Here is a 274,256-nt window from a genome sequence, read left to right on the forward strand (position 1 = left end):
GTGAACTGGTTCTGATGGAGGAGCTCTGAGGAACAGAGACACCAATTCTGATTATTGAGATTCTGATTATTAACCAATTCTGATTATTACCAGTTCATTCCCTTCTTTATCAGCACCCAGCACCAGGTGACTCACAGGGGACAAGGCTGCTGCCTTCCTGTGGCCCTTACAAGTCTCATGGCACTCTACATGACCTCACTGTTAATATCTTACTCAATTTAAAAGTCAAACATTTGCTTTTAACTGAGCAAAATCAACCTTGGAGAACTGTTTGTTTTTTCCATCTCACACACCAAAATGTATTTAAATCAATCGATTTCAGTGGACTTAAGTTTCCTTCTATCTTGGTGTTAAAAGTGTGGCACTTGGTCTCTCACTTCAGGTAATTAACCTGCTTGGTATTATTTCTGTGATTAGTTAAATCATTTGAATTTTAATAATAAGAAGTGTTCCCCTGGTTGATTAGTTTGCTTTCAAAGTGACCAGTAAAACAGTTTATAGAAACAGAAGGTTTGGCATTGGTGGCACAAGAAAGAAAATAAAACTGGAGTTTATGGCCATCTCAGAAGGACAGTGAATGTGAATGTACCTTTTTGGAAGATATATTAAAGTTATAAATGTATTCATAACCAAACAGCACAAAAGTGTGTCATCTCCTGTCAAAAAGACTGGAGTCTGTCCTTAAGCAGCCAATTTACATGTGGTCACATCAGGATGATTTGCTTTTAAAAAAAACAGACCGTAACTAAAACCCAACCAAATGCAAGAACAGCAATAACATTAATCTGGAAAAACATTTGAGTTCTATACTACTAGGTATAGAGTACCATAAAGAGAGGAAAAAAACCAAACATGCAAGAAGGGCAATGTTAAATGCCATAAAAACAATAATAAATAGAGCACCAACATCCTCTCTGACTCCAAAATGTAGCTGTAAACAGCTTCTGCAGAGGAACACCACCAGGAATATGTATTTTTGAATCAAAGGATGTTTTTGTATTCTGTGTGGAGCTGACTTGCAAGTCATCCGTTTTGAGGAGAATTAGAGGAGAATCAGTGAGGGAACTAAGTGATGGTACTACATTTCACTGTCCTTGGGGCTCCTGTTTTCAAATTGTAAAAAGAGCCATAAACACAATGCCTGAAAAATATGTATTCTATAATGAGATGGCACAGGTTTTATTACTTTATGGACAAAATTATTTTGTTATTAAGTTGCAAAAAACCCTACAAAACATGCCAGAATGGTAAGGGAAGCTTTAGAGGAAACTTTAAAGAAAATAAAGCCTGGAGGTGAATGAAACCGAGGTAAACTCCAAAATGGAAGAGCAAAAGCCAAACCAGATCACTCTGGCACTGGCTCCCTTTGACAACTATCAAGCCAGATGAAATGCAGTAGACATGGACTTCATTAAGATACTCAATGTAGTGCAGAGTGTGGGCTGAGAACAATTACAAAGGCAGCTAAAGAAAAGTCATTAGCAATAATTTCTGTTCCTCAGCAGGACCAGACTGGCTGCATATGTTTAAGGGAATGACAGACCAGTGCAGAAATTTTTAGATGAGGTCCACAAGCTGTCACTGTGTGACTGGGAAGAGAAAATGGCCAGTGCTGGGTGTTCCCACGTGAGATGGAACAAGTTCAAGCTCAAGTGGTCTCATGTTGGGCAGCTTTAGACTGCCTGGTACCAGGGCAAGAAGCCCAAAGAGTAAAGCCTGTGCTCAAGGAGTTGTGGTGTATATTAGACTGAAGGAATCAAATGTCTTAAAAGAATTCACAGTAACTAATTCCTGTATTTGGTCTGGCTGAGATGGAATTAATTTTTCCCATAACAGCCCTCCTAGAGCTGTGCTTTGCAATGGTAGCTGGGTGTTGATAACACATCAGTGTTTTGGCTACTGCTGAGTGATGCTCACACATCAGCATCTCTCCAGCATTCCCCCCTTCACAAGTAGGCTGTGGGAGGGAACATAACCAGGACAGCTGACCCAAACTGATCAAAGACTCTACTCAGGTAAAGCAAAGAGAAAGGAGGAAGGGGGGCATTTATTATTTATGCCATTTGTCTTCCAGAGCAACCACTAAATGTGCTGAAGCCCTGCATCCCAGGAAGTGGTCAAACACAGTTTGCTGAGGGAAAGTAGACAATTACATCTTTTTGGTTTTTCCTTTGCTTGTGTGCACATGATTCTTGTTTTTGCTTCAGAAAACTGCCTTTACTTTGACCCATGAGGGGTTTTATCATCTTATTTTCTCTGTCCTCATTCTGCTGAGGAGGGGAGCAATAGAGTAGCTCAGGCAGCAACTGGCTCCAGTCAAGGTCAGCCCGCCACACATCCTTCAAACCGAAATAATGTTCAGGATAAAAATAAAGGTTAAAATTCTATAACACAAAATTCCAAAACCCCAGCTGGAGTCTCATCAGGCCACAATAGATCACATGTGGCATCTGGCTGTGAATATATGCATGAAATGCCAAGCAGCTGAATTGTGCATGTGAAGTGTGAATGGCAGAAAGAGTCAGCGGAATTTCAGTGTGTGAGATACCAGCCCTGCAGTGAGGTGTGAGAAAGGAGCTGACTCTCACCACGTATGTGAAACTTGGCAGGTCCAGGAATATCTTAGGTGAGATGTTTCCATGTGAAAATCGAAGACTAATTGCCTGGTAGAAGGTAACAGGGAACTTGACATGGACCACAGTGTACAATTCTCTCTGCCCATATTCAGGAAACATGAGCAAAAATCAGACCAGGTGCAGGGCTGGCAGGTGAGAATGATCAGCAGTTTGAGAATCTGCCTTGAGAGAAGAGCAAAAAAATTCTTGATTTTCTGCTGAACAAAACAAAGCTGGAGACTGGGTGTAATTATGTCTATAAATAAACATACAGGGAAGGGAAAGGAAGAAGTATTTAAATTAAATGGCAACATCAGCATAGAACATATGGATATAAATCAGCCAGAAGGCTGGAAATTAGCAGAGGTTTCTAACTAGAACAGCTCTGGAACTTATTCAGTAGGAACAGCGAGGTGCTGTGATTTCACTGATTGCAGAAGCCAGAGAACTAGGCTCAAACATCAGGATCTCCCTTCCTGTCTTCCATATTTATTACCTCCACTGTTTCTTGCTATACTCAGCTGAAGCATACAGAGTGTTAAATTTTCTCTACCTCTCTTTCATAGAAGAATCACTGCAAATGGGAAAATTGAAGTAAAGCAATTGTCTCCTCCTTTTGCCATCATGAATCCCTACAAGGAGCTGGAGTCTGGATTATGACCTATACACGCACATTCATAAACACATCCATGTATGTCTATAGGAACGGGTAGAAATTTACATGGACATATACAAGGCAAAAATATGCATGTTTTAAGTGGACTGTACACGCTGGATATTTTTATTTCTCAGGAGTTCATTAGAGTATTCCAATAGTTTCTTTTCATCCTTCTGCCAGAGTAATAGGTTGTGGAGCTACCCTTCTGCATTTTTTACCACTGCACAAACTATGTGCTTGTGTAATCTCATAAATATCACAGCATCTCATCTGAGTCAGAGTGTAAGAGAGGGAGCGTGTCACTGGAAAATGCTGAATTTCTGTCCCTTGCTCTCTTGGTAGGGATCACACGCACGCAATTGCCAGGAGGAGCATGGAAGCAGCAGCTGGTGCAGTTCCCCCTGCACTGAAGCTGCAGCCTGGTGTGTTCTGCTGTTTTGTCTCCATGCATGTGTGCTGGTACATACATGTATTTATACACCTCACACCAACACCGGTGTATGTACCTCAGTCTAGTCTGTTAACCTTACACATTTCAACTCACTCTTATAAAGGACACTGTGCCAACATGCCTGGAGCTACAGTGCACGTGCTGCAGAAAAAGCCAAACCTAGCCTGTGATCGTGTATGGGGAAGGGATTATAGGTGACAGGCATGGTCTGTTCGCCTGTCACAACAGAGAACTGGGTGCTTAAATCTGTCCTTGTGACACAGCTCCACATGCCTTCCTTGTTTATCTGTCTCAAACGGAGGGCCCTGTGGGGTTTTTTTTGGGTCAGTGTGTGAGCGCATGTGTGGGTGTGCATGTGTGCCTCGCCAAAATAGTCTCGAGTGTCTCAGGCCATGGAACAGACTATGTATGTGCCTGACAACAGGGTAAGTGCCAGTGCAGTAACAACAGTCACATGTATTTTAGGCTAACGTGTGTGTCAGTCAAACTCAGAGTGCGCCTGCCTGCGTTTCTCAGGCCAGCGGGTGGATGTTTGTGTCTCATGATCCCTGTGCGCTGGAGCAGCGTGTGCGCCTGTCCCTTTCCTTCCGATTGTCACGTACCACAGGGTACCCTGAGAGTACCTGTGCGCATGCCAGGATTCTCTGAGGGTGCAATTACCCACATGTCTGACAGCAACAGCCCCAAATGCCTCAGGGCAGCATCCGTCTTGCAGTGACAGCAGCCTGTGCTCCTCGGGGCAGTGCCTGCCTGTCTGCCTGTCTGTCTGTCTGTCTGTCTGTGTCACAGGGTCATGCACCTCAGGACTGTGTGTGTGTGTGTGTCACAAGGACAACAGCTCCTGTGCCCAAGGCCCCGACACCTCAGTAACAGTGTCAGTGCTTGTGAGTGTCACAGTCTGTGACAGTCATGCACCTCAGGATGACACGTGTCCGTACATCCGCGTGACACAGCCCCACAGGCCTCAGGCTGCTGTGACAGCCACATGCCTTGAACCCACCCATGTGCTGTGACTCTGCCATGCAGCCCCGTCAGTGACACACAGATCCCTGCATGAGAGAGCCTCACAGACTGATGTCTGTCCATCTGTCTGTCCCTACCACAGGCTCATCTCAGACCCATGTGTCTCCCTGAGGGTGATAAGGGCCTGCCTGCATCCCTCTGAGGCGCCCATTGCACGCGTGCCCTGGGGCCGTGTATTCCTCACAGTTCCACCGCCTCCGTCAGTTGTGCCTGTGTGCAAGGGGACCGTGAATGCGAGGGGACCGTGCTTGTGTGGGGTGCTCCGTGAGCACATGTAAGGGGACTGTGTCTGTGAGTACAGCGTGTGGTGTGTGTGTGAGGGGACTGTGAGTGTGAGAGGTGCTGTGAGAGCGTGTGTGTGTCTGTGTGTGTGTCTGTGTGTCGGTGTGTCTGGACCGTGCGTGCGAGCGCGGCCGGGCACGCGGCCGAGGCCGAGCCCGAGGGGCAGCGGCCCCGCACGTCAGCGCGGCGCGGGGCGGGCGGCGTTGGCGGCGCCCTTAAATGCGGGCGGCGGCGGCGCGGCGCGGGCAGCGCGCAGGGCTCGGCGGCGGCGGGGAGCGAGGCAGCGTGAGGCGGCGGCTGCTGCGGCCACAGCCACCCTCCCAGCCAGCATGTCGGGCACCCGGGCGTCCAACGACCGCAGCGGCCACCCCGCCGCCGGCGGGCTGAAGCGGGCGCGCAGCGAGCCGGGCGGTAACAAAGTGACGGTGGTGCTGGGGGCGCAGTGGGGGGACGAAGGCAAGGGCAAGGTGGTCGACCTGCTGGCCACCGAGTCGGATATTGTGTGCCGGTGCCAGGTGGGTGCCGAGCCGGCTCCTTCAGCCGCTCCCTCGGCGCTTCCCCACCCTGCGTTTCCTGCGGCTCCCGCTTTCCCCCGCTTCCTCTCGGCCCGTGCGGGTCCCCTCTGTCCCCGCTGCTCCGCCTTTCCTCCCTCCAGCGCTCTTTCCTTCAGCTGCCGCTCCTTGCTCCTGCCGCTTCTCTCCCTCCCCGCTCCCTCTCCCCGGTCCCCGTCGCTCTCCCACAGCCAGCGGCGGGACGCGAACGTGCCCGGGCGGGAGCCGTGTGCCGCACACACCCCCCGGGCCTCCAAATGCCACTGGGAAAGAAACAAGCCCTGAGCTATAAATATAAATAGCTGACCCCTCACGATAAGCGACACTGAATGCCGAGGTGCCGGCGGGCGGGGGCCCGGGGAGGAGCCGCTCCGGGCCTGGGCTGTCCGGGCAGCCGAGCCCCGCGGGCCGGGGTGCGGTCAGGGCCTGCGGGGATGTTCCCCTGCCTGTGCGGGGCTGGCTCCGGGCTGCTGCTGCTCCGGGGAAAAGAGCCATGAGCCGGCCTGAAGGCCAGCCGTGATTAACCTCAGGAGTCTGCCAAAGTTTTACTGCAGGGCATGTTTTGGATGGCCGGGCTGTGTTGCCTGCAAAGCGCCTGGGAGTTTATTCTAAAAAATAAAGTTGAGCATCAGTAAAATAGGGGGGAAAAAACCATTCATGTAAAAATAAGGATTTAGAGTTGCATGAAAACAGGAAACATCTTGCATGACTTTGTTTATAGTTATTTTTGAGTTGAATAGGTTGTAAGGATTCCCAAAACAATGTGTGTGCATAATATAAACGAATTAGACATGTGGGTGATTCCAAATAGAATTATAGAATGAATTGGAAGGACCTTAAAGATCATCCAGTTTCAATCCCCCTACCATGGGCTGGGACATCCTCCACTAGACCAGGTTGTTTCAAAGCCCTATCCAACCTGGCCTTGAACACCTCCAGGGATGGGGCATCAGTAAAGGTAATAATTCTAAAGAACTGTTTTCAAACATTAATTATGAGCATATTAGACCAATACAGCTAATATTCTGTCTCTTGTCCCTTTAAACTATGTGAGCACATTAAAAAGTAGTCAGTTTAGTCCAGCTCAGCTGGTATGTGCCATGAAATTTATTCTGCTTTAAAATGCGTGATAGCTACTAAAAAGCTACAGACATCCTTGAATCCAAGGTAATAATTCCAAGGACGTTTTTCTAATTAAGTATATTATGTAAATAAATGTTATCATGCAGGTTAAATATTTAGAGGGTGGAGGAAGTATTTTCATTTGGGACATTACACTCCCAAGATCTTGAATCACCTTGGGGAGAAGTTTCCCTGCAAAAGGTAGCTAATGAATATGCATTACCAGGACCATACCTTTTTTTTTCATGTTTATTTCCCCCTTGCCTCCCCCAGTAATATGTTACTAGGAATTTAAACTCAGGTCTAGGGATTACTTTGGTGAGAAAAAAAAATAAAAGTTTTAGCTGAGGAGGAGCATTTCTTAAATGCTCAAGCAGTGAGTTCTCATGGGGTTACTGTTACTATTGCAAGGACTCATGCTGGTTCTTTTTCAGGCTCAATTTTGTAGGGTGCCCTGAAGCTGCTTTCAGGACAGATGTGCTGCCCGTCCAGCAGCTACTTTGGCGGCGTGGCCCCCAGGTGCAGCCTCAGGATGCCCTGTGAAGGATGCAGGAGTGTGTCTGAGCGTGCCACAAGGGTCAGTGTGTGATGGCTGAGATGGTTTCATGTGCTGCTGGGCACCTTGGGTTGTCTTCCTGCAGCCTGAGGGGAGCAGCATGGATGGAAGGCAGGTGGAGCTGGAAAATCACTGGGCTCTTTTCAAAAGTGTCTTCCCCAATACAGTGTGTGTGAGACTACAATGGCATTCCTGATACACTGGTTAGAAGGAGATGTCTTCAGGATTAGGGCCAACTATAAAGCATTTGAAAAAGAAAATATGAGTCATGATTTATTTTTGAGTGGCAAATATTATGTAACTTTAAAGAGGGCTGTGTTTTTTTAATACTTCAATGGCTGTTTTGTGCATTTGGTAATTTTAATTGTGCCATTTTAATCATTTAATATTTCCTATTTTCAAACCCAATCATGCAAGTAGATAATGGTGAATGATTTTTGCCTCTGTTAAGGTTTAGTAAAGATATGCACATATTTAAGGATGTGAGCAGTACTGATGAGTTCTCTCAGTGTGATAATGGCAGGTCATTAACTTACAGATGTAATCAGTTTGAGGAGCACTTCATTAATGCTGTGTAGTGCCATGAAGAAACTCAGTGTTTGGACCAGAACCTTGTTGCTTCACATTAGTTCTGGAAAGGAAGAAAAACTTTCTTAGAACTTGTGTATTAGAAGTAATTTCTTAAACAAGAAATACTGAATGACTTAATAGAGATTTTAGAGAAAATGTCAGAAGAATTTGCACCAGACTCTTTTGTTAGAATATGGTGATTGACAACATTATTTATTATCTGATATCTTGTCCACTCCATTTTCTGAGACATTAATGGAAAGGATGTTGAACAGCCTGTTTTAGTCTTCAGTGAAATGGAAGTAGAGAAAACTTGAAAATTAATATCTGAAAAACAGATTTTCAGATCTTCTGAAATCATGTCCCAGCTAGAGTAATTCTTCATCCCAATAGGATACTCTTCAAGCTAACTTTTAAAAAGGTGAGGCTGCCCTCCTCTCTGTGTAGGGATTTAAATTCAGGACCAGATTTGAGTTTGAAAGGGGTTTTAGAAAACAGTAACTCCCTAATGTTTCCAGGAAAGTAAATAACTTTCATTAAATGTTTCTCAAGTATTTTAGTGTGCTGGGTGCATAAAAATAATCTGTGACATCTGCAGAGGTTGCTGCAGAGGAAATGAAATTCTGTTTTCTAGGATCCTAAAATAAAAGGCAAGCAGGTGAATAGCAATACAAGTCCATCACAGGCACAAGGGAAGCTTTAAAGTATATTAAAAGAAAATTCTGCATTAAAACCCCAGCCTCTGTAATTTTCCTGAGCATTCAGAATTTCACATGAATTGATGACTTAATTTGTTGACCAGGGCTTAGATTATACAGTCTGAGTTCAAAATAATGAGTTCACCATTCAGTGAAAGTGAAATATGTGACATAATTTAAATATGAAATATTAGTTTGCTAGAAGTAATGGATTTCATTTCACCTTTATACATGTAGCATTCTTTGTGAAGGAGGTTGTTTCAGAAAGGGTAAAAGATCTCTGAATGCTCTTATGGATGATGCTGTACAAAAGTTTTCACAGGCTGCTTTCATTACAATACAGATACACAGGTGCACAAAGCCATATAAAGAGGCAGAAAAGGTATTTCTAAACTAACTAATAACAGCAGGCTGTTAAGGAACTGAGTAGATTTAATGGAGAACATCAAGAACATTTTTCCTGTAAACTGCTCTTTCAGCAAGCAAAGACTTTCAGAAGAAAAGAATAAGAGGCCAATATTTCTTTCTTGTGGTGGCCTCCTGGGGCATGGAGCTGTCACATAATGCCATGCAATACTTTTAATCCCTGATATATTTTTAGGAAAGAGTAAAAACAAAGATTTCAGTGGTAAATATTTTGTTTTTATGTTTCTTTAAAAAAGATTGTTTGCGTATTTGTTTAAAGCTTGTTAAAGACTGAGAGAATATTCTGTCATAAAGATGGGAGTTCACTTTTTATGTAGGCTCTTAGCATATTGTCAGAGTATCAGATGAAGTAATTTGGGTACATCTAACATAGGAAGAGAGCTTTGGTGTTGATCAAAACCTGATTTCAGATTGTGGCTTTATCTGTGGTAGCTCTCATTCCAGATGTTCCTTTCTCACATCACCTCATTGCTTGTTTTGTGTCTGCCTTCAAAGCAGAGCTGGTGGCTGGTGTTAGCTACCAGGGTTTTAATTAGCTGATCTCTCAGATCAGTTTTGGAGTATGATCAAAGAGTCACCTGTCACAAGTGCCAGGGGCCAAGGTGGTGCTTCCAGAGGGCCTGCTTGGACTAGAGCTGTTCCTAAAAAGTCACACATCATAAGTTCTCAGTTAACTGAGGCCAGCTGCTTGTCATGCAGTTCTAGCTGTTTCCTTAAGGTGAGACTACGGAAGGTACGCTGTTATAATAACTTTTCACTAAAAATGCCCCATAAACCTGATAAATTCAAAGGAAAATAAAGATTTCCCAAAAGCCTAAGATGAAAGACAGGAATGCTATTGCTCCTAAGTGTGTAGAGGCCCTTTGATAATCACCTCTACCTGTCACAGGTCACATCATGGTTACTGAATAGATGTGTAAACCAGCTGCCACACCAGTGCATGCCTTTCTTCCCTTCACACCAGCACCAGTGGCAGTGATTCAGCAGCAGCAACTAGGCCAAGGCATTTTTAAGAAATTTTTCAAGCTGTCATTCGGTGCTGCTGTTCCAGTCTGCCCGTGACAATGCTGGATGTGTCAGTCCTGTGACAATTCTGCCTTCTGGAAATCTGGAAACAATCTGCCTGATGTTATCTGCATTCACTTAAGAAGTGACTTGTAAGGAGCAACACAAATAGCACAAATAAGATTGCATTAAGGGCTGTTATTAGATTTCTTAAGCTTCTCATATTAAAGTTTCCATTTTGCACAAAATATGCAATCGCTTTTTAAAATATTTCTTCTATCAAGTCTATGATTTCAGGTTAAGAATTGCTTTATTTTCAAAGATCATCTAATCTTTTGAGACATAGGGACAAAATTTCCAGTTGATGTTAATAGTGAAGAACAGCTGAGCTTGAAAAGAGTGCCAGAAAAAATGACTGTTAAGGTCTTTTGTGGTTGAGTAGTTCAGAGTTCCTTGGACTGAGGTTTAACCAGGTCATAAACCAAGGGTGTGGAGTGGCTTATTTTCTCTATGTAGTGCATGTAAACAAATAAGTTTGAGAAGGTTTTACCAGTAAGAAAATCCTGGCAATGTGTTGGGTTTGAGGAAGCATTGCAACATTAAGGAACAATTTAAGCAAGAGTGAAGGGATGTGCCCAATGCTTCTATACAATTAACTGTTGTATATTATTGTAGGTTTCCCTATTTCCTTGTGTTAGTGTTTTAATGAATACATGTAAATTTCATCTGTTTCAGTAACAGTGCTTTGAGGAATGCAAAGGAAAATACTGTGGGCAAGCAATTGAACAATAAAAGCCGAGCGTGGCAGAAATGGCAGCCCAGTAGTTTCTCTGGGTGCTGTAGGTGCGAGATGGGGAGGTTTCCTTTGTTCCCCTGTTGCTGCTGACAGGGCAGGGGAAGCAGCCACACGTTGTTGTGACTTGTCCCTATTGATCATGGACTAGTGGAACTGTTTGCAGCAGGGATTAAATTAGGGCAGTTTTATGTGATGATTATGTGGAGTTACAGGAGCTTGTTTGCTGCTGTTTTTCTCTGTGTGTGTGTGTCATGTGTTGTTCTCCTTTCAATGAGATTTAACTGTGATGTTTAGTGTAATTTTTGCCTACAGGATAAAGTAGCATGGAAAGGTTTTAATCTCCTAATGATTTAGTGCTTGATGATCTTCAGTGAAGAGATTGATGACCTTGAAGTCATGAGCGTATAGTGACTGCAGGACTGTTGTTTCTGATTTCTCAAATGTTTGGGAAGGTTGATAATCCCACTTGCATGTACACTCATACAGGTTTCTAAGTCATTTTTTGCAAGATTCCCTGCAACAACACAAGCAGGTTTTATTTCACTGTTCAACACAGGAGAGGATTTAAATGAGTTGTTTCTTTAGCTACAATGAAGTAGTCCACCCTTCCAAACTTGAAAAGTTTTGTAGCAATCTGTCGCTTTTGAGGTACTTTATCCAATTTTATTTTTCATTATGCTTATACATACTTACATGCCACACTATATCATTTTAAGCTTTAGAACAACATGGTGACACTGCTATTTTAAACTAGCCTTTCCTTTGGGCATCAGCAAGATCATCTCAGGACCACCAGGATTATAAATACTGTATGAGAAGGTCAGGTTTAAAGTTTCCAAATCTCCATAAGAAAGCAAGCTTAATTTTCAATCCCCTTTATAAAGCCTGATGAATTTATTATCCTCTACAAGCATCAAAAGAAAGCAGCTGAAAATTAAACTGAAATTACATCTGTTGTATTTCATTCCTGTTCTTAACTTGTTTACAGATATAAGAAAAGTTATGTTCATATCCTTGGATCATATTACCTCCCACAGGGACGTGACTATGCTTCTTCAGCAGAGAGAATTAAAGACGAGCAGACTTATCTAGGTTTTTTCATGTTTGGTTTTCTTTATTTTAGTATTGTGCTAGCATTAGAATATTTTTTCCACTGTAGCATTTTCTAACAATACACCTTGAATTTATATTCTTTGAATCTGTTGCTGGAATAAATATGTATTTTGTTATAGTGGTCTCTTGTGGTATGTTTTGATGTGATTTGACAAAACAATTAATTCAGATTTAGAGAAAATAACCAGTGTGTGTGTGTCTGGTCTGCCTACACTGTTGTTTGTTTGAAACCTGAGTTGAATTAGACTTGGCTTTTCCAGTTGCATTTTTCAGATGCTTAGGAAGACCAAGGTATCTGTATAAGTTAGACTCATTTTTTGTGGTAAAGAAATAATACTACATTATTGGTACAGTATGTGATATAAGCTTCAGGGTTTTTATTTGTGCCACAAATAATTTCATGTTCCTTTAAAGCATCAAAAATCTTGCTCAGTTCTTCTCAAGAAAGTTTGTGTTTATAATCATACTAATGATCTCATAAGGTTTTAGAAGGTCTCCTCCCATGGGAATTGGGGAGTTTTTGAAAAGAATGCTATTTTAGTTGTGACAGTGGGATTCTATGAATTTGGCTCCTTCTTTGAGACAGCAAAGGGGCACACTTGAACAGGGCAGGAGTCAGAGCAGTTCTGGGCAGAGTTGTTTGTACTTGAAGTCATTACTGCAACATAGCCTTGGGAAAGAAGAGCCAAACAAACTAGATTTGGCTGAGGGTGGTTAGGGTCTGGAGATAAACTCAGACCAGTTGTTTGTCACCGCCACAGATTTAAAAATCAGCGCTGCCTCAGTTCTTGTGGTCTTAAGGATACTTCTGAATATTCCCAACCCACCTTTCCTGAATGGGTTGAGTTAAAAAATAAAAAACAAAGTTATGGTTCACCTCTTGAAATCTGAGTAGGATGTTACTGGAAAAAAAAAAAAAAAAAAGGCAAAAAAACCTTCCAGTTTTTACAGTCTAGTAATGGAAGCTAACAAGCACCTCTGGCAACAACTTTCCAGCTGGAATGTGTAGCACTTGCAGTCATTGTCAGAAGTGTTTGCACACAGGTGATTCGGTGACATCCTGTTGAAGGGTCTACATGTACAAAGCAGTTAATGTATTGCACTTGTCTGACTGGATGATTTTAATACCAGTGATGCTCAAACCTCATTTGCAATGGTGTAAATAACAAGAAATCCCATGAAAGTCAATGCATCTATATTATTATAAAGTTCATGTCAGAGCCAGTCCTGCTGGTAGCAGTTATTAGCTACATTTATTCAAATTAGTTCCAGGCAGTTGCTGATGTAAGTTAGAAATAGCCATTGTTAATTAAATTGTAAAGAGAATAAACAGTTTATGTAAGAATATTCCTTCTTGTTTATTCACATTAAAAATGCTATAACAAACTGAACAAAATTAGTCAATTCTGGTAACAAAACAGAAGTATTTTGTAGCCTGCTTGATAGTATGATGAGAGAGGTATCTGGCCTGCAGCTACAGTTGAATTTCAGAAAATGTTTTGCTCCATTGATGGTTGGAATTTGTATTACTGTGGCAGTTATCATGAAGAGAGAGATAAAGGAGTCACAGCATTTGTTTTCAGATGAAGGCTTCCCAAACTGCTGGTTTGTGGCTGGTATTTCAATTCATAGATTATAAATTCATATAATAATGCCAGAGGGGATCATCTTGTAATCTTGTCCCCGTACCAAGGACGCAGTATTCTAGTGGCAGTGCCACGACTGCCAAAAGGAGAGGTAATACAATCTTCCTACTCCTACTTGATATTCCCATTTATACACGCGAGGTTTGCCTCAGGCACGTCAGCCAGTACTGCAACTGTGTTCAGATAGCCCCATGTGCTTCCTAGCACAGATATCTCCTTGAACCACGTATTCCTTTCTAATTTGTGTATTCAAAACCTAGTTGTGACATTTCATGCATTCACTGCATGTAGCAGTGGCTAAGGAGCTCTGTGTGCTGCTGGTGTGTCACACCACGGTGGTGTTGGCTGCAGATCTTCAGTAACCAGTTTGTTATTTCCCCATTGTTAACTGGAAGAGGGTGAGACTTCATCACTGTGGGAGCCATCAAAAATAAACCTGTTTCTTGTTCACACTCTAGTTATAGCTTGAAGCAATCATCTGGTTTTAAGGTTTTTATGTGATCTGATGATTTTTCATATGAATCCACTTAATGAAATTGCGTTCAGACATTGTGAGGAGCACTGAGCAAATGAGGGATGTGCCAACCAGGAGAGCATCTGGTAACATTCCTCCACACTACCTGCCTGGCAAGAGCAGGCAGAAGCACCTGTAGCTTACATCAGGACACATTTCCTTCCTGTTCAAACATGTATCATTAGGCTAACTGGGAGAATTGAGTTCCTGCTGCAGGTACTGAACAGCCTCACTGCTGCTCTCAAGAGAAATTCTCTGTCTTGGGATGTTTTGGCTGCAGAAAGTAAAGAGATTTTAAAAATAAATACAGGCCAAAGCAGCAGCCTTTAAGCAGTTTGGGAGGTGGGTTTGTTTCCTCATGGCTTTTTAAGTTCTACTATAAAGACAATGACTGTCCTCTGGCAACCTGTTCATAATAATTATCAGTTCCCTGGTGCTGTTTATGCCAGCTACAATTGTTACCACTGGTAAAATATAGCTTCTCAGTTTAGTGTATTGATACAGTTCTGGTGTTCAAGCACTCTGGAACTGTAATCAATGTACATCAGTGCATCAATCCAATACCACAAGTAGATGAGTACACAGAAGCTTGGAAATTGATTTTTTGTTTTTTAAACAAAGTGCTGTACTGAAAAAAGACTGTACAATGTTGCATGGGGTAGTTTAGTTCCTCTAGCTCCTTCTAGTACTGGGACAATATGTAATTTTACACTTGGATTATAAAAATTCAGAAAATATAGATCAAAATCTTACAGAAAAGAATCAGTTTTTATCTGAGTACAATGTAATAGTTTTTAAATTATTTAAATAAACCCCAGACCCCACTGCACCTGTGGAAGGGACACACCCTGGAGCAGAGGAAGTGTGTGAGTGTATATGGATGCCACTGGAACAGCTGCTGTCTTGGTGCCTTCCTGGGAACAGCATTTCCTACAGCAGAGTGGTTTAATGGGGATGCCCAGACCACACAGCAACTTATTTCTAGCCATACCATAATTTCACAATACAGATCATGCCAAAATGGCACTGATGAATAATCCATCAGAAGTTGTTTCCGTAACATTCCCTTGGTTGGAGACATTTTTTAAGAACTGCAGAAAATACCATCTCTAGAGAGACCTAGGAAGCTGCAAATGGCTGAAGAGAAATAAATTTCAGGTGGGCTCAGTGCTGCATGGCAGAGTCTGGCTATTAAATGGAAGTTTATGATGTCCTTGTGTTTGGAACAAGGGCCAAGCAGAGGCTCTAAAATTTTTTTGGTCCAAGGGGAAGGAAGTGTCCTGAGGGTCCAGAGAACACTCACTTGGTGTGTTAGTGTTCACAGCACTTTAATGAAATACCATTTGGGGAAAGAGGGGAGCTCACACAGTTGCAGTGTACCAGGCAGTCCTCTGCACCTTCAAATGTGTAGTCTTCAAATAAACCCCATATAAGATTTTTAGGTTCACTTATATTTTGTTAGGAAAAGAACTGGCTCATACAAGCCATGTATTGACTCTCAGAACTGGAGTAAAATTAGAAAAGGAGTGGATGTCTTTAATATCTCACCTGCTAGGCTGCCAGTATGCTGTTAGAATATCTATGTGACTGAACATGAGAAATTACTGAGATGACCAGATAATAAACAAAATATCTCATCAGATATTATCAGTGTAATGTTTTGCCAGTGTGGTCATGTCTCTTTGGTAATTCAATGCTCTGCTATCACTCCAATTATATTTATAAAAGCATAATTAGTTGAGCTGTAGAAATATACCTGGAAAACACTTGTTTAGCAAACACAGACCAACAGGAGAGGTGCAAAATGCAATTCCAGAGATGTCAATACTAGTTTTTAATTGGAGAAATTCTGTGTTAGGTGGTCTGTCACTGTATTTTTGATGCTTGTTATCTATCCAGAGGGACTGAAACTGTATCAGGGATTTTGGCTGTTAGAGGATGTACAATATCTGATGGTGTTTCTGTTCTTCAGCATTTTTTTTATGTATGCCAACTTTCACAAGCTGCTTGATTAGCATCCCTTTTTTAAGCATTTGCTAAAGAAAGAGCGTTTGTCTGGATGTCAGTTGTTCAGGAAATTTTCCAAAAGCAAAAACTGTCTTTCATAAGCATTCTCATACTAATATATCCCACCTTCTGAAATTTTAGGATACAAGAAAATACCTTTGACTATAATTTAGGAATGCTGTCATCTCAGATTGTGAGTCCTCAAGCCTGCCTTCATTTGTTCATGTTGATTATGAAAAGCAGAGTGTAACTATAACATTGTGATAACAAATACTTTTGAAGCAGCCTGGTTCCCCATTTTCTGAGGAAAAGAGGAAATTGTTACTTGTAGTAGAGGTTAAATTGGTGTTAAATGATGGAGTTAATTCTTTTAAAGTTTCCATCTTGCCGTTGTCTATAGGTGAGCAGAAAAGGAAAGCTGGGAGTCCCAGAAGTTGCTAGCTTTTTTTTCAGCCTGATAATAAAATAAACTGGTGTTTCAACCAACCATCAATGCAATCCACCAGAGTCAGACCTCTTAAATATCATGTAAAGTACTCTCCTGCCTGATTAATTAACCTTCTAGATAATTGAGTGCTTTTAATTAGATTCAGATTCCTGCAACTGGTTTATTATATCTGGGAGGCAAGAAAAATAGCCAGGATTCTCTGGACAAGTTATAACTCTGCATTAGCAAGACATTTCAGAATCCTTCCCATCCCAAGGATGAGCTCTCCATCAGTTTTTAAGTCAAATGAAATGTGTGTGTACTATTTTTTCTGTTCTAACTCCCCAGCTCTCCCTTAGCAGGTAATCTGTTTAAAAGTAATTGTTGAACTCAAATGTTCTGGAGCATAAAAATTCTTTTTATCATGTTTGCAGACATATTTCCTAAGGTTCTCCATCACACTGATTAAAAAACTTTCTCTTTTTGTATATTTTCTTAATGTTGTGTTTCAGCATTTATCCACATTTTGAAAAGATTTTCACTTGCCATTTTCCTGTGTGTTACATACAAAAAGGCAAATGAGTAAATGAAGAATGAATTAAAACTCAGAATTAAAGTGTATTCTAGTATTCATTTTCATAAATGACTGTTCTTTCTCAGCGTTTTCATGTAACTCCACTCATTCAGCCAACACTCTTTATTGTCTGCAAATTACCAGTGGCAGTCTCAGTTCCCCTTCCAGTAGTTGCCCTCTTCCTAGACAGATTAAATCATCCAGTTCTCATATCAAACTCACAAAGATTTGTAATCATTTGGGAAAACTGAAGGCCTGTAGCACCACAGCACATGAGTAGTCAGGTTTCAACCTTATCAGCAGGAGACAAACTTACATTAAGGCACAGCAGGAAAATACACTAAGCCTGCTGAGAAATCTGGACCTTTAACTCTTAATATTTCAGGTCAAATCAACTCATTACCTTGATTTGCTCACTTCTTTCTAAGTTTCTGTGTTGCCACATCATTCTCTTTTTTAAAATAGTTTGTGGAAAAGCAGTTTAGTAAGGAAAATACTAGCTCCTATTCTTGGTTCTGGTATGTTGTCATGTAAGTCATGAATTGTAGCAGACTCCATAAAGTGGTGGTGGTGGTAACTGGGAAGATCATCTCTTGACCATTTTTGGGGTGGTCCTGTGTGGGGCTAGGAGTTGGACTCCTGTGGGTCCCTTCAGACTCAGGACATTCTGTGGCTGACAAGGTCATTCAGTGTGCACATGGTTCCGGCCTGACAGAGAGCCTCTGTCTTGAACACCAGGAGAAGCAGTAGCTGTTCGTGGTTGGGCAGGTGGGAGAGCTTCCATTCAAAGGACAATACTGGGCTCAAACTCAAGGAAATGTCCATGCACAGAAGATGCCTAAAAAGATGGGTTTCTGTAGGCATGTCAGGGACAGGACTCCAAGGGCGGTCTCCAGTTTCTTCTCCCAGAAAGCTTCAGTTCTTGCCTAGCTTATGCCACCACTCCTGTATTAACTCTGCTCTGCACCAACCCTGCCTTGATTTCATGGTATCCTTCTGCTTCCCAATTCTGCACTCCTGCTGAACTCCTTTAATTCCCTCACTGTCCTGTTTGAGCCCTTTTTACAATGCTAAAGCATGTTAAGAAACTGTAAGGTGGAGGAAGGAGTGACCAAAGAAATGTATAAATAAAAGAAAGATACTCTTGCCAAATCATCTGCTTAGAGGTTACACCATTATTCTTCACGTTTCTGTCTCTTGCAGGGTGGGAATAATGCAGGCCATACTGTCGTTGTTGATGGGAAAGAATATGATTTTCACCTATTTCCTAGTGGCATCATTAATCCAAAGGCAATTTCTTTTATTGGTAAGACATTTTGGAAATTACTATAAAATGACATTGTGTAGTGGATAGCTAGAACTGTACTTTGCAGTAACAAGGAAAGAAAAACATAACTCTCAGTCAGATTTGCTTTAGCTTCAGCTGTTTGACTTTTATTTCACTGCTGCTTTAACAGGAAGAGTTACTCTACTTTCAGTGTCAGTTTAATTTCCACTGTTAGAAAACTGAAAGCAAGAACATCTTATCATGTTCCTTCTTATACTTTATGGTAAAATTTGGACCCCACCATCTATTTGCACTCTCTTTTCATACTTTCAGAAATAGATGTGCTATTCTTTGAGCACACAAATGACAGGACTTAGCTAAATAAATAATAAAAATTGTCTCTCACAGCTTTTTACTGACTTCCAGAAATAGGCCCCAAAATGCAAGGATCTACTTAGGAGGTCATTATCCAGTCCCCTTTTTGTTCACATCACCAGCTGTTTAGGGTGATGCTGTATTGTGCTATAAAGATACTTGGTGCAGATGGCATCATAAAAAGATTTGCAGCATTCACTGGACATTAAACTCATATTTAAATGGTAGGCAAATTTAAGCCTCTTGTCCAAAGTTTTGATTATTTCTGAGAGAAATCATGTACAGACTGTTCAAGAAATGAGTGTAAGTTCTAGTGAGTCATAGAGTTTCAGTTTTGTTCCATATAATAATTTCCAAATGGATAACTAGAATCTATTAAACATTTTTTCTCTCAGCTAAATATGGTGTGTTGTCTTGCTTTCCTATTTACTCCCTCATCAATTAGTAACGACTATAACTTGAGTTATGCTAAATTTAGGCTGAGACAGGCTCTTGCATATATTTCTGACATTCCCAAGAAGGAGGCAGCAGCTGTTTCCAGCCCACTGCATCACTAATCCTCCATGTCTCACCAGCACTGCTCTTTATTGCTCGTGGGTTCTATTTTGTAGCTCAGAAGCAGGGGGAAAGCATTAATAATGTATCACAGCACTAGTTTGAGCTGAGTTTAAGACAAAGACCTGAATATTGAAGAAGATTTAAATATTTTCACACAGGCCTGTCAGTGTGGTAAGGCCAGGGAGTTCTTTGAGCTTTTCCCTGTGAACAATTGAGGCTGGAGTCGCAGGGTGAAGTCCACCCTGAACAAAGACAAGAATCTGCTTAGCTCAGCTGGCTGTGCAGCAGTCTGGTGTTCATGCCTGGAACAAACCAGCTCTGCTTTCCCTGAGCTTAGCAGCCCAGCAGCTGCCTACCCCAAATCAGGATTTATCCAAAAAGTCCTCAAGATCACTTTGTGTGAACTCTAGTTTTACTTCTTAAATAAAATTTTAGACAGCAAGTAGAGGCCTTACATACTAAAATGCCTTACAGGCCTTACATTCTAAAAATAAGTGGTTTATTCCTTGCTTTAAAATAAATCATTTATGTTCCCAAAGGTAATGGAGTGGTTATACATTTACCAGGCCTGTTTGAAGAAGCTGAAAAGAATGAAAAGAAAGGTTTGTATCAAGTAATTTTTAACCTACCTTTATACTGGCAGCCTCATTGAGTGTTTTTGTAAGCTCTTTTCTGACCATAAGTATTCAGTGCACTAATAACATTTTAAATGAGAAAACAGTATTTAAAATGTTGAAATGTGTGGCAGTCTTTAGATGTATTTTCAAAAGCAGTCTTTTCATGGGTTTCTTGGAGTTCTGTGGCATTTGATGTCACATTGGAAAGAAAATCAATGCTGAAGTGTGTGCTAAGCTTCCCTTGACCTCAAATAGGAATGATTTAACCCAAAATTTCAGTGCCCAAATATAAACTCAGTTGGTTCTGATTTGAGCAAGGTTTTAGACCCTATGAACTTCCAAAATCCTGTACTTCTTAGATTGTTTTATGTTTCTATATAGAAATTCTCTATTTTCTGAGGCACAAATAGATTTTAAGTAATGTGTTGTGTAGCAAATTAAACAAGAATATTTATTTAAAGAATTTTGTGTAAGCCACAGCATTCTGGCATTTAAGAAGTATCTTTGTCCATACCAAAATGAGAAAGCTGATAAGTCAAAAATGAGAAAAGTTCCTCAACAGAAACATTGCTGCTATTTGATATTGTCTTGTGGTTTATCCGTTTTGTCTACAGTTATCTTAACAAGAAGCCATATAAACTAGCAAAAAGACAGAAAAAGTAAAAATCAATGTCAAAGCTCAACCAATCAGCACAGCTGAAACCCTACCTTTCTTCATCTTTTGGCAGGTTTGAAAGACTGGGAGAAAAGACTGATTATATCAGATAGAGCACACATAGGTAAGTGAAGAGTGAAGGGGAAAAAGCCCTCACAAATGATTGCTTAGCTCATGAGGTTAAATTAAATTATTATTCCACAGAGCAGCTGTGTATTTGATCTAACACAGCTTCTTATTATGTTGTGTAATCTGAAGCATGATAATGGAGTCTGTGTCCACTGAAGAGTGATGTTTTACATGTTTTCACAATGTTTAAGGAATTCTCCCTCTGTTTTCACTTGAGAAGGCCTGTGCAGTGTCAATGACAGCAGAGGCACTTTGTCTTGAAATTATGGATGTCTGTGATTTCAAGAATATTTTTCTCCTTTTTGTCTCACTATATTCATTTGATTTTCCACTGCAGTGTTTGACTTTCACCAGGCAGTAGATGGGCTCCAGGAAGTGCAACGTCAAGCACAAGAAGGCAAAAAGTAAATATTTCCAACACCCTCATTTCATTAATAGTTACACAAATTTGGAAAATCGGTGTAATTTTGGAAAACAGAAATGCTGTTTGTCTCTGAAGAGCCTTGTTGATGTTAATAATTCTTTGCTTCTGTTCTGTCCTTACTTATGTTAGTGAACAAACTGTCAGCCAGACTCAAGGCCTCATGCTTTACTGAATATCATAAATATTAGCAATACTTATGCAAAGCCTGAAAGCTGTTAATATATTTATTATTATAAAACTTAAATATCTTTTTATGTCTCAGACATCCTGCCCATTATATGATTTCGCTTTGACAAAATTACTTGGCATAAAGTGTATTTTTGCATGTATTTATACATTTTGAGGGAGGTGTTTCTTTTTACTTAGTATTGGCACAACAAAAAAGGGGATTGGACCAACATATTCTTCCAAAGCTGCACGAACAGGCCTTCGGATTTGTGACCTCCTCTCTGACTTTGATGAATTTTCTTCAAGGTACAACTATTTTCATTTGTAAATATTGTGTTAAAGAGTGATACATTTTGCCTGACAGATTTGCTTTTAAGGAGATGTTTTTAAATATGTGTCTGAATTATGTATATAAATTGTCTAGAAGGAGAAGAAAACTGGAAAGAATGTGTGTGTGTATTTCCTGTACTTCACAGAGTTTCTCATAATTTAAACTAGAATTTTGAAAATTGGGAAATGCACTGGTTGAGGTGTCAGAGTTCTGAGTATTTTCTCCCTATAGCTTTCATTATATACTGTGCATAATAAAAACTGAGTTCTTGCCAAAGGTTCTGTGATTCTGTGACTGTGTTCCTCATAGATACAATTTCAATATTTTACAGATTTAAAAACCTGGCACAACAGTACAAGTCAATGTTTCCCTCATTGGAAATTGATACAGAAGGACAATTGAAAAAGCTAAAGGTAAGGATTTATCACTTGAAATATTTATTTTAATTTTAAAAGATAAAAATGAAGTGTACCAGACATACCACTTATTGAGCTAATTTATATGAAAAATACATATGTTCATTATTATGAAAGCTTTAATAAACAGTAGCTATGCTTTTTAGTAGAATGTTCTCTCTTACTGTAGGCATTAATGTAAGCTCTGTGGAGGATTTAACTCTCCTCTAATATTTTACTTTTTGGATGTTGTTTAAAATTACTGTTGTATCAAAGAAGAGAAGAGAATGCAGGGTGATGATTTCAATTAGTGTCCAGTGTGTCAGTGGGACTTCCTTGCTTACTGAAGAATTGTTTTTGAAAGCATGTTTCAAGATCCTGGTATTACAAGAAAATTGTCTTTTTGCAAATAAATCTAGAAGACCCGCAGGTAAAACAGCTTTCATGGATATGTAAGAAAAGAGGATATTAAAAATATCTCTTACCTTTCCCATGTTTTTTCTTATAAGTTTTTGGAGCTGACACCCTGAGGATATTTTTTAATATTCAAAAGGGCTGATATGTTTGTCTTTTGGTGCTTGGACTAGTTCTAAATCCCATTCTCAGTGGCTAGACTATAACACACTATCTAAAGACTATAGCAACAAAATTCAGTAGGCACACCACATCTCTGTGAACAGCAATGACACAGAAATTAAGGCATTCTAATGCCATAATAAGTCAAGTTTTCTTATATGAGTGGTTCAATAGATTGAAAGGAGTATAAACTAATGGTTGTATTTTTCAGGAAAACACAGTTATTGAGGCTGGAAGCTTAGACTTATCTGTATGTTTTGTCTTTCAAAAGTGAACACAGTGTTCCCTGCTTGCAGCTGTTGTCTGGGGAAGCTGACATTTGTACTCTATTTGCAGGTATATGCTGAAAAAATAAGACCCATGGTTCGAGATGGTGTGTATTTTATGTATGAAGCTCTTCATGGCTCCCCAAAGAAGATCCTTGTTGAAGGAGCCAATGCAGCACTACTTGATATTGACTTTGGTAAGTTATACTGTGAACTCAGCTTAACTCCTAAGACATCAGTTTTGTTTTGATTTGTATTTATATTGACTTTGCAAACAGCAGGAAAATAGAGAAAATAGTCTTTCCTTAATAGGAACAGATCTCCCAGAAGTAAAAGTCATTAAAACAGAGATTGTATCATTAGCAGGATTAGTGTTTAGTGCTCAAATATTGATTTTTACTGAAGTTTATTCCAGTGCAGCTGAAATTTCACTGCAGATATTCTTGTCTTGATTGCTTTTAAATGTGTGTGCACGTTGCCAAACAATCCAGGTACTCATTGCAGTGCAGTTTAGGTAATTCCTCTGCCATGGGAGGAGGATTAAACTGGTGCAGCAACTTCTGAATCTTGCCACTACAGTTGGTCTCTGCTCTGTTTTCTTAACAATAGTCTAATTAAATCAATGAAGAAAAAATTAAGGACTCAAGAGATTCTCCAGTCCAGAGTCACTGTGTAGAGATCATAAGTAACTCTTAAGACTTAGACAATTTGTGGGAAATACTCAGAGCCACTTGTGCAGAGCATTGGGAATGCCAGTCTGTGACCTTTACACCAGGCTCTCCATGAACGTAATGGAAATAATTTCTGTGATACACAGAACATTAAAAAAAAAACTTTACACAGCAGAAGCATCATATAATAGATCCCGTGCCTAATGGAGGTAATATTGAGATGCTCTTGAATTTCTCCCTTGTGTGCAATCCTCGGTGAAAGATGTAAAGGATGAATGACACATAATAAAAAGAATTTGCCTCCCTCTTTGGCTGCAGTTCCAGTTTAGCTTTAAAGCCAAACATAGAAGCGAAAACCTTCTTTGAACGGATAAAAACCAGTCTTTGTTTGTTACCCATTGCTGACAGAGGGCTGTGCTGCTGTGTTTTCCTGGCAGGCACGTATCCCTTTGTGACCTCCTCGAACTGCACCGTGGGCGGCGTGTGCACCGGGCTGGGCGTTCCTCCGCAGCACGTGGGCGATGTGTACGGCGTGGTGAAGGCGTACACCACCCGCGTGGGCATCGGCGCCTTCCCCACCGAGCAGATCAATGTAGGTTTTTTTTGTAGGCTACAAAATGGGCTCTGCACAGCTGGCAACAAGTAACTGTGCAATGGGGTAAAGGTTTCTGTGGTTGAGATGACCTCTGAGTTATTTGAAAGTCTTTTTTTTCCCAGCCCAGCAACCAAAGAAGAAGTCAAGATTCATCGGTTCTGCTTTTCAGGGTTGTTTATTTTTTCTTATCTATGTGACTTGCCCTTGGGGTGGTGTTAACTTTTTATACTACAAACTACGTATACTTCATTTACAATAATTTTCCAATACCTATCACCTATGTTATACACTCTGTCTCTACTCAAAATCAATCAAAAAGTGTCACCATCCCAGCAGAAGATGGAGGACAAGAAGAAAGAGAAGAAGGACGGGACATGCCCAGATTCCTCCATCTTGCTTCTTGAACCCCCATTCTAAAATCCCAAAATTCTACTTTTTCACCCTGTGACAAATTAACTATCATTCTACTCAAACTCTTGTGGCTTGTAACTCTTCACACAAAGTTGGTAATTTTTTCCATTGACTAAAATCAAAGGTACAGCTGTTTTTGACTCCATGCCAAGGTCTCTGAGCCCTTTGCCAGGGTCTCAAATCACCCAGGGCAGCCAGAGGAATGTCCTGGGTCCTGACACAATGGGGTAAGGGTTTTCCACTGATAAATAAGCAGGGTGATAATAATGCTGAGCAAGCACACCCATGAAGAGAAGAGAATTACATTATGGTGTTTGTCATGAGAAACATGAGTGTGATGATATTACATTGCAGTGACCACAATTCTGCTGTAATGATCAGTGTGAAAACAGATGTCATCATCTTATGTAACATCATTAGGTGTATTTCAGTGGAGAGAGTTTGTTGTGGACTGGAACTGTCAGTGCATCCCAGAAGAGCTTAAATTACAACAACTTCTGTGCTTAACAGCCTGTGTTCTGTGTGATTTATAGAATAAATGTGGTGTGTGTGTCAGCCAGCCATGCACAAACAGGGCGATAAAAAGAAGGGGGGAGATTTTGGTTATTTTAAACTGTCTGGTTTATTTGCATTATCAAGAAACTAGAAAGTTCAGGATATTGATTGTGAGCTATGCAAGCAGCAATCTCTAGGGCAGTCTTCTGAATCTAATTTAAGGATTTAGTCACTGAAAACCTTTCTTTAATGGCTCAGATGAGTTGATGGTATCCTTTGGGTTTATGAATCATGAACATAAAGTTTCTTCCTTCTTTATTTTTTCCATAGTATAGCCACTGACAGTCTGAATGGAACAACTGGCAGTCTCACACTGTGGTAGAAGAAAGGAGGTGTTTTGACCTAGACCTTGTACAAGCATTGGTCTTGTCCCAAGCATTTACCAAGTCTTGACCCCAAAAAGATGTCAAAAAACCAGATGAAGAAATTAAATGCAAACGAAATTTTATAAAGGACTGAATTGTTAAGAAAATCTTCCTATTGGATGAAGAAGGGAGAAAAGTCTCTCCTTGGAACACGAAAGTTATATTAAATATGTGAATTGAAATGCTAGCAATACAAAAATCCTGTGCATGAGGGGATTGTTAAATGCCTTAGTCCTCTCCTAGTAATCTTTTTCCTAGAAAAAAGCTTTCAAATTGGAAAAATTGTATTTTTCTTGCTCTTTGTCTGTATTTGTTTGTATTTGTTTTCCAGCCAGGTTTTCAGTGAAACACCATCAGCATTCTCTCTGTCTTATTTTAGGAAATTGGAGATCTCTTACAGTCCCGTGGCCATGAGTGGGGGGTAACTACGGGCAGAAAGAGGCGCTGTGGCTGGTTAGATCTGGTCATTTTGAAATATGCTCATATGATCAACGGATTCACTGCGTAAGCATCACAGATTTTGCGCTACATTTGGAAGGGATAATTTTGTGCTTCGCAGAATAAATATGTAGGTAACAATAATATAAGTCCAGTAAAGTGTCACGTTTTAAGCAATACAATGATGCACAGTGGGCAACTGAGAATTGTCTTAATGCTAATAAGAATCTAATTTCTTTGACTTTTTTTTTTCAAATTAAGTGATTTTGCAACATGATAGCTGTGATTTTTGGTACATGTTTTCATTTTGCTTTCATCAGATGGCCAGTGTAGATTGGATCAATATATTGGTTTTCTAACAGTTTACTCCAGTGTTTTTGATCCACTGCTTTCATACTGACTTGTGCCGTGGTCTAAAACCTGTTGGGTTTGAGTTTGGCTGACTCTTATGGATCCTACTTGTAGGACCAATTCTGCAACATTTGGAGCCACTGCCTTGATAAGTGAAATTAATGGAGTGATACAAGGGTACAGCAACTGCCACAGCTTTCATTCCAGATTCATTTATTTACAAAGGTGTAGTGAAATACTGTGTTATAAATTCTGCTTTTAATGGGCCAAGTTTTATTTTCTTTGAGACCATGTGCTTCTTTGGTTGATGCATTCAGACAAACTATAAATATATGCAAATGCATGACCCTGGGCATTTTAATATATTATAGACTGAAACATAATTTAATATCATTTATGCTACTAATGTAACAAAGGAACAATGGTCTTGTTCATTAATTTATCAAAAGGGGTTTTTAGCTTTGGTGGTTTTTTTAGTTGGATTTATATTTTGCTTTAACTTATGCAGCTCTAGTTTATGTGGAAAATTTTAAGAAGGCATTACGTTTCCTTCCATTTCTGCTCTGTGTAATTACTGCACTCCTATCAACAAAACTAAGTCTTCTCTGATAACTGTGATAGCTAAAAAACATGGGGAGATTAAAAAAAGTTGAAGAACTGGCTCTATGGTGCTTCTTTCTCAAAAAGTCTCTTAATCTTTTCATTCATCATGTACTTATTGAGCACATATAGCCTGGACTATATGCACGTACCTGTCTAAATCCTTAGCTGCTCAGATTCATGCCAGGCAACATCTAGAATATTGTTTTGGAGAATTTGACTAGTTTTAAAATGCAGTTTTATTCAATTCACTGAATAATACAGTGGAATAATGCCTCTTCTCGAGGTTCCATTTTTGTCTCCTGATGTGTTCATTCACAAAATTAATAAGGTTCATTAAACTGACAGCACAGCCCAGTCACTGAAAGGCGGGATGGGATCCTTCCTAATGAGCTGCACATGTGGTTTTAGTAACCAGACTATGCTTGTTCTGTTATAAAAGTGTACTCAGTCACTCAATCTGTCAGACAGTTGTTGTGAATGAGTAGGAATAACAGAAATAGTCCCTGTCAGTGATGTTATGTGTCAAACCCATCTAAACCAGGCCCAGCAGGTGCCCCTTTCCACAGTCAGGGTGTGTTTCCATGCACTGAGCTGAACCTGTGTGAGCAGCCAAGCATTTGGAAATGTCTTGTGGTATCTCAGGCGAGTGTTCATCCCAGAGGTGTGAATCCAGTTAACAACAGTTTAATACATTTGTGTCTTTCTTCTGGCTGGGTTGCTTGAGCTGGATTTTTGAAAGGGGAAAAAAAAGAAGGAAAGTATTAAAAAGGGGATTCATCATGTGTGTAACTAACTGATGTTTTTTGTGCAGTTTGGCATTGACAAAACTGGATATTCTTGATGTCCTTGATGAAATTAAAATTGGTGTTGCCTACAAATTGGGTGGAAAAAGAATTCCATATTTTCCAGGTAAGTTGTTAAACCTCTATGTTCCTTTTTTTCTTTCCTGCCTGTTAAGCCAATTTTGCTTTTTAAAATCAGATTTGATTTCTTTTTCACAAGACAATCTATGGCAATTTATGGAAATGCAGTATCTGTGTAAAGATTGCTGTACCATTACATTGGAATTTTCCATTTACTTTGCATCTGTGTACAATGTACAAGAACTTCAGAACAAATAAAATCTTTTGTTGGGGAGAGGCCCTAATGTGTTGTCCCATTAGATTTTTTATTGGCAAAATCAGGAGGCTGAAAGTCAGCAAGACTCGAGTCAGTGACTGTGCATCACTGGCAATAGCATTTAATGAAGCAAAATTGAAATAAAAGCTGTACAAAAATGAGATGGAAACCAGCAGAATAAATCTGCTTCTAGATAGCTTTATTAAGCTTTATTAACAGCAACAACACTGTGATTAATAAAAATATATATTGCCCTCTCAATAATGATTCACTTTTTAGATGTAATGATATATAATGTTTTTACATTAATGATGTTTTCAAGATATACATAACAGTCTCTGCCAAGAAAAGGGGTTTGTTCTGCTGAGCTATAGGGGATTCCAGAGCCACAGGGTGGATTGGCAGCAGCCAGCTTTCCCACCACTCTTGGTGGTTCCTGGCTGTGGACATAATGAGAATTCCAGTGGGGAAAAGCTTGTAGACATCAGAGTTTTTCAGAAGACTGATTTAACCTTGTTGTGTAAAGATGGAACTTTCTGACACAGTAATGCCTTGTCTACTCTTTTATTCTATGCAAATCTGAAACAAAAAGTGGAAGTACTGTAAACCTCAAAAACTCTTATTTCCTCAAAAATAAAACTGTAATGTTGTTGTTGACTCCATGTTGACAGCAGAGAGTACATTCTACAGTTTTTGGAAGAGGAAACTGCATGCCTGGATCCTCTTGAATCAGATTTATCAGAATTTAACCTCAATTAAGAATAAAGGAGTGAATGATTGAATAAACCTGTAAAAATACTATTTCCTCATCTCTCAGATTTTTGCTGTCAAAGGAATTTATTGTTCAAGAGCCATAGGTCTGTTCTCTTCAGGCAGAGCAGCTAAAATCAAATGTGACAAAAGTTGTCCTTCCACAGCTAACCAGGAGATACTACAGAAGGTAGAAGTAGAGTATGAAACAATGCCTGGGTGGAAAGCTGACACAACTGGAGCACGAAAATGGGAGGACCTCCCACCCAAGGCCCAGAATTACATCCGCTGTGTGGAAAACCATGTTGGTGTGCCAGGTATGTTCCTTTGTAGGTGTCCATATGAGGATGCCACAGCAGACAGACACAGCTCTGTGAAAGTGCTCAATTGGTAGTTGGATTCACTTTATTTGGGCAGGAGGGAATGAAAGTACCAGTGGTTGGGCTGATGGGGGTGACAGCTTGCCAAGAAGCAGCAAAGGGGGATGTTCAGCAGGCAGGTCTGCAGTGCTGCAGAGAGCTCCAAGCTGCTGCTGGCAAGGATTTAACCAGAGGAAGGATAAACATGTGTTGTTCTTGGCAAATGGCCACCTTCTGTCAGTGAAAACTTGGGGGTCTGTGCACTGTGCTTCAGTGTGTAGTGAGGCTGATGTCCTCATCTCCCCCTTTCTCTCTGCATCCTGCACTGCATCCCTGTTTGAACTTAGATGTCTTTGTTTTGGTTTGTTTTTTTCCATTCTTGCTCATACAAGGAATTGTGTTGCATAACAGGTACAAGATTGCTTAGCCCAGTTCTTCCACTCTGGAAAAATGAGAATCTTAACATCAATCTGCAAAGGTCAAGCCACCCAGTTTTCTTCAAACCTAACTGCTAGAGCTCTCGATGTGCCAAGAGCTAGGTGTGGCATGAATGGTGGCATTTGCAAGAGAATTTCCACAGTAACAAACTTAGTCAGCTGGCATGTGTGCTTTTGTTTTCCATAAAGCACCTCAAAGGTCACATCAGTGGAGTACAGGCTGGTTACAGCCATGGCAATTCTTGTATCAGTCATGGGTCAGAAAACATCTGATAGCAGAGACTGAAACTCAGAGAATGGCCTGTGTGTGGTCAAAGACACACAAGGGATGTGTAAATACAGCTCCCCTTACCTTTACTCCTCTGGTTTGCTGTGCAAAGTCAAGATGCCTTGCTAGGTTTGATGGCTAAAGGAGACCTACCCACAGTCAATTCCATAGCATGGGCAATAAAACTGCAGTGGAACTGCTACAGTGTGGAATTTGGGGTGGCTGCTCACACTGGGTAATGTTTATAGTTAGAGCCTTACATTTAAAAATATTACAGTATGTAGGCATCACTATCTCCTGTTCCACATCATGCAGACTTCAGAGTCTGACATAACTCTGGCTTCCTCTCTGCAGGGATGTAGCTGAACATCCTGTCACTCAAAACAATTGCACTTAAACCTGCAACAAACATTCCTGACCTTCTATTAGGCCTTTCATCTGCAATGCTTTGTGTTTATGGTATTATTACTTCATGCTTTCAAGCTTCAGTATACTCCACTTTTAGTCCAGTAGTGCAGCTGGAGTAGAGGGATTTTTGACAATGAAACTTCCTCCCTAAAATTGGTCAGTCTGTAGTGAAACATGATGAAAGGTGAAAATTATTCCAGCTCATTGATTACAGTGTTTACTCTCAGTAATTGTTCTAACAGATGTGTTTTCCTCCCTAGTTAAATGGGTTGGAGTTGGGAAATCAAGAGAGTCGATGATCCAGCTGTTTTAAACAAATGAAGAACTTCAGTGATGAGAAGCACAACTTGGCGTTCATCAGTTCCTTACTGCTTCTTCCTCTTGAAATGGAAATGCTATTTAAAACAAACAAATTCTTCTAGGAATTAAATAGAAAAAAAAAAAACATATATTCTGTATTGTAACATTTTATTTAAGTTCTCAGTAAATTCAGTGTAAAATCTCCTTGGTGTCCATCATCAAAAAAGTACTCCTAACAAAATATGGAAATAATTTTTTTCAATTGATCCATGTTACTATTTGAAAGTACTTTACACCTATATAGTATTTCTCCTTGCTGAAACCAGTGTCAAGCCTCATGAGGTAATTATTGGGTAACTTTAGAATTGTGAAGCTTGGATTTTTTCTTCATATGTTAAAATATCTGTGTATCTGGGTTGGCAGTACTACAATAGATACCGTGCACTGAAATTGGTTGAATTATAAATATTTTCAGTTTATAAAACACAGCAAAGTCAGGTGAGTATTTTTGACTGCACAAAGCAAGGCAAACACAATTATGTGTAATTTTTATATAATGTTTTTTGATAGCCTACTAAAATGAATGGAGAGCAGCTAAAATGTAAAATGTATTTATCACAAAGCCTATTCAAGTAACTGAGATAACATCTGTAAAGGGGCCAAACTGGGGAAATCTGACCTGTTTAATAATTCTTTGACCTATTCTGAGTACTAACAGGCTGGAGACTGTCAGGTGTGTGGCCTCCCTTTTATGCAGTAGGAAAAGGAATGAGTGAAGGTGGAAGGAGAGTCCTCAGGGTACAAAACACATGAAAAGAATGGAGCTGAAACAGCACACTGCATTTTCTCCACAAACCTGGGACATTTCTTCCTGCTAGTGCTGTGATTGAAGTTTCCCAAGTTCTCCTGTGGTACTCTGTTGAGGAACTTGGGACTTGTGGCTCTGTAAGGCTTCCACAGCTCAGAGGTTTCCAAGAATAAATCAATGCATGACTCAATGATGACTGCTGCAGTATTTACACCCCTCACACATTTTGACCTTCCTCAGCAAAATGTAATGCCTATTTATAGAAGGGGATGACACGTGGCAGCCAGGGTTGGGACATGTAGAAGCTGTGGAGAGGTCCCAGAACTTTCAAGAATGTAGTTGGACTTCTTTGTGGATCTTCTAATTTGTAATGGTTATGCATCAAGAGCTCTCAAAAAAGGCCTACCTCTTGTAGAGGAACAAGATCATTCTAGAGACAGAGTTACTCCCTAACTGCAAAATTCTCCAAGTAGATGTTCCTTTTTAATATATGTCTCAGAGAGCTAAAACAATATTTTTGTATCATTCCCATGGGGTGTAGAAATGGCATCACATCCTCAGTGGTGCCATTATGCAGTGTGTAAAAACAGCCCTTTTCTGACATGGTAACTCCAAGGGTACAAAACAATGACACTTGGCATTAAAAATGGGAAAAAAAGGAAAACCTGTCAGGAAAATGTCCCATACTCATCCCCTTTGTCTCATCTCACTCAGTATCAATTAGCAAATAATGTTCAAAGCCATTTCTGTCAAAAAACACTTTTAAAAGTACCAGTGCAAAGGACTAAATGCAACTGTTTCTGGATGTTTTGCTGCTTGTAATGCAGATTTCTTACACTATCCAGTTCTGGTGCAGTCTCTCCATGCCCCAGTTCATTATAGAGTCTGGCTTAATGCACAAGCAAATACCTTTTGTCTCTTAAAAAACCCAACAAAAAAGATCCCAAAGCTGTGAATCTTACTTCTGTTTTAACTCCTTTGTCCATCTTTGACAAATTGTTTAATCTCACTGCTGCTGGTTTTGCAATCTGTAAAATTGCAGTCAGTAATACATCCTCACCTCTTCAATACTGCCTTTTGAAGTTCCCTGGGTCAAGCCCTGCAGTCCTTGATCTGAACTGAGGAGGAAGCTCTCCCCATCATAGTTATAGCTGATGAAAGACCAGTAAGATTTCTGACCTTATTTAATGTTTGCCAAGCACTTCTGAAAGGTACTTGCTAAGTGCTAATTATCACAAGCACTGTGAAGTGGGCCTCATTCATATGAGGTACTTGAAGCATAAAGATGCTTGGAGATACAGTAATTAAGTTTTGTTTTCACACGGCTTGACCCTGTGACATTTGCCTTCTGAATGATCTAGAGCTGTTCCTTTTCTTGGCCCCATCTTCCTCATGCATTTGTGCTGGGAGGTGGCCACTATATTTAAACTTTGGTTGATTTATAGGCAAAGTCCACAGTGACTAACGAGCCACTTGGTGTGCTGAATAACTGGATTAAATTATCAACTCCAAACTGAGTATTTGGCATATTGGAGACAATAGCTTTTATAGCATAATTTTCACAGGATTGCTTTCCATCTAATCTTTTTATTTTCCATTTTTCCATTAAGTATCCATTAAATCCACATGGCTTGTCCTTGCTTTCAAGGATTCATCAAAAAACCCAGTGATGTTGCCAGTGAGCATGATGTAACAGGCAATTATCCCATGACTTACTCTGTTACCATAAAAATAATATCATACATTTCATTTCATAGCATGGCTATTTTAAATAAAAGTTCTACTCCTATTAAATTTTACATGTGCTGTCATTGAGTTAAATGTGAATAAGTTCAGGCTTTTATGAAAAAGCTCTTTAATCTACTGAGAGACACAGTGCTTAATAGGAACATTTTAACATAAATTTCCTTTAATTTTGGCTGTTTTCCATGTATGTTATTTTGTATTGTTTGGAATTTCGTTTAATAACAATCACTGTGATTAATTTAACTACTTCTTTCTCCCCAGCCAAATTCAATAATAATGGCTAAAACTGGCTGATGCATCATCCTGTTTGATATCTGGATGGAAGAATAAGGGAAAATATTTACTGAAAATCCATAATTTGTGGTAAAGATTACAGTTTTTTAAAATAGCAGTTACAGATTCACTCCTGCATAGTAATGTTTTTGAGATATTTTCTGACACTTACAATATGGCCTTCCTAGTGAGATTTACATTTCCTAACACATTCAGGATAGGATTTTGAAGCTTTTGTATTTGGCTATATATGGTCTTACAGTTCTGGCATAATGCACTTTATAACAGGAAAGAAAATGAAGCATTTCCATAGTAATGTGCAATCTATACTTACAACTTATGCAGATTTTTTCAAATGATTTTTGATCCACACCTGTTTATTTTGTCCTTGAAGATGTATTAAAACGGATTTGAAGTAACAGTTCTTGGTCTCTATTCCTCTTATTCTTTAACAAAATAAACTTCATACAAAACCTGGTTTAATATTTCATGAATTTTAGAAAATAAGTAACAGCATTAGTGAATGAAGGTATGTTTTCTCTCAGTCTATAGATTTTCAGTACTTGGCCTTTTTTCACAAATTCCAAACTTTGTCTCCCTTTCCCATTCACAGACTGAGCAGAGATCTACCTTTACCACTGGGGTTTGTGGTTAGTCATCTTTAGTTAGCTCACCTGAGTCACCAATGGTTTCATAAGGAAAAATACATTTTCTAAGTGATGCAGAAACTCTTGCAATAAAAGTTGGTTCAGAACAACTGATGGGAACTCCATGAAGCTCTTTATCAGCAACACTGAGAGAAAGCAAAAGTCAATACTGGCTCAGATAAAAATTACCACCTCTAAAACTGACTGTGCTTCAGGCATGTGTGTTAGGGCTTCCAGAAGCCTCCATAGAAACCACTCCTTTTCTCTTCTGTTTTAGAAGGAGTCAGAAACAGCAGGTAAGTGTCCTTTCCAGTAAATGACAGCAGGTCAATGCCTCACACAGCACTCAGGGCAATGCCTGATACCTGTGAGAGACTTGATCTGCTAATTAATTAGTATTTCTTCATTTCCTTTGCATCAGTTATATACATATATGCACACACATATGTATAATTTCACATAGAATGGTCTTTGGTAGCTGAAGCATCTTAGGCAGTGTCATCTAAATTCATGTCAATCTGGCAATGCCAAAGTCAAAATACCAAACAACCTCCAAAAAACCACACACCCAAAAAAAAAATTAAAAAAACCTCAAGCTGGAGAGCTGTGTCTGATGTTTGGGATGGAGGAAAAAAATACATTCCTGCCCCTAAGCTCTGACAGTAATACTTTACATCGGGTCAAGCTCTAGCCCTCTAATTATTCCCTGTGGAAGTGGCCTTGCCTCCTGTACAGTAACATGTCCTGTGCACCAGAGAGCTGGTTTAAAGTGTCAGATGTTGGCAAAATGATGAGCTCACATTACCCTTTTAACTGGGCATCAGGCAGGAAATGAAACCCAGCTGCGGCCATCTCATTTCTACAAGTGCCTGTTTGTGGCAGTCCATCAGGGCTGCAGCCTGGTGGTTTGTCGGTCACTAATGAGTGTGTCGGTGCTTGCTTTGTCTCTTTATCAGATCCAGATTGCCAGTGACAAAGGGGATGCCTGAAGCATGGAGCTTGCTCAGCTGACACGGTGCTACATGGATCCATGGCATGGGGAAAGTGGGATTGTACAGGCTGCTTCAGGGAGGTAGGGAACTGGATCCTTTTGTTCTCAAAGCACTGGTCCAACACAAATGAGCTTTGATAATGAGCATGTTTTACAGAATGATTGCAAGATTTTGCCATTTAATCTCTTATGTACATACAGGAAATTAGTTGTTCTAAGATAATATATCTGTAGATTTCTGGAGCAGACACTGTTCATTAAATATTTGCCCATCAGCTCTGTGAGATGGTAAGAAAAACAAAACAGGAGAGAAGCACATACACTTTATATTTTCCATTAATGTAAAAAATTTTGTCCAACAGCTGCATTTTTCAGTAGATGAAAGCAGTACAAATTTGAACACTGTCTAAATAAATGTGTTTGGCAAGAAAATGTCTTTGTCAGGAGAAAAACCCCAAACACTTATGTATTTTAATATTTCCACAGTCTCAGGATAATGCACCTTTCCTGTGACAGGCACTGCCTTTCAGGAGCTGAGTGTAGATACCAGAGTTTACATTGCAGGGCTGTAAATAGAGTCCCAGACAGCAGTGTTGGGTTTCAGGTGATACCTTTACAGTGCCTGAGGAGTGGCAGAGCCCTTCAGACAGTTTAGGTGGCTGCTGAAATCCTTAAAATACCCTGGGCTGAGTCGCTGGAGACAAGTTTTCTTAAGGGCTGCAGAATATACAAAAGACTGTCTTAAGGACAGTCAGCTATACATGCCCTTCCAGCAGAGGTGGCAGTGTACATTTTTTGCTACAGAAGACAAAACTTTTCCTGCTAACTTGGCCTAATTCTTGAAATATGAGGAAATGGTGTTTGCTACTGAGGTTTGTCAGCCTGGCCTCCTGGCCTGTAAATGGAAAAGTTCCCAAGCAAATGGTGCTGGAGTCAGCTTTTGGTGAGTCTGACAAAATGACGAGTGTGGAAATACAGTGTATTACCAGTCATGATCATAAAGAGGTTTTTCATGGTGTTCTTTGTTTCTGAAGAGGAAACTCACTGTGTCAAACCTATGGTAATTAAAGTTGTGTTTTCATTGAGATTATTAAAATAGTGCAGCCCTCCACCATGAATGGAAACTTGCCCTTTGAGCTCTGAATTCCAGAATGGCTGAAAAATTGATAAGCTTGGGGGCTGGACCATGGAAAGCTCCTGGAGCTCAGGAAGAGGCCCAAGGTTCCTCACGTCTCAGTACAGGCTGGGAAGCACCTGCTTAAGGAGCAGCTCTGCCAAGGGCAACCTGAGGTTTAAATGAGATGTCAGGATGAGCATGAGCCAGCAGTGCATTTGCATCTTGAATAAAGCAGATGGTCTGGTGGGCTATACTGGCCAGGAGTAGGCCAGGAGAGGCAGGGAAGGTGTTTCCCATTACTCATGTTGATGAGTAGTACCACAGATTCCTGCTACATGTCCACTGTACTGCATGCCTTGTAATGGCATGTTTTGCATCCTAAACAAATGGGTGAAGAAGAAAGGGAGAATTGCCAAGACAATTTGATATTCTAGTTTCAAGACTCTGTCTTGCTATAGATGACTTGTTTTGCTCCCAGTGCACAGTCACATGTATGTCAGTACCACAGGCACAGATCTGCTGCTCAGTTACCACTCCATAGCACTGAAAACAGTTCAGATTTTGTACTCCAATTTTCTGCTGCTTCATTTCTAGCAGCCATTGAGGCTATGCCCTTGTGGTGACCTTGGCAATGACTCTTATCTGTCTTTCATGCTTTCATTGGAAGCTGGGCTCTTTCAGAATTCAGGAATGCAGTTTGTAGCTGTACCAACAGGGCCTCAGTCATGTCTGTCTGAGATAAAATATAGCTTGAAGACATTTACTGAGTAAGTTCACAAAAGGCTTGCCTTGTCATTCTGAAACAGCATTAAGTTTCTATCTATAGCTTCCAAAGGAGATTATTGGAAAAGGGGACTAAGACATCAAACCCATTCCCTGAGTTTTTGGTCCACTGATTTTTAGTACTGTATGTTCTGCAGAAAAAATAATGTGCCTCCAGTGACTCTGTGATCAGTGATCTCTACTTGTGTATATTGGGTACTGGAATAGGCAACAGCTCCAATAAGCAACATCTCTCTTCTTTGCCAGAATAACTGAAGATGGAATAAAGTGGCAGGAAGCTTATGTGCTGGGTGCTGGACCTGGCCTGAAAAACAATCCATTCCTGGGTGGGGGCTGTGAATTGTGAAGAGCTAGGAGGAATGTCAGGCTACTCTTCTTCATTATTCCATCAGTTATTCAATGCCAGTAGCACAGTTTGATATTTGAACCAGTTACACTGGTGATGCATTTGTACATTTAAGTAACCCTTCCTATGGCTTAGGTAGCAATAATGGATCAGTATAAGAAACAGAGGCAATACTGAACACCTTCACCGACAATCTGGGGATCTTCTAAATCTTGCAGATAGGAAAGAAAAAAAGAAGGATAGGATTGTGTTGCAATATCTTCTCTGATATCCTCATGCAGAAAAAATCAAAAAACATTAATGTAAATACATGATAAGAAGCTACTGAGCATAAATACACAGAATAACTTATAATAGATTCTAATATACATGGAAAAGAAGTCAAGTGAAAAAAAAATAAGTTAGCTAGTTAAGGCATTACAAATAGGATAAGGCATTTTGCCTATTAGACATTGATTTTCCCCACACTATGTAATTAAAATACTAAAGCTGGTACTGATAAAAGTCTGAGCCCTGTGCAAAATGCACTGATGATTTCCATGCAGAGGAAACATGCCAGCAGCACAAAAAGTCTCGTTCTATTAATTGGCACCCTGGATGGTAGGCCTAGGATTGAGCATTACTTTTATAGCTTATACCACACCACTCATGCAAACTGCTCAGCAGAGAGCACACAGAATGAGTGCCTTCAAGACTTCCCTGCATAAATGGACTTCATCTGCAAAGGCTGTGCTCAGGAAATTTCCACATTAGTGTTGTGATGGTCCCTGTAGCTGTGGCATGTTATCCTGGCAACGTTCAGGGAATTGCCTTGACTCTGTGCAGCTTCTGTTCTGTGCACAGAGATCTTCTCTGTGCAGGGCTGACAACACAGCCACACACATTTAAAATAAACACACTTTGTGGGCTGCTGCTGGGCATGGTTTGTTAGACATGGTGAGTGCAGGGCTGGGTTCTTGGCCAGCCTGCACTGACACTGCCCCTTTGAGCTGAGCAGATGCACCCTGAGTTATTCCAGCTGAACGGCTGCTCTGGGGAATGGAGAGAGGAGAGCAAACCAGGAACAACATAAAGCTGTCTCAAACAAGGGTTCACTTCCACAACAAAATAATAACAGCAGGACTGGATGCAGCTGCAATGTGGAGGGAGGAAGGTTTTGCCCATCCCTTCCCAAGCCATGTGTGGGAGAGGATATTTGTACTGTGCAGGGATAGTGAAAGGACAGAGGTACCTCTCAGAGCCTCTCCCACGTAAATCCACACTCAATAATGGACAGCACTACTTGGACAAAGATTTAAAGAATTCCTAGGACAATCACCTGGCATTAAATCAAAAACATTGTTGCCTGCAGAGAAAGAAAACAGAACCCTTGGCACTATGTTAGGTCAGTGATAGCAGTTCTCACTGTCAGAGTTCATATTCTGTTTTTCATGACAGATTAAAATAACCTGGAAAGAAGCAAACTGAAAGAAAACAGTGCAACAGAAATGAAAGCACGTTATGGGAGGAACAACAACAACCACAACACGAAAAAAACTGGGAAAAGCAGCCCTTTTGTAAACCCCTGTCAGCAGAACAATAACATCTTTGTAACAGCAAAAATAATTTATAGTTTTGAGGGTGCCCTCTAGTGAGTGGGACCCTTGGGTGCTCTGATCTGCTGAGCAGGAACGAAACACGCTCTGAAACTCAACCATGCTGTGCTAATTTAAGAGCAAGCACTGGCTGGGGTGACAAGATGGCAGAGCCTTCCCTAAACAGCAGCATTTCTCAAGAGCCAGCCCTTAATCTGCATATCACTGGCTTGTCAAATATGTTTTGGATGCATGAACCTCATCAAGAGCTCGTCAAGATGAGGGCATGAACTCTGTGCTAGCAAGTCCTCATGAAACAACATGCTCTTGTGAACAGATAATGTCTGAACCAGGTGTAGCCCTCTGATCCCAGCTGTAAACATGTCTGTTAAGGCTGATGTGCTAGGAAAAGGACACAGAAGAAAGGAAACAGCCCCTAGACCTTCCAGTAAAAGCAGTTTTATGCAAGGAGGATTCTTTTATCTTCAGATCCATACAGCAGAGCAGAGAAAGGACAGTGCAGTGACACTGAGCACATGGGGTGTGGTGCTTTGCCCTAGGCCACCAGGGGATGTGTGCCCACCCTGATAGCCCACCCCACATAACACAGACTGCGTGCTGCCACATGGCCAACTATATCAGCTACTACAATATAATTCCCACTTGAAAGAATTTCCAGATTATTTCTTAACCATTTTAGCATGAAAACATTAAAGAAGAACCAGTGAGTTGGCCAAAAAAGACTCATTTGATACCAATTCAACTCCCTAAGGATAGTCCCTATTTAAAGGAGGAGGCAGAGTGCCACCTGTATGTGATGTGCTTTGATATCTTTCTAAATAGCCTAGTAATGAAGGAATATAAAAAATTGGAAAATTTTACTACAAGCACATTGAGAAGAGGGCTTTGGTATAAGTAAAACTGAAGGAATAGGTAAAGTATTTTAAGGCCTGGATCACTATTTATCTACTTCTAAATCACCAGTGGATCTTCCTCAAGGCCCACTGCTCTGGAACTAATAAAACACTCAGCACCATTCTGCTGGGTAACAATTCAGAAGACAGGCAGGTGAAGCAATTCCCTCCCTGCAGCGTGCTCAGGCCTGCTGGCACAGAGCAGACAGAATCATTTTGCCCTCATAGCCTGAAAAGAGGAGAGAGCTGGTCAGTAGCAGATGTTGGTGAAGGTGAGTCTCACAAAGCAATTAAGAAATGTCACCACCCAAGGCTGACTCAGAGCTGCAACCGAAGATTCCTGCAATGGGGTAGTGGTGGCAATGTGTCAAATGTAATCAGCCCTCAGCAAAAGCTGGACTTGATAATCTTTGTGATTCCCTTCCAACTCAGAATATCCTGTGATTCTGCAAAAGTGCCCTTAAATTTACTCTTCAATGACAGCACCAGCAGCACTGCTGCACCATGAGCTGCTCCGTTTCAAATCTACTTCATATTTGAGATCAGTGTTTCAGAGCACTCCTTCCCCTCAAGTGGAACAGTGCTTTTAGTTCTTTCTTTGTATTTCATCCAGTTCTCAGACAGCTGAGTTTCATTCCTTGTTTATCCCATGCCATGTGAGTGAAACATGTGTGTTCCATTGTCCTCTATCCTGGCAGGGCTCTTTCACACTGCGATTACATTCTGATTAACCAATATTCCTCAGAGAACTTTAGGGACATCAGAGTGAATATTTACAAAATAGTTTCTTTAGCCAGAAAGAAAAGGCCATGAGTTTTCAGTGCGCAGTTGGAAAAGTCTGCTGAACATCCTTAAGCATGCATTTGCAGGTATGTGCAGAAAAAGCCAAAGTATAAATCCTTGCAGATAAAGAAAGAGCGGCAGGAGTAAGATTTCAGAGCTCAGAAGGGATTTTTGGGAATTGCTATGAATTACAACCATGGCTTTGGCTCCACAGACCAGAAGTCTGGGCTCATCAGCTCTACAGAAAATAATTTAAAAATCATATTAATCTGTATGAAACCAGAGTGCTTGTACCTGCAAACTATCAGCAGTTCAGCAACTCGCTCTCATCATTTTGGTGTTTGGACAATGCTCTCAGGCACTGGTGTGATTTTTAAGGCTGTCCTGGACAGGGCCAGGATGCAGAGCTTGATGATCCCTGTGTGTCCCTTCCAACTCAGGATAGCCTGTGATCCTCCAGCCATAGTCAGGTACTGCGCTCACTGGTCTTGGGGTTTCAGCAATTTTGGAAGAACTCAAGCAATGAAACCAGACAAGAGTTAGTCCATTAGGTACTGTGGCCCATTTTCAGTACACTAATCTATGTCATTCTAAATCTTGTGCCAGTATTGAAAATGTACATTGAAGTTTCTATGAGTTTCTGAATGAAAGCCTTTTTTAAAAATACTCATTCTGTCACTGCTATTTGAAGAGGTTGTTATTATTTGGTTTTTGGTGTTTGGAGTTTTTGTTTGTTTCTTTGGTTTTTTTCAGGAAAAAACACAAGTCATAACTTGGTTTTGACCAGAACAAAACAAAGAAACCAGGAACAAGTCCTTAGCAGACTGTAAGTTCATTCATGGAAAAATCGCTCCTATACTTGGTTGTGATTCTGTCCACAGTACATACAGGGGAAGTTTTGAATTCAGAGACCTCTGGAAGAAAGGAAAGTGTCTGGAAGAAATAAAACTGTCTTGACAGATCACCTTCAAGCGACACAAACACAGCACCTAAACTCCATCAGTTTTAAACTTGTTTGCCCTGAGGAAAACAATGTATTTTCAAAATATACATAGTACCCAGACTGGCTGCCACTTGAAACAGCATCTGATACTTTTAACCCATGTAACCACACCTGGGGTGCTATAGAGCCCACCTGTAAATAGCAAATTAATTGCAGTAATTCCCTTTCACAGCAGAAGGTCTTGGGGAACTCCAGATTTATCTGAAACTGGGTGTCAGTGCCCAAAAACTCATTGTGCCCATAAGTGGTGAACCCACTCCTGATGTTGGCTGGTGCCAAGGAGCCCAGCAGAGCCCCTTGGCCAGACAGGGATTCTCCCCCCTCCTTGGTGGTCTTTCAAAAAGGAAATTCTCAAGCTTGTGCACATTTTTGTTGGTTCCACAGCATTCAGACAGCCCAGGCCTGGGCAGGGGTTTTAGGCTGCACAAAGAACTCTGTGAGCCCAGTGTGGTGTGGGGGCCTGCTAAGAAAGGAAAAGAGGGTTCATGAGTTGGATGCAGGACTGGAAAGGATATGAAGTAGGTTTACAGATAAAATTGGGAAGAGCTGTTGATTCCCTGGAAGGCGGAGGTCTTGCAGACAGATCTCAACAAATTAGAGGGCTGGGCAATCACCAACTGTATGAAGTTTGAAACTGAAAAGTGCTGATTTCTGCACCTGGAACAGGGCAGCTCTGAATGTAGAGACAGACTGGGGAGCTAAGAAAGGGACCTGGGGGTCCTGCTTGATGGGAATTTGGGTGTGAGTCAGCCGTGAATGGCAGCCAGGAGGGACAATCCTGTCCTGGGGCATCAGAAGCAGCATCGCCAGTAAGGGAGGGGATTGTCCTGCTCTGCTCTGGGGCTGCCCTCACCTCGAGTGCTGGGGGCAGTTTTGGGTGCCACAAAATAAAGAAGGATTAAAGCTATAAGAGCACTTCCAAAGGTGGGCCACGAGGAAGGTGAAGGGTCTGGTGGGGAAGCTGTATGAGGAGTAGCTGAGGGCACTTGGTCTGTTCAACCTGGAGGAGACTGAGGGGAAACCTCCCTGCAATTACAACTTCCTCATGAGGGGCAGAGGAGGGGCAGACATTGATCTCTTCTCTCTGGCCACCAGCGACAGGACGTGAGAGAATGGGCCAAGCTGTGTCAGGGGAGGTTTAGGAAAAGGTTCTCCACCCAGAGGGTGGTCGGGCACTAGAACAGGCTCCGCAGGGCAGCGGTCACAGCCCCACGGCTGACAGAGTTCCAGCAGTGTTTGGACAATGCTCTCAGGCACATGGTGCGCGTCCTGGGGTGTGCTGTGCAGGGACAAGAGTTGGACTCAGTTCTCGTGGTTCCTTCCCAACCCAGCATATCCATGATTCTGAGTTTATTGACAAACGCGAGTCCCAAAATCGGTTTCGCTTTGACCCGCCGGCTCCGCGCCGCCGCTCCGGGCGCACGGAGGTGACGCCTGAGGGGCGGTGGCAGCGGGCGGGGCGGCGGGGCCGGGCCGGCGCCTCTGCCAACCCCGCCGGGCGCTCGGGACGCAGCGGGAAGGGAAATTTTGCGCTGCGGACGAAACTTTCGCTTTCCTGCAGAAAGAAGGGAGCGGCCGCGGTTCCCGAGTGCCCCGGCCGGGATGTGAGGGAGGCGGTGGCGCGGCCGTGACGCGGCGCGGGGCGGGGCGGGCGCGGGTCGGTCCGGCCATGCCGAAGCGCTCCTGCCCCTTCGGGGACGCGGCCCCGCTGCAGCTGAAGACCCGCGTGGGGCTGCGGGAGCTGAGCCGCGGCGTGCGGGGCGAGGAGTACCGGCGGGAGGTGTTCGGTGAGCGGGGCGCGGACGGGGGAGCGCCGGGCCGGCCGCCCCGCCGGGGGGATGTGCCGGCCCGCCGCGGCCCGCGGGCATGAGGAGCCCGCCCCTGACTCTGCTCTCCTCTCGGCCGGCAGAGAGGACCCGGCGGCTGCTCTTCAGGGGTGCCCAGGCGTACATGGAGGGCGCGGCGGCCGCGGCCCGTGCGGCGGAGCCGGGGCCGGCCGGGGAGGCGCCGGGCGAGGGGTCCCGCTGGAGCGGGCAGCTCCTCATCGGCCACGACGGGAAACTGCGGCGGCGGCCCGCGGACAGGGGTGAGTGCCCGGGCCGTGTCACGGAACCGCGCGATGCCCTCAGCTGGAAGGGACACAGCGAGGTGCAGCTCCTGTCCCGCCCAGGACATCCCCGACGTTCCCGCTGTGAGGCTGAGAGCGTTGTCGGAATGATTCTTAAACTGTGGCGGGGTTGCGGCCCTGGCCACTTCCCTGAGGAGCCTGTTGTAGTGCCAGACCACCCTCTGGGTGAAGAACATTTTCCTAATATCCAACCTAAACCTCCCCTGGCGCAACTTGAGACCATTCCCTTTATTTCTTCCCTGGTCACTACAGAGACCGGTGCTGTTCCTTGGCTTCCCCTCCCAAGGAGGTCTGTACTATGATGAATAGTTTTGTGCAGTGTAGTTCTTCTTTACTGACTTTCCTTAAAGGAAGTCTATTCGGATTTCGGAATTGCTGTGCGTATATTCTGTTTTATCATCCCTTAGTCTTGCTACTGAGCAAAGAACCAAGGAAGTTCCAAGCAGCGCTCCCTGTCCCTTGGCATTACCCAAGTGCTGCCACCTGTAGCTGTGCACGGCGCCGCGCTCTGCAGCCCCGAAGACTTCCAGCTGCTTTCTCTGCCTTGCTGTAAAGCTCATCCATTCTTTACCTTCTTTACCGTGTCTTTGCCGAGCAGTTCCGCCGCTGGGAGCGTCCAGAGCCTGCTCGTCGTGTGTGAGAGCGGCCGATGTGAAGGAGGCGTGTGCGCAGTGTGACCGGCTCGTCTGCCAGAGCTGCAGCAGGCTCTGCAGCTGCTGTAACACGGTCACCTGCTCCTTGTGCTCCACTGCTGAGTAAGTGCCTCTCGAGTTTGGAGGCTTATTTTAATTACCTGGTAGTCGGTATTAATATCAGATATTACCTGATAATTTTAATTTGCCTGATAGTCGGGTGCAGCAGATATCTAGCTCATACACAAAAAGGAGTTAAAGTCTTCCCATGCTTTAGCAGCAGTAAAACTGTCTGAAACGTGCAAACCAAGATGCATGTGTGAAGCACTCTAATCAACCATAGGACAAGTCTAGTTCAGCTTCTTGCTTAAATGCTTTAGGAGGCAAAAATTTCTCTTGCTTTCCCACCAGCAGTATAGCATGCTGGCCAGTGCTGAATGCATGCACTTCCAAGGAATAATCTTTTTTCCCTCATTGTTAACAATCCTGTGGTATAAAGAAATACTGAGTGTGCTGTGTGGGAGTCCCGTGGTTGCAGTTGATAATGGAATAGTGTGCCATTGTTATTTTCCAGAAACAGTAGGCACTCTGACTTTTGTTTCTTCTGTTTTTTTTTGTTTTTTTCCCTAGTTATGGTGATGTGGGAGAGCAAGTTCTCTGCAGTGGTTGTTCAGTATTTCAAGTCTGAAACTTGATGAAATAACCCTTGTGGCTAAAACATCCATGAATTTCATGAAGTCTTCTCCTTGCAGCTGATCAAATACTCCTTTTAGCATGTGAATTAGTTATGGAATTTCTATGTTTTATATCTTTATATTGTACTTTTAAATATTGTAGCTAAATAAACATTTATATTTTAAAGCTTTTCAGATTATTTTGAGTCGGCTTTCTCCTTTTCCCTAGTTGTGCTATGACTGTCTGGAAGGGACCACTCTGTGCTCTTACCTGGTGTTCCTGATGTGATACAGGATTCAGAATATTCTCCTCGCTTGTTGGTCATGTTAGGACACACTTTTGTGGGATCAGAATAGAAATCAGTTTCTCCTTCTGTACTTCCAGGTGAGTGTGAATCCATTCTGGACACACAACATTTCCTTTGTGAGCTTACTAGGAAAATCAGCCAGGCCTGAAGGTTTTTCCAAATAAGAGAATTTGCTGATTCTGGTTAATTTTTTTTTAAGCTATCATGAACATCTTGTGTTTACTGACAGCTTGAATGGTTTTAATCTTTCTGTGGTAACTTTGATAGAAGGAACAGTAACACACCAGACTTGGAGCAGGAAAGTTTTTCTCATTAGTAAATGAGAATTTTCCAGTACCTTCCAGCAACTTATCTGTATGAGTTTATCACCTACACTGTAAACTTCATATTGTTCTGAATACACACTCAGAAATAGCTCATGAAGTGGGCTGAAAAATGGTCAGCACTCAAGGGTACCTCTCCATAAACCAGCTCATTCCTCATTTTCTTTTCAAATCACTGCAGAGGCTTGGTATTGTTTGTGCTGTAAGAGTGAAGTAAAGTACTACTGGACAGCCCCTCAAAGTAGTTTTCTTTAACTGATTTTGCTCTGTTTTATAAAAAAAGCCACTTTTCATCTGGCAAATCAACATGCCTTAGAGAAAACTAAAGTGCTCTTTACCTCAGGAAAATGCTGATTTGAGTGGCTGATTTCAGACTGTAGGATAAAAGGAGTAGTTTTGACACACACAAGAAAAGAAATCCTTGTGGCACAGCTAATGGTCCGTTTCTGAAATTCTTTGCCCTGAACTCCTGAAGCAAAGCCTGCCACTCATGCTTCCCAGTCTTCTCAGCTGTAATTAGTATGTTTTGGGTGTAGTAACCTGCTTTTACCTGTTTCCCTCCACTTTAGCCATTTCTGTTTGAAGAGATAGAAAGGCCATTGCAGTGCAGTTTTAGAGCCTGACTTCTCCCTCGTGGGGACACCTTTATTTGACATTCTGTTGGAGGCACTCTGGGTGTTTGCCTGTCAGAATCCTGCAGCTCCCCAAAGAGAATGGTAAATGTTTTAGCAAAGGGTGGGGGTGGCTGTTGCAGGAGAGCAGCTCTTCATAGCTGCAGTGTCATGGCTTTGGGTGTATCAGCCACAGTGAGGTGCAGGATGACATCCTCTCTGGCCTGTGTAGCACTTTGTGTAACTGTGCAGGCACACTTTGAAAGCATTTGTGCACTCCAGGGTTTCCTGAGGGGTGTCACTTCACTCCCAACCATCTGTGCCAGCTTAGACTGACCATCTGTGCCAGCCTGGACATGCTGATGGATCTGGTTGGTTTTCTTGTTCTGCATGTTTTGAAGCCAGTTAAAATGGGAGACTTTACTGGTTCTTACTCCAGTCTTTGTTTTGAGCAACTCTGAAATGTGTCTTATCTTCATTCCCATAACAAACAAACAAAAAAGTCTCAGGTGACTTGGTAGTGGAAGAATTAGCTGGGATGTGCAGGAATTCCATAGCATTATCTGTCTTTTCAAAGCTCTAATAGATGAAGTCAGGGTGGTGGCAGATCTCTGGTGCAGTTCCCAGCTGGTGTCACAGGGCAGATAAAAGTGTTGCTCCTGTGACAATCATTTTAAGCCACAAAATGTTGGCTTAAAATCCATCAGTTTTATGGATGGGAAGAACCTGTGGTTTACTGCATTTAGATGTTACTTTTAGGAAAGAGTTTAAAAACTTGGCTGTGTTTTATTTGAAGCTTTAGGCAATGAACTAAAGCATTTTTCAGTAAAGTATATTTTTCTAAACGGAACCTTTAAGTGTGTGTCTGCTTTTTCTTAGTCTCTCCTGAGGGTGAGAGACTGAAAATAATGTTTTGCTTCTAGGCTCTGGGAGAGATGAGATGTGTTGTTTACAAGTGATTTGTGTTTCAAACTAGTGATAGAAATGGTTTTTTGGCTCATTTAGTCACTGCTGTATTTCATAGAAAGCTGTCCTCTGTAAACAATGACATAAATTTCATGGCTTAATGTTGTTATTTGTTATCCTCTAGCTGCTTGAAAGATGGCTGTGCATTAGGATGGATACCCAGTGCAGGGTGAGGAGCTGGGAGAAGAAAAGCAGGAGGGCTGGGAGGGGAAGGGCAGGAGGAGCACAGAGCAGCATGGCCAACTCTTGCAGAGGGGAGGTCCTTCTTACATGTGAGAAATGGGGTTTAGTGGTTGCCACATCTGCTTCTCTGGCTTCAGAAGATGACAAAACTGCCTGTGTTTACCAAAAGACTCAAATATTATTCAGGAAAGTTCTTTTTCTAGTCCTGCAGTTCTCAGATAAACAATGGGAGGTAAGACTGGAGACTGTTTGTAAATCTTTATAATGCCTACAGAAAAAGACCCCAACCTGTGTGAAGGGAAGAATCTTTGGGTGAGAAGTACAAAGATTTTTCTCTTTGCCTAATTAGCTCCTCCTCACAAGGACTTGTCTGTTGCCACTGATCATTGAGCTGTTACAATACAACACATAGGGTACCCCTAGGACTGTAAATGAGAGCCAGAGAAATTGTCTGGTTTATTAGCTGAGCAGGAAATTGGGTTCAATCCTGTGCTTTTTTGTTGTAATTGTATGTTCTTCCCCTCCCACTCAGTGCAAAGTGTCAAAAATCAAAGTTTGCCTGCTGTTCCAAGGGAAGGAGATCCCCTGAGGAGCCAGCATATTGATGGGTAAAAATATCCTGCAGTAATGATTTTACAGATGGATGAGAAACTTCTGAGGCCTGTGTGTCATTACTGGTGACATGTGTCTCAAAGAGCAGACCTTTATGTCCAAAAGGAAGTCAGTTGATCTGATCAGGATAAAACAATTTCTCTTAAGACTACTAACTGAGTCAGTTCTAGAAATGTGTGGTTTCGTAGACATCAGATATTTAAGGACAGTCTGAGGTGGTTAATGACTGCAGTAATCTCCAGTATCTCCAGACTGTATTAGAACAAACCCACAACATTGTAAAAAAGCTCACTGAGAAGAACAAATACACTTGAGCTGTCTCTTCAATAGCATTTGTCCTGTACACAAAGGAATTCTCAGTATTTTGCAGTTCAGTCCAGAAATCTGCTTTCCTCCAAGAGAAAGGTGAGCCATCCTACAGTGATCCAGACAACATGAAAATTAAAAATAAATAAATGTTAGCTCTCCATTCTGTGATTGATGTGTCTTTTGTTTAATACAGCAGCACCTCAGCTTCTTCCCCTTCTTTTTGTTTTAGTGTCCTACACATTTGGGCTCTGACTTGTACTCAGTTCATAGGCTTTTTTTGGTATTCCTTTCTGAACAGGTGATAACTAAATGAAGCTGTGTTTTATCTCAGGGCAGGGCATAACCCAAATAATGAAGGTGAGAGTGAGAGACAATGTCCTTTTTTCCTTACAAGTATGGGCAAGGCATTTATGCTTTGTTCTGTGCTGGGTTTGCTGCCATCAGAAGTGGCAGCAATGTGCAAAGGGCTTAAATCTGAATCTTACTTTGAAGAGGTGCGGCCAAGAAGTAGAAATGAAAACAGTTTTCTTTGTCCCCAGGTTTGCTGGGCCTCTTTTCTTTTGTAAACTGTCAACTGGCCTCTGGCTGGGTTGGTGAGACAGCAGCAAATGCCAGCACCATGCAAGGAATAAATACTTCTGTCTCACTATGCTCCCTACCAGTCATTGTGTGATGGCTTTGGGTTTTGACAGGATCCAACTGGATTAAAAAATTGAATCCCAGCAAAACTTAGCTGTCATTAAGCTCCCACTTGTGGAATATGTGTACAAACTTGCATCTCCTGCTGCTCTGTAGCTTTTGCTTAGGTGTGATACTGTTTCATCATGGCAAATTCTGCAACTACAAGCTCTTTGTGCTGCCTTTACCTCCCAGCTGGATTCCAGGAGCCCTGACTGCCTGGACACCAAGCCCTCTGTGCTGACAGAGTGTGGCAGAGCCCCTCCTGTTCTGTGTCTGTCCAGCTCCATCCTCTGTTCTTTGCAGTGCTTTACCATGGATTGTCAGGCTAAGCTTAGATCCAGACCGCTGCAGGAGCATGTGGGGCTGTCCAGGGAGGGAGAGGAAAACCTCAACCCACCCAAGAGCAGCACTCAGGACAAAACTGCTGCAGCAGCCCAGCCTGGCAGCACAACCTGGGCTGTGGCAGCTTGGACAAGGAGAGGGATGTGAGGGCTCTTCCCAGAGAGCATCCTGCCCCCAGCAGGCTTCTGAGTGAGGACAGGTAAGGCTGAGGAAGATCACCTGTACCTGCTTTCCTCCACTCTCTTTAGAGCTTTTCACTACTGGGAAGGGAAGGTAGCAAAGCTTTGAACACTGTTTTTAGTAAGGTGAATTGGTTAACCTACTAAAAGCGGCCAAGAAGCTCAGGAAATGTAAATGATTCTTTAAGAAATAAGTAGGAGCTGTTTAATTTAAAGGCAAATACTTGTGGATAGAAAATTGGAATAAAATTCTTCCAAATTACTTTTTATTTTACTTTCTTAAAATTGGAATAGGGTGAAAGTGATCACGCAATGTTGTATATTTTAATGGCTAATACACATGCACACACATATATAACTTTTTTGTATAGATATTTTATATTGATAGATATTAAAATACCATAGCTTTTACAGCTGATTGCATTTTGAACTGCTACAATTGTAGCAGTTAATATTTGCTGGTGGTGTGTATTCTGGGCTTTTGTTATTTTGTTTTCTTCCTCTGGGAAAAAACTCAGCTGGAATCAAATTATTATGTGTTACACTTTTATTAAAAGTTTTTACTCTCATGGCTGTGATTTGCATTAAAACCCTGTGATAGATATTAAGTTACTTATCTCTTGCAGAGCTTATTTTTGCTTGAACATTTTGTGGTTATAGGATTTACTTTAAATGTTAGGATTTATTTAATTGTATTTTCTTACATTGTTTTGCTCAAGTGTCATAGTTTAAATCATGATCCCCTTCTCATTTATTCTGTAAGATTCAGATGTTTTTCTGTTTCTTCTTTGCCTGACAAAGACCCAGCTGAAGGTTTTGAGGGCAGGTAACCTGCACCAGTGCTGTCCTGATCTGTTCTGTACGAATTCTCTCAGACTTGCACTGAATTCCACCAGCTGCCAGCGGCTCCTTGTGCAGAAGTGCTCTTTAATCTGATTAGAGGTTTAAGATAAAACAATCCCTCCTCCAAGCTTCGCAGCAGAAGTTTTATCCTCAAGCCACGGGGTGGCAGCACGACGTTGGGTTTATGCCTTTTGTTACCCAAATTCTTGGGTTTCTTCTCAAGTCCTCACTGCTCTATTGATACTGTAGTAATTGGACTGCTAGTTTGGAGAGGAAGTGTGTTTTAAAATATTCCCCTCATTAATCTGTAGGTCAAATGTTCACACAATAGATTTTTTTTTTAATCCCAGATATTTTGTACCATTCATAAAATTTGACCTGAAATTCAGACCAGACCATTTTGCTGCCTGCAAAGACGAGAGCAAAATGTAAATCAGATGCAAAAGCAGAAATTGATCCCATTTTTTCTTTGAATTCCAATGTATCAGTATGACAAATAAGGGTGATTATATGCCAACATGTAAGTTATGTCACACTTTTCTTTAAAAAAAAACGCCCAACAACAACAAAAAAACCACCCCACCAAAAAAAAAAAAAAAAAAAAAAAAAACAAACTAAATTACACATTACACACTTATTTGCATTTAATCAATATCCTACTCAAGTTGCTTCTCACAAAGATGTGAAAGAGTACAGTGATGTCCATGCCAAGGGTAGGACTGTGAATCTGGAGCAGGAAATGTACAGTGGGGTGCTGACTGGCACTGGCACCTCAGGGATGGTCCTGGTGGTGGAAAAAAGGTGAGAGTTGTGCCAGTCTTTGAGGAGAACATTTTGGGGAAGATGGGCTGGTCAGTGTGACCTCAGCCCTCAGGAATGTTATGGTGTGAATCCTCACAAAAGCTGTGTCCAGCTCCACATCCCGGCACAGGAAGGGTGGGAACATAATTGGGAACAGTCACACAGATTTATCGTGGACCTATTGCATGTGGCCACTGGTGTTTCTGGTGAGATGAGGTGAGCAGCATTGGATGAGAGGAGAGAAATGGAGGTGTCCTTGCCAGGGGAAAGGCAAACCTTGTTGGGCTGCAGGAGCAGGGACAGCACAGACCCCACTGTGCCAGAGATCCAGAGCTGCTGCTGCTGCACACAGGCTTTGGTGGCCCTGCAGACCCTGCAGTGCAGAGAAACCACAGAGGGGAATAAGAAGCCTGGTGACTTCCAGGGCACACGTGGGGCACATCTGTGCTCTTCAGAGTCTGCCAAAGCATGAGGATTTCATGAGTTTCTGAAGACTTCAAGGCTCTGTGTTGAGGTGTGGACACACTTAGGAGTTTATAGTGCCATTGAAACTCTTCAGCACTCTGAGATCTTCTGCTCTCCTGAGCATTGATTGCTGCTGCCAGAAATGAGGAACTGGTAAAAGGCAATGAGTATGTCCACTCCTACATCCTGTTTACTCTGCTAGAACTACTGATATGATCAAACTTACTCATATCCTTAGGTGTTTTGGTGGGATGCGCTGTAGAGTGCAGCACGTTGCTGAATATTGATTTCTGAACCTAAAGAAATGATTCAATTTTCAACCAAGTAGTTTACATACAGAATTTAATGCACTTTTATGTATTTCATCCCAGTGAGTTTCATTGCATTCATTGGAGCTTGGTTCTCCCACGCTTTCTTGCACTGAGTAATACCTCCCCAAATGAGTAATCTGATTGTTCTCATTTTGCTTTCCATGATAGCAAGATTATTTACTGCCCCAAAATAGATTTTGAAGTATTTTTAAATGCAGTAAAAATGAAACCTGGGATCAGTTGGGATAACCAGTATAAGGAGTTAAAAGTACAGTAAAATGTAAGGTTGAAAATATGTAGTCAATGTGCATATTTTCATGGTCTCCTCCCAAAAATGTTAAGAAAGCCAGTTTGAATATTTCCTTTGTAAATTGTTTTCTCTTCTCTTGAATGGTTTCACTCCAGGTTGTTCTGGAAGTCCTCACTTCTCTAAAAATGAGAGAACTTGGTTTCAGTTGGGTGTAGTCGCCTGTACTGCTGCTTACAGAGCTGGTTTGAAGAATTTGTGTTCTGAGATGTGTCACAGGAATGCAGGGTCTTTCTTGCTCAGCCAGGACAGGGAGTAAAGAAATATTATAGAAAACTGCTTTATTCCTGTGACTTTGGATCAGCACTGCTGAACACAAACTTCTATAAGTCCTGAAAATACCTCTTGTTCCTCACCTAGCTGATACTGGAGTGTGCTGTCTTGGTGACACCAAAAACTAGAAGTTATTGAACATGGAGTTGGAGGGACTTCCTTTCTTCCCTGGTACAAGACTTGACTTCACTCTGTTTATACTGTGCACTATTGTGTTAGAGATCATTGCTAGATCAGTTTTTCTTACATCTTGCACTGGCTTTGTCCCTTCTGTGCTGTTGCTGCTGATAAGGACACAGTGAGAGCCTGTGCACTTCTGTTCCCCTTAGCACTAACAAGTTCCCATTTGTGAACTGCAGTGCTGTCCTTGTTCTGCTGGACAAATCATCAGTGCTCGTGATGCTGTCCCTTCATTGCTGCTGCTGCTGCTGCTGTGATCTACTGTAGAACAACACAACCTGAGGTTCTTTCCTCTTTCCCTTAGTGCCAGACATTGTGGCAAGTGCAGCTACATGAGCAGAAATCGTGGCTCTGAGCTGTCCCTGAAATGGCTGGGATATTAATTCCATACATGGCTGCTCTGCCCAAGTTAAATGAAAACTTCCACCAAAACAAGTGCTGCCAGAAATGAGAGCACCCTTTAAAGTTTAGTAGCATACATCACTTGGACATGGAAACTAGTTCCAACCTTAACACTTGTTCTCTGTGTTTTCTCAAGAATTTCAGTTCTTGTGAGGCCTTTAACTTAGAATATTTTCTTAGTTTGCTTCACTCCTGCTACCATCTGTTGTTCAGTAACAGCTCGGAGCCAAGGCGGCTGATGGAGATCTGAGTTCTCCTAGATCAGCACTTGGCACCACAAGCTTTTTCACAACCCAACAAGCAGTTCCAACAGCTGCATGCATGAATCACTTAAGTTATAGTACCCTGCAGTACCCTGTAAGAATGGGTTTTGACAATCTGGTCAGATGCCACACAAGCAAAAGTGTGATGAACTGAGCTCCTTGGAAGGTGTAAAATAAATTTAAGACGATTATTTAGATACATATTTTAATGCAATGTGCTCCACAGTTTCATAACTGTTCAGAAAGTTCTGGGATTACCTAGATTGCATGTAAGAGTTTATAATTACTGAAAAAATTCAGTGGGTTGGGGTGTGTGTGTGTTTATTTGTTGTGGCAAACTATTCTGACACATTCCCTGTGGCATTTCATATTACTGAGAGACAGTTTGCCCCAGCAGTAGAACAGCTCTTCACGTGTTTTCGAGTCAGTCTATATTTAAACCTCTCTAGCAGTATTTTATTTCAGTTGTTTTACTCTGGTTTGCCTAGCTGTGGATGCATTCTTGATTACAATCTGTGTTTATTGAAAATTCGCTCTCACAAAACCATAGAATCATTTAGGTTGTAAAAAACATCAAATCCATCCAATTCACCCAGCACTGCCGAGCCCAGCACTAAACCCTGTCCCCAAGTGCCACATCCACAGAGCTTTTAAACACCCCCAGGCTGATGGGTGACTCCACCACTCCCTGGGCAGTCTGTCCCGGTGTTCACATCCTGCTGCTCCACAAACTCTGCAGAACCTCCTTCCATTCAGAGGCTGGCACTGCAGGGCACCCCTGGAATCCTTGCAGGAGGATTGTGTGGGTTCCAGGCTGGTTTCATAGCAGGCAGCACCAACACCAAGGGACCAGTGTCAGTGAGCCTGGTGTCACTGGGCAAACTGGGCTGCACAGCTGAGGATCTGCCCCGTGTGTAATTCGTGTTCTGTTCCAGTGCTGTCATTATTTGTTTAATGATAACCATGGCTTTGGCTGAGTGTTTCACACGAGACCATTTACAAAGGATTTATGGAGTCCATATGTTTGGATTTCACTTAGCTGCCCAAATAAGGGGGGAGGGAGCAGGATGGAGGTTGATTTTATTTTGAACCTGCATCTGCAGACTAGCTGGAGCCAAGCAGGGTAACTATAGGATGGGACAATATCATCCAGGAATAGGGTGTTAAAACTTCTTGGGCAACTTCCACAGAGCTGCCTGGCAGGAATTCCCTCTCAGTTCCTCTTAGAAGATGAGATCAGTGGGTACCCAGGGGATAATGTGGGCTGGCTGCCAGAGAGGGGAAGCTTTCCCTGGTTCTGCAGTAGGATGGGAAAAGACAGCATTAAGTCTCGAGTTCCAAGAGATTTATCAATATTGTTGAGTTGGACTGCAAGCCTTTCACACCTAGAAAAGTGGGTAAATTGGTCTCAGGATATACAGGCTGCAGACTGAAGCTGTGAACTTGAGGATGCTGAAGTAGCTTGGGTTTAGTTTCCCACATTTTAATGAGTTCTTAAGTGTTTGTAAGAGTTTTAAAGAGAAGATGTAAATATTTTCCATCAGCAATTTTCAGTTAGTGTCTTATCAGGTACTTAACTCTACATTTTTAGAGAACTCTAGATAGGTTAAACTTGATAGTTCATACCACAAAGCAAAGCAAAGTGAGATAAAGGGCAGACAAATTTTCTGTTTTGTTTTCCCCAGGTTTTTTATATTTATCAGGTTCACACAAATTTAGGTATGTCCAGTAACAGAAATGGATGCCAGACAGTAAGGGGTAGGTAACCAAATTCCTTTCTAACTCTACTAAAGCAGAAACAGTGTGTGACACAAGGCACTGGGCACTTATCTCCTCCTCTTATCTGCAGCAGAATTGATATTAAAAATACCAATAGGAATAGGAAATCACTTTAAAACTCAATGGGAGACTTGCTCTTTTCTTTGTTTAGGCCAGTATTTTATGCCAAAATACACCAGTCAAGATGAACCTTGAGGACCTGCTCTGTACAGACAGTGTAAGTGTTCCTATGGATTGGGGTCAGAGGAGGTCTCCACAGTGATCCAAGGAACATCCAGCATGAGGAAAATAATTATTTAAAGAGATATTCTGTCAGTTGATAACACACCCTTCTAGAAGGCAGAAGATGAGAGACAGGGTAAGGCACAAAAAAAGAATGAAAGCAAGGGAGAAGAGGACGAAGGAATCCATTGTTCCTTGTCTGCTGGGCATAGATAGGAGAATGATGTCATAAGGCAAAAGGCAAATAAAGAGAACTGGAATTCTGAAAAAGAAAAACCCTGAAAAACAGGGAAAAGGAACTCAGTAGTGCAGGCTGGTGTCTACAGGTACCACCCAGCAATCTGCGTCCAACCTCTGTGCAGCAGGGAACCGAAAGCCCACCTCCATGTGCCAGCTTTTCCTGCTCCCAGGAGAGGAGCTCTGCTCAGCAGAAGACAGATGGCATTGCCATTGCCTGTGCTCCTGTGGGGGCTTTTCCAGATGGGGAGTTGGAAGCTTCTTTGTGCTGCTCCAGCCTTCCTGTGCAGCAGCCTCGGGTGCTTGGGGCTCCACCAGCCTGCGTGCCTGGATCCAGTGCTGCTCAGAGAAACTGCAGCTGAACCCGCTGGGAAAATACATGGATTTATATCCAGGGTTTTCTCCCTGTCTGAGGTGTCCTTGTTGACTTCTCCTTTCTTGTGAGGTGAGATTATAGAGAGATTGCTAATAAAGGCCAGGTTACTGTCAGTGATCTGAAAAGAAAGCTGACACAACTGTTCTGCAGAGGGGAACCCCAGACAGCTCCGTGCCACTCACACACTGACCTCCAGCCAAACTCGGTGCTTTCCTGCACTGCTGGGATGCCTCTCCCACCTCAAGCAAGGCACAGCTGTGAGAGGTTTCTCAAAGTTACCTGAAAAATCACTGGGCAGTGCAGGAAGCATCGCCCTCATTGCAACTCCCTTTGCCACTTACGGGAATTTTAAAAAATATCATTTTAAATACCAAGCAGCCACCTTTGATCCCCACTTCCTTCACATTGAGCAAGTCACCACAGAAAGTAAAACTTTGGAGAGGTAACCTGATTCTAAGTTTTACAATCAGGTAAAGGGAGATACTAAGTTTAATCCCTTATCTTAGTTACACATTAAATTTATGACCTCACCTGCGTAAATAAGTACATTTTGTTCCGCTTTCTTCCACTTTCTTTCCTCTGCAACTTTCCAATCTGCAGCTGCTCCAAGAGACTTTGTTCTCTCTGCTTTTTACTCAGTTTCATTCTACACTCATTACTGAATGGGCACCAGGTATTCCTGTCTACCTGTTTAGTTTCATTTCTCCCAATCTTATCAGAATAAGGAACAATCACAACAGCCAAAGATATCATATGGAAAATTTACCATGTGCTGCAACCATCCTAACAATATCACTCCATTTTTGTTCTGGAAGTTCATTGAAGGGCTAATGTTCTGATCTTTCTGCACATCTATAAAGCCTTTAAAAGTCACTGGAGCGATTTATCAAGTATGTGAGAAAAGTTCATTAGCTATTTAGGAAAAAAAAAAATCACTCAAATGCCGTATGAACTCCAGTCCTGTGTGTGGGAGATGGTGCTGGAATTGTTCTCTGCAGTCAGATCTGTGTCCCAATAAATTAAAATAAAAAGAGTAAGGAGCCTCTAAAGTGCAGTAAGTCCTAATGCAGAGTAGGGGCACAGAATCCCAGAATAAACCAAGCTGGAAGGGACCCACAAGGACCATCGAGTCCAGCATGTTTAAGAATGGATTTCATGTTCATTTTAATCCAATTTCTATGAACTCTCTGGCACTCTGCTGAAGATCACAATCACTATTTTTTGTTCTGATATTGATTTTTTTTCAGTACTACACAACTTCCTGGGTAACAGCATCAGTACTGTAAGGACACAGCAGCACAAAGGAATAGATACAGGGAGTTTACCAATAACTAAAGATCACAGTGTTTGGGAAGAGTTTGTGTGTCCTCTGTGAAGACTTTTGACTCCAGCATAAAAATAATTATATCTTCTGCAGGATGAATGTAATAATTTGTAGAGAAGTTGAAAGACCTTCATAATCCAGAAAATAAAGCAAATGCTGCGTTGCCATTTATCTTCGGGAAACAAATTCAAAGCCCCAGTGAAATGCAGCATTACAAGCAGTTACAGTAACCTGACTAAACACATTAACAAAGTGTGGAAAACAGGGTAACATTTAACACAAAGCCCGTCTTTGGGAGGAGGCAAAAAAACCCAGTTACAGGCAAAAAAAACCCCATGTGAAGCAGCACTTCAGCAAACGGGAAACAGAACTGAGCTATGTGCAGGCTGAAAAACCACAGAGGGAAGTGGAGTTTTCACACATGAATACCTTGATTTGGTCCTTAGGAACCCACCACGCTCACAAAACCAGGGTGGCGACCATCAGTTACAGAAAATTTAAAAAGTGTCAAGCAGGAACTACTGTAACAAATTGCATTTGTTGAAAATGATTTTGGGCAGAGAGCAAGACGCCACCAGCTGATTAGAATGCAGCATATGCTGCAGCAGGGAGCGGGCACACGGCTGCACTCTCAGCTGCAGGGGGACAATAACCCTGCTCACTACAGGCACTGTGTGTTCCTTGCCTGCTACTTCTCGTGGCAATTAACCTCCCTGTTATTACAAAAATTGAGCTCAAAGTGGAAAACAAACACTCATTTGCGACGCTGAAGAAACAGGATCCTTTACATTCGCCTGTTTCTTCAATTTTGTTTTTACCTCTGAAGCTCTTCTAAAAAAAGTGAAATAAACTGGACCTGCTAAATCATCATTTCCCAAACTTCTCAGGCACATCTGTACAACTTGCATGGGCACTTTCTGTGTGTGGGCTCCCCCTCTGCACCTCTCTCTCCTTGGAGTTTGCACACCCACTGTGGGCTGTGACCTCTGATCTGAGACCACCATCCTACCGCCAGCTACTGGAGATAAAAATCTGTTCTGGCATGTGCTCTCTAAGAAGCAAAGGGTATTTTCTCTGACAAAGATTGAGAAGGCCCCACAAACATTCAGGGGTATGAAAACAGTGCTGGTGTACTGAGCACTTCAACACATGGGCACAATCCAAAGCAGCAGACAAAAATTTCCCACTAGTTAAAACAAAGACCGTCCAATTCAAACAATCCAGGCAAGGTTTTGCCCCCAGACCTCCAAAACTATAATAATTTGTTTCTCAGGTGGAAAGCTGTGAACAAATTCAAAAAAAACAGCTAGAACTCAAGGCAAGTATGAGAGATGGAGAGCAGGTGGAGGTCACCTGCTGGAGGAGTGAAGGTGCAGAAAGAAAAATGAAGAAAAAGCTGCTTATTGTACTGGGGGGGGGTGGGGGGCAGAGGTCACAGTTTGAGCAAAGTTTGGAATGCTATGAACCAGAGTTATCTTCATCCACTTCAAAGGGAGAACAGCCTGTCATATCCTAATGGGATTGTACTGGATGCTTTAGTTACACCAGGGAGTATAAAATGGAATTTGCAGAATTACCTGGCTCCAGCCCATGTCTCAACCCCAAGCAGCACTCAGAGTGGATCTGTTTCAGCCACTGCCCAGCTGTCCTCAGTTCCACACTGCAGTCACAGGCACACAGAGAACTTACCCATGTGCTCTTGCCAAGGGGCTTTCTCCCTGTTTTTCTCCAAGTTCAAATTTACAACAACATTCCTGGGCTGTAACATAGATCCACTATTGGTGCTCAAAACCTGGGATGCACCAGCTTTGCTGCAATGTGCAACACCTCAGCAAGATGACATTTTTCAATGCCAGAAGAAAAAATGGGGAGGTTCTGGCTGTAGACAACTGTTAGAAAAGTTCTGAGGTTTCAAATCAAAGAGCTAAAGAAACATGTAAGAGTTAAGCAGTCTCTGCATATACGGTACAAAAAGAATCTGAGATGAATGACACAGGTCACAGGTTTTTGCAGTAGGATTTGCTGTGTTAAAAATGTAAAGAACACATTTGATGTTTGCAGATATACAGCTGGTAACAGCCATAACCATTCAATTATGGACAAGTAAGGCATTTAGAACAATCACTGGCAAAATGAGGGAATGTGTCCAGCATTCAGGTGTGGCCCTCACAGCTCTCAGTTGCTAACAATATTAAGATTCAGAGATTTCTGGCAGCTGGTTTCTTTTTTTTTTTTTTAATATATAAGGGAATTAACACAATCCATCAGCAACAACTGGCAGAAAAACAGTGAGACATAATCAGCCTCAACAAAACAACCTGATCCATGCCTGCTCCTGAACTTGACACAGCAGATTTTCCTGGGGCAGATAATGGTAACCTTTGCTCAGTAGTGTTGCCTATATTTGGATGCACAAAGCTGTGTTGGTTCAGAACTTGTCAAGACTTGTAGACTTGCAGAAGAGTTTCCTTGGACTTGGTCCCTGGGCTGGCTGGAGATGTAGATGAAGGCTTGGAAGCAAAGGAGGGAGAGCAGATAGATCAGACTTGCTGAATGGGACAGGCTGTCCAGCACCAGTCCTACAGAGACGCACATCTCTTCTTCCCCTTCCCCCTTGCACAAACACACAGTAAATTGCACTGGGAATTACAGCTTATTCTTTGAACCAAAAAACGTGCTGGATGTTTAACGGCTTACCACAGCTGCAGTTCCTGCTGCTTATTCTGAAGCACACTGCAGTTGTTCTTGGATGTTCATATCTTGTTCTTTGTATTCTTGTTTGAAAAGGGACATTCCAGCCTCCTGTAAGCACCTCCCAGCTGTGATTAACATTAGTGCCTGGAGAGTGTTGGAGATTGTGCAGCACAGGCTGGCCTGGGTGGTGGAACAGAAATACCTTTGCAGATCAGGGCCTTTTGCTGGCACCAGGAGGGCAGCAAAACAAGGCCAGTCCTCATTCACCTCAAGACAATTTATTCCTGGCACAGGTTGCTTTTCTCTGAACAAGCGTTTTCCAAAATTATCTTTGCATAATGATCAGCACAGAGATGAAACAACTGAGGAGGAACAGAACAACCTGAATCCCTCAGTGATATGCACATCACACTTGAGAAACTGGAGCAGTTGTTGCATCTCTATAAATTCAGAAGGCTCCTACCACAAGACATTAGAACCTAACTCGTTAAAGCAATTTTATTTAAGTATTTGGAGGGAAACTTTCATATCATGAGTAAAAATACTAGAGTTGAATGTTGTTAAAAAAAGTCAGGATGATGGGCTCTCTGTGCAAGCACACAGCAGTGTCTGATGGAGAGGGGAAGGGAGGGTTTTCATAATATAATTCCTTTCAAATAAAAATATTAAATGCTACTTAACTGGAATACATGTCATCATTTTTTATACAGTCAAGAGAATGAAAAAGCAAAAAAAAAAGCGCAATTTAAAGAACGCAACCTACAATGGAATAACTTTATTTGCAGCAGAGACAGAATAAGACTGCTTTTATGAAAATTACAAAGAAACATGATACAACAAAAATAGGGTGTGGGGAATTTCCCACTAAGATTAAAAATGAAAAACAAAAAAAGAGTTCACTTTTTGAACACCATTATTATTCAAACACATATGAAGTTTCAACCTAGTTTTTTTTATACATGGGAAACACTGTTAAACTGAATCTTCAAGAGTGAGAAGGCACCATGAACTGTTGGTTGATACCTTTAATGCACACTCAAGAAAGAAGAAATGATCTGGCATGATGCAAAAATTCATTAAGTGTTTATATATATTCATATATCTTTTCGTAAAAAAAAAAAAAAAAAGCGGCAACAAGTCATTACTTCAGTGCCAAATGAACTCGTGTCTGGCTGACTCGCTCATGAGGATGATTCTCACTTAGACCTGTGTGGTATTTCTGTACAGTGGTGGAAGTGGGTGATTTTGTGTTGTTGCCTTTCATATTAGATTGGTAAATCAAGCGTTTTCTAGGTTCTGAGAAGCCAATCCTATGAAGTATTCCTAGATTCTATGCAAACGGAATCATTAAATGCACTGCCTAGAATGAAATACTCGTCTGTACGGCGTGGCAATCCCACCGGATTCAGTTTGATATGTAATGTCTTGTAGCAGATGTTATAACAAAAATAACTTTTGCTTTTTGATTTACCTCACTGAGGCCATTAATGCTGTTCCTATAGTTGGTTTTCTGGAGTTGGATGACATTTCACTGCTGTCCAAAATGAGTTTGAACCTTAACCCTCCAGAGTTTGTTCACTTTGTTGCTTATATTATTGCACTAGCTACTAAAGTCTTATATCTTCCTATATAAATCTAATTGATCAGAGTGCAGATTCTGTATTTAGATAATGAACTGTATGAAATAAATAAAATAAGGGGATTTTCTGGTCAGAGTTGCTGATATGTTGAATACCTTAATTATTTCTAAAGTAAACAGTTTTGGTGTATATTCTTAAAAACCTATGGTGATTCAGCATAAAAGCCTTGACATAATACTTAAAGAATGGATTTGTTCTCCTTCTCAAAAACGCATTAAGAATTGTTTTAAATACAGAATCTGTGAGGCTTCCTACAAATTCATCTAAGTCGTAATACAAACACAGTTTGTAACTTGATAATATAGAAAGTTCTCTAGTGTCCATTGAAGTAAGGTCCCCAAAATGCAGTCTGTTTTGTTTCTGAATGGCAAAACATTAAGCGGTTCCACTGGCTGAGTAGGAGAACTGAGGAAAATGAGGTCTTCTCTCATTATCTACACAATCCATGCTGTCATCTGAAAGAGGAATAAAAAACATTAGGCAACATTTGCTACCTTTTTATTTTCAGCAAATCAACAATAAGATAATGCATGGTAAAGTTATTTCAGAAAATAGATGTTCAGATGTCCATTTAAAATTGCTAGGAGCTGCATTGCTTAAATCCACACTCACTGTTCTGAATTTCTGGCAATTGCTATTTTAGAGCATCAAACATGCTCAGTTATCACAAAAATACAATATTTTGATGGGACATTAGCCCATGCTCAACTGAGTGCTTGCATATACACAGTATGTGTGGATATGTATATGAGCCAAACATTTTTATCACTGATTTCCAGTGGGGGTGTGCAAATTTGGAAAAGACCACAGTACAAATAATTTCACTCTTATTAAGCAGGTTTTTAATTTTACCAACTTCTTGGTCAAATGCATATGGAAAACCCTCAAGTTTAAACTGATAATTTTTCATATGGGTAGAAGAGAGTCATCATAGCAAATTATTTCTGGTGGTATGGAGAACACAGTGGGAAACATTTGGAAAACCTTTACCTTGGTCAGGAGGAGTGATTGTTATCATCTGTGCTGTAAATTCTTCATCAAAGTATCTTGTATCTGTTTCAGATGTAACCTGTGGCTTGAATGGAGGTACAAGCTAAGGAAAGAAAAAAAATGTGTCCATTTTTACAGGTTCTTGCAGTGCTGTTTGAAACAAGTAGAACTTGATACAGTTATAAGCTACAGTGCCTTTTTCTATCTTCCTAAAATGTCTAAAAAACACCAGTTCACAAAGAAGGAAGCATAAATAGTAAAAAATACTTAGGTATGCACTTACTTTTTATGGGGCATTTAAGGCATTTTTTTTTCTCTAGGATTTAACGGCACCAAGAAAACTTAGAATCCTAAAATTTCTTCAAGTAATAACATGCTGACCAGTGTTTAAAAATAACAACACATACTAGTTCACCACATAATTATATGGAAATTGTCAACCTCATCTAGTCAGATTTATGCTTAAGGAGGATGAAAATTTTTAAGAAAGATGCTTAGTGATATGAAACTTATCAGCTAATCCTGTGTGTCACCACAAGGGCTGTAACATTCACCAAGAAGTTTCAGCTACAGTGCTACTGTGCCCATGCAGCTCACACTGGAGGTCTGACCAACCCAGCAGAACCTAGGCCAAGGTTCTGGCAACACTAAGCTTTAATATTCCTGGTCCCCTGTCACTATCCTATTTTCTGGAAAAATCCCTTCACCAGGATTTCTTCTCCTGGGAAGCTGAGAAGCCTCAGAGAAAAAGAAAAACAATATTATCTCATTTGCTTCTCCTGTGTTGTGCTGCTTTGGAATGTGGTTGGAGATTGTTTATCCAACATGTGAATTGCTTTGACTTAATGACCAATCACAGTCAGGCTGTGTCAGGACTCCAGAGAAAGTTGCAAGTTTTCATTAGTATCTTGTTAAGCTTTCTGTAAGTATCCTTTCTCTATTCTTTAGTATAGTTTTAGTATCGTATTCTTTAATAGAATATAATATAATAAAATAATAAATTTGCCTTCTAAGAACATGGAATCAGATTCATCATTCCTTCCTGCCACGGAGGACCCTGAAAATACCACAGTCCCCAAAAGCAGTTTGATGTCAACTCTGAACTTCGAAAACCTGGAGTGCTTACAAAAACCTGAGCCCAGTCAGCAGTGAACATCCTCCTCTTGCTACACCAGGAGCTGCACTTGTTGGGGTTTATTCCTGAAACTCGGGCAGACAGGCTGGAAATCCTCCATGTGTACCTAGGCAAGCTCTGGCGAGAGCAGCTCCAGATGGAGCGGAGCTGCCTGGCTGGGGCTGGAGGAGGAGCGCGCCGGGGAAGCGGGACGGGGAGCTGGCTGCATACAGATGCACACACTTGGAACGTGGACAACTCTGGAGGGCACTGGAGAAGGATTCAGACCCTGCCCACCTTCCCCTGCATGGGGGCAGAACCAGGATGTGCACAGGGACAGGGATCCTGCTCGCCCACCACCGGGGTTACGCGGGGCCGCCTTTTAATAGCGCACAGCCACACCAGGCAGCAATTCAGGAGCATGACTGAGGAAGCCTCAAGCTTCCAATCCAAAACTGCAGGGAGAGGTTTAGCAAGGTGGATGGTAAATTGCTCCAACTGGAATTATGCAGTGACCCCAGACATGCACTCCTGCATTTGTACAAACAAGAACGACGCCAACAGAAATCACTACCTGGAAAACATCAGCAAATCTTGGAATACACAAAATACCTCTTCCCCACCTCCAACTCTACCTCCTGCTTGGATGTGAAGAATCATTTGTTTGTCAACTTTCAATCTCCATATCACCAGGATGGTCTTTCTGATCTGTTTTGAGAGCACCTAACAGTGTCCTGTCTTACAAACAGCAATCCAATCAAATGCATTCATTTTCAATGTAAAGACATTAAGAAATGTAATGTATACATATGCCAGTGCTCCCACATGCAAAGAAACATTTACTGTTTAAAATCAATCCTTAAAAATTTACAAGCATAAAAGCTCTGTTCATTATAAGAGAGCCCAATTATAGTATATATTCATCATCTTTTTTTCCCAGTTACTCACAATTCTCTGTGCCCAAGAATGGCTTAAAGGAGCTGGGTACATTACCCTTACAAAAAAAATATTAGATCCTCAGAAGTGGTCTTTATGTCCTGAATTTAAAAAAGAACAGGAAATAGGATATCCTAAAGTCAGGAGTTACTCTGAGCCTTGCATCGCCTGAAGCTATTGAAGAGGGAATGCTTTACATTATAATGTTAATAACACTTCTCAATCAAATCATACCAACATATTACATATAAAAGCCCTGTGGAGCAGGAAGATTCTTCCTCATGTAACTCTATTCCCTCTCTCTCCTTGCAGCAGCTTCTGCCTACTTCCCAAAGCAGCCTGGGTTTGACAGGCTGTGCATGTGTGTGTGTGCAGCTCTATCTGTCCTTTTAAGCTAATGGTGGTTTTGGCACTCACAGTGCCCCCAGTTGCTCTGCTTGCTGTGCACAGCTCGGGGTGATTTAGGGCTTGGGCACTGCAGCAGCCACCTGAACTGAGCACATTGGAGCCACTCAGAGCAGCAATCCCAAGCCAGCACACATGTGGAATGGGCTAGCACTGCCTGGATCATTTTCCTTTTTATTTTACTATCTGTTAAAAGCAACTTGAGACAGATTATGATGCACCCACAAGACATCTTTTCCCCCTCGCTGTCAAATTCTGAGCGCTAAGCTGGAAACAGAGGGGAAGCCGCAGAAAGCTCCAACGCTGCCTTTAACAAGCAAATATGTCACTTTACTGGGAAGCTGTCACTGCAAGAGCTCTGCAGTTCAACTGGCAGGGAGGTGCCACCTGTAGCCTCCCACGGCTGCAGACCTGCATTGGTACCCACAGGCTCATGCTGGTTTAAGAGAGAAAAGGGACCTGAAAAAAATCTCCATGTGATTAAAATCTCTGAGTATGTTTTGCTTGTGGGTGGGCAAAATACTGCAAATTAAGCTGCACCTTTCTCTGCACCAGAGACAGACAGCACTCTGCCAAGTGAGCCTAATAAACATTTTAAATCTGGGGGACAACTCCAGTTATTCAAAGCTCCTTGTAATTTAAAGCAAGGCTATGTTTGCAAAAAGCTTAATTACAAAGCAAATGTTCTGGATTACCCAAGCCCATACTCATACAAATACCCAGCATTACTGGAGATGGTGGGGAACCAGGCTTAGCACACAAACAGCTCTCAGCAGCTGACAAAATGCAGCTTTAATCCATGGGACTGCACTTTAGGTAAATGCTGCAAGGCCCCCTTTGGACCACCAGAATGTAGGTGACATCTACTCACAGGCTCTCCATTTGCACAGTGTGCCTGCCTCAGATGCAAACACTAATGGGACACAAGCAAAGCCAGGATCTGGACTCCTTGGATATGCCAAGGTCAGGAATAGTCTCAATCAGCACACAGTTTTCTCTAAAGATGCAAGTATTTGGAATTTCCTGATAAGTTTTCAGAATCCTTACCACTATGGAACAATTTATGAAGGCTTTCTCAGTCCTGTAGATAAATAAAATATTGTCTCCAGCTTGTGTGATTTCTCTTCTGTTCAGGGAACTGGGACTACTACCAAATGACAAATTACTCAAAATATTTGAGCCCCACTGTCAGCTTTTTACCTTAAACTGCAAAAAACCAGCAAACCCTCAAGCATTCAGTTTGTCAGCTGGGTGAAAATGGGGACAACTTCCTGTTTAAAATAAGAATTCAGATCTTCTTTTCATGTTATACTGAATAAACTCCACTGAACTCTCTCCTGCCCTCATGACTGCATGCAGCTCTCCCTCAAGGGATGCTCTGAAAGGACTGAGGTTTTAATGTCTTATCCACACTTTCAAGGCACAAAAACTTGTTTTATGATTTCTCAGTTCTTTTAGCCACACAGACCTGTGAGGAAATGAAACAAAAGAAGGAAACAGAGCCCTCTCTGTAGCAGTATACAGGCACTACAATATGGGAACTCAGTTTCTGCCAAGTTTCTTACCTGCTCCCACCAACTGGAGGGACAACCAAACTGCATTTAGAGATCAAATGAGATCTCTAAATGCAGTTTAGATACCACGAGGGACTGCTGGGGGAAGGAGGGAAATCAGGAAAGGCTGGGATTCAGTGAGATCATGTGGCACCAGTAGATGGGAGCCTTGAATCAGCAGACTCACATTTGGCTGCATTTCATGAGTGCTATGAGAATGTGTCTGCTGAGAACTGAAGTGAGAGGACAACAGCACACCACCCTTAGAGCACAAAGCAGGGCATCTTGGAGGTGTGAAAGAGTTATCTGAGAAGAAGGGGCAGTGAGGCACAGACAACTGATGAAACACATTCTTACAGGAAGGGTTGGGCTCTTTGACTTCAGCTCCCACTGAAAAGCCAACAAACCCAGTGGGTCTCAAAGAAAACCCATGAGAAATACCACCAAGTGAAGACACATCATATCAGTCCTTTGTCACACACAAAAAATAGTATTAGGCTTGGATTGATGTAAGTCCAGTTTTGGACTTGTCTTGAATGCTGACATTAGATTGAAAGGGCAGGAAAAGTGCAATGGGCAAGAAGAGCTCATTTTCTACTACTCCCTCAAGGAAGTTTGGCTTCAGATGCTCAGGAACCAACAGCAACTCTGGGCTTGCAAGGGAGGCTTCAGTCAACAGCAAGAAATGGCAGCAAGAGTTCATAGAAAAAGGCATTTTAAAAGCTTATATACTCCCTAAATTTGGAAGCTATTTTGATTACATCCTATTTATTGAGCCATAAAACCATGTATCTCATTAAAAGATACTCCTATCACTGCAAAATAAAAATCCAGAAGTAATCTGATCACAGTATTTTAAGTTGTTGCTAAAAACAACTACAAACCTTTTCTGTGGAGGGTTTCTGTGTACCTTTAGAGAGCAACAAAATTTGAAACATTTGATACATCCACAGCTACAATTCACCTTGGGAGAACAGTTGTATAAATACCTTTTTCTCGTATACATCTTGCCAAACAATGCCAGCAAAGAATTTGTGCTGCATAATCTCCTTGGCATCATCAGGACCACCACCTAACCTGTAGGAGGCAAAATAAGTAATTAAATGTTTGAGTAGTTATTTTTTCTAATACAATTTTTATTGCAGTGTACTGAAGAAATTTGGAGTTTATATAATGCATTTGGGAGCAGTTCTAGCATTTGCTGTGTGTTTGGTTTTTTTGTGCAAGGCCTATTTTAGGTTTCAACACAGTTCCACTAAAAGATTTAAAAACAGGATAACAAACAGAATTAGAAAAAAATGTCTCTCTTAGACAAAGAAAAAACAATAACCACAGTTCAAAAAAGCTGCCCTTCAGGAATGATGCTGTCCTGGGGACCACAGCAGATCCTGTAAAGTAAAAGGTCTGAGCCACAAATCCTTCTCTCTGTATTAACATGCAACTACCCCTTACAGTCTTCTAGAGCACAGTGATGGCAGCAGTAAAACTGAATTTGAAGTGAAAGAGAGACCAGGCTTTTTAAGGCGAACTGATTTATGCAACCTGATTTAAATTTCCATTAAAGAAAACAGTTGACAACTGCAGTGATAATATCACAGCATATGCAAATCTTTCCTCTTCCTTGGCTTCAGGAAAGCACAAAGGGTGTTTTATTGACTTGAGGTATATCAAGATAAAGCACTTTTATTCCAAAATAAAACTGTCCACACAGCTTATAGATGCAATCAGTTTTGCTGCAGTGTTGAGCTAACTGATGCTTAAATTTTGCTGTGGAGGTTAAAATGTTCTCTAAAAGACTGAACCACATCTGCAAGCAAAGGAGGCATTGAGAGAACAAAACAGATACTGGGTCATCAGCAGGAGACTCAGGTAACAAGGTTAAAACAATGCTCAGGTGTTACCATGCTCACCCAGGCTGATCTCTAGGATCTGCCTGTTCTCCCATGCCTGGTGCCACTGGCAAGCTGAGATACTGACCCCATTTCCAGAGCTTGAAGCAATGACTCTACAAGAGCCAGGCTGGAGTTATACTGTTACAGACATCAGGGACAAGGGCTGTTCTCTGGGCCTGGAGCCAACACCTGGCCAGGCCTCATCCATTGTGCACAACATCTGGCCCTGAATGTCCTCTGGGCCACCTGTGGTAACCCCATGCCCCAGGTCATGATTATCTGGGAACAGAGGGGAGGGGTTTGGTTCAAAATATCAGAGAAAATATGAAGGCTGTGCTAAAACCCATTGAAGTGGTATTTTTACACTGCATGCTCTGGAATGCAGCATGAAAGCACAATGCTGTTGGGACAGCACTGGATGACAGCTCATCATGGAAAAGTCAAATACTGTGACACTTTGTTCTCAGTGCTCACTGGGAATGGATCCTGAGGCACTCAAGCCCTCAGCCATGCCCCAGCACCATCTCAGAGAAGGGAAACTGGCAGAGGCCACAGCTGTACCAGGGACACCCAGCAGCACAGGTGCCTGACAGTCCAGGGGCTGTTCCTGCTTCTTGCCCTCTTCCATCACAGTGCCACAGTGACCTAAGGGGCTTGCTCCCCATCATCCTTCTGGAAATGTGCAGTGGAACAGCTCCCCTGCCTCCCAGTACCTGGGGGACTCTCTCCTCCCCAGGTGAGCTCTAAGACCACCCAAGTCCACCCCAGAGCCCCAGGGGCCAAAGCAAGCTGGATGAGAGCTCTCCCATCTGCCTGGCAGCACTTTGTACAGCTGCAGAGCAGCCTGGAACAGAGACAAACTCCAGGGCAGCCTGGGAACAGAAACAAACTCTGTGAGTAATCATCTCTCGGCCGGTTCCCTCCAGGTGCAGTGGCTTTGCCAAGGCTCTGCCAGACTCCTTGTTGCTTCCACAGCACAATGATGATGGCTTATGGAGAGGGTGGAGTCAATCCTCTTCATCCACAGATGTCAACAGACTGCACAGGAGCTCAGCAGTGACTCTGAGCTAAGAAGCACCTGAATGTGCTCTGCAGAAGCAGGCAGGAAGGCTGGCTGGCTGCAGCCATGTACAAGTGCTTTGCAGAATATGTTATCTAATGCGAGCCTGTGTTCCATGAAGGGCAAACACATATTCAGGGAAACGCCAAGAAAGACTCCAGATGTTTTACTTACCTTTTAAAAATGACACAAATCCAGTCAAAGTGAATGGTGAAACAATAGAAACCTCGTATTTTGGATATGGATTTATTCCAAAATACAGTTTTGTTTTCCAGAATTATTACAAAAGGTCCATCTCAAGGACAACACAATTAAATTGGCAACTAACACAAAAATCATGATTAGGCACCAGTGAGAATGTAAAGAGCAGCAGGTTTATCTTTCATAGGGACATGCAATAAATAAAGTAAAATGCAGCAAAAATAAGAGCTCTGAAGAGGTTCCTGGATAATAAATTAAATTCTGCACATTTAAGTCCTCAGACAGAATCAAAAATAGTATATACAGGACTTGAAAAGCAAAAGCTACAGAAATTTACAGTATATAAAGAAACAGAACAGAAAGTATGGAAGCCAAAATCAATTTAGAGAAAAACAAGAAAAAACACCCCTCAAAACCTGACCACCAAACAATTCTGGTAATTCATTCAACTTCTATCTACACTTGAGAGACTTTCTTATTTTAGTTAAATCCAAAAGTGAAAATTATTAATAAAGTGCAACATCAATATTAAAATGAAATTATTTTCACATTTTAAATTTTTATGAAATTGCATATTGCTTTTAAGTCCCTTTAACCATTTAATGACAAACGTCTGTGCTCTATAAACTGAGGGCAGTCAGCCATCATTCCACAGATATATCATGCAGAAATAATTTTTAAAAATTGCTGTACTGTATTTTTAACATATATGTATAAATATAGTCTGTAAACACATAGGAAGATTGCAATTAGTGAATCACATGAAAAATAATGTATCTCTCCTTGCCCACTTACTTGTAGAAGTAAACAGTGCTCAGTTCCCAGGTCCATTCCCAGCTCTTTAAAAAGAAACCTGCACACTTCTGGTTTTCCAGCCCTGTCTTCACATGATTTCTCTGAGTCAGCCCTGCCCCCAAACCTGATTCTACCATGGCACAAACATCTCCTCCAGGCTCAAGAACGATAGCCCAGCCAAGGCTGTTGGTGTTCACCAGCTCCAAGCACACAGACTCCTACTTCTCCTCCTCTGATACAGTCAGGATGGACACCAGTAGTTTACTTTACTATGGCCCTTACCTTCAGAGGCTTCCAATAGCCACAGGAAGGATTTGGGAGCTCTATCCACATCAGTTTCCCGTGACTGGCACTATCAGCATAGAGAAGCTGTCTTTGGCTTTGAGAATAGCATGATTGGAAGACTCCATATTTGGAAGGAAAAGGCCACAATCTTCCCAAAGCCCTGTACACAGAGTCTTTGGGTGCTTTCCTGCTCAGAGATTAAAACTTTTGGAAAGCCTAATGCTAACTCCCAGCTGTCTGCTGAGCTTTACTTCCCCACTTCTTCATTAACCACATGCATGTGACACAAACATGGCAGATCCAAAAAGCCCTGAAAAGCTCCCACTTCACATCAGTAATCGAGAGAAGTCATTTTTGAGGTTGGTGAAGCTTGGGAAGTCTCTAAAATAGTAATTTCTGGAAAGCTGGGAGAAAAAATCCTGTAAACTTGCCTTTTATGTTTTTCTCAGCTTCAATTTAGATCTCTGTGGGAGAACTGTTTGAGTTTGTCTAAATCACTGTGGACAGAACTGATTTTGACTAAAATTATCATACACAACAGCTAAATCTCAGCCTGTCTCAAAGCACCTGATGAAACATGAAGACATGAGCATTTTGCACTTCAGCTGATACACAGGACCCTGAAGCTGCCTGGAGACAGAAGCACTTTCCTACTCAAGGCACACACATTTCAGAGCAAACACAAGTCACCTGTCATGTGTGGCTCCAAAACTCTGCATGTCCACAAGGCACCCAAGTGTGCTCTCCAAGAGGACCAGCTCCTCAAGGTTACCTCCTCCTGCTGGCCACAGCTAGCTGGGAGCACCTTCAGGCCCCTGAAGTCCCCACAAGTGTCACCTCTAACTCTTCCAATGCCAGCAGTGGCTGTGAGGGCTGCAGATCTCCCTGTGCCTGAGAGCAAGGGTGCTCAAGAGCCACCTAAGCTTCCTGTGGCAGAGCAGCAGAGAGGACACACAGCTTAACTACAAATCTCCTCCTTTCACTAGGGAAAAAACCAAGGAGTTATGCAAGTAAGGGCTCGATTGACTCTGACATTCCTGAACTTCTGTGACCAAACATTCATTGGATATGGAGAGAACCCTCATGGCCAGGGAAGAATGAAGTACCAGATCTCCCTGTGACTGCAAGAACTGACCACCAGGTCCCAGGGAGCAGCTTCAGCTCTCCAAAGCCACAACTGCTACTCTTTGAAGGCATCACATGTTTCGAACAGGTGTTTTTGAAATGCTGCATCATCTTCCTCTCATTCCTGCTGAATGGCAAGGTCCAACAGCACCAGAGGCAGGTGAAGCAGCCTGTGACAAACCCCATCTGAGAAAGGATGAACAACCCTGGCCCATGATAAGGAACTAAGGCACTTCAGATTAAACCATCCTCAAGTTCTCTCAAGTTAAAAACCTGCCAAGATTCAGAGCCTGCAAGACACTGATTGTAAACCTACCCAGCCATCTAAACTTAGCCTGCTTACACAGGGTGCTCTGATCCATGCCCACTTTCACAGGTTGCAGTCTCCACAGCCACAGGAAGAACAATAAAAGGTAAAAAATTTGTTGTTTCATGTATGACAATATGCTCTGATTACCTTCTTTCATTTGATTCATGTCACAAAGCAGCAAAGGGGAATTTCAGGTCACATTAACAGGAAATATTTACAGAATAGATTTTTTCCTTCTTAGGAAAATTAGGACTCACATTACAAGATTAATAAACTTCTATCAATCCCAAAAGAAAATTCAAAATTCCTTTTCTCTTACAAAATGGATTTCATATGACCAAATTGAGAAAACAGCTATGATTAAAAGCAGAATGCAATTTATTGTTCTTCACATTTTCTCCATATGCCTGGGAGTTTGAGGCTGAACTGGAATTACTGAACAGAGTGTGCTAACACAGTTTCAGTATATCCAGTTCAGGTGCAACAGGTAATTTTTAAGATTTAATTCACTGATACCGATCACAATTACTTAGCTCCTTGATATTTAACCTAAAGTATCCTTGGCACTAAGCTTCATCGTATCAACCTTTATTGTTGGGTTTTTTGATGATTTCAGGGGAAGTGACAACATCTCTCAGTTTCCTTTTTCCCATGGTTTTGGCTGCCTCCTCCATCTCACTCTGAAGCTCATCCAAAGCTACGCTGCCAATTCTGACGCTTTCTGCCGCAAACATTACAATGACACTAACTTCTGTTCACCACTGGCACCAGAGGGCATTTCTGCTGAATTACACAGTGGCTCCCCAAAGCACAAACTATCACACATTACATAACTTTTCAGTGAATGTATTTCAGTAGCTCTCTGGCTGTTTTTTGTCCATATGGCTCCATGAGCACACTGTGAGTCAACTACCAATTATGCCAGGCATCCTCCCCAGCACCCAGACCACCCAGAAAAAAGAACATAACACTACAAGGGCAGGATGCAGGACTTCCACTCCAGTGCTTCCAGATCAGTTCTCCATGCTGCCTGAAATGTCACAAAGTGCGGTGGATTTGCTGAACTACAACTTCAGGTAAGAAGTTATGGGAACAGTGACTGGGGGGAAACCAGTATTTAAGAACAGTCCATGATCCAAAAAAGCTTGGGAAGCACCAGTGTAATTAGGCATAATTACAATAAGGCACGTGTGCAGGCTTGTCTAGTCAACAGTTATTTCTATCAGCAGCATGAAAATCATCTGTCCACCAGATCAGAGCAGCACTGCTTCCAAGCCTGCAGAAGATCCATGTGAAGAAGTGGCTATTTGTATGAAGTGAGCATATTGTGGAGTAATTATTGGCATTGGGAAAATCTTGTAATTAGAAACGAGTGGGCATTCTTTGTTTGTAAACAAATTGCATTTTGCTTCATCAGAGATGCTCCTTTAAGAACAAACTGCAGCAGATGCTGCCTGTGTTCCCAGTGATTGAAAGGCCCCACCTGAATAAGCTATGAAAGGGTCACAATTGCATTTAACCCAGTGCTTTACTGGACAGGAATGCTGTTGGCAGGGGCTGCAGAGCAGAGCCTGGGGGCTCATCAATTACACAACCTTCTCCTGGAGGTCCCCTCACAGGCACTGGGTTCAGGAGGTGCTGCAGCTGTTGCCACCTTGCACAGGGCTGGCCACGTTCCCCACAGCACCACCAAGATGAATCCTCCAACATTAAAAATTGTGCATTTGCATTATGAGACCTCCCAATAGGATTTTCCATCAAAAAATAGTGAAGGAAATAGCCTACAGGGATGACAGAAATCCTTCTACAAGTATCCAGGTAGTGGCAATCCCATTTTCCTGCTATGTGCACACACAAGCACAGAGACTAAACAAACACCAGAAAGTAAACCGGAATTCCCTGCTTGCACCTCACATGAAAGGTTTCCTATCTGGGGCCTATTAACAGTGGAAGGTTCAGGACAGGAGATCAGGGGCAGAGTCACAATATTATTTGTTTTAAAAATGTCTGGGTTGACAAGATGGCAGGTTTTTAAACTGATGTTTATCTCTGTCAAGGTCAACATCCTTTTTGGATCTTGTTCCATTTTTTGTTTGTTAGCCATTAGGAGCTTTTTTAATGTTTTTTTGTTTTTTTTTTTTTCTGTTTTTAAATCAAGGGTTATTTTTTAAAAAATACAGCAATAAAAGAAAAACAAAAATAAAAGGAGGAAATAGGAAAAGTCAATTGAGCATGGTATAAACTCCACTACAAACATGGTACAAACACCACCACCTACTGTCCAAAGCAGGATGCTAAACCACTGGCACAGATCTAGACAAAAATTCAGGAAAGGGACAGCAGCCTCAACTGCAACTGAAGGCAAAAGCATTTGGGGTAGAGCATCACAGCAGCCACTGGATTCATTACAGCCAAAGGTAGGGTTAACTTGCTTTTTCCCAGGCTACAGTTTTACTTTAATGGCAGCCACCATACTCTGAAGTTCAGCACCAAAGCTGCTTCGTGTCACTATTTACACTGTCAGCTCATTTAAAAAGTCAAAAATAAATGAGCACATCCACTTGCTGCATCTTGCTGGATAATCAATTTGAATGGATTAAAAATTAAATTACGATTTTGTCTCAAATACCTTAAAAAAGTGCAACTATTAAGCACAGCCTCACCTTTGCTTAGGGTCTTTCTTCAGCAAGCCTGACAAGAGGGATTTTGCTTCAGGTGACAATGTGCGTGGAAATCTGATCTCCTCCATCAGGATGAGTTCAAAGAGCTTTTCATGGTCCTGATTGTAGAAAGGGAGCCGTCCACACATCATTTCATACATCACAACTCCTAATCCCCACCAGTCCACTGCACGGCCGTAGTCATTATCCTCCAGAACCTGCAGATTGCAAGGAAAAGGCTTTAGAAGATACTCCCACACCAGGCATGAACACAGAACTCAAGAAGCAAAATTTACCCCAGCAAGTCTATCTTTGATCACACAGCTATATCTAACAGTAGAGTATTTGCAGAAGAACCATGTGAAAAGAACTGGCATCCATGCTCACCACCCTGAGTGAGCAGAGGGGGAAAAGGAGGCAGCAGGAGTGTCACAGCAGCTTCCTTGTCTTCCTTCTCCCATCCTCCCTCACATTACAGTCATGATAAGCACAACCTTTGAAAGTCCAAAGGCCAAGAACTGTTCTCACATTACAGAGCTGTTAAACTCTCACTTATTCATCACAAACTGTTCCAAACAGGATCCAAGTTTTTAGAAAAACCCCAACCCACCAAGGAGCCAGTACATGGAGAAAAGGCCATGAACCTGTTCCTTCACAAGCAAAAAGCCAAACATATCCATCATCTTCTTATCAACCTGCACCCCAAAGTGGTGGCTCTGCACATCCTAAAAGACCACCCACAAATACTCAATGACTAATCTATATTAAACAGTAAGAGCCAGAACAACACTTCTAACATTTGACCAGCTCTCAGGCTGTAAAATGGCAGCCAAATTGTCTGGACATGTTTCCCCTCCAACCCTCTGCCCCGCTCCAAAGGCTCTTCTGCCTCTGCTCAGAGGGCTGCAAACACAGGAACAGTCAGTGGGGTGGATTTCTGCCAGGTCTCACAGCAAAAGGAGCCCAGCACAGTTCATTCTTCCCTTCCCCTGGGTACTTCCACCTAGCAAAGCAGGAGCTGGTGCAGGGACTCAGGACACCAGCAGTGCTCTCCACCTCTCCTGCTTGCTCCAGAGAAGCCCTGCCACAGTGCATTTCTGATCTGCTGCACAGAGGGTTGCTGAAGGGAGTGGGGAGTGTTTTGTGGCCTGTGCAGTGGATGTTACCAGGACTTCTCCAGACTTTGTGTCTCCTATGCAGTTGTCCGTAGCTGACACCAACATCTCATGTTCCAAACCCTGTCCTCAGGTTTTAGTTATCATCTTTGCTCTTTGCAGGGACCTGCACTGAGCTGCTTACTCTTGCCAAAAGCATGAACCACAACTGCACCACCATCCTGTTTTCTCACTGGACAGTGTCTGTGTGAGCTTTACATTCCTGAGATTCAGAATACTTAACATTCAAAATTAAAAAGGTAAAAGAGCCCAAGTCAGTGCAAGTTTAACAAACGCAAGATCTTTACATCTTATAAATCTTGATTTAAAGGTTTTGCACATAAAAAAGAACCATCGAGGCACTTCACATAACAACTGTTTGCACTCTGCCTCTCTTTATTCACTAATTATTCCCCTTAATTATCTGAACGAGGGAGAGGGCCTGCAGTAAAAATCAAAAGGCTGCCAGGTATTGGATTACCCCACGTCGGTCTATTTCCAGCATCCCCGGCCGGATGATTCACACCAAACGACAGCTGGCTCTGCAGCTGCCCCCTCCATGGAGCGGCCGGCACAGCTGCCGCCGGCTGGGATTCCAGGAGCCGGCCCCGGCACGGCACCCTGGGCTCATGGATTGTGTGACAACGCAGTTCTGGGACTCCAGGAAAGGGCCCCGTCCTTCCCGAGGCACGGCACCCTCGGCTCATGGACACTGTGTGACAATGCAATTCTGGATTCCAGGAGCCGGCCCCGGCACGGCAGCCCTGGGCTCATGGACATTGTGTGACAATGCAATTCTGGATTCCAGGAGCCGGCCCCGTCCGTCCCGAGGCACGGCAGCCCTGGGCTCCCCTCGGCTCACGGAGTTTGTGTGACAATGCAGTTCCCGCTCTGAGTCACCCCGCTCAACCAGCGCTTCCTGTTCACACTCCCCTACGCTCGGCTTGCCTAAAATAAAACACTCACACGACCTCCGATTTGTATTTTTGTTTTTTAAAGTGCTGCAAGAGATGCAATAGGAGAGACTGAAAGAAAAAGAAAACCACAGAGGTCTTTGCTGCGCACGTAGTTAATGTTACAGGTGCTTCTGAAATGCAGCAAACACTTCACGTGTTACTTTAAAAAGTGTATTAATGCTCTGTATTATAAACTAGATTACTAACTGCAACGATTTCCTTCACTTCCATTAATTTTGAACAGAATATAAAATTTCTTCAAAGTTCTTTAGCACAATGAACATATCATCATATTGGTGATTGGGTAGAAGAGAGCAATGGTGTGAGTATCAACACTGCACCGTAACAAAAAAAATATTGCACTCATCCATGATTTACTGCAAGACACTGGATAGCTGGGGAGCAGTAAAGTAACAAGGTCATTTCACCTAAATTAAGGGATCATAATTTCTTAACGAGCAGCTCTAGACTGTTGTGAGATGGAATTCAAAAGAGAAGGCAGAACAGCTGTACACATCACAGCCATTGATGCATCTGACACATCAAAGTTGACACGGCTCAGTCACTGTCATTCATGCATGAGATTCCAGTATGAACCTAAAAACAACGATGCAACAACTGTACAGACACACTGCTGTGCTGGACTCGAGTTACAAATGCAGACAGGAGCACTGACACCCCTGCTTTGAAGGATGTATGACCTCAAATGCACAGAAGATCATTTGCACACAATTTCCAGATTTTTGCATGCTATCAGCCAGATGACAAAAGCCTCCCCAGAATTTAACACTCCAACTCACAGATGGGACTTGCAAGTAAGTGAGAGAACTGAGTTAATCAAAAGGATTTGTCCTTCAGGGTTTTTGGATGAGCCAACTCATCATAAATATTAAAAAAGAAAAAATAATAGCAAGTAACAGAACAGAAAGAACAGCCCAACTGTCTGCACATGGAATCCCCACATTCCAAGTTAGGAAAAACCAAAACAATAAATATTTTTAGCATCCTCATAAAATCCTTGATGAGAAACTGAAGTTCAGCAATTGATTTGAAGAGGGAAGCTTAAATAAAAGGCATGTTTATGAATAATAAACACTGTCATGCTGCTAATTACTCTCTGCATCAGTAAATCTCAAATTGTGGTGCATGGACCCCAATTTAGATTCACTGAAGACTTCTGGTGATCCATGGAAAAGCTGGCAGTCACCACGAGACTGGCTCCACCTCTTTGCTGCAAGCTACTTCGACAGGTGCCCACGTTCTTCATTATTACAAAGGACTGGAGGCCCTTGAAAGCAGCTGGGAGTTAAAAAAAACCCAAAACAACAAAAACCAAACAAAACCCAAGAGCATGCTGCCACCACTATGAAAGCAGGGAGCACAAAGGCGCTGATCAGCAAAGACATCAGCTCGCAGCAGAAATATTCCTCCTCCACACTGGTTTCCCATCTTTGTTACTTCTGCACAGTTCAATTCAAGGCAGGTTTGCAATGCTCAAGTCTCCCAACTCAGAGGAAAGCTGGGCCAACAATCCATAACCTGCCGGCAGCCCAAGGCTCACTTCTCTGTGTGCTCTGAGCAGGATGGAAATGCAAATGCCACGGGAAGCAAAGCCCAACTGCAAGGGAAGCATCCCTTGTACAAGGCACCCCACCTTGGCTTGGGCTTCATGCCCTAGGAGTCCAGGAGTTTGCTCAGAACATGCCCAGAGCAACGAGTGTACACACATCCCCTACAACCTGACCCCACTTCTCATCCACCCCAACTCACCCCCAGCTCTAACACCACCTCTGTGCACAACTCAGAGTGCTTCCAGGAACAAACCTGCAAACATGTATTTGAACTTTGCACTTGGAAAGGAAAAAGTAAAATCTCCACAAAAAAAAATTACCCAAGACTGTTTGGGAACTGAGATCCCCTGCCTGAATTTATTTCCTCTGAAACAGGAGTGCTCAAATCAACACTGAGAAATATCCTGTGCTTTTATAGTCATAAAACAGTCAGCACTTTTAATGCATGCCATGCTAAATAATGCAGAAACAGCTTGGTCTGTCCTGTTTCTGAAAGCATGTCACCTTTGACTGCCCTCAAACAGTAAAAGAATTGGACAATACTTCTACTTCTCAAGTGAAGTCCTACTGATAACCTTTCAAATAGGAAAACACATAGCAAGCTGCAAAAAAGATAATCTATCATGAAATATTTGAAGTGATTAAAAGGGCTTTTTTAAAAATTATGTATTTGATACAAGAAACAAGCACTGTTCCAGTAAAACGTACATACTCTGTGAAGTGGAAGAAACTACCCTGCCAAAAAATTATCATGTATCATTATGCTAAAGATGTGTTCCAGATCATGATGAATAAAGGAGTCTCAGGATGTGTAATTATATAACAGCAGTTAGTGCATGAGCACATCATGGCACAGGAATTATTCTGTACTCCTACTGCTACCACGGAAGGCGTGAAAGAAGGCAATTTAACACAACAGCCAACATAAACATACCTCTGGTGCAAGATACTCTGGAGTGCCACAGAAAGTCTTCATTGTTGCTCCATCCTTGATGCCTTCTTTACATAGTCCAAAGTCTGTTATTTTTATGTGTCCATCTTTATCCAGCATAAGATTTTCCAACTGGGAAGAAAAGCCAAATTAAAAGACATGATTACCTGTAACATACACTAATTCTGAGCAGGATAATCGAAGACATGAATTTTGCAGATCAGTTTTGAACCTCATCCTCACTGGGACCATAGCCAGAGCATGTAAAATGTAAATATACATTGGTAACATTTTGCTCAATTCTTTAGGGAACATAAAGTAACTAATTTGTAGTCTTGGGGTAACCAACCATATATACAGAAAGAATGCAGAACATGAAAATTGTATTTATGCTTCTACAGTATCATCATCAATAGAACACCAGTTCTTTAGAAAGTATATTAAGTATTCTCCCTCACACAACTTCATCCCTGCTCTGATTTTATTAAATAATCTATACCAGTAAGTAATAGCATAAAATAAATAAAACAGAAATTATATGGAAGGTTAGGGAACCACTTCCAAAGAGACCCTTTAAATGAGAATCAGTACATACATTTACTCACAGCTCAGCACATGGTATTCATCCCACCCTGAGCCTCTAATTTTTGTGAAAGTCACCCAGGTATTAGAACAGTTTCCTCCATGTATCAATAAAGTGCATTACAGGGGAATCACAGTGATATGGAGACAGAGATCCCAAAATTACTCTGATATAGTCTGAGAACATTACAGAGCATGCTTCCTTTTAGACTGCCCCTAAATAAACTACCAGGATCCCTTCATCCTGTCCTAAAAACTCTTCTCAGGAAGAAAGAAAGAAAATGCTATTGTTGCATTTTCCTCAAGAATTTCTCAAGTCTGTTTGCCCTGAGATACCTTGCTTGGTTGGGGTTTCTTTTCCCCTTCTGTGCTCTCCAAACAAATTAGAAACTTGAAACACAGTTTCTAGTTTTCTAACTGCAAGCAGCTACTATGAAGATGATGTGAGCACACTGCAAGGAAGCACAACATCCATGCAGCGTGAACTTCCATCTCTCTGCTAAGACCAGGATTATGTTCCACTGTGCAGAAGCACCAGCAAAGTTTCTCTCAGAACATAAGCAGGCAAGTGAAAATGAAACCCCTGTAGCCCAGTAACCCTTCATGTTCTCTGAAATGCTGCCAGTCACAATAAATGCCTTATGCAGCTTCTTGGACTATCAAAGGCTTTAGACATCCTGTAAAGTCCAGCCCAACAGCTGCAGCAACAGTTTGGATAAAGTTCAGTCAGGAAAGGATTTCTTAATAGTTCAGGATCATTTGCTTTTTTTAACAACAAACAAAAAGCCAAACCCCAAAAGCCTGAAAATGATTTTTCTACGTACCTTCAAATCTCTATAAACCACATTCTTCTCTGAATGCAGGTAATCCAGCGCTGAAACAATCTCAGCCCCATAAAACCGAGCGCGGTCTTCAGAGAAGACACGCTCTCTTGACAGATGGAAAAATAACTACAAGAACAGTAATTTGTTACCTTTAAATGTGTCTGAATTATGCCTTGCAGTTCACAAGCCATCCTGCTTGGAAGATGCTATTAACTAAGAGAAAACCCCTTCCCACCCTCACCCAGCTGAGTTCCCAAATGTGTTAAAAAGCATCATAAATTAAATTACTAGATAATTATGTCTCATATTCACCAGTACATGTGAATAACCAGTACATGTACTACAGTCTTACAGGGTCAGAAAATTATAAAACTATTTTTGACTGAACTACAAATACATGTTAAAACTAAAGCCTAATGCATGATTTAAGAGAAATGTTAATATTCCAACTTTTCTTTCCTGACTGTAATAGCAGACAGCAGTTGCTAGTTCTCCCTCCAAGTATACTCACAATATTAAGTGTTAAAACTTGTCTGACAGCTAGAGCAACTAGAAAGCAACCTTGCCTTCTTGAACTTCTGAATGTCAGATTACAATATACTGCTGTCATGTAAAATATGAACCTATGCCCAAAACCTCTATGTTCTAAAAATGGAGTTGAAAAAATTATGAGTCTTACTTCTTTATATTAGTTAAACCTGTGAACAGCTCTGTTTAATTGGGACAACTTGGATTAATTAGAATTGCAAAAATGGGCCTTAGCTAAATAATGTCAAGCAAAATTAGCAGTAGAACAGGAAAATCCTAAAGTATTAAACATTATTGTATTTCCCTTACCTCCCCTCCATTAGCATACTCCATAACAAAACACAAGCGATCGTGTGTCTGAAAGGAATACTTCAAAGCCTGAAACAGATTTAAACCAAAACTTAAAAGACAGATCATAGTGACAATCAGAAAAGCATTTTTAATAGATTCTCAGAAGCAGACATGAAATTTTCTATTTTAGTGAATGTTTTGTCCTTAAATCTTATATAGTACTTTTATTTTCCTGTTGCCGCTGAGGAAACTGCCAACTTATTTCACTAAAAAAATTTAATAAAGCATTAAACAAATTCCTTGCAAAAGTTATCATCATCACCTAAAATGCTGCAAAACAAAGTTCTGGCCCATTAACAGGGACTCAGAATGCATCAACAGTGACTGAAGTTTCCTCCTCTGGCCACAGGTTCAACTGACAGAAAAGAGGCCACAACCAAACCCTGGAGCACAAGGTTTCACCACACTGGCTACAAGACCTCTTATATGAAACACACACATTTTCACACTCCAGCCCCCTGGCCTCTGCCCTGCTGCTGCTGACAGCCTGCCAGGGGATTGGCCAACACTGGCAATACCAATTTGTGAGCAATTCACAAAAACAGACCAGATGGAGGCTGTGATGGAGAGTCACAAGGTGCCCGTGTATAGTCCTGCCACAGGGATTCCTGGAGTAACATCAACTTGTTTGCCATAGTATTAAGGTTTTTCATCACAGAATGTGCTGAGCTGGAAGGAGCCCAAAAGGATCATCAAGCCAAACTCTTGGCCCTGCACAGGACCACACGAAGAATCCCACAAGGGACCTCGGAGTGTTGTTCAAATTTTTCCTGAACTCTGGTGAACAAACTGGTGCTGTGACCACTTCCCTGGGGAGCCTATTCCAGGGTCCAACTACTCTCTGGGTAAGAACTTTTTCCTAGCACCCAAGCTAGACCCAGTCTTGTAGCGATTCTCTCAAGCCCTTGTTCTGGATACTTCGGTTTATAAAAGTATTGAAAAGAAAATACTGAATATGATATTGTGGTCTTCATTACAAAGGGGGGCACTTCTAAACCAGTCATATTTTTTCAGGAAAAATGAAGAACCAGGTTTTAGACATGTCAACACTATTGACTTTACTCAATACAAGCAATATTTACTTCCAGAGGTCATGCTTAAAAGGTCTGAGTTCCTGAGCTAAGCCCTTGTACCTGGCCAAATGAAACAACCAGGATCCTACACAGTCTCTTAGAGGCTTTAAGCAGTTGTAAAAAATTCAGGACAACTTGTAGTAAATATTACAAACAAAATCTTGAGATGGAACTTAGATATCTGAACTCAGCCCAGAGAGACTGCTGGGCTGAGAGAGGTCTAAAATGAAAGTATGGATTGACTTTACAATTCAAAAAGAAAGCAGCAGATAAAGCACAGTCCTGCTCTTCTCCTTCCCATTCCACACGCTCCTACCACTATCCTTTGGCTGGCATTACCAGTGCTCTGATGCCACTGGTGAGCTGTATCTGGGAGCTTAAAAAAAAACAACAAAGACAAAATCAAAGTTTTTTTCTGCCCAGTATATCTTCCTGAATTTGTCTGTCACAAAAGCAGAGTCACCCTGACCTCTGCCACAACGGGGAGACCAAACATTTGAAGGGCAAGGAAAGCAGATATTCCTCTTGAGATAGCAATTAAATGGGTGAGCCCTAATGTCAAACCACAGCCTGAAACACTCTCTTCAAGAGGTGCTGAGGACCTGCCCTGCAAGAATCAGAAAACTTGAAAAAGTATTTTCATTTATGCACCCCTAAAATGGAAGGCTACAAAAGTACTCAGCCACTCTGTAAACACAGACCTCAGATGCATTAAGAGACAGAATATAAGGAAAGCCTGGGTGGTGGTGATATCAAGTTACACTGTGCAGAGGCAGAAATGCTTACTGTTAGGAAGGGGTGCCGAGAGTTCTGTAAAACCCGGTTTTCTGTCAGCGTGTGCGCTACTTCATCCTGAAACGCAAGCAGAAGGAAATCAGCAAAGTGATTCCCCAGATCAGGGGTCCATTTCAAACACTAACAGAGCAATTACTAACAACTACTGAGAATCCTTCCCATGACTTTGACACAGGCTGTATCAAGGGTAAATCACATCCCAGAGTTTCCCATCTACTCACCTTTGCTACAATAACTTCCTTCTTCAGAATTTTCATAGCGTAATACCGTCCAGTTGCTTTTTCTTTAACTAAAATGACCTTTCCAAAAGTGCCTTTTCCCAGTAGCTTAAGGTATTCAAACTCATTCATGGTCTGTTAACAATACAGATAAAGAAGAAATTAATTACATGATCTAACAAGAAGTGTATTATTCTCAGACTAGAATTTCTCATTCACATGAGAATGCATCGCATATGTTGCACATGTGGGTTTTTTAATCCTTTTGTTTAGTAGAATTCAGGAGCAGAAATGATTCTTCCACAAAAATGAATGCCAGTGCACTCCCAAAGATAATCAATCAAACTATCTACAGAAAACCATAAGCTTTCAATTAACTGAACGCTCTGTTGCATGACTCAACACTGAACTGTACAAGTAACACTGAACATATTAATCCACGGCCATTCTGACCTCCTAGCCAGTGCAGACATTCATTAAAAGGCAAATGTTGCTCTGATTCCAGGGATTAAACCCACACCTTTTTTCTGATGTCCCCCACCTCTCTAGGAGATCAGTTTTCTTGTGCTTCATTGAGCAGTACCAAAAACCAGAGACAAAATTACACCCTGTAAGGTCTCTATCTACTTGCTCAATGGGACTTTTGAAAGGGCTTTCCAGTGGTTCATGCACTCTGAGTTGAACATATGGGGGAAATCCCAACCAGATATTCTCATGAGGTCAAAAACAACACAAAACACTTCCTGGCAAACTTTAGAAAATCAGGCAACTTTGGATAAAGGTTTACTACAATATCCAATCAACATAAAACACTTCTCACAATATTAACTTGGACCATTCACCTTAGCAAACTTTAAATCCATTCGATGGTAAATTACTCAAAATATGCCAACAAGAGGAAATGAGGAGAAAATGACAGGAAAGATCTAGAAAAGCACATATACAGCTACCAACTCCTGGGTTCCAGCTGTGATCAGACAGAAACTCCAAGAACAGGCAGGGTCTAGACAAGGTGATGGCCTCGTGTTGGACCCTAAATATCCCTTGGCCTTCACTGGCCCTTCCCCCAGGTGGGACTTGTGTTCATTTGGCCTCTCAGGAGCTGGGTTAGGGAGAATGGAGCACTGCCTCTGGTGTGTCAGTGACTGGCAGCTCTGCCAGGCTGGGATACAGGCTCTAGGGGGGTGTGGGGCACTTCACTGTCTCACCAGAGCAAGGCCTCACCTGTATCTTCCCCCACACACATGCACCCCAAAATTTCTTGAGACATCTTTCCAGTCTCTGACAACCATTCCATGCCTCGAGACAGGACCACAGTAATGGTACCTTTCCTCCTGTGGTCTGATCTAGCAGACGGCAGAAAGGAAAGAAGAGGAAAGTACGCTAAAACTCATATAATGGTCAATTGCTATTCCAATAACCAAAACATAAGTCTAGTTAATATCCTCCTATGCAGTGCTCTCCCCTCCCTCTTCACTGCAGGTGAGATGAGATGCAAATCAGGATCCAGGGGAAGAGTTAATGAACCGTTCTTTCAGCCGCAGTGCCTGAAGAGTCCAGAAGTTTGGTCCATGATTTCCTGTGTTTCTTGAGACAGCACTCATTTTCTGGGAGGTTTTATACAATTTTATGCAATTAGTTTTGGCACTTGGTGGACCTGTAAGCTGGATTCCAAAATAGCTTGGTGAGTTCAATTTAGGATTCTCTATGACTTATTGATAGTGCAATACATTGCACTCCTTGTCAAACTCTGTAAGGATCAATAGTTAGGTTGTTTTGTCTTTTGGAGTCCATTATCTTCAAGATAATCCAGGTATCAGCACCACCTGAACAAATACACACATCCCAAATTGCCACTGTTATCCCTCCCACCAAGCAAGTTTCAGGGGGATTACCAGAACCTGCACCCAGGGAAAGAGGAAGAGGTCAGTGGGCACCATGGGAAACATTCAGTAAAATTCTACTAATTGTCTGAATTGCCTCAGGGGTGGGGTCCAATACATGCCAACATTCAGTCAGTCATTCCAACTTCCTCAGCACATTGTTTTAGTCAAGGTCCTGAGTTTGGACCAGATACTTTCCAACTTTACCAGACTCTTCAGCAGTTCTCAAACCCCATTTTTTTTTCTCTTAATCACTTATGCCTTCTTCATCTACAGCTGGAACTTCCCAGCTCCACTGGGAAGCCCCTTTTCTCCTTCATTCCAGGGCCACCAACAGTTCAACATTCCCTGCTTCTGTACAATCATGCCTCACACATTGCTCATCATTACTACATACACTTCCCTCAATACAGTAATTTTATACTCTGCACTCAGAAGACAGGAAGAGGTACACAAACTTGTTTCCATCATCATATGAAATCCTATGTGTGAGCCCCCAGAACTAAACAGGGGGGAGGAATCTTTCCATTCACTCTGGCAACCAGAGGGAAAATATGAACATCTCAAAATATTGCAGCAACAAACTTATACAAACATATATGAACATAAATATCTCAAAACCCTTCAAGATAAAAACATGTAAACGCTTGATGCAGCAAAGAACAGCAACTCCTCTGTCCTATCATCACTTCATCCTCTCATGGAACACTTCTAGGAGAAAACTTGGTCCCACTCCAACCTACTTCAAAAAGAGGAAGCATCTACTTGGCAATCTTTTGTGTTCTCTGCTATAGAAAGTTTAATTGAATAATTAACAGACTGTGAAAATAACCTTAGAACATATAAAAAATGCAACCATCACTAATGAAATTTAAGTTATCTAGTACCTTAACAACACTGATGAGCATTCTCACCCACGTAGGCCAACTTGAATTAGAGTAGCCAGCCATACTTTTGAGGCCTTTTCACTTTAGACAAAACAGTTTTCATTGGATCTACATATTCTGTTACATCCAATTTTGCACATTTGGACTCCAGTCCAAAAGCCAACCAATAACATACATTTGTTCTATGTGTGTGATGTTACAGTGGTCCTTAGGGAAAAGGACACCATTCTCTTTTCTTTCTTGCTCACTACCTTGAAACCATACCTGCTACTACAATTGTTAGGAACTATGTCCTGCTAGGATGGTCAACTAAACCAGAAGCAAACAATAGTGCTGGCATACTCGGGACACTGTTCTGAAAATAAAGATGATAAACCATTTAATGTATTTCATTTTAGATTTCAGATTTCACAGCAGCTTTCTCTCCAATGGATTTGCTGTTTACTATATTGTTCAATACAGTCCCTCTGTGCTCCTCTTTGTCCAGAGCTGACTTTAATCACATAATTTAGATGTCTCTAGCTGCAGATCTCACAGCTGTGTGTATAGTTAAAGTCCTTTCCACTAATGCTTAAGAAGCTCTTCATTCCACTTCCAGATACATACCTAGGCTTCTGTCTGGTCAGGATGTACTTGAACATGCAGAGTTATTACCAAGACCAGAACAACAAATTTGTACAATGACAAAAGTATTTTTCCCCCAGAGGTTACGGATTCTGCAGTCCCACCTCTGGTGGTGGGAAGGCTCAATACCCCCTTGCTGCCAGGAGGAGGCAGGGTAGGAGGAGCTTGCAAAACTTCATTGCAAATACAGAGAAACTTTGAATTCAACACCCTCTCCCACTTTTTGGAGCTGGCACAGAGAGTTTTTTATCTTGGGCTTGATCCTTAAATTTTGCAATAAATAACAATAACACTGGAGAAGGCCAACAGGGCACTGGTTGTTTCCCATGCACTGGCTGGAAGCCCACTGCCTGCCATACTCTTCCAGCAGTTTACCACAGGTTGGAGTGGGGAGAGGGATGACTTCTTCCCCCTCCAACAAATTAATATACACTTCAACAGGTTTAAACTTTTCGCACAATACGTCACTCCCTCCTCAGAAAGCTTTGTTTCACTCCCCATCAGTGAAATTTTCAAAACATTCTCAATTTTATTTTCTTTAGGAGGACTGCTAATTTTCCCTTGCAAATTAACCAATTCTGTTGCAGAGTGTCATATCATCACCATCACCTTTGCCTTTGGATAGCAGGGCTTGGGGTGGGGGGCAGTGGGGGCTGGCTTTGCTGAGCCAAACCCCTTCTCCAAGGTGCAGAGAGAGGTGACATCAGTGACATCAGGCTCAGAGAGTCCCACCACGTCATTTTTTACCGATGGGCGGCGTTTATGTTTTGGGAAGGGGTTTGGCTTTGTTGCATCAAACTCCTCCGAAGAGCAAAGAGAACTGAAAACACCTTCAGGGAGGCACAACTCCTCCCCTAGGCTGGATTCCCTGGTTCATCCTCCACAGCTTCCTCAATGGTGTTAATTTGCAACTCTAAAGCTCTTTGGTTCCCGCACGAAGTTGTTTAACTGGTTTCTCAGGTTTCGGGCTAGTTGCTTTTGGGCTGTTAATTCTCACTCCACCCTGAGGCGAGCTATTGTTTCAGCCTCCGAGGCAATTTGCAACTTCATCAGCTCTTTCCCTGACCCTTCCAACATGTGCTGCTTTATCTTTCTGGGCAGCCATTTAGCACTCCGAAGTGGAACTCCTCCTTTCTTTTGACAAAGCTTCAATATACACCAGTGTTTTCTGCCAGATTTTCTCAGACCACATGTCTGTGTCTGATCAAGCTTCCATACCTGGGATTCCATGACCTTTTTGCCAGCAAACACAGGTTTTGAATGAAAACTACCTTCTCCTTATTCTGAGCTAGACGTGTGGAAGAAATACCAACCAGATATTCTCATGAGGTCAAAAACAACACAAAACACTTCCTGGCAAACTTTAGAAAATCAGGCAACTTTGGATAAAGGTTTACTACAATATCCAATCAACATAAAACACTTCTCACAATATTAACTTGGACCATTCACCTTAGCAAACTTTAAATCCATTCAATGGTAAGTTACTCAAAATATGCCAACAAGAGGGAATGAGGAGAAAAAGATAGAAAATATCTAGAAGAGCACAAATACAGCTACCAACTCCTGGGTTCCAGATGTGTTCAGACAGAAACTCCAAGTACAGGCAGAATCTAGACAAGGTGATGGCCTTGTGTTGGACCCTTGGCCTTCACTGGCCCTTCCCCCAGGTGGGACTTGTGTTCATTTGGCCTCTCAGGAGCTGGGTTAGGGAGAATGGAGCACTGCCTCTGGTGTGTCAGTGACTGGCAGCTCTGCCAGGCTGGGATACAGGCTCTAGGGGGGTGTGGGGCACTTCACTGTCTCACCAGAGCAAGGGCTGACTGTCCCCTTACCTCACACACATGCACCCCAAAATATCTTGAGACATCTTTCCAGTCTCTGACACTGCCTCCCAGATCAGCCATTTACTCTGATTAGTTTCACCATGAGGAAAAACACTGGAGGAATCAGAGGCTGAGCAGAGACTCTACCATTGGATCCGTGACCATTGCCAACATGGCAACAATAGGACTGACACAACCAGAGGCTGCTGCAGCCTCAGTTTGGGAAGAAATTTAAGATGCCCCTAACAGCAAACTTCCATATTCTTCCCTAGAGCTGGGTGAGGAGATTTTCTGCCAAATTGCTCAATATAGTGGATGCCAGGACCCCGATAATAATTTGGTTATCCTCACTAACATGTCCAGGAAGAGATTTTCGCTGTGTTCAGAAGACTGTATCCATCTGATGATGAATGAGGTGGTTCCTGCATTTCTATGAAGGATTCCTCAGCAAGAGCAGGATCTGCTCAGCCAAAGACCCAGAAGCCTGCTGGCAAGCTCTGACACAGGTAGCATTAAAGTAGCCAACCACATCACTATGAAAGCACTGACATGACACAAGGGTAACACACAAGCTTAGTGAAGACCCTGGTGGATATCTTTTTATAGAAAAACTTCATTGGTTTTCACAAAACGGAAACAAATTTATGGAAGTGGGTGAGGATGACAATGGTGAGATGAAGACACAAGGAACTGGCCACCTAAAATCCACAGACAATGGATTTGCATGGGGAAAGGTTCTATCAATTCCCTCTTGCAGGAACAGGTGGGAAAACTTTTGAAAATAGAAATACTATTTTCTAAATAGTAAAGAGAACACAATGGGGTAGAAAGAAATAAAGGGAAGTTGAAGACAGACACCTAAAAAGGCTCAACAGGACAAAGATCTCCTCTGGCACATACTCATGCCATGGAAGGCCATTCCTTAGCTGACCCTCTGCATTCAGATTAGGTAGTGCCTAATGCAAAATCCCAAACTGTAGGAGCACTATGGACAGACACTGCAGTGGTTGACTGGAGTTAGCCTAAACCCTTAATTCAGAGCAATTAAATCCATGAACCCACCCTAAACCCTGCAAATCCATCAGAATACTTCTGCACCAGCCTGCAAGGAGTTTACAGAGTCACAAGGTCCAACAGGAGCTTTGGTTTCAAGCTCTGTACCACAGGAAAATGGGCAAACCAAAGCCAGACCTGAGCTGGCCTTGAAAGCCATCCAGTAAGGACACGTGAACTCAGAACTCTGGCAGACCAGGCAGGCTCTGCTCAGCTGAGACAATTGTTTCCTCCAGAAGCTGCATCTACAGCCAGTCATGTAATTGTCAGGGGTACAGACACAGCTTGATGGCTACTTCTTGTTTATATTTGAGAAGACCTAAAAAAGAGTCATTCCTGTTATACCCACTTACCACTTTGTGTTTTGGCTTTGTCATAGAAACTTCCATTTCTTCGGCACCTGAATTATCACTGGGAGAGCCAGATCTGAAATCCATCATCTCTTCCTCTTGTTTCTTGAGGCTGTCTGCTACTGTTTGGATGGCTTTTGTCCATTCTTCCCTGGCAAAATATAGGCAAAAGCATTAATTACTTGTGGCTTTAGATTACCATCGCCATGGCAAGGATCACCAAGGAATACAGAGCCACTAATACTCTCTCATGAATCAATGGAAGATATGAATTATGTGCATTTTCAAGCACTGTAAAAATTCATTTTTAAAATCTTTATTAATCATACTAGAAACAAGAGACAACTGAAGTCCTCCCAGTCTGGACATAATACAAGACTTTTTGGATAACACAATTTCTAATGGGCAGTCAGTCAACAGCTCAGGATATGACCTGGTCATACAGAGGTTTACATAACCAAAACAGACTTGCCAAAACCAAAAAGCAAAAGGCTTACACAAAGCAATTAAAGACAGTTTCTACATTTCTGTGGTGCCCTGAAACACACATCCAACTCCTGGGGACACTATGGCACCTCTTCAAACAAGGATCCCAAATTTTAGTGGCTGCAGTGGCAAGAGATGTTCTTGGAAAAGGTCTTAAAGCTCAGGACACTTAGGTTATTCTTCTGTTGTAAAGATGATGACATTAGTACAGCAATTGCTGTGTAAACTTTAGCAGAATGTCAGCAAAAGCAGTGACATTTCATCTTAGGCACAGGTCTTGGTTATGATAAAGTTTCACAGCTGTTTCAGCAACCAGTGCTCTAACAGTGACCCCTTCAACTCCCATGGAGACAACTTCCACTCCAGTGTCCTTGGGGAGATTTCACACCTTTGAAGCTACTGAAGTGAAAGTTCTTGGCCTTCACTCAATTTCACTGCAAATTTATTGAACATAAAGAATACAACTCATAAGGGCTTCCAGGGTCTCAGGACAGGCTTTAAAGACACACACAGGGGCTGAAGACACCTCCAGTGGACTATATGCACTTGCATGTTTACTGTCTTTTGAATATGCAGGGAACAGGATGTGGTGATTTAGTTGGTGTTTCTAGGGACTGGTTAAATTCTACTCCTAAGGACATCTCAGGTAAAATATTTTGCTACTACAGCAGGATCAGCAGCAGCCAGTGCTGAACAACTCTGTGCACAATCTGCAGTGCAGCTGTGCCATCCTTATCAATGTCCAATTTTTCACTGGTCCTATGAAGCTGTTTTTTTTTTCTTTAAATCATATCTGAACATGTGAGTTTCCATTTATAATGGATGCAAGAGGCAGATCATTCCCCAGAGGAAGCAAAGTCCATGGGAAAAAGTATCCAATACAAGATTTTAATAAAAATTGCACCACACAAGGTCTTCCCTGCCTTGTGCATTTTTATTTTGGATTTTGCCTGAATTGTGCACAATTCACCCAGCCCTATATGTGGCAGCAAGGTGATGTCAAATGCTCAGAACATTCTCCCTATATTCCCAGCACAGACTGCTCTATTCACCACCACTAACACTAAACAATTCCCTTATTTACTAATCATATTTTTACATTCAAAATTATTACAAAAAGAACTTCTTCCACATTTTTCTCTCTCCATTTCTTTCAAAAAAGCAAACACTGGTTCTAAAGGCATATAGGAAGCTAAAGGCATATTGACCTTCATATCTCTTTTGTTACTGACTTGGTTGAGATCTCAGCCCTCCTGAAGTGAGTATCTTTGATTTCTGAGAGAACAGAATTTCACCCTCAGCTTTTATGTCTCAAGAGTATACACAACAGAGGTGACTAACACTCTGAGCCCTGAAGTGTCACAAAGCTGACTTAATTGGCTAGGAGGGAACAAAACAAGACTGAAATACAATCTTCCCCCAAGTGGAAACTGCTATTCACTCCCTTTAGGGTCAGTGACCACGAAGTTCCTAAAAGAAACAAGGACAAGTTTCTTTTTCTTTGCTTTTAATTTGAATAAACCTTCTTGTGATCATTGTAACAGAATCAAAAACAATAATAAGCAGCATGCAAAGTGCATGCAAAGGTTAAGAAAGAAATAAGTGAGTAATTCTTGGTAGAATTTAGTGGTCTTCAAAATAAAAATGTGCTAGGATCATATCTAGGGAGGACCAGGCTTTTAAGATATCCATTCATTTAGGGCAATGATACTGGAATAATTTCAGTTCCATTTCTGGAGAGCAAGTAAATATTTAAATACTCAGTTGCTGTGTTATAGCTGTGCTGGAAAACTGTTCTCTCTGGAGGTAAGAGATCAATTCTCCAGTGATGAGATCACAGGATGTAGCTCTTAGCTTTGTTTCCTAAAAGATGAAACAGAAATCTGCACCTGCAGCAGATAACTATCACCTTTATTATCTAATTTGCATAAAACATTAGCAATCAGCAATGATACAACTAACTTTTCCTTTAGAAATAGGGTGTCTAAATAGACTTTAAAAGGTCACTATTTTGGTACAACTCAACTCTGCCTGAATCTCTATTTCATTTGTGCTCATCCTTCCAGAAACTCCCAGGTCAGAAACCCTTCATTTTACATACCACAACATTTCCAGTTAGAAATGAACCTTACATTCCAGAAATAACTACCTGTGTGCTGGTACACACCTGCACCTGTCCATTTTGGATACCCAACCTAGCAACAATTCACTTACAAACACTGCTCAAAATCCACTCTCTGAAACCCTCCTTTAGGGTTGCTTTTATACTGGAAAATGCACTAAAACTGAAGGCACTCAAAAATTCTTTGTCACTTTTCAGTCCAGACGTACATCATCTAATAAATAAGAGCTTCAGCAGAGGACTCACTATTAATGCTGAACACTCGCATCTGCTTTTGCAAGGAGTTTATGCATTAAATATGAATGAAACATACCGCTCCTCTGGAGTCTCCACATGAAATGTTCTTTCAATTACTGTGGTCCACTGGAGGCATCTAATGATAAATGTGTTTGGTTTAGGTCGCTCTGTCTTCATCAGCTGGCACTCTACCACAATCAAGGAAGAAAGAGTCATGGTACATAAGCAGGTTTAAATAATCATTTGTCTTTATTCTTATCTAGCAAACTGTTGCAATTAATCAGCCATAGAAATCTCTGTAAGTACTTCTTTAGGAGACTTGAGACAATTTACTGTGTTGATGAAACCAATAAATAGCTTGGGAGATAGCCATCTAAGCAGCTCTGAAATCAAATTCTGCTTTGAAAGGCTCCACATTGGGTCTGCCCATAGAGGTAAGCAGAAATGTGATGTGATAACACAGAAACCATTCAGACTCAGGTCCCATACTCTAAAGGTCATCCAGAGCACAGCACACGGCCAAAGCCATTTGATAATGCAGCAATTACATACACTGAAACTAAAATCAAGCCCCCACATCCCCTCCTATTGACTTTCCCACGTAAAACCCTGTCCGTGGGTTCCAGGGAGCTGCAGGAAGAACATCTGATCATTTTGCAGCAACCTGATGAAGATCAGACTCAGCATTTCCAGTCCTCAAACACTAGAGGGAACATCAAACTGCAAAGGCACCCCCTGAGAAGACCCCACTCCAAAAGCCTCCAGGAGAGCTGCAGCAGTTGGGTGTGAGCAGCTTCCATCCCTGCCCGGCTCTAAGCATAGCCTAAAAAGGTTACAGAATTACAGCTACATGCTAAGCCACCACTTCCTTCATCAAAATGTTCTGTCGAGACCTGAGTGTAATTTTTAATTTTTTTTTTAATTTTAATTTTTTTTTAATGTTGAAATTTTAAATTTTTTTTTTTTTTTTAATTTTTAAATTTTACTTTAAGCTTCTTAGGACGTTACAAGTGTTTATCCTTCAAATTTGGGCCAGAAAATGCTCCTGGATAAAGGGTACACTTTAGCTCTACTAACAGAGATCTGAAAAACAGAAGAAAATCAATGAAATAACAACAGGAGCCAAACCACCACATTTTTTTGATAAACGTTAATAGAAAAGCTAATTAATTAAACAGATCCTGCCAGAGGAAAGTCAAATTAAGAAACCAAGTCAGCAGGGGAAAAAAAAAAATTAATTGTAGAAGTTTTTTCCTTGCATTAAACTCTTTTCCTTGCAGTTAATGAAACCACAAGCTTGCTGTTATATGGTCTTCAGTTTCTAAATAGACTCCTAAATAAATAAAAAGGCACTATGAAGACAAGAAGAAATTTCTGTTTACTGCTAGAGCTATGAACTTCCTCCACCATCAGCAATGTGCAAGTGGAGGACAGAATCCACCAGAATAACAGTACACATTACTAAGGTTGCACTGGTACCATTAGGTTAATTTCATTATTGTGTAAATTTAGAATGCTCAGTTTTAAGTTCAAGCTCTTAATTAGCACCAAGATAAAATATTTACCGCCAGTGTTTTTGAGCACTGTATTTTTGGCAATATATTTCATGCCTCATTTGCTGCTGGAATTATAAGCTTTTCAATTAGTAACTCTGCATTTTTCATTACAAGAAAATATCATTTTTCTTTAATAGCACGCTGAGGTTATACTGCGTCCTCCTAAAGCACTCCAATTAGATAAGAGAAAGTTTATTAATGAGTCATGCAAAGGCTTTAGTGCAATAAATGGCACTCCTTCATTCAGATTAAACAACTTCCACGCAGCAATGTGGCCGTGCTGGGTTCAGGCTGGCAGCCACCTCTGCGAGAGCCAAACACAACTGCCCGGGGTGAGCCTGGGGCTGATAAATTCCACCCCAAAGATCTCACTCCTGCTTCCAGACCTCCCACCTCCTTAGCTGCCCTTCTTTTTTTGTTGTTTGTTTGTTCTGCCTCCCGTTTTTATCTGCTTAATGTCATTGGAGGGAGGCTGAGGTTGTCCTCCAGGAGCCTGCACAATGCAGCCCTAAGACACCGAATGTGGCTGCAGACTCAAGAACAACATCAGGCTATTTCCTAACCCAGAGCTGTTCTCCCATACTTATCCCAAAGTACAGCATCATAAAGAAATAACCACAGAGGTTTTGCTTAGATTTTAAAAACACTTTAGATTCATATTCTGAAGTAGCTGTATAGATATTTAAACTAGCCAAGAACTCTAGATTTAACCATTTAATTACAGCATCATAAACCACACAAGGTTTTTCCTGTTGTAGACAGGGACCAATTACATGTCACTCTTCCCCTAAATCAGCACTGTCCATTGATATTTGTTAAGCTTGCTGATCCAGCAATCTTTAAGGCATACAGCAAGATGAATAATAGAGATTTGTCAGTTAATAACCACTATAATTCAGGAATGTCACCCAGAATTGTTTTGTTTAGTGAACAATATGCTGTCTAATTACCCTGCTCAATCATAACAGCACATATCAAGAAATACAGAAGGCTTTCCTTTACCAAAATGCCATACCATATAGGTTCTAGAAGTTTGAAACTACCACTTGTTTCTCACCATGTATGATAATCACATGGATTTGTAAACAAGTAAACAGTATTTTTTTTCTTACTTTTAAACTCAACTGCGTGCTCTTCACTGTAGCTGAAGTTAGAGAAATCCAAAATTGACATTCTCTAATCATCAATGTATTACTGCAATGTGCACCACTCCAGCGGAGCAGAGAGAGATGCTGTGTTAGTTTTAGGTCTGATTTATGGCATGTTTGGGGATTCTGCTATAAAAACATTCCATTTCAAATAGGGGCTGAGGGTCGCTTACCCACTTTGAAGGAAGTTTTTCCTGTGAAACAGGAAGGTATTCCCCATTTGCACTAGAGTAGGTACTATAAACAGCAGCCTGTTGAAAATTCTTTAAATTTCTCTAAAGAACCTCTTGATTCTTTCCTGGCGTTTGGTCTTTTAAAGTAAGTAGGACAGAGAAATTGTTCCTAACAGGAATAGACACCAAGGCATTCAAATGTAAATTACCATTTTGTATTTGAAAGACACTTAGTATTATCCCAGTGACTTTCTAAAATGTCACAATATTTGCTTTCCCAGCACTTAAGCTAAAAGGCAGATTACTTTCGATGAAAGTGTCAAACTCTGCTCCCTATATAATGACATCACACTTAACACAATAATGTCAAGGAAGAATCCTTCCTATTCCTACTTTGGTTTCTTTAAGGAAGGGTATGGAGAAACAGAAAAAAGAAAACAGAAAAAAAAAAAGGAAAAAGGTAAATAAGGAAAATAGAATGATGAAGAAATAAAACTCTTGGAAGACAAACACAAATATTATGTTGAAGTGTCTGTTTTCTGTAACATCACTGGATGGATTCAACTCTGAACTGTTCAGCACGGCAAAAGTGAGGGGCCAGGAGCACCAAGTTACAGACCTGCACAAAGGTGGCTCTTAGTAGCAGCACACAAAAAAAATCAAAAAATCCAACCACTAATCTGGCCATCCTGTGCCCTCTGAAAACTGCTTGACTGCAGACACACAGTCCTGTCCCAAAAGGAGCTCTCGTATTGTTGAGCAATTATGTTTTCAGCAGTACAACAAAACCACCACAGTCCATCTTCCTTTTTGACAGCCGGCAGCAATAATCCCTTTCTAACAGGAACAGCCTCTCTCTCCATGTGGTTTTTCACAATATACTGCTTTTCTCAGCTATATGGTTTTAAAGGCTTATAACCTAATAGGGAGACATAGATGATAATCCGAGATTACAATTGGTATGAAGGCTACTTATCTCACAGATTTACAACTCAGCCTCTACTGGTTATTCATCTGCAGGAGCTCTGGAGCAGAACTTTTAGGTACAGACTTTTTTATTCCTTCTACCTTATTAGTAGTAAAGTACAGAACACAAAACACAAATAAAATTCAAACATTTAGGCACCATGCTTCACAAGTGTTACTTTGGGGTCTTCTGTATTTGTTTTTTGTCCGTTGTCATTTTTTTTTTTTAATCATCAATAGGTTAATTCCAGAGAAAATAAACTCCTTAAGCACAGCAAACATCAGTATATAGTTATTTTAAAAGGAAAATTAGGTGGAGAAAAGGTTATTTTAAATAAATAGTATGCCTCTCTTTAGATAGAGGGGCTTTGAAACAAGTTTTCAAAAATGTACAATTAAAACCCTCACAGACCAAAAGGAAAAAGCACTGTGGGAGAAAGAAAGGACTGTCAAGCACATGGAAATCACACACTATTTATTGCTTATACTTTCTTCATACCCATTAAAGGAAAAGACAGGTGACCATTAGTTGTTATCTTCTGTCATAGCTTTCTCATTAATTATTTCCCACGTCTCATGTGCTGACAAAATCACTCAATATGAATTTTACACGACAAGTAATAAAATTCCCCCATTAAAAAAAACCTCCTTTTACTTGCAAAGATAAAAAAGCCTACATTTTTGTACAGCAGAAGAGGGTAAAGATTTTAATCAGAAACATGGGACCACTTCCAAAGAACAGACTGACAGAGACAGCCTGCCATCTCATTAAAAAAAAAAATCTGGTTCACTAATTAACAAAAAAAGTCAGGGCTATGATGGTCTCTTGGACGAAAACAAAACAAAGATTAATTTTTACGAAATATTTAATCTTGATATTTAAATTAATTCATTTTTTACAAAATAATTTCCCCCACCTTTCACTGGCAGGAGGCTTCTGCAGGCCTGTGCTCTGGCCTGAGCCTTCCTCCAGAGACAGCTCAAATTCATTCACACTAACACAAGATGTTAACCTGAATGAAAGGATCAGGCAAGCAGGTTCAAAGGGAAAGCCTGTGGTGCAAAGTACATCCAAAGTGATCCCTGAGATGGGCTCAGCTGGTCAGAGCCTGGTGCTAATGACACCAAGTTTGTGGGTTCAATCCCCATATGGGCCATTTACATGAAGAGTTGGACTCGATGATCCTGTGGGTCCCATCCAACTCAGAATATTCTGTCAATCTGTGGAAGTGTGGAGGGCACCCAGAAGGGACAGAAGTGCTGGCAGCACTGCCTGCTGCTGCCTACATGAAATTAAATCCTGGTGGGGAAACAGCTGCTTCTGTGGGCCCAAATTCACAATAATGACTTCTAGCAAGGAGGCCCCACTCCAATCTTCAAGGCCTTCCTGAGATGCCACCAGGCAAGAGCCACTGCTAGGAACATCCTCCCACCCACCACCAGCCCACAGTGCCTCTTACAGGCAACTCTCACAACTCATCTATCTATAGGCACGTGCTGTGTCTTCTCTGACAATGCTCCAATGCCATGGTAACAAACCTGTTTATCTATAAATGCTGAGACTAATGGGCTCAATCTGCCAAAAAAGCACCATGTTGCTGTTGAGAAAACTGATTTAAGTTAACCCATTTTAAAGGCATCTTAGACAAAGAAAAGGTGATGGACACATTTTTACTCCTTAGTACTGAGCTGCCCAAGTAATGCAGTTAGCAGCAGCAAGAGGATGGAAGTGTCCTCCAGAAAGTGCATTTGTTAAAAGCCTCTGGCTATAGACCAAGTACTGAATTAATTTATAAATTAATGGCTTTCTTCTGCTTTGCTTTACCTTCTTGATCTGTAAGAAGATACCAATCTAAAGAGGAAAGTACCATGTCATTACTGAAGTGAAAACACTCTGAGAATTCTCCCTCTCAAACGACACAAAAAGCCCCAAAGCACTCTTGGAATCCTGCACAGAGGCACCAGGAAGCAGCATGTCCATTATGTATTCCCTCATCACTCACAACAGGTAGGTGCTGCTACTGGAGGAAAAATAATGAACATTTCCATTAATTCCTACTGCTGCCCAGCCCTCTTCCAGGAGCAGGTGTTTCAAAATAAATACCTGCTTAATGATCAGCTACAAAGATGAATCCCCTGTATTTTGAGCTACCTTGTAATGAAGAGGGAAAGCCCCTACCCTTCTCTCTGCAGAGCTTTGCTTCCAGTAGTCACCAGGAACATGGAACAGATCATTGTTAAATACAAGGTGCCACAATGATCTATTTTTAAGTGGTGGAACGAGACACAGGCAGATCACGAGACAGGAAAGATTAAGAACAGGAGAAAATAAAAGCTGGAAGTATACAGTGAAAAGTTAAAAACATGAGCAAGAAAAGGAAATTATCTTCAGAGTCTTCTATCACATCCTGTGCTGCAGCACCTGAGCAAAGTCGGAAATGTTTGCATACTACAGAGTGCAGAGGTTAGGAGATGTTATTATTTCCAAACCCTTTTGTTGGCTTTGATAGAAGAACTATGGGTTTGTGTTCAAAATTAAGAAAATCCAAGTGTGCTTCATGAAAACATGTGCTCACTCTGCTTTCTCTTCTGCTGACAATTAAATAACTTTGACCAATGTCAATGCCACTGGAATCCAGATCTGGTGGCAGAAATGCTTCTGCTGTACCTACCCACCAAGTACATGCACCTGAGTGAATTTTCACTTTAAAGCAATTTGCTGACTAACATATATACAAAATATTAACAAATAAACCCATTTTATTCAATAACCAGAAATGCTAAATTACCAGAAAACTTAAAAAAACCAAGAAAAATAAGTAGAGCATCAAACCTCCACCTTACAATCATTCCTGAAATACAGTGGGATTTATCAGCTCAAATAAACACACTTTGTGTTTAGTCAGTGCTCTGGGCAGATCTGAATGTTACTGATGCAGCCTCCCAGCTATGTTACAAGAAGACATCAGCCCCAAAGTGGACAAGGAAGCAGCTAGAAACACTTACGAGCTACTGAGAAGTTATTTAAAGGTGATTCCCGCTGGTCCACATCCTGTGGCCGCTCCTTGTAGCCAATGAAGGTGCCATCATTCTTCAAGAGAAAATACCGCGGCCTCCATGTTTTGATGTATTCTCCTGGAAAGAGAGGATGGACAAAGGGAAACAACATCAGAAAACACCCCAAAATACTGACACACCAATAATTTCTGTTAATATTGGAACTGTATGTCATCCTGACAGCAGCAGTTGTAAGAACATTCAGTTCAGTCTGATACAAACAGTGGAAAAACACAGGCACTGAGTCACATACTGATAGTGATGTTAGCCATAAAAATGGGACTTCACAAAAGGTAAACAGCTATGTTTTGTTCTTCCATCTACTTTGATTTCCATTCAAATTCTGCAACATCTGCCTTAAATGCATTGTAAATTTAAAAAAAATCAGAGCAGATGTCCTATGTATTATTTTTGCTATTGTCATTTTTCATACTGACAAGTGGAGAAATTTTTTTCATTTACATTTTGCAGCGCAAGTATTTTAAACAAGAATGGGTAATTTACTAATTAGTCAACTGCTTTATCAAACCAACAGTCACTTTCAGACCATAAGAAGATAATTCTCTGCTTATGTTACATAACATCACTCACTTCTCTCACAACATCTCAAGCATGAAACACAAGATGATATATCACAATATGAAGGAGAAAACACTGGATGATGTATAGCCACCACAAAGTCAAAAACAAACATCTACTCTGAAAGATATGCCACCTTTCTTTGTCTGAAGAAACACCCATTGCTCACACCATGCTACTGCTCATCTGAGTAACCTGCACAGGTGACACTTCCGTGACTGCGTTACAGCCACATTCAAAATGTTCAGCAGCAGAATAAGAAGAAAAGAGTTAATCAAAACCTCAGTTATTTACTGGATTTATTAAGGTCTTCAGGGAAGGAAGCAGAAATCCCATCGATGGCTCTTCTGGATGACTGTCAGTATGCCTGAGTTTTCTGCTCATTTACCAGATCATTGTTTTCTGAGGCAGTCTCAAGAATCTCAAATAGCTTTTCATGGTGTCAAGCTGCCCCTCTAGGTCCTAAAAGGTCCTGTTTCTACTCAGCTGAGTCACAAAAATCTCATTCAAGGTGTTATTCTAAACACAGTACTGGCCACACTTTTCCAATTCTGCTCACCCCAAAAACTGATTTAAACATTTTAAAAGCAAGAGGTCAACTACAAACCACCCACAGCCACACATCAACCATGCCCTCCTCCCTTCCGTATGGTTTCTCACTGGTCTGTTTAACACTGAGAAGATGACAGAGCACACTCAGAGCTGAACTTTCCAGCCTGCCACAGCAGGACCACTGTGCACCCTGTAATGCTGCCCTGCAGTGGCTGGTGCCCAGTGACCACAGGTTCACCTGCTGGCAAGCTCTTCAAACAACCAAGATAGATGAGAGAAGGCTCACCAGATTTATTAGCTCTGGCAACCTTCTGCGGCTCTGCTGTTCTCCAAGGCTCTTCTCATGCTTTCCCATTGCTCAGCTTTCCTCTGCTGGTGATTTCTCTCCCAGGAAAGTGCACCCTGCCCCAGGAACTCCCTTGCAGCTGCTCTGTCTCCTTCCTGTCCCCACAGAGCTCCTCTCCATCTGTGGTGCAGTTTCAACCTGCTCTGGGCAGCAGCTGTGTCACTTCTCTGCTCACACTCATCCTTCTCCCTCCTGCACACAGAAGCAGAAGCAACCCCGACACCCACACAACACAGACATGGGTGTGCACAGCCCCACCAGCTGCTTTCACCTCTTTAGCCCTCACTGGGATTTCAATTTCCTCATCTAAACCAAAAAACTAAGAGCTACAGAACTGTTAGGGAGAGTCACACAGAGTCACCTTTGCAGTGGCCATGTCTGCAGAAAACAACCATGTGAACTAATGAAACAGGTATGGGGCAAGAAAGAGGAGAGGAAAAGGAGCACAAACCTTCTCATTGTTCCTTTTAGCGAGGGCTGTTACTGCCCTAAGTGTTACACCAGCCTGTAAGGTGCTTACGAAAGTGTCATCATCGCTCCAGGAATTTCAGAACTCACCTGTCATGGTTTAACATTTATAGGCAAGGAGGTAAATGTAGAAGGTTTTGTTGTCATCATCTTTTTAATTCTGACCTTAATTAAATGCCAAAAACTTTCTGGGATCAGCAGGAGATTATGAAGCCTTTCACATTTAAATTATCAGTCCAACTCGGCCCAGATCAGCGAGATTACTCCAATCTCATTACTGTTACACCACAGATGTGACTACAGGGGCGAGAAGACACTGGCATGCTCAGCCCAGCTCCTGACTAGAGGTTTGCCAGGTAAGCAGGCTGGGAAGGTGGCTGCCTAGACTATCAGGATTTTGGAATGGGCTGTTACATACCTGACTCATTGGTATTTTCTTCTCTGGCATAAAGCACACCCAGGAGACCTAATGACTACCAACACCTCTTATCAAATCTGCACTTAGGACTAAACCCAGATTGGATGGGACAAATAATATCTGAAAAGGGACAAGACTGAGAATTTTTACTTCCCTTACTCCCTCATTTATGCTACACATCCTCCCCACTGGCATTTACAGAGGGGACAATAATTTTTTGTAGATTCTGAAATTATTATCTGATTATTTGCAGCAAAGTACACATAATTTTAAACAGAATGACACTGTACTGTCACAGGAGACTTTCTCTAAGATTAGATGCTTATGTTTGGCTCTCATACTTCCTTACAGCTTTATCCCACCGATCTGCTTCTCTGTTAGAAACACATCCTCTAACAGGATTAATCACACAGTCTTTAAAATTGTGCATTCCATACATATATAGCATCCTCCTCCACACTCACTGCTTCTGTGTGAAAAATCCAGGATTTCATTACCATCAGCCTTTCTGCAGGGATCATTCTACTTGTACCTTCCTTTAAGCACTGCTTTAGCTGGTTATGGTTCCTGATCCACCTTTTTAATTTGCAAATAAGTAACATGATTTTATTTAAAATTTTTTCCACGTGTCTGAAGCTTAATGAATACTGTAATATGGCAATCCAACATATTACTGATTATTGTTCTTGCCAAGGAGAGTATGAGGCATAGTGCAGCATCTGTGGTACAAGCTTTTGTTATATAACACACTGAGGTTGTACTTCTGCATCCTGCAAAAAAGTGGCAAGACACTGCCTGGTGTGTGACTTCCCAAGGAAATGATCTCCAAGTATAATTTTACATTCAAGCCTGAGCAAGCCATCACTCCTCTGCAGAACCTCGGAAACACAGACTCACCAACAGTCATCAAAAAGATGTACAAAGTGCATATTCTTAAGAAACAAGTTTATAGTTTTATGATTAGCTAAAAGACTATAAATGGCCTACAGCCCACGAGGACCACATCAAAAGGTGACAGCAAATCTGAGTACTGGAGGCAGAAAAGGAGTTTGTCAATACAGACAAAAAAATAATTATGTGGAACTGCTGGGACAAAGCTGTCTGAAAAACATCAACACCTTTTCCTTCCTCCAATATACTCAGCAAGCTGTCATGCCTCAAGAGTGAACTGAGCTGTTTCAATTTTTGCCCTGTGTTCTTTGTTCCTGTTGCGGTTTTGTTTTTAAGAATCACAAGAAGAAGTTACTTGAAGTCACTAATATTAGCAGTTATGTAGTCACACTAGAAAGAATCATACAGAGTACAGTAAATGCAAGCATGTGTGGCAAATTCTATCAGACAACACTAAAAAAAAAAATAGTGATCCACCATGGAAAAGTGAACAATTTACAAAGCAAAACATTTTTTCCTCTGTGATTCATTGCTTGTGTAATGCCCTGGCAGAGCCTTCTTTGTTTTCAGTAACAGAATGCTAACACTGCAGAGACAGGAAAGCAAAAGCATGGGTTATAAATCCTACATATAAAATCCTGGAACCAAACAGACTCCTCTGTAGCTTGCTGGCTTTATTATTTAAAATCTTTATGTATCATTCTGTTTACTCCGAGCAATTTCCAAATTGCAAAGATTCCCAAACTGTATATATCTGGAAACATACACAAAGATTGTTATAGACTGATTTCCCTTTATTGCCTTGTGCCTGCCCCCACACACTGCACATTAAAATACTTAACACACACTCAGAATGTAAATCCATCTCATGCCAGAAAAGCTTTTTTGCTGTAACACATACTGCAAAGCACTCTTATGCCTGAATATTTCAGAAAAAGTTAAACACAAAACTCCTTTGGCTCATGAAAAGTTAATTCTACTGAGGATTTACAATAATGCAGGGTTAGATTATTTTCCTCTCCTCCCCACAACAGTATCTCACCGAATCTGGAGCTGTCTACCACTGATAGAGTGTCTAACATCAGAAACAGCTGCCACTCCCTGGGAAGCTCACGGGGTAAGTGGAGAATAATGAGCAGCAAGCACCAGCAGAACAAAAGAAAATCCATCTTTATTTACCAACTGCTGCATGCTTGTTGCTGCATCAAGCTCATTCAAAGCCAACACCACACCCTTTAATTCAGAACATACTATATTTAAGAAGCCTCTGCTTTTGTTTTAATCAACTCATACATACCAATGGTTTGAAAAAAAAAATCATTAGGTTAACCAAGTCAGCATCCAATGCTACCCTTGATATTTACAAAAGCACCCGAGCGACTATTAACTTTCTTATGGCCCAAAGTAACCAGGTAACAAGCCCAGGGGCACTGACTGAAAACAAAGTCTCAGTTATATGAAATGCAGTCAGGTGGCTACCACAAATCTACCAATAAATAATGCATTGAACTTTCTGCTCTGAGCATCAGAAGTAGCACCTTTCATTGCATTTAAGCGTAACACTCAAAAAATTAGAGCTTTTGAGTTATGCAAGCCTTTTGTACATTCCCACACGCTCTGATGATGTAGGGCACTCCCTGCTTGTACAGCCCCAGTTCCTGTCCGAGGGAACATGAAAGTTATTCCAATCGAAACGCTAATGTGCCACCCATCAAAGCACAGTGACTCATTTCTGAGCCTCAATGGCCATGAGAAGTGGTCTGCATCCTGTCGGCCTAATAAGGGCTCCGAAAACAGACGCCAATTTCCTTAAAGATGCGAACCTTTCAGGAGCTGCCATCTCGTTCGTGCTGAAGAGTGGGATGCGGATTTACAGTTAGTTCTTGCTGCTTGAGTAAACTGAGTAAGTGTCCACTCGCTTCAAAACCAGCTGAAATCAAAACAGATTTGGAAAAAGAAAGCAGGGCTTGAAAACTTGCCTTTGCATTTCTAAAGCACTCGGAAGCAAGCCCTTTCCAAGTGCAGGGAGCTAATTCTGGATCTTAACGACCTGACACCAAACAATTAAGTCTAGGGTGACCTGAATGAAAACTCTCAGCTCAAGTAAGTTTCGTTTTTTATAAAAATAGCTGCACAGACACCCACCAGGCTGGTGCACCACTCTTCGCTCCCCGATGCAAACTGTCAGAACATGATATTTAAACACAGTAGCATTTCGGTAGCTTGGGGAAATTAAAATGAAGGAAAGAAAAAGAGGTTATGTTAATGTCTTTCCCAACACGCTGGCGGAGAGAGGAGGACCTCTGGTTTGTCTGCCTATTCAGAGGCGCAGCGAAGGGGCCGCTTCTTTGATGATTTTTTGGGGCCCCTCTCTGGATGCCTCCTCGGCCACGGCCTCCAGCGTACAGCTGCAGAGGCGCTCCCTGTGCCTGGAATCTCAATGAGGAGCCTGGGGCTCCGGCGGGGCTCTCCCGGCGGGGAGGTCACCGCAGCCCTCGGCCACTGTGGGAACAGCTCTGAGCATGGCCACCACCAACCAGGCCAGCCCTGCACGGCTCAGCTCCTCCGTGCCTGCCATGGTCCGATTGTGGGGTCCCGCGGTCCCACTGGGGTGATTGGGGTGTGATAAATCGGTTCCTCACTTTCTCCCCCCGCAGGCAGTGCGATGGCTGTGGGGTGCATGGCCGTGACTGACGCGACTGCCAACAGGTTCAGGAGAAGTGCTGCCTCCTCCTCCTTGGTTTCAGCTTTTCTAAACCTCCTGCTGCTTCTGAAGCTCAGGGAGAGCTGCAGTCCAGGGCACCTGCTTCATTACCATATCTTGGGGGAATATGGGGAGGAGGGAGGCGGGCACCGGAGGTGGGGTGAAGGGTGATGGATGAGCCGTCTGGTCTCTGTGCGACAAAGGGAGCTGTGGGAGGACACTCCTGGTCACCTGGCACCCCACATCTGTAAATTAACTTCAGAAAGCAGCACATAGCCTTGGCTTCGGGCTTCCCACAAAGCTCGGTAGAGAAGTAAACGTAGTGGAAGCTGCCCCTGTCTGTAGTTACACAACAGTGCAGGTGGGAGACACCTAAGGAAGGCATCGGGTGCTCTGATTCACAAAGCTGGCCATGGGAGAGATGAGAAGCCAGATTACAGAGAAAGAAAAACAGATTCTCACCCGATACTTTCTCTGTGCAGGGGACGGACAACTACCACGTTCTCAGATTCTATCTCTCCCAAAGGGTTTGAGATCACCAGCCAACACCACCACTGCAGAAAATGACACCCCTGTTTTTACCACTATACTTCAACTGTATAGTTATGTAAAACTGAAACATGGAGGTTTATATTTTTCTATTTTCTTTTTTTGCTGAATTTCAGTTTAGAAGGTCAAAAATGTTGCCATATTGCTTACAGCAATCAATTTAAGCAATACCAGATATTCCCAAAGGAGCAAAAGAGAATTAATCAGCATGTAAAAAACTCCTTACTCCTACCTTTGGCACAGCTTAGTCAGGCTAGTCCTAACCTACAGCTGTCTCCAGTGGGAGAAGATGTAAATGAAATTTCATTAAAAACAGCAGTTTTAAGGATAGCTACATAAATTACAGGAAAATATAAAGTGATTTCTTAAGCTATACTGAAAACAATCTCAGAGTGAATTGCATCTTCACTACCTCATGGTGTGAACAAAAGGACTTAAAACTACCATGAGGTGTCCAACACGATTAGAGAAATCTTTAGAAATAAACTTGCAAGCAGCTACAGGATTTTAACAAAATAAAACATTCCTGTAACAGAAAGTGCCATCATGTGTTTCTCTGCTTTTGACAGGTGCCCAACTCTCTCCCATTTTTATAAATAAATAAAAATGACAGAGGAGGTGTCAGATTCACTGAACTGAATTAAGCATACTTAGAACAATTATTTCTCCCCAAGTAATTTTTACCTTGACACTATGATGGAAAATAGCACAAGCAGCTAACAAGGCACTTAAGCTAATGAGCCTCTGCAAGTTTTTAAATATCTTCCCTTAGAGGAAGGAGGTAGCTACAACTATCCCTCAAGCTCAATCTGAATATGGTCAGTGTTTCTGCTAATCAGGCTCTTAAATACACCCCATGTACTTATACAAACAGCATGACTTGGTGCTCCAAAGATTTTATGTCTACTACAAATACAAAGAAAAATAAAAGCTAAAGCAGAAACACCAAACACACCACACCCTGGTGTATTTGAACAAGGATGGGCTTTTCTAGACAGCTTCTGGAAGCTGATTCAACGATTTTACCTTTTTGCCTAAGAATCCTTAGGCATGACACTTGTGCTTATCTGAACACATGCCTGATTTGAGTATGACATATCCAGTTTTGCTCTTAAGTAAATCCCATCTAGAGACTGGCAGAGCGTCTGAGGGGACAAAGCAAAAAAACATCCACAAACCAAAGCTTTTCCTGAACAAATCAAGGTGAAATCACAGGTCAGGTTTTTAACTTTTATTCCTCAAGCAACCTAAACATAGGGGATGTTCAGGAAAAGCACCATGAATTGATTAAAAATTATTTTAGGACCCTTCTCTCACTCTGCCCCATTAAAAAAAATTAGGTGAGTCAAACACTCGGGCAAGAGTGATTTTTATGATGCATTTATTTGTTTTATGAACATTAAACCTGGAAAGTACTCAGCAGAGGTTCCTCATTAAAATCCCAAAGCTGGTGAGGCTGAGAGATACCCTGGTAGCTTGGAGTGGTGGGAGCCCATGGGAAAGCAAGAACAGGGGAGGGAAAAAGCAGGACACAGACTCGAAGAAAACAGAAAACATCCACATTGAGGATGTTTTCATCCACCACTCCTTGAGTCCCTGGCTTGCTCTTCTAGGCTCCCATTACCACATCATTGTGTCATTCACAAAGTGAATCAAAACCTCAGGGAATTGTAAAGAAATGGAGGGGGAAAAAAAAAAGGTTAAAGGACCTTAGGGGAGATTTATGGAAACAGTGGCATTTCTAAAATAGATATGAACCAACTACAGAGGCAGTCTGAAGAGGGGGAAAAAAGCTCTCTTAGTAAAAACTAAGCTGCAGGACACGGATTTTAATAAATAAGCAATTTATGGAGAGTAAGAAATTAACACATTGTACTGTTACTCTTTAGCTTCTGGGTTTGAGTCCTAATTTTCAACATAAATGCACTGAGTTGTTTTCGGTCACTTACAATAAAAGCTCTACCAGTAATTGTGTGATCATGCTGTGCATCAGGAAATTTCTTAAAAGTGCCAAGAAAATAAAATCAATGTAGAATTTTAAAATGTTTATACAAACTGATAAATATTTCGTAGAAAGATGAATGAAAGCTAAGTTAAACAAACATTTCAATGGAAAAAATAAGAAATGGCATTAAATAAGAGGTGGTGTCTTTATAGGGCTGGGGCTAATTTGGATTTCCCTTCTTCATTTAGTCACTAGCAAGTCTACAAAATCCTGGAGGAGGAAAAGAAGACCATGTTAGTTCTAATAAAAAGTTTCATTTATCTTGAGGCATTTAATGGCCATCAATGGAAAAATTAGGAGCACTTCCCAGAAAGCAAGTCCTAATATTTGTTATCATGGCAACCTCCTGGTTACGCCTCCAAATTTAGTATTCCACAGATAAATTTTACTGAGTCACTACCCCAAACTCAGCAATGAAAATCTCCTCCAGATAACAGGAGTGCTGCCTCATTTCAGAGGAATTTTGCAAAGTAACTTAATTGCATGCTGAGAATTTATTAAAGCAACTTCACCACTGAGTAGCGTAAGAGCAGAAAAGCCACAGCAGCTCTGGTGCTAAGCTTAGCTGAGTAACCCAGGCATAAGAAACTCTGCCAAGGACTTCTGTGCCTTGAACTAAGGTGTGTTGTCACTGTAAAGCAGAGCACAATCCACACTGCTGCCTCAACAGGGTCACAAGCTCAGTCAGACACACTATTACATCTCATTTATTTTTTTAAAAGACAGTAAAAATGTTGAGTCTTAATATAATCGAACAGCAAAGTTCATGCTGGATTTCAGTGGTACCACAATTTAGCCCTGTGACAATGAAACATGTCTAAAATACAACTAAAAACACATGCATATAATCACAACTATTTTTTAGCCTCGAAGTTATTATATTAACCTCATTATACTTCTCTGTAACAGCTCCAAGCTCTAGGAGAGAATGCATTTCAGTCACACAAAGATCTGTTTCTTACACAAGGATGAATGAAATGAAGATCAACCTGAAAAAAGACACAATAAAGACCTACCTACCTTCACACTGCAACCAAAAATTAATTTTCTTGTTGCCAACAGCATTTTCCTACGCTAAAGTCACTTTTCATTTTAAAAATAGCATAAAAAATGAACAGTACATCCCACAGAGAAGTGGAAAGCAGATGGACACAGAAGATGGGAGCCTGAATTACAGTTTCTAGTCTGCAGTGCCTCTTACTTTTGTTTTGGAAGGACATGGCAAAAATTCCATTTTCTATTCAAACTGCTCCTATGAGCAGTGTTAAAATAAACTTCACCCCCAGCCTGCCCTGAACTCACACCAGTTTCTGTGGGCATCAAATCTGGTACTTGCCTCACTGGATCTTCTGAGGTCAGGGACTGCCACATCAGCCTCACCTTTCCTCCACACCTGGTTTTTCATGCACAGCACACCACACAGCTCACATTCCTCCATCCACCCAAATCCTGAAAGCCCCATCCCATAACTGAACACAGTCCACTCTCTGTAGTTCCACCTTCCCACTCTCACTAGGATGTCCCCAAAGGACAGAAGCCAAAGAAACTCCAAAACACATCCCTCACCTAACCACATTACAGAAACCCATCAGGTGTAGAACTTGCAACAACTACAACAACTCTCCAGGAAAGTCAGATGGCCACATTCTGAGAACACCAGAAAACCATAAATAAAGCTTTTAACTTTTAGATGACAGCTTTTTGCTTTTTCTTGTTTATTTTCCATTTTCTTGTTTATTAATTTCATTTTTTAAAAAAGGAGAGAGAAAGAGCCCTACAGGTCACCTGGGGTAACATTCCTGAAAGCCAGGTGCCTCAGGGACTTCTGGCAAGGAAGGTACAGACACATGTACAGAAAAGCCTGCGTGCAAGCACTGTTTGATGCTTAGCACACCCTGTTTTACAGCACTGCCTGCCACTGGTCCCTGAGCTGATGCTTCCAGCTCAGGTGGCAGCTGCTGGGGGCTCCTCTGCCACTTCAGCCAAGCCAAGCAAGGTCAAGCCAAGCAAGGCCACCCTGCAAACCCTGCAGCTGCCAGTAAGGTGGGAGGGGAATTGAGAACTGTGCTAGACATGAGTTAAGACATGGTTACAATTCTGGCTGAAACAGCTGCATGGGAGCAGTGCTGACAAAGGGACAAGCTGGGTCTCTGGTGGGCAGAAGGGAAGGCACTGACTGGGCTGAGAGCACAGGCAGGGCAGGGAGAGGCTGCAGCCTGACTCCCACCCCAGGCCATGCCAGTTGTGCCTGTGGCCATCACCAGTCCTCTCCTGCTCCTGTCCCAGCACCAACACAGGCAGCTGAAGCACAGGCTGTGCCCAGTCTGTGGGGAGAGTATGCTCCCCACTCAGCACCTCCTTGCTGACATGCAGCCAAATGCAGCAAGCTGGAATCTCAAAGCTGAATCCTTCAGATACACAGAGACAGGCAGGGATGCTCCACAGAGCTAACGTGGAGCCTGGCTGGGAGCACAGGGTTCCTGCACTGACCCTGCTCCTTCACAGGCACAGCCAACACACAGGAAAATCCTTCTGTGTCACACTGCCCACAAAGACTGTACCACCCTCTGGGCTGGGGAAGCTGTAGGGTTTAGATTATTCTCCTGTTTACTGCTGTTGCACATTTATTTCCGCATCCCCTTTTTAACTTCAGGATTACAGCCTGGGTATCAAACTAAGGGACAAAAATGTTTCCAAAAAGCAGTCACTGAACACTTAAAATTTTCATTTATCCACAGCATACTAAACGAACCTTGGTTGTGGGCAGACTGATTGCAAATTACAGTTTTCTAAATGAAGACACATTCGGCTACAGAAATTGGACAATACAGGTAACACCTTCTTCTTTAAAAAAGAGACAAAAAGAAAAAAAAAGAGAGAGAACAAAGGACCCAAATGAAAATTACTGTACTGGTATTTTATTTGGTGGTAAAACTGCAGCTCAACTACAAGATTAACTAAGCACAAGTCCACTACTGGGTCACTATCACTGGTTTGAGAAAATGTTTTTCTATACACTTTTCTTCCCCTCATCAGAGAATCCAAATTTCCTAGTATAATCATTTTCCCAATTTCAAAAGAAATGGAAGCCTTTCCAAGAAATCTAGATATTTAATCACAGATGCAATACAAGATTAAAATGGCTTTGAAAAATTAATCCTTTATGATAAAGTTTCCGAATGAGCATTAAATCAACAGGTTCCAAATTTCAGGTATAAAATCTGATTGAAACTGCTGCTCTGCAAAACTACCACCTACATGCTCCTGCCTGTCCTCACTGAAAATGCAGCCTAAATTGCTACTTCCATTAAAAAATACATCCAAAACTAACATGAGTTCTATGAAAAATTATTGATGGCCTGCAAGGAATATTGCACTTAACCCAAAGGTAAAATTTACAATAATTTATATTATAGAAATCAACTGCTCTGCAGATATGCATACAAGCAGGTTCTCATTTCATGCTGCAGTTGGAACTTCTACCAAATTTTGGGTGGTGGCAATTAAACACCTTAATTTGCAGTCCTCTATTCTTTGCACCTGATTCATGACAGCACACAGGATGGAGAAAAAGGTGGTTATGGCATTTCATTAGGTATGCTTCCATGTCTTAATCCTTAAAAAGGAAACTGTAAACAGCAAGCTGGAAAAAGGATGATGATGAAAAAGCAAAGAATACAGGGATGAGGGAAATAAAAGGATTTTTTTTTAAATGGAATTTAGGATTATAAACATCAATGCCTTTTTTTGAAAGAGATCCATCCATATCCCCCCTTTCTTTGTACTGAAGTTTAATAACATTCTCTCCAAGTTACCAATTTTGAGAAAATCACTGGATAAACACTTGTGTTAACCCAGCTACATGGCTCAGTGCCAAATGTAATGCCAAACTTCCCAGTTGCAAAACGAGCTGTTTTTACACACCAAAGTAACCACGCAGCAGGCCTGCCGAGCCTGAAGACAGCTGACAGAGATGACTGTTGCTGTCCCCCCATTGCACCGACATCCATCCAAATACCAACATCTGCTGTGCTACAATTTACTTTTTACACAACATTTAGCAAAACAGTGCCTCTGACTGCAACATCATTAAGGAAGTAACAACAAATAAATCGCAAAGTCCCATCAGACAATTGTAAAATTAAGGCATAGTTTGCCTTGCATACACTGAGCCTTAGTCCAGAAGTGTTGGACTTCAGAAATAATAAGCATTAGAAAGCGTTTTCTTTTATTAAACACACAACACAAAATTCTGTAAACCATGACAAGTGTAATCCATCATTACAGTGTAAATTACAGTTTTGAGGATATTGACTTGACTCAATCAGGAGAGAAGCAGATGCCTGCGAGGCAGCACAGCCTGCCCGGGACCCTCGCAGCAATCCAGACTCCTAACAGGATTACCCCGTGCCTGGGAGTGTAAGCTCTAAATTCAGGGCCTGCTCCTTTCCAAACACTCTGAGCACGTATTTGTGCTTGCAAAGTAAGGAATTAACATTCCTAGAAACTCAAGTGCCCTTTGCTTTAAAAGCAGGGCTGAGCAAGGGGGCCGAGGGAATCGGACACCACGCACAGAGGCGAGGTGGGCGCTGGTAGCGAGCCCTGTTACAAATTCACAGCGTGGAGGCTCAAACCAGGATTCTGGCTCCTGAGTGCAAGCCAGGTCTGGTGAGTGGCTCCACTGCACTGCCCAACACAGCTCACACTAAAGAGGACCCTCCATGATCAGTGTCCTTCCAATCAGTTGTCCTTCACACCCACATCACTCAGGGTGCAACTCAAAATGAGGCTGCGCTGCCACTCTGACCCTGCCACATGGCTCAGGCTTTTGCTGGCACACAGGCAAAAGAGGAGGAAGAACAAACAATTTTAATCTTTAAAATTGTGACCAATTTTCAAAACCAACTCTTTCTTCCTTCTGTCCTGCAGCAATTCTGTGAATGAAAAAATAAGCAAAAAAAAAAAAAAAAAAAAGGAAAATTTCTCACTTTCTTTTCTTTTGAAAAATAGATACTGAAATGAAAAATTTAATGAAAAACAGCTTGAATTCTATTAGGCATCAATTAAAAGGTTTACCCTCAATCTTTCTGCTCCACATCACCCTCTTTAACACCTTTAATAAAAAAAATGCTTGAGTTACAAAAAGCAACATTTTTTATTGGAACAATCAGTCCCTCTACATCTCCAGACAACGTGTCTGTCAGGAACAACAACATACCCAACACTCAGCTCAAGATACAAGAACTTGGCAGGCTGTATTTCAAAGCAGCCACCAAAACAATACCCTTTCCCTTAAATCCCTATCAGCTTAATAGTGGAGGACCATAATATTTCAGATAACACAGACAGCAAGCATTTTGGTAAATTCAGTGGACATTCTTTATCCAACCCAAAAATAGCCAATGTTCACAGCCAGATTAACAGAAATGCTACTTCACCTTAATTCATGCTAAAGGCAAGGGGTTATAGCTTAAATATTTCTGGGGGTTTGGCCAGTGTTGATCTGTGTTTGGCCATGTATATATGCACACACAAATATATATATTTTTATAGATATATATGCCCATTGAAGGACACAGGAGAAGCCATGCAAAGCACAGCCTGTGCCCAGATCCTCTCCCAGGCACGGTTTTAGAGGACAGACTCCTCTGTGCTAGCTACTATGTGTTTGCACAACACAAGTCAAGGTCCAATTGGAAACTTATCTGAAGAGTTGCTCCTGTGCAAACTTTAAGTTCTGAACCTCTGAGTTCAGAACTGAAACACTATTTGTTTGTCCATTTATCCCCTGGCACGGTTGGCTTTTTGTCAGACAGATGTATGCCACATGCAAGTCATTTCCCAACCTCTCTGCTCCACCTCCCTCCACACACTCTGCACACACTCTGACCCCTCAGCAAATGTTCTAAGAGAGGAGGAAGTGTTTCTGACAGTTTGCATACTCTTCACAACAACTTTATGCCAGAGTATAAATGTTTTCTCCTGCCCTCCAACCCTACTTGTAAGGAAACAAAGCAAAACAAACACCACTTCCCAAACAACTGAATGCCCTAAACCTAGCAGCAGGAAAGGGGAGGGAAGGAGTGGAGAGGAAAGGAGAGGATGGATTACACTGAAGTTATTTTTGTCCTGTTCAAGTGGATGGGCAGAGATGACTAAATATAGAATTTATCAAGGCAGGTGAAGAAGAAAGATGACATGAGCCCCATGTTTCAAGGAGTAAGCAATAAATGAAATATATTTCTACTTCAAGGCCCAAAAAGCTTCCAAAACAAAACTTATTTGCATGAACAAGATTCAATTGAACAAATACTCAACTCACTGGCTCCTTCCCTTTAGACACATCACAATGTACATATTAAGCAGATAGGTTTCCTGTCTCTTACCTGGTTGTACTATATATAAACAAGACCAGAAGTCCACATTAAAATGGAAAGAGCTTCACTCGGTGACTCTGGACAGAAATTCTTTAGAAGAAAGTATGTTTGCATGTACAGCTGGGTAATAAAGCTGTGCTTGAAATCAAACATTAAGGAATGTTATGTTGTCAGTGGCAACACAAAGGATGTGGTTTCTATGAAATTTAACCAGTTGTGTCAGGGACAATTGCTTTCTTCTGGTCACACTGCAGTCCAGAGCTTGCTCAGAGTAACTGCTACAGCAGTCTGGATTTCACAACTGAAAATACATTCATACATATTTTTAACTCCTTCCAGGCTGTGAGTTAGTCTGTGAAATGCCCTGGGTGACTGGTGCCAGAAGCACACACTCCATTCAGTACTGTGAGCAGGCCAGACTGGAAAACAGACAGCAAGAGTCACCCAGGCTCTTGGGCTCACAGAGCCTGCAGCCAAGGACCCAAACAATCACATCCACGTGAAGGGCTTTCCCTGTTGGCAAACACAAGGAAGGAAACCTTTGAAGGGAAGACACAGCACCAGTCAAGCCACGACTTCAGTGGAAGCCACACTCACATCAGTGCCATAATCTATCACTGGGCTCAAAGAACAGAAAGCTTTTATGTGGAACATTTCCCTTCTTCCATCTGTGCTCCCAGTTACCACAGTATCCAAGAGCCCCACAGCTTGAGCTGCATTTGTCCTCACAACATCCCCATGAAGCAAGGAAGTGCTGTTATCACCACTTTACAGAGAGGGAACTGGGGCACACAGAGAGAAAAATAACCCTGTCCGAGGTGATTGTATAAGGAGGAAGTTTGTGGCAGAGCAGGGGAAGACTGGGTTCAATTCTCAGTTCCAGGATGGTACCCTCCTGCTCCAGACACCTCTTCAGCTCCTGGATGCTCTGCCTTCAATCTGACTGACCTACCAAGCTCCTCTGGGCCCCATGGAATGGATAATGGATATGTCTTTTAGCAACAGCATTTCCAGCCCAAGAAAAATGGAAGAGGGTATCAGACATAAGGGCTGTTTGCATGCAAAAATCCAAACCTGAACAAGGAAAACAATTTCCAAAATAACCACCACTATCCTGGTATTGTGGGAAAAGGAAGGAAGACGTATCAAGTTTTCAAAGCAGAAAATTAAAAACATCCACTGCAGATTCTAAGTATAATTTTAAAATAATTAGTGAAAGTTTAACAGGAAGCTGGTATTAGACATGCATCCTTCAAGAATCTCCCTGCTCTAGATAGTTTAGGTTATACAACAATAAGAAATAAAAAAAAAAAGTCCCTTCAGTAGTACAGCTATCTCCTTTCATACACAGATCCAAACACAGGCCTAATGTAGTTTCATGTGGAGACCTTGGCTCCAGACTTCACACAATACTGTGTCAGATAAAACAAATTCCAGAGGCTGCATACTACTTAAGGTTTCCCATTCCTGGCTGAGCCAGGCTTCAACCCTGCCCTCAAAGGCTCTCTTTTTTAAGTGAAACAGCACATCAGGTCCAAAATTTACTCTGTCCTCTGGGACTCTAGCTGCAACCATCCAGGGAACCTGTTATGAAATAATCTACAATTTAAGGGCATTCATAAAGCAGCATTTAATGTCAGTTGTTTGAGGTGACTATTACCCTGGAACAAACAGCAGAGATCCATCACACCATGGATCATCAGGTTTATCAAATCTGACTCCAAAAGGTGACTGCTCAGCTCAGTGGCCAAAAAATGACAAGACTGCTACTAAACCATCAGGAACAGGCCTTGATGAATGACACAGCCACTATAATGATTAGGTCAAAGGAAGAAATCTGTGAGTTGGTGGTGGCTGAGGACACCAGATCAGCCATGATGAGCTTCCAGACCACCTCTGCTATCCATGGACTATTCTGGCAATTGCTGCTGATAAGCTGGACCTCATGGCCCAGGCCTCAACTTTCACAACAGGCTGCTGCTGCAAACTCCAGCCACCAGCAACACAACATGCACCTAAATCACACCTCCCCTGCCACAGAGTCTGAAGGAGCTGGAGCCAACCAGCTTCTTCTGAAGGCAGCACCATCAGGCACCTAATTTAACTCCTGCCAGTGACAAAATAGAAGCACTGCTTGAAGGTGCCCAGAAAGAACAGAGTTAGTTCCACCACACATCCTGCTACACCCAAATTTCTCCCCTTTCTTATATACCAAGACTATAAAAAAGGGAAGGAGAAAGGCTGGGATGAGGTTAGAAACATTTCTACTTTCTGACAGCAAGCCTCACAGCAACAAGAGCCAAATAAACAAACGAAAGCAAAACTTCCAGCAGCTTCACAGCTACATAGCAATCTTAGTAAACTAGAAATTCTAGCAACTAAAGCAAAAAGTAACTTTTGGGTTCAGACCCAGAGCACTTACAAAAAGTAGTAAATAAGCACAGTTTGTTTATTATTCCAAGTTTTGAACATTTCCCTTGAAAAATGCCAACTTCTGTATAAGAACAGACATGCCAGCACTGAAACATTAAAAGGCCTGTTGACAACTGAGGAATTGCTATTTATTTTCTCTTTGATGGCCATCACAAGGAATATGAAAACATAAAGCCAAACACCTCTACATACAAAGTTGCTCTTCTCCTTCAAAATCAGGGTGAGCTTTGCATGAGATCCCCAATATCCCAGTATTAAACTGGTCAAGAACCACAGAATACTTTATGTTAAAAAGAGCCATTTGAGGTGATCTGGTCTGATCACCCTTCCCAAAGTGGAGCCACTCAGAATGCTGCAAGAGAATTCCTAGCACTAATACTACATGTAGGTAATTCAGAATGAAAAACCATACAAACACAAGAAATAGATCAGATGCAATTTTGTCAAATTGAAATTTTCAAATCAAATTTGAGGAATAAATCTCAAGCCTGCATGGGCAAGTGTCCTCATTTTTATCTCCTTACCTCCAATAACTGGTCTGAGCATTCTAAGAGTCAACAGAAAGACGAGTATCAATACATTCTCTGTGTGTTCTGGGCATAAAAAGGAGAAATGAATCCACTGTTCCTCCGTTGGTTTATTTCACCACATGAATGATGAGAGAAAAAGCACAGGATTGTACATGGTCACAAAGGTATGCATGGGCCCTGAAGCATGAACATGTATCTACAACCACACATCCTGTTGTGTGTCATTCCATTTCTAAAATAATGCCTGAAAAGAGGAAAGTCTCCAGAAACATGAGGTTTTGCCATAAGCACACCCACTCTATTCACAGGAATAAACAAACCTCTCCAAGAAACCAACAAGAGCTGTTATGAAGTAGCCCATTCCTTGTAGCCTGGAGCAGCTCCCAAGAACAAAGCTTTCCTCTGGCCATAGGAAAGGTTTCTTAAAATGTGAAGAGAACTTCATATATACCCATTTTTTGCAAAATCCTACCAGTAACAAGCCAGAGGATTAATAAAAAAAAAAAAACCAAACCCCAACCCTTAAAAGTACTTAAAACTTACTACAGTGTACCTGAATTTTTCCCCCTATTTTAGATGCAGCTTTTCTGTAACATAATGATTTGTGTTACTGCAGTACACAGCAACTTCAGATACACATCTGGATCTGAGCCACCTGCTGTACACATGGAACAACGAGACAGTCCCTGTTCTGGGAGCTGACTGTCACAGGACAGGGACAATGGAAAGCCAGACACAGACAGACACAAAAAGGGGACCGATACTGGGCATTGCTGGGAACAGCAGTCTCAGTACATACACATTACAAGTTCATTGGGGCCTTTTATAAGCAACACAAGGAGCCAGAGCTTTTGAAGAGGATAATAAAGCAGCACTGCAGCTGTTTACAGGGACCAATTCCCAAGTGTGAAAGGGTAGCACAAGAGAAAGCAGGAAAAACTGCTTGCTTGCCTCTAGGTTGCAGTCACAGTATAGACACATGCTAGGCTAAGGGGAGGCAGAAGTTAACATCTTAATAGCAAATTAGAGATGGTACAAATAGGTATGAAAAGAAAAAGCAGCTGGTTTTGTAGCTCAATGCAACAGAGGAACTAGTGGTAGGGACAAAGCAGCAGCCTAAAGAACGAGCTCTGCTCTGTTCAGAGCAGCACTCTGAATGGGACACGGTTACATGACAAGCATACAAAGATGCAAGATGATGCAAACCTTAGAAAATTATATTCCCCCCCTCCATGTTTTGCTTCTGTTTTCCACTTTCAAGAATAACAGTACAGTCCAACAACTACAGGAACTTAGAAGATTAAAAAAGTCGCTGCAGCTGATCTGCTTAGAGCTGAGACAAGTCACTGTTTTTCAGAAAGAAATCTGGCCACCTGCTGCTCTAGGCAGAGAAGGCGGGATACATGTAAAATCATGCTCTCTCTGAAATTACAACTGATATTACCCAGGAAACACAGACTAGACTGGGAAAAATATGCATTAATGCCAAATGGTGCAGTGTGCTGAACTGAACTGTGCATGGCTGGCTAGCAGTCTTCATTCTGTTCTCATAGGTTTGCTCATCTTAAAATCATTTTATATTATTCCCAATGAACAATCTTTTACAGACACTTTAGACCTGTGGCTTCTGTTGTCAGAGTGAAGTCAGAGTGTAGATATTGGTAAGACTGGGGCATCACAAAACCTCAGGCATTAACAAAAAGAAAGTTACATGAGTTATTACAGAAGGATGAAACACCTACAGAACAAAAAGTTCCTACTGCAGCAAGAACAGCACATTCTAACCCAATAAAAGCAATCACCAGGTCTAGTCACAGAGCACACAAGAAATCAGATCAGTCTAGGCCAATTACAAAGTGTAAGTTTTAAGCAACAGATCTTAATGCAGCTGTGCCACTATGGCTGAAGGGAGGACACTGCTCCACTGCATCTGTCTTTAACAGGGATGTCCCACTGTGTTCAAAATGTGAGGTCACATTTGGCTGCCACATCTTTGCAACCCCACTGCATAAAGGGTGACAATTAACCCAGCTTGTAAAAGCAAGAGTCTGGAGAAAAAATGCCTCATTTTACCTGAACATGCTGAATCTGGCAAGAGCTGACAGTCAGGGAACACACAGAACCCTTTAAAAATACACAGCATCATTTATTACACTGGGACAGCACTTTGTGTTGCACAATCCAAGCTTTTGTTTCAAGCAAGAAAATGTTTTCTAAATATTTTGTCACCATGACAGTCTAGCCCTGGACTCTAATTCTGCCCTTGGTTGCTCCAGAGAACCCCTGTGAAGTCAACTGTGTTGCACACTGCATCCCCGGCTGCCAGGAAGGCTCACCTGGCAGTGCAGCCAGCAGCATCCTCTTAGGCCTGTGTGCTCTGCACAGCTCCTTCAGCCTGAGTTACTGCCTGCCTCAAACTAAGATCTGTGTGAAGAAACAATATCACATATAAGAGGAAGAAAGGTTTGCAACTACGAAGCACCAAACATCTTCTCAATAGGTCCAACTTTAATTAAGTAAAAACCTGTTCCTGAGATAGCAGAATGAAAAATTTTAAAGACAGAGAGAAAATGAGGCGCAGGAAAACATCCCAACTTGGAAGGCCCTGTTCCAAGAAAAACCATGTCTTTCAGGGACATACATTTGGAAACTACATCTGAGCAGATAGAGCCCAAGTGCACAGCACAGCACAAGAGGAGCAGTGGAGCATTTCCGTATGACTCAGGAAGCCCAACAAACACTTCTGCAGAACAAGATCAACAGGGTGTTTATATACAGCAGCAGTGTCATGTGAACGGGCGGTTTAGTTTGTGAAATGAATGTTTGCATTGTCATTAAAAAAAAAGAAAAAACAACTCAAACCAAAAAACACCCTCTATTCCACACTTACAAGTTTCCAACATAAAAACATAGCAGGGGAAGGAAGTACTTCAGCAGCCAAAATTTACAAATTCTTACCATAACTTTGGCACAGTAAACTTCTCCAGTGTCACAAAGGCCTATTCTTCAGGGGGCTTGGTTGCCTTTTTTTTTTCACAAGGACTAATCCACATGTGAAGGCTATTAAAGAACACACAAAATGCCAACAGAAGCATAAACAGGCACATTTTGTGTGTCTGTTTTCCAAGTTATATCTGTTTTTCCTTGCACAGATACCTAAGAACAGCCTGGAGGCAGGTATTCCTGCTTTCTTGCTTTTTTTGATGAAGCTCAGTAAGCTTTTTCCTTTCCCAAAATTACAGTGCTGCTTTTATTTTAATTAATTCAAATCAGTGAGAGAGATTCACCCTCTTGAGCTGCACTCAAGCGGTCAGGCTTCAGGAATTTAACAAAGAATGAAGATTTTAATACAGAGGGGTTTTGCTTGTTAGTTTGACTACAAAAGAAATTCCTCACAGTAACCTTTTAATTGTTTGAGAGGCACCTTACTAGAATCTCAAAGAAAATGCTTAATACTCTAAGTTACACTTGGCATTTCTGCACAGCAAAACAAATTCAAGTTCTGAAAGTCAGCATTTTTTCCCTCTTATTATCTGAAGCTACATAAAAGCTCTAGCATAGATTTGAAAGAAATATAACAAAAAATTCTGCCTGATCAAAGTACACAGAGCTAAATTTATCCTTCAGTTTCCAAAACACCACTTGGAGATTGGGCATTTAGAGTTCTATTCACTGGCTAGAAAAAAGCCAAATGGTACATTTTAAAAAAGTGACTTTGAAATATTGTTATGAGAACAGGGACAAGCTATGTAAACCCTAAAATTCTGCGGGTCTTTGTATTCACAATTATTGTCACAAACTAAAAGGCTCATATTCCCTACTAAGCAAACATTTACAATTAAATCCATTCTGCACAAAGCATTTGCATTTTGAGATAGAACAGTCAGTTGTTCAGCTGCTGTGATTTAGATGGATTGGTTCATTATTGCTGCAGTTCGTTTTCAGCTACACTGTATAACAAAGGGGTGCCAATGTAGTCGTGAATGGCTTTAAAGCTAAGTATGCTGCTATTCTTCCATGATGATGCAATTTAACCATCTTCCCATCTCTCAGATCAAGATATCTTGACTTTACAGGCTAAACTTCAGCAGAAACAACAGAAACAAGCTGTCACAAGTGTTCAATAGGCAATATAGAGATACTGCAAGTCAGCTGGAGGTTGTTGCCAGGAAGTTTGCAGTGGTTTTCCACAAATGAAAACGTAATTTTCGCCTAATTCTTATTTAGAATGCTTTTCTTATCATGCAAGTGATAAGGCAACTTTGACTTCCACATCAGGAGATACATCAGTTATATACCTTTCAAATGTTCCTGCTAGAGTAAAAATATACCTACATCAGAAAGGAAGACCAGATTTACAGCTATCCCTGATGCAAAGAAAACTCCAAACAGAAAGGTCAAACAGTACACTACTCTTCCACTGTCTGAAAAATAACACCAAAGACAGCATTAAAGTAATCAATTTCATTTTTTAAGAGAGATTAAAGAGAGAATGACTTCTTACACAGGCAGACAGTGACAGCACGACAGAGAATGGTTTCAAAATAAGAGAAAATATTTAGATAAGATTAGGTTAGAAATTCCTTAGGCTGAAGGTGGTGAGGCACTAGAATGAGCTGCCCAGAGCAGCTTTGAATATCCCATTCCTAGAAGTGTTCCAGACCAGTGTGGATGGGGCTTTGAGCAACCTGATCTAGTGGAAGATGCCTCTGTCCATGGCAGGGAGGTTGAATTATATGATCTCGAAGGTCCATTCCAACTCAATCCATTCTATGACTAAAGCAGATAAACAATTTTTTTAGTAACAACCATGTAAAAAGGCAGGATTTCTTTAAAAAAAATTATGGAAAAAAACCCATGATGATTTGAAATGTGGTCTTCTCAATACATTACCCTAGCAGCATGAAGACCACTTCCCATAAAATTACTTCATCAGTGAATTTATACTGGCATAGGACTCATATCCTATGCCAAGAAATCAAAGTCCACCTAGAAAACAACTTCCAAATCCTACAACCAGCACTGTCACCACAGATAATCACAACTGGATTCCAGACTGCTCTATGCATAAACTTCCAGTAGAATAATAAACATTTAATACAGCTAAATCTATGCAACTACACATTTGAGTCCTGAATTATTCCTCGATGTTCCCAAATTTTCATTCTGCTTAATGAGCATAGGAAGGCAAAGAGACTACATGATCAAAAGTTAAAAATAATAAAACAAGACAAAGAAAAATCTACATTACAAAGAAAACACTTTCAGTTAGTTAAATGATTGCTATTTATAGATGATGTATTGACCACAGACAGGCACAGTATGTATATGACATGTATAAACACCAGACCAGACAATCCATGCCTGGAAGCCCCTGAAAAGCAACCAGCACATAAAAAGCTGTATTCCCACTGCAGAGGCCTGGCAATGGATTTTGAGCTGCTTAACAGGTTGTTCAAGGGTGTAACTATTTACTAATACTCCAACTGAGAAACTCCAATGTAGGCATAAAACCAAAAATAAACAGAATTGTGTGCAATCTTGTAATTCTGGGCTTAAACCCTACTCAGTGCAAATATTTTCCACACCAGTTTAACTACAGCACTCTGCACAAAGCAGCAATATGTTGTCATTTGTAATATGGCACATACAAAGGCTTGTACAGAAGATACAGCAAAATTTTGACTCAGTATTTTTTCTCTTGAATCTTAAGATTCATTTTAGGAATTTGAAAAAAAAATAAGCAGTTCAAATACGGTTTCATTTCTATGTTTCTATTAACAATTAGACCTGTCAAGCATCTTGCAGGTAATCAGAATTTTTTTTTCATACTGCCTGCTTTCTGGATGTGCTCTGTGATCCCCAGACCCTCTGACACAATTGCAGAAATAGCAGGGTAAGGCTGGGAGGCCAGAAAAACAAAAACACACACTACAAATTATTTCAAATCCTCTATTTTTTGAGCTTTTTTCTGACAAGTAATTAAACAGCCCTTTTTGTTCTGCTTATTCTAAACCATGAAGCAGGCTCTGCTTATCTTTTCCAATTTTTCTCAACATCATGAGGACTAGCAAACTTCTCTGTTTCAGGAAGAAAAATAGGCAAAACTTTCAAAACCTTGGGACTTCTACAGGTGGGAACTGATTTATAAAGCCAACATAAACATAAGGGCTACACTTAAAATTTGAGAATTAGTAGCAATTGCTGTAAGCAGCCTGATCTCCATCAGCACCAGTTCACTTCAGGGCACACCAGTGTCAACCTCTTGAGTCTCCATCAGCAAATAATGCTTGTCTTGAAGACCTCTCCTATGGAGACAGGCTCAGAGAGTTTGGGGCTGTTCAGCCTGAAAAGAGGATGCTCTAGAGACCTTACTGCTCACTTTTTATACATACTGAGGGCAGAAAGACTGAGAGGCTTTCTATCAGGGCCTATTGTGACAGGTTACGGTTCTAAAATATAGGAGAGTAGATTTAGACTATGTAATATTTAATAAAGAAATTCTTCACTCTGAAGGTGGTGAGGCACTGGCACAGGCAGCCCAGTGAAGCTGTGAATGTCCCATCCCCAAAACTGTCCAAGGCCAGCTTGGATAGGGCTTTGAGCAACATGGTCTAGTTAGGGCAAGGTGTGCCTGCCTCTGACACAGGGGCTGGACTAGATCATCTTCCAAGGCCTCTTCCAACCCCAACCATTCCAAGGCTGGAGCTCCCTCCCAAAACAGGTATCTCCTGTGAAGGCTCTGGTTCACCACCAACACAAAGCACACTTTTCTGGCATGCTTATCCTGTGGTTCTCATTAGGAGACCATTAGTAAAGCCGAGGCAGAGGAGACTGATTTGACAGCCCCATGAATTACTCAGATGCTGCACTCACTCTCATTAAGAGCATGAAATACCACTGCACCATGCACAGAACCACTGACTCCAAAGGGTATTTCTACACGCAGTTCACCAAAGGCCTGGGTTTTAGACAGCACTTCAAAACATGCTCTCCCAGCTTACCCAAGAGGCTCAGGGGAAACAGTAACTGACTGCCCACAGTCTGTGATGATTGTTTACCTCAGCTGTCCTCAAATATGACCATGCACTTTTGAATAAACTAACAAATTTCACAATGTTATTTGACTAGCTATCTTTTCCACATTTTTGGCTCAGCTTGAAGAGGTGGGAGAATAACCCCAGAGGTCTGTAGCATGCTTACCAACTGCACTCAAAGTCAGCCTTCATTATTTCCCCCTTTCAGCTGCAGTAAATATTTCTCACAAAAACACACTACTTCACACCTAATATGGTGCTTTTCTTTCTCCATTCTTTTTCTTCCTCTTTCCTCACATAGTTTCCTGGTTTTTGTTCCCCCTTTAAGAAGCATATTGTACCTACAACATAATGCATCTGAAAATAATAATCCCTCCTCTGTCTTCCCCCATGAGAGATGACTTTTAAATAAGGCTTAACTAATTTTTTTCTTTGTAAATCAGTTACTCCAATATGTAAAATGGGGAAAATCCCAAACAGCTGACAAGTATTTGGTTTTTACAATGCTCTCTCTTTTAAAATATATTAAAATTAAACGTTGAGCTATTAAGCAAATCCTTTTCCTTTTCCCCAGCAGATATCAAGGTCTGTTTCCCAAATGAATCTGACTCCAATTTTTAAGAGAATTATCAGTGACACAGAAAGTGTATGAAAGGAGAGAGACCTCATGTCACCATGTACTGCTCTTAGAACATCGAAGTCCTCACCAGCTTTTTCAGATGGCAGAATCTGAGGCTACAAGGGATAACCAGGAGCAAGTTTGGGCAGGGGAAGGCACAGGCAAAGACAAGGAGTGCAGCTGACAGTGCTTACACAGTGGCAGCAGCACCAGCTGGAAGGGAAGGAACCTTCTGGCATCCACACAGGGGCTGCAGGGGAAGATATTTCCAAGTGAGGACAAGGCGCCAAATCTTAAATGCATGGCACAGCACCTTGCCTAAAATCACCTCTGCAGGAATGAGCAAGCTTGCTCTCTTCCTTTCTCTTTACCTCAAAATAGCATTCTCACTCAGAACTTCTTTCTTCCTACATCCAAACCTGATGACTTCTCAATATGCCTACTGAGAGAAAAAAAGAACAGAAAACATGGAGAGCTTTTTTTTTCTTTTTCAGAGGCCTACCTTTCCCTTTTTGAAAAGGAAGGAACCATGAAAAAGAAAATCAAAGCCAATACAGGCACTTTCTGCATGATCCACTGTATCATGCACTCCTAGACTTGTTTTTACAGGGCTTGCAACGTCCTAGATCCCTCATTCTCAAATCCCTTTTAATAACAAGTAACATTAATCTATGACGCTACCCCACTTTTGGAGATAAAATTGAGACCTAGTTTGTTTCGCTTCTGATGTGCAATAAAACAGAATATGAAAGTAAACTTCCAGGACTGACATAAATAACCTGGGCATCAACATCCCAGCTCTTCCTCTTTGCCATTCAAAGACAGAGTGCTCAGTCTCACTTCCAAGTAAGCTCTAGTCAGTTTACAATCAGTGAAAAACACATCTAACCCAGCATCACTTCTCTAAAGAACTGAAAATGTTTTGTGAAAATGTTAGAATAAAGACTTTTTGGAAGTAATTTTTACCGAAGAAAGAAACATTTGGATGTCACCCTTCAAAAATGTGAAGCTGTAGAATAAAGAAAGGGTTTCATGCAAAAATGTTCTGGAAGACAGTTTTCTGAAAGGTTGCTGGAAAGTACAGAAACACTCCAAGACAAGTAGTCTGCTCTGTGAAAGGAAGATGAGCCATTTCTAGGCTACACCAGCTCTTTCAAAGATGAAGTACAGTACAGTTACACTGCACCAGCTGATTCTCAGTTTCTGACTTCTCCTGTCATCCAGAGCAAATTTTTTACAGTACACTGGACCCAGCCTGTTTCTTATGATCACTCCACAAATAATTCCATCAGATGAGATTACCCTCCAAACGTCTAGCTGACTAGCCATTATCAGCTCATATTTCTCCAGATGTTTTGTGATCTCATCCTTTCTTAATGTCTCTAGCATCTTGCCTACCACCAAGGTCAGATTTATTAGTTGACAATTTCCTGGTTCCTCCCCAGTCCCCTTTTCCCAGAACAGGACAAGCAAAATGAAAGCAACCAAGAGCTAGAATTGCAAAACTATTGCCCCTTGTGTTGAAAAAGAGACACACAAGGAAAACCACAAACTGACACAGCTTATCTTTTGTTTCCAACAAGAAGAGCAACAGATTTCCCTATAAACCCAGCCCTTCAGTTCTAGAAACAGCATCAGCTTCTTTCCCTCTGTCACAACTTCCCCACTCCATTCTTCATTCAGCCCCTATCTTGTTTCTTACCTTTCCATTCCCCCCTGAAGCAGCTGTGCCCTCTGTAGCTGGCATCTTTTCAGATGGCTCTGAGGATCCTTTGCATCAAGTGCCACAGCCATTCTTTGAAATGCCATGAAAGGCAGACGATCCTTGAACTAATCTGAACCTCAAAGGTTCTGACTACACAGGTCACCAAGACAGTGCATCACTACATCCCAGGGACAGACAGAAGCCAAGGCAAGAACAAAAAAACATCCCAAAATAAAACACACACACACATACACAGAGAAAAAGAGGTAGGGAACATGGTGAGAACAAAAGAGAGAGGAAAGAAGAGGTGAAGAACAACAGCAACACCAGAGACTCCCTGGCTTAAAAATACATCTGGTCACGTCTTGTAAAATCCTCTTTTGATTCACACTAACAGAATACTGGAAGTACGAACCTGTGCTCCAAATAACAAAGGTAAAGTTCACCATCTGTGCTATTCTGCTAGGGAAAGTTAAAAGAGCAACAATCAGCATTTTAGTCCTGGTTTGTATTTTACGTACGGATCTTGCATCCCCTTTATGCAATGAAGCTATAGCAAGAAAAATCACAATGGGCCACTTGTTATTTATTAGGTTGTCTGTATCACTCCATTCATTACAGAAATAATTCTTTAACCAAAAGAAAAAAAAGTATTATATCCAGAAGTGGAGTAGGTATCTTATGTATTATTTCTCATTTTTAAGGCCTCTATTAGATTTGATCAGTTTGTAAGCTACAAACTCCATCAGTCAAATAGTTTTACCTGCCTGAAGTCCATAAAAAATGGCATTTGGAGGACATGTTATGGTTTTCATGGTTAAAATTACTATGTGGTGTTAATATGCTATTTAAAAACAAAATAGCTCTGCATTTCCTGCTAAATATTAATGGATGAATACACAAGTCTCTCCAGCTCCTTATAATTGCTTCTGATTTCTCAGACTGAGAAATGGAGATTTTTCAATTTCCTTTTTCAAATGTCAGTGTGTATTTTTCCCTCCTCCTCTTTCCCTGCCTCCAAAAGACTCCTTTTTTTCATACAAGTTTATGCCCTAATAAGAAAACCGGACATACTAGGGAGGACAGAGATGACAGAGTATCAAAACACACAATCCCCTCTTTGTTAGCCATGCAGAAAGACTTTAAAAAAAAAAAAAAAAAACAGGATGAAGACTGAAAACAATAGAAGGACCTTTATAAACAGGGATAAGAGCAGAAAGATGCAAGAAATCCAATGAGATCTTTAAAATGGATCAGTAAAGCAAGTAAAATACACTTGGGTACACCTCTGTTCTCCAAAAAGTTCCCCACACACAACCAAAATGAAGGATCCTCATGACATGTATTCAGAAAACCTATAATCTCAGAGCTCAACAAGCAGCAATTTGGGCAGATAATTTTCTCCTTCTCTCCTCATATTCAATCACAATTACAGCACCTCTGCATCGAACCATTTCCCCCATCCTTTCACACTAAACAAAACCCTCAGTGTCACACAAGCAGGGGCTGCATACCCTGGATGTACACACACAGGCTGGATGCACCAACCCAAGCCTGAGCTCCTTCACAGCTCCCACCGGTGTGCTGGAACAGTCCAGCCATGCAGGTATACACACAGGAGTCTGTCCTTGCTGGGATTTGAGTAACAGCACCAATGGGGAAAGGGATGGGGAGGGCAGAGTTCATTCATTAATTCTTTTATTTCTGCCTGGTTGATGTTAGACATGTCATGGACACAACTGGCCCCTGCACAAACTGGAAGTGGAGCTTCCTTCAGTGACTGACTTAGAGAACTGCCAAGAGCTCTCGGTCAGGCAGCAATGTTGAATTTCATTTCTCCATTTGTATTTTTAATCTTGGAAACAAAAACATAAATGTAAAGCATGCTGACAGAAGAAAACAACTACACAGTTCTAGAAAGCCCTGCTACTTCCCTGCCAGGCCGAAACACCTGCTCCTGCTAATGATGGCTTTATGCTTACTTACACCTGCCATCCAGAAGGGCTCCAGAGCACTTTGCAGCCTGATTTATACATACACAAATCATTAAAACCACCAAAATTAAGCCACTGCTGGGGTGAGACGTGGCAACTGTTTAACTGCACGAGCCATGCTGTGTGACTGTGACAGGACAGGAACTGTGAGAGACACCAAATCCAACCAAAGCCATGGGGAATGTTAGGCTCAGAGAACATCATTGCCCAGTCTGGATTTTAGCCAGTCACTACCTAATATATTTGCATGTGGAAAACCTTAGGATCTTTAAAGTGCACATGCAGCGCAAATTTTGATTTTATAAATTATCTAAAATATTATATATATACATACACACACACATATACATATACACACACACATATATGTTTCTTGTATCTGAAATCCCCCCTTTAGCAGTCCCTCCCTGCACTAATTATTGTTTATGCCTTGACTTCAGAAGCTCACCGTATCAGACATCAGTTTTGGAAACATCCTGTGGTTGAAGCACTTAATCTAGTAGAGCCAGCAAACTGATAGTGTCTGGTAATAAATGTAGATTATTAAAAAAAAAAAGATGTTTAACAAAACACATGCATACACAGAGTGGGTAAATTACTCGCCAGCAAAGACAGAGCCAAATGAACTGAATTTGTCAACTCATCCCTGAACAGCTACAAAAACCAAGAGATTCCCAGGGCTGACACCAGCAGGCTGAAGAGAAAATAGAGCATTGCTTTCTAAAAACCTCCTCAACACCAAATTAACAGTTGCAAAGCCAATGGACTGGAATGAAATAGGTGTCCTGCACATACCAAGAGGGCAAAAGGACACTGGGAAACAGGTTAAAAAGATTAGGAAACCTGGCATCCAAAAAATGCCAAGGTATGTTTAACAGTTTAGGAGTTTAGGCACAAATTTGCAGCATCAAATATGCGGAACATGCAGAGTAACATTTTGAAAATTGGAATGTGCTCAGCACGTAATCTCATCATAATATTATCAGCAATCCATCAGAGATAATAATCTGTTTCTCTAAGGCAATTTTAAAATAACAAAAAAAAAAAAATCAGGAGATCTGGGCATCTTTTACTAAGACCTCCTCCAGAGGTCTCCTTACTCGAAAGTAGCTTTATTGTAATCCTAGAAACAACAAAAATTCAATTCCCAAAACTAAACACAGACAAACTTGAAATACAACACGATTGTTTAAAAGTTTCAGACACATGTGCCTCTGAATCATCCTGACAATGCCTTTTCCACACTGTTTAAAATAAATGTCTCTCCCTCAGATTTTTGTGCAGTGCACCTCAAAATAACAGATCTTTTGTTTTAAATTACAGGTAAGTGTAAGAAGAATTGCAACAACAGATGATCAAAAACCCTCAGCCTGAAAGCATTGTTTAAAACTAAAAAAAAAAAAAATTCTCTGATTTGAAGAGTTTCTACATTCATAGATGGGAATGGGAAGTATAATTCTGTGTTTCTTTCTTCTATTTAATCCAAACACAGAATATTTCTCAAATACTTTGTCAGAACAAAGCAGCCTGGGTACACCAGAATTACTGAATGAGCTACTTAAGCTAATGAGTGCAAAGGTGTTTCCAACTGAAATAAACCGGAACAAAAAAAATTCCACACACTCCTCTAAAAAAACCTAAACAAAACATTTGTACATCAAGCATCAATCTGCTAAACTACACTGCATATCCTATTGTTAGAAATGTACACTTCCACCCTGTTAAATACACATGATCAACATGTTTTCTAAATTCCTAGATATTTCTTATTGTTGCCAAAGAACCACCAGCCTTTACCAAGGTTATGATAATGCATTTCAAATTTCTTCCACAAATGATTATGATACACCTTTGCACCTTCAGGCAAGTTGTTGCAAACCCTCTAGAAATATCCTGAGTCTGCAGAACCATGTAAGTTTCCCTACTGCTAGAGCACACAGATCCTGGTTTTGGTCCAAAAAAGAGACACTATCATGGAAAGTACCTAACACTGCTCTCTCCTTTGCAAGAAACAATAGTAGAGTACAAAGGAACAGGTAATACCCTAAAGGATCTATGCTGTGATACTAGAAAATGAAAACCTCCCCAATAAACCCAAACACACTGTTTTGGGAAGAAAAGAAGGCAAAAGCCTAACCATACATGTGACTGTCTTTTCAGTTTTGCCACTCTGTCAAGAATAAAGACTTCTTATAAAAATCAAATGTTGTTCATGGTACAAGCAAAATGCAGAGTGCAGAAACTCAAGGCCGTTTTTCCTGTCCAGGACACTGGTACCCAGAGCAGTTCAGACACACACAGAATAGCACATTTTCTAGCAAGTCTCTGCAAAAGCGCAGAACTGCTCACAAAATACAGGCATACTTTTCACTGATCAAAAATATTGATCTTAATTGTCCCTTCTAGCATAAAAAGGAAAGCTACAAACAAACAAAAATTATTTACTACAGTCTAACCTCTAGCACTCTAAGTAATATCTCCTTCACTTGCTACTTTTATCATCATTTTCAAAGCAGTTGACACCTATTTTTGGTGAACACATGAACACACACACACACAAGAAAACCCCTTATGCATGCATTTTCTAACACTTGAAAAAAAGTCAGGCACACTCCCTATGTGCTGTTTCCCACTAGGATGAACAGGAAAATACTGGATTATTTGAGGACATGCTGCTAAACACCAAATTAGAGGGATTGGAGTCATTTCACTGTCCAGAAGGGAAGAGTCACTCACCTCGTTTGTGAAGCCAGCCTTCCTTCACTATCGCTACTTCATTCATAATGGCAGGAATGTCTCTTGAAAACCAGTTTATGGCAAAAGATCACTCAGCTGAAATTCCTGAACTCCAGCAGAAGGCTCCACAAGAGGGATGAGGGTTTCTCCTCCGTTTTCCTCCTTTCCAGCTATTTCTAAAAGGATCAAAAGAAGAGTACACCATCATTTCAAAGCACGTCGCAGATGTACAACAACGTGTACAACAGGGAGTAGTTTTCATTGCTGCATTGCTGGTTTGGGACTTTTCTGTTCTATTATTACTACAAATCTTAAGCAAGGGCTTAGCTCTCCACAAGAATTTATCTTGGCGGGTAGAGGTGCCAAAATACAAGTTTGCTAAAGTCCTGCTTCTTCACTGAGTAGGCTGATCATGGGCAGACTCACAACACTACCAGGTGCTGTCTGAATTACAGGTGGATTCAAGACCTTCCCTAGTAGTCCTCCATCTCTGCAACACCACCTCGTTCTTAGCAACAATAAAAATTCTGAAATATCACAAAAACCAGTTTGCAATGTTTCCTGGTAAGGAAAACTTCCAGAACATTTCCTGGAAGGTTTCTTTACAGCCTTATAATAGTCTATTAACCAGCACACAGTGTGTCTTAGAGATAAACCTCTGACAGTAAATATTCCTATCCTGCTCAATATTTTCCTACCTTCAGCATCATCCCCTTAATCCCACTCAGATCTCCTTGACTCCCCAAAAAGTATCTTCTCTAACTTTGATATTTCTAATTTCTACCTCTCCTAGATGTATACAAACAACCACAGATAAGCTCATGTACCTTACTGTTATCCCAAACCAGCCCTTACAGCACCCTGATCAATTTTATTGCTCTTCCTTAACTGCACTGCAGTTTGCTGCTGCCTTTCTCACAATGAAATATACCCAAGCACAACTTGGGACTTTTACCCCTCTGTTTTATGAGACAAAATCCCTCTCTAAATAGCTCAAGATTGCCATTTCTTATTGAAAATGTGCCTTGATGGTGGCTGACTACCACAGAAACATTCTGTGCATTTCTCTCCCTCACTGAATGTAATCTCTTCCCAAATGCATTAACTTTTATTATTTTTCTAAATTGAATCTGATTATTTTTCTCCTTGTGGTACAAATATTCCCTGTTTTCTTTATTTCTTCTATGCACGCTGAAGTGTCCATGCTGCCATCCAATTTGGTATTATTTGAATGATCAAAAAACCCAACTGGTGACAAATTCCCAGCAGTAACCATCAAGTTTAATAAAACAAAACCCAGCAGCATTTGTAAACTGCCACCAAAGACCCAGCTTTTACTGGAGTCTCTCACCTACCACAGAGACATCCCATTCCCACCTGACAAATATATACCATCTCTGCATGCATTTGGCACGTGTGCATCAATTACCTCTGAGCATTGCAGGTGATAGCCATCCATCAGAAACTAGATTAAAAAGCAACTAATTCCCCATAACTCACTAAGACACAACACTGGACGGAAGAAAACAGCTGGTCAAAATGAATTCAACCTAGAACTGAAACCCCAGCAGGGGCAGAGGGCTTTGTACTACATCCCAGTGATCTGAAACAGGCCGTGTTCAAAGCACAGAGCTGGAATTTGAACAAGTTCCATCACTGCCAGCAGAAATGGATGGAGAAAGGAGGTCACTCCCCTGACACTCTGCCTACAAACCTACACTGTTTGTTACTGTTCCTCAGCTTTTCCAGTTAACAGTTTATGTTGAAGTTCTCCCAGAAACAAGGTGAGTTTGGATTTTTTTTTTCCAAATTACAAATCTGCTGATCTCACTAGTTAGAATTATCAACTCCATGAAACAGATGTTTGCCTGAGGGAGTGAAGATACACAAAAAAAATTACACTGGAACAAGTGACATGTAATAATTCCTAATTTCATAAATAAATATGAGAACACTGTATGCTGCAGAATAGAGACCAGTAATCCACAGCTGCCAGAGATACCTTGGAACAAACTCCTTGAGCTCCAGAGCAATTAGGATAGAACCTGACAAACACAGCAGGCTTTTTCCTTTCAAAATGGCCATGCACAATGCACAACAGCCATGCAAGCTAGACTTGCTTGCTGATGGCAAGAGGAGACTAGACCTCAGTCAGAGGCTTGAGCAATTTGCAAAGTGTTGAACAAAACCCCCAAGATTATCACAGCTTGAGTATGGAAATGCAACACCCAGGTGTGAAAGTTAGCACTTTAACTCTATGTCACACAGGGTGCAGGGACTGTGCAATCCTACCTCTGCATCCTACATCTGAATTCAACCATTTAGAGGCACTGAGCAATCAATATCCTTTCCAACAACCATACATAAAAATGGAAGCTACAAGACAAACTAGGCTGTAGAAAGGGCAATACTATTATTAAAAACATAAAAAAGCATGAAAGACCATAACTCTCCAATCTGCAGCTAACTTACTCCAGGTTTTCCTGCTTTAACACTTGTCAGGATTACAACTTGGCGGCTTCCTGCTTGTCATCAGCTCAGCTGTCATTTAATAATCCAAATTTGAATGACAACAGAGCCAAAAAAAGCAGATCAACAAAGAAATACTAAGTTCAGAGGGACTACTTTTTCTACTCTCTGTGGTGTCCAAGCAGCTTGGACTGCCTTTTCCCTACAATTTCTACCCAAGAAACATTTCCCACTTGCTACTGAAGCCGTGCTCTCAGGGATGTGTCTTTACCTGCCCACCTCCTTTCAGGGGAGAGGGGTGGTGAAGGGGGTGGAGAGTTTTGTAAAGAAGCCATGGCACAACAAAGTGGAAAAACATTAAACACTTCCTGACACCAACCTGCATCATGGGTCCCACCTCAGTCCTTCAGTCAGCCATGTCAGAGCACTTATTCACATGGAAAAACTTAAGCTATTTTTAATTTGCAATGTGAAGAGCTGGGGATCCCTTCTCACTGTCTAACAAGATGTCCATAGGCACAGCTCCAGCAGCAGCAAACCTGCTCTATCTGCTGTATTTTAAATCACACATTCAAGCTGTGCCTAATACATCTGTTTTAGTAAGAGATGTTATTGAAGACAGTGGCAGCAAGCAAGAGTGATTTCTCGGAATAGAAGAGCAAGTTAACTATAGGTCAATGTGCTACTGAAGATGTGTAAACCAGAAAAAGTTCCTTTTCCATAAAATCCTTAGAGGGGAAAAAGAAAAAAAAAAAAAGAAAAGGAATGATTACAGTCCTCATTTATGGCCATCTAGGAATGGTTCCCAGTGAAGAGAGGGCATCTGAGGTAAGTATGACCTGGCTGCTCCAGTCTGTGTCTGCACAGGACTGAATACTGTCAAAAGCTAAACAACTTGGTCTTTCTCTTAGTCTTCTCTCTGCTTGTTTTTCAACATGCATTTCTGTAATACTTTTTTTAACGCTGCAATAGTCCTCACACAGCTGAAGTGCTGTAAATCATGAATGGCATGACATCAGCATTGTATCATGGTGACACCAGTTCTGCATACATATTAATGCCTTAAAGGTTATTAAGTTCTTCATAAATAATGAGATAACTCACTTCTGTAGGCACTGCAGCAATGAAACCTGCTTTAAGGAGTCAGTCAAACCAAGTATCCAACAGAAGGTGGAGCAGAACCACCTTTCCCGTATTTGGGAGAGTCATGTTAGAGCTCCTTCTCTTGTTCTCTTCTATACATTATCCTCACTTTCTTTTTTCTCTAAGAAAGTAGAAATATTCATCCGTACTTCCTGTCCTCTTTTCAGTGCAAAGTTTTGTATTTGTTTCCACTCACACTAGATCAGATCAGGAAGAAAAGGAAGTCTTCCATTAAGCTGAAGCTTAAGCTTATGGGATGCAGGAGCACCTACGGTAATCACCTCATCTTCATGAGGGAGAGCAAGCAAGGGACTAAAGGGAGACTGACCCACCAGCCTCAGTCCTGGCACATCACACTGTGTCTGTGCTGCGCTCGTTAGCCCAGATCAGAAAGCAGATTGCAAAAAAGCATTCCCCTGGGCTAACACTGCCTGTCACACCACCAGCATTGCCCACTGCCCAGGTGTGGCACTGTCCTGATTCTCCCAGGACACTCTGAGCCCAACGTGCTGCACATCCTTACATGTTCTCATAACGCACAGCAGCAGGACCAGGCAAAACAAGATCCAGCTGCCCAAGTTTGCCTACTGTGGCCACATGACACTGTCATGAGAGCAGATGAGGAGCTGGACCAGGCCAGGGCGGTGCGTTCAGGCCCGTTACATGGGATGCCACGAGCAACCTTCCCTCTCTCCCCAGTGCAAGCTCCCAGCTGACAGCCAACTGCACCAAAACAGCACAGACACAACAAAGTTGGGCTCCAGCCAGCGTTCCAAGTGGAGCGTACAGATAGATGTTCCCACCAGGCTTTGACCAGTGAAGTACATCTCCTGCCTTACGCAAACCCGGCCCCGGCTGTTTCAGGGGAGCTGCAGCGATTCCAACGCGCTCAAGGCCCTCTGAGCCGGCAGCAGCTTCGCACCATGACCCAGTTACCAAATCTGGGCAGACAGCTTTCAAGGAAGCTTAGAAGGACCAGGTTGTGCCACCATCTTAGCTTCCCTTACAAAAAGGCATTGTGGGCCACGACTGAGGTGTGGCCACCAGTATTTGCTACTGTGTGCTCTGTCTGTCCAAGACACCACATCCATACTGGAATTTCATGGCAGCAAGTGCAGCAGATCACAAGGTTCACAAAGGATTCTCAGATACTAAGTTATGGGGAAAATGGCAACTGGAAAACAAAAATCTCTACAGCCACATCCCCCCTCCCCCCCCTTTTTTTTCTCCAATCTATTAGCCTAATCTAGGTTTACAAAACTGTAATTTGAAATATTTGTGCTCTCCTGTCTCTGATCAATAGACAGGAGGTTAATGCTGTTCAGGTGAGGGGCCACAGTTACGACATCCACCGATCCACTGTCTGTGCTGCAAACACAACAACAGTTTGATAGGACAAACTAAGCTACCTATTTCAAAACTGAGTGATGGCAGAAAAGTGACTTCTTCATAAGCCCCTCTGCAGCCCAGACAAAATCTTCTTTATGCTCCCAAACAAGAACAAGTCTTTTTACAGTTTATGCTCATATAATTTAAGAACTGTGCTGCCCGGAACTCTGCTACCAACCTGAGATATATTTAATCAAATTCCATTTTAAAGTATTTGTAACTGAGGTTTTGTTCAGTCCCCAAAGAAATCAAGACAGTTGTGAAACTATTTAATCGTTAATGTAATCACTTGCAGAACATTTTTATAAGACCGTAAGTGAATACTGGAGCTGAAAGTGACTTGTGGACACTGGATCAATTCTTAAATTTGATTTACGGCTGCTGCACACCAAAAACAGTTCTATAAACACCACACACAACACAAACCCTACTATTTAAAAAAAAAATCAAAGGTAGTTCCACAGTGTCTTTAAATCTGCTAAGTCAGACAAATGTTGTGGCTGTCACCATGAAACTAACTACTACATGAAAGTAATTACTAGTCATGCAGTATGTCAAATTTATTTACCTGCAAACAAATACTCTTGAGCATTAAGTGTTACTAACTCCCTTTTATAACTGTATTTTGAAATGTACATCCCTCCTGTGGTATAAATAAAACAAACAAGTGAAAATCATGGATTTGCTTCTTACATGATAGAGGTGGTAGGAAAACAAAGCAAAACAGTTAAATATTTCCCACCGGGGTGGCCGGGGGGTAGGCACACACCACCAATAAGGTGCAAGCTGTATCTGCATCAGTAGCGTCCTGTCAGTAAAATGAATTGAAAGTACCAGAACGTTTATATGCTTGATTACGTGTTTTACAAAGAAACAGACACGAGTCCTATAAGTCTCTAAGAACATTTCGGCAACTGCTTCACCTGGGGGGGCGGGGGGGATTCTGCAGACAGCTCCCTACACCTCTGCAAAACACGACTGCAAAGAAAAAAAAAAAAAGACAGACAAAAAAAAAATCAAGTCCACAAGCGCTGCACAGCCACCTACACACACGAAATGCCCACGGAGGGAATCACACCCCCGTCCGCAAACACTCAGTGGTCCGCAAAGCGGAGCTGGGCTGAACAACGCGGCCGCAGAAGACAAGGGGAGAAAATGGGGGCGGGGGAGGTGGGAAAATGGGGGGCCCTCGGCTACTTTGCTCGACGCTGTTTCAGGAATATCACAAGAAATATCACAAGGCACCCCCCAGCCGCCCCCACCGCCGTTTCCCCGGGGGATGCTCGCGCAGGGGCCGGGGCGGGGGCAGGCCCGAGGGGAGACCCCCGCCCCGCCGCCCTCTCACCCACCGCATCCCCGGGGAGCCAACAGCTTCCTGTCCGCTCCGGGCCCGCCGGCAGCACGGACCGACGGCCGGGGCCGCCTACCGCCCGGGCCTCCTCGCCCCCCACCCCGCCTGGCCGTGCCCGGGGGCCGGCGGGGCAGCCCACGCCCGGGGAAGGCGAAGGGAGAGCGGCCGCCCCCTTTCCCGGCCCTTCCCTTCCCTCCCGGTCCCGCACAATGCGGCCGCGCCGAGCAGGCCCCGGCCCCGGCGCTTCCTTCCCCCAGCCCTTCCCAGCCGGGGAGCGGGTCACTTACATGGCTGGAGCCCGGGGAGGAGGCGGCGGCGGCGGCAGGGGAAGGGAGCCGGGGAGGGAGTCAGGGGAAGGGGAGGGAAGGCGGGGAGCGAGCCAGCGAGCGAGCGGGGGAAGGGGGCGGCCGGCGAGGCGGGCGGGCTCTGCGGCGGGCGCCGAGCGAAGGCCTCACTGGGCTCCCGGCAGCCGCCGCCTCCTCCTCACCATCCCCGGTCGGCGGGGCGGCTCCTCCTCCCCCTCTCGTAGGCGCTCGGCCCGTGGGGCTCGCACACCCGCTCCGGCTGCCGGCTCGCCTTCCCCGCCGCTCCGCCCTGCGAGGCCGCCCCTCGCCTTGCCTCGCTCCGCCGCCGCCGCCGCCGCCTCCCCCCGCAGCCCGGGCCGCGCTCCCGCCGCCCGCGCCGGGCTCGTCCCGCACGCGTCTCCGCGGCGCTCGTTCGCTCGCACCCTCCGCGGAGCGGCCGCCGGGTCCCGCCGCCGCTTCCCGCCCGTGCCGAGGGGCCGCCCCGCTCTGCGCCGCTCCCCGGACGGGGTTCGTGGCCTCGCCACCCTGCGAGCTCCCACAGCGCGGCGGAGCAGCGCCCGCCAGCCCGGCCCCCTCCGCCCACCCGCCGGCCCGGCCCCAGGCCCCGGGGGCGGCGTTTCCTGGCCCCGGGCGGCCCGGTGTTCCCCCTTCTCCTGGCAGCGGCCCGGCCCCGGAGCAGAGCGCTGGGGACGCTGTGCCCCGGGAGCGGAGGGATGTGGCCTGCCCTGACTCGGCCTGTGAACGGCTGCCTGGAGCATGGACAATTTCACAGAATCACAGAATCAATTAGGTTGGAAAGGACAGGTCATCGAGTCCAACCTATAACCGAACACCGCCATGTCAACTAGATATGGCACTAAGTGCCACATCCAGTCGTTCCTTAAACACCTCCAGGGGCAGTGACTCCACCACCTCTCACTGAAATGGGCAGCCCATTTCCAATGTCAAAACACTCTTCCTGTGAAGAATTTCTTGCTAATGTCCAGCCTAAACCTTTCTCGGTGCAGCATTAGACTATGTTCTCTGGTCCTGTCACTGATTGCCTGGGTAGAGAGACCGAGCTCCACCTGGCTACACCCTCCTGTCACGGAGTTCTAGAGAATTATAAAATCCCCTTGAGCCTCTGTTTTTTTCCAGGCTAATCACCCTCAGCTCATTCAGCTCTTCCTTGTAAGACTTGTTCTCCAGCCCCTTCACCAGATTAGTGCCCTTCTCTGGACAAAAGGCAACCCCAAAAAAGAGGGACCCTGCCCCACATAGATGAGAGGCTCAGGCAGCCCCAGGATTTCAGACTCTAGGAAGGGCCGGGCTCCTTTAAACCTCTTGGGGTGCTTCCAGCAAGCTCCCCCCAAAAGCATGGGGTGCCATTTCTGCTTCTCTGCCCTCAGAGTTTTTCCTTACACTCCCATAAAATACCAGATGATTAACTAATGAGGTACCACAGTACATTGGAGCGTGCTCCAATATCCCTTTCCACATTGGACAGGCTGAATTAGGGAACTGCCCGTGGAGGGGCTGGGGTAGTGATTCTGGGTGTTGCACTCAAGGCCGTCCTGCTTTCACGGTAGGAATGGCTCAAAACATGACAAATTGCTTCAACTGTTGCTTACAGCATGGCAATATTTTTGGTAAGGTTTTTGAGAGCCATTCTGCTCTAAAAAACAATGTTGTGGAAACACCAATGACAGATTAACATTTCTCCGCCCTCCCACTATCAAAATTTGTCTTCTTCGGTCATTAAGAGATCTTGCTTATTCTCAAACTGACAGTGCCATAAACGTTAACTGGGCTGTAAGAACTGATTGGATTTCTTCAGAAACGTACGATTTCTGATGATCACATTTCTGCAATCGGAAGCTGCCTGGAATTTAGGAAACAGCACATCTTCCCACAGCTTTGCACTGTTGGCAACATAAAAGTGCATAAAACGCATTTACAGCACTAAAGCTGGGGAATACAGCTCTGCCTTTACCAACCTATTGGATATAATAAGATGCTTTTTTACTACCTCATTTTGATGATTGTAAATGTTTACTGAAATTCACTTTCTTCTTCCGTTTTGATCAGCTAGGTCTGACTGATCATATCTGTCATCAGGGTTCCTGAGCATCAAATGGATTCCTGGATTTTGGGTACACTGGTGTGCTAGAGGAGCCAACAATGAGGCAGAGGAGAAATGTTTCACTTTTCTTCATGGAGGGTGAAGAAAGAGTAATGCCTCCTTTCCCACCAACATACAGAGCAGTTCCTGCTGGCAGAGCAGCTACATCAGTGTGGGATTTTCTGTGCCTCACCTTTAGGTTTACTGGGGCATATTTCAGCACAGTTTTAAAAATGTACCATTCAGGCACTTTAGCAGAGTAAGCAGGCCCCGTGGTACTGGCCCAGTTACCCAGGGCAGAATGAGATGGCTGTAAGAACTCTCTAAGATGTAAAGGTAATGGAAAAGAAAAATCTGGGTTTGTGATCACATTTTGACCTACCATGCATTACTTACAAAATACTTAGTGTGTATTAAAATGTAGGTAGTCCTTAAAGATATATTTAAAATTAAATTCATCATCAGTGTGCAAAACTTGCAGGCAGCTCAGAGGACATGTATTTTACTTCACAAAAACAAGGACAAAATTAATTTATCAACTAATTTTGAGCCTTCAGGCTGTGGTTACATCTAGAAATAAAGAATGTGTGTAAGTATAGGAGTTCACTGGCTGTGAGACAGTGGGGGCAGGGGGATCTCTGGTAATAGATCTGATTTCAGGAGAGCTTTCTCACCTTCCTGACAAACCCTCTCCTGATTGATAAGCTCCCAGGCTTCGTGGTGAGCAAGGTCATTAGGACTTCCCCCTGCAAATGAAGCAGCAGTTTAAAAAATAAGATCATAGAGTAAACAGTTTTCTGTCCTGAAGAGAAGAAAATAAACGTCCGTTGTTTGCTAGAAAGGAAGTACAATTAAAAAAAACCCTCCAGATTTCAACATGAACATATTGTTTAGATTTGCCGACTGTTGATTTACCATGATGAAAGACAGGCCCAAACTAGAAAGTTTGGATCCCCATCTGGATCTGACATTCCCCAAATCTGAGGGGGAAGTGTGATTCAGAGTCTGGAGAAAGGGCTTATCTCTCAAACACAGCAAAGTACTGTGGATAAAAATACCCAGGTAAAGTAGGAAGTGCCTGGTCTGCAACAACAAGAGTGACTTTGTATCAACAATGAACAAAAGCAGCTTTTTTTTTTTTTTTTTTGAGAACAATGAAATCACTCAAGAATTGTTATAAATACAAACAATGTGGGTTTTATCACTCAGCTATCATCAGTGGGATTATAGTCTATAAACCCTAATTTTCAGGGAAGTCCCTAGATTTCCCTGAGTGCTTCCTCAGATTTCACATCTGTTAACTCTGGTTTATTAAGTGCTTCAGGATAAGGTGCATCAGCTGAGCCTTGGTATTACATTACCTGAAAATACTGCATGTAGGAGTTAGTGGCAAAGAATGGATGATTTCCAGACAGTGTACTGATACCACACCAGAGGAGCAGGCACTCCTGTTCCCATCCATTTTTAACACATATATAGGTAACAATTAATTCAACATCACTTTTAAAAGTTATTTCTAAATTTTTAAATTATGAAGATTTGGATAAAATTATCCAGTCAGGCATAAGAAGAAAGATTAGCATGGTAAGATGAAGTGGAATTACTGAGTTAATCCCCAGTAGAACAAGCTCTGTTCCATGATTCAAGTAATGACAGGACCTCTGTGGGCCAACAATGAATTTGTTCCTCCCTTTTTAAAAGGTGGACTGTACTCAGACATACTCAGAGGAAAAAAATTATATGACATCTTATTAGAATTACAGAGCTGGTATCTCAGTCTAGGCATTATTAACTTTTAAACAAACAACTCAGAGAAAAATCTAGCTCAATAAAAATAGAAATTAGAAGTGCTTTTCACAGTGCCAAATATAATAAACATAGTTATGCTTCTAAAACTGAGCTATCCAATGTTTGAAGGTATATTTCTCAATAGCAAAACAATACCAGGTTCTCTGGAAAAAATAATAAATATAGTCATGCTGAAACATTGTGCATTTGCTTTTTAGAAATTCATCTTGAGACTGAATAGATGTGTGAGTGCATCTGTGCTTCTCCAACAAATTTCCTACAAAACTGCTGTCAGCTGAACTGGTAAGGTTGCTGGAGAGCAGCGCTGAATGAGGCCTTGCTGCTCTTCCTCATGGCTTGTTGGAAGTCCTGGAACAGGCTGGACAGGAGACCTAGCTTTGGTTTGCTGCTTCTGTTCCTGGGATGCTAAAGCTAGACAGCCCTAGGATGGCAGGGTGTCATGCTGTTAACCCCAAAGTGAGAGCAGTACAGTCCTCTTCACCAGGAATATGATAGCCATGACAAGGGGCAAACGTGCTGTGGGGAGTTTGATGCATAAACAGGAACCCAATTGGTTTGCATAGAAAGGCACTGAATAAAACACAAAAATGGCAAATATTCAGTTGTGTGCCATACCCCACTGCAGTTGCTTTTGTTGTTACAATAATAACCACAATTCTCAGTCTGGACTAGGCACCGTTAGGCACTGCAGTAACATCAGAACACTTGGGCTTTGATGTGAAGGGACTGAAGTCTGCTTCAAACCACTGTTTTTCCCCCTTCCTTGTAAAGTGACTTGTCATGAATTCTTAGATCAGGAAAGATACCCAGAAAAGCTAAACTTCAATGATCTGTGGGAGACAACATCACAATCTTAACTATAGTCAGATAGGCAAATCTTCTGAGACTGAAACACTGACATTACAGACACAGACTAAAAGAAAAGCAAAATCTTTCAGGTTCCTGTTGCATTCCCAATCCTCACACACCCAGTTCTGATTATGTTCTTCACCCAAAATTACAGAGCCAAACACAGTGTGGGCATATTAACCTGGGGGCTGTTTCAGTGTTTGATTACCCCTGCAGATCCCCACAAACAGATCTCTGTGAAAGGAGCAGCAGCCACTCTGCTGGATGAGGGCACAGGCACAGCAGTGGGTTCTGTGCCACATGGATCTCCAGGTGACAGCCAGCACAGAGCAGCTCAGTCTTCCTCATGATATTTGCGGTTTCCTAAAGAGCAAGAGTTGCAAACAACTTTTTAAGGTTTTGACCATTATGGTGACAGGGGCTTCCCATATTCTTTAAAGTGTATATACCTATGACATTTACCTGGGGGACTGGCACATGTTTTTATCATTTTCATAATAATGTCAGAAGAGAGGGGATTGCTTGTAATTTCTTCAGTGTGTTTTCAATGGCATCTGCATGTGCACAACAATCTCCTATGCTTTGAATCACCTGCTCAAAATTATATAGTTTGGAAAATTAAGGGGAGAAGTGATTGTTTCAGCATCAGTCTGGTCTGACACTCTGGCTACTGCAGCCACAAAATTGTGCTTACTGACCTATATTAATCTATATTCAGATTCTGCTTTATTTGTAATACAAGAAGCAGTCCTGTGAAAGGAAAGGTGCAGTAATAATTTATATATTATAAATATTTGTTTGTTTGTTTGAGCATCTCTCTCCTATGTTTCTTTGATGCCTAAGCTTATGCTATCACTTGCCTTCAGTGAAATCACTGAGTTCTCCTTTTCTGTAAGATGTCTTTTTGTCACAAAACTTTTGAGTGCTTTTTCTAGCCTTTGGCTACTTATATACTGGTTTTGTTAGCTGTGCCTACAGATAGGCTTGTGGCTGCTGTGCTCTGTGGCCAGAGTGAGTTATGTCCATCCTGCTCTGAGGGGTCTGGGTTCCTCTCCAAGCCCAAACCCTCAGCCTGAAGTTCCCTGAGAGCAACAAGCTGCAATGCACTTGGTGTGTGTGAGCAGTAGTGGCTCTGAGGAGTGGTCTTCTGAGGACTCCATCTCCAGACCAGTGTTTCAGAAAAGAGGGAGTGTTTCAGGGTAGCTTTAATGGGGTCCCATGGACTATATACCCAGTAGTATATAGAATATGGGATCCATATATAAGGGATAACTCTGATGGCCGGAGTTCATGTGAACTGCTCTGCAGGATCACACTGCTTTAGGTTCACTGGAAGGGCGCTCAGTTCATGCACTGCCAGACTGGTATGTGACACAAACCTAACAGCAATAAATCAATGTGATCTGGAGGTCTGCCTCAACAACACAGTCCTGAATCAAGCACGCTAGTAGAGTAAGACATTGAAACCAAAAGTAGATATTAGGGAGGAGTTTAAGAAGATATTAGGAGCAAGAATCAGACACATGAACTGCAAAATTCAGGGTCAAAGCCCCTGCACACGTGCTGATGTAACAAGTGCCTGTTTGGTTGCCCACCCCACCCCTCAGCATACTTGGCACGTAGCATCAGTTTTCTTGGACACTGCCTGTCTGCTCAGCTTCCCAGCCTTGAGCAGAAGGGCTCATGCATTAGCTGGATCCAAGAGGAGCCTGTGTAAGTCAGGACAGGGGATAGTGTGGGACAGAAACCACCTCTCCACATGTCCATGTCCTGTGCTGAGCACTATCTCTGCAGCAGCTTCTTGGTGCTCATCTAACATACCAGCTTTTAAAATAACACAGGCAACCGTGAAAGAAATCAATCTGCTGACTGGCCTTGCAGTCTTCCCCGCCCTCAGCCTTGTCATCTGCATTCAGCTGGAGGAGCGAGTGCTCCCCAGCCATTTATTCCTGGCAGCCCGGAGGGAATGGAGCCCACTGTGTTCCTCTGCCGCATCCAGCCTGGCTCTCACACAGCGTTCCCTTCCCGCTGCAGCCCCGGAGCCTGCCAGGACAGGCTGGCAGTTGTGGGGAATGATGTCACCGAATGGGCAGGGCTTCTCTGCCACCGATAACATCTTAGCAGATGTCCTCCGAACGTGCTCACAGCTCTCCCATTATAGCATCTTTATTTTACATCCACCTTTCACAGTCCCACCTTTCCAGCTAGAAATGAGGTTGCTCTTTGCTAAAGACTGTGTTCAAAACTGGAGATGAGCTTTGCCAAAGTTGTTTTAAGTGGTTTTGATTTATTCTTGGGCAGAAAAATTTTACATTTCAGTAAAACATCACTACTGAGATACTTCAAAGCGTATAGGTACCAGACTATCACTGAAAAAGTTAATGATTTTCCCTCGTTCATTTAACCTTTTCCAAAATAAAACAAGGGATCAAATAAGTTGCTACCCATTGCCTATAATGGTATATTCCCCATAAATCCTGCAGGTTTTACTCCCACCTACTGTGCCTCATCCCTATTTAGAAAATCAGATCTACCCCAGGGTACCCTTCTGGACGTGTAGAGTTCCACTGAAATCAGCAGGGATCTGTTTAAGGACATGCTGGCAGAGAGTATCTGTTATTCTATATTTACACAGTACCCAGCATAATAGGACATGAAACCTGATTAAAGCCTCCAAACACCACTGCCATGGAAATCAGTCTTGTTATTGACTGATGACTCAACATGTCTGGATTTAGATGGAAGAGGGCTACTTTCAATTCCCAATTCTTTTATAGACTCTCTGCATAACCTAGCCAAGTCATTGAATCTCCATGCCTCAGATACTCCTGTATTTAATGCAGAGAAAGTCAATCATTGATTAATTCCCTTCTCTCAGCCCACTCTGCGGTTTTTGATTATAAGTTCCTTGGGGCAGGCATTGCTTCTTGTGAAGTGTGAGGACAGCAGACAGCACCAGGGAGCCCTGACAAGTCTATAAATGATAAAATAACAATCACGTGCAGTAGCACAGAAGCAGCTGTGATTGTCCTAATATTTGTCCTCACAGAGTCATTTTTAAATTGAAAGCACACCTGGGATAATTCAGTTCCAGAAGAGGCTTGACCTGATCTTAGGATGATGACAACCTCAGAGTAACCTGAGCTACAGCACTGCCTTTAACAAAATAAGGAAAGGTAAAATGAATAAGAGTAATAGTTTTGTGGGTTTTTTGCAAAATGTAAAGCAATATGGGATGGATCCAAACCTTAAATAAAATACCAGCAGCCACACAGCTTTCCCTCTTCATGAGAACAGATGTGGAAAGCCATTATTATAATTTGCAAATAATGTTACCCCTTTATGTGTGTCATTGGAGCTTTTTTATGACATGGTTTCAGTTAGAGAGTTTCTTACATAACACTGTTATTCTGTTTTCACTTCAGATGTAGTTATCAGGTGATGGTTTCCCATGTAAAGGTTCTATTAATAAGTAGCTATCAGTTACACAGCTGTTTAGCTTTCAAAAATCAGTGTTCTGAAATTGTGAAGGTATTTCCTAGGCTGGAATACGTGCCAAAATTTAAGCCCAGGAGCAAGGACAGATTCCTGCAGGTAAGCCACACAACTTGCACAGACGACCATTATTAATACAAATCACTTCAATTTAAATTGGCATGTGAGCTAATTAATAGGATGTTGATTGATAAACAAGACCTTGCTCGTTTTATCCAGGCATTTGTTAATTACCTGCCCGATGTTGCAGCTGACCAGCGAGGACACACTCCTGCTCTGAGGAATGTTGTGGGGTTTGTGTACATTCCAGGAATTGGCTATACCTATAAAACAGCAGTATTTTTTAGCAGTATTTTTTATTTTAGTAATTTTATTATTATTCAGAAGTTTTGTGTCTGCCTGCATCGCAGATGGGATACAGTATGCATCACTTCATGCACAATAAGGTATATAATACCTGCCATGTGATGCTACAGCAATTTTTCACATTATTTGCTCACAGTATGTATCTTTTTTGTCTTCTCTATTTCCCCCCCTGTTTCTGAATGCGCTGGCAGCCTCCACAGCGCTCTGTAGCAGCGAGCACACTGCGACACTGTTGCAGGGGTTCCCTACAGCAGAGCCTTCCCAGTGCCATTGATCAAGCCACAAGCACTAGTTAAGTAATGCAAGGTTGCTCTAATTCCCTGACTCATCTCCTGCTCCCCCTGGAAATCCTAAATGTGGTGCTGGAAACCAAACTGCAGTCCTCTGCAGCAGGATGAAGTAACTTTGATTGCTGAGTCACCACGCTGACCCACACAGCTCCAATGTATAGTTAGCAATAGTCAAAAATGCTCCTTGTAATCTTAGCACAGTCGAGGTGCTAACTGCACATTCCCTGGAAATGCATTCAGCCTGGCTTTCAGCTCGGGGCTCAGATTCCCCCAATCACTGTTTGTGTAGTGTTTACAAAAACACAATCCATTTGAAGTAGCCTTGAATTATTGTATTCCTGGGGTCCTTTTACTTATGCATATGTCATCTTAGGGCTAATCAGCATTCTGCTCTTGCGTTTGCAACTGCTGAGAAAGTCAGATCTTAAAAAGCCATAACTCCTTGACAATTTCTGCCCGTTGATAGCTTGTACAAGCTGTTTGGATGTTGAAAGTAACGTGGAGGAAAATTGAAGATCAAATTATTTGCAGGTATGAATTAAATCTATTGCTTTGTAGCCGCCGCCACATCTCCTTGCTGTGCATGGTGAAATTCTCCTCATTATGTACTGCACGCTTTTGCAAACATTGCTGTCCTCTTGAGCATGATCCATGTTTCTGTGATAGAAATCTGTGTTTTGCCATCACTATGGAACACTTCTGATAGTGTTAGCTGTGAGTCCCACTGCTTTGGCTGCAAACCTTTTCTTTGGGTCCGCGACGTGACGTGGAGTGTGTTTGATGTGAGCCTGACTGCAGGGACAAATGGAAGAGTAGCAACACTTGCCTGCTACAGTTTGTTTCTAAAATTGATCTTGACCAGTCAGCATGAAATGCATCGTGTCAGAGCAGTTGCCATGATGCTTTCCTTAGGAGAAACGATTCCTCTTGGGCACAGGGCAAGCAGAGGGGGATGCCTCTGCTGCCCCTTCAAACTGGCTGACAGAGAAAAGTCTGCTTGCAATTCAAAGCAAATTATGAAAACAGATTCGTGTAAATAAAGATGAAGGAAGAGGGGACTCACATCAGAGAAGACACAAATGAGAAGGCATGTGACCAGTTTAAAATACGAATGAGCTTCTGTTAAAAGAGATCTCATCAGTGACCTTCTTTCCTGCCATGTGACCAAATTCTTCGATCAGGCACTGTAAAGGAATGCTAAAATTGTCTTTATTTTCATTTCAGATCTGACCACATTAGTCTATACTTGGTGTATTCATGTATTGCCCAAATAATCTCACTTTCTGCTGAAGTCAAAGGGTATTTTTCTTGAAACCCCTCTCCTGGGTCTGCTCTGGGCTTCAGTGATGGTGTCTGCAAGCTTTCAGAATCCCAAGGACCTGGGGAGGCCAGCTCTGTGCCATTTCAGGCCCATGTGGGAAGAGTGCAAGTCATTTTAAAGCCAGCAAATAGCTATGGAAGGAATAGCTATGGAAGGAATAGCTATGGATCTCTGTGCAAGCTCCTGGGCTGAAGGGCAAACATCTCTGAAAACAGCCGGCCCCAGCATGAGCAGTGGGTCCCTCTCTTTGGAGTGTATATTTAACCAAGACAAATGTCCTAAAAACAGGCACAGAGAGGTAGCAAAGTGGGTAACTGTATCTATGCAGCTTCTGCAATTTCACAAAATCCCTGCTGAATCCCAGACCCAGACCTGGAGGCAGCATTCACTTGGTTGCACCAGGTGTGAAATGCAGCAATATGGCAACTCCTTCTTCTCCCCCACTTAGGCTTCCAAGGATCACAGAAGAATTTCTGACGTGCTCCAACATTGAACAAAGCAATCTCTGATCTTGAGGAGAAAAAAAATAAAAAAGAAAAGCAGGGTTCAGCTTAATACAGGCAACTGGCAGAGATTCAAATTGCATCTTATTTTAGCCAAAGCTGTTCACCAATCCTGAGGAGAGATGTGAATTTTCAGCTCCAGTCAGATGCCTAATTATTCCTTGCTCCTTATCTTGCTTTTAAGATCTTGCCAAGGCTGCACCCATCCCTCTATCTCCAGGCATTTGAACACCACTCAAGAAACATCTGAACCCTGTGACGTTCAGCCTGGCTCCGTCACCGTGCCACCTCTCAGGAACCCCTGCAGATGACAGTGTCTGACAGAGAGCACCTTGTGCTGGAAGGATGCTGCCTCTTGCCTGTAGAGGTGCCACTCCATCCAGAAAGGATCTCTGGGGCTGTCAGCCTGCTCTCAGCACACAGCAGCACACCCTTTTCTATGGGGTGTTTAAGCAGAGCTACTGTGTGACAAATAATAGCATCCATTTTGCTCTAGGCAGGACCCAGGATTGAATCCTGTTATTGACTACACAGTGGGGGCTTCCTCAGATTGCTGAGTCTAAATGAAAGGGATGGCAAAGAGGGTAAAACATGCAGATTGTGCAGCACAAAATAAAATTTTTCAAAAATTCCAGTTTTGTTTTCCTTTCTACCCAACTTTCTCACCTTCCATTTCCTCCCCACCCATGTTTTCTGCAAAGGTCCCTTTCAGAGACACACCACACACTTGTTTTCTTCAGAGCTTGACTTCAGTCTGTGTCAGTCCTAAAGGATGTGAGATGATCACATCTGAGCCCCAGAGGAGGGACACTTTGGCTTCTGGCAGGGCATCAATTATAGAGTCAGAACAGATTTTTTTAATGTGTCAGTCACAATTAGAGGAGTGACCTGAGTGATGGATAACTCTTGTGTGGCTTTGCACAGGGGCCAGGTTCGCCCAGGTAAGGGTTAGCTCCACTGATGGCATTTTCTGAGACACTGAAAGCATTTCCTATTGCCTGGGAGACATGCTGTACATGCCCCAGGACTACTTTCTTAACACATCATGTAAGAGGATGCTATGGTTTCCTATATCACCTTCCACTTTTAGACCTGCTCATACTGTATCAGTTATAAAAGTGATTATTGTTTATTACCTTTGGCTTCAAAAATGGCCACCTGCCACTCCAGAGTACAGGACAAGCTGAGAAACAAATTCCTTTCAATTCCCTCCCATTTATTAGCAGTTTTGTGCTTGGGCTTCAGGTTTGGGCAAGGAAATATTAAAGAAAATTCAGAGTGGCTAATGCAGAACCAAAGTCTCTATTTTACCCTTACAGACCTTTCTAAAACACATCAGTTTGTGTGATCCCTGGAGAGTGTGTGACACCAAAGCCCCACTCTGAAGAGCTTGACTGTGTTTCTCCTGCTTTAGACAGAGCAGGCATCAGTGACATTGATACATAATTTAGTCACCACCTTGAGGGTACATTAAATTAGCAAATTCCCTAATTTGCTAGGAATTCACATAGATGAATTGATGATTAAATAGCTGATTGAACTGAAGAACCCAAATGGAGTAGTTTGTTTCTAATTTAAATGCTCTCTATGTCTAGACCACTCTCCTTGTTACATTCTAATTGACCTAATTATTTCCAAAAACACCCTTTTAGTCATTTCTTTTGCATTTAGATCGTTTCATATGGGGGCTGGATGTGGGAGGAGGGCTGTTCTGGCATATTCCAACAGCAGAAAGTATTTTAAGCATTTCTTTTGGATAGCAGCAGCAGCAGCAGCGACTGCTTGTGAAGCCGTAGAACTTCACATAGACCTGGGGAGAAGATTGTGGGCTTCCTGTTTGAACTTTGCCACTGCACAGCCACAATCCACTTCTAAGATGTCTGAAGGATGACCACATCCCTGGAGAGGTCTCAGTGGAGCTCCTGCCCTCTGACCAGCTGCTGCCTGTCAGCCCAGCCGAGCGGGGTGACTGCTGCAGCCATGGCCCTGCTTTGCCTCCTGTAAAAGCAGCAGAATGGCCCTGGCTTGTGGTGAAACAGGGCTGAGGCAGCAGCCTGCAGTTGCTGTAGGGAGCTATTGTTATTGCTTGTAGGAGCAAGCACCCACAGAGTTACCACATCTCAGCTGACGTGAGGCGGCTTGTTCGCTCGCGGTAGCTGGATCTGAGCCCCACGGGGACCTGGGCTTCCCTCACATCATCCTCTTATCTTTAATTTAAAGTACTGGGGACAGCAGCTCTTGGATACAGGAAAGCTAAATGTTAAAGCACATTTCTAGTCCTCTGGATCCTCTGTCTTTAATGTTAGAAAAAAAGCCAGGCAGCCTGTAAATGCTCTGCATGGAGAATCCACCATGGTTGCTGGGAAGCTGTTGCAGTGGTGAACAGCTTCTGTTCATGATGACAAATGTTCATCATTTGTCCTGAAGACGTGCTTTTTACATTGAGGCTAAACTGCAAGTATTTCACTTTCCAGCTCCTGATCCTGTTTTACCTTTGCTTGTTAAATGTTCACCAAAAGTTACATGCAATCATCAATGGAGCCAAAGTGGCTGTAATTATGTTTAGCTCTTCTAGAATGCACTGGCAGATATCAACTTGTATGACCAAAGCAGCCTTTTGTTTCTGTCATTTAGAGAGAGAAACTGAGGTGTGGGAAAGAAAAATTACTATCCCAGGTCCTACACAAAATCAGTGATGGTGCAAGTGGGGAAATGGATGGCTTGGTTAAGAGAACGTCTCATCAGACAGGAACATTTTAACCAAAACTCACACCATCTTTAGCCTGTCCTTCACTGACCTCAGCTGAGTTACTCCTGGTGGCTGAGAGAAAAGAATGAGGCTTAAGATGCACAAAAATTCATTTTGTTATCCCTAATAGCTGCTTTGGTTTTTATCAGCTTTCTGTAGCTGTATATGTGTCAGTCAGATGTTGTGCCAGATGTTTCCCCCAAACAGTCCCATAAATGAAATAGCTGAATCAAGGTAGGAACATACCTGATTGCGAACTGCCTGCCAGTGCCTGCTGACTGGGCTTGGCAACCTATGGCTCTGCTCTTCTTCCAGTCAGCCTCAGAAGACTGGCCCATCTAAGGGTCCCAGAGCAGATGGTCATGGCCACAACAATGGCTAGATCATATTCTGAATGAATATTCAGAATACAGTGGCCACCCTGGTCTAGGCCACCCTTTCCCCCACTCCCTTTTCAGGAGGTCAGGACCTGTTATCCGAGACTGGTTGGTGTAGATTCATTTTGTGGCAACGCTGGGCACCTGGACAGAGGGGCAGTTACACAACCATGGACAAGAAATACCATAAAGCTTCTTGGTATAAACAATCCTGCCCCAAATAGCCTTTCAACAACTTTCCTGTAAAGTTTCTTTTCCAAATGCAGAGTGCCAGGCGGGTGTTTCCTGGATCTGGGGCTTTAAGGGAGTTTTTCAGCTTACAAAGCACTGGATGTTTTCTGTTGCGTCAGGCCATGAGAAATTTCTGTCGTGTACTCATTTCTCAAATCAAGTACATAAAAAGATGGTGCAGGCAGCCAAGTCTCACAGAGATCCGGCTGTGTACTGCCAAACCTTTACACACTGCCACTGACCAATGCAACTGGCAGCCAAAAGTGGCTGCTAAAAGCAGCAGCCTCTCCCAGGGATGGTGCGCGCTGTGCAGATGCAGAGCGTCCCTCCTCTCCATGTACCATCAGCCAAATGGCCCCCAATTTCCTGATCCTCATCCCCCCATGCTGATAGCAGTCAACTGGGTCTTTCCTCTTCCTCTAGACAGTCTCTCCCTTCCCACCCTTGGATACCCCAAAACCAAAAAATTGACCCTTTTTTAGGGAATTTAGCAATAAAAATCGGAGTAGCAGCAGCTCTGCTGTTCCTTCCGATATCTTGTGCATTATTATTCACCACACCTTTGGATGCATCTTTGAAAGATTGTTATTTAGGGAAATCAACCACCACCTGGATCAATATCCTGCATAAACCCTCTGATTGCATCAGTGATCTCTGCCCATGACAGACTTCACCTCCCTCTTTTGGTTCTTCAGGGGGATTTTGGTCTTTTCCAGGTTTTCTGTGTCAGTCCTCTGCTCATTTGCTATGATTGAATTGTAGTTAAATCCTTAAAGTATTTGCAAATATCTTTTTTCTTCTTTTATTTTTTTTATTGTCACTTATAGCATGAGCTTTCACTTACAATTTTCTCAAAACTTCAGAACTAAAATTCTTTTTATGTGTGCATAGTACTTTTCTCTGAACAATATTTCTGCATGCAATTAAAAACCCCTGATTCTGTACATTTTATAAATAAAGCCTCTAGACTTATATTTAGATTACAATGATCTCTTGGGCATGAACTGTCTTTCCAGTCTCTATTTATGAAGCACACAACACTACAGTAACAATAAAGGCAATGTCATCTGGTTGCATTCAGACAGCAAAGATCTATCATCAGCTATATCTGGATATCCTCCTTTCATCAGCAGCATGTGAAAAAAAACTTACATGAAAATTTCTCACTTGAAAAAAAAAATTAGATTTCCAACAAAGAGAAATATTCCTAGGAAATTTCAGTTTTATTTGTTTTCTTGTTTTCACTGGAAAACTGGGCGCTTCAAACACTGCACAAAAAGTTCAGTGCAAACAAAACATAGGGATTTGGCATGTTAAGGTAAAAAAACATACTCTCTGGTTTCAGGCCAGAACTACCAACAACAGAGGATGTTTTTTAATTAAAAATCAAAATTTCCTCTAGCTATTCTTTTGTTTTTCAGTAAAAACTGCCGAACAACATTTTCTTGCCAACTCTAGCACAAATAACCTCTCTTCTGGTTTTGACAACTTCCTTGGGATTATGTTGCTCTATTTCAAGTTCCTCCTTGTTTTCTTTCCTCTACCTTAATGCCAGCGTTGGCACTGAAGCTTCCCTTAATGATGACATATGTTCCTCACTCATTCAGAATATGATCTAACTCTTTATATAGAGCATCTGTTTATTTATCTGTGGGACATGTGGCTAGAACATAAACTTGAATGAGCTGTGGGAAAGGCCAATTTTAAATATGAAAATAGACTAACATTGGTGTACTTTCAGACACTTGCAGCTCCCTAATTTGATTACTAGTCACAGAAAATGCTTAAACATTCTCATGACAATTAGTATAAACATTATTCTTTCCATTGGGGAAAAAATATTATCATAGCTGGAGAAATAAACTGACCCAACTTAAAAATGAATGTCATTTCATTGTCTTTGAAGTCATTATTCAGTAGTGGTGCTTAATATTCTCAGCTGTCATCAACCATGCAGTAATTAGTTTCAGTTCTAATGAATATTTATTTATATGAACAAGGTATAAGAATTGCAAATATCATACGTATTTGACCACAGTTTATGATGATGATATTGTAGGATTGCATGTATGTATTCGTTATTATTACATGAATATTTCATGGATCAGTGTGAAATGTAATTACACCCCAGTATGTTTGCTTAATGTCAGTGTCAACAGTTTGATCGAGATTAGCATAAGACCAAGTGATTTTCTCAAGTTTCTCATCTCTGGTACCAGGAGCAAGATTTTGGGGATCATAAATAGCAGTGAGGTGCTCAGGGTACTTTTCCACAGCTTGAATTGCTTGATAGAAAATTCCTCCTCTGCTCAAAGACAGACATAGGAGAAGGGGGGAAAAATCATGTTTAGTTTTCTTGAATGCTTAACCCTAGATGAATCAAAGAGACAGAGCTATCAGAGTTATGGAGTGTGCTGCAAAGGTCTGCAGTCCATTTAAAGCCATTTATCCATTGCTCTCGCTCAGTTCAGGAAGAGTCCTGAACACAAACAATCTTTGTATCCTGCTGTCAGTAAGAATAAGATATTGTTTCATCGCATGCTAGCACCTAAACTCTCTTTTACATCAGTTGTTTAAAAATTTCCCATTTGCCTGAAATGTTGGAAGTTCTCTGTAATCACAAATATCCCCTAAAAATGAAAGATCAGAGAGAAAATAAAGCACTGCTTTCTATTTTTGTCGGTGTTTACTTTGTTCCCTTGTTCACATGTCAAGCACGAAACCATTTCAGTTTCCTCTGTTGAGACAGTTTCTCTTGCACTTTCAATGTCTTTCTCACAGAGCAAGACAGCAGAGAAAACATGTTTTAAAAATAGGAAAATGTGATTGTAAAACCACAAACTAGTGTTTTGTACAGAGAGGAGGTGAAGATGGTCAGAGTGCTACTGCGCAGAAATCCCTTTAATCTAAGTTTTGAATTGACAAAGTCTTACTAAACATGAAACTCTTCACTTCTACACTCACATCAGCCTTGGTATCAGAACCTGTGTGCATTTGCATGTAGGAAATGATTTTTCAATATTATTCAGCCGCATAATTTCCCTTTTTTCTTTGGATTCCCCAGTTTGAGCATCTTTCATTTGCAATGCTGCTGACCCAAATTGCCCATCCTTTCTGAAATACCTCTGCTGAGATCCTAAATCATGAAGATTTCGCTGTATTAACCCATCAGTGCTGCAATGCTACAGCAGCTCAGTGGGACTCAGCTCAAGTCCATTGCTGGCTTAGTGTGTTTGGATGCTGCTCTGTGCTTACAATGCTGTTGGAAGGGAGTGCAGGGTGGGGGAAAAACCCTTCCCAAGGACAGGGTCACAGCCAACTTCTTTTTCTGATCCTCTGAGCTGTGAAGCATGTGCTGACATTTTCTGCTGGTTGCTCCTGACAATCTCTGAATGATGTATATGGGTTTGCTTAGGATTTGACATTTTCTTGCTCTCCCTGTGTATAAGGCAGAACCCCATGTGTCTGCAAGGGCCATATTCTCACCAACAAAACCTGCAAGTGCTGCTCCCAGCCCCATTCCCCCGAGCATTATAGACCCAGACAACACAAGGATTTCATGAGAGGTGGGTTACAGAGGCACAGGAAGGGCTTCTGAAGATTTCACTGTATTAATCCTTTTGAGGTTTGGGGTGGGGAGAAACACCATGATGGGAGTCATCTGATGATCAGAAACCTCTTTTGAGGCTGTGAGTGGTGTGCTGTCTTGTAAGAACTGATGGATTTTTTTGCTGCTTTTAGGAAATGATTTTTTATTGAATAGTTTTGGAAAAGGAGGCAGGATTTGTCTTTGCCTAAAGTCCTTCTAAGTCATGCTGGTTTATGATGTTGAGATGGTTCCCAGGTGTTTGGACTGAAACCACCAACTAAGGTGACAGTTTGCACAGTTTGTCACAAATTAACGTGCATTGTGCCTGGCACAGGCTTTGTGACAAATTGAGTTATGGGAAGAGAGTGCCCAGACCCAGTGTCTCTGATATTCCTCTTTAAAGGGCCACCAGCTACTGAAGCCTTGAAGGATGGTTGGCAGAGGGGTGGCAAGAGCCACAGGCTTGCCAGGCACTGCTGATTTTGGGAATCTGTAGTGCTCCATTTTCATTCACCTGGGCTGTTTTTCTCAGTGTACCAGGTTGATTTCAGCTCTTTGCTACCTTGCCTCTATCAGCCATTCCCAGTGCTGCTGCATAGCCAGCACTGGTGTAATTTCAGCTGCTAAGCCCTTGGCTCTTCTTGGTTTTAATCTTCCTATCCATTTTCATGTTTCAAATCACAAAGATCCGTCCTCATGAAGAACAGTCCTTTCCTCTTTGTGCTTCTGCTTGTTCTGCAGCTGAGTTTTCCTTGGTGCTTCCCTGGTGCTTTGTGTCTAAGGCACAACACAGAAACATGCAATGCAATGTGCTCCCTCCTTATTAATATAGATTGATGTTGAAGGGAGTGCTGGATGTAAGATTTTAATCAAGAAACTGCAGCAACTTTATGAGCATTATATATCTCTCTTAATTTGGCCAGCAATGAAAATATGGTTGGCAGGAGGAAAAAAGAAAACTCCTTCTCTCTCTCTCTCTCTCACCAATGTACTTTCCAATATGGAAAAAAAAAGGATTTTGAATGAAGTGGCAATATGGATGCATTTGAAACTGCGAAATGTGATTCTTAATTGCTCGTGATTGTCTCTCCAACAACTGGTAGGTTAACCACGGCAGGCTGACAGCCTGCACTAACTGACAATCAATATTGTTGAAGCACAGAACCTTTGCCTGCAAGACACAAAAACATTTCATTTTCAAACACTACAGGACATCTGCTTCTGGAGAGAAAAAGTTGCTTCTTCTCGGCAATCTGCACCAACTTGTAACTTATTTTTTCTCCTTGCTCGGAGGAAACAAAAGTCTTCTTTATACCATATCCTTTCCACTAATCTGGCAGCTATCCAGTGTGGGTTTAAACAGATGTTCTGGAAAAAAATATGGCATATACAAATGAGATGGAATCCAGCAATTCAGTCATGGATTATTACAGATATAAAATGTGAAGGGCTAAATTCTTCCCAGATTCGCATTCTGTATAATATTTGGCACTAGATGTAAGAGAGCACACAAACAAATCATTAATACCCTCATTATAATAATTATTATATATTTAGCACAAAGACCCCAGGCTGGCTCAAACCCTACATGTTAAATACTGTACAGATGCATGTTCAGGCTGAGGAGTTTATTCAAATGGCTGCTTGCACCAAAGATTTAGATATGTAAGTAACTTTCCTTGTGCATGTTTACAGGATTAAGCCCTACATGTGATTATATTATTGGCAACAACAGGCATTTCTTACTTTCCACACTGCAGCCTTTGAATAAATCACATAATAACGAACAATTTGATGTTAAAGGGAAAGAATTTGATTCTTGAATGCATCTAAGGCTACTAAGGGCTGCCACAGCATTGAAAATTTAGTGGTATAAATTGTATGGACACACTCTTCATAAACATATTACACATAAGGCAATGAAACTGGTAGGTTTATATTTTTAAGAGCTGAAATGCATCATACAGTCTCCTGATGTGAAAGATAACCACCTAAGGCCCTGGGATAACCTGTGAAAGCATCAGGGAAGGACAGCTTGTACCTCGGGACAGATGCTGGCTGGGACTGGGGGATGCTGGCAACTTTGGGAAAGGCACAAAGGAATTGCTTTCAGCTTTTACTGATATTGCAGAGCCAATATGGTCTGATGGACTGAATGTCTAAGAGCAAGTGTACCCTCATGGTCTGTGGAGACCTCAGGGTTCTGATGCCTGTGGGGGAATCCTTGTCTCCCTTATTCAGTCTGAGCTCCTGGTGACTGGGACTGTCCCTACCAGAACCTGCTTTTCTTTTTAACTTTTCCATTTCCAGTTGTTGAGCCATGAAGCCCAGTGCTTATGGTAGTAAACTAAAAAAACAATTACCTTTTTGAGTATTCACAAAGGACACTTGATAACTTGATTAAAAAGTCTGTTTCCTATTATTGTTATTGCTGAACAAAATGAAATGAAAGATGTTGGGGTGATGCCAGGGTGACAAGTGGGAGGGATTCTCCTGTCCCCATTTTTCTGGCTGCTTTTTCTTTGCAGTCTCTAACTTCTCATCATTTCATGAATTTCAAAAAAGTTTCAGGGAAATGAAAATAGAGCAAACTGTAGCTTTTCTACCCCTGTACTTTTAGAATTGAGAGCTCACTTGATGGGTTGCAATGAGGAATAATGAAAAAATGTAAATGAGGAAAACAACGAACTGGGCAGGTGATTTTTTTCCCCTGCAGACAGGGTGAAACACCAATCATCAGACCTTTGTGAAATCCAGAGATATCCATAAATCACCATCTAGGAAACATTCCAAACACAACTGTAAAAGTCACTGTGTGTGAAACACCATGAAAGAAGAGCAAAAAGAAGAAAGGCAAAAAGAAAGAAGAGCAACCTGCACTTTTCCTTGCAGGAGTGTAACAAGCCTGTTCTTCCCTTTCCCGCTGCTGCCTGTTGCTGTGGGAGCAATTGCAAGAGCAGCACTGCTTGAGGCCGGTGGCCTGTGCCAGGGGCAGATGTTCTGGCTCTCTCCCAGATGTTCTGGGAAGGCAGAGGTGCTGGCGGTGCCCAGCCAGGCTCATGGTGCACACATCCTCCCCCTCACACCCACCCAGGATCCCTGTGTACTCGATGTCTCTGCAGAAATGCTGGGGAACAGCCACATGGAGATGGCTCCAGTGCACACTCTTGGGCAATTTGAATAAATTTAGCAACAGAAGAAGGAGCTGAATTGAACGTGAGGGCTGACTGCTGCAAACTGCCTGGTTCTGGTTACAAGCTCAAGAAATCGAGCGAAATAACATGCAAAGCTTAGCTTATCCCATCTAAGCCAGTGAGCAAGTCAGGCTTAGTGGGTTATTTGATGATATTTGATTCTCCTTCTATATGAATAACATCTGCAAATATGCTGAGTCTCTTTGGAATTGGTTTTGGTTTAGAAGAATTTGTTATTTAGAGCATTTCAATCAGTCACTCCCTGCCTTGCTGCTTTGGCTGGTCACAGTGTCACGTCTGAGCCCTCCCATCCCCTGCCTCAAGAATCATCGACCTCATCGTAATCAGGTGTTTGTTATGGGAGCTTCCAAAGGCCATGGCACACAGCACTGATGCTGTAAGCCCACTGCTGAGGGTTAGAAATGAGGATGATGCTAAAGCAAGAAAAAAATACAAAATTAAATAAAGAAAAAAATCTGATTTCTGAAACTCCACTGCTACATTTAGATGTCTCAGCAGCAGGCAGCTCAGTGCTAGGCTACTTCACATGTGCATCCTGCCCTGTGTCAGTGCACCCACATTGCTGCTGTGGCAGGGACAGGGACACTGCAGTGTTAGGCCTCCCCAGACATCCTAAAAACTCCTTCCTGAACAGCAATGCCTTTCTAGGAAGGAGCTCAGGCAGAACTGTTTGTGTTGTTCACCCCAGTCAAGTCACAGGTGGGAGATGCTAGAAAAATTAGTGACCACCACACCCTGACTCCATCAGCTCCATCACACCTTACCTCCATCATCCCCATCACATATCTAGAGGGCTTCTGCAAGTGCCACCCATGGCAGAGTGACAGGAAGCTTTCTTCTGTCTCAGGATAATAATGTACAAACAAAGGTCATCCTGGGACAGAGCAGAGGAACATCAAGTCTGGTGCCTTCTCTCCAAAATAGAACAGCAGTGATGTGGTCAGATGAATGTAAGAACAGGGTAAGCAATCAGTGATGCTACCCCAGAATATTCTTCACGCTGTCAGCACTGTGTGGCTTTATAAACCCAAATCTCTGCATTGCATTTAACACCTTTTGATGAATTTATTAACCATGAAATTTCCTCATGGTCCTCCAAACCCATGCAGCCTTGACACCCCAGAGGTGCTGTATCAAGGAGATGCACACCTAAACTACAATCCCATGGAGAATCACCTCCTTTAATTCATCCTGAACCCACAATCTTGCAGAGTTTTCTGCTGGTCCTGGTTCTTATCCTGGAAGAAGAAGGGAAGGCCTGATCTCCCCATAATAATCTGACCCTGCAGTGTGCTGCCACCCCATCCTGAGTCACCTCTCACTGGGGCTGCAAGAGCTGTCCCTCAGCAACCTGAGACTACTAGGCTGGACAGTAAGTTTGGGGTTGGGAATGATCTAGACACAAGCTCAAAGAGAGTCTTCTGACTGGAAAGAACTTAAGCCTCACCCAGGAAGTGTGGCTGAACTCATCAGTGCCCACAAAGAGTGCAGGTACCCAAGCACAAGAGCCAGCAGGGTGGCAGCAGATGGAGCAGACAGTATCCCAGCCTCTGGATATGCTTAGACAGACAGCAGTGTTTTGCAACAACAATTTTTCCTCAATTTTCCCATCCTTACCTCCTCTTTCTTTCCAGACTTTAAGGCAAGCAACCTCAAAAGCAGCTCCAGAAGTGGGCAGGGACCAAAGAAGAAAGTCCCAGAAAAAGCATCTGGGCAGGGAGAGGTGGGAGGCAGGCACATGCCCATACCCACCATCACCAGCCTGCCTGAAAAGAGAACTAATATCATTTGTGTGGGATTTTCCTCCCCCTCCCACAGATCAAAAGGACAGCAGCAATGCAATCTGCTGTTTGTGTAGGAAATGTGTCAGAAGAAGGAAGGAGGGGATACACATGGGAACATCTGCTCTAAGAAGCCACTTGAAAATTAACCATTTAGGTCCTGATCCAGGGAGCACCTGCCTGGAGTGAAGCCTCAGTGACACCAGGGCTGTGCATGTTGATAGCACCTAATGCAAACTCCTGCAGGAGGATGAGGGTGATGAGCAGCTCTCCCTCAGACTGGGCTCAGGCTGGCAGAGTGGAGCCTTGGCTGGTGCTGCTGGGCAGGTGCATGCAGGCTCACTCTGACGGCTCTGCTGAAGGTGTGGGAAGAGCCGTGGCTGGCCAGAGTTCTGCATCTCCATCGAGGCACACCTGGACAAGTGCAAGGTTTGCTACGTGGCTCCCTGAGTCACTGGTGCCAAGAGCAGGGCACAGGGGACACAGGACTTTTTATCTCATTTGTCTGTCAGGCTTTAAGCACCAAACTCCTCCCTTCTACTGCTCTTCTTGTTGTTCTCTCCCTCTTTCTGCAACAGCTGGACCTGGCAGCCCACAGAAGAAGCAGAAAATTAAAGGCAGGAGGAGCACATCTGTCTGTGACTATTAAAAAGGCCCTGATCACTCATAGCCACCCCTTACGACCTTTGCACAAAAAACTTGCCACTGGAACAAAGTATTTGCTGACCTGGCCTTGTAACACCACCACACATAAAGATAAGTACAGTGGAGAAACAGAAAAGTTAAAAAAAAAAAAAAAAAAAGAAAAGGTCGAATTCTTTCTTCCTTCTGTATATAAAATTAAAAATCTCACATTGTCCCAGTGCAACAGAGTTGAGCACAAAAGGGAAAAAACAGCCCCGTGTTGTTCTGGGCCAGGTGCCAGAACAGCTTGTGTGAGTTTGTGCTGCTGGCAGCCGTGAGCTGCGGCCGAGGGTCCGCGGAGCCGGCACCCCCGACCCTTCCTGCAGCCCTGAGTCACCTTCCTGCCAGCCCCCGCCACCCCGAGCACCTCAGCAGAGGCTGCTTCTTGTTGTTGTTTGCTCACTTGTGTGCTGTGTCCTGTGAGAGGTGTCCCATGGATGTGGTTTGCTGCCCAGGGTGGCATTCGAAAGGCTGCTGCCGCCTCTGTGAAAACATCAACCTTAACCCGGGTTTGGACACGGTCCAACAAATCCTTTACCCAGAGAAATAGTTTTACACAAGTATTTAAGTCAACAGGAATCCTTGCATGAGTAAAGGATAGTGGGATTTCGCCTTTACCCATCTTATTTTTCCAGTAAATAAAACTTGCTTTTTTGGCCATTTTTATCCTTTTCCTTTGTGTTTCCTTTGTGTTCCTTATCCTTATCCTGTTCCTTTGTGTTTGCTTATTTCCCCAGAGTTCCCTATGATTCCAAACATCATTTACCTTACAATTCCTTTCTTTCTCATCTCTGCTTTACATAAATTTTACTACTTTTGCCCACCTTACCTGTATACATGAATCAAGTGGGCAATCTGATCTCCTAATAAGAAGAGAGAAATTGTTTGGATTTCAGCTTCTCCATCAGAGCTGATCTTCTCAGTATTGACTCCACATCAAATGCAGTGCTGAAAGAGCTGGGGAAATTCAAGTAAATCTCAATAACCAAATTTTTAAAAATTCCTCTTTATATTTTTGTTAGAACTGATCTTAAAAGGACCTCTGCTTTCCTTTTCTGTCCCTGCCTTCTTAGGAGTCTGGTCTAAATTCATATAGTCACAAATACTCTCCTATAATCATCACTGAGATGAAGCAGAGAGCCTGAGAGTATCCTGATTACAAAGGTGTAGTTTGAACGTTGCTCTGGACTAGAGCTGGAGGCCATCTCTGCTTCACTCAGCTGAAAGAAAGCACTTAGCCTTTTGGACTATGGAATTAAAGGCAGGCATGAGCAGCAGCACCTCACACCATGTACACTGCTGGCTACAAAAACCTTGGATCCTACAGTCACTCCAGCCTAGGGGTCCATTCCCCCATGGCACATCATCAAGTCTGGGTCATGAAGGTCAGGCAAAAAAGGGAGATGTAAAAACCACGGGGTTTTGGCCCACTGCTACTTCTGCATCTCTCCCAGTCCATTTAGTTTTACTTTTAGTTTGGCCCCTTCCTCGTCTTCTGCAAAGGAGCCTTTCATTGTGGTGCCAGCTTCTACAAAACCCCATTTTGTCTACAGATGGTCACAGCACCATTTGCAGGGCAGTGCTCCGTTCATCCCACCGTGCTGTGACCAGGTGACATCCTACCAGCGACACCCGCAGGTCCCTGGCAGGTGATCACCATTCCAGGTGGTTCCTTTCACTTATTAACTGCTATGGGCTGGCCTCCAGCTTGAGTGTGGTGCTGAGTGTCTTTTGCTCTTTAGGAAGTGTCACCAGGCTCACCAGGTGAGACAGACACTTTGCAAAAGCATCGGGGGTATATCTTAACGAGCCGGTATATTTTTCTCAAGGCTTTTTACATTTTCTGACATCTCTACCATCCCACTTTATTTCCAAGAGCAAACCGCTGAAATCCCTCTCCTCCCTGGGTGAGGTGGAGCTCAGGCTGGTGGCTGTGTTGCAAGAGGAACTCGGTAATGTGATAGCCTGGATCTCAGCCTGCAGCCTGAACTTCCTGAAGCAGTGAAGTCTGTTGCTGTGTTGTGAAGCCATGATGCAGGAGCAAAGTGTTGAATACACAAGTGCAGGCTCTGAAATCAAAACTCTTCCACAGGCAGGGGTCTACCTGCATCTAAATTCAAACTTACTCAGGTTTCAGGGAGTCTGTTCCCCCTCACTGCACCTTCACCTTGGTACTAAGTGCTCCTCCTCCCACAGACCCAGTGGGGTGATCAGCCTCAGGTATCCAACTCTGCAGCCACATTCTGAAGTTTAATTTTATTCACATCTTTCAGCAATTCATTAAAGCAGGACTTACACTGAAAGTCTAATTAAGACTGAAGTCCCATATTCATTTCCAGAGCAGTAAAAGGCAAGTTATGTAAACTCACAGCAAGTAATTCTTCTTTTACCAGAAGAGCAACATAAAAGCATCAAATGCATCCATAGGCAAAACAGTAAGAGAGGGGAGCGAAGGTTCTGGCAGACAGTACGTAAGAGAAGGAAGTCTAGAAAGACATTTTTATTTGCATTTCTTACATGACATTCCCTGGACTTCCCCTCCACCTGGAATACATGAGAGGGAAGTGGAGCAACCAGTGTGATGGCTACTGTACATCCCTGAGACAAAAGCAGCTCATTTTGACTAGAAAAATGGTCTGTCTTGCTCTCCTCATGCCCAGCCTCCCATTTCTCTATCCATACCTGGAGCTGAGCTGCTCTCAGAGGCACAGGTTTGGAATTCAGGCTCCCTAAGGAGTCAAGCAGAGACAGCCCACTGAACCCAGCTTCTCTCTGCACAGAGCTCCCTCAGTCACCCAAAATCCTTCCTATCCAGGGTCACCAAAATCCTCATCCCAGCTCCTCTGACTACATTGTGAGCAACACCAAGGTTGAGGCACAGCAAAGAGCAGGAATTGCCTTTGCTGAAGGGGCCAGCACAAAAAGGATACAAGGGTGAGGGAAGAGGAAAACATCCCAGGAGGGTAAGGAATAGGGTTAGCAGATGATACCAGTGTGAGGACCCCAAGTTACAGAGGTTGGTTTTGATTCAGCCCCTGATAAAAGGATAAGGGAATAGTAGAGGTGATTGCTGCAGCTATGGGGATGTGTTTGGGAAGGCAGGAGTGGGTATCACATCGTAGCAAGGACAGCCTGAACTGTGTAACAGGGAGGTTTTAATAGGGGCAATGGAGAAAAGCAAGATGTTTGGGATTTCCTTATTTTAACAGGCATCTGGGATGCTTGTTTGTTTGTACTCAGGCTAGGTTGATCTGGAAACCCCATGGAAAAGCAAAAGAGAAGACTGATATTATATACCCCACATGTGAGAAAAGACAGAGTCTTTTATGCCCTGAGATTGCTGATTTATCTAATGAGGAACCCAACACTTGTTTCAAGAACACATTCTGCCAACCCCACAAGTCCCAGGAGAGGAATGGATCCTGCTTAAGAGACCTTTTGCAGATAGTGGGATAAATATGCCAGATCTCTGCCTTACAAAGCTCAGGGCAGTAGTTGTGGTAACACTGATTTGTCCTGGGATGCAGTGTTTTCTGAGGAACTGCTGCAAAAGTTGTGTGAGAACATCTTTAGAATGAAAGCCCTTTATTCTAGGTTATATTTTTTGCTTAGCAAGTATTTTCATCCTGAGATTTCCCAGTCCTAATCTAGCAAAACACTTCTGCAGTATTAAGGTCTCTTCTGGGAGTTACCAAAATAAAGTGCATTGTTAACATGGTGCATTATTTGCTTACAAATAGAGCAACACCAATTAAATTCTCTCCTTTAATAAGAAATTAGTAACTCTACACTGGACCCTTATTGAGCTGTTTTAAAGACTTTTGTCTGGGTTTGATAAATTTTGACAGACACCAATTTTGTCTCTTACTGTCCACTGGTCTTTCACTGTCCTTCTCTATTTATCCTGCTAAAAACTTCTGTACACCTGTTATTTTATAATGTGGGTTCTCAGATTCCTTCCTGGGCATTGATAAATAAATAAAACAAATATTAAAAAGGAAGGAACCTGCTTAATTTTGTTTGAATTTTTAAATTAATTTGGCAAAGAAAACCCAAGCAATGTTAAAATACAGTTGCCAGGGTGATGTACAAGAGTGAAAGAGGAAAAAAACTCTAAAAGAAGAGTGTGCCTTGTCAATGCCATGCAAATTTCCTTCACCATTGCAAAGCAAGAAGCATGCTCTCTTTACTGAAAAAGCAATGGCTTTATAAAGGCTGAAAAGGTACCTTCATTTACCATTTCCAGAAAAACAGAATACAGCAGACTGTAAAAAACCCAAACAACCAGACGCCAAGGGTTAGACAAGCTGAATAAAACTATGAAGATGAATAACTGAGTGAAAGCTGACAGGGGAGCCAAGGTACAGGTGTGATATTAAATGCCTGGCTGGCTTGGACAGGGATGTTACAAGCTCTCACTGCAGAGTCAAATGTGACCTGTGCCAGTGGCACCTTTGCAGAGTCCTTTTTGATTTTAATGCCTGTTCCTAGATTGATGCAGCCTTATTGACAGCCACGTTATGGCAAATAGAACAATATGTAATTTATACATGCAGCTTAGTGCCACCAGCCTCTCCATTTGCTAGGGTGATTTGACAATGGCCCTGGCTGCTCCAATATATTCTCACAAACACTGCAGCACACGCAGGGTCTCGTTATCGGGGAGAAATCAGCAGGACAGCCATAAAACAAATACGACTCACATAAGCACACTGCTGAGGAGACTGTCTGCAATATATGCTCTGATTAATGTCTGGAATGGCAGCAGTGCAAGTTAATGCTTTCTGGAGTCTTGGATGACATGCTTGAAAAGATCTTTGGGAAAGTCGTGCCCACTTTTATGGCTTGGCTGCAAACTGAGCAACCCCCAAATGCTGACCTTGGGTTTGACTGCAGGGTAGGTGCTGGAGGAGATTGCTAATTGGGGAAGTCCCGTGGATGCCAAGGGCAGCTCCTTGTCTTACCACCAGCAGGTCTGCATTTTTTGGGGTTAAATTCCTCCCTGTTTCACAGGAGAGGATGAAGCATTCGGTCCTTCTAATGCTCGCTGCTGTCTGCAAGGGATAAAACAGCCTTTGAAAAAGTTTGGAAGAACTTCTGCAAATAAACCTCACTATGACCAATGCACTTAAAATAGCTTCAATCTTGCAAGTACTAGACAGTCTCAGGCCCTGACTCTCCCTCTGAAATACAACTGGACTATCACAAAGAAGATGTCCTATTAAAAATAAAAAGGAACATAAAAGCACTGAAATCATGTAGGAACAAACACAAAGAGGCTTCTGCCCAATGCGGTGAGAGAGAAAACGATTAAATGGCATGAAAAACCTGTTGCTACTGCTTCTGCATCTGGCCAACAAAGAGGGCTAGAGAGGCCCCACTCAGTAAATACCTACTCTTGTTGGATCAAAGGGGTAAGAATGGAAGCGAGTCCTCAGGCTTTATGGACCTGATCCAGTTGGTTTTTCTACTAATTTCTGTGGGCTTTGGCTGGTGTCCAGGCAGCAAAAACAACCAGGAGCAGGGCTAGCCTTGCCTGGCAAGTGGAGGCCCTGCCAGCACCACTGATTTTTACTCTCTCTGCCCTAAAGCTGGGCTTTCTCTCAACTCTGGAAAGCTCCATAGGCAGCAAAAGACTTGCTGGAGCCCAGGAGAGCTTTAGCCAGACCCAGGAATGCACACAGCTGCACAAGGATGCTGAACACAGTCACTCCCAAAGCTTCCATCAGCCCCCATCCCCATTCAGCCATCGTGCTGCTTGGGGGCTGTGATCTCCTGTGAGCACAGGCACCAGCCACAAAGCTCACTGCTGGCCGAGCAGCTCTGCCTGGCTCTGCTCCACTGGGGAAGGGCTGAAAACAGAGCCTCCTCTGGGCCTGTGGGAGGGGAGCCCTCAGCCTGAGAAGGGCTCAGGGGCCAGGCAGAGGAAAGCAGATCCTTTGCTCACCCTGTCGTGCTCCCACAAGGGCTGTCAGAAGCGCAGGAGCTCTCAGAATAAAGTTTCTGGGGCAGTTCTTCCTGTTGCCTTGCTTCCAGTAATGACTTTGTGCTTGTTTACATTAGTGAGTTGTACTACCAGTATTTTATACAGCCGTGGCTAAATCAGTACAACACCTGCATTGTACCCAGCGTTGCCTTGGTGTGAAGGTGAGTATAGTGTGTCTGGGTCCTGAAAAAGCAAGCCAGCAACATGCCAAATGGATACTTAGAGGAAATGGGAATGCTGTTGTATTTTCTGACACTTCTAACCCGATAATGACCACGGACTTACTGTGAAATTGTAATTGGCTTCCTAAAAATAAGACACTGCTGGATTGTAGGCAGTTACACCGAGCTTACAGCACCCAAATAGGAACTAATACCTGGGTTCTTTTTGTAATCTTGTCTTTTCCCAATTTATTCATTAAAGGGGAGAGGGTAACATGAATTATTACTTACACAAAACTAGGTATTTCTGCCAAGAATCCTAATTCTTACGAGTACAAAATTCTGCCTAACATTTCCAATGTACAAAGACAACAAAACTCCACAAGTTAGCAAATCCATGGGGTAACTTCATGGAGATTGCTCTTGCATTTTGGGGAAGAAATTACTCCAGTTTTGGTGGAGCCTGTGCAGGCTGTGACTGCAGGATGACACTGTCTTAACCAGACAGAGCTCCCCAGTCCTGTCTGCCATGGTGGACAAACAGATAAAGCTCTCAGCTTTACTGAATGGTGACTGATTTAACCCCAGGACCTTTAACTCTTTTGCTGAAGCTGGGCACCTCCACATTCTGAGCTGGAGTTTTCCAGTTTGAACCTTACAGCTGACAGTATTACCAAATGCTGCTACTCTGAGAAGGGCTTTGTGACAATGCAATCATTAATGCTCAAACCCACCCAAATATCCTGGCATTCACTGCCAATGGAGTTAAACAGTTGAGGTCTGTGGAAGAAAAGTGGTGTTGGTGATGCAGACCCCAGCTCCTGTGACAAAGAGCCTTGATATATCAGAGATCCAAATTAAATTAGATTAAATCCAAATTAAACCTGATGTTTTAAGGTGCTAATGCTACCATTGTAGAAAAATGTGGGGGGAAAATGGATTAATTAAAAAAAAAAAAAGTTGCTATTTTGCAGATATTACGATCTAGGCAAAGCAACCTAGAGGAAGGAAAGGGAAAGGAGTTTCCCTGCCGTACTTGTTGGAGACTAAAGCACAGTCTGGAGACTGCAGCTGGCACCACGCACGGCGTTCGCTGGGGAGCTCTGAAGTGCCCCCGGTGCTCCGCCACCTCTGCACTCCCCCTCACCCACCATCCCTCAAAAACGCCAACATCCACCTCGGCCCGGAGCCTCCATCCACAGCCCCCTGCAGCCCCGAGGCTCCGGGACCGGCCAGAGCCGCGGCATCCCGGGCAGCGGCACCGGGGCTCCGGCAGCTCCCGGCGCTTTCGGCCGCGCCTGCCGGGTGCGAGCGGGCTGGGAGCCCCGGCGGGAACCCCGCGCCCCCTCCTCGCCGGGCGCTCACTCCTGATGCGATTACAGCTAATTAAAATTTAAATTTCAAATCAACTATCGAAAAGGTCATCCTGAGAAATCCGTCGGCATTTGGTATTTATCGGCTGGCGCGCAACTACAGACAAACCCGGGCTGTGTATGTGTGTGTGTGTGTGTGTGTGTGTGTGCGTCTCGGGGGGGCAGCGCCGCGCCCCTCGCCCCAGCCCCGCGGCGGGCCCGGCTCCGCGCATCTCCCGCGGCCGCGCAGCCCCGGCCCCGCGCTCCGCGCTCCGCGGCACGTCGGGCTGCAGCGGCCGGGCGGGCGCGCCCTGTCCGCGGCGGCGCAGCGGAGTTGGGAGCGGGACGGCGGCGCTGCCAATGCAGCGGCCGGGAGGGGAGGGCGGCAGCAGCAGCAGCAGCGGCAGCGGCGGCAGCAGCGGGAGGAGGAGGAGGAGGAGGAGGCGGCGAGGGGGAGGGCGCAGCCGGCAGCGCGCACCGGCCGGTGGCGGCGGGGCTGGCCGGGGCGGCGGGGCCATTGTGTGCTCCAGACGGGGACACGGCCGCTCGCCACCGCACCCGCGGCTCGCAGCGGCCAAAGTATCGCGAGAGCGGCCGGCGAACAACCTGCTCCGCCACAGCCCCGCGCCGCGCCCGCGGAGCGCCCGCGCCGCCGCCGCCGCGCACATGCGGACGCCGAGCGCCGCCGCTGCCGCCCGCCGGTGAGTAACGCGGGGGGACCCGCGGAGCGGGGCAGCGCGGGGGGAACTCGCCGCCACGCCACACCCCGGCGGGGGAAAGTGCTCCCCGCAAAGTTGGGGAGCGCGGCTGTGCGAGGGGGAGATCCCGGGAGCGGCTCCGCGGCGCTTCCCCTCGGCGGCCCCCTCAGCGCTGCGCGGAGCCGGGCACCGGCGAAGGTCACCGCGGCGGGCTGCGGGGAGCAACTTTGCGGCGGGAGGTGGGGTCCGGGCTGGGGGCTGGTGGTGGCGAGAGTGTCGGAGAGGGGGGGGCGGGCTCGGGGCAAGTTTGTGGGATTTAATCGCGGGCTATAAATGGGGCTGCTGGAACTTTAAAAGGCAGCAAGCTGTGGTTGGCTGGTAGCGAGATTTGGAGTAACATATGGCATTAAAAGGCGCACAGCTGGAGGTAGCATTTCCATCGCAGTGAAGTCAGAGCAGCTGACTCTCCAGCTTGCGGTGTAATTAGCAAACCGAGCACTCCTCCTTCCCTCCCTCCTCCTCCCTCCCGCCTGCCTCTCTCTCTCTCTCTCTCTCTCTCCCCCTCCCTCCCTCCCGCCGCGCCTCGGTCGCACTCGCACCGCGCTCCCTCCTGCCCGCCCGGCTCCGCGCCCGCGGCCGGCCCCGCCGCGCCCCGCGCAAGGTAAGCGCCCGGCCGCGGCACGCCGCCGGCTGCAGCCTCCGTGCTGCCCTCCCGCCGGCCTTCCGCCGCTTATTTCCCTCCTTGCCTTTTAATAACTTCAAGGGAAACTTTTTTTTTTTTTCCCTCCCCCCTTTATCCCCCCCGCCTTTTTGGCGTGCGGGGGCCGGGGCCTCTCGCCCCCCTCCCCGCAGAGCCGCCGCTCCCCCAGCGCCAGCCGCCGCTGTTTTGTTGTGATTCGGTGCATAACGACTGAGGATAAAGTTTAAATGTGCGTGTGTGTGCGTGCGTGACGCGGGGAATATGCTTTATTAAAAGATGCCCCAAGTTAGCGTTGCTGGGAAGACAGCCTGGGAGTTGATGCTTTTTTTTTTTCTTTTCGGGGGTGTGTGTGCGCTCTCCTCTGCATAATTTTATTAAAGTGCTTAGTGGGAGAAACAAAGGTTGGAGGGGCTGCTGCTTTACTAGCTTTTGTTTACTTACAATCAAGTTTTTCCTGTTCGGAGCAGGTGCGAAAGGATGAGAAACATGTTGTGTTGGTGGTTTTTTTTTTTTCCCTCCTCCCCCCTTAATAAAACTATTACAGACAATTAACAGTAAATGTTATCTCCAAGGCTGTTTCTTTGGCTTGGGTTACCAAAAAGCCGATCTGTTTGTTACAGCTGCTAGGAGGCTTTAGTTTACAGTAGCATTCAAGTTTTTCCTGTTTTGAACAGGTTATGAAGGAAGAATGGAGTTTCCAGACCATAGCCGCCAGTTGCTGCAGTGTCTGAGTCAGCAGCGTCACCAGGGCTTCCTGTGTGACTGTACTGTTTTAGTTGGAGAAGCTCAATTCAGAGCTCACAGAGCCGTTCTTGCCTCTTGCAGTATGTACTTCCATCTTTTCTACAGGGACCAGTTAGACAAAAGGGATATTGTGCATCTGAACAGTGACATTGTCACAGCCCCTGCCTTCAGCCTGCTGCTCGAATTCATGTACGAGGGAAAGCTGGAATTCAACAGTCTCCCAGTGGAAGATGTGCTGGCTGCGGCGAGCTACCTTCACATGTATGACATTGTGAAAGTCTGCAAGGGCAAGTTGAAAGATAAAGAATTATGTTCCGAAGAGAAGATTAATGATGAGGCGGCTAGTTTGGAGAAAGCGGAGCATTTTCTAGACGCCGGAGTGCCCCTGGTCCACGAGTTTGACCCAGGAAACAAACAAAAATTCAGCGTTGCAGAATACGAGAGAGCAGCAGGCAAAGAAAAGGTCAGCAGTCACCCCGCCTGGTCCTCTGATCATATAAGTGTCAGCTCTGTGCCGACAGAGGCAGAACCGTGCGCCGCAGCAGCTGGAAAAACAAAGGCTAATGTCAATAGTTCCACAGGACCTTTGTCCCAAAGGTCTGTTAACCATCCCCTGGCTTCGAGTGATGTGGACTGCGCGCTGGATTTGTCTTTCAAGCCCGTGCCGGGGAGAGATTCCTTACACCCCTCCTATGTCTTTGGACAGCTGGCTTCCGACAGCCAGCAGCAGGGTACCGAGCCACTTGTTAAAGATGAACAAGACTTGCTGTCAGATCAGGAGGACAGCGAAGCCAGGAGTCCAGAGAGTCAGCATTTTGGGAATTCAGCCAAAAGCCTAGTGACAGGGTTAGGACACATGTTCGCGGGGAATGGCAGCTCTCATGCCCGAGAGGAGGACATAGATCAAGAGCGAGACGAGAGCGAGGACGACATGGATTCGTCGGACATCGCCTCGGGCGTCCTGGTGCCTCCTGGGCATATCTGCATTTGTCCCCTCTGTAGCAAGGTGTTCCCGAGCCCGCACATCCTTCAGCTGCACCTGAGCTCTCACTTCCGCGACAAGGACGGCTCGCGGACCCGCCTGTCCCCCGACGGGTCGGTGCCCACTTGCACCCTCTGCGGAAAGACTTTCTCCTGCATGTACACGCTCAAGAGGCACGAGAGGACTCACTCGGGGGAGAAGCCCTACACCTGCGGCCAGTGCGGGAAGAGCTTCCAGTATTCCCACAACCTCAGCCGGCACGCGGTCGTGCACACCAGGGAGAAACCCCACGGGTGCAAGTGGTGCGAGAGACGCTTCACGCAGTCCGGGGATCTCTACAGACACATCCGCAAATTTCATTGTGGCCTTGTAAAGTCCTTGGTTGTTTGAGATGTGTGACTTGTGTTTTGTTTCGTTTGGGGTTTTTTTTTGTTTTGGTTTTTTTTTTTTTTATATCTACAACCCCCCTCCAATTCTTTTAAAACAAAACAGGAAAAAAAAAAGGCAGCATCTGAATTTTAATTTTGTTTTTCTCCTCCCTTTATTTTATTTTGGTGATATTCACTTTGGTGATATTCAGGTATATGATCTTTAAAAGATGCAGCGGTAAACACTCCAGAGGCCTTTTAATGCAATCCTTCCACCTCTCCATCTCCCCCCCTTTCCCCTTCCACCCTTCCCAGCACGGTCCTTTAGGTCCTCTCTTGTGCACCCATGTTACATTATTAATGTGAAATGATCTTAAGTAATTCTGCAATGATTTAGCATCAGTTTTCTCACTGGAAGCACTTGCTTTGTGGTCAGGGTTTTGTTGGTTTGGGTTTTCTTTTCCTTTTTTTTTTTTTTTGGAAAAAAGATTATCAGCACATTCTGGAGAAAAATTTGGCTTCCATTAAGTTCCCCAAATGCCCTCTGTGTGTTGCAGAGGAACATCTGAAGAGATGAACTATGATTTAAATACATTTTGGTGTATAGAAACCTGTCCACACATTGCAGAGTGGGCAGATGTACTTTTATTTTATAGAGCTAGATGAGACATTGAATTGGCCCAAATTTTGAAGGGGTTGAGGATTCCTGGCTGCATTTTTGGTACTGGTCATTTTTTATTCTCTTTATTCCATTAATACAGTTCTGCAGTTGGTCCTAAAATCTAAATGAGAAGTTTTTGCCTTGGGACTTGACTTAAATTTTCCCTTCCCACCCATCCTCCTCACTGGGCTGACCTGCTGAAAAGCTGCTTTTGAGCATAAAATTGTGGATGGAAAAACACTTTCTGTGTGCAGCCTGTTCACTCCTGAAATGTTGAAGGATGCACACTAGGACATACAAAAAGAGTGTATAATATGTGAATATTTTCATTCCCAGATGGACATCCAGAGGCTGATCCCATCACCCTTGGAGGGAACAGCAGCTGCAAAGTGGCCAAATACCCCTCCTGATACCAGGTTTCTGGGGTTTCCTGGTTCAAAGTAACTCATGCCTTGTGCGTTAGGAGATGCCCTGCTGTCTTGCCCGAAAAGTTTGCTGTCGTGCTAAAACCAGCAGCGTGAAATTGTTTTTTAATTTTAATTTATTTTTATGAAGTTGGCAATTCCCTCTGAGCCAAATTGTGTGCAATTGCTGGTGTTCCCAAGAGGCAGCACGAAGATGAACCGCTGGAGGAAAAGTGTGGCCTGACTTCTTCCCCGGGTCCCACCTTTTCAGGGGAAGCTGTTGGGGGTAATTTTATTTTTTTTTTAGTTTGTTTGTAAACTGAGGCTGCCTGTAACTATAGCCAGTTTTACTCCAGATGATTCACATTCTTGCCTGTTAGATCATCATTTGGTCTGTGCATGTCGGTGGATATCACTTTGTTCCCTTCCAGTCAAATTACCCATTCAAGGTACATGTACATGGGACTGAAATATAATAATAATAATATCTGAGGGGTGTGAATGTCCTTCTGCTGCATTAGCATTGCTTCACCAGCTTTCTTGACACTCCTGGAGTTGTTTAGTGAAACTTAAGCGTGTGTTTTGAAATGAATTTGAAGCACTGATTTAGATTATTTTTAAAAGTTGTGCTTAAAATACTGTATTGCATCTTATGAAGAAAAACCTTCCCAATGCCTTTCCCCCTCTGGTCCAAAAACTGAGCACTACCTACATAAATAATATGGGATTGAATTTTTTTTTTATATAAGTACTTCCTCTTTAAGGAAAATCAGGATATCCTTGTTACAGCCTCTTATTATTCATCTCTTAAACTATGAATGTACATGTAATGTGAAATTTTGCTTTTATTTATAGTTTTGGGGTTTGTTTTCAGTTTAATTTCTCAACTGTAAAATATTTTTGCTGAACCTGTTACATATGAAAGTTGTGGGAGAGTACTGTATCTTGAACATAAGTGGCTTTGGTACTGTGGTCTTATTCTACTTAATCAGTTTTTTCTTTTTTTTTTCCTTTTTTTATTTTTGCTGTGATTGGAAATAGCACTGAACAAAATCTAGTTAAATTAAGTTATTTTTCTTTCTACTAAAATTAAGTTATTTTTTTTCTCCTGAAGATACTTGATATAGTATTTATTAGATTTTTTTTTGTTTTGTTTTTGAAGTGGAATTATTACTGTTAATCTATTTCAAAACTAGTTAATTTACACTTAAATTTTATAACAATGGGTTTTGCATGTTGAGCAACATGTAAAGAGTTTAATGTAGAGTCAGCATTACTGAAGCTGGTAATCTTAATTTTGCATTCTTGTGACACTTTTGTTTGCATTTCAGTCTTCAATTACTGTTTGTTTTTATTTTTTTTTAGAAGATCATAAAATAGGATGTGCCATAAGAACATCATTAGCGTATGGAGCAGGGAAAAGTTGAAACAAGTTTTTGTCTGATCTTAGTATAGAAATAATTCATTAAACTGATGCTATGAGCATGCTCTGTGCTGCAGTGAATATGGGGCAAAATTTGTTTTTTTTTTTTTTTAAATAAGAAAAAAAAAAGACTTTCTCATCCTTGACTACATCATGAACACGCTGTTCTCATAGTCTGGTATTTGTGTTCCCACTCCTCTTAGCTTGAATTTCTAAAGTAAAGAAATGTTTGCACTTATTTTTGTTCTTAAGGTGACTTTTTTTTTGCTATTTCTCTGTGTGTCTCTTATTTTTAAGTTGCAATAGCTCGGAGCATGTTTTCAAAATGGTTCATGGCTCTGCGGAGAAGAACTGAAACATGGCACACTTAAGGCTTGTCTCTTCATAAACTATTTCTCTGTGGGGCAGTTGCTGTCTCCATAGGGAACAGTCCTGCTCTGCATTTTAAACACTGGATTTGTCTTCTACTACAAACAAATACTGTGAAGTTAATGTAAAAAAAAAAAAAATCATTGATATTTTTAATTGTTTTTAATCTTGGTGCAGTTCAGATTAAATATGTATATTTAAAGACACTAATTTTTGTGGGAGAGTTTTATAGTATACAGTATGTAGAAAAGCTATTGGAATGGAATATATTTTATAAAAATGTTCTATCACTGTTTTATAGTGAACTATTTTTCCTTCAGTGTTAGTGTAATACTGTTAGTCTAGACCCGACAATCGCAGGAAGAGTGATTCAGGCTACTGTTAGCGCTTAGTTTTGCGTGGAGTTCTGTTTGCAACTGTATTGGTATGTGCTGTACAACGTGACAATCGTGACTAGGATTGTTGTCTTTATAAATTTACATGAAATAAAACTTGGTAGAATTGTAAGCTTTGAGCTTCCTCCCCCCTTTAGCAGAAGGGGTGTGGTGTTTGCCATTTTTTATGATGTATTACTAATGATTACATTAATTGCAAGTACTTGATAATTTGCCACTTTAAAAAAATTTATTACAGAATACTCTAATAATGTCTTTCTTTTGCAGGGCCATCTGGAATTTTAGGCGTGTAAGGAGCTGCCGTGTCTCAGTCAGAGCCTGACTGAACATTTCCTTAGTGACAGGGGTGGACCTAACCCAGCACCACTTCTGCATTTTGACCAGGGTTTTGGGGGCTCTTTTGGGGCTCAGTGTTCCCTGGATGCTCCAGGGGAGCTGCGGGCCAGCGCTGTCCCCAGCGATGCTGGTGCTGGCCAGGTGACAAACCTGTGAGCACGGGGGTGACATGGTGTGTGAGGACAGCCCAGCACACTGATGCAGACCCATCACAGGGCTGGCTGACTGGCATGAGGGCGTTCTCTCAAGTGCAGAATCTCTGCCAGCCCTGGGGAGCTGAGCTCTGACCCACTCCTAACACCTGCCTCAATCCTTGGGCTGGGTTTAGCAGGAGCTGGGACTGGAGGGAGAAGGCGCACGAGCTGCTCAGGGGAGGTTTGCACCTGCACCATGAGCACTGTGTCTTGTGTTCCTTAATTATCTGGAAGCAAAAGATGCTGGCAGAGTGGGGCTGCCTCAGCGTGGTGCTGGTTAAAGGATGAGCAGGTTATGGTTAATGCTGGTGTGGAGGCACAGCCATCGCTCCCCTCCCGCTACCACGCAGCGGTTTCTCCGCAATAGTCTCAAAATAGGTGGGTATTTCTTGCCTTCAAGCATGTGTCCTTCCTCAGAGATCCTGTGCCTGCATCCCCATCTGTGGGGAGGGCTGAAAGCTGCTGAAGATGCGTGGTGATCTGCTGCAATGTGGTGAAGTGTTAAAAACTATAAATATATATAATTTTTTTTAGTTTTTTTTTTTTTTTTAATTTCTACCGCTGAGAGTTACGTGGCCCTGCAGCTGCTTATTTGTGGCACTCTTGTTTCCAGTCTTTTCTGCTGTTGTGGATTCAAAGGTGTTTGATATTGCCCCCCCCAAAAATAAATAAATTTGCCCAAATCTGAGTGTGGTGCTAGGGAAGGAGGAGGCAAAAGGCTTTTCTTTGAGAGAGAGGGTGCTCAGAAAGAAGCAAGCTTGAAGCTAAACCTGGGAGGTGGATGGCTTGCAAACAGGCTATAAATAACTGTGAGTAGATTGAGGAGAGCAGCCCACATCTCCTCTGGCATGGGCATGCTGTGCCCATTTTCTTTGTTGATAGCAATTGCTAATGTGAATTCTGGCACTCCAAATCCTGATGCCTGTTGTTCTGATAACATAATTAAATCTTAGGAATGTGAAATATAAAAAGCTTTGAGAAGAAACCAGGCCACTAAGTGGAGACTGGGAAGGGGGGTGTGCAGGCTGTGGATGTACCAAATAAGCAATGGGGTTGCTCTGGGCAGGCTTCCCTGCCTGCCAGCTCTTGGCCACGTTGGGAATGATCCTGAAACCTGCAGCAAAGGGGGTGACCCCCAGGAGCATCTGCTGTTCTAATCCCATGCTGCAAGGGCTGTCACCTTCCAGGATTACAGCACGTGATGGGCTCCTTGGGTTGGCAGGGGTCAGCTGTGCCCCTGCCAGCAGCTGGGGTTCGTGCTGCCCTTGCACAGCCTGGTTCTCCTTGGGATGAGTGTTGGGAAATGGTTTTGTTTATTTTTAGCTTTTGTTTTGAAGTCTTAAGTGCCTTCTGGAAGTGGTCTGGTAGGCACAGAGGTGGCTGTGGCTCTCTGGGTGCATCTGGCCGTGTGTCACCAAGTGCTGCTGTGCAGCTGAAGACCACAGAGAAGTGGCTTTTTCCTGGCTTAGGTGGTGGGGTCTGGGTTTGGACCAAGTGCCTCCAAAGCATGAGGAGAGTTCATGCTGACCCATAAAAGTGTCCCTGGTGCTGTTGGATTCCACATTGTGGGGAAGCACTGTGAGGATGGATCTTATTTATTGCTTAAATTGATTAAATTATTGCATGAATTTTAATGAGGGAGGTTCCCTCATGAGAAGTAGAGGGATCTTTGTGTTATTGCCCAGCTGGCTGGCAGTGCTGTCACCTTCCAGTTTCTGCTGTGCTCGAGGTCAGCTCGTGCCACCCTGAGCCTGGCTTGCCCACGAGTGTCTTTGTGCTGAGCAAGGTGAACAGCAGAACATGAACAGCAGCTGTTTTCTGAGGGAATCAATGGCAGGTGTGACCCAGCAAAAACAGCCTATGCAGGACAAAGCTGGGCTCAAGTGAAATGGAGTCAAGCCTGCGGTGCAGTTGGTGTGTGAAAATGCCTTGTCCTGGGAGGAGGAGGAATCATGGGCAGAGCTGTGACCGACTGCCTGGAGAGCAACGTTGTCTCAAGAAACTTGGTGTGATGTGCCACACAGCTGGAGGTGCTGCAGGTTGTGCAGCCATGTCTCCTGACAATCAGACCAAGGCATCCCGGGTTCTTCCTTTTCAGAGGTGGGATGCAAAGTGCTTTCCAAGCAGGCACCCTCTGTGTGTGCTGTAGCTCTCTGCTCTTCCTGACATGCTCTTTTCATCCCAATAAAAAAAATAAAATAAAAAATTGCTGTTTAACAGGAGGAGAGTGAGCAAACACATTGGTTATTGTTACCTGTTTCCTGTTTGTTTTTCTCTTTTGTACAGCTGCTCGCTTCTGTGCACAGCTGGCTCCCCTGCCCTTTCAAAATGATCTGTTGCAGAAAACTGAAGTATTTGCCAACCTGGCTCTAAAAAAACCCTCAAACAACACAAACACAAACCCAACAACTTCTCCTAAATCCTTCTTAATGTTCTTTGGCCTCCAACGCATCAGTCTTGTCTGTACGCTACCCCAGCTGGAGGAGTTTGGTTCAGGCATGGATGAAGGCTGATGCTCCCACCAGCAAAGCAACCCGAGCCAGGCAGTGCTGCCAGCATCTCCCAGTGGCAAAGAGTGGGCTCTGCCATCCCAGTGGGTTTTGAAGGCTTTTCCCAAGGAGGGGGGTTTAAACAATGTATGTTGTACATGTCAGGATAGAATTTCTAGGAAATTGATGTCCTCAGTCTTCATAACGCAGGAATTTGGGAAAACAAAAGTTCACATGCCGACCTTACCCACAGGTTACTTCTCCCCGGGGACAGCTCAGCCCACACACACTAGGTACTCTCTGTTCCCCAACCTCCTTTATCTCTCCCTCTCTTCTGTGCTATCCAGGTGGTGTTCCGAGCCATCTGCCGCAGTGATTCAGCAGAATCCATTTAGCGCTTTCCCAGCGAGGCCGGCATCTGCCAGGCTCGGGGGGAAGCCCGGCACATCTGCCGCGGTGTCTGCGCGGGGCGCGGGGCCGGGGTCAGCCCCAGCCCCCGGGGCGCTGCCGGAGCCTCGCCCGCTCCTGCGGGCCCGTCTGCCTCGGCCCCGTGGTTAATTATCAAATGGCTGCTCTGGCTGCGCGAGGGAAGAACTTGCCTTGCACTTTGTGATGTGCGGCGGTGTCTGGCTGGCGCTGGGCAGGCGCTGCTGGGCTTCCTGGCTGGCACAGGATGGGAACGGGACGGCGCCATTCTCGTTCCCAAGGTGGTGCTGAGAGGGCCTGGGCTGAAAAGCACCGGAGGATAAAGCTCTCCAAGGTGGGGGCAATAATTCCCCTGTGGGGCTGTAAAACCGCTCCAGTCCAGCAGGATTTTGTAGAACAAATGATGTGCGGGGCGGAAAGGTGATGCCAGTTCTGCCTTGGGTATCACAAATTCCTTGGGGGTAAGAATTTGCCTTGCCTTTTGCCTTCTCTTTGAGTGTGAGAATCCAATCACTCGAATTTTACCCTGGGATGGGGGGGAAGATGATCTTAGATGATCTTTCAGATAACACAAAGAATTTCATTAGCAGCGCTGACTTTCCAACCTATTGGTAAGGGTCAAGAAATGCTTGGCAGGGACTGCCAGCAAATACTGAGTCAGTATAAAAAGTAACTACCTGGCAACGTGTTTGCAGTGCCTGTGTGCATTTGAGCCTCTGGCAGGAAACATAATAGATCTTGTGTTCAAAAATCCATCACATCTGTGCAATAGGTTGTGGCAATGGGCACTGGAAGGGGACCAGGAACATTAAATTTCTCATGTACTGGAAGGTGTTTTTAGCTCATGGAGGACAGTGACATTTGGAGAAGCAGAAGCTGCTCTCTTTCTCGCTCTGTAAATTAAATAAAATATCTTCATTTTAGTAGACTAGGAGTAGTCACACTGAGTGGGGTTTCAACCCTTCTGATGTCTAATCAGCTGTCAGAAGAAGCTGCTTTCCTTTTAATCATTTCCTCAGAGAAGTTTTTATATATCTAAGCATTTTGTTTCTGAGAATGTTTGTAAGCAAACCCTTTCACCATGTTGGTGTCAAAGGATATGCACAAAATCTTTGGCACAAGAGGGGAAAAGACCTTGTCTGGGATCTGGTCTGCCCTGCTCCTGGTGAGGGCCAACTTGCCATTAGTTTTACCTGAGGAATATGTGTCCAACCTGCTTGTAGGAACCTCCTTGGGCAGTCTGTCATGATGCTTACCTCTCCCTCAGCTCAGAAAGCCTTTTTTCTCACCCTAATATCTACTGCAGGCCATATGCTCTGATGTTTTACCTTTTAAGGTGGATAAAGAGGCAGGCTCTGCTGTCAGTGTGATGCCTGAGATGTAAAAATGGTTTGTGTGGGGGTCTGACCCAGTTTATAAGCTAGACCTGGATGCAGTCTTGGGCAAAGCAGCTGAACAGCAGAACGAGCCTATTCTGAAGCCCCCTGGGTGTTTTATTTCACAGCCAGGAAGATCCAGGAGGCCCCAGGGCATGAGCTGCTGTCTGTAGGTGGCCAGCATGAGAAGCAGGCTGTTGGGTCAGTGCCTGCACAAGTGCCTTCAGTAAAACATGCAAGATTAAGGCTGCATTTTTTCTTCAGGACACTCTCAGGGACTGACCCCTGCTTGGCCAGCAGCAGGCTGAGTTCTTCTGAGCCTTGTCTTGGGCTTTTGCTTAAGGTGGAATTTTGATCTCTTTTTAATGAACACAATTTAAATTTTTAGAGGTGTAGAGGGGAAACCCCAAGCGAGTTGCCTTCCCTTTCTTGTAGCCTTCAAACTGATCATCTGGTTCTGACTTCAGGAATAACCTCATTAGCCTCTTACTAATGAAAGTAATTGCTCTTGCATTGATTCAAAACGAGGGTATTCAGATGGAGCATGCTAGGAAAAGGGGGACAGGGACCAGGTTACACCAGGGGTTATTAACTTTGGGAGACCTTTTGGGCTGGAGCTGCACCAGTGTGGGACTGTGTAGCCTGTGGTGGTGTTGGCAAGTGAATGAGGCAGTGAATGTGAGGGTCCTTCCTGCCTTTGGCCTGGTAAGATCTGAATGCTTCAGCTGACAAGAGTTTGGAGAGGAAACTCACTGCTGGATGGAAAAGGATCTGGGGTTGCTGAGGGAGTGCAGAGAAACACCTGGTCCATGAGACCTGGTGCTGCAGGTGCCCAAATCTCTGCTCTGCCTCGGGCTGGTGGAAGGGTGAAGCAGATTGATCAGTCCTGCTCAGCCATCCCCTGCTCTGGCCAGCACTTTGTCTCCCAGTGTTTCTCCTACACGTGGCAGAAAAACTTTCAGCTCCATGCCTCTCAGGGAGTGTGAGAATTTTCCTTAAGCTCAAGTTTAGCCAGGGGATGGAGCTTTGCTTTAGGCCTGAGGGAGCTCTGTCGAGCCACTCAGCTGAAATCCAATCCCAGTTTCAGTGCCGTGAAAGTGGAGCACTGAATTCCCTTCAGCTCCATGTATCCAGAGGTGGTACAGCCTCAAGCACTTGATATGGTCTTGTCTGGACCTTTTTAAAGAAGAAGCTGAACTCAGCAATGCCATTCAGTGCAATAAGCCTGGGATAGCAGCCCTTGCCCAGGATAACTCCCCTCCTGAAGGACAAGACTTGTCCAAAGAGAGAGAGAAGAGAGCCAGGCTCTGCACCCACTGGATGAGGACAATTTTTTGAGGAGAGGTCACAGTCTGAGGCTGCAGACTTGAACACAAAAGGTGTGATCATTTTCAGAGCAAAGAACAGGGCTCTGACCCTGAAATCATGGTGATAGTGCTGCTGTTTCTTGTTGCTTGTGTAATAGGACTGAGGGGCTCTGGCTCCCAAATTCCAGCAAGGCAGAGAAGCTGCAATACTTCCAAAGGCTGCATTTAACTTCTCACCATCAGCAGAATCAGAAAAGCATCTTTTCCCTGATATTAGGCTAAAAAGTCACCCGTGACTTCCAACAAAAAAAGGCACCTGTTTTATTGGGCTCAGGTTTTTTTAGCCTTGATGCTTGTAAAACCAGAATTTAAAAGATCAGACAACACTTTGTTCTACAGTATTTTCAAACATCAAAAGATGACAAAACTTACTGAGCACTGCTCTGAAGTTAGGCATGAGCACAGTGGTGTTCACTGCGCCTCCAGTAGCATTCTGGCAAGTTCTTGCAATGCTTTGTGTTCACCTTCAAATCAGATATTCTGGATTTTTGTTTCGCTTATTTCAAACCCAACAAAAAATGTCGACTGCTTTTGGAATACGGACACTTAGGAGATTTATCTTGGAAATTATTTTCCAAAACATGCCTTTTTTGTGTGTGTTTTTCTCAGTGTACTGGGTCTTCAGGGTATGCAGTGTGGCTGTGCACAGCTGATGGAGCACAGGGGAATGTGGGGAGGTATCAGGAATGTAACTACAAAACCCGAATTTGTCCCCCAGGATGATTTCATGCACAGTCATGATATCTGGATCTCTTAATTCTCCTCTCAAGCTGACATATCTAACAGCCCTTTTGCTAAAATGTCAGTGCTGGGAGTTTCCCTGGGAGAGCCTGTCTCCACATCATGACCTGGCACAAACTCCCTCAGCTTTTACAACTGTGTGGTGTTAGAGGGTTCTGTGGAAGGAAAATAGATGCAGTGAGAGCTCTTATTGCATGGCTGGCTCCTGGCACAGCAGCAAAAGCAGTCGGTTTCAAAAAATGGGTGGAAGTCTGATTTTTATTTTTTTAATTTTTTTTTTTCTTTTAAATCTGCTAAGGACAGTATTAGATTGGCAGCCTCTCAGTTAGAACTCTGCAGGTTTGCCATCCCCGCAGGCTCACGTGTGAGGTATCGAATTGCAGAAATACAAAGTGCCCGGGTTGCTGGTGCATCCTGGAGGCTCAGCCGGGGCTGGGGGCAAACTCCGGCTCGGTGGAGCAGAATTTTGGCAATCGGAGGCTGCTGAGCGGGCTCGGGTGTCTGAGCAGAGCCGGTACCTGCGAGCCTCTCCCTCCTTCCCCTGTACTTCGAAACCCCGAGGGCTGAGCGAGGCGCTGGCAGCAGATGCTGCACAGTAGCAGCGAAACAAACATTTTGTGTTTGTGCCGCTTCCATTCGAGGGTAATGCTAACTTTACCGACGTGTCTGTGTTAACTCGCCCTTTTCTCGGCAGAATCTCTCTCAGCAGACCATGGGGATTGGTTGCTAATAAAAGTCTGCTTGGAGCAGGGTGAGTGCTGGCCCCCTGAATATGTGCCTTTGGTTCCTAATTCTGCAAAGTGTGCTGCTTATTCCCTGGCTATGTGTCATTCCTTCCCCTGCCTGACCTGTTTGCTCTCCCCCTGCTGCCAGTGGCAGTTTGCTTTGCATCAGGAGGAAAAGGACTACCCAGAAGGACTCCAATTTTTTCTCCCCCAGCTTTTATTTATTTATTTTTCCCAATGGAGTTTCTGGGTAAGAAGCAGATACCCTGGTGGGTTTTGTTTTTCTTCTTTTTATTTTTTTTTCCCCTGAAAAATTCCCACCTGCCTATTCCTCTTGAGGCTTTTTCATGTAGAAATGATGGGCTTGGGGTGCACAGCTGCCCCACATCCCCTTGTTCTCAGCTCAGAAGGCTGGGAAGTGCCTGGCTCCCCAACCCTGGAGGATATTATCCCTGTGGCAGCATCTGGCTCTTGGCAGACTCTGTGGGCAGCCACACTGGCAGGGTTTGGAGTTCCCTTTTAGTTTTGTCGTGTGGTAATCTGTCAGTTGGCTCTTCGGGCTCCCTTGTTCTCTTGTGTGCCTTTTCTTTTTGACAAACCTCTTAATTCAGAGTTGGTCAATGAGAGTTCTGAGAATGCTCCCTGGAATCTCCATCCACCAGGCATTTCTTTTACTTTGCTGCAAAGAGGGTCTTCTGGCAAATCTTTGTTTTATTATAACGATAGGGAGAGGGGAAAAAAGCTTGTCAAGTTCCTGGTAGCTTGTGGAATCTGTTAGTGCCAGTGGACAGGATAATTTGCCCAGCTGACTGATTATTTACAGTAACCCTAAAAGCATTGACTCCCTCCCCAGGAAGGAAGCACTGATGGTTTTAAACAGAAAGTGTTTAAAAGCCTTTAAACAAAATAGGAGTTAAAAGACAAAATGCCAGTGCTGCTGGTGCTCTTGAAAATGAGTGGTTTTGGGAACAGACTTCAGCTAAAGTAAATCCCACCTGTCCCTTGGATTGTGTCACTATGCACTGTTTAAAAACCATCCCCCAAGGATATTACTATTATTTTCTCCACGTACGAATAAGCCACTTACAAGGCATAGCTGCTATATTACAATTTCCTCAGAGGTGCTAGCATCTGGAGGGATTACATTCCACTGGCCCTTGGGATGGAAAGAATGAGTTCAAGAACAAAGAATGAAACTCTCACTTCTGCATTCAGAAACCAATATTCACCGGAGGGCAGGGGCCAGCCAGCAACCAGCCCTTGACATCGCCGCTGCTTGGTGCAACCTTCCCCCTCCCTGCCAAAAAATGGGCTGCACCCAAGTGTTAAGCTTAAACTTAAGCTTAGTACTACTCAGGCTGAACTTGGTGGCGTGGTGGGGAGAGGAGGAATTAAAAAAAAAGCCTCCTCTGTGTGTTGAACTTTGCAACGCTGCAGCGTGTAGGATTAGCAGCTCTGCGCTGCCGCGTCTATTTGCAGGACTGGCACGGTTGGCGCCGCGGAATTGGCAGCGCAGCCCCGGCACCTTGCTCTGCACAGACACCTGGGGGGGTGGCAGGAGGAGGAGGAGGATGGCGAGCGCCTGGCTGCCCGCCAGCCCAGCCCTGCCCAAGGCACGCTGCAGCACAGGAGCTGCACAGGAACGGAGATCGCCCACTCCGCAGTCTGTGCCATCGGCTGTCTGGCAGGATTGATGGTTGTCACTACCGAACGCTGCTGAGACAGAGCCAAAATCAAATGAGTGGATGTCCTTGTGAGCCTGCTTGGGGGAGAGAGGAAAAAAAAAAGAAAAAAAAAGGCAAGTTAAACTAAGAACTTTTCCGTTTAGAAAATGAGCTAAAGAGGGTTGTTCCACTTTGTGATAGCTTAGCTGAGAAGAAGGGCTGGGAAGCGTTCCTGCTGCACGCAGAATTGGAAGGCCACGGGTTTTTGTCTTCCTTGGTAGTGGTTTGTAGCAGGAGAGACTTTGTCAGGAAGGAGGGAGCATCTCATGTTAAACTGTCCATGGGGCACAGAGGAATGTTTAACCATGGCCAGCCCTGATCTTGACAGGTGTGGTGTAACGTTGATGGTGGCAACAGGGGATGGGCTGATGTCCTTTAATGGTTTTCCCTCTTCCCACATGGACAACCAGCCCTGGGCATAATCATAGCCAAGGCTGATACACAATGACAGTGAAGCAGCTGGTTATAACCTCCTTGGGAAATCATAGAATAGTTTGTGTTGGAAGGTAACTTTAAAGATCGTTCAGTCCAACCCTCCATCAATGAGCAGGGACATTGTCATAGCATGAGAGAATGGTTGAGGTTGGAAGGGACCTTAAAGATCATGGAGTTCCAACCCCACTGCCATTGGCTGGGGCACCTTCTGCCAGACCAGGTTAGTCAGAACCCATCCTTGAACACTCCCAGGGATGGGGCAGCCTCAATTTCTCTGGGCAGCCTGTGCCAATGCTTCACGGCCCTCACAGTAAAGGATTTCTCCCCAATATCTAATCTAAACCTGTCCTCTGTCAGCTTAAAACCACACCTCCTGTTTTTCCTATTGCTATGTGCCCTTTTATCTGATCTTCAGCTAGGTAAGATTGATCAGAGCCCCATCCCAAATGACCTTCAATGTTTCCCAGACAAAAACAAGGGATTTGGTTTCCTGGATCTGACTGAGAGGTGTTACCAAAAGAATTCTACAAAATCGCAGTAGAAACACAGTGTTAGAGCCTGGTTTGTCTGTAATGGCTGAATTGGGCCAGATTTACACCAGCAAAGCAGAGATGAGGCCCTACCCCTGGCATGGGGCTGGCTCATCTTTCAGTCTCCAAATTGTTCACAAAATGGACAAGAATTACCTGGACCAACGTATCCTGAGGGAAAAGAACAACTAGGAAAATGGAATGCATTAATCTCTGCTCCTTCACCTCTTGAGAGAGGGACAAAAGGAAGGAAAGCAAGCCAGAAAGGAAAGAGGTGTACTTCCTTTTCTATGCTGGGGAAAAAAAGCTTACTCTTCTGCCTGCCTCCACTTTCCTTCCGTCATGTCCTTAGTGTGGTAAGGTACAGAAAATAAAGTGTTTTTCTCAACCATGTGTATCAAGTCCCTCTCCAGGCATGGAGGTGCTGTGGTGCTGCTGCTCACTGGGCTGAGGAGTGCTGGCTCTGGTCTTGAGAGCCTACTAACACTGGTAATTTATTTTTTAGGGGTAGATCTGAACTATCCAAACTAAATCCATGGGCCTTGCTAGAAAAATGGTGCCACACATTCTTGAATTAGGTCAAGAGATATGATGCCAAAGGTATCTTTGAGCCTGCTTGAGCTGAGGAAAAGCCTCCTGCCTGGTGATGTGACCTCTCCAGGATGCATCCTTTTGTTTTCCTCTGGTGTGACTTGAAGGGACTGGTTCTGGCAGGGAGGAACTGCTGTGGGGACATCCCTGTGCCTGGGATGGGGAGCGGGTGGGGGACAGAGCACACTTAGTTCATGGCCTTAGCAGTGCCCACATTGCTCATTCCTAAAGGGATCCAAGCTGTAGAGCTGAAATCCATGGTAATCTTTTCCTCAGAGCTCCTGCCCTGATGGCCAGGAAACTGCACTCTTCCCATGGGCTGTAAATATTTAAAGGAGGAAGCATAGGAGCCCAGCCATGCCAGGCCATCATTTCCACGACTGACAAACCTAAATTACTTTGATAAGCTGAATTCTTGCTTTGGAGGGTACCTAAACAGCATGTTCAAACACTTCTCCCCTCCCTGAGCAGGAATCCCTCTCTCTGTTGGCTTCAGGAAGGATGCTCACCCCAAGACACCTCATTCCTCACTCTGGTCCAGCCTGGCTTTACAAACCCACAGATTCCTTCAGCCTGAGGGATCCTTCCATCATTTCTGTGCTTCAGAGAAAACCATGTCCAAGTGCTGGGTCTATCCCTAGGCAGGCACATGGAGGATGAACTGGCTGCCTCTTTGTGTCTGGTCAAAGGTGTTACTTGGTTTGGTTCCTTCTCCCTCCCTTTTCCCTGTTAGTCCAATGGTATCTTTATATTAAGCAGCACAAGAGAAGAATAAAGATTTAAGCTCATTTAACCTTGAACACTGCCATTAGTTAAGCAATTAAAATTAAAGGGTGAGTTAATGGGCAGTGTCAAACATTCGGAGAAACATCTGCTGTAATAGAAGTCTGCCTTTTAGTTGATGAATTATTGATCCTCTGTTTGTCCGCACCTAAGCCCAGGCAGGGCAGGAGCACTGGCACTGCCAGAGCATCTCCAGTGCCCCCTCCCAGCCACAGGCTCCAGGAGAGCAGGAGCACCCAGCCACCACCACCTGGAGGTGCATCAGGAAACCACCTGCACTGCACACCTGGCTGAGGTGGTCCCTGCCGAGTCTCTGCTTAGCTGGGACCAGGTGTGTTACTCCAGGTCTAGTTTTAAGTCTTTATTAAAGCATGGGTGGCTGGATGCAGTGTGTGGAGACCCATAGCCAGGGATGGAGATGATTCAAACTGCCTTGAATTGAATCACTGAGTTAAATTTACTTGCTTTTTGGCAAGCAGTGGATGTGAGGGAACATCTTTGCTAATGCATTGAGGGCAGCACTGCAAATATTACCCAGAGTTTGAGGGGTAAAGAGCACAAAGGGTTTTTCTCTTGGCTGTGGTAGAGCCAGTATTGCTGGAGTCACTTCTGCAGTACTGCCATCTCTCCCTAGAAGAGAGAACAGAAAACAATGTTTGGGTGAGATCTTGTGTCCTGTGAGATGGAGGAGAGCTCTGCTATAGCCTGCAGCAGGGTGCCCTTGGTGCCTGGTGCTGCACACCCGGCTGAAAGCCCTTCCCAGCCCAGCCCTGTGGGGCTGGGGAGCCTCGGCAGGGTGGGTGATGGACGGAGCAGGGTCTGGTTCCTGCTGAGCTCCTCGGGGCTGGGGCTGGGAGCGGCGCCAGAGCGACCCAGAAACCGAATCGAGGATATGAAACATTTGCAGCGTGGGATGTGGGAGAGGAAACCTGGGTCACAGAGGATTCTTGACGTGTTGTTTTCCATGTCACCTCTCAATCCCTTTTAAAAAAAATCAAACTCAGCCTGTTGTGCAATTTTCCATCATCTGAGCATGCAAAACTGTGCAACAAACTGAACTAAATCAAAGGCACTGTCCCAGTCCAGCACAGAAGGGACAGAGGGTTTTTAGAGGGTTTTTGGAGCCCTTCCACCCCCATTAGGGGGATGCCATGAGCACAGACCCCTTAATAGAAAGCAGTTGGGGAAAGGGAGTGGGAAGACAACAAAAAAAGCAGAAGGAAATTATTTTGAAGGTACCTCAGAGATGAATGCTGTCAGAATGTGGGTTCTACCCCTGCTTCAAGCTTTGTTAAACCAAGCTTTTACCCTTTGAGGTAAAAATAATGTCAATCTGACTCTTTGTTAGAGAGAAACACAGCAAAATCACCTCCACCCTCCTAAAGAAACCAATTGTATAAATATTTCGGTTTCATACCCTTATCTTTATTTTTTCCCACCAAACTATCTGTGAGAGTTCAGGATTTGTTTAAAATTGTGTTAATCTGTATGTGCATCATAAGCATAAAGAAAGGGAAATAAACTGGGATGGGAAAATTATCTGTGTGTCTTCTGCTGGTTTTATCTGACAACAAACAGAACCTGTAGCTCAGTTTCTTCCCCCATCTCCCCCTCTGCATGTAGAGGCTGCCTTAGCATTTGTCTGCATTTTTGCTGCTGCTTCCTCTTCCTTCTCTGCTTCTTTGGAGTAGAGCAGCTCCTTTTCAATTTTAAATTGAAACTTCTATTTCAATGTAAAATTGTCCCTGCATTATTGTCAAGTGTTTGATGCCTTTTTCCACTGGTACCTTTCATTAATTTGTCAATATTGCCTTTAACGACATGTGAATGCAAACAGACCTTGCTCTGAGGCCTGGGTACAGCAGGCAATAAATGTGGCTGTTCCAGAGTTCTTTAGGCAAATTGCTTTTAAGCAAAATGTTAACTGCTGAGGTGATGAACACACAAACCAGCCCATCCAACTGTGTGTAGGATGTGCACAGAAGAGATGTTCATGTTGAACTTAGTGTGGAAGCTTTTTAAAATCAGAGATGACTGTGAGGATGGATAAAGTAAATGGTGAGGTGTTTTTTTTAACCTAGATGAATTTTGTTTGAGGAAATCAGACCAGTTATTAAGGAGATCGTATTCAAAACTGTAATTTAGCAATTTTCAAACAGGAATAGCAAAAAACCCATCTGAAACTTAAAAAAAACCCTCAGAACTCTGACTTTCCAAATTTACTTATTCCTATGTTTGGCTATATTGTAGAGTCAAATGTGTATTTTCTAGCTTTTCCCCAAAATGGCATATTCATATTTCTGCCTCAACCCCAACTTTGAGATTTTCCCCTTGGTGATACAAGTGATGCTATTTCCACTCGAATAACCTGGTTACATTTTCTTGGCCACAAAACAATAATCATACTTTTTTTCACTCAAATATTTTGAAAGAAGGATCTAGGAAGAAATCTCTGCTAAGCAGTTTAGCTGAAATTCATGTTTATTGATTTAAATGGAGGAAGATTTGAGCCTTAGGCAGGCTGCTGCCCTTCAGATAACGTCCCCAAACACTTTTTCATGTGTTTTCTGAGCTAGGTTATTTTCTGAGCTGACTTCTTTACAGCCCTCTGCTTACATCTACAGACAATAAAAGGAGATTTACCCCAGAGCTTTCTTGCCTCTGATGAGCATTTGCCCCCTGCACAGCACATCTTCTCAGAGAAGGGAGCAAAGCAGTGCTGATTTACCTCAGGATGCAGGTTACAGGAACAGCTGTGTTTTAAAAGTGGAGTTTATGCACATGGATAGGGGATAGCTGAGAGCTGCCAACTGATCTGCTGTAAGCTTGCCCTACACATTGTTACAGCAAAGGATTTGGGTGGTGATGCCTAATTTTTAATTGCAATTTCGTTAGGATTATCAGCTGGTTATTTCATCCCTGGTGGGAGTGGCTGGGCTGCAAGGGAGGTGCCAGGGCATCCTCAGCCTGCTCCAGCCAAACCTGGGTCCTCTCCCAGCAGGGGCAAATTCAGTGCCTCTGAATACAGAACCCCTCATGCAAAGGCAGGAGACTTCCCAGGAGCCCTGCAGATGCTCAGGAGGGCAAGGTGAAGTTGGGGATGAAGGAGGAAACCTCTTGATGTCGCCAAGATATCCCAGAGCCACAGAACCTTCAAGGGTGGGAAAGACCTCCAGGGTCATGGAGTCCAGCCTTTAACCCAACATCACCATGGCACTGAGTGCCACATCCAGTCATTTCAGGGATGGTGACTTCCCCACCTCCCTGGGCAGCCCATTGCAATGCTTAACCATCCTTTCAGTAAAAACTTCTTCCTGATGTCCAACCTGAACCTCCCCTGGTGCAGCCTCAGGCCAATTCTTCTCATCCAGTCACTGGCTGCCTGGGAGAAAAGGCTGACTCTCACCTGAGTCCTTTCTGAAAGTTGTAGAGACTGATAAGTTCTCCCCTGAGCATCTTTTCATCTAGGCTAAACACTCCCAGCTCTCTCAGCAGCTCTTCATAAAACTTCCTCTGAACCGAGCATCTCCCTCCCCAGAGATGCTGCTCAGGCAAGTCAGAATAACTTCTGCTTTGTTTCAAAATAATAGAGGATTGATTTGGCATTTTCTTCTCAAAAGCTGCTTGCAATGTTAGCAACTAGCCAGGCAAAACAGAGGAGAAAGGTACAACTTCCCAAGCCCTGGGTGTTCTCCCCTGCCTGAGTGACAGCTCCGCTCTGCCTGTCATCTGCAAATGAGCTGAATTCCTCACCATAACAACAGTTGGAAGAATCTGTTTTTCTAGCCTAGAAATAGGGATTTGGCCTTGGCCTTTTTTGGGTAATCTGTTTGGAATTTGGTGGTGGTGGTGATGATCAGCAGTTGTTCAAAGCTGCTGGCAGCCCACTGGCCTTCACGCATCGACTCGGTGGTCTTGGGCTCTTTCCAGCCCTGTGCATTAAACATTGCTTTCCCATGATGCAAGAAAAAGGGTGCAGTCGATGCTAAAAGGCAGAAAATTTAAATCTGATGAAAGGAAATGCTTTTCCACACAATTAGCCTTTGGGATTTGTTACCACATGGAGCTGCTTAGTCCAAACATTTCACATGTCTTTGGGGAGAGGAAAGGGTGTCTGGGGATTTATATGGAAAGCAGATTTTCTAAGGAAAAAGGTTCAAATTTGAATGAGGGGTCTGGAGTTCAGAGAAAGAGTTTTAGCTTCAATCTGAGTGATTAAGATGCTCTCTGGCCTGCAGCAAGGTCTTGAAGTGCAACCTGCAGTCAGCCCCAAGTGTGAGCATCACAATTACCAGTTATGTTAACCTGCTTTCATAATTGCTTCTCCCACCCACCACCAGCTCACCCAGCAGCCCAAACTTCCCCACCAGAGGAGTTTCAGCAGTGGTACAGTTTGTTACCTTCCTCCTTGGGGCCACACCAGCACTTTGGGGCTGGATGATTTCATATGTGGGCAGCAAAGGCATTAGTGGCTTTCCTCATCCCTCCAGCTGATGGGTGACTTTGTGCTGTGGGAGAGGTCAAAATGCTCCTTCCCTGCACTCAGGAGCAAACCACAGGAAGTTTTGTGTATGAAATAAACTCTCTGGATGGGCTGGAAGGCTGAAGGCTGGAGGAAGCCTTCTTCCTGGGCAAGGTTTCTCCTGGCTGCAGCCTTGCAGGTGCTGGGCCCCTGAAGAGCCATCTGAGCTGGAGTTTCAGTATAGTTCTGATGGGCACAGCCTCCTGTAGTCACATTGTGTTGAAATTAATGTGCTTTTGAATGGTTGGGTTTTCTTTCACTTTTGTTTTGAGAATGCCAGGACCATTTTTAAAAACCAAAAAAGTCCCCCCCTGGGTTTTCCAACTTCCCCTGAAATATCAAGCCCTTCATTTAAAATCCATTTTTATTATTAGTTTGGATCTCACTGGACAGTCTCAACATGCATCCAGGTATTTTGTTTGACCGGATTTATTCCTGTTTGCCACAATGAGTTTCATCCTGAAAAATGAGGTAGTTTGCAGAAAAGGGGGATTTTAGAGGAAATCTATCAAACCAGAAAAATAAAACCATGGCAAAACAAGAGACTATTGCCATTATAAACAAGTGTTCGGTACAAACACAAAGATCTGCAGAAATTCCCTTGTTCCAGTGGGAGGGGCTGAAATTCAGAATATTCACTGAGCCTGCTGGGAGATGGGTGCTGTGGTGGGGTGGGTGCATCTGCACAGTGCTGGGGAAACGCATAACAACCCCAATTTCCTCATTTCCTTCCTTGTTTTCTATGATAAAGAGACATGAAGATTTATAAGTGTCCTTTAATTTGCTGTAAAAATCACAGAATCACAGAATGGTTTGGGTTGGAAGGGATTTTAAAGATCATCCATTTCCAAACCCCCTCCATGGGCAGGGACACTTCCACCAGACCAGGCTGCTCAGAGCCCCATCCAGCCTGGCCTGGAGCACTCCCAGGGATGGGGCAGCCACAGCTGCTCTGGCCAACCTGTGCCAGGGCCTCACCACTCCCACAGTGACAATTTTCTTCCTAATATCTCATCTACACCTGCCCTCTTTCAGTCTAAAGCCATTCCCCTTGTCCAGCCACTACTTGCCCCTCTCCAGCTGGCCTGAATTCTCCTTTAGATACTGGAGCGTCTCCCTGGAGCCTTCTCTTATGTCCCACATCATGTATCACAAATAGGTGACTGAAAAAAAAAAACCAACAACAACCAGCAAACAATTATTTGCCTTATCAAAGTCCCTGCCTGCCTGCATGCTGGTTTTAAATGTATATTGAGCAGTAATAGCATTGCAAAAGCAGTGTAAGTAGTTTTTGTCGCTACTTTGTCACCTGCATTACACTTTTGTACGTGTGAACGTTTTCTTCTTATCTTTTTAAGCCTCGAAACGCCGCCTAAGCCTTGGCTAAGCCTCGGAATACCCGGTGAGCCTCGAAGCTGAGCGGATTGAGGAGGGAGAGAAGCGCTCGCCTCTCACTGCTGACCCAAGAGCATCCTCTAGTGTGGATGGAAGGGAATACTCACACCTCGCCTCCAAAAACTGCACCGGGGAGCAGAGCAGGGAAAACGGGGAGCTCCAAGGTGGTGGTGAAAGGCAGCAGGAGGGAGGGAATGCAAACGCAGACAGGGATGCTTGGCCCCTCTCCAGGAGGAGGTGACAGCACCAAAACCCCATGGGCTGAGCCTGTGAAACCAAGTGCCAACCATTTCATCATGTTAAATGTGGACAGGTATATAAAAAATGAAAGATTTGCTGTAGGCAGATACCTTAAAATAATTTAAAATGTGTATTATGCACTTTAAAATTACAGTAGTTTCTGTAAGGGCAAATGTATTTTGCTAAAAAAGGTAAGTGAAATCACCTTTGAGGCTCTGGGTTTTGGTTTTTTTTTTTCTTATTCTGTGAAAATCTACTTTATATTTGTGGTAACAGTAAGCAATTTTTGTGCACTGAGCAACCAAAACCACATTTTGATTTCCAGTGCACTGTAAAAAGTGTGCTTCCATTAACTGAGATCCAGCAGTTGCCATTCTCCACTCCTAGGGTGTAAGGGGATGCATCTCCAGTAGATAGGAGGCTGGATAAATAATGAAGAGTGTGACTAAAGATTTTAAAATAATCATTATGTGGCTATTATGTGTATTTATGCTATTATGGTATTATATGACACAGATCTAGTCCCCCGGTGCCTTATTTTTTGTGCTGTAAAATGGAAAAAACAAGTTTAATTTCACTGCCTCAGGAGGGGATAAACTAATTACGCTGAGTGTGCTTCTAAAAGATGATGGGGAGCTGTATAATTATTGCAGGTGGGTGGACACATGGCCAATGACAGAGTGTTACCTTCCAAAGCCTGAACAGGAGAAATGAGACAGGAGAAATTCCTTCCCCACTTTGCTGCACCTCAGAATCACAGAATCACAGACTGGTTTGGGTTGGAATGACCTTAAAGATCATCCAGTTCCAAACCCCTTGCCATGGGCAGGGACACTTTCCACCAGACCAAGTTGCTCAGCCTGGCTTTGAACAACCCCAGGGATGGGGAATTCACAACTTTTCTGAGCAACCTGTGCCAGGGCCTCACCACCCTCACAGTAAAGAATTTCTTGCTGATATTTAATCTAAATCTACCTCTCCTTCAGTTTAAAAGTGCTAGCCCTTGTGGTGTCCCTACACTCCCTGATCCCTCATCTTTCCTCTCCTTATTGAAGTGCTGGAACCATCCTGCTATAGGATGTTTGTGTTGTTTTTGGTTGTTTCTGGTTGCTAAAAGCTTGCAGTGAAACCACACATGCTCTGACCTGGAGAAGCTCACATAGTAGGACATGTCACATACTCCATCTGTGCACAAATTTGGAAGAAGCAGAGAGGAAGGGTGAGATCAGGACAGACACAGGTTGGAGTAATCTCACCTCAGTGGGATGAAAGGCTTTGGAAGAAGCTTTGAAGGGATAAGGGAATTGTTGTACTTATCCAACACGGGAGCAAACAGAAAATGAGATAAGATCCAAGAGAGCTTACCCAAAGTCCACCATGCCAGCCTAACCTGTTAGCTTCCTTTGATAAGAGAACTGATCTTCCAGATAAGATCTGCTGCATCCATCCACTACTTGCCTGGCTCTGCAGAGCAATTGATAAATTACAATTTGGGAAATTATGCCCTCAGATGGGAAGTGGTAGAAATGTGGTGAGGTAAGAAACTGGCCAGGGCAATGTGAGTAGCAGGGGGGAGGGAGTAGCAGCTTCCTTGGAGGAAACTGCTGGAGACATTCCACAAGAAGACTGGAAAATCATTGCCAGTACAGGGGAGATGGGGTGTCCCAGTAGAGCCCAGATGGAAAAAGGAGGAGAAAGGGAGGAAATTCATTTGCTGTGAGCATGAGCTCATGGAGTAACAACAGAGTTTCTGCCATCAAGACTGGGGAATGACTGGGAAGGAGAACACATCAGTGCCTCCACTGAGAGCAGGACTGAGATCCAGCAGCTGCCATGGCCTTGACAGGGGTGTGCTCACTCCTAGCATGGAACAGGTGGGGATGGATTTCCAGCAGACAGAAGGCAGGACAAAGGCCATAGAACAGAGGTGGGTGAGACTTCACCTGGGGTGTTCTGCTCAGTCTGGTCCTCTGTGGGAGGAACTGGGCATATCTACCAGACAGGACAGGTAGCTTTGAGAACAGGCACAGCTTTTTATTGATGTAAATTTTGATGCTGGACAGGATAATCATTGCAGATCCCCTCCAACTGGAACTATCCCATTCTACTCTAACACCTTAAAGAGAACTGCTGGGCTTACCCCAAAATTTTGAGCTTACTACTTTTGCTGACTTGTGATTTAATCAGATCATAGGGCTAAACATGAGATAAACAAGTTGAAGCAGCACAGATCTTGAAAATCAAACCAGAAATGTTAATGCCACCAAGGATTTTGCCCATTCAAGGTGCTGAATTGCAGGTTGACAAGTTTTGTTGACTGATGCCCTCCCTTCTGCAGCTGGGGTTGTTGGAATGTCTGTGTGGACATCTGCCCATGGGCATGCAGGGCTGATTGCTCACTTCCTGCCCTGCCTTGCTCCTGTGTCCTCTGAGTAACCTACTGCAATCCCACCTTGAGAGCACACCAGCAACGTCCAGTTTGTGCTGGCAATGGCCTCAGAGGGATGGTATGGACAGTACAAGCACTGCAACAAACAGAGAGCATGAACAGACACAGGTGGGGCCACATGGTGTGTCATTTGGTGGATAAAACCCCTCTTAATAATCCTCCGGATAGCAGAACTGCTGCATGGCAGTGGTGAGGGGAGGTGTTGCTGAAATTATGCAAAGCCTTTCACCTTCCTTCCCAGTTCATCATGCCCTGCTGAAAAGAGCAGCAGCTTAGCTCCTGGTTGGAATGAGCACTGGATTGGGTGCTGAGGAATGCTGTGGTTCCTGACTGACTGCTAGGTTCCTCCCTAGACCCCAGTGATGCTGCCCCTGGTGCCTCATGGTGTCTCTCTGCCTTCTCTTCTGTCTTTCTAACCAGGCTTTTAGTCATTCACCCAGCCTATACTATTTGCCCCATGCCTGCTGCAGGAAGATAGCCTCTGAAGCCAATTCTGTGTTACTTTTTGGCTCTTTGGCTTCTGCCATTTTTAGGAAATCCATCCTACCCTCCCAACACCCAGTCCTGTCTCCCAAAACCGGCCTTCTAGCTATGCCATCTCCCTCCAAGTCCAGAAGCTGCTTTTCTCCAGCAACTGAGCCAAGACTGACTTGTAAAATCTATGGTTCTGATTACTGCAGGCAATTACTTAATCTCTTCTAAGTCTTTTCCCCCCTACCCCAGAAGGCTTAGCAGTTGCAAGAACCCTTGTATTCAGCTGATGGACTTGCTGAGCACACCAATTGTGGTGGGAAGCCCTCCAGAGTCACTGCCTTGTGCATGACTCCACTCAGGTGAATCACTAAAGATCAGAGCCAAGAAATCACAGTAATTGCAGAGGGGCCTGAAGAAAAACTCTGTGCAAGCTGATCTATAACTCTGTGCAGCTTCCAAATGCACTGAGCCCTTCCAATACAATGTCCTAAATCCCCTCTGCCTCTGCTGGTATCAGGGAGCCTGTTGTGCCCTGGTGAAGGAAGGCAGGACATGGCCCCATGTGCCTTATATCCCTTTGGTGCAATTGATATTGCAGTGATAAAAATGATTGTGAGTTTAAGGAGAGGCTGGGCAGACTCACAAAAAGCTGTTTAGAAGAGGGAAACCACACACACCTCAGGGAGGCTCTGGCAGCCAGGCTGCACCCAGGGCAAGTTGGGATTTTTGCATTTTCCTCCAGGAATTCACTTTGTGGCCAGGGAGGCACAGGATACAGCCATCAATAGGAAAGCCATCACTTTCCAGAGCACCTGTGAGCTCCTGGGTCTCACCACACACAGGCTCTGCCTGCCCATGGCTGCCCTCAGTGGGAACAGGTCCCTGAGCTCCTGCAGTCTGGACCTTCCTGCTTCACATCTGGAGCAAAGTGGAAGTGCTGCCTCAACTGCAGCTGGCAGTGCTGATTCTGGGTCAAGAACTTTCAGTTTTTCTTCAAATAGCAAAGGCTGCAGTTTAAACCTTTCCCTGAGCACAGGGTGATGTGTGTTCCTGACAGACAACAACACACCCTGTGAAAGCTTTCCTTGCTCAACTCATCAGGAATTTATCCCTGCACATGGATGAGGGGCTTTTCTGGCCATCCCCCACCTTCCCATCACAAAGGAAAAGAGAGATGTGGTCCCACACAGCAGTCTCCAGTCAGCAAATCCTCCCACTGGGAGCAGTGAGTTTATGAATTTTCATGATATCCATTAGTAGTAAGCAGAAGTTGCCTTGAGACAGACTTTTTGTTAATTAACTTTCTGAACACGCACTTTTGTTTCTAGCTGGTGAATGAATTTGGTGTTCAAAGTCTTTCTCACATGCCCAGGCTTTTGTCTTTTTCTCTTCCAGGTTAATGGCTTTATAATTCTTCGTGGATAGTAAAATAATCACCAAAAGGCAAGAGCAATAATTACACAGAGCTGAATAAATGGACGTGGTCACAGCCTCAGTTAACATAAAGAGATTTTGAGGGATCTGTTCCTACTAGATGAGAGTGTTCAAAGATTTTCCTGCCCTTCTTCCTCCTCAGAAGAGGAATTTGGAGTGTGTGTTCTCAAGGATGTGAAACTGTGCTGTGTAAAGCTGTCAGCATCTTCAGGTTTACTTCTCGGCTTTTTATTCTTACACTAAGAAAAGCATTTAGGGCACAGATGAATATGTCCTGAATTGTAAATATTCATATTGTAAATGCACGGCCACTGATGAAGAAAGGAATGATGAGGAAGACTCCATGTTATCAGAAGGCTTATTTATTACTTTATTATACTATATTATATTAAAGAATACTATACCATACTATACTAAAGAATACAGAAAATATACTGAATGCTAAAAAATAATAATGAAAACTCATGACTTTCCAGAGTTCTGATACAGCTTGGCCCCAGTTGGCCAATGAGTCAAAACAACTCACACCAGGATCCAATCAAACAATCACCTGTGGGTAAACAATCTCCAAACACATTCCACATGAGCACAACACAGGAGAAGCAAATGAGATAAGAATTGTTTTTCTTTTCTTTGAGGCTTCTCAGCTTCCCAAGAGAAGAACCCTGGGCGAAGGAATCACGTTCAGAGAATGTGAATGCCACACACTCAGATGTGCTAAATGACTGAAAACCAGAATCCCAGGTGCCGAGCCTCCTGCACTCTGGTGGGTCCATGGAGAGGCACAGAGGGCTGGGAAGTTTCCAGAGCAATGCACAGGAGGACATGACCCAAACCCAGCCAGAAAGGGATTTCCTGAGCTGAGAGGGTTGCAGGGATATCTGGGGGCTCTGCATGGGCTCAAGAGTGGAGCAGTTCAGATCAGCTTGCTTCTCTGTCTGACCAGCTCTCATCCCTTCTGCCACCGCCCAGAGAGAGCCCCCAGGGCTGAGCTCCTGTCCTGCACCACTCTGCATTTCCTAAACCCTGGGGGAACAGCTGCAGCCCAGTTATACAATGGTATTTTTAATAGCCAGTAGCAGGGAAGGCAGTGGTACAAAACTGGCTTCAGCTGGCACCCCTACAAACCAAGACATCCCCTGTTTTTAGCAGGAGTCAGTTTTACACAAACCACACACCTTAGAACAAGCAGCAGGGTGATGCTGGCTGCAGTATCCAAACCTGGTTCATTCTGCTTCTTGCCAAGTCTTTACTGAGGCCTGTATTTCACTTAAGACTTGCCAAGTTGTCACTTAATTCACCTGCCTTAATGCTATCACTTACTGTGATAATTATTGCAAACAATAAAGCAATCTGCAAAAGGCAATTATTTTATATCAGTTTAAAGCTGTTATCAACCAGGCAAATAATTTATGGAAAAGACAAAATGAAGCTTCTTTCACAAGCCTTTTTCCTGTAAATTGTGCTGACCCCTACTATATCCACCGACATTCTTTATTGCTGACTTCTATAATAATATCTCCTTACTTTGCCCAGAATGGCTGGCTGGATGGCTTAGAATTACTTACACTGCCCTAGTGATTTTTTTAATAATTTACCCAAAATGCAGCATTTCACCAGTCCTCTAAAACATTTGCAGTCCTCCAAGATTAAGTGGGAGTGGGTCAAAGATCCTTTGAGCCAATTCATTTCAGTTCTGAAGATGACAGTTGCCTGGACCTGTTAAGGTAATAATGTTTATCTCTAGTAATGCTGTTTAATAGCCTCCTTGGTTACTAATGGGATGGAAAGTGCATTGTCCTCATGACATTTGTGCATGATTCTTCTTGTTTCCAAATTCAGAACAAAAATATTTATTGAACACCTCAGTCCTTTTCACATCATCATCAACAATTTTACCATTTCCACCACGTGGTTCAAGTGTTTTTGAAGTGAGCATCATCTTAAATGTAAACCAGAGGCAAATGCCAGCTTATTGCCCTGTTCTATTTAATGCACTTGTGACCGATTTAGGACTTGATTGTTCAAGACTGCAGCAATATGAAAATCCCACTAAAATCCTAGAGGATCTTCAGGGGCGAACTCAACTCCCCAGATGCTATTGGCTGCCAAAATTACTTAAAATATTAAAACAGGCAATGACTGACACAGCATACCAATTGGCTTTATTGATTTTGTTAAACCTAAAAATGGCTACAATTCAAGTTTTAAATTAGTCTGAAAGGCAGCATGGTACTTTTATTAAGCCAATGGCATTCTTAAATTTATTTTCCCACAGCAAGCACCTTTCATATAATGTTTTTAAAAGCTGGCCTCTATGTGCAATCCTTTCTAAGCGTTTCTAATGTTTAAAAAAATTAACCAGCTGTAGCTCAGAGAGGGAAGAAAATTGCTTAACTGTGACAGCACAGAAAAGGCAGAGAGCTCCAAAAGTGCACTGTAAGAAGTGCCCAATGGCCAGTGACATCACTGTTGTCATCCAAGTCTGTGACTAACCTGTGGCTAGGGCTGTGCAGGGACTGAAACACCTTCCTGTGGGTTCTGTTACATCAGGGACACTTCTCTCCTCCTGGGCACTCCTGGGCTCAAGCTCCTGCTGCTGTGAGAGCTCCCCACCAGCACAAAAGCTCTCCTGCTATTCCCTGTGCAAAGGGCTCAGTGGGCACTAGGACTGATACAGTCCCTCTGGTCGTCCAACTGCATCCCCCTTTTCTGTAAGGAAATATAAAATAAACCATAGCTATTTGGGAGGGTTGGTTGGGGTTTGGGTACTTTGGTGGTTTTTTTTTTTTTTTTTTTTTGATGGATGGTTGGTTGGTGTGGAAGGTTTTTATTTTTTATTTTTTTTTACTTAAAGCAGGAAATGCCATTCCTTGCGCCCATTTCTGTTTGCAAAGGCAGATCCATAGGGGCAAGGAAGTCTAAGCCATACTTGTGCATGATCCTTTATCCTGCAGGGTGGAACAAAGTAACCTGGCAAATTATTGGCCAACGCTCTAGGCAGAGTTCAAAATGCTTTCAAGTATTAACTGGAAGTTTCGAAAGTCCTTTTGTGTCACAGTACAGTATTGTATTGCTGATTTCCCTCCCTTGAAAGACTTGCAAAAGACATTTGCATAGGGTTTGCTGAGCTCAGAGGGCACTGTCAGAGCTCTCTGCCGAGTGTGTTAACCTCAGCTCCTCTCCTTGTCCAGACGTGTCCCCAGCAATCAGCTTATGGCTCAACAACACATCACAGGACCAGTCAAACCACACACTGCAGGATTTCCTTTTCATCTTCTCCTTGCACTAATAAGACAACTTGTTATAAATGTGATCATTTTTCTCAGCTGTTACCAGTCCAACAAAGAAAGAAATTATAGACCATGTCATCAGCCTTAATGAAATTATAGACCATGTCATCAGCCTTAACTATTTTCACCAATTCTCTCCCCTCCTCAGTTTATTGTCTTAGATAAACTCCTGTAAGACATTATCTCTGATTTACCTTGGCTCTTAAAGAGATCTGATTTACAGCCTTGCCAGGTATACACCAGCTTCTGTTGAATGATTATTTATACTAGAGGAGTGCTGAGAAGCTCAATGCGTAGTACAAAAACATTATTTAAGACAGTCCCTGATTAAAAATGGTTGCAGTCTACTTGGCAAAGAGGCAAAGCGGTAAAGTGGGACAATTCTTATGTCCCACCCATTGTTGCTGCCTCTCAGTCTCCTACAAGACCTGTGTGTACTGTCACAGGATTTTTCTTGTTCTCCTTGCATTTTCTTTTGCACTTGAGTTTTGCTGACCACCCTGTCCCAACCACACCACTTGGAGAACCTCTTCATGGCATTTCTCTGCTGTGCTGGCTCCTCTGTTCTCCATCGTGTGTTTAAACTGATGCATATGCAGGCCCAGCTACTGAGAAATGCCTCTTATAGAGTGGGGAAAGTAACCCTCGGGAATGAATGAGAAATTAAGATAAAATACAGTGCTAATGAATGTTTCAGCATTTAAATTTAACTCATGATGTGTAAGGGTAAAGCTCTAGGATGTTTCCTCAAGATCCCAAGAGCAGAAATCTGACCTGTAGCAGCTAGTGGCAAAGGCAGGATGAGGGTAGGCATGACTGAGATGGGGATGGGCTGTGTTGAGCCCACTGATGTGATGCAGAGTCTATTCTGCATGTCCCAGGACAAAAAAAAAAAAAAAAAAGATGGCTAAAATCCTTTAGTGAGATTTAGCAGTATAATCTGTTCTCATCCCTAAGCACCCAGCCTGTGGGCAGGTGTGACCAGCACTGACTGGTGTGGCAGTCACTGTTTTTTCCTGGAGAAAATCCTTGCTTGCTGGTGTTATCTACCTCCTTTTCTCTCTGGAACCACTGCAAAGGTCTTTGAAAAAAGGAGAAACCTGCACAAATCTGCTCTGCCACAGGAAAAGGAGAGGCATCAGTCAAAGCTGGTGACTGGACCCTCCTCTGAGAGCTCCTGCACCCCCTGATATTAGATCTGGCCAGAAAGCTACAACATGGTTCTTCTGCCTGCAGTGGCCAGATGTGGTCAGTTCAGAGATGTTTCTGCTAAAACTTTTCCTGCAGAACATGCAATTCAACCCCAAACGCTGAAGCTGATTATTAACAAAGGGAGTTGTATGGTGCCATTATCCCCCAGCAAGCACCATCCTATAGGCAGAGCTATTGAAAGGGCCCAGAATTTTATTAATCTCAAAAAAATTGTGCAAGGGTGGTGAAACTTAGTAGAGGTGAGAGGCATTCTGAGTCTCTTCTGGACAATTTAAACAAAGCAGCCTGTGTGTTTAGGAAGTGAAGAGTTTCTTCATGCTTGGCAGATAATCAAGACTGTGGTACCTCTCTTTTTTGTTCAAATGTCACTTAGCCTTCCTCAATCAACTCTCTCAACCTCCCACAACTCATTTTTGGGAATTAATTTCACCACCATGGAAATACCCAGGAACCTGAGCCTTGCCAGGAGTGTTGCACTGACACAGAGATCTGTGCCCAGCTTACCTGAGAGTTTGTTTCAGTCATGATCACTCTGTTTACCTGAAATGAATGGAGCTTCTACTCACAAACCCTGCACTGAGCTATGTGTGTGCAGTCAGTAAATGTGCATTTTTTTTCAGGGTTTTAAGATGGTTTAATGAATGTGGAACACATGGCAGTTCATGCACCTGCTGACTAAAGAAGATTATTCTAAAGTATCCTGAAGCTTTTAAGAACCAGCATGTAATGAAGCCACTACTACATCTCAAAAATACTGCTCTGTTGGTCTCCTGCTCGTGGCTTTTATTCTCCAGTGGTGCTGGTAATACAACTGTTTTCCCAAAAGAAATAAATATTATTCTGATGAGCTCTCATAAAATGCCTAACAAGCATATAAATCTCCAGCTGATGGCTTGTGTGCTATAAATTACCAAAGCTGCCCCTACAGTTGACCCCATCAAAGTGGGCTGGCTCCTCCTGACACTGCTGACCTTTTCTTCCACATTCACAGCATTCTTCCACCCTTCTCAAGTGAAGAAAGAGCATCACTAAAGATCAACCCAGTGCAGAATGGCTTTAACTTCACAGGGCAGAAAATATGTGAATCTCCAAGTGATTCAATAAATTATTCCCTGCAGGGCAGCAAATTATGAACCTTCTCTTCCTGAAAGGCCTTTGCCACTACACTGGATATTCTTCAGACATATTCTTCAACTTAAAGGGAACTATATTTTTTTTACATATACCTATTAAATATTTCATAAAAGCTTTTCATCTTGCAGGCAAAAATGATAATGCAAGAAACCAAGAAGATAGTTTCAAGCAGAATTGACATTTTCATTAAAACAGATGATCTAGTGTCAGTCAGCAGAGCAAACACTTGTTTACAGAGACAATAATAATGATTGCTTTAGAGATGAAACTTTACTGTTACCTAAAATGTTCTTTATAACATCAGCAAAATAAGTTTATTGGTCTTGGATTTCCAGTAAAATGCATGAATTTGCTCAAATCATACAGGAATGACTTCTTTTCCAGAAGTTCTCATTTACCCATTGCTGAGTCTCCAAGTCTTATCTTAACAAGTCTCTTAGGCAAGGAGCAACCTTCAATAGTTCATAAATCAGTGAGATCCTGTTGAATAACAATGTTGGTTTTCTTTGGTGTAAACCTAAATTTCATTTTGAACTAGGATTTTTATAATCCTCATGAATTTTAATCTAACAGCCCCACTGAAGTAAATTTGACGAGGATTTTCCTAAAATGCAGAAAATTGAACCAATGGGAGAAATTTTATTAAGAATCTCCTGACTAAGTGGACCCTTGGGAAAGGGTAGCAAAGGATGACCTGCATGGAGCAGAGTCTGCAATGAATGTACTTGCAAAATAAAGCTTGGGCCAGGTCTGAAAATGTGCAAGTGCATGACTGGAGTACTAGGGAAGAGGAAGGAAAATAAATAGAGGAGGTTACTGCAGCAAAACTGCTCAAGGAAATCCTGCATTTCTGGCATTCAACCAAATAGTCCTGCCTTAGCATTGTAATAACAACCACGGAGGAAGAGGAGAAAGAATTTGTTCATGGTTGGGAGGGCAAAGTACAGCCCTCTGGCCATGTGTGTTGTGTTGGGTTCTCCAGGCCATGTGAAATCATTTTTCTGTTCAAGTAGGCTTGCAGCCTTTCTCTTAAGAAATACACACATATATGAAAATTAATTGAACGAATAAGAGGGAAAAAAACCCTGAAATAGAGACAATCTCAGGCTGCCTGTTGTTCCCATTCTCCCACACAGGAGGCCTCAAAACCCTGCTGCTTCTCTTATGAAACCAATCAACTTTCCCTGAGAAGCTATTTCTTTAAATGTGATATTGAAATGGCTCTGACTTGCCATAAGGTGATTCCCATTTAAGATGCCACACCACACAACTATGTATAATCTGACCTAATCTCATCAGACAGCACGACATCAGCATTGCCAAGCTTTTACTAATTAAACCCCCCTAAAACGAGCTCACTTAAGCGTATGTTTTAATTCTTTCAGTGAAGTTTTATACCACACAGATCCTAGATGAGACATTCTGACAATGCTCACACTAAACCAGCTCCATTCTTTTATTGCACTGATAATTCTTCCTGCTCCCCTGCCACAAGTTATGAGGGTCATAAATTAAAAATAGTTGTACAGATTCCTCTCCATAATAAAAATAGGATATTTTTTGTGGGTTAGCTGGGGAATAAAAGAGGATCACTGGAGAAGGCCATACTGCACATTCTGAAAAGAAGTTTTAACACAAATGGGGTTTTATTTTAGTAAATTCCATAGTAGTAAAATTAAATTTCATCATGGTATGTAGGACTATGCTGTGGGTAAAAAAAATACAAGAAAAATTCTCCAGCTTTGTTTGTGTAAAACAAAGATGCCAAAATAAAGCTGTTTTGGGCAATGCTACCACACTCCAGCTAAGGATCTGTCCCTATAGCTGGTTAATAAACAGGTTAAAAACACAAATATTGCAAAAAGCCATCTTGTAGAACCATCCAAACGACAGAAGCCTGTCCCAGTCAGACTGTATCTCTGCAAACATTTATGCCAGGGAATAACCATGCACATGAATGGTCTTATTGTTTTCCAGTTGACTGGGCAGGGTTGGGGCCTGTTCCTGGCTATACAGGAGAGGGGAATGTTGGCAACCAGCACAGCTGAGGTACTGGGCAGAGTGAAGGATTGGTGCTTAGACAGAGAGGAGGGGCAGATTGCTTTTGTTGGTGCAAACTCAACAAGCAAGGTTCCTACACCAAGCTAACTAAAATTAAGATAAACATCCATTTAAAAATAATTATTTTTAGTCATTTAAAAATCATCAATCAGCAAGAAACGAACAAACAAGCAAAAAAACCAAACAAAAATCAAGGGAAATATTTTTGAATTGACACTTAGAAGGTGTATATTCAGAAGGGGGATTATTTGCATTTTATGCTGATCCAGCTCATGCTGATACTCAGAACCAGTGATGAAAAGCTTTGGTTTCAGGCTCCATAGGAAAGGGCTCAGTGCTGCCCTTTCTGCTGGCAGCCAACAGCACCATTAGCTGTGTGGAGTACACAGGTCCAGACCTGCAGCATTCTCTTGTGACAGCCCACAGATCTTTCCTGGTTACAGCAAAAATCCAGGCAGAAATCCTGACCTGAAGTGAGAATGCTGCAGGCACACATCTCCCTGCAGCAGGGCTCAAAGAGCTGGCATGGTTCCAATTTTGGTTTTCTGGGAAAGAAAGTAATCACTGACGAGCGGAATCCATTTGAATGAAGAAGTGGTTAAGAAACCCTGCGTGACCTACTTGTGAACCTCTGCTGATGCTTCTCAAAGTGAGTTAACAAAGAACAAATGAAATAATCTCAGGGAACAGTGACTGACAACTACTTCTACAGCCCTTGGATGCAAAGCAGTCAGGAATTCACGAGCTGCGCTTGCACTCATGAATGTGTGCGCATAGCTGTGCACACTGGATTTCAGCCAGCCTGCAAAGAGTTAATCAGGCCATGTTCACTTAGCAGTCCTGCACGCCTTCATTTACAAGGTGCTCACCATGTTTATATCTAGCTCATGGACAGGGAAACTGCCCTTCAGAGGGGAGGCCAAACAGGACACCTGGATCAGGCTGGGATTGCTCTGGAACAGAAGCCTCCTCTGCAGCAAGATGCAGCTTTTGTTAGGCAACTCTGTCAAAAATCTCCTTCACATCAGAGCCTGCCAGCAAGAACTTGATTTAGCTCAGCTCCTCTGGGGATGGTGGGATCTTTGTTTTGAAGCAGGGATCTAAAGTGGTTCTGCTCCAAGCTGTGGGTTCAGGATGTCAGACAAAGTATTTCAGTGGAGCTGAGGACCTGATTCAACAGCTCTGGGTACAGATTGCCCTGTGACCTGTTATTCTTTTGCCTGGACATTTTACCTTGCCCTCAATTTCCTTGTTTAGGGGGAATATGAATGCTCTGGGACATTACTCTGGTCATTACTCTGCATCTGCACAACATACAGAGCAGTGAAGCTCCTGCCACGTGGGCCATGAAGGCTAACACAGCTGTGAGCATGTCCCCTGTAGCTGAAGGTAACAATGCTGTAGATGAATGTAGAGAGAATTACATGATAAACATTTGCCCCAAATTTAGTGTGAGCACATGGTGCTGCTGCTACACCCAACTTTGTGAGGACTTTCCCTGGCCTTTCCTCCTCCCAGCAGGAAGAAGTGCTTTTATGTCATTTTTATGGGGTTCTATTTTCCAAGACAGTTGTGTGTTTGGCTAGCCTGGGGGGTTGAGCAGCCCAAGGGCCTCACTGCCTGCCAAAAGGGCTTGTTTCAATATGGAAAAAAAATGTAAAACTCAAAGTACAGCAGTGCAACAGCTTGTTTTCCCCATGGACACATGCTCTGAGTGTGATTTAAAGATGACAGCGTAGCACCAGGATATGCTGCCCACACACTCTTTTTGGAGGGGTTAGGAGAGAGGACAAGGAAAGACATCACTAATTATCTTTTTTATTCCTTTTAGATCACTGGAGTAAAATAAAGAGGCTGCAATGCAGCATTCAGCCAGGCCCAGGGTATTGGCCCAAACTTCATCTTCAGCCAGGTCGGAAGACATGTGGTGGGAACAGGGACTTTTTTCCTTCCCTATAAACACTGAAGTTCTGACTGACTGCTCAAATAAATACACATGGATAAATGCATGGTAAAACTGGGCTTAAAAAGAGACTAAAGCAAACACGAACCTTTTTATAGCAACTTATAACAAAGATTTGCCTAGATGGCAGGCTTGTATAAAGAAGTAAATTATCCTACTTCCTTTGAGGAGTTTAGAGATGCTCTACAGATCAGTTCATAGAGCAGCCTCTCCAGTAAAGAGACGTAGTTCAGAAACAAGTGAATAATATATATAAAAATTTAAGCTACAGGTCAGTTAAATCAATAATAAAACATCATTCAATGACGGGATGAGCTGGCAAAATAGGGCAGAAACCCATTTTTATTTATAAGGGATTTCTATTACTTCATGTCAGCACTCAGCATAAAAGCCTTCAAAGTGCCCTGGCAGTGGCAGCTGCTCCCTCCATCCTCCTGCCTGGTGTCTGAGGGACATGGCATGCTGCAAGGGTGTGGTGCTCTGCTCCAAGCAGAGACCAAGAGCACTTCAATAAAACACAGATGCTGCAGCTCAGCCAGCTTCCAAGACTTTGAAGATAATGATACCCTGAAATCACTCTGGGGCATGACGTATCTGCCAAGAAAGAAGTCAAATGTTGATTTAAGGAAGGCAATAATACCATTAATTAAATAATAACAAAGTCCTACTCTCAGAAAGAGGAGGAAAAGGAAGAAATGCTGTTTTCCTTCCCTCCTGCTGCAGTTCACTTTGCCCTTCCTGGTCCTCAGCCTTGCAGCAAAAGCATAAATCAGGAGTGAGCCCACAAAGTGATGTGGCTAAAGGGCCACCCCTGCAAGTGGTGGGCCAGAACTGTGGTTTCCATGCCATCAGACTTTATTGAGATTACATCCTGAGCCAAAATTCCAATGTACACAACACTGAACAGACCAAAAGTTCTTGCAGGTGACTGAGAAACAATTCTCAAACTCAACTGTAAAGAATACAAAAGCAAAGCTGTCTTTCCAGCTGGAATATCAGCCTGGGGAAACATCACTATGAACTTGGTGTGTTCCTATAGTCTTCCTTTAGCAGCCTGTGTCAGCTGGAGGCAGAGAACCAGTGTTCAGCCTCTGCTCTTTGCAGCTCCACTGACATCTGCAGCAGCTGGGGCTCTCTTGAGAAAGCTTTGCCATGATATGCAGGGCTCCTCACAATGGGAGAAAAAGTTATCATCACTCGCTGCACTTACTGTTCTTCAGAATTTTCTAGTTACCTACAACTGAAAAGAACTCATAAAATGGTGTGTCCTTCCCAGCACCCATTTCGAGCTCTTATTCCATGGTTAGATGCTCAAGATTACCTCAGTCCTGCCCACTGCATTTAGGTACTGCCCTGCAAGAGTTAGGAGGGTATGTGGAGATGGATGCCAACCTGCAGCCTGCTGGAGAGCGAGAGAGACTGGTGCTGAGGCTCACTTGGCTGGCTGGAGAGGCTGGGCTGGGATTTGGGCTGGAGAAGCAGCTGGTGCTGGGACTTGAGTGGGAGAAGAGGCTGGTGCTGGACCTCCCTTGGGCTGGTGTTGGGTCTGGTCCCAGTGTCTCACAGAGGCAGCATCTCCAGTCCCATGGCACCAAGCCTGCATGTTGGACTTTCCCAGGTCAAGGATGGCTGCCCTGCTCAGCGAGGTGCCAGAGGCTCTGCTGGCATTCACTGAGCCCCTCCGACAGCCCTGAACCAGGGCACGGCACTGGCACAGGCTTCCTGGAGAAGCTGTGGATGCCCCATCCCTGGAGATGTTCAATGCCAGGCTGGATACGCCTTTGAGCAACCTGGTCTGGTGGTTGGCATCCCCGCTCACGGTGGCAAGGTAATGACCTTTAAGGCAGATGACCTTTAAGGTAAATGACCTTTACGGCCCCTTCCAACCCCACCCAAGCCACGGTTGTGTCCCTGCAGCGATGACACGACCCAAAGCCAGGCCAGCACCTTCCGCCCAGGTGCCCCTCGGGCCGGGTGCGGGACCCGCGGCAGCACCGCCACCTCCCCCGGCCGGGCCCGGCAGGGCTGGAGCCGCCTCCTGACGTCGGGAACCTGCGGCGCGGGGGCGGAGCGGGGCGGGCGCCGGGAGCGGCCCGCGGGGCAGGCAGAGCCGGCTGGCGGGGCGCGGTGCCCGGCTGCCGCCGCGCCGAGGGCCGCAGCAGGTAGGACGGACGGACGGGCGGGCGGGCAGGGGCCGGGGGGCCGCGGGGCCGGCACACAAAGGGCTGTGCCGGCGGCTCCCGGCTCCCCTTCCCGGGCGCTTTGTCGGGGCCGCGGTGTGTGGGGCCGCTCGTATGTAGTGACACGGGCGCGGCAGCGCGGAGCGGCGGCTCCCGGAGCGGCGGGGAGGCGGCGGGGGCCGTGCGGGCTGTGCCCGGTCCCCGCGGAGGGCACCCATCCCCACCTGAGCGCCCGAGGCCGCTGAGGCTGCTGAGGCGGCGGTCGGGCCGGGCAGCGCCGCGCAGCCCGGGGAAAATGGAGATCTCCTTCCCCCGGTGCGCTTAGGAATGCAGCTGGGAGCCCGGGAGGTGGGTGAGGGGAAGGCGAGAGCCTGGCGTGTGCTGTGCATGCTCCTTCCTTCAGCCAGGCAGGGGAAAATGGGATGTTGTGGGAGAGGCAGGCGGGGAGGCCGCAGGAGCAGCGACAACAAACAGGTGTGGCCGGGAGAGCGGCCGGTGAGTGCCGCACGCCGCTCAGCAATGCCGCCCCTCCGCACCGAGCCCCGCTGGGAACCCATCGCAGCCTGGGCTCCCCGACCTGGGGCCGCAGAGCGGGTCGGTGTTTGGAGCGGCCGTGCAGCGGGGGAGGAAGGAAGGAAGGAAGGATTTGCGGCTCCCAACTTACATCAGTGTGGAAGTGGGATGAGCAATGGGGAGGTTGGTTTCCTCCCTCCTAGCGCTGGTGTAAGCGCTCCTGGGAATGCGCTGAGAAAGGTTAGAGGAGCCACGTTATGTCACCTCACTGATGTGCTGGTCCACGTCTCTGGTGATGGGGGAGGCTCAGGCTGTGTAGCACTGTGGTAGTGGTGAGGAAATGTTCTGGAAATGTTCTGGAAAGGAGATCTTTGTTGTTTTCTCTTTTTTCCCCTCCACCATATTTCATAATTTCATTCATTGGATTCAAGCTGGATGCTTCAAGTTTTTAAACAATCCTTTCTGCAGATCCTTAGTCTTGCTTTGCCATGGGAGTATTTCCAGGGCTGCAGAGCTCCTACGCATGGGCAGCAGGTCCTGGCAGATGCTTCACGACTGCTTGTTGTCACCAGAGATTTAAGATAGGAGCACAAGTGCATGAGGCAGAGTTGGGTCCCATGGTAGAGGGAAATTTGGGAATGGCAGATACACACTCTTGTACTTGCACACTTCATTAATAGCTAACTGTGTCTTGTGGGTTTTTTTGTGTTTAGGATGTATAAAGGTTAAGTGCCAAGCGCAAAAATGAGCGTGACTTCGTGGTTCTTGGTGAGCAGCACTGGCATTCGCCATCGGCTCCCTCGGGAGATGATATTTGTTGGGAGAGATGACTGTGAACTGATGCTCCAGGTAATGTGGCTTTATTTTTTTTGTAATTATTTCTTCTGAAGATGCAGTAGATGTGTATGTAATGCTGGGGATCTGTAGAGATATTTGATGCTTTCAAGTGACACCTTTTAAAAGGAACCTCCTCTTTTTATCCTGAGTCTGTGTTCCCCGTGAAGACTTCATGTTTGTGACAGCACAAGTGTGGTTTTCAAATTGCCATGTCATCAGATGGATAGGATCTGTAGTGGTGGGAGATTAATCAAATAGATTAACTGTCTTGATGCTACTAGAAGCCGTAAACAAAGACATTCCATTCTGTCCTGATCTGTGATTATGCTGCTGGCTTTTTTTAGCTTTTAACACATGTGCTGTTTACATGTGATTTGAATGCAGACAGGGTTTTTTGTTTACCTGTTTTTCCCTTTAAGTTTGATTAAATTATTTATGCTGGTATTTCTCAGGTGTTTTTATCGTAGTAGAAAACACTGATGTTTTGGTAGGCTGAGTAGGCTGGTGACCTCTTCCCAAAGTAATTGTGTTACTTGGGCAAACTTTCAGCTTCTGTTAGTACTTTCCATACCAGCATGTGTCTGTGCTGGACCTGATCCAGCATGTCTGAAGTGTTGGCTGTGGTCTGGTGTTTGACAGCATAATGTAGTAGATGTCACTCCAGACGAATGGGGCTGCAATCTTGCAAAGAGCTTTTGACAGGAGCAGTTTAGCTCAGGAATTTGTAGAAGCTCAGAATTAAATTAGTGATTCTGCTAAACCCATGCCATGAGTACTTAAGTGCACAAAAAATGTTCTATTGCACCTGCCTGTCCCCCTTTTGCCCCTTTGTGAAGGTGGCAAAATTAGGAAGCTGCCTGCACAATGGAGACTCCCTCCTCATAATTTCCACTGCTGACCTGATCACAGGTATGCCCTAAATGCTGTGCTGATGTAGGAGGCTGTGTTTGTAGTTGCTGCAGGGATTTTGTATGATATGTCAGTAGGAGGCCTGTTTAGAGAGGTAGAAGTTCTTGTACAAGGTGTGGTTGAAGGACAAGGTGCTGTCTAGCTGTAGTAAAGTGTCAGTGTCCACAAGAGGAGAGCTTGCAGTGTTTGTCCTGCTCTGCATGCTGGCAGTGAGTGCAAAGCTGTGCTGCAGTGGTAGGGCTGGGACTCCTGTTCCAGAGCACATCATTTGTTTGGGTTCTCCCATGAATCACACTATCTCTTATTTCATGTTTCTACATGTCTGGCTGCTGAGGCATGTAAAGGTGAGACATTTAAAATGTCCTGATATTTGCTGAACATCTGCGTTTGGCTGCTCAGGAACCTGATTGGCATCTTCTCTCATGACTTGGAGGGAGAAAACACACAGTGGCCCTGGTTTCCAGAAATGGTCTGAGTTTTTAGGCTGCCCATCTTAATATCTTATGAAGAAACTTGAGGGTTGTTGTGCATTTTTCTTACTGTCAGCTTTCAGTACTCTGACAGCCATGTCTCAGGCTGTGCACTCTAAAATAAAAGTACCCAAATACCTGTTCTGCTTAAAATGCACAGCTTGTTTCTCTGGTTGCTTGTGGGGTTAACTGGATGTCATGGATTGTGAGCCACTCCATACCAACCAGACTATTTCATGCTTCTTTGCAAGCCTGAGCTGGCTTGTCAGTGTTGCTTGTGGAGTACCCAGCCTTGTGAGGCTCTTCCTCACAAGTGCCATGCACTTTTCTACAAGGTAAATGAATTGAGATTCTTGGGGGAGCCAGGAATATCTGTGAAATGGTTGTATCTGGGGGTTCATAGGTGGTGGTGGTATTAAAAGAGGTTTCCATTGTTTCACCAGAGTGAAGGCTCTGGATTGTCTATAAAAGCCAGCAGCTTGTGTTCATGGGGTGAGCTACATGTGACCCTTTATATACATACTGGTCTGCTATCTCCAGTAATAAAGCTTTTTCTAGGCTCACATGTAAGGTCTTGTTTTGAACAGCACAGCACATTCTTTTCCTAGCCATTTGTTTATGAAGATGTTTTCCAGAGCTACCTGGGGCTCCAAATGAGATGTTTGTAGTAAGACTGAGTGCAGAAGAGAAACTGAGCAGAGAGACTTCATATCCAAGCAGAATTGTATGTGAGCAGATGGAGAATGAGATCTAAAAATAGACTTTTTCCCTACTGTGACTGTCCATGTCACAAAATGATTGTGCAGACTGGCACAATCATTTGTCTTGGGGGAAGCTTAAGAAGGAAGGGCAGTTATCAGAGCAGATGGACAGAGCTCTTGTGGCAGTTGTTTGCACCTTGTAGTATTTCTGTGGTACTGACCCTGAAACTGTATATTCACTGCATGGTTATTTTCCATATATATTTCAAGATACTGGCATTTAATCCTTTAAAGTGCACAGCTGGGGACACACTGGCAGTGACTGGGTGACCTGGTCAGTGTTTTTTCATCTCTAAGGCTGTTACTGCTCATTGATTTCACAGTGATATGGTTTGTGGTTCCCTGTTGAGACCACGTGTAGCATGGTGCTCAAACACACAACACAGAGATAATTCTTGTCCTGGAGATCTGCAGTCTTTCCTTTCTCAATTTACTGTTTTAGAAGTGTCTTGTATATTGATATTTTCTTGGAATGTACTGTCTCAAGGTATCAGATCTCTAAAACAGCAAAAAAGGATGGATTTGTCACCAAGCAATTAAGCTTTAGTTTTGTCTGGTTTTCTTATTTCTTAATACAAGTAGTGGATTTGCTTTCTGATTAACAAAGAGGTGAAGAAACCCAAAGTCTTTAATCTTAAAGTAGGTCTGATAGTGAGGAAACATAATCTACCTTGATATCTTCTATACCTACTAAGAGGATTATAAATATTTTAAATGTTTTTGCAGCTCTCTAAAGCTTCTAGCACAAGTAAATGCTAGATTTACATTGGGTTTGAATGTTAATGCATGGGTGAAAATGCCATGAAGTGGAGATGTAGCTTGGCATGCAGTGTTGCTACCAGAGCCAAGAGCTCAATTCTGCCCTTTTTCTAAGAAAAATGCTTGATTTCTTCAACAGCCTTGCTGCTTCCTTCAGGTAACAGTCAGCAAACTGCAGGAGTGTGGAAATCTGGACCTTCACTAACTTGCACTGCTGTGGGTTTTTAATGTGAAACTTAGGGGTGGTAGGAAGTAATGTTCTAAAAAGATCTGCTTTTTTTTAAATCAAAAATAAAATAATTTTGGGACCATCCTAAAGAAAATAATTTTCCCCTCCCCCAACATCCTTCTTTTGGAAAATGAAGCTGCCATTTTTATCAGCTTTGATAACTTGCTTAATGTGATGGGTACTCAGGGGACAAACATTTTGCTAACTCAAAAATGTCACTTAACCATTAAAACATTCCCTGCTGCTCCTAAACAAAACATTTTTTTGCATTTTTGCTAAATGTAAATATTTACAGAATGGAAAGCAGTGTCATGATTTCCCTGGTTTTGTTTGAGAGTGATGTTTACTGGAAAATTTGGGAAATAGAAATGTTTAACCAGTGCTCCCCTGATTATTTCCCTCCCTCTAGAGTGATGCTCTGGGCATGTGAGTTTGTACATGAGTGTGAGTTATAGCAGGAGTCGGTGCAGGCAGCATGGTGCTTTCTGTTTTGTGCCTTTATCCTATATGCCTTTTGAGACAGCCTGACATTTCCTATCAGGAGACACTGTTTGCAATTGCTTATAACTCTGCTAAACTTTGTAGCTGTTTGGGACGAGAGTTTATTTTCCAGGCATCTGTTTTATGCAGTGTGTTCTGGATGCAATAATTTATCTCCCTTCTTTGGTCTTTGCTGTGAGCAACTCTGAGAAAAATGCTGTTTTCTTCAGGTCAATTATTTAAAAGAATATGTAGCCTGTTCTTTGAAGTTCTGGCATTGTAGTAGAGCTGGGTCAGTGAAGATTTTCAAGAGTGAATGACTAAGTTGGAGGTGGTGGGTTTGTTGTTTTTTTGCCCACATCGAGCGGCTTTGACCAAGTTCCAAACCTTTGAATAAAATCTGGAGTTTGAATGTGGCCAGCAGGGACTTATTTGATAGCATTGCCTTAAGTAATTTCATCTGGGAGTGAGATTGGCAAGGGGATGAAGTGGAGAAGTGTCACAGGTGGGTAAAGAGTAACTGGGTGCAGGTATTCACAAGGCTGTGCCGGATTAGATCAGGGTACACCTAACCTGGCATCCTGGCTCAGTGGTCAAAGCAGCTGTCAAGGAAAGGGCAAGAACAAGCCAAGAGTGCAATGATACTTCCACAAAGCTTGCTCAACCTCTTTACCTGTGTTTCAGGAAGCCACAGGTCAGATCTTTGCATCTAGTGGTTGGATTTCTAGTCTACAGAGCTTCACCAAGTGATGAAGATTTGGCCAAGTGAAGAAGTACAAGTACAAGTGAGGATTCTGTTTGTGCAGAGTGAGAGGAGGAGCAGCAGGGCCTGGAGAAGTGGAGAGGGTGGTGCACATAGGGCAGAAGCCTCTCAGTGTGGGCAAAACGGGCATTACAGGATGTGGCTGCTGAGCAGCATCGCCCTTAGGCCTGAGATGGGTCAAGACTTGCTATTTATTATTCTGGTGTCAGAAGAGAGCTGTGAAAGCTCCTAGCCAAGCATCTGTCACTGCTCCAGATGGGACCAGTGCTGCTTATGATACCAATTAGTCAGTTCAGGTGTAGGGCCTTGTGAGCTGGACACATAAGTTCATTGTGGTGAATCACACAAAAGTAACAATTCTGCGTTTCCATCTTTGTCAAAAAGACAGGGAATTACAAGCATTCTAGGCACTGAAGGAGCGTTCTTATAGCTGCTAAGTCAAGTGTTTATAACTGCAGAGCAGTTACAACACACTAGTGTGAAGGCTGGCTGTGTAAGGGTGCTCTGCCCCTGTGTACACAGGCATGAAGATGCAATCTGTTATTGTGCCGTTCCCGGGTATTTTTCCCCGCAGGATCTGTTCTGTGTCTGGTATGCAGGGTGCACGGCGTGCTCCACAAATAACAGAGTGCAAAGATGAGCCCTGCCTGTGTGTGACATCTGGTCAAATTAAGGTTTCATTGACCTGATGTATCCTGCCTTCCCTGGGCCATACTTGATAATATCATTTCTCTCCTGTGTAGTTTAGGAAGTGCATACATAAACAAGGGTGAATAGGTGTGGTTGTCTACAGCGTTATGCTGGGAAGAAGCAGATGGTGAGAACTTGGTAGATGATCTTCTTCCTGATCCTTCTAGGTGGATTCACCACAGTACAGAAGTTGTATCCCTCCATTGCTCATGTATTTCCAGCACTGGGAGCTCCCAGAAGAAACCATGAGGATTCTCTGCTGGTTTTTGTGTCTGGACCTCCTTCCCCATCGCAGTGTAGGGTGGAAGTGGGAGGCTGTAGTTGGGATGGGGAGATGCCCTACCTGTGCTGTTTTGCTGCAGTTATCTAGAGGGTGTGAACAGGCACCTAAGTTAGTCCCTGGGTGTTGGGAATTGCCAAGAGTAATTCATTAGGTGTTACAAAGGAAGTAAGTGTCTTTCAGAAGGGAATGGATCTAGCCTTGGGAAGTTGCTGCTTTTTGACAGGTAGTGTTTCCAGGTGCTGAGACAGCAGCTGTGGGAGGAAGGATGCACATCCTGTATTTCCAGGCCTAGAGTTGTTGTTTTGGCTCTTCCTTGTCCCATTGTGTTCTGTTAATGTGCAGTTGATGGGAGGAGGTTATGATGCCTGGTGGCACTTGGGTGTAGGAGGCTGGAGGCATATCAAGACTGGCAGACCTGGGAGGGGAGTTCATTGCTGGAGGCAGGGTAGGGAGAGAGGTGATGGTGGCACTGAAGGCAGGAGGTTATTAGGGTTCAGAGGGCTTCATGCAGCTGGCAAGGTGCTGGAAGCCTGGACTGCCAAGAGAGGGTTTGTCCCGCTCTGGAGTGGGCAGGGAAAAAAGGGAGATGTATCTTCCTTGCATGAGATCCTGATCCAGGCAGTAGCAGCTCAGCTGCACTATAAAAATTCAGGCTTATGTCCCACCTAAAATGACGCTTTTCCATTCCTCCTGGGTGGCCATGTAAAACAAAGGAAAAGCCAGGGCATCTGTGGGCAGCATGCTCCCTGCCTGTGGTCAGGATCTGACCCTGGGTCACCTGAACCACTTCACTTTGGGGATGGGGAACCAGCGAGCAAAAACCCATTTTATCCCAAAATAACGGGTTAAGTTTTTATGGGAACCGTGCCAGCCTCCAAATCCCTTTGCCAAGCTGTGGGGATTACAGTTTCATTTTCCTGGAGGATTTCTCTCTTTGTTCAGTGCCTTATTTTTTGCTTGAATACTCAGCCCTGGTTCAGCCACAGATCTGCAAAGCCCATGATTTCGGCTGCAGCAGAGCTGAGGGCAGGAGCCCCTGCAGCCTGGGAGCTGTAAAGAGAGTCCAGCCCCAGGATGAGGTGGCTGCACTTGCTGAAGAGATTTGTCTGCTTAGGCAGAGTCATTAGAAGCTGGCAGTACCTGCCCCTGGGAGCCATCAGGCTGCCACAGGGGTGACACACTTGCAACCAGCCTGGGGCAGGATGGAGCATTCACTGATATTCTGGAAAAGTACTGGAGCAGCCAGTGCACACAACGCTGTGAAATGCTTTGTGGTGACAGAGAAGGACCCATCTGTGACCCAACATCCCTCCTGAAAGAGGTGTTCACATCTGTCATTAAATGTTATCCAGCATATGTTTACTTTTGATGAGCAAAATTCACATTTCAGGCCAGCGTGCCTGGAAACTGATTTTTGTTGTTGTTTTGTTGGGTTGTTTGGTTTTTTTTGTAGTTGTTGTTAGGTTTTTTGTTTGTTTTGGGGTTTTGTTTTGGTTTTTTTTTTTTAATTTGGTTTTGTCTGTCTCCATTCTAAAGTGGGACACCAGCAGAGGTTTATATTTCCTTACTGGGACACTTGTGCAGAGCACAGTACTGGCAGAAATGTAACCTGTTCTCTATGGAAAGTATTTGAGCAACTGTTTTATTGCATGCTGCCACCAGAACGCTGCAGTTACTCTGTGCCAGAAGTGCACAGCAGACTGCAGTGAGGAACAGGGAAACTGCTCATGTTTGTTTATTTTATCTCCAGTGCCACGATGCCTCGCGGCACTGGCAGGGCTGAGGTCCAAATCTCAACCCCAACCGGTAGGTTTTCACCCATGGTAATTCTCCTGAGAAAAAAGTAGCATCTGTATCTGCACAGACAGCTGAGCTGAGTCTGCTCCCTGGCCCTGTGGGGAAGCACAGGCTGTCTGGCTCTATTTCTCCTCCTGCCTTCCTGAGCAGGTCTTTGTGCCTTGTGGATTTTGCTTGGCATCTCTGCAGCTCATGCTTTCATCCTGAGATCCCTGTTCTCTGCATCAGACCCTTCCCCAAACACAAAGCTGTAGGGTGTGTGCAGCACACGTAGCCACAGTGTGATTAGTGCCTCTGTGGAGATTCCTGCAAGCTTTTGAAGCTGATTTGATGATGTGTGCAGTTTTGAGAATCACAAGTGAGCTGCCTGCTTTTATGGCTGATTGGAAACTGATGATCCAAGGTGTTGGTACCACTGTGGGGCTGGCAGACCCCCAGGTACCATTCCTGTGTTTTGTACCATCTGCTTAACATGATCATGGAAGAAGGAAGAGCTAAATATAAAGTACCTCCATCCTCAGTTATATGCTGTGTGTGCATTTTGTCTGCTAGGTATTTAAAACATGATGCATGGTAGGTAGTATGACAGAAGAGCAACACAACCTTATATTAGGAAGTGATTTGAATGTCTGGAAATTCCAGCCCTGGATGAGAGCTGAGTGTAGTAACAAATCAGTGCCCATGTTTTCCCTGCAGAGAAGTGTAAATATTCCTAATCAGAAAAGCACACGTGTTTTCCTGAGAGTTGTTTTCATTTGATAACAGGTCTGGTGTTGGGACATGGTGAGAATGCTATGTGCTTCCTTCATGTCCAGCCTCTTGGAGTGTAGCCTTGTTTCTTGCTTGAAGATCACCACTGCTTAAGAGAATAATACCTCCCTTCCTTTTTTTCCCCTTCTCAACCTCCCCTGAGCTGCTCCAGCTCTGGTTTGGTTGTTTGCATCTCTCACCCATAGCTCAGGACTGCTGCTCTCCCTATCACAAGTGCTTTTCTGGTGAAACAGATTAACTGCAAGGATGTACTGGTTATTTTTTGCTGTTGACATCTGGATATAAGTAACTGAGGTTTCTTATTAACACTTTATTGGAAATTCTGTTGGGTTTTTTTTTATTTTGGACCTCTGTGTTTGTCTACTCCTGACAGACCAGTCTTGCCTTTGGTTGTAGAGGTCATGGCTGATCATTAAGCAAGACTCAGTATTTGGTGCACGTGTGCATTTAGGCTAGAAGTCCTCTTATGTTAGTGACTCAGTGAACTTAATTGCAGTCTTTCAATTTATAGATGCCTAAAATCTTTCCAGTGAAGTTGCAGATGGCTGGGAGCTCTGCACCCATGGGCAGCTCCGTAATGTGTTGACTCAGGCTTCTTAAATCAGTTTCTGTGATTCAGCAGGTCACTCCTTAGAAACCACTAGCCTGCTGGGCTGAAGTGACTGTCCCTGGGCTCTCAGCTGTTGCCAGCATGGAAACTGGTTAGTCTCCTCTTGGGAAGTGGGATTGAGGGAGCCTGCTCCTCTCTGAGCACCGTCAGCCGCTGAGTTGCTGCTGGCACTGCACACAAGAGCGGTTTATGTTAAATGTGACTGATGTTGAAATAAACCACACCTCAGTTCTCAAGTAAGAGTGACCTTTGGCAAGTCTGCATCAAAATAAATAAGGTGTGATTTTAGTTACTTTGAGTTTCCTTGGAGACAGGCCCCTAGGAACTCCTGCTGCCAGTTCCTGTGATGTTCGCTGGCTTAACGTAAACAAAACTAAGAAAATTCCTCTCTTCTCCACAAAAGCATGAAATTTCACAGAAGTGCAATATGCATAACAGTTTGCCTTGTTCCTGATGTGCTCTTAAAGAGATGCTGAGAGGTTGGATGAAGACTGTGGGTCAGATTTTGCATGTTGTTTTGACTGTTTTTGCCCTAGGCTTTCTTGAACACAGCTGAAACTTCCTTGGAAAACAGGGTGGCATAAATTGGTTCCTTTGGTGACCTCTTTCTGCATTTATGGAGGGGAATATCATGTTGCAGGAATACATGTCTGCTCCCCTGAGATGACCCCCATCTGATTGGGGACCCCTGAGTGGCTGAAGTCAGCTGTTGTAGAACAGCAGACCAAGGGCTGTGCTCAGTTACACCAGGGTCAGATGCAGGGCAAATTGAATTTTTTGGAGACAGCTGGTTCCCAGAAATAAACTTCTTTTTAAGTGACCTGTGATCCATTTAAAGTCAGATACCAGATCTGCCCCAATTTTTGTCTGGGTTAACTTTTTGGGCTGGAAACCTTTCTGCCCTTGGAAGGGAGCTGAATTGTTTGTTCTGCCTTTAGAATCTGTTAATCTTTAAATGAGCCTCCATGATGTGCTGTAAAAAGCTAAAGCAAACACTGCTGCACCAGTTTATCAGCATTCCCTTGTATCTCATTGGGAACAGTGGCATCCACAATTTTGAGCAGCAGAGGGATCACAGGGGTGACAGACCACGTCTGTGCTGGGCAGGCTTTGCATGGTTGCCTGTGCATGGTTGTCTTTGACTCCAGTGGCATGAAGCACAGCACACAAATGCCCATGGATAGGGACAGGGGATGGTCATCGCCCTCTGCTGTGACAGTGGTCACAAGGGTCTTCAGGGTGTGAGAGAGACGAGAATGCTGAATCCATGTTCAGAAGGCTTGATTTATTATTTTGTTATATATATATATATATATATATATATATATATATATATATATATATATATATATATATTACATTATGACTATACTAAAAAGAAATAGAAAGAAAAGTTCTCAGAAGGCTAGCTAAGCTAAGGATAGAAAACAATAAATAACAAAGGTCTGTGTCTCAGCAGAGAGCAAGACCCAGCTCTGCTGTGAGTGGTCAGTAAATCCAAACACCCACAGAAGACCAATCACGGATCCACCTGTTGCATTCCACAGCAGCAGATAACCATTGTTTACACTTTGTTGCTGAAACTTCTCAGCTTCAGCAGGAAAAATCCTAACGAAAGGATTTTAATGAAAAGATGTCTGTGACACTCTGCTGTGTAGGTGAGGTGTGGTGATCCCTCCAGGAGCCCTGTCCATACAGTGCTCAAACAGCCAGACTGCTGTGGGGACAGGCTCTGGGCTCACATCCCTCCAAAGGTTTTGAAGGATCATGTGACAGATCAGGAACAACCCCAGCTTGTGGAGCATCAGCTGCTGTGGTACCTGAGGCTGCGCCTGGAGACACTGCTGTCCTCGGGGCCAGCAGGGCCTGGGCAGTGTCCCTCAGCTGTGCTCACCTGGACCATCCCTACCTTGCACTGCACACACCTGCCACAGCCACTTGAGTCTCTGAAAATGGACTCAGGAGCTGCACTTGGTGTGGATAATAGGAGAGAGAAGCAGTGCCTTCACTGCAAATGCTTAAAATCTGCCCTGCCGTGAGGTCAGGCTCAGACAGCTAGTGTGGGGATGGCATGGGGGTGAGGGGTTTGTGTGTGCCCCTCTGTGTTGCTTCTCCTGTTTAGTGCTCAGCATAGCAGAGGCACAGGTGGGGTGTCCCCAGCCACATTGTCTCTGCCTGTCCCACCTCTGTTTGTGTCTTTGGGGGGTGATTGCTGCATGAGCAGCATCAGTTGGGCAGCAAAGCATGAAGTGTTTCCTTGGCAGTCCAGCAGCATGTGGATAACTGTGTTAGTGAGGGAGCTGGAGTCACTTGCCCCTGTCCTCACTGCGTCTGCTTGGGGTGACATGTCATGAGTAGTGTGAGGGACGTTGCAAGGTGGAAGGGTAATCTTCTGGCCAGGTATGTGCCTGCCTCATATTGGTACTTGAGGGTTATTCTGGAGGATGTGTCTCCTGGGCTGATGGATGCTCTGCAGGGGAAGGAGATCCCATTTCTCAGGTGTCGTGGTACTTCCCATGCGCTTGACATTGGCAGGGCCAGAAGAAATTCCTGCAAATAGTAGCAGTTTGTGTGAAAAAAGCCTCTTTTGTTTTCACCAAGGAATTGCCTGAAACAATCTTTGCCTCTGCATGCTTGTAAGAAGCCAGATAATGGCTTGCTGGGAGCGGTGCTGTGGAAACCAGTGTGTCTGTGTGTCTATACTTGGCAAAAGGAAAGGACTTCCAGCAAGAACTTGTTGGTTGGTGCCCAGGAGGATGAGGATTAGCTGACTTGGAGCCTGGCTGGTCTCCCTGCTCTCCCCTCTCCTGGCCTGAGGTACCAGGGAGGTCTCAGTGCTGTGTGTATGTGCTGATGGGGTGACTGCTTCCAGTGTCTGCCTGAGGTCAACTGCAGCAAGGATTCAAGTTATGAGAGGCAGCAGGTCTAAAAACAGACAGTCTGGTGTCTTTATAGCTGTAACACACCATATTTCAAAATTATTCGTAGTTCTTGTCCTAGCACTTCTTTCAGAAGTCTGACATGATGCCTGCTCAAGTGTCACACTCTGTTTTGAAGATAAGGTGCATTACTTGTGCATTGTGACAAAGCCAGTGGCACTAGATCACTGTTAAGTTCAGTGTACTCAAACCCAGTTTACAATTTAAATTTTCTTGGGGTTGCTTTCTTTCTCATTCCTGGTTTACTAACCTCTCTCTAGCTTGGAACACATCCTAAAATTTAAATCAATTCCAGGACATAATCCTGGGAACAGTATAAATTTTTGGGAACAGTATAAATTTTTGGGAACAAGTTTGGTTTGTAACTCAAGAGAATGATTTTTTTTTCTCTTTGAAAAGTAGGAAGAAATGATCCCAAGTAGGAGCATCCCTAGTGTTGAGGCCGTTGGCCTCAGCAGTTGAAAAATTAAGATCTTCTAGCTCATGCTGGCTCAGATCCTGGCCCCCAGGCTTTCAGTTTGACTGATTTTGTTCAGTGTGTATTGATATAATTTATTGAAATTGTGGCATAGTCTTGACAGCCTTCAGCAATTTTTTAAAATACTTTTTCTTTTCCCTTCTCCGTGAAAACAGCGTATTGTCTTCAAACTCTGCAAACAGCCATGGAAGCATTTACAGCTTATCCTTCCATTATTTAGAGCAGTAAATAGTATTTAATCCTCCCTGCTTTCCCTGCTGTCCTCCTACCCCCATGAGGGCAGTTTGATGTCTCAGTGTTGCTCTGGTGACCAGTGTCTCGTTTTGTGCTCCCATTGCCAGTCCCGCAGCGTGGATAAGCAGCACGCCGTCATCAACTATGACAAGGACAAGGATGAGCACTGGGTGAAGGATCTCGGCAGCTTAAACGGGGTAAGTACCAAAGCTGCAGCTGGCAGGGCTGGCCTGGTGCTGTGCTGAGTCTGCAGGCTCTCATGTGCTCACTCAATCCTGCTCTCAGACCCTTTTGGGTCACTGCAGCTGTTGGCACGAGTTAAGCCAAACACGCATCATTATTTGCAAGGCCTGAGGTGGAGGTCGTGTAGCATCTCATCTTGGGAGGGGAAAGCTTTGGTGAATGTTGTATTGCTTTTTCCCTCTCTGCTGGTGTCCTTGCAGAATGCTTCAGGGCTCACACAATTATAAAGCCTCTTGCAAAAGGGGAGGAAATAAATTCAGTTTCGTGTTTGGGATGTTAACTTTAAACTGGTGGAGATTCTGGAGCAGCTGTTCAGCATGAGCAGGGTGACCTTTTGGTGGTTTCATTGTCAGTGCATGGAGTGATTTATGGGGTGATGAGACATTTAATTTCATTGGGGAGAAACTACTTAAAACCACCTCTTTTTTTTTTTTTTTTTTTTTAATAATAAAAATTGCTTTTTTGCCTGCCTTGAACCTGGTTTGCATGAAGACCGAGGAATACTGTGAGCACAGAAGGAACTGAGCTTGACTGAATCTTAACCCTTGCTTTGGTTTAATTTATGCAGTCGTGTTAGACACCCAAATTCCGTGATACTTAAATACAACACTGTTGTTAAAGATGTCCAAATGTCATAGCATGCCTCTGTTTTGGTGGTTTCTTCATACAAGTGGAACTGTTCCTCTGCTGGAGCAGGCCTAAGCTAGATTCACATAATTGTCTTCTCAGTGGGGGTTTTACTGCAGCCATTGTTTCATTGTTTTGGACATAGAAGCCCTCCACCATCACAGCCACAAAACCACAAGATGAGCCCAGAAACTTGTACAAAAACAGTGGCTAAAGCAGCCCTCAACCATTCTGCCTGCTCTGGCATCTGAACACAGCAAGAATGAGTGCTAATCCTTCTCAGCCTAATAGCTGAAGGCATGGAGCCCTGCCGAAATGGGAATATTTCCAGTAACTGGTCTGGACTCTAGCTGGATCCCTGGTTCAAAAGCTGTGGTATTTAACTCATGGTAGCAAAATAGCAGCTAAAGATTCTGCTAGCAAGGGAGGGAGGACTTGTACTACTAATTATGTTCTATCTTCACATGCTGAAGCATAAGAATTAACATCATTTTAATAGTAGCCTTATGCTTAGAGAGGCAGTGGAGTAAAAGGGAGTTACAGCAGTGCCTGTCTTCTGCAGCTGATCAAACACTTCTGTTGAAAAAGTCTGTTGTGGCCAAACCAAATTTTGCATGCAAGAAACATACCTTTATTTGAACATTGTCACAAAACCTTGTTTTCCCCCCTGAAACTAAAGAAATCACTTTTGAGGACCTTGATTTTAAATCCATTTTCAGAATTTCCTTTTGTTTTGTATTTGAGTAGTCAGCAATGCATTATATGGCTTTGCTGGATAATCTGGTTTATATTAATTGTCAAAGTGTTTTATATTGTTTTTATTATAATGTTCAGGTAATTCTGTTGTCTCTATTCAGAGGTTTTTGTTTTAAAGGGTAGCATTTTTATCCAAAATCCAAAAATTTTACTGAAGTTACTTTATCTCAAGCAAACATGGACAAATAGTTAACTATCAAAATGGGTTCTTGCAGACTTTTTTTAAGAAAATTCAGCAAACAATTATTCTTGTTCCAGATGCGACTGTTGTGGGTTTTTTAAATATTAAAAACTTTAATGCAAATTGGAATTCTGTGCATTTTAACTAGCTTCACTGTTTTTATTCTGAAATTACAGGCCTGTTTCCCAGCTCTTCTGTAAATTGCCAGGAATCTGGGGGCTGTTGTCTGCTGAAATTCTAGTTTCCTGCTCTACCATTTATTTTTCCTCTGTGGTTAATACTAGGTCTTATCATGCATGTTTGGCTTGGCTGAGGTGAGAAGACAGAAGGAAAAGACTGTGCTGCAGTCATGAAAACATGTAAATTCATTTTGTAGTTTAATTTTGTTTCCTCAGCTGCATTTGCATTAATGGCACAAAGACCAGGAACCTGCTGCTGGGGCTGAGAAGCTGGGTGAATCCCACCTTGCCAAGTAGGGTAACTCTTGGTGTCTGACTGCCTCAAATCCTTCTGTGGGAGAGCTAATCCCCATCAGCTCTCTGGGACTTCTTCAGCCCCTTCTTATTTTTGTTTGGCCCAGGTCATTGCAAAGGCACATGAGTTTATTTGTGAAAGATTTCCATGCATGCTTGATTTGATCCTCAGTTGGTCTGGCAGAATTTTTTCATAGTGGGTCCCCTCAGGAAGCACAGACATCAAAGACATTTATTCACAGCTGTGAAATACATGTCTTGCACCTTTAGAAGGATGTTAGTTCCTTTCAGCCTCAGTTAACTGCCTGGAGCATGGGAAAAGGGGTGGCTGAAATTTTAGCACGAGGGATTCGGTTATCTCGGACAGCGTGGCTGCAGGTCTCATGGTGATGCTGCCTCAAATTTTTTTCCCATTTCTCTGTGCATTTTCATTTCCCCTTCCTCTGTGATAGGCTTTGCTTGTTAAATTATCAGGCCTTGGGGCTGACACCAGTCTTGTTTGCCATCCAGCAGAAAGCTGATTCCTAGCTCAGTAATTAAGGGCATGAGTTGCAACCGTTTGCTGGTTGAGATGGGTGTAGGAGAACCAAGAGCATTTGAAGTTCTTAACTTCAGGCACCTCATTTACCTGCTCAGGTCAGGGACTGAAATTGCATTTGCAGTTGGTGCAAAAGAAATCTCCCTAAAGGTCCCTTCACAGCACCTTGCTTTGAAGCATAATTGGGGTGCTCTGACTTGCCCATGGGAGCTGCTTGCTGGTGTTGGTTTTTCCAGGGAACTTAGCTCCTAGCTCCTGCCTTGGTGCTGGCATACTCTAAGTTAGGGTGTGGACATGGATGCCCTCCAGGAGCACCATCCCTCTGAGATCCACCACCCTGGTACCCTCAGTCCAAGCCCATTTGTGTGTTTCTGTCCTGCAGACGTTTGTCAATGATGTGAGGATTCCTGACCAGAAGTACATCACCCTGAAACTGAACGATGTCATTCGCTTTGGCTACGATATCCTTTCTGGAGAGGATGGGGACCCAGGCTCTGCTTGGGTTTTGTGCTGCTGGCTGCACGGAGAGGTACCAGGGCTAATTGTGTCTCCTGAGTAAGGGTGCTTTTTCAGATGCCTGGACTTTGGATCAGGCTCTGCACTGGCAGTGCTGACTGTGGAAATGCCTCTTCAGTCTCCTCCTAAGGAAGAGTTGTGGTTTTTTTCTTTTTATTTGGGTGGTACCAGCTGGGAGCAAACACAGATCATATATTTTTGTATGAACTAATATCTTCCTATATTTTTTTCATTCAATTTACCTTGTTTTATTTGTCATTTCACCCAGATGCTTTCTTTCAGACAATTTTCAGCCTTCAGCCTTCAACATCTAGCTGTGGAGCTTGTGGCCAGACCTTGACTGTGTACTGATTAAAGTTAGCCTGTGTAAATTAGTTCTGCCATAAAATGCAGGAGTAAATCTTTAGCAATTGCACGTTTCACCTCTAGCAAGGGAAGCTAGGTTGCAGTTATTGCTTTATTTACAGACCACAAATCCTGCCAGTGTCTGCTAAAACACCTTTGCTTTCATCCCTTTGCTTTTTTACCCTGATGTGACAGTATGGCTGGCTATAAGAATAGATGTTGACATGCCTTTCTGAGCCTGAAGAGCAGTAGAGATAAGTAGAGGTTCCTATTGCTGTCTTTTATGTAATCTAATACTTTTTTCACTTTTTTTTTTCAGTTGCTTCTATCTGCCAAACTTTGCCCACTCAAGCTGAATTTAGAAGTAGCAAGTGTCTTCTCCAGGGTTTTTTTTTTCTTTTCTGGAGAGATGTCAATTAAAACAGTCCAGACATTTCTAAGAATAGAGGCAGAGACTAAGTTTTACCATTTGGTGGGGGAAAATGTTTGGCTGGAAAACTCTTGTGCATCCTTGACCCCAAGGCCACATTCTTCCACCTTTTGCTGTCCCCATGATAATCCATTTTGCTTGGCCATGCTTTAGCCCTTGAAATCCTCCAAACCTTTAGCCTTGCTGGTCTCCCAGGGATCTGGTACTTCAGCTCTATGCAGTGACAGTGCAGGAGCACTCACTGTTCCCAACAGGATTGCTTAAACTTGTGTGTGCCATTCTGGATCTGCAGGAAAAGAGATTTTTCTGGGCCATGGATCATAATTTGGGTCTTGGTCACTCTCCTCTGGGATCCTGTCATTAAAGGTGGTGTCTTGCTGCACATGTGATGAAATCTTTTACAGGCAACCTCAGTTGAAGCTTTCCTTGACTTTGCAAATGTTTGGTTTTTTAATGTAGCTGCTTGTGTATGTTCTGGTCTCTTGGTGTGTGAGGAAATGCACAAAAGACTTGCTGTGAACTCCAGTCCTGGGAAGGCAAAAATCAGTGCCTGGAGCATGGGTGGGTTTTAATGGCTACAATACCAGTTTAAATTTTTTTACAGAAAACAACTCTCAGCAAGGAGCAGCTGAGTTTAAGTATATAGTCTTGCACCCTTTAATGGATATTCAAGTGAAATGAATGATTATACTTATGAGCTGTAGAATTTATTGCCCTCAACAGAAAATTTTAAAGACTGTAGGTTTTAGAGTAAACTTCATGAGATGTACTGTGCCTATGGCAGCTATAAGGTCTTTCTCTGCTTTGCTGTTTTGGTGCCACTCTGTTTAGCAGAGGTTTCTGTGCACACTGCAGTCAGCCTGGTGTGGATGGCAGCATCTCCTGAGGTCTTGGAGTCACTGTGTCCCATTGCATGAGAGCATTTCTCTTTTCCATTTACAGTTTCACTTACAGCCTGTGCAGAGTTCCCCTGCTAGGCCAGTATCACTGGGTTTATTTTTAGTCTAACATTTTCCATCTTTCCTTTTTCCTCCTCTTTGCTTTCTGCTGTGTTGATTGGGTTGTTCATGATGACATTCCAGATGCCAGCTTTTTTTTTTTTTTTTTTTTTTTTTTTTTTTTTTTTTTTTTTTAATACAGCATTGCTGAGGATTATTGCCTGGGCTCAGCCATGTGAATGCCTCCCTCCCTAAGAGGTCACAGCAGCTCATGACCTGATTTACTTTTCATCTAGAAAACTGCAGTGACTGAAAGGCCTTGCCAGGGCAAGAGAGCACCATAGTCCCAAGGGTTTGAGCAAGGATCTGAACTCTGCTGCTGCCTTATCCAGCATGGGAGACTGGCCCATCTTGGCCGGGATGCTCAGTGGTCTGTCTGAAGCCACCAGCCAGGTGGAGAGGATCAGGGTGTGAGCTGAGCTGGGGCTCTGGCTGCTCCCCCAGGTCCTGCACAGAGTTGCTGGTGCTCCTCCAGGTTTTTCCTGCTCAGGTCCCCATGTCTGCTGCCCCTCAGCTGTCCTAGATCTGCCCAGCAAATGTGATTGTGCACAGCAAAGACCAGCTGGGCTGCAGCACAGACAACTTTTATTACCCTGTGTATTTTAAGACTTTCTGGTTTTATGATCCTGTTTTCTTTTCTGTGACTAAACATTAAATTTCTTTGTCCGTTCAAGTCCTTTGTATTTTCCTTAATGAATTTTCTGTACATTCGAATATGTATGTCCTGGAACAAATTCAACACAAAGTCCCAGAAGAAGCATTAAAGGTAAGAGTGGGTGGGTGCAGTGCACTTTAAAAAAAAAAAACTTTAAGTACTCTAGTAATAGTCAGTCAGAGTGAAATATTAAAATACTCTTTATGGCAGTGAAATGTTTCAAAATGTGAGGCTCTCCTTGGATTTGGACTTAATGAAACCCTCCTTTGAGGAGAGATACATTTCCCAGTTATCTCAACTCTGATCTCCTATCCCTGTGCTAACATGTAGATCAAGTTCTGTATGTTCATAACTGCCAAGAAAAAAAAAAGGTTACTTAAAGCTGCAACATGTTAAAGAATAACCAGCGCATGAACTTGTGGGTGAAGCACAGCAGAACATTTTTCTTCCCAGAAGTGGAGCACAGATGTCTTTTTCTGAGCACGGTGACTTATGCCAGCTCTACCACACCTCCTCAGTCAGGCTGAAGTTTGCTTAATTTATTCATGGGTATCATTTTTGCCTTCAAGCTCCCAATTTTTACTTACTGAGCAGTCAGTCCTCTTAGGAGTGAGGTGTTTTTAAAACATTGTTCAGTAGCAGGTAAGAAATATTCAAGGCAGAATAAGCCTTTATCTAAGGCAGAAAAGCAACCCCCTCTGGGCAAGGAAGCTGTAATGTTCAGCTGTGGGACCGGGCTATCAGTGCTATGCATCAGCTCTTGGCTCGCAGATTCTGCCTTCCTAGCCCTGGTTCCATGTTTAGGACTTGGCAAGAATAGGAAATTTAACAGCTAGAATTGGGCAAATGATTCACTGAACTTACTCAGGGATAATCTGGATGGGTTCACCCTTTTATTAATTTACTTGTAATAAACCAGCTTCTAAATAGCTGATTTACTGTGTTAATATGGAACCTGTTTTAAGATAGAATCACTTTCCTAGCTGGGGAGAGGGTTTGGAAAAAATAATTAAATTCCAATAATTAGATTCCAATTGCCTTTGCTGAAAAACTGAGATAATGCAGATGGGTGCCCTGAAATAATTTATAACATTCCTTTAAGAACAAAGGAGATTTCAGGATTTGAATCCTGAGTGGAGAATAGCCTGAGCTCTGATTCTTCTCAGTCTAGTTTTTAAAGGATTTTCTAATTAGTTGTTTTGCAGAGCTAAGTCACAGTGACCTTCTTGTGTACTAGAATTCTCACTTAATGGCTTCCAAATGGGGTACTTCTGTTCTGTAGCTTCTTCCCAGGTGTGCATGCTTTTTGTTGAAGGGCACAGCTGCAGTGGAGATTTGGGTGATCTGTTGGTGGGGCAGAGGTTTTCAGTGCTGTTTGTGCCTCTGCAGCATGAGAAGTACACCAGCCAGCTGCAGATGAACTACAAAGGCCCGGCCATGAAGAGGGTGGAGCAGCCCATGGAGCACAGCGTCTACACAGAGTCCCCACAAGCCAAGCTGGAGAAAGGAGAGAGGAAAGCAATTACAGGTACCTGCTTGGGAACCAGTTCATCTGGATTCTGAGCAAAGTGCAGCTGGAGCCCTGTGCTGGGTTATGATTCTGACAGTAGAGTCTTGTGGGTTGCATTTGGGAGCAGTTCTGGAAGGATCATCTTTCTAAACTCCTGGATTATTCCAGACTCTGGGTTTTTGGAGATTCAGTCTCAAAAAAAATTCAGCTGGTGTGATGGCTCCTACATGCCTTGTCGCTGTGTGTGTTCTGGAAAACCTGTGGGCAGAGCAGGTTTGGTAAGTTCTCTGGCACCTGTCTGGTCTATTTTTAATTTCCTAATCGTGAGCTGGTGTTTGAACAGAGGGTGACTCAGAGTAGAAATGTATAGCTGCTGTGGCATGGTGCTGGCAGGCAAAGAAGCAGCAAGCCATTTCTTTCACAAAGCCCTGGATGGTTTTAAATGGCTGTGTTTCCTAACGTGCCAACATGTGGGATTGAAGCTGACTGCCAAACTGAGAGGTGTTTGCTTCAGGTTCACTGATCCCCGGCTTCAAACTTTTTCTATTAGAGAAATTCCTTCTCTCCTCCATTTTGTTAACAACTGCTGCCTGCCTTTAGAGATCCTTTGTCAAATTTGGTTCCTCTGTGTTTCCCATTATGGTTTGCCAGGACCTTCCCAGCAATCTTGTCTCACCCATTTCACCCAAATTCCTGCCTCCTGTGTGTGCTGTCCTGACAGGTCTTTCTGCCCAGTTCTGGTCAGTTCATGGTTTTCTGGAGCTTGCTGGTGCATGGGAGGAGCAAATATGGTTCTGAAGCATACTGGTGACATGACTGCCAGTGGTGGTTTTGTGGCTTCAGGATGGCAGAGCAATTGGAAGGCTTTAGGGTTTAGCAGGGGGAGTTGCCCACTCTGTTGGAGAAAGAATCAGAGAGGAGAATGGAGGGAAGGGGATGGCAAGCAAAAGAGTGAGGTAAACATCTTGAGTGAGTTTGCCTAAGACAGGTATGGCAGCTTTCTAGAAAAGTGTACAACTTTGGGTAGATCTGTTAAGGCTTCATGATAACTAATTGGAGTGGGTTGATTGACCATCATCTCCCATGTATTGTCCTAATGAAAATCCCCCTAAGCTGGCACAGTGCGCTAAAACTGTGAAATGTTCCTCCCTGGTCTCTTTGCTGCCTCCAGCTGTGTGGGGAAGCACTCCCATTTTCTGCACCAGAAAACCTTTCTTTGTGTTGCTTTGGCTGCGGCTGTGTTTGGGACTGAGCCCGACAAGTGTGAATGTAAAGGGATGGAATTGTGGATGATGAGGTGTGACACTGGGGAGGGTGAGAAGAGGTGAACCCCACCGGGGGAAGAGCTCTCCACTGCCTTTCAAGGGGCAGGAGGCTCTTGGAAAGCTTTGCCAGTAACTGGAACCACTTTGTGTTTGCTGCTGCCTGGTTCCATGAACACTCAGTTTTTTATTCTTGCCACCTTCCAAAATACACTCTCATTGATTTTAACCTACATAGCATAAGCAGTGGATATTTGGAACACCTTCAAAGCCAGGACGTTGAGTGACTCCTCAGCAAGGTGACCCGTTTCTCTGCCCTGTGATTTGCAGACCTGCATTTTGTTTCTGTCATTTTCAGTGGGCACAGACCAGAGGTCTGAGGCAAAACGGGCTCTGTGTTCTTGCTGGGGATAACAGCACTGAAGTATGTCACGTGCAGTGGGACTGATGGGCAGAGCTAAAAAAATCTGTGAAGTGCTGCTAACCCCCCTGAACTACAGAGGAAATCAGAACTTTTTGTTTGAAGTATTTTGCTGGATGGGACTGAAACCTGTGGAAACAAGGGCCTGAGCATTAAACCAGTCCCTGGCTCTCCCAAAAGCCTCTCTGTCACGTGAGCAGAATGATCAGTGGATCCCTTTCTCATCTGCGAGGTGACTAATTCACCTTGTCCTCGGCTGCACACAGGCACTGTTTCTCCTGGGCTGCTGGGAGGACTGGCAGCAATTTGAAATGATTAGTGAAAAGAAGAGTTGTAGTGTTCTTAAGGGGAGTGGGCTTGCTTAGTGGCAGCAGAAAGAGGCCTTAGGGAAAGAGCTGTTTTGCTAAGCCTGTAGGTATTTAGGAATTTGCATTGACTAATTAAAGCAAGGTCTGGGCTGACAAAAGCCTTTAGAAGGATCGGTTCCCAGGGCCCGGGTGGAAAAGAGGCAGAGGGAATGCAAGCTTTCAGGGAAGAGGTTTAGCAAAACAATGTGAACAATTAGAGCTGCTTAGAAATGGGAGGAGGTGAGGGGCTGAGGATAAAGAGATCCAGGGGAGTGAATGGGAAACAGTCAGTTCAGTCTTTATTTTGTTGAACTTGCAGCTTTTGGGTGTATGTTGCCTGTAAGCAGAAAATAATCAGACTGTGAAATGTTTGAAGCAAGAAGCTTGGTTAATTCTGTAGCTTGGAGATGGATATGAATAAAAGTGTCCACAGCTCAGCTAGTTAATGCTAAAAATAGCTATTAGCTCTCATGTCTAAAGCCTTAAGTTATCAGGAAGCCAGGTAGAGCCTTGAACTGAGTAGATTTCAAGACAGTCACAATCCCTATTCCCATCTGTTGCTACCTGAGTTGAGGTACTTGATGAGATAAGCTGCTTTGTGGTCTTCTGTTCTCAGCACATGGTTAAATCCTAGGCTGATCTTAATTTTTTGTTTTTTCAAAGCTGCCACAGCCTGATGGGACTGGGTAATCCTGAATCTGATGACTAACCTCTGAATAACTGCTGCAGGCCTGAGTTTCCAGGGGTGGAGGCTGCTTGCAGGGAAATGGGCATCATCACTTGCAGGAGTGGGACCAATTGCAGGAGCTTCTCCTAGCTGTGAAATAGGTTTGCTCACCAGGTCAGCGTCCATGTCATTAGTTAAGTCCTCTCAGCAGAGTGGACAACTTGAAAATCTTGCTGATGTCCAGGGCTGAGGTCAGCAGGCAGCATGGATGGAGGCAGTGGAGCTGTGCCCAGCTGTGAAGTGGTTTCCATGGTCTTTGGCTACTTTCCCCATGAGATCATGGCAATAGCTATTTAGACACACAGCTCTGCCCTAGCCTTTAATTTAAGGGAGTGGTGTTATATCTGCTTTTTTGCCTGAACTAGAGTGGTGGCAACTGCAGCATGTTTAAGGTTTGACCATGTAATTGATACAAGTACATTTGTGATCATCAGCCTGATTTGATAGTCCCTGGGATGTGTGTATGTTCACAGTAGGTACAAAAGACCAGGGCCCAGATTAACCATGCACACAGGAAATAAATTGTGTAGCAAAGAGTCAGAGAACTGCTTAATGATTATTCCTGCTAGGTCTGAATCCTCTATTTTGGAGAGGAGTGAAAAAGCAGAGATGTTAGGAATTATGATCTAGCTACAGCATTTTAAACTTTTTTTTTTTTTCCCCAAGGCCTCTGCTGTAAGAAACCTACTCTGCATCTTCTAGAGATGGACATTATTGTTATTAATAATGAATCAAAAACAGTTTGACTTAAAGGAAGCTGGATTTCTCATGCTTTTGTTGTGACTTGCAGTAGCGAGCTTCAAAGCTGTGTGTGCTTCTGTGAGCAAAGAAATTTGCTGTTGCTGACTGTCTCTCTCATGATTGTGAAGTTTTGTGAAGATTGAGGCAAAGCACAGTGCTCAGTCCTGTCCTGACCACAGGGGACACCTTCAAGGGAAATCCGACCCCTCTGTTTGGTGGGAGCTGTGTGCTTGTCTTGAAAGCTCTTCTTCCTGCTTGATGATGGAAAGCAGCTTTAACACAGTTTTTCTCCTTTGCCTTTCATCACCTGGAGTGCATTTCTGGTTGTGGCCTTGTGTTCTATGTGATTCACTTCTCCATAAATGCACCCTTTGTATTGGCATGTCTCATTCTCTCTTTTGGTGCCTCTCCTTCAGATGATCAATAGTTCTGTATTAATTTAACAGGCCACAGTTTTTCAGACTGTTAAGCAAATGGACTTCCCTTGTTCTGTGCTAAAACAGCCTTCATTTTTCCTTTTGAGTGACTGCCCCAAAGACTGAAATCCAGGAGCAGAACACGTGTATGTCAGTGGTCTTCCCTGCATTACAGCATCGCTGGTAGCTCCGTATTTGTCTGGCTGAATGCTTGTGCTGACCTCAATTCAGTTATCTAAAAGGATGGTTTTCGGGCTGCCTGCCTGAATTGATGAGCCAAGAAATATGTCTAAATGAATTGGCACCATCTGGGCAGCCTGGCACCGAGCGGAGAGAGGTGGTAACGAGCTGCCATCAATTGGAGGAAGTCTCATGTCATTAAAATGACTGAGCAGCTCATTTTCATTGGTGTTCCTCCCCTCACTGCTGACTTGAGCAAGCCCAGAGTTTCTCTGCTCTTGCAAGAGCATCCATCTTACACTAAAACAGAGCAGACAGGAGGTGGCTTCAGGGTGCTTTGCATGTCTCAGGACACAGGCAGACATGCTGCTCTGCATGCTGCAGGTCCAGGTTCAGGTTGCTACCTAAAATGGATCCCAGCTGGTGAGGAGCAAAGCCTGCTGGCACAACTGCATGTGTAGCTGCTCCCTGGCCCACTTCTGTCACAGCCATCTGTTTATCTGCCTTCCCCTCGTGCTTTTCCCCCCTCCCCTCCCCTTTTTCTACAATATTGTTGTGTTAGAGCTGAAGCTGGGAGAGGTGTCGGTTGTGCTGGCAAATTAGAAGGGACAGAAGCTTCTGACATGAGCAGGGCAGCAAATTCATGCAGCTCTTTGTGCTGGTTTTGGCTGGGGTAGAGTTAATTCTCTTCCCAGTGGCTGGTATGGAGCTGTGTTTTGGATTTTTGCAGAACACAGAGTTGGTTATACAGAGATGTTTTTGTTATTGCTGAGCAGGGCTTACACAGAGCCAAGGCCCTTTCTGCTCTCTGTACTGCCACGCTGGAGAGGAGATTGGGGCTGCCTGGGAGGGGACACAGCCAGGACAGGTGACCCAAAGGAACCACAGGGATAGTCCAGATCATACCACATGCTCAGTATATAATGTATAGAAGAAGGAGGAAATGGGAGGGGATGTTTGGAGTGATGTTTGTCTTCCCAAGTCACTGTTACATGTAATGGAGTCCTGATTTCCTGGAGATGGCTGAGCACCTGCTTGCCCATGGGAAGTGGTGAAGGAGCTCCTTGTTTGGCTTTGCTTCGTGAATGGCTTTTGCTTTTCTTACTAAAATCTCTGTATCTCAATCTATGACTATTCTACCTTTTATCCTTCTGATTCTTTCCCTGATCCCACTGGTGGTAGACTGAGTGAGTGGCTGTGTGGAGCTTGGCTGCTGGCTGGGGTTAAACCACAATACTCTTCTGAAGTCAGAGAAATTTTACTCTGGTTCAGGATCTGTCTGCTTTCAGCAATAGCCAAGAATGACACTGACTGTGTCACTTGACAGTGCTACTCAAAATGGAAATTAATATGAATGCTCAGGGGAAATATTAATTGCTCTTAAAATATTGAAAGTGCCCCTGAAGAGCAAGATACTGACTCCTCAGCTTTCCACCTGTGCTTTTTGCAGTTTTAAATGAAGTTCCTGTTCATTGTGCAGGTTGGGAGAGGAAAGGAGTGAAATGCCACACACACAAATGTGCAGCTTTGTCACAGATGCTGTAACAGGCATTGCAGGTGGTGCCATGTGAGCTCTGTGTCATGGGGCATGAGGAACCTGCTGCTGCTGTGCAGTGCAGCATCTTCCACCTGAGGGCCCCGGATCTGTGCATTCTGGCCATCCTGGAACACTCTTTTTAGGTGCTCCTAGAGCTGCCCTGGGGTTTTGACTTTGTGCTAGCTTTTGTCAGAGGGGCAGTTAGGGTAATTTCCAAGTATCCATTAGAGCCCAGGGAAATTTGAGACGGCAGAGGAACTGGATCATTATTATTTATAAATCCTTTCTTTTCTCCCTTCAGCTTCAGTTGTAATCCCAAAGTTCCTCATCAACAGAAGAGGTCTGACCAAAAGTCTGACTTATTCCTCTGGCTGCCTTTTCCCTGTAGTAGAAAAGCTCCTGGCCAGCAAAGGCAGGAGCTTTTTTTTTTTTTTAAGGTCTGTTTGTATTCGGATAGGACACCGATCTTAGAGCAGTTTCTGGGAAGACTTCTGTCCTGCAGGTGGGGTGTGAGCTCTCTTAGCTCTCTTCTGCCCCTCTGGACACAATTGTCTTGGAATAGATCACTGGCATCTTCTGGACTAGGGGGCCTTTGGGATCCCTTTGGGGCTGGGATGTGCTGGAGACATGAGCTGTTAATGAGCTGCAACTCCTTGCAAGATGCAAGCAGTAACAGCACAGTGCTTGGGAAAGGTGCTGCTTTTGCAGCAGTGGAGTGCAGGTGGTCTTTGCATTTCATCTATGGGGTAGTTGATCCCTTTAGGCACAAATTACCTCAGACATCAGTGGCTCTTGCTAATGGATTTGTGTTGAAGTGCTGATATCCCTCCCCTGGCTTCCCCCAGATAGCTGCCTCTTGGCCATCAACCCTAAGGTCTGTACTGCAAGCCACAGGGTAATAATCCATGGTGTGCCCAAAGTGCCTGACACTGGTGGAGCAGATCCTGCCTGGGTGGGGTGGGGTCTAGTGGGCAAGTTAGAGCATGAAAAGAGGATGGTAGGTTTCTGTTAGGCTGTGTGACAGCAGCTCTGAGCCTAGGAGAAACCAAACCCTGCACTGGACTAGAGTTCACTGACAACCTTGTGAATAGGTTTTTTATTATTTTTTCCCCTTCTGCCATGAGTGGTTTACCCATCAGTTATGAAACACATTGCTTGGCAATTCCAATTTATCATGGTGAGAAATGCTTCCTCCTTTGAACTTTCAAAGGCCGCCCACATAATAGGAACATGGTTTATCTTCCATGCACTCTAGGCAGGGAGGAGAGCAATACTTTCAGCCTCTTTTGATCCTCAGTGAGAAGGGAGGCTGTGTGGTTATCTTAGAAACATGAAGAAGATCTCTAGAAAAGGCCTGTGGGCTGCATCTGTAAAGCAAAATTTTTGCCTGTGGACTGTCAGTGTATGAGCTTATATATCTGGAATGATCCTAGGACAAAAATATCTGAAGTGGCCACTGGATCTGTGTAGCTTTAGAAACAACAGCATAAAATCAGGCTGCTTTTTCAATTTGAGTTATTTAATGCCCCTTCCTCCCCTGACTTCCCTTATGCAAACAACTGCTTTCTGTCATGTCCCTACTAAATCAGAGAATGCAAAATTGCAGGGCTGTTTGAGGGCTGCTTTGCACAGAGCAGTGTGTGGCTTGAAAGCCACAAGCTGAGCAGCAGCTGGCAGTAGAAGCCCAGCTAAGGCTCTGGAGCTGGAGCCAGGGTTTCAAGACGTGGCCAGCTGCAGCTGCTGTGAGCAGAGGCAGAAACAGCCTAACAAAGCTGGATCTTAACCTCAGCCCCTGACCTATCCTGGTGTTTCTATCCCCTCTAGATGAAAGAACAAAAGCAACTTTATTTGCTTCTCTTGAACTATGAAAAAACTGTAGTATTAACTGTACCACAGGCAAATTCGGTGTATTCTTTTTGTTTGTTGCATAAACAGCAGCAGCCCAAGGCACTGCCATAACACAGCCTTGTTTTATGGGATACAGAACGAGGAGCAGTGGATCAGCTCCACTGAGTGAGTGTCGGTTGTTGCAGTGAAGCCCTGATCTTGCAGTGAGTGCTCACTGAACAGAGAAATAATGTAATCCTGGCTCTTCTAGAGGAAATTCTCCATGAGAAAAACCCCTGTCCTACAATGACTATGCAAAGCAACTCATTTGGTTTACTGTAAATAAGCTGTAGAGAGCAAGAGTTTACTACTTCTTTATGAAAGTGTTAGGAGATGGTTTTACTATTTTTCCTAAGTTTGTAATGCTTCAAGAATTTCCTGTTGTGGAATGCGTGTCGCTTACAGTGGGAGTGCTAAATAGTGCAAAAAATCCCTAGCCTGGACACATCCAAGGACATGGCGGGACAAAAAAGGGTAGAGCTAAAATCTTCCCAATTAAGGTGAGGAAAAAAGATTTCACCTGAATTGCAGGTGAGTTGAAGACAGTTTTGTGGTTAGTGTTTTGTAGTCTGTCCTGCCAAAAATCTTCTCCTTATTGTGTATAGTAAGGCAAGAAAGGGACAAAAGGCAGTATCTGGGAAACACAGCTGTGAAAGACAATGAAAGGAGGTGAAGTTAGTATCTTGCAATAGAATGTAAAAAGGAAAAAAGGGTGAAACAAAGAAAAGCCTGAACATATTATTATGTATAATTTGCCGTTGTTATAGCTGTGGTGTAGCAGGTTCATGGTCTCATCTGGCCCTGCTGTTTTCTCCCTTTTGCTGTGCAATTGAACCTGGTAAATTTGTATTTTCTGTGTTAAAATATTTGCTTATCCTCTTCCTAGAAACGAATACTTACCGCACCCCTCTCTATGGGCAGCCCTCCTGGTGGGGGGAAGATGATGCAAACAACAAGGAGGAGAGAAGGCAAGAGGAGCATTACTCAGGTAATGGAGGGTGAGGTGTGGTGGGAGAAGATATGGGACGCAAAATTTTGGCACACTTTTGATATTTACTGTTTGAAGCCATCCTGTTTCAAGACTTGTAATAACTACTTCTTTTTTTTGTGCTTGTATTTGCACGCTCTTGTGTGTAGGTTACAGCTGCTGAAACTGGAATAAGGGGGAATTAAAATGTTTTCCCTAAAACATTTGACCATTAGAAACAGCAGTTGTGGAGTAAATAACTAAGTTTGTTTTAGTTAGTTGTGTACCTGTATCTGTTTCTCACCTCATCATCTTTGGGAGCCATTTGGTCTTAACACTCCTGTTGTCAATCTGTGTGTATGGAAGAGGCATCTTGTTTTCACTTGTGCATTAAACCTGATGTTTCCATCAAGCATGTGCTCTACTGCACAAAGAACTGTTTTATTTCAATTCCCACACAGTGTATCTATTCTCTAGCAGAGAGGGGTTGTGATTAGTAGCCCTTCCAAGAAGTTGAAACAAGTGAATTAAATAGTACTGAAAAAATGTTATTTTATCCTTTTTTTTTCCCCACTTTTGTAGAGAGATCAAAAGAGATAACCCAACATGAAGAGGAAATGAATGGGAATATTTCTACTTACAGAGATGCCCAAGAACAATCTGTGTTTGCTTTCCGGAGAGAGCCAAGTTACTTTGAGATTCCAACTAAAGAATTTCAACAGCCATCAAAATCTCCAGAAACACAGGTCCATGAGATCCCAACAAAAGATGTTGATGCTGTGGTAGCCCCTGTGGTACAGAGTCATGCCTCTTTCACCATTGAATTTGATGATGGTACACCTGGTAAAATAAAGATAAAAGACCATGTAACAAAATTTTCACTCAGACAGAGAAGACCCTACAGTAAGGAGCCAGCTCACACAGAAATGATGTCGGCAGAGAGCAAAGTGGCTGACTGGCTTGTCCAGAATGACCCAAGCCTGATGAGAAGGCAGTCTGCAGGAGATGATGTTTACAGTACCAAGAGTGACCTGCCAATTCATGTAAGGACGCTCAAAGGTGAGTGAATGTCTTGTCATGTGGACATAGCTCTCTGTTGGCCATGCAAAATACAGCCTTTCATCATAAAATATGAAAACCATTCTCCTGTCAGGGAGAACTGGACTTAATTATCTCTGCTCCAAATTTGCAAGATGAAGAATATTACTTTAATGACTGTTGATATTTTGAATGCATCCAGCATGCTCTTCACCCAGCCCTGAAGTGATGTGTGATGTTGGCTTGGGGACACTAATGTGACTCCTCTGCATCTATAATGCCAGCTCAGCAGTAATTGGTTAAAAAAAAGATTTTGGTTTTTAAATGTCCAAAATAATTTCTGTATGGTCAGGCAGGCTGATAAACACAGATATTTCAGTCAATTTGGTTCTCTTGGCTTCTCCTAGCTGATGGAATGGCTTTTCTTTTTAACTGTAGTCCACAGGAGTCTGAGCATGATCATCCTGCTGCCTTAAGTGTGATCATCTGGTAATGGCCAGAGCTAGTTGGTTGGATGACAGAAAATGCTGACAGAGACAATACTGAGAGTTGGGATACACTGATCCCTAGTAGAGGAAATTGTTGTGCTTGTAGGAAAAGGTTTCTTCTAACCCAGTGCTTTTCTGAAATCCTGCTCTGTTCAAAAACATCAGATTTAGTGAACCTCTGTCTTGTTAAGTGTCTGACTTGTGAGGAATTCTTGGGGGATTTTCAAAGATCTGAAGTGAAGTTTGGAGCTCAGTTCTTAGAGCAGCTTGTGGGACTTACATGATTCTGATGCAACTTGGAAATACGTTCTGCAAGATTTATGGTTGCTTGGGTGTCTCTCTTGGCCATCCACTGAACAGCTTGGAGGAGACCATTGATTCCTGCATTCTCACTGCCTTGCTTCTGGAAGAGCTATTGTTTTGAACTGCACCTTGAGCTGATGTAGTCAAATTGAAGGCTACCAGACCTACTTGTGCTTGAGTTCCTACTTAAATAAGAGCTAGACCTTGTCTTCTCTTAAGGAATATTTGCTTTGACCTTCTTGCAAAAAAAAAAAAAAAACGAAAACTCATCATAATATGAAGAGTTTTATGTATTACACCTCCAAATTGCTGGTTTTGGTGCATATTTTTTGGGAGCCTTGTAGGATCATAAAGGTCTTCTATTCAGCTATAGGGTTTCACATGGTATGGAAATTGAACTACTTTGTTGGCCATTGCTTGGTTCTAGTTCTTCCCAATAAGGGACCGCATTGAGGTGCCCTGTTTCGTTATTTAGGGTCTTATTTTCAGTGTACTGTGACTGTGTGATGAAAGGGTTTGTGCTGGGATTTTTTATGTTGTTGTCATACTGATTTTTGTTGACTTATTGGAGAACATTGTCAGGGATAGAAATGTGCTTCAGTGGTTTTGCTCTTCCTCTTGGAGAAAACTAGAGCACTGGGCAGCTGTTGCTGTTGTGATGCACAGGAGCACTAGAGACTGGCTGCATTTGCCTCTCTACAGTCCATAAGGCATGGAAAGAAGCTGAGGTAATTCAGGGCAAAATTTGCATATAAAGAAATCAACACTGGACATTTGATTAAAACATGGAGTGCTGATGGCCTGAGGAGTTGATCCTCCTCTGCTTTGGCAGGTGTCATTTATCTATGATAGCTGTGCAACGTGTTCTTCTGGCAGGGCTAATGTTGAAGGTGTCTTGGAGGCTGCTGCTGGCTGCTTACCAGGTTTGGGTCTCCAGGATCAGAAATGCCCTCCATTGGGGCTATCTAAGTAGCATTTATTCACTTCCAGCAGCAATGTGGTGAATGTAAAGACCAGTATCAAGACTACTGGATGTTCAGGTCTTAGCAGCTTGAGGGGATGTGCATGATGTTCTGCTGGGGCATCTGTGAGCATGGTGCATGTTTTCCTTGTGTCCTCACCGTTTTGCATCCATCAGAGCTCTTAGTCAAGACCTTTAATTTAAGAACTTTCCCTTCCAAGGGTGAAGCTTATCAGCCCTCAGGGCACAATGCAAAGTTTGCTGGCTTTCTTCATCAGTGTATTAGCAAACTCTTCATAGAATTGACTCCTGGGTTGAATGGACCTTGCATTAAATTCTAATCTTTTGCAGTTAACTTGATGTAATAAATGGTTTTCACCCATGAGTCTGGAGAACTTGCCAAGTTGGTTTGAGCAGTTTTGCTTCAAACACGTGGTGTTTTAGCCAGTATATCTTGCTACATATTACAGTCTAGAGCGCAGAGACCTCTTTCCCCGTTCTCCCGATGACAGGTTCCTGGTCGTTGACTGAATCGTGTTGTGTGCCTTCACACCTGTTTCCTTCTCCAAAAAAAGGTTTGTTTTTGTTTTACTTTTAACCTTTTGTTTTAATTTTGACTTTTGGTTTTACTTCAACTTACTTTCTGAGAGTCCTGAGCTAAGGTGCTGAGAGACGGCAGGCACTGATACATAGAGACAGTTGTAAAGATGGTTGTTGTTAACATAAATGAAAATATTTATAAACTTAGTTTAAGCTTAGTGAGCTCTTAACTAATGATTTAACCTTTGCTTGGCTGCTGATAGGATGGTGTAACTCATGGGGGTGTCATGGTGTGATTCTTAAATCTCCAAGAAGAGTAAAGAATCCTGCAAATCCACTTTTCTGTTAGCCTCTGGTTTATTTCCCCTTGTAGAGGAGGGTGACTTGGGTGCTCAGAGATGCATGTACTTGTAATGCAGTGATCTGTCTGGTCTTTCATCGTGGGGATTTGGTTTCATGGTATGCACTGTGAGGGTTTTATTTCCTGATCCTGCAGAGATATTTCTGCTCTGTAAAAGAGAAAACCCAGTGAGGTGGTCTTGGACTACAGTAATTGGATAGAATGGCAAAATAATCTCATCTTTTTTATTTGAATTGAAAAAGTAAAGAAACAAAACATTAGGTATGTAAACCAATCACCACCAGAATCAGAAAAAATCAGAAATCCATGAGGTTGAAAGTGCTTCTTGAATTCTTTTAAAATAAATAATTAACTTGGTAGCCAACCAGTGGTGAAAAGTGGGGTCAGGAGAGAGCTGCCTTCTCTTTATTTCTTGTGCTGGGGTGTAATCCCTGTACCACACAGATGTCTTTGGAGTTTTTTAATCTTACAGAATGCTTTCCTTGTAACTGAAATTACAAATTTCATCTGGGAGGTTATGACAGGCTCACAACCTCTGAGAGTACGAAGGTCAAATCTACATACCTTGTTTCCAGGCAACAGGCACGAGGACGGGACGCAGAGCGACACCGAAGACCCCAAGGCGGAGAAGGAGCCGCCGGCGGCGGGCGGGGAACGCCCCGCGGAGCAGACGAGGCTGCAGCGCCAGATGAGGCGCGACCCCCACGAGATGCTGCACAACAAGCAGGCCTTCGTCATCGAGTTCTTCGAGGACACGCCGCGCAAGAAGCGCTCCCAGTCCTTCACGCACAGCGCCCACTCATCCCAGAGCGACACGGATCCGGGCATGAAGAGCAAGGTGGAAAAGCGCAAGAACACGCTGCCGGCGGAGAAGCCGGGAAATTCAGCGCCGCCGTCCCACCTCACAGCCCAGGCGGGCAAAGCCAGCAACAGCTCCTGCGGGACCCAAAGAGCCAGCTCCTTCAAGAGGGATAAGACGGAGGATCGTATCAGCTCTTCGTCCTCCTCTGCTCCCAGAGTCAAAAGTTATGGGAGCGTTGGGAGGAAGTCAAAAATGGCTCAGGATTTTATGGCTGAGTACTTGCGTGAGACTGCTCAGTCTGGGAAGCCAAACGCCGAGAAAGCAGCCCCTGTGCCCATGCCCACAGCTCCACGTGTGGTTATATCCTCGGAACCAGAGCCTGCCTCTGCTCCACCTCCAGAGGTGAAGTCTGCCCAGGGCAGGAGGAATGATGAGGAGGACAGTGTAAGTGAGACGGGCACGTACACCATTGAGACAGAGTCGCAGGACAAAGAGGTGGAGGAAGCGCGAAAAATGATAGATCAGGTAAATGCTGCTTTTCTGTGCTTGGCCAGTGAGCTGAGGGCTGAAGGCTTGGAGGGCTTAAATTAACTGCTATCATGAAGGGATGCAATTGAGTGCAGCAGGCCATTATAGTTAGGGGCGGAAAATCGTCCTGGGTGATGTGTGCTAAGGATAGGCCTCAATGAACAGTGATGCTTGTCTTTAAGAAATCCCATCAAAACAACAAAATTACAAACAAACAAAAAACTGCAGAGTAAAAGAAGGCAAAATATGCCCACGGCAGAGAGCTGCTTGCTTAAAAAATGGAATTTGGAAGCAAAAGGGAAAGAATGGATTTGCCATCTGTTTAGAGGAAAGGCAACACCTGAATAAAGATCAGGCTGATCCTGCTGACAGCTGTGGCTGGGAGCAGCTCTGCTCTCTAGGACTGCTCCCCAGCCTCTGCCTTGGCATTGTATCACCTCCTGCCCACTGTTATAAAGATGGGAGCTGCAGCCCATGACTGATGCATCATCCCATGGTAGGCCACAGGAAATGCCAAGGGCTGGTGCTTACAAGCCTTAGTGGCAGATGTTTCTGTATTTGGCTGTGCCTGATTAGAAAGGCAGTGCTTGCTGTCAGGGCAAGCGGCAGCTGGCTGAGATAGCAAAGGGTGTGATCTAGGGCAGAGGTAAACCCAGATGGATCTGTACTTGTTTGGATTTTGCAGTGTGAATGATTGCATAAAAAATAAACTCCAGAGATGAGGAAGGCTTAAGAAGAACCCACCCAACTAACCAACCGCAGGGCAAATGAAAGTTTGGCTGATTTTCAGGTTTAACTCTCATCTGCGGTCTATTATGAAAACAAAACTGGCAGGTTGTTATGAAGATTTAGTGAAATGTAGTCAGGAGGATGGCAAGGTTTAAAGGAAGCCTTAATTGAACCTGGCTTTAGAGCTTTGTATACAGTGTTTATGAGTCTGGATCTAGCTTCTCTCTTTTGTTTTTGATTACATTTGTTCCTTCCATCTTGTTTGAAATGTGATTGGAAGCTTTCAGGGCATGGCATTTAGGTCACAGCAAGGTCCTAGTCCTGACAATAGATGACTAATTGTTCTGGTGGGGAAATATGAGGGAAAATGCCACAAAAATACAAGTGTTTCTGGGGAGTAGTCTTGGCAGCCATGTAACTGGCAAACTGGCCAGCTTCTGGCCCAACTGGGCCATAGACTTGGTGCAGTGCAGACCTGCCACTTGTGAAACAGCTGATAACTGAACCTCAGTGCTTCTGTCCAGGACGAAAGAAAATGAATTCTGGACTAGGTTCTAAGGTGTTTCTGTTCTTTATTCCTCCACCACTGCAAGGACTTTTCTAAACAGCAGTGAGAGTGGAGATCTTTATGGCCATCTCCACACAGCCAAGGCACTCTCTGTGTTGTTATCTTCCTCTGAACTTCTTGCAGTCAAGTCAGAGGAGCAAGCCCTTCTGAGGCAAGAGTCTTGGTCACCTCTCATAGAAGGCCTGTTTATCTTCAGGGGGAATCTGTGAAACAGGCTCAAACACTCATCCATCTCAGAGGTGCATCCTGTCCCAGTTCCTTGTGGCAGTGCGGGGCTGCTTTGCTCAGCCCACTCAGCCACAGTCTATGAAAGGCACTGGGGATGGAGCTTTCCCATTTTCTCTGACTAAATCTTCATGAATGGGCTGGTAAATAGCTTTTCCAACACTCATCCTAAATTTCTCTGGGCTGAAAAGGGACTCCTTTTCAGTGAAAGTTGCCTGCTGTTAAAGGCAACACCCCTAAATAATGAGGGAGAGAGGAAAGGTGGGTGTGAGTGGAATTCTATGATTATGTATATTTAAAGCTGCTGCTATGGAGTGCAGAAGAAAATCATTTACATAGTTTGCATGGAAGCATTGGCAAGTGTTTCTGGCTCCTTGGCATCATAGTTTGTGTGTGACTAGTGTTTCACAGATTTTCATAGATTTTGGCTAATGTTTTTCTGTTTCCTTGCATTTTAATAATCCCATGCAAACATCTTTTCAGGTTTTTGGCGTTCTAGAATCGCCTGAATTTTCCAGAATCTCTTCAACCTTTAGACCAGTAATTACAGGTGAAAAAGATGACGCCAGTTCTCAGCATCTAATCAGTGAAAACGGCACTAGTCAGAAGTCACCCTTGCTCCAGGCTCTTTCCTCAAAAGCTGTGAATGGGTCTCAGGCTGAGGCACAGGTATGAGCAGTCCAGGTGGATTTCCTGGGATGGTGGAGGTGTAGATGGGCTTTCTGTCTGCATGTAATTGTGATGTGTAGCTTGATTTCTGTTTTAAACAGACCGAGTGATTCTGCGAGAGAGGAGAGATTTTGTGGCTAGGATTTTGTGTCCAAACCCCTCTTTCTGACCTCATTTTCCCCACCTTGTTGTAGATGTCTGCAGCAGCTCAGGGGAGTCAGAAGTGGGTGTCAAGGTGGGCGAGCCTTGCGGACAGTTACTCTGACTCTGGATTTGCCTCTGGGCCGGGTGATGGAAGTGTAGGTAAGTCTCATCCAGCACTGTGGTTTGAGGGTATCTGAATCTAAACCAGGATGATCGGAAAAGCAGAAATTAAGGGCGTCTCTGCATCTGGCTGTGCTTGTTTTCTGTTTTAGCTGTTTTAGTAGTTGGAGATGAGAAGCACAGAGTGAGTAGTTCCCAGTGGACTGAAGATAGAGAGAGCCTCTGCTTTGCATTTTGGATTTATTCAAGAGGTTCTTAAATGTTAGGTTTGACATGACTAAGGGGAACCTGGGAAGGAGAAAGCTTGTAAGGGCTTTGGGTGTTAACCAGCCCCAAGCTGTGGTTCCTTAGACTGCCGTGTGATGCCAGATGAGAGCCCTTTGCACATAGCCTTGGAATTAGTTCCTGACTTGCATATTTTAGGATGCTTCTCCTGTGTCTGGCTGTGCTGAGAATTTAGGCTGTTCTGGGATTTGCTGTTGAGTGGCCAATTTAAAGGGTGGAGATCAGCATAGAAAACTAGATGTGGTAGGGGAGAAACAATGGGAGTCTGATAACCTCCATCTTCCTAACTTGGAAGACACCTTACAGACCCTGTGGTCCTCTTGGTGTGTGGGAAAAGGAGAAAAGCACTTTGTTGGCTTTTGCAAATGTTTTCAACATTTTTTTGCTTGTGATTACTTGTCATACCTTCTTGCCATTGACAGCTAAAAGATTAGAAGGAACTAAAGATTAGAAGGAATCTTTGTTTCAGAGATCATTGCTACTGTTTTCACACCGTGTAGGATACCTAACTCCTGGAGGACTTGTAATATTACCATAGCCAAATAACCAGTGATCCTGGTATTTAAAGGTGTTATCAGATATGGAGGCCTGGCCAGAAGCATGGGAGAAGCAGGAACACTCTTTCTATGGAGTGTTAGTGTTGCTGCTGATAAGCCCACACAAGCTGGGGCAGGGAGCTCTAATTCAGAGCCTCTTGATTATCACAGAGTCTTTCTCCTGGGACTTTGCTCTGGGATATGAGTGTAGGAGAACTTGTACTGTGAAAAACACAGTCTATTTAGTCAAATGGGCAATGTTGTTTAGAATGGCACTTAAAACACTGCATCACTGATGTCTGATGGCTTTTCATCTCATTCCTGTGGCCTGATTGATGCTAGATGCCAGCGATGTCATTATACTCCATAGTGCTTGTACTGAGAGGTATATCATGGGAGAATGAATCTGACATACTACCTTGAGAAGGGAAGGTATTGAGCAGTGTGATTCAGCAAAGGAATCAAGTTTAATGTCTGTATTGATAAACCTGAGAGAGCAGGCACCAACCAGGCCCTGCTGATGTTCAGATTACATAAGACCTTAGTTCTAAGCACACCTTGTGAGTGCTTTTGTGGACTTGCATTTTACAAGATCAATCTCTTCCTAAACAAAGAAACAAATAAATCGCACAGTTTTACACTAATTGATTCTTTTCCTCTTAAGTCTCTTCAGAAAGTGGGGTGCTCCCAAAACCTGGAGAACCAGAAAACTCTGTGCCCTCGAGAACAAGGCGCCTTCTTCCCCAGCTCCCTCCAAGTGATAAATCAGACAGCCCCACTCCCACAGTCCTGGTGTGCCAGGAGTCCTATTCAGAGGTTACCAAGAGAACCATCGTGAAGGATGGCTGCGTGGAAGCCTGTGGCGATTCCAACAGCCACCTCTTCATCCAGGAGGACCTGGATCCGGATAGCCTCAGCGATGCCAGCAGATCTGACGATGGCTTCAGCACAGAAAAAGGCAAGAAATACAAAGAGAACAGCAAAATGCTAGAGCAGATGAGGGAAGACAATAGATCAGAGAGTCGGCAGCCAGGAGCCACCCGGATCTCTCACGTGAGAGCTGTGAGTGAGCCAGTTTCTACCTCCTTCTACATTGGTGATGACAGCAATGATGCAGAGGTTCCCTCCAAGCTCTCCATGAGTATATCCCATGCTCGAGCAGACAAGGACAGCAAGGATCCGGAGTTTTCCTTCAAGTGTGCTGGCACACCAGTTTCTGGAAAGCCACCGGTCAAAGATGTCAGTGCTTATATAAACACGGCTGGAAAAGTTGTCATTTCCCTTCATCAGAGTCTTCCTCAAGATCAAGAAAACATGTCAGGAAAGGAAACGGCATCTTTTGTTAGACAGGAAAGTTTTACCAAAGATAAATCAAGCAGTGGTGTTCCTCAGAATAAACTCCCACATATTTCAAGTCACCCTCTGCTTAAAGATTTAGAGGCTCTTCGGTCAACTCGTATGGACTTTGGTCAGGACACTCATCTTCTGCTTAAGGACACTGAAACTGCCTTGGCAGCGCTGGAAGCCAAATTGCTTGGTCAAAGCCAACAGCTGGAATCGTCAGAAACTGCTGGTCAGCTGGAGGACTCTTTGTCAGGGGACTCAGATGTAGACACAGCCAGCACAGTCAGCTTGGTGAGCGGCAAAAACATCCCAGCAAGTGCCCCGAAACGCAAAGCGGTTGTGAGCTTGCAGAAGGAGAAATCTTCCTCCACACCATCCATCCAGGACCAGTGTGGGCAGCCCAGCGCTCGGGACAGGCTGACAGAGAAGCAGAAAACACAAGCACCAGAGGCACCCAACCGAGCAGAGGCCACCAAACGCTTCCAGATGAAGCGGAGCGCTGGGACTCGAGGGTCACTTGACTTCACAGACGACGAGAGAAGTTCGAACTCGCCCTACCTGCCAGTCCCAGATGCGGTTGTGTCTGACCACGAGCACTCGGTAACCCGGCCTGTTCCCAGGAGGAAACCTTTCACTCAGCCCACCAAGGAGGACCAGAGCAAAACGACCTCAAACGTGCAGAAAATCCAGCAGGTTCTCACCCGGTCCAACAGTTTATCCACCCCCCGGCCCACGAGGGCCTCAAAGCTGCGCCGCGCCCGGCTGGGAGATGCTTCGGACAACGAGTGTGTGGATGCTGACAAAGCAGCCTCCAACTCGGATGCCACTGCTCAGGGCACCAGGCAGCCCACGGAGACGAAGAAGCTGTCCCGGCTGGACATCCTGGCCATGCCCAGGAAACGGGCAGGATCATTCACAGTGCCCAGTGACTCGGAGACGGCGCAGGCGAGGACGGGCTTTTCGGGCCGCAGCGCCGAGTCCTATCGCAAGACGGGCGTGTCGGAGGTGAGAGCTGCGGCCAGGAAAACAGCAGCTGCTGCCTCTGCCAAGCAGCCTTTCAGCAGGACTCGTTCAAGCAGTGTCAAGTATTCCTCCTCGTCATCCTGTAAGTGCTTCTGCTTTATGTTTCTCCCCTCTTCCCCTGTTTCTGACCTACAGGCTGCACGTAGTTGCCGGGGATTAGTATCGCAGTAGTAGAGGTGCTGCCTTGGTGAGTACAAAAGTCTGCATTTATGAGCAGCACAGATGTTGAGATTTCATGTGGATTTGGAGACAGCAGAGCACTCTCATACTCAGTGAGATGGTATTGTGGTTATGTCTGTGAGAATACTCCAAATAGCTACTCCAGTGGTTTGTTTTTTGAACAACCAGTTGCCATTTGACAGTTGCCCATATTTTTTTTTAAAGATAGAATTTAATGCCTTTCTAGTGCTGCAAAAAATTCTGATCTCTTTTACTTGTAAAATTCAAAGTTTTCTCCTAGAGAGCTTATAATGGTGTTGGTGACAGCTGATGTCCAAGGTGGCAAGTTTGAAGGCATCTGAAACTGAAGAAAAAAAATATGTCCCTGTGTTGTGAAAGCTGTTCCCTTGTTGTCCTGAAAATATAAATACAGAGCTAGACACTGCATGTTGATTACCTCATGAGATTGACACTTCTATGTATTTTCACTGACTTTTGCCACAGCTAAGGCAGGTTCACAGTTGGGGTTCCCATGAGGCAGAGGTAGGAATGTAGGAATTACATTGCCCTATAGTTGAGCACTCAATAGACCCTTGAAAAATCAGCATTTGTCATATTGAAATCAGCCTTCAATTAAGAGGTGGGGACAATTCAGATGACAACTTTGGGGTGGTAATTAATTATGGGAAATTGTTCCTGAAACCTTTGGTTTAAGTTCAGGACAATGCCTGTAGTCCTTGACATGCAACAGATGTGGCAAAGCAAATGTGTTTGCTTAGGATTTTAGGAATGATTGGTAGCCAGAGGGACAGGAAGAACCCCTTTGGCTGGATTTCTCAGTAGAATCCTATTTTCAGCAGTTTCATGTTTTTGTAAGGGGTCTTGGAGTTCTGGATGTGTCCTTTAATATATTTTCATACAGCTGAGTATTTATCCCCCTTGCAGTATTAATTTTTATTGCATGCTAAAAATGTTATTTGCTGCTTGTTTTGGATTGTTTTAGTACATTCAGCTTCACCTTTAATTTTAGTGATTTTTTTCCTTACACACTTGTATATGCATGTAAATCAGAATGTGATTAAGCTAAAACAGTATGTACAATCTCTGCTCTTGCCTTTTTTGAGATGATGCTATTATTAACTTCTTGTTAATGCTGATAAACAAATTTAAATCAAGATAATGTGGTCAGTTTTCCAAACAGGAGGTGCTCTTTGCACTCCCTCTGCCTTTGGACCACAGGCTTCAAATCATTCAGAGAGAAATGATAAGTGTTGGCCAGTTCTTTATTTAAATGAATTGGTTTTTGATTTCCACACCTCTGTAGCAGCATGCTAACACCTTTCCTTGTCCATAGTTGCAGCAGATGATGCTAATCTTTCCTCTGAATTAGTCACTCTTAAAATACTAACCTCCTAATTCTTTGATAGGATTGTGAACCTTGTGCAAGCTCTGAGTACATGCTGGTGTATTTCGAGCTTCATTGTGCTTGCTGTTGTGTGATCCATGCTCCTGTACTAATGCTGTTGTAGACATAGCAAATCAGCAGCTAGAACTCCCTTCCTGCAGCCAGAGTGACATGTTGTGAAACTGGACTATTGCACTGTGCCATCAAGACTTTTTTTAGCACAATACAACAACCCTTGAAAGCTTTGAGTGTGAGGCCTAGGGGATAGGGAGGCAGATGTTGCTGATTTATTCCAGGGGTTCTTAGTGTTTAGTTAACCACAGGAGTTCCAACTCTCCCAGTGAGAGAAAGTTAATCTCACTGTGGAGGAACAGCATGAACTGTCTGCCCATGAGACAAGAAATGCCAGTATATTGTTGGGCCATCTGAAGTAGCTTTCTGTGAAAGTCACAGATAAGATCAGAATTACCCAAGTTACCAGTTCTGAGAGCTAAAGGCTTGTCTCCCATGCTCCTCTGTGTACACAATTTGTTTACTCAGGGTAATTTAGATGATACTGAGGGAGCTGATTCTGATTTCCCTTGGTGTACAGAGATGGAAAATGAGTCTCATCATTTTAAAATTGCCGTTCAGTGACAGGGTGACCTCTTGATTCTAAAACTGCATTTAAAAAAGAGATACAATTCTGTGAATTGAATATGAGCAAATTTATTTTTATTTTATATATATATATATATATATATATATATATATATATATATATATATATATATATAAATATCCTAAGCCAAGGCATTGTTATAGCTATGGGTGAGATAGCAATGTCTAGGAATTCTTTCATTATACAGTAATTATCTATAGCTTCTACCTGCATCTGACACACCAAATTAGCTGGTTTTGTTTGTATGGTGTATGATGCTGACTTAATTCACAGGTAGTGTTTCAGTGTTAGGATTGTCTTGGTAACACAGTGAAGTTTTTCGGTGTTGTAATTCTAAATAACTTGTCTGGTTCTGTGTTTGGTGGGTCTTCATTCTCCAGGGGTGGACAGAAGGGAATGAAGCAGTACCTGTAGAGAGTATAGTGAGGCAGCAAACATTGAGAGCCCAGTTTTCAAACAAGGACACCTTGACATTTCCCATGCAAGGAAGACCTGGGTGTCTACAGATCTGCAGAACAAGTTGGGAAAAGTGAGCAGCTACCACGTGGCTCCAGGGCTTGGAGCCAGTCCTGACTGTGAACACTTTCTTGTAGAGTGTCATTAATGGTGAATTGTGAGGCGGGAGGTGAGCATGGGGTGTGGACTCTTGCAAATAACACCAAGCACCAACAGTCTACTCTTCACTCCAAAACCCCTCCTTCTGCTTGTACTTGAAGCTAATTAGAAAGGTATCTGCAGGCTTGAAAATTCGGCTCTCTTCAGAAAAGGACTTCTGTGGGACTATGAGGAGTCTGAAATGTGTGCTACTTACACACAGAGCTTCTGTGCATGGAAAGCCAAGTCTGTGGTAGTAATTTACTACAGTGGAGGCATTAACACAGTCATGATTTTCCATTGGAATTTTCCACTCCAAATTTGTACAGTGAATGGGAGCCATAGAGGGGCTCGACTTTGAAATAAGCTCAGAAAATGTGGTATTTTAACTTAAGATCTGCACAGAAACTCTCCTTTCCTTGTGCTCTTGGGCTAGTTTTGTGTTACCTTTCAGCCTTTTGTGGTTACTTTTGACTACTGTCCTCGGTCTGAAACCAATTCATTTTTTATAAGCATCAAGGCGGAGACCACAGGGTTCAGATTACACTTCCACTTCGGAGGAGGAATATGGCTCAAATCACAGCTCCCCTAAACACAAACGCTCCCATACTTCAACAGCCACACAAACACCGAGGATGCGTGGCTCTGGGCTGGGCAGGCAGAAGCACAACGGCAGAGAAACGGATGAGGATGAAGATTTTGATGACAACCCTGACCCCTACGGCTTCATTGCGCAAACAGCAGAGATAGCAGAAATTGCCAGGTGAGGTGGGGCTTTATCTGTTAACCCACGAGTTGAAAACGGGTTGTTTTCTTCTTGGTGTTGAAATCAAACCCAGGTGTGGAGGTAGTGTTGTTTGTGTGCCCACATATCCTTTATATATGAACATTGACTTGGAAGGGTTTCATGAGCCTTTACAGCCTGGATGTGCTGCTTGTACCTTGTATCTACAAAAGGCCATGGTGCAGGGCATTGTCTCTTGGTTTGTTTCTTGTTCAAGCTGTGGGAAGTCTAATTGTTTATACCTTCATAACTCTGCTCTCTGCTGGAAGTCACAGTGTGTGTGTGTGTATGGTGTGGTTGGTGTGAACTCTCTTAATTCTCTGCAGAGGAAGTCAAATGGATTAGCAAAGACTGGATATGTAAACTGTTGAAGCTGCTTTGCCCGAAGCTGGTCAGGGAGCAGTAAGAAATAGCTGCAGGGCAGAAACCTCTTTGCTTGGCACAACTGAATCTGAGCCTGTCTAGACCTTGTATATAAATGAATCGTTGCTTAGCTTGATGTCCCTGGATACGGTGCTTACTGTGTACTGGTGGTCTGTTGGTTGCCTGGAGGGCTTCAGCAATAAAGCAAATAGATTCTTTTTTTAAACAGTGGCATTTGAGGTTTGTCATCTCTAATATGCAACTGTGTTATGCCAACTTTCCAGAAATACTGGTCTTCCATTGTACTGGCCATACTTGAAATACTTTTGCCTGAGGAAGCTGCCCTGTGTCTGCTTTTGGCCACATCGCCCTCGCCGCTGCCACACTCACCTCGAAAGGGCTTTTCTTGCTGAAAGTTGCTGTCAAGCTGCTAGAAAGCGTGTCAGCCTTTAAAGCAGGCTGCTTTACCTGTGCTGCACAGTGTGTGTGTGTGTGTGTGTGTGTGTGTGAGATGCCGGCTTCCCTCCCAGCAGCACTCCCAGCACCGGGGAGCTGGGGCTCTCAGCAGCTATAAATACACGGTTGCGTCAGCCTCGTCTGGCGCTGCACTGAGCAGGGCTCTGTCACAGAGTCTGCCTGCTAATTGCAGCTCTGGTTTCCCTTGCTGCTCCCGAATTAACTGGGAGGGGTTTAGAGGAGTCAGGGAGAGTTAAAAGGGAAAATGCCACTTGTTTACAGTAGTGAGTCACATAATGGAAGTGTTTGGTGACAGCTATATCCAAGCCAGCACAGAGAGGGGTTACCTTGTGCAGGCAGCTCAGTCTGCATTTTTTTAGTTCAACTGTGCATTTTCTTTCCAAGGAAATGTTTTGATGAACTGACAGTTTTATCACATTGCTTGTTTTCCTTGTGGGTGCCTTCCAATTTGGAATATTCCATAATAACATGGGGGTTTTTTGTTGGGTGGGGTGTTTTGGGGGTTTTTTTGGTAGGCTGTTTTAGTTTTTTTTCATTAAAAGAAGACAGTTGTTCCAAATGAATTTGACTAGCTATAAGATTATCTTTCCTCATGGAAGTTTTCTTTTAAAATTACCACAACAGCTACTTCTGGTCTGAAGGGGTTTTTTAAAGCTGTACTACAAACAATCCAGAGACTTAGGAACTGTTTTTGAGCTCTAGAGTAGATAGAGCAGGGTCCTGCCAACACTGAGTGTTAACTGGACACCTGTCAAGGAGCTTGAAGTTTCAAGATTCGGTTTCTGAAAACCAGATCCTTCTAATGTATGCTATGCTTATCTTCATAATCCTTCATCTCTTGTGGAGAATGTGGAGGCATATTGTGATTTTCAGTGTACAGACCACAAGGAAAATGCAAGAGGAATTGAGGTTTTTTTCTTTTAGTAAAAAAAAAAAAAAAAGTTTTTTCCCCTGTATGTACTTTTTAATGGAAAACAAGACCCCAGGAAGAAAAATTAACTGTACTGTGTAAGAAAACAAACAAACAAGAGAAAGAAGTAGAGTGAATGGGTGGGGGAGCAATAGCATAATTTTTTTTTATGGATTGTCTCTACTTTCTGGCAATGTGTAGTCACTAGAATTTGCTTTATATCAGTTCTCCACTTTGAAGCTGGATTCAGGAGGGAAGGAGATCAACTTTTTATGCAGCTAGCACATTCCTCAGCACCCTGCCAAGGCAGCCCAAAAAGCCCTGCTTGCCCTAGCCTCTGCGGAGATTATACCTCCCACAAACCTTTTGTGGCTCCTTTTTTATATGTTATGAACGTGAGGCGTGTTGCATTCTGTGTGCTGATGGTTCTGCTTCGTTGCCTGTGCTTCAGGCTCAGCCAGACCTTGGTGAAGGATGTGGCCATCCTTGCTCGGGAGATTCACGACGTTGCTGGAGATGGGGACTCGCAGAGCTCCTCGGGGACAGGACCCAGCCCCTGCCTCAGCTCTGTGCCCAACACTCCAGCTTCCACCATATCTGCCAGAGAGGAGGTAAGGTGGGATCACTGGCATCTCTGCCCCTCGGTGTTAGTGAGTGCCTGGGACATGGGAGACCAGGGCAGTATCCCCAATTGCTGCAGCACCGAAAAACCTTTATTCCTTGTACTCCTAAAAAGCACCACTAGAAAGACCAACTGCAGCACTGAAAACCTTCATTCCTTGTCCTCCTAAAAAGCACCACCAGAAAGACCAACTGCAGCCTATTTAGGGTGCTCTATATTTTCTCCTCTCTGCCACAGCCAGAATCATACAATTTCCCAAGGCTTCTGTTTGGATGCTGGTCCCTGAAATTTGCATCTGAGGAACAGGAGGGAGAGGATGTGTTGTGCTGCTGTGCCAGGGAGCCAGAGCCTTCCTCTTTGTTTCACACAAGGCACTGACCGTGTGTGCTGGCTGCACTCTCTGTGTCAGCTGTGTTTTTGTGTTCTGCTGTGTCCTTTCTGCCAGGACTGTTGGAATGCTGTGCAGGTGTTGCTGGAATCCCTTCCCTCCATGTGAGTATCGATGGAGGAGGGCAAGGACTCTGGGAGCTGGGCAGGGAGGCAGGCAGGTAGCTTGGGAAGTGCTGTCCCCCAGCCCTTCTGTGAAGCTGTGGCTTCCTCCCAAACTGCTCAGCTCAGTTTGTCCACACTAGGCTGGGAAGGAGAGGCAATTTCTTAATTTGTTTCACCAGTGCTGTAGCACAGGGACCAGCTCAGCTCAAATTTGGCTGCAAGGTCACCAGGAGGCTTCAGATGCTGAAGCAAAATTGCCTTTGCTACTGTTTAAATCCAAATTCCCTCCTGTGTACCACCAGTGTGGGCTTAAAAAATACACAGCTCTCTGCTGCTCAGATGGTTCCCCTGGCCCCCTGTTGTCTTTGACTGTTGTGAGAATTGCAGACCCATCCTAGGCAGGGTTCAAACCTGCGACCAAGCCTGTTACTCTGCCAAGAGGGTCCTTGGAGGCCCTGTGATCCTGCTGTGATCAGCACTAGATCAAGGAGAAGTTTAGGGAAATAACCAGAAGATCAGGCGAGTGTGGCTGTGGTTGTGCTAAACTGAGATCAGCTGCAGCCTGCCCAGGGAGGGGTTTGTCCTGGGGCCTTTTGGAGCCAAAGTGCACAAATGTTTCACAATAACTGCAGGCTCTAAGATAAAGTGTTTTATTGCTTTGTTTCCTTGCAAGTGCCACGCCTGCCAAGCTGCCTTTTGTATTGTTCTTTTCAAGCAGTAAAGGTGACATGCCTACTGTGCTTGTGACTTGCAAATGAAACATTTTACTGGGCTCCCACTTGCTTACAGGAAAGTAGGGGAGGAAGAGCAGCATCTCTGCTTTTTTTTTTGGGGTGCCACTGAAGGGTTCAACTATAACTCAGCTCATACGGAGGGATGTTCCCTGCAGCTAGAGGGGGACACCTGGAAAACAGTGTTTCTGCTCTATGCAAAATGACAGGCTCCAATGTGTGGTGATGAATAGCAAGAATCACAAACCCAGGTTGCTCAGACCTGGATGAGGATTTCTATGTGACTTTGCAGTCCTGCTGTGTGGGACATGCCAGCCAGTCCCTCACAGCAGTCAGGAGAGCAAATTCAGGACTGTCACACTGTGGGGAACTCTTGGCAGTGTCCACTGCCAGAGCAGTTTTTGAGATCTTACAGTGTTGTGAAGGACGAAGCACTGATAGTAATCAGTGAAGACAGATCAGGAGCCATAGCCTTTGGTGTGTTCAGGTAGTGGCTGAAAACACTCTAAAGGCTTCTAATGAGGCTTCCTCTGAGCAGGAGTGGATATCAGCATGGTTTCAGCAGGGCCAGCATCTGGCAGCCCATTTGAGTACACCCAAAATGCCAAAGTGCATTGGTGTTGCTGCCTGACATGATTGATAGCCGGGAACAGGTTCCATCAGCAGGGCTTTCTGCTGGCAGTGCTGAGATGTGGAGCCAGATCCTGAATAGCTTTCAATCCTAAAGAGTGCAGCTTGGGGGTCTTGTTATGAATGCCAACAGTATAAACTGATGTGAGTTTAGTAAACAGACACCTTATCTTTGGCACTGGACCAGATTCAGCCCCAGTGCACTGCCATGCCTGCTTCCCCCAGTCTGTGTTGTTGAAACTGTGCTGAATTAATAATTCTGGCTTAATGCAGAGAAGCTGCTGGGAAATTTCTGAAGATCACTTTTTGTGATGCTAAGCATTGTGAATTTTGTGAGTGTTTGTCAAACAACTTTATATTAAATATTCTAGGAAAGGACATAGTGATGAGGAATAGCTACCATGGTTATAATAGTAATATATTGAAAGATCTGATGATAGAAGGAATTATGTGAATAAGAAAAAATTTCTGTGTGTGGGTGTCTCTTATGCTGCAATGGCTTATGCAGTGTTGTATGTCTTTCTGCATTTTAGTACTAAATATTTATATCTATTCCAAAAAAGTGGGGGAAAACGCAGGAAAAATAAGTACTGATACTGGAATCACTTTTGAGTGTTTAATGCTGTACCAGAAACATCATTTGGGACCAGTGTGTGGTTGGCATTTCTCAGCCTCAAATGAACTGCTTTTTAAATTAGTTTCATTAAGAAGCTTGGTTAAAGTTTAAATGAGGAGTATCCTCTGATAAGTTACGGTGGAGCCTTAGATTTAAACCTTATTCTTCAGCTTCTGTTCTGTCAGGTTCAGTGCTGGCTTGGATGTTTGCAAAGGAGGCTTTCCATTTCCCCAGTGTATGTTTGGGGTGGTTTTGTTTTTCTAGGCTCAGCTGTATAGTTTATGATAAGATAGATTCTTGGCATACAGAGCTGAGTACTGCTACAAATTAAGCAAACTTAAAAAAAACAAAAAAACAAACAACAGAACAAAAGAGTTCAGCAAGGATGAAACCTTAATATTTCCTGTTTACCAAAGTCTTGGGTTGTTTGGGATGCCTTGCATTGTGGGTGTGTAGGTTTTGCAGACCCAGCTTTCTGCAGAGCTCAGCCATCAAACTTAAACCTCAGCTGCTGCAAACACAGTCAGAGTTGGGTCATCCCAAATCACTGGCTATTTCTGCAAATTTTAGCCCTGCATAACATTCTTTTGGCAGGTCTTTTTAAAAAAGTTGATAACGATGTAACAAAAACTAAAGAGCCTGATTAAGTTTGTTAAGTTGTGTAATGTACTCAGTATGAGTGTTGGTACGACACGAGGAAATGCTTATGGGTGTGATGGAACAGAAGATGTGAGAACAGAACAGGTCATGCACAGAATCTCCTGGGATGGTGGAGCAGGTGCTGTCCTTGCCTTGTTTTCAGCTGGTTGGGCCAAGACCTGCTCACTGTAGGAATATCTCATTCCCTTCTGACACTTTTACTGCTCCAATCAGCCTAACTTACTGTTTCTGCACTTGATGAAAGGAAGCTTATTAGCTAAATATTTTGGCTGTTCTGCCCCTGTGCTATAATATCTCACACCTGCTGCCTGTGTATAACCCAAGTGCTGCTGCATAGTGTGGGGGGCCTGGCCCTTGGATGGCACACAGTTTCCTCACAAGGAGCTGTGTGCTTTGCCAACCAAAGAGCCTCTTGGGCTGGGTGTTCATCCCTTTCCCAGAGCACTCTGGATTTCACTCAGCACAGTCCAGTTTGGATAACTGGGAATCTGCCTGAGGCCACCTCAGCAGAACTGGATGCTGACCAGGATCTCCATGGGCTTCAGTGCATGATGGAGGGTAGGCACCAAGTGCTGGTCCTCAGGAATGTGCTTTTGGGAATGTCAACCCCAAATAACCCCAAACCCTGTGTTCTCTTTGATACTTGCTGTCACAGTCATTCACTAGCATTGATCTCTTTGTTTCTGTTTTAACACAGATTGCTCGTAGATCTTTTCGGCTGGCATATCCATCTCAGGTGCACTTTCCATCCCATTATTTTTGTATCTGTCTTGTCACTGTTATTTTCTTCCCCTTCTTTTAAAGTTTTTGTCAGTAAACCCAACAAGAGTAACTGTCTTGTCATTTCTGTTTTTCCTGTTAATTATTTGCTTTTTTAGTGGTTTTGTATTGCTTTTTCATCTCTTTCATGTGTTACTAAATAGTTTCTGATTAATTTGAGTGTGTCTTTAATGTTGCATTGATATATTAAGACATAAGATATGGGAAAACAGGGTCCTTTTGAGTTTTAGCTAAATTCAAAAAAGACAAAGATTTACTTTTCCGTACATGCTCAAGACTCAAAATTTTAAAGTAGAATAGCCCCACAGAGTTTTGTGGTATGACTCCAGTGGGCAGGCACTTGCAGGATTGGGGTCTAATAATTTGCTTACAAGCCCATACCTGTCTGAACAAGACTTAAATGAATCAGTGTTCCTCTAAATCTGTAATACCTGCAGTGAGTGCCTGTGAGCCTGCTTTCCCTACTAATTTTTAATGACTCATTACTCATTATTTCCAAGTTGGTGCAGCACATTCCAGAAGCAAGTCTGAACTACCAGAAAGTGCCTCCGGGATCAGTGGAACTGAAGGATTTTGACCAAAATATGAATGATAATAGAGAAGAGGATCCCTCAAGAAAAACAAGGACAAGAAACCGTGAGGAGGCAGGCCACCTTTTTCTTTACTTTATATATGACATGGTTTTAAGCTGCTGTATGTCACCTTGTTCTTTGCAAGCTGCCAAAGGAGGCTGCTCAGAAACACCCCAAACCCACACTTCTCAGCAGCCCTGATGTGTGGGTATAGAAACAGTGTTTAAAAAGAAAAAAGAGGAACAGAACCACCCATCTTGCCAGTAGTGACTGGAAGTTTCCTCTCTTGTGTAAAATGCCAGTAAAACCTGAGGCTGCATCACCTGTTTTTGGGAGCATACATTCAGTGTCAGAGCTGCCTTAGGCTGTTTCACTGCTGTCTTAGAGAAGAACTCAAACATATCAACTTTGAAATCTGAAGCACTGATAGTTTAATGTCACTGTTCTGCAGCTGGCATCCTGGTTAGAGCTGCTCATGGAGCAGCAGTGGCAGGATCTGGACCTTGGGAGGGGTGTGTGACTGGTGGCACAGCTGGCCTGCAGTCTGAGCATTGCTCCCTCCCATGTTACATGCAGGGTGACCTGCAAATCACAGGGGTGATGCTAAAGGCTGGGAAAGCCTGGCCTGCACTGGAGGCTGGGGATGGTGTTGGGATGAGGGGTGTAGAGGGGTGATGGTGCCAGCAGGAGGAGGAGGAGAAAGCTGCTGATCCAGCACTGGCTGTTGCTCCTGCCTGCTGTGGTGGGAAGGAAGAGCTGGGCAGAGGCTTCAGGGAGGCAGGGGGGCAGAGCTGGCTCCAGCACAGCCACTCTGGAGGTGGAGTGTGACTCACACAGGCACATACAGGGACTGTGGGCTGAGCCACTGGAGCTGATCCTGCCCTGTGACTGCTTGGAAGCAATTCCTTCCTCTCCTGTAGAGAAGTGCCAAGGCTGGATAAAGGGTGCAGCTTCAGAGTGCCCCCAGCTTGGTGTGGGCTTTCCTGGCAGAAGTCTGGAGGCTCTGCTAAGCCACAGGACTTGAATATTTGGGATTTGATAGTATTTTGTTGTTACTTTTAATAAAGCAGAATGTAACACGGTGGGATTCCTGCCTGTGAAGGTGATTTGAACTTATATGTGTCATATTAGGTAGTTTCAACTGTTTGTGGGGCTTCTTGCATTCTGATTTGACTTTTGGGTTTTTTTTTTTTTGTGTGTGTGGAAAGTATTAAGTGCTGTTCTTTCAGCAATGCTTAAATGCTTATGTTACTGCAAACAGTTCTGTCTCTAGCAAAAGTCTGAACAAGTTGGTATTAACTGTTTTGCCAAAGTGCTGCAATAAAGCCACACATCATCTTAATCTCCCGTGAACTTCAAGTATCATCCATACAAACAAAGGTGTTTCAATGGAGATGATTTACTGTACAAAAAATTCCTGTTTTGTAATATGCTGCTTTTGCTAAAAGTTCTCCAATATGTCCTCATATTTTAGGTAATCTTTGACAATCTGATGTTGAACCCAGTGTCCCAGTTATCACATACAATCCGTGAAAATACAGAAAACCTCGCTGAAAAAATGAAGTAAGTAACTTCTTGTCTCTGGCCTGAAATATTGACTTGCTGGTGAGTTTGTTGAATTGCTACTTGTGGAAGATATTGTACTGTTGTCTTGGAAAGTTCTGTAATCAAGATGCAGGGAATCTACATGTAGGAAATAGTGTGTGTGCAGTGAACCAGAGGTAATATGATTGTTTGCTATCACTTTTCCTCATATCTTTGGCCTTTGGAATTTTAATGCTGGATTTGCCTGTTGATGCCTTGACTTTGAAATGCTGCCTGTGCAGAAGATACAGCAGAAAACTGGTGGATTGTCTCTTTTTACAAGGCTCTTGTAAATATGCAATATGTTACCGAACTTGTGAAATCTTTTCAAAGTTTGTTGTTGCTCTAGAGACATCAGAGGGAAGGACTTTGGATTGTTCCTAAATCAGCTGAAAGGAGCTTTATCCAGCTGCTAATCCACTAATCTCTTTTGTTGCCACAATTTGTGGTAATTAAGTCTTTTAAACAAGCAGTTTTTTGATGGCAATTTTAAGATCTGCTCTACTTTTTGTATTACAGGATTCTGTTTCAAAACTCAGAAAGGACCTGGGAGGAAATGGAGGCCAAAATCAATTCAGAAAATGAAGTGCCAATTCTGAAAACATCAAACAAAGTAAGTCCATGCAAACAAGTCAAATACTAAAGACTTGATCCATGAAAGCTTTGTAAGAAACCAAACCAACAATCTCTGACCCTTCTCAAATCAATTTCTGGAATATCTGGTCTATTTTCATCTGTTCAACTGCTGGATTTTGTTATTGTTTGAAGTGTCACAGAGTGAGTTCCTTCTGTGGTTTTGTTTCACCAAACCCTTTCCCAGTTCCTTTGCAAATGATCTTCACAGCCTGGGTTTCTTAGCAGATGTTGAAGTTCAGGGTCATTGGGCCTCATTTAAACATTTACCAAAGAGTCACCTGTCATGTGGTTCCACAGCTTCAGTTGCAGGCAGGTGTTTCTCATGAATGTTTGTTTTCTTCACCTGGAACTGTTTGATATTAGGGCAGTAAAAATCCACCTCAGGGTCCATTCACTCAGGTGATTCAGCCTCTCAAGATGGTGCATGTGCTCTCATGGCCTTTCATTGTCCTTGAAGGGGATTGTCAGTAAGGATTTAAGGGCAGTAGTGGACCCAGTGAATATGATTAATGCTAAACAAGCTCGTGCTAGACCTGTGCAGCAGTATAAATGTGGCCAAATACCCTGTCTGGTGTAGGAGTTGAGTTTATAAACATCTTTGTGTATTTCATATTAAGGAGGAGTGTTTGTACAGGTGTAGCATTTCATAAAAGCCCCTGTGGCTATGAATATGAAAATGCTGTAGCAGCACTTGGTGGCACAGTGCAGAGCAGGCTCCCTGTGCACTGACCAAATGCCTCTCAATGCAGCTTTTCTACTAAATGAGCAAGGTTGGGCCTGACCTTGAATCTTCTTGATCAGATAATGCAGAAGCAGTAAGACTTGATTCCTGTGTCAGTCGAGTACTTTGTTGCTTAATTTTCCATTCTGATGCTTTTGTTTCTAGGAAATCAGTTCTATCCTGAAGGAGCTCAGGCGAGTTCAAAAACAGCTTGAAGGTTGGTCATCTAAAATGTTCCTGTTGTCTCTCAAATGCCAGTAGAGTTGCACAAAATAAAGTATTGTTGGCCTGATTTGTCAGTGAAAGCTGGGAAAGGATGCAGAAGTTCAGGCTGTTACCACAGTGCTGTCTGCTGAATGCATAGGGAATTAACAGTAGATTTATCTTATACTGCCTGTTTTTAGGAAAATTTTTTACTATTGAAATGTAGAAACTGTTGCTATGGAAATGCTTTGTTTGTGGTAATTAGCATATTCCCATAAGATAAAATGGTGCAGGACTGTTCTGATGAAATAATATTTAGCAGCTCTTTCAGCCAGTAAAGCTGTGCTTTTTGGACTTGAATTTTGCACATAGATCTCTGCACTAGGAAAAACAAGACAAGCTCTTGCATCATTTAAAAGCGTAATAAAGACATGTAAAAATACCTAGGCATCATTTTGGGCTCCTGCTAAAAGCTTGCCATTTGGCTGCTCTAGTTTGTCTTTTCCAAATTAACCAGAAAGTTGAGAGTCCACATCTCTTGAGTCTGGGAGAGGTTTTGCTTGTTAAAGCTGTTTAGACCTGAAGGTATTAATGAGCAAACCTGACTAAGATGAACAAAAGTACTGCTTACAGTTCTACTGCTTTCAAAATGAGGGTAGCAAACTTCTGTTTGGAAACTTTGTTGACTGCTGCTAATGTGTTTATGTCTCTTTTTTATTTTTCCTAGTCATAAACGCCATCATTGACCCTACTGGAAACTTGGATATAGTTGCCAGTAACAAAGCATCTTCTGCTGCTAAACAATCTACAGCCACTAAAGTCAGGACTGCTAACAATTCTGGGTCCACACTGGAGACTTTGTCCCTACCACAGATGAGGAACTACGCTCAGAAATCGAACTGTGGGTCTTCTAGCTTGCAAGATTCAAATTTCATTCCAGATGGAGAGAAATATGTGATCTGATACAATATTTTGTATTGCTGTTATACTGTAATCTACTGTTGCATTAGTATTGTGTATGAGTGGTTTGTGGACAGTTTGTGTGGAGCAGTTCTTTAGATTGCTAACATGTTGCACAAAAAAGAAAAATCTATGCTGTGAGGGTGAATGGAAAGTCTGTGTATGCCTTTTAAACAAGACTAGCACTGTGGAGCAGCACATACTCAGCACAGAGGCAAACTGATTTTTACTAAATTATTCATTTATTTATTCTTCCAGTGTGCCATAAGAAAACAGGCTTTGCATATTTTCCATTCAATACTGCTGAGGCTAAAGTGCTCTTGCATTGGCCTGTTTATAACTATTAAGTTGTAATGAGTATCAATTTGAAAAAAGAAAAAAAAAAACCCACACCTTTTTGGTACTATATTTGTTTGGGTTTTATTTGGTTGAATTTTTTTGAAGTGTACAAGTGAAGCATTACAACTCTGTTGGAATCAACTTGCAAATCCAACAGAACAATTGTGCAATATCGTGGGTTTCTGAGAGAAACCCTTACTTGCAGTTGTGTAAGATTTCCTTTCAGCAATCATAAAAAAGAAGCCACACTGAAGTTGTGCATCTGTTTTTCAGTTCAAAAACCAAAACAAGACAGAATAAACCCTTTTTTTTTTTTCTCTTGGGAAAGTATAAAAGTTAATAATGGTATGAATGTAAAGACTACCGATACACCTACTATTTTTGATTATCTTTCAGACCCAAAGTCTGGGGTAGGTAAAAAAAGTTATATTTTACAATTTAGCTTGCCAAATTTTCATGATTTTGGTACAAATGCTGTCTTTAAGCTGCTTTTCTTTTTTAATTTAAATATACAGTCTTTTCATAATGAGCTACAAATGCTCTTGGCTGGGCCAAAGACTAAGATGTTTGCAATTACCCAATTGCAAAGAAAACCATCTGTTCCAATGGCTCGTGGAATAAACTCAATTACACAGTTGCTGTGAACTAGTGCAATCACTTGACAGCACTGAAAAAATAATGGCTTCAATGTAGCTCCACCTTTATGGCTAGTTCTGTTAAGAATTTTTTTTCAATGCAAAAGTGCTTGTGAAGGCCACCATTGTGGTGTTCCTCAGAAACTGTTCAACAGTGTCAAGCACTTGTATAGGTACGTTTGGGATTTTTGTCTCTGGATTTAATTTTTGGTCCATTATAATCCTAGAAACACTAAGGATTGTGTACAGTTGTTTGAGCAATTTCTTATTTAACAAAAGTTGGGGTTTATATTCTGTCTTTGTGTTAAACTGCAAAACACTAAGCAATTTTTCTTGCTTTAAGAGCAAAAATTTTGGTTTTGAGGGGATCTCTTCCAGATGTGTTTGCTCCCAGTTTTTTCTGTCTTGTATCGATTCCTTTTTCATTCTTCCAGGTCAGCAAATAATAATCAGGTAAAGAAATTCTTTTGTAGCTGTGGAGGATACATTTACTGGGAAAGGTGAGCAGATGAGTTCCACTTTGCCCTCATACAGTATGTAATTTAACCAGTGAAAATGGTTTCCCAAGCTTGACTGCTTCTTGTGTGCTGACTCTATATTTTGGGGTGAGTAGTGGATTCCTTAGTTAGCTTCAGTAGTTACCTGAGCTTTTCTGCTAGGATGTTGTAACTGTGGGAACCTGTTAAAATAATTTAAATAAATAGGGATGCTCACAAAGTGTTTAACCTTACTAGTGAAGAAGGTGATTGCTTTCCTGGTGGAACCAGGAAATTTAATCAATTTCAGCAGAGACAGGATCAGTCCCAAAATGGGAGTATGTCAACATGTCATTAGTTTATTTTTGAGCCTGCAAGATGCTGGCTGGTAAATAGTAGGTGCAGATATCCTTCCAAGATTTCCAGTAGGCTATAAGCTCATCTGCTTGTGTGGAGATGCCCTTCCATGAAGAAATCTGCTGGATTTCACATAGATGAATGCAGAATAAAAAGAATTTGCCCTTGATGTTGTTCTGCCTGTAATATATGCACTATCTGAATGTGTTAATTCAGTTGTTGATTCTGATCTGTCTTTTCTTGAAATACCTGACTGTGTCCTTAGTGAATATCATAAGTGGTGGTATCATTCCTGACATATGAAACACAATTTTTCAAGCCCTTCTTAGTTAGGGTTTGAACTGACCAGGTGCTACCCCAACTCACTAGGAGTCAAAGGACCTTCACAGATAAGGTGTTGCTGTTAGTTTCAGTTTTGCTGTAGAAACAAGTGAATTACTAAGACCTAAATCTGACTTCTCTGATTATTTGTTATTTCCACATCTTCATGGCTATGCGCAAGTGGATTCTGTTTCTCTGCAATGTGTCCTTGATGGGACTTCTGTTTACTTTCACTTGAAAATTGCTTGGTTCTTCTTTGATTCTTGAACACATCAGGGAGGGATTTTTCTCCCTTGGTTGCTCTGTTCTGAACTAGAAGAGAGCAAGCCCACAGACACCTTGCATCAATTAAATCAACCTGCAAAATACAGTACCTCTTCAAGTGACTAATGAGGATGCAACAATCAGTGTCTCTTGATAATTTGGAAATGAGTGTGTGAAGGCAGGGAGGATGCACAGCTTGATCTGTTTTATTTGGGACTCAGCCAAACTGTAAAATGCTTCTGTGTCCTGACACAATGCTCATTCTTGGATCTTTGCATTTGAAAAGGTTTTGCTAGTCAACGATGAAACGCAACATATTTTCTCTTGTGTTCACTGCTTCTGCCGTACTGTGGTTTGCACTTGTCTGCTCCAGATAAGCCAAAGAGCTATCCACTCCTTTGCTGATTGTTGGTTCTTACAAGCAGTACTGTATGCAGCCATGGAACCATGCCTGTGTGACTCCAGTGTGAGCCTGCCCCATGTGTAGTGGTGTATCTGGGGGGCCCAGGGTCAGTGCACGAGATTCCTGCTGCTCCTGTGAGCTGGGGATGGGCCCTGCACTGAGCTTGGCAGGGCTGGCACTGCCCTGTGTGTCACTCCTGAGCCACTGCTTTTGTGTGTTTTGTGTTTGACTAAAGCAATGTAACCAAGGGTGGGGTTTTTGAAGTCTTGGGGGAAGCAAGTGCTCAGGTCCTTTTGGGGTTTCCATACGCTTTGGGTGCTTGATGCCCTGAGCACCTTCCAAAATCCCAGCCCTCAGCTCTTCCACTATACTTGAAAACTTTTCAGTTCGACGCTTTCAAATGTAAAATCCTGTTACTCTGTTCTGATGGGGTGAATGTAAATTCCTGTGAGGGTGTGTAGGAGCTTTGGGAGCGAGGACCCAGCTGGATCTGTGGTGGTGTCATGTTGTGGTCATGCTCCAGGAGGAAAGAACCTCTGCATCATCTTTGAGTATTTTAGTAAAGGTACAATTAGTGGAATGTTTACATACAGCCTACTGACAAAAAAGGAGACAAAAAGAAAAAGATAAAAAGGTGTGTAAAGTATTTAAGTGCAAGACTCTACTAGTTTTTTCTTGTTTTGCAGATCACACTAGCTATTTTTGAAGTTGGTAAATGTGTATAACTTTTGCAAAGACCAGACAGAACTACCTGTTCACTTTCAATGTGCCCCGTGCTGAATTGTGCCTATTTCACTCTCTGCTGTTGTTATGCTGCTGATTCTGCTGTTCTGAACTGTTCACTGGATCATTCCATTTGCATGCAACACAAATGCAAGCTGAGCTGTCTGAGAGTAAAGCTGAAACACGTTTGTATAACTTGAATCAATTAATGACTTTCTCTTTTCCACGCCCTCTTGAAATGCTGTGTATAATTTTGATTTGTTTCTTCTGCCCTGATTTCTTCCCACTTTTGGTTTGTTGTGTTTTTTTTTTTGAACGGTAATTTATTTTTGTTTGGATTATAGGCAGTATCTGTACATTTTGTTTCAAGGTGATATTGTGGATGTCTTTAAAAAACCAAATTGTTATTTTATATAATTTTATCATAAAGTTGCTCTAATAAATCATTCTTTTATCATGTGACAGTGATGCTGCATTTTGTGCATTAATTTGGAGGAGGATGTGTGTTTGGCGGATGGATTGTCTCAACTGCCTGTTCTCACTGGTGTTAAGTGCAGTAAAATGACAGAATTGTCAACAACTGGAGACTCAGAGCACGACTGGATCAGTCCTGTGAAACCTATGGCTGGGCAGATCCCTCTCCAAAGAGCAGGAGTCGCCTTATTCCCCCAGAACCTCTGGTTTAAGTCCCTAAGTCCCTTTCACATGAAGGTAGTATTGTATGGTGATACTTTATTTAATTTTTAGTGCTGTTATGTGTCATTGCCATGATTAACATGGTGGTTGAATCCAGCCTGGAAGTGATCATTCCCCAGGAGGTATGTGATTGCAGATACATTATTAGGCTTATTTTTTATTTTTTTTTTAGATATATATATATATAGCTTATGTGTCTGTGAAATAGCTTTTGATGTTTTCCTTCATTCCACCAGTGCCCTCCTTCCCTCCTGCAGTTCTCTCTGAGCTTTGCATCCTTCCTGGCACTTTAGAAATAATGTTAATTCCTCCTTCTCTGCACTGCCTTCAGCCTCCCCCAGCCTGCCTGGTGCCACGTGGGACTCTGCATTAGCACAGCTCCTGTAGGAAGCAGAACACATGCAGCTGATGAAAACATGGCATTGCTTGCCAGCAATAACTAAAACAGAATGAGGAAGAAAATATTAGTCCCTAACTAGAATCACTGGGAGATCTTCCATCTCCTGGTTACCTTTCCATTAGATACTTGTAAAAAGAAATCTTTTACATTGAAAAGTTTTGGGGAGGGATTTTGTGTTTAAATAACCAATAAATCTTATGTCTCTCTTAAAAAGCCTTCTGCAGCTTTGTGTGCTGTGTCTGCAGAGGTTTCTGTGTTGCCTACAATGCAGGGCTGCATTGCACACTGACAATATTGCCTCTCCCCAGGCTTCCCTGACAGTATGGAGCAGTGTTTGAGTTGGGATGCTGTGCAAAGGGCCCTTTTGAAATCAATAGTGCACCCACTTCATTAATTTTTAACTGTTTGACTGAATAAACATAAGAGGCGGTGGAACTGTAGCCAAAACTATTTGCAACATAATGAAAGCTGCTAGAATTGAAAAATAAAGGATAGATGGGAAAAGTAATGATCTCCTCTGTGCATCTTCCTGCTGAGCCTTCAGCTGCAAGCCTGGCTCTCCAACATCCTCAGCTGCTTTGGGAAATACAGCCTGATTTTCCACATGTGCACAGCAGGGAACACCAGAGCACTTGGCCTTGAGCAGGGTTTCAGTATCCTTCCTCAGAACAAAGCTTTTCATTCTTTGGAGGAGACAGGTGGGTTTTTTTGGATGTTGTGTGAAGATCCAGCAGTAGAGCCTCATCTGCTGGGTTCTGCAGATGTGATGTGGGAGAGCCAGGACAGCAAGGACATCCTTGGGCTTTGAAAAGCTGTAGGAGCATCGGGGGGTAGCACTGTTGGGCTGGATGGAGACGAGAGATCTCTGCAGCCAGGTCAGGAACTTGGGGTTTATTGCAGAGGGCCAAGTGCAGGGCCCTGCTGGGATTTGGGGTTCATTGCAGAGGGCCTGGGTGCAGGGCCCTGCTGGGAGCTGCCAGCCACAGCTCAGAGCAGCAAAGAGAGAAGAGAGGGGGAGAGAGGATGAGAGGGTGAGAGAGTGAGAGTGTAAGGGAGTAAAAAAGGGTAAGAGAGTAAAAGGAATAAGAGAGAGAGGTTCCCGTTACAATACAATAAATCTTCTTCTGTGTTGAATATTTTAATTCTCACCAATCTAGTACAATATACAAATCCTATAGCATTTACATACAGCCTATAAGAATCATTACATTACCATACTGTATTACATTTTAAACCCTAGAAACTCCTCTTTGGACCCCTTCTGCCAAGCAGAGGGTGTTGTTTCATCAAAAGCGGATTACCTTCGGCTGGCCACACCATTGTTTTCCAGTTGTTCAGTAACTGAGGTATCTCAAAGCTTGCTTTCATTTCAATCTCGCTTATTGTTTTCATATTCTCAAAATCTTTTGCCAGACAATCATATTTATAAGGCTTTCCTGTTTCATCTTCCCCAACAAAGAGCAAAGCCCTGTTGGTCTCAGCTGGTGAGATGGGGCTGGTTGAGTGAGCATGCAGGGGTGCTGCTTTCCTCAGTGGGGTGCAGCCATTTGGATGCAACCCTGCAAAGACTCTGAGCACCTGCACACTCCCCTGTGCAGTTACCTAGAAAAGGTGTTACTGCAGTGGGTTGGTTCCTGAGCTCTGTGATAGATGTGGGCTGAGCAAGAGAAGCCATGAACAATAAGACAGTAGCACTCATTAGGACTCTACCCTGATTAAGCCCTTCTCTCCTCTGAACAGAAAATACTGGAAATATTGTACTTGCCAAAAGAGTTGGTGCCAGAAAGGGTTTGTTCAACACTAAATGCTTCTGTCAACATTCAAATCACAGGAAGGAAAACACCTACCAAAACCCACAAAATACAGCATCCACCTGGCACCTACAGACACTCCCAAACAGGAGATCCAGAGTTCTGGGTGAGGTTTTGTTTCAGCAACAGCAATAACCACAGAGATAAGAGGAGTATAATTTTTATAATAGAAAATACATTCAACACAGCACACACTGAAGTATTTTCCTAACACCTGCAAGTCATCTTTCCCAGGTGTGACTGGAGGGTGAGTGCTGCAAAAGATGAGTGGCAAGACTGAGACAGCAAAGGACTCTGCACTCTCTTGTGCTATATGAATCACAGCTTTACTTGTTTCTCCTGAAATTTTTTTTCTAAACAAAACATGGCTGGCAGGCATAGAGTATTTAATTTTAGGCTGAATAAAATTATTCCACATAAGTTATATATTTCAAGTTAAATATTTCAAGTCCATGATCAGATATCTTGGTGAATTTACTGAATATTTTAAAAAGTGAAAACTGAGTAAATCTTCATAAATACTTCCAAACAAATCACAATTTTATTTAGACTTTGAAGTTTTCCCATGGCTTGTCAGCTGAATCACTTCCCAGTTCTAAACCTGAAATAATTCCTTTTGGTTCCCCACCCCCCCTTCCCCAGCTAATTTAAGTATACAATCTTCTGGCACAAAGTATAAATAGAGCACTTTTCTTTTCAGACCTTGACTACTCCTGCCTTCCATCCTTCTGTCAGCAGTTGGTATTTGGAGCCCAGCCTCGTTCCCATGAAACAGAAAGTGGAGTTTTGTAGTAATCTCTGCAGTGGTTCTGATGTTTTTGTCTATAATTAGCTCTCAGAGATGAGGATGCATTAAACTGGCAGTTTCTTCTTAGCAAACCTCCCACACAGGCAGAAAAAGCTCCTCCACTGTATTTTTTAATGCACCCTGTAGCAAACTGGAAGTCCAGGCATGATTTTTAGAGGGATTATGTTAAGCACAGAGTGCCACCCAACCATAGAGCAAGAGGTGCATTTATTCTGTGTGGGATGGTGGCAAGTCAGCCAGAGCAACTGGTAGAAGGAGCCTTGTCTGAGAGATGGGGAAGAGGAAGAAGAAATAAAATTTCCTGTTTGCTCTAAAACTTGCTATTTTTGTTTTCTTTCCTCCCCCCAGCTGCATGAATTGGTCAAACAGAACCATATTCTACCCATAAACCCTCTTCCATCCTGAAGCTGTCACAGCTACAACACTGCTGGCAAGATCAGAAATGCAGAATGGGTGGGCTTCTATGTGAGGTCAGAGGAGAAGGAAACCGGGATTTCGCAAGCTGGAGTGGAGGACAGTGGAATTTATCAGTGCTGCAAGTGGCTAGAAAGCTGACAAAGAGGGGAAATGCAGAGCATTCATTTTCCTGGGAGCTGCTCTTCCTCTGATACAACCCTCTTAAACTGAACTTGTGATATTGGAGAGATAAATGATAAATCCTGAACTTGGTAAAAAGGTGCTGCTGCCCTGTGTGGTTTGATCCCAAAGTCAGTGGGAGCTTTTGTGACTTATCTGACACAGCTCATGCCAGGATTTCAGTCCTGCACACAAGCAGGAGCTTAGCTGAAATATTTGTTTGGAATGCTCAGCCTCTGAAGTCATCTCAGGGCCAGGGACACTTCCTGGGGGTGATTTGGGCCTTTGGCAGGGGTGGCTTTCTGGAGCTCTTTTCAGTGGCTGCAGATCCTGCCTCCAGCTTTCTGGTAACTCAGATTTGTCACGGTGTTCACAGGGGTCTCAGGTTGAAGGAAGAGACGAGGATCTGACTCCATGTTTCAGAAGGCTTGATTTATTATTTTATGATACATATTACATTAAAACTATACTAAAATAATAGAAGAAAGGATTTCTTCAGAAGGCTAGCTAAGAATAAAATAGGAAATGATGATACCAAAGGTTTGTGGCCTGGACTCTCTGTCTGAGCCAGCTGACTGTGATTGGCCATTAATTGGAAACAGCCAACATGGGCCAATCACAGATGCACCTGTTGCATTCCACAGCAGCAGATAATCAATGTTTACATTTTGTTCCTGAGGCCTCTCAGCTTCTCAGGAGGAAAAATCCTAAGGAAAGGATTTCTCATAAAAGATGTCTGTGACACGGATCTACAGGGACAGCAGCAGCCTTTGCTTTGTTTTTAAGTCCTGTTGTAAATCCAGGGATTTGGGATGGCTCCCATGGTAAGTGACCTGTGCACAGCAGTAAATTCAGGAGCGAGGTGGCTGGGCAGAGAGGTGTCCTATTTGCTCCACTAATTACTTTTTGGGCTTCTTTGAGTTCACACTTATGTTTTGGTCTCGAGGGAAGCAGAGGACTCATGGCACTTGCAGTTTTCCATGGAAAGCCCTCTTTCTGTTGTACCAGACCTATCCTCTGGCCCCTTATTTTTTCCCTCTTCAGCAGCTTAGTACAAGGTGTGCTAAAGCCTTGTGTTCCAAGCTGTCTCCACTGACTCCCTACAGCATCCTTCCTCTGGTACTGCACTGGGGAAATGCATCCTTGGGTTCAGTAGGAACAAGAGGCTGCCTGGAGGAAAACAGCCGCATTCCTTCACAGAAGGATTTGTGTTGGCTGAGGTGCAACCTTTGGATTTTTATAGAAGGCGTAATTTCTTAGAAGCTGGCCCAAACTCAGTGTCAGATATAACCCCTGAACAGCATCACTGCAAATTCCAAATGCCACATGTTCAAGATGAGGGCTGCATTGTCTCAAAGGAGCTGCTTTGCTCCCTTGTGCTTGTCCAACCACGACTGTGCTCTCAAAAAAAAAAAAAAAAAACTTTGTAGAGAGTTTGTTTTGGAGGGTTTGTTTGCCTAAAATGAAGTTTCTGGTTAAGAATAGTGCAGTGAAAATAGAGCCATGTTTGGGC

At 43.4% G+C, this 274,256-nt stretch overlaps 6 protein-coding genes across 7 annotated transcripts; 5 read left to right on the forward strand and 1 right to left on the reverse strand.

The window, feature by feature from the left end:
* The first annotated feature begins 5,302 nt into the window (after nt 1-5,302).
* On the forward strand, nt 5,303-33,721 carry ADSS1 (adenylosuccinate synthase 1). The gene is made up of 13 exons (XM_058806356.1): nt 5,303-5,544; nt 18,238-18,340; nt 19,774-19,836; nt 20,580-20,630; nt 20,973-21,039; nt 21,426-21,533; nt 21,890-21,971; nt 22,866-22,992; nt 23,904-24,058; nt 25,772-25,896; nt 27,596-27,693; nt 28,821-28,970; nt 30,386-33,721. Exons 1-13 carry the CDS (start codon nt 5,359-5,361, stop codon nt 30,436-30,438), a joined length of 1,368 nt encoding a protein of 455 aa, XP_058662339.1. The 5' UTR covers nt 5,303-5,358; the 3' UTR covers nt 30,439-33,721.
* Nucleotides 33,722-42,190: 8,469 nt separating this feature from the next.
* Nucleotides 42,191-45,041, forward strand: SIVA1 (SIVA1 apoptosis inducing factor). Its single transcript, XM_058807616.1, has 5 exons — nt 42,191-42,334; nt 42,972-43,197; nt 43,320-43,496; nt 44,137-44,293; nt 44,801-45,041. Exons 2-5 carry the CDS (start codon nt 43,080-43,082, stop codon nt 44,856-44,858), a joined length of 510 nt encoding a protein of 169 aa, XP_058663599.1. The 5' UTR covers nt 42,191-42,334; nt 42,972-43,079; the 3' UTR covers nt 44,859-45,041.
* A 15,554-nt stretch (nt 45,042-60,595) lies between these two features.
* Nucleotides 60,596-138,940, reverse strand: AKT1 (AKT serine/threonine kinase 1). Of its 2 annotated transcripts, none has more exons than XM_058807953.1 (14): nt 138,735-138,940; nt 132,096-132,271; nt 100,102-100,230; nt 93,329-93,440; nt 90,411-90,558; nt 83,788-83,919; nt 83,558-83,623; nt 81,657-81,725; nt 80,820-80,945; nt 79,417-79,545; nt 74,805-75,019; nt 67,463-67,550; nt 62,466-62,568; nt 60,596-61,930 (listed from the first exon to the last, which is right to left on the reverse strand). In XM_058807953.1, the coding sequence occupies exons 2-14, from the start codon at nt 132,139-132,141 to the stop codon at nt 61,851-61,853; spliced, it is 1,443 nt and encodes a 480-aa protein (XP_058663936.1). In that variant the 5' UTR covers nt 132,142-132,271; nt 138,735-138,940; the 3' UTR covers nt 60,596-61,850. The 2 variants fall into 2 exon arrangements, with proteins under 2 accessions (XP_058663936.1, XP_058663937.1); XM_058807954.1 differs by lacking the exon at nt 138,735-138,940 and adding an exon at nt 138,446-138,516.
* Nucleotides 138,376-171,223, forward strand: LOC131559361 (basic proline-rich protein-like). The gene is made up of 4 exons (XM_058807691.1): nt 138,376-139,489; nt 169,798-169,944; nt 170,142-170,312; nt 171,162-171,223. Exons 1-4 carry the CDS (start codon nt 138,376-138,378, stop codon nt 171,221-171,223), a joined length of 1,494 nt encoding a protein of 497 aa, XP_058663674.1.
* A 468-nt stretch (nt 171,224-171,691) lies between these two features.
* Nucleotides 171,692-173,125, forward strand: ZBTB42 (zinc finger and BTB domain containing 42). Its single transcript, XM_058807641.1, has one exon. It carries the CDS (start codon nt 171,698-171,700, stop codon nt 173,123-173,125), a length of 1,428 nt encoding a protein of 475 aa, XP_058663624.1. The 5' UTR covers nt 171,692-171,697.
* A 37,258-nt stretch (nt 173,126-210,383) lies between these two features.
* CEP170B (centrosomal protein 170B) lies at nt 210,384-268,881 on the forward strand. The gene is made up of 21 exons (XM_058807026.1): nt 210,384-210,411; nt 211,656-211,791; nt 224,060-224,149; nt 227,153-227,231; nt 229,767-229,825; nt 231,104-231,242; nt 239,629-239,730; nt 240,292-240,768; nt 243,012-243,074; nt 243,976-244,727; nt 246,736-246,921; nt 247,116-247,224; nt 248,671-250,455; nt 253,706-253,955; nt 256,178-256,337; nt 260,175-260,213; nt 260,758-260,901; nt 262,304-262,392; nt 262,933-263,026; nt 263,936-263,987; nt 264,702-268,881. Exons 2-21 carry the CDS (start codon nt 211,687-211,689, stop codon nt 264,935-264,937), a joined length of 5,010 nt encoding a protein of 1,669 aa, XP_058663009.1. The 5' UTR covers nt 210,384-210,411; nt 211,656-211,686; the 3' UTR covers nt 264,938-268,881.
* Nucleotides 268,882-274,256: the final 5,375 nt, after the last annotated feature.

This window comes from Ammospiza caudacuta, chromosome 6 (genome assembly GCF_027887145.1).
Source record: "Ammospiza caudacuta isolate bAmmCau1 chromosome 6, bAmmCau1.pri, whole genome shotgun sequence".
Taxonomy (NCBI): Eukaryota; Metazoa; Chordata; class Aves; order Passeriformes; family Passerellidae; genus Ammospiza; species Ammospiza caudacuta.

Coding starts and splice junctions, on each gene's coding strand:
- ADSS1 (XM_058806356.1), top strand. CDS start 5,359: ATGTCGGGCACCCGGGCGTCCAACGACCGCAGCGGCCACCCCGCCGCC. Junction 21,040..21,425: donor CAAGCACAAGAAGGCAAAAA/GTAAATATTTCC, acceptor CTTTTTACTTAG/TATTGGCACAACAAAAAAGG. Junction 21,972..22,865: donor GACAATTGAAAAAGCTAAAG/GTAAGGATTTAT, acceptor CTCTATTTGCAG/GTATATGCTGAAAAAATAAG.
- SIVA1 (XM_058807616.1), top strand. CDS start 43,080: ATGCCGAAGCGCTCCTGCCCCTTCGGGGACGCGGCCCCGCTGCAGCTG. Junction 43,198..43,319: donor GTACCGGCGGGAGGTGTTCG/GTGAGCGGGGCG, acceptor CTCGGCCGGCAG/AGAGGACCCGGCGGCTGCTC. Junction 43,497..44,136: donor GCGGCGGCCCGCGGACAGGG/GTGAGTGCCCGG, acceptor TTTGCCGAGCAG/TTCCGCCGCTGGGAGCGTCC.
- AKT1 (XM_058807953.1), bottom strand. CDS start 132,141: ATGAATGAAGTAGCGATAGTGAAGGAAGGCTGGCTTCACAAACGAG. Junction 83,920..90,410: donor CAAAGCCAAAACACAAAGTG/GTAAGTGGGTAT, acceptor TATTGTTAACAG/ACCATGAATGAGTTTGAATA. Junction 61,931..62,465: donor AATCACTCCTCCTGACCAAG/GTAAAGGTTTTC, acceptor TTCCTCTTTCAG/ATGACAGCATGGATTGTGTA.
- LOC131559361 (XM_058807691.1), top strand. CDS start 138,376: ATGCTCGCGCAGGGGCCGGGGCGGGGGCAGGCCCGAGGGGAGACCCCC. Junction 169,945..170,141: donor GTCCGCGGCGGCGCAGCGGA/GTTGGGAGCGGG, acceptor TGTGTGCTCCAG/ACGGGGACACGGCCGCTCGC. Junction 170,313..171,161: donor GCCGCCGCTGCCGCCCGCCG/GTGAGTAACGCG, acceptor CCCTCCCCGCAG/AGCCGCCGCTCCCCCAGCGC.
- ZBTB42 (XM_058807641.1), top strand. CDS start 171,698: ATGGAGTTTCCAGACCATAGCCGCCAGTTGCTGCAGTGTCTGAGTCAG.
- CEP170B (XM_058807026.1), top strand. CDS start 211,687: ATGAGCGTGACTTCGTGGTTCTTGGTGAGCAGCACTGGCATTCGCCAT. Junction 229,826..231,103: donor TCCCAGAAGAAGCATTAAAG/GTAAGAGTGGGT, acceptor GTGCCTCTGCAG/CATGAGAAGTACACCAGCCA. Junction 260,214..260,757: donor GGCTGGCATATCCATCTCAG/GTGCACTTTCCA, acceptor ATTATTTCCAAG/TTGGTGCAGCACATTCCAGA.